At 40.6% G+C, this 288,358-nt stretch overlaps 5 protein-coding genes and 1 long non-coding RNA gene across 8 annotated transcripts; 2 read left to right on the forward strand and 4 right to left on the reverse strand.

Annotated features, from left to right (window-relative positions):
* Window positions 1-10,326: 10,326 nt before the first annotated feature.
* LOC134349630 (transcription factor IIIA-like) lies at window positions 10,327-33,726 on the forward strand. The gene is made up of 9 exons (XM_063054237.1): window positions 10,327-10,822; window positions 18,683-18,783; window positions 22,150-22,246; window positions 22,955-23,043; window positions 23,120-23,193; window positions 28,137-28,220; window positions 31,085-31,314; window positions 32,603-32,656; window positions 33,490-33,726. Exons 1-9 carry the CDS (start codon window positions 10,457-10,459, stop codon window positions 33,709-33,711), a joined length of 1,317 nt encoding a protein of 438 aa, XP_062910307.1. The 5' UTR covers window positions 10,327-10,456; the 3' UTR covers window positions 33,712-33,726.
* On the reverse strand, window positions 24,707-28,034 carry LOC134349633 (uncharacterized). The gene is made up of 2 exons (XM_063054240.1): window positions 25,776-28,034; window positions 24,707-25,425 (listed from the first exon to the last, which is right to left on the reverse strand). Exons 1-2 carry the CDS (start codon window positions 25,861-25,863, stop codon window positions 24,776-24,778), a joined length of 738 nt encoding a protein of 245 aa, XP_062910310.1. The 5' UTR covers window positions 25,864-28,034; the 3' UTR covers window positions 24,707-24,775.
* Window positions 33,727-34,272: 546 nt separating the features above from the next.
* mtif3 (mitochondrial translational initiation factor 3) lies at window positions 34,273-41,988 on the reverse strand. 2 transcript variants are annotated; one of them, XM_063054238.1, is made up of 4 exons: window positions 41,811-41,988; window positions 36,640-37,139; window positions 35,815-35,969; window positions 34,273-34,426 (listed from the first exon to the last, which is right to left on the reverse strand). In XM_063054238.1, the coding sequence occupies exons 1-4, from the start codon at window positions 41,864-41,866 to the stop codon at window positions 34,277-34,279; spliced, it is 861 nt and encodes a 286-aa protein (XP_062910308.1). In that variant the 5' UTR covers window positions 41,867-41,988; the 3' UTR covers window positions 34,273-34,276. The 2 variants fall into 2 exon arrangements, with proteins under 2 accessions (XP_062910308.1, XP_062910309.1); XM_063054239.1 differs by lacking the exon at window positions 41,811-41,988 and adding an exon at window positions 41,656-41,804.
* A 34,903-nt stretch (window positions 41,989-76,891) lies between these two features.
* On the reverse strand, window positions 76,892-190,156 carry lnx2a (ligand of numb-protein X 2a). 2 transcript variants are annotated; one of them, XM_063054241.1, is made up of 10 exons: window positions 190,018-190,156; window positions 166,970-167,483; window positions 128,636-128,886; window positions 105,437-105,636; window positions 100,317-100,685; window positions 100,074-100,226; window positions 98,501-98,678; window positions 95,900-96,131; window positions 91,107-91,265; window positions 76,892-81,977 (listed from the first exon to the last, which is right to left on the reverse strand). In XM_063054241.1, exons 2-10 carry the CDS (start codon window positions 167,368-167,370, stop codon window positions 81,842-81,844), a joined length of 2,079 nt encoding a protein of 692 aa, XP_062910311.1. In that variant the 5' UTR covers window positions 167,371-167,483; window positions 190,018-190,156; the 3' UTR covers window positions 76,892-81,841. The 2 variants fall into 2 exon arrangements, with proteins under 2 accessions (XP_062910311.1, XP_062910313.1); XM_063054243.1 differs by lacking the exon at window positions 95,900-96,131 and having other exon boundaries at window positions 81,839-81,977.
* LOC134349635 (uncharacterized) lies at window positions 105,699-123,224 on the reverse strand. The gene is made up of 3 exons (XR_010018730.1): window positions 122,437-123,224; window positions 105,930-105,969; window positions 105,699-105,845 (listed from the first exon to the last, which is right to left on the reverse strand). It is a non-coding gene; the product is annotated as an uncharacterized LOC134349635 (long non-coding RNA).
* Window positions 190,157-190,449: 293 nt separating the features above from the next.
* si:ch211-140b10.6 (protein POLR1D-like) lies at window positions 190,450-208,087 on the forward strand. The gene is made up of 3 exons (XM_063054244.1): window positions 190,450-190,704; window positions 193,757-193,831; window positions 206,812-208,087. The coding sequence occupies exons 1-3, from the start codon at window positions 190,679-190,681 to the stop codon at window positions 207,095-207,097; spliced, it is 387 nt and encodes a 128-aa protein (XP_062910314.1). The 5' UTR covers window positions 190,450-190,678; the 3' UTR covers window positions 207,098-208,087.
* Window positions 208,088-288,358: the final 80,271 nt, after the last annotated feature.

Genomic DNA, 288,358 nt, shown 5'->3' on the forward strand with positions numbered 1-288,358 from the left:
ATAGGAGAAGACAGGAGCGGGAGGGATAGAGCCAAGAGCTGGACAGGTGATAGGCAAAAGGGGATACGAGAGGATCATGGGACAGGAGGTCCGGGAAGAAAGATGGTGGGGGGGGGGAACCCAGAGGATGGGCAAGAGGTATATTCAGATGGACACGTTGATGGCATGTACATTGACTTCTCTAACTTCCGCTAAGGCCCCACCTCCCCCTCGTACCCCATCTGTTACTTATTTTTATGCACACATTCTTTCTCTCACTCTCCTTTTTCTCCCTCTGTCCCTCTGAATATACCTCTTGCCCATCCTCTGGGTCCCCCCCCCCGCTTATCTTTCTTCCCGGACCTCCTGTCCCATGATCCTCTCGTATCCCCTTTTGCCTATCACCTGTCCAGCTCTTGGCTCTATCGTTCCCCCTCCTGTCTTCTCCTATCATTTTGTATCTCCCCCTCCCCCTCCAACTTTCAAATCCCTTACTCACTCTTCCTTCAGTTAGTCCTAACGAAGGGTCTCGGCCTGAAACGTCAACTGCACCTCTTCCTACAGATGCTGCCTGGCCTGCTGTGTTCACCAGCAACTTTGAGGAATGTCACCGAGTTTGGGGTGCAGGTTGAGATAGTTCCGAGGTGTGAAACAAAATCTTGCTTTTATATTGATGGATTCAAGCAATTTGCTGACAACTGATGACAATTCAAATAATTTATTGATCCTTATTTTTTTCACCTTTCACAGCAATTATATTTTCTGCCTTCCAAATTGCTGGTGCTTCTGTATAATGTCAGGAATCCTGAATAATCAACAGTAGTGCACTCACAATCTCTGTAGCCTTCTACAACACAGAGATACCCTGAATTTCTCTGGTATATTCTTGCTTGTGTTATTATTTACTTATTTTGAGATACTGCGTGGAACAGGCCCTTCCGGCCCAATGAGCCACATCACCCAGTCACCCCTCCTATTTAACACTAGCCTAATCACAGAATAATTTATAATGGCCAATTCGCCAACTGATCCGTAGGAGGAAACTGGAATACCCGGAGGAAACCCATGCAGTTCATAGGGAGATCATACAAACTCCTTACAGACTGTGCCAGAATTGAACTCTGAACCCTGGAACACTTCTAACAAGTACTAGAATTGATAAATGGAAAACTGCATTCAGTCACAATGTAAATTCTAAATGATGAGGAATTAAACCTTAAATTGTGTATTCTTTCTCATTATTTAACTCATGGAATATAGATATCTTTCTAGTATACCACGTGAGCATTTCTTTCTGACAAATTGGTTTGCACTGATCCCTGCACTTGCTGCCCTTGATAGTCCCATACCCACGCTAATATGTGCAGCAATGTGCCTCGCAAGGTCTTGCAAAAACAACGGGGTTGTTTCCCCAATATAGAGTGGGAACTCCTTAGTGCAAGAGGTTTAGATGGGGCAGATTTTGTTAGGTACATCCAAGCTGGTTCTTTAAATCATTACATACAGTAGATAGATTCTGTAGAAGGGCCATACTGGAGCTCATATTGGGAAATGAACCACTTCAGGTGACTGACACTTCAATGGGAGAACATCGAAGAAGTAGTAATCAAACTCTTTCAGCTTTAAGTGTGACCTTGAAAGAGAGTTTTAAATTGCTTTAAGACAAATTACGAGACTATTAGGCAGGAACCAGGGAGAGTTAATTGGAAACAGCTGTTTTTGGGCAAGACCACATCTGACATTTTGAGGGTGTTTAAAGACCAACTGCACAGAGTATAGGACAGGTATGTTTCGATAAGAAAGAAGGACAGGGAATGAAAAGGAGGGGAACATTAGGTGACAAGAGAGACGGCAAATTTAGTTAGGAAGAGAAATGTAGTGTATGTAAAACTTGAGCCCTTGAGGTTTATAATGTTGCAAGAAAATGATTCAAGAAGAAAGATCCCGAAAGGGCCATGAAAAGATCTTGGCAAGTATGTTTAGGTAGCCATTCTACACATACATCAAGAACAATAGAATAACTTGGTATAAGGTAGAAACACTCAAGGAGAAAAGAGGGAGCATATGCTTGGAGGCAGAGGATGTGGGTGAGGTCCTAATGAGTATTTTGCAATGGTACTTAGCAAGGAGAAGGACGTGGAGGATAGTGAAATCACTGTGGAGTACGCAAATGTACTGGGGCATTTTGAGAAAAAGAAAATGGTCATGTTGCATCTCTTGGAAAAAGTGAAGGTGGATAAGTACCCAAGGCCTAATGTTTATTGGGAGACAAGAAGTGAGATTGCTGGGTCCTCCCTATCCGCAGGCATAAGTACTGGCAAGTAGCTAATGTTGTTCCATTATTCGAAAGGGAAATAGGGATAATCCAGAAATCTATTGTCTGGTAAGTCGAGTGTCAGTGGTAGAGAAGCTGTTGGAGAGGATTCTTAGGGATATGAGCATTTGGGACAGCCAGCATGGAATTTTGTGGGGGAAGGCATGCCTTATTAATGGTTCAAAGTTCAAAGTAAAATTTATTATCAGAGTGCATATATGTCACCACACACAATCCCGAGATTCTTTTGCTGTGGGCATACTTAGCAAATCTATAGAACGGTAACTGTAAACAGGATTAATGAACAACAAACTGTGCAATGCAAATATAAATAAATAGCAATAAAGAATGAGCATGAAATAACAAAATAAAGAGTCCTACATGTGAGACCATTGGTTGTGGGAACACCAGAAATAGAATGAGTGTAGTTAACATGAGGAATTCTGCAGATGCTGGAAATACAAGCAACACACATCAAAGTTGCTGGTGAACACAGCAGGCCAGGCAGCATGTCTAGGACGAGTGGCCACACATTTTAATTCCACATCCCATTCCCATTCTGATATGTCTATACATGGCCTCCTCTACTGTAAAGATGAAGCCACACTCAGGTTGGAGGAACAACACCTTATATTCCGTCTGGGTAGCCTCCAACCTGATGGCATGAACACTGACTTCTCTAACTTCCGCTAATGCCCCACCTCCCCCTCGTACCCCATCCGTTATTTATTTATATACACACATTCTTTCCCTCTCTCTCCTTTTTCTCCCTTTGTCCCTCTGACTATACGCCTTGTCCATCCTCTGGGTTCCCCCCCTCCCCCTTTTCCTTCTCTCTGTCCCATGATCCTCTCATATCCCTTTTGCCAATCAACTGTCCAGCTCTTGGATCTCCCTCTCCCCCTCCCACTTTTAAATCTCTTACTAGCTTTTCCTTCAGTTAGTCCTGACGATGAGTGTAGTTATCCTCTTTTGTTCAATAGCTTAATGGTTGAGGAGTAGTAACTGTTCTCGAACCTGGTGATGCGAGTCCTGAGATGCCTACACCTTCTACTTGATGGCAGCAGTGAGAAAAGAGCCTGGCCTGGCTGGTGAGAATCTTTGATGATGGATGCTGCCATCATCCAACATTTCATGTAGATGTGTTCAATGGTTGAGAGGGTTTTACCCGTGATGTACTGGGTCGAATCTACTCCATTTAGTAGGGTTTATCACTCAAAGTCATTGGTGTTCCCATACCAGATGGTAATGCAGCAAGTCAGTACACTTTCCACCACACGTCTAGAGAAGTTTGCTAAGGTTTTTAATGACATGCTGAATCTCCGTAGACTCCTGAGGAAATAGAGGTGCTGTTGTGCTTTCTTTGCAATTTTATTTATGTGATGGTAAAGCAATAGATGTTGTCTACATGGATTTTAGCAAGGCATTTGGCAAGGTTTCTCACTGTAAGCTCGTCCTGAAGAATAAGATGCAAGATCCACAGTGACTTGACTGGATTCAAAATTGTCTTGCCCGTAGAAAACAGAGGATATTGGTTAATGTGATTTACTCAGGGTGGAAGTCTGTGACTAGTGGTGTTCCAATGTAATCCAAACTGGGACCACTGCTGTTTGAGATATATTCAAATAATTTGGATAAAAATGTGAATGGTTAGGTTTGGAAGTTCTTGGATGACAGATCGTCTTTCAAGAGGGTGGACCCTTGCAAGACGACAAACCCTGATGGGGTACCTGATAGGGCTCTGAAAACCCGTGCCAACCAACTGGTGGGTGTATTCAAAAACATTTTCAATTTTTCATTATTACAGTCAGAAGTTCCGACCTACTTCAAAAGGGCAACAATTATACCAGTGTCCAAGAAGAGCGGGGTGAGCTGCCGTAATGACTATCACCCAGTAGCATTCACATCTATGGTGATTAAGTGCTTCAAAGGTTGGTTATGGCTAGAATTAACTCCAGTCTCAGCAAGGACCTGGACCCACTGCAATTTGCCTTTCACCACAATAGGGCTACAGCAGATCTGATCTCATTGGCTCTTCATACAGCCTTGGATCACTTGGATAATACTAATACTCATGTCAGGCTGCTGTTTGCTGACTACAGTCCAGTGTTTAACACAATCATTCCTACAGATCTCCAAAACCTGTGGTTCTGTACCTCTCTCCGCAACTGGATCCTTGACGTCCTCATTGGAGGACTGTGCCGTGTGGATCAGAAATATCATCTCCACTTTCATCTTCAGAAACAGTAAGACGAGGGAACACACACCAGTCCACCAGGGATCAGAAGTGGAAAGAGTGAGCAATTTTAAATTTCTGAGGATCTATCTAGGGCCTAACATATCGATGCAGTTACAGAGAAGGCATGACCGCGGCTATATTTCATTAGGAGTTTGAGGAGATTTGGTTGTCACCAAAGACACTTGCAAATTTCTACAGATTTACTGTAGAGAGCATTCTAACTGGCTGCATAACCATCTGGTATGGGGGGGGGGGTGGTCACTGCACAGGATCGAAATAAACTGCAGAAAGTTGTGAACTCAGTCAACTCCATCATGGGCACGAGCCTCACCATCATCCAGGAAACCTTCAAGGAGCAACGACTCTAAAAGCTGGTATCCATCATTAATGAGCACCATCACCCAGAACATGCCCTCTTCTCATTGCTACCATCAAGAAGGAGGTACAATTCAGGAACAGCTTTTGCCTCTCTACCATCAGATTTCTGAATGGATATTGAACCCATGAACACTACCTCACTACTTTTTTTAAAACTGCTGCCACATAACAACAAATTTCACGACATATGCCGGTGATATTAAACCTGATTCCGATTCAGAAGATTGATGGTGTTGTGGATGGTGTAGAAGATTGCAAAAGGATACAGCATGATATTAGATCTGTTATAGATATTAGTGGAGAAATTGCAGATGGAGTTTAATCTGGGTAAGAGTGTGTCATTGCACTTTGTAACAATATTTACTTACTGAGAGGTCTTGGGGTCAAAGTCTATCTCTCACTGAAAGTCACTATATACATTGATAGTGTGGTAAAGAAGGCATATGTGACATTTGCTTTTTTTAGTCATGGCACTGAGGTCAAGAGTCAAGAAGTTATATTGTAGCTTTATACAACTCTGGTTAGATACACCTGGAGTATTGTATTCAGTTCTGGTCACCCCACTGTAGCAAGAGAGGGCGCAGAAGTGACTTAAATATGCTGACTGAATTAGATGCTAGATGCTGTAGGAGAGGTTGGACAAATTAGGGTTGTTTTCTGTTAAATAGCAGAGACTGAGGAGAAACCTAACAGACGTTTACAAAATTGTGAGATGCATAGATAGCAGATATCTTGTTCTCAGGGTCAAACTATCTAACTCAAGAGGGCATTTAAGTTGAGAGGTGGAAAGTTCACAGAATTTTTTTTACGCAGAGTGTATTGGGTATCTGGAATGCACAACCAGGGTGGTGGAAGCAGATACAACATATAAACAGTTGTAGATGATTGTGTCCCCACAAAATCATTCAGTTTTCCCCAGTAAGGAGTCCTGGATGAACCATGAGATATGCAATATGCTAAGGGCCAGATCAGTGGCATTCAGGTCTGGTGACAAAGGAAAATACAAAAGGTCTAGTTACAATCTGCAGAAAACTATCTCAAATATGAAGTGGCAATTCCAGACCAAAACTGAATCACTGAAGGATGTTTAACAGCAGTGGCAGGGCTAGAATGCTCTTAGCTCCTACAAAGTGAATTGAATTGACTTTATTACTTAGATCCTTCATATACATGATGAGTAAAAATCTTTTACATTACATTTCCATCTAAATGTGCATTAAGCAAACTATAGTAATTTATAATAAATAGAATGTACAACAGGACAATCAATATAACATTGAAATACAATTGTATCAGCATGAATTAATCAGTCTGATGGCCTGGTGGAAGAAGCTGTCCCGGAGCCTTTTGGTCCCGGCTTTTATGCTGCGGTACTGTTTCCCGGATGGTAGCAGCTGGAACAGTTTGTGGTTGGGGTGACTCAGGTCCCCAATGATCCTTCGGGCCCTTTTTACATACCTGTCTTTGTAAATGTCCTGAATAGAGGGAAGTTCACATCTACAAATGCGCTGGGCTGTCCACACCACTCTCTGCAGAGTCCTGCGATTGAGGGAAGTACAGTTCCCATACCAGGCAGTGATGCAGCCAGTCAGGATGCTCTCAATTTTGCCCCTGTAGAAAGTTCTTAGGATTTGGGGGCCCATACCAAACTTCTTCAGTCATCTGAGGTGAAAGAGGCACTGTCATGTCTTTTTCACCACACAGCCGGTATGTACAGACCACGTGAAATCCTCGATGATGTTTATGCCGAGGAACTTAAAGCTGCTCACCCACTCAACCCCAGATCCATTGATGCCAATAGGCTCTCCATTCCTCCTGTAGTTCACAACCAGCTCCTTTGTTTTGTAAACCAAGGGACATGGGTGACATCCAGGCTTCGCCAAAAAAAGAGCTCAATGCCTTTTATGCTTGCTTTGACCGTCAAAACATGGAACCTTCACAAACTTCCACTGCCCCCAGTGACCCTGTGATTTCAGTCTCTGAGGTGGATGTGCGAGCATCCTTCAGGAGGGTGAACACAAGAAAACATCTGGCCCAGACAGGGGACCTGGCAGAGTACTAAAGACTTGTGCTGATCAACTGGCTGGAGTGTTCACCAATATCTTTAAACTTTTGCTTTGGCAATGTAAGGTACCTACCTGCTTCACGCAGGCTTTAATTATACCAGTGCCAAAGAAAACTGTGGTAACTTGCCTCAATGACTATCGTCCAGTAGCACGTACATCTACTTTTGAGAGTCTGGTGATGAAATATATCCACTCCTACCACTTCGATTTGCCTACCGTCGCAACAGGTCCACAGCAGATGCCATTTCATTGGCTCTTCACTTAACCTTGGAACATCTGGACAGCAAAAATACATACATCAGGATGCTCTTCATTGACTACAGCTCGGCATTTAATACTATCACCCCTGCAAAACTAATCAATAAGTTCCACGACTTTGGCCTCAACACCTCCTTGAGCAACTGGATCCTTGATTTCCTCACTTGCCGTCCCCAATCAGTTCGGATTGGCAAAAACATCTCCTCTACAATCTCCATCAGCACAGGTGCATCACGAGGCTGTGTGCTTAGCCCTTGCTCTACTCACTTTATACTTAAGACAGTGAGGCTAAGAACAGCTCCAGTGCCATATTTAAGTTGCTGAGACACCACTGCCATTGGACGAATCAAGGCTGGTGACAAATCAGCATATTGAAAGAGGAGGAAACTGAAAGTCCATGAGCCAGAACCCATCAGGGGATCAGACATGGAGAGGGTCAGCAACTTTAAATGCTTCAGTGTTATTACTTCAGAGGATCTGCCTTCCGTTCAGCATGTACGTGCCATTACGAAGAAAGCAATTCTTAGAAGGTTGCCAAGATTCGCCACGTCATTTAAAACTTTAACAAACTTCTATAGATGTGTGGTGCAGAGTACTGGTTACACCATGGCCTGGTATGGAAAAGCTTACAAAAAGTAGTGGATATCACCCAGTTCGCCATGGGTAAAGCCCTTCCCAGCACTGTGCTAATCTACAAGGAGTGTTGTCGCTTGAAAGCAGCATCCACCATGCAGGCCATGCTCTTTTCTCACTGCTGCCATCAGGAGCCACACCACCAGGTTCAGGAACAGTTATTACCCCTCAACCATCAGGCTCTTGAACCAGAGGGAATAACTTCACTCACCCCATCATTGACTGATTCCCATAACCTATAGACGCACTTTTAGGAACTCTTCATCTCAGGTTCTTGATACTAATTGCTTATTTATTTATTATTATTGTTTCTCCTTTTCTTTTTGTATTTACAGGTTGGTATCTTTTGCACATCAGTTGTTTGTCTGGACTATTGGGCGTGGTCTTTCATTGATTCTGTTGTGTTTCTTGCGTTTGCTGTGAATGCCCACAAGAAAATGAATCTCACGGTTGTACATGGCAACATATGTGTATTTTGAGAATAAATTTACTTTGATCTTCAACCTTCAATTTTGATAGAGACGTTTAAGACCCTCTTAGATATGCACATAAAGATGCAGAGAATAGAGGGACATACCATGTGTGTGCATAAGAGATTAATTTAATTAGCATCTTAATTAGTTTGGGCTGAAAGGCCTCTCCCTGTGCTGCTCTGTGCAATATTCTACACTGCTACTGTGGCCATTCTGCAAAGGCCAATAGAACTAGATAAGAAGAAAGTTATAAATTTGTTTAAAAGCACCTGAACCTAAAAGTCATTGACTAAAAACATAAATATTTATTGAAATAAAGAAAATGAATACTGGTGGCCCTGCTCAAATGAATGTAACTGCACTAGATGTGCTAGCTATGATTCCTATAGAACTGAGGTGCCATTTATGAACTGCATCCAACCCTACTGGTTCAGCCACTTACAGAATGTCATGGACTTATGGTGCAGTTTTTTAAGTTAATTATTCAAATGAATTCAATGCTTTAATTGTTATTAAATGAATTAGTTTTCCAATTAAATGTAGAAATGTTAAAACATATATCTTTTAAAAGATTCTAGATGCTACAGAATGTTTGACAGCTCGTTAACCTGGGGAGGGGCCTTACTGGTTAGAAACATAGAAAACCTACAGCACAATACAGGCCCTTTGGGCCCATAATGCTGTGCCAAGCATGTACTTACTTTAGAAATTACCTAGGGTTATCAATAGCCCTCCATTTTTCTAAGCTCCATGTACCTACCCAGGAGTCTCTTAAAAGACCCTATCGCATCCGCCTCCACCACCGTCTGCGGCAACCCATTCCACGCACTCACCACTCTGCATAAAAAACTTAACCCTAACATCTGCTCTGTACCTCTTTCCAAGCACCTGAAAACTGTGCCCTCTTGTGTTAGCCATTTCAGCCCTGGGAAAATGCCTCTGACTATCCACATAATCAATGCCTCTCATCATCTTATACACCTCTATCAGGTCACCTCTCATCCTCCATTGCTCCAAGGAGAAAAGGCCGAGTTCACTCAACCTATTCCAATAAGGCATGCTCCCCAATCCTGGCAACATCTTTGTAAATCTCCTCTGCACCCTTTCTATGGTTTCTACGTCCTTCTTATAGTGAGGCGACCAGAACTGAGCACAATACTCCAAGTGGGATCTGACTAGGGTCCTACATAGCTGCGACATTACCTCTCAGTTCCTAAACTCAATCCCACAGTTGATGAAGGTCAATACACCATATGCTTTCTTAACCACAGAGTCAATCTGCATAACAGCTTTGAGTGTCCTATGGACTCGGACCCCAAGATCCCTCTGAATCTCCATACTGCCAAGAGCCTTACCAATAATGCTATATTCTGCCATCATATTTGACCTACCAAAATGAACCACCTCACACTTATATGGGTTGAACTCCATCTGCCACTTCTCAGCCCAGTTTTGCATCCTATCGATGTCCCGTCGTAACCTCTGACAGCCCTTCACATTATCCACAACACCCCCAGCCTATGTGTCATCAGCAGATTTACTAACCCATCCCTCCACTTCCTTATCCAGGTCATTTATAAAAATCACGAAGATTTTTTAAATTAACTTGCTTGCACATAGATGACCACTAAGTGCTGGGTGACAGGTAAATCCCATGGACAGTAATTAAATGGGAATTGACTTCCACTGATTAACATACACAGAAGGGAGAACAGACCGCGAGGATTGTAAGGAGATGGCTGTTAGCCCACGGCGATGGGGTGTTGAGAGAAGGGTGAGGATTTTAAAGCTGAACCTTAGAGTAGGAGCCAATGTTTAGTGAGAAGAACTCTTCTCAGTAGAAAGAAGTCATCCACCTGGAACTCTGTACGGTCTCCACAGATGGTGCCTGATCCACTGAGTATTTCCAGCAATTTTGATTGCTGTTAGAGGACAAACGTGTTCTTAGACATTGAAACAAGTGAAAGCCACGAATGTCCAACCGCTCATAACGATAAACACGGAACGTATGACTGAGCGCTCACCGACCGCGCATGCGCGCAGACCCGTCCGGGCCGTTCCAACCCACGTGACGGTTCGGTGCACGCAAAGCCGCGGCGTGTGACGTCATGGGGTCATGTCCGTTGGTAACCATGCTGTGAAGCTGGCAGCGGGAAGTTTGCGGAGTCTGGATAGAAGAGGCGTACGCATGGAGTACGGAGCTGGCGAGGAGAGTCGAGCAGCGGCCATGGAGGAGAAGGCAACAATAGCAGCGGCGGCGACGAACGCCGGTGTCAGTGAGGATGATGATGACAAGGAGGAGGCCGCCTCAGAACCGGGGTCAACTGTGGCTTGTGCTGACGGAGCGGCGAAGTTGACGGAAGGACCTGGACAGACACGGCGTAAATTCTCGGGGAGCCTCTTCATTTGCTCTTTTGGCTGCGGAGCCACGTTTTCCAAGAACTGGCGGCTAGAAGCTCATCTATGCAGGCACACGGGGGAGGTAGGAGCGGCGTTTGCTCGGTCTGGTTTGGATGTCTGCAGGGCAGTAGCAAGTCATTTGGAAAGAGTAGAAAAGCATGCAGAACATTACTCAGCGGGCTTCCTGTCATCGGCAGCACGGGAAGGGAAGAGAAGTCATGAATTGAGCCAGCGATTGGGCAGTAAACCTCTGGGGAGGTACTTTTTTTTGTACAATGGAAATAAACAAAAAGTAGCAGGTAGGTGAAGCAAATAGTTAAGAGAAATGACATTGATCTTTATAGAAAAGGGGTTGTTGTTTGGAAATAAGGAAGCATTGTTATATTTGTAGTGGATGTTCGTGAGGTTACACCTGAACAACTACTTGCCGTCCCCTTATATAAGAAGGCATAAAGTAGGACTGGAAGAAGTAACCTGATGAATTCCTGGCAAAAGTGGCATATTCTACCGAGAAAGACTAAAGACGTTGGCTGTGCATTCTTTGGCGCTCAGTAGAATGAGACTGATCTAATTAAAACCTGCAGAATTCCAAGGGGTTACAGTAGCATTGACATAAATTCTGGCACAGGAGAAGTTGAGGTCTGGAGTAGATCAGTCATTATATGGAAAGCTTGAGTTAGCTTGAGGGCCTGGTGGAAGATAGAATAGAAGTTACTAAACAGACAAATGAATGGAGAACAAAAGAATGACCTCATAAGCTTTGACTATTACAGAGTGGAACTGGGAATTGCCTTGATGGAGAGTTGTGCTTAGGGGATTTGAGGCTCTGAAGCCTGAGCCTGGGGTGGTCCAGGGTAGAATAAATGGGTAAGAAATGTCTGCTGGAAAAATTGTGCCCCTCTGGTATAGTGGTGAGACTGTGCAAAAGCTAGTCAGGGGATAAAGTGGTAGACAGCGAGAACAAGTTCAATAAATCAGGATAGCCAAGGGTGCAATAAAGGCAAAGGAAGGAATACTCATTAAACTGAACTAATCTTAATGCACAAGGAATAACAGTTAAGGCGGGCAAATTCAGAGCATGGATTGGCCCTAAGGACTAGGATGTTATCGCCATCGACAAAAACATGCTTGAGAAACGAGCAGGACTGGCAGCTCACTGTTCCAGGATCCACATGATGTGCATGTGACAAAATGAACTTAATCTTTAATGGATGCCACAGGCATGACAGAGGTACAAGAAAGGGGAAGCTGTTACATTCTCCCGTTTTCCATAAGAGAGAATGTAACAGCACTGTTTAGAGACGACATTCTTGGGGGATCGTCCAGTGAGTTCATATGGTTAGAACTTGGTATAAGGGGTCACGCTATTGGGTAATTGAATCCCCTTTCCATCCCTCCCAAAAAAAGTCAGTAGGGATTTGAGTGAGTGTTTTTAGAATAATATGGCTATATTTGTGGGAGATTTTATTTTCCCCAATATTAACTGTACTACTTAGACGAGTATTAAGATTCTGGACAGGCTGGAATTTGTGAAATATGTCTAACAAAGTTTCCTGAGTCAATACACAGGGGTCCTATTTGGAAGGGTGCAATTCTAGACCTTGGGGAATGAGGCAGGGCAAGAATCTGAAGTGGCAAGCAAAGCCGAGGTTATTGTTACTGAAATGTGTTGTGGCGGCAGTACAGGCATAACAAATTACTCTCAAGTTAGAATGAAAATAATGAATAGGGCAAAAGAGGAATAGTGAGGCAGTGTTCATGGGTTCGTTCATGGCCCGTCAGAGTTCTGCCAGAGGATAAGAAGCTATTCCTAAAATGTTGAATATGGGTCTTCAGGCTCTAGTACCCACCCCCTGTTAGTGGTAATGAGAAGAGGGCATGACCCTGATAGTGAGTGCCATTAATGATGGATGCTGCCTCCTTGGGGCACCCCTTAATGTGCTCGACGTCGGAGAGGCTTGCGTCTGTGATGGAAATGGCTGAGTCTGCATGGCTCTGAGATCCTGGCACCTCTGTACGAGATGGTGATGCAACCGGTCAGAATGCTCTCCGTTGTACATCTATAGAAATTTGCTTAATTTGGTGATGCGCCAAATCTCCTTAAGCTCCGAGTGAAGTATAGACACTGGCTGCTTTTGTCATGATTGCATCAATATGTTGGGCCAAGGATAGATCCTCTGAGGTTGACACCTAGGAACTTGAAACTGCTCACCCTTTCAGTCACTGTCTCCTCAACGAGGATTGGTGTTTGTTCTCCCAAATTCCCCTCCCTGAAGTTCAGGACTGATTGTGGACTTCAGGAACTGGAAATTGGGTGAGCCTGTTTGAAAGGAAAAGAAATACAAGCAGGATTCTTTCAAGTGTAATATCAAGAGTCCACAAGTAGCATGCTTCCGTTAAGGTGAAGGCTAAATCTGGCAAGTTTACAGAACTTTCGTTCGTGAGGAAAGATGTGGTTAAGTTGGTAAGTTCAGAAAAAGATTGAGGATGATGTCAGGCCTAGAGGGCTTGAGTTATAGGGAGAGGTTGGCCAGGTTAGGTCTTTATTCCTTGGAACGTAGATTGAAGGCTGATCTTGTAGAAATGTTTAAACTATGAACTGTGTAGATAAGGTGGATGGTTAAGTATTTTCCCTGTGGTAGGGGAGTCCAACACTTGGGGCCAGGTTTTATGTTGAGGGGGTAAATATTTAAAATACCTGAGGGGCAACTTTTTCATGTGGGGAGTGATCTGCATATAGAATAATCTGCAAGAGGAAGTGGTCAAGGCAAATGCAACAGTAGCATTAAAGGATAGGTACATACAGGGATGGTGCTTAGAGGGATATGGGCCAACTCCAGGAAATTGGATCCAGCTGGGTGGGCCCAGTGGTTAGCATATATTGGTAGGGTTGAGGAGCCTGTATCCGTACTATATTGCTCTATAGCTCTAAAATACAAACTTCGATCTTGGTTTTTTCCAGTCCTGATGAAGGGTTTTGGCCCAAAACGTCGACTGTACTTTTTTCCATAGATGCTGCCTGGCCTGCTGAGTTCTTCCAGCATTTTCTGTACGTTGCTTGAATCTTCAGCATCTGCGGATTTTCTCTTGTTTTTGATCTTGGTTTAACTGGGGGCATTTCTAGCTCAATCATAACAAAAGATAAGAGTGACAAGACAGGCTTAGAAATGGCCATGAGGAATGATGGTAAAATAGTGGTAGGTTGGTTTGGTGAACCTGTTGCAATTTTAGTTCTGCTGTGTAGCATACAATTACAAAGTACATAACTCTTAGGAGAAAGAGTTGGCCATTTGACCCTTTGAATTTGCTCCAGCATTGAGCAAATTCATGGCTGATCCTCTACCTCAATTTCTTTCTCTTATATTAACTTTACCATTCCCGTTTGAAAGAAGTCGGTGACTAGGTATTCATATCTCCCTCAGTAAAGAATGGGTCATTGAATGAAGAAATATCTCACTTCATCCTGGATGCCATCTGACACACTGCCTTTAGGATTTAGATATCTCAGCTGGAACAAGCCTCCTTGCATTGGCCCTTTTGAAATTTATAAGTTTCAGTGATGTTGCTCCTGTTCTCGAGAGAAGAGGCTAGCCTGCGCAGTCTTGCCTCAAACAGAAAAATCTGCCATCATAGGAAACAGTCCAAATCTTTCTTATACTCTTGATGGTAAATATATTGTTTTGAACTTAAGAAGTCCAATCAGTATTCTAAGTGTGATCTTGTCAAGGCCCAATATAATTGCTGCAACATCTTTGTTCTTGTACTCAAATCTAGCAGTAAAGGCCATGACACCGTCTATGTTCAGAATCAGGTTTATTATCACCAGCATGTGACATGAAATTTGTTAACTTAGCAGCAGCAGTTCAATGCAATGCATAATACAGTCGGCCCTCCTTATCTGCGGGGGATTGGTTCCGGGACCCCCCGCAGACAGCAAAAAATGAGGATGCTCAATTCCCTTATTTAACCTGTCTCATTGCGGGTGGACTTTCCGTGGTGTTTCTGTTCCGTTGACGGAAAACGATCACGATTGAAAATAAAGTGGAAATAATAAAGCGATCGGAAAGAGGTGAAATGCCATCGGTCATTGGAAAAGCGTTAGGCTACTGTCGGTCAACGATCGGAACAATTTTAAAGAATAATGGAGCATGTGAAAGGCCCTACCCTGATGAAAGTTACAATTATTACTAAGCAACACAGTGGTTTAATTATTGAAATACATGCGTTTCTTAAGCGTTTTGTATGAATAGAAAGGTAAAATATATATTATATATTAAGACAAATGTTTGACTAACTGACGCTAAATAATACCGGATGTACCTGTTCCGACTTGTGTACAAATCCGACTTGAAGACTGCCTGTACTTTAAATCATCTCTAGATTACTGACAGTACTCAATACAATGTAAATGCTACGTAAATAGTTGTTATACTGTGTTATTTAGGGAATAATGACAAGAAAAAGAAGTCTGTACATGCTCAAATAATGAGTGCTAGAGAGAGAACTTCCGGTTTTCCCGGTCCGCGGTTGGTTGAATCTGCGCATGTAGAACCCGCGGATAAGGAGGGCCGACTGTAGAAAAAAATAAATGAAATAAAATAATAATTAAGTAAATCATTTACAGTATATGTATATTGAATAGATTAAAAACATGCAAAAACAAATACTGTATATTTTTAAAAAGTGAGGTAGTGTCCAAGGGTTCAATGTCCATTTAGGAATCGGATGGCAGAGGGGAAGAAGCTGTTGCGCTGAGTGAGTGCGCCTTCAGGCTTCTGTACCTACTACCTGATGGTAACAGTGAGACAAGGGCATGCCCTGGATGCTGGGGTCCTTAATAATGGACGCTGCCTTTCTGAGACACTGCTCCCTGAAGATGTCCTGGATACTTTGTAGGCTTGTACCCAAGATGGAGCTGACTAGATTTACAACCCTCTGCAGCTGCTTTTGGTCCTCAATAGCTCCCTCATTCAGAGAGTGATGCAGCCTGTCAGAATGCTCTCCACGGTACATCTATAGAAGTTTTTGAGTGTATTTGTTGACATGTCAAATCTCTTCAAACTCCTAATGAAGTATAGCCACTGACTTGCCTTCTTTATAACCACGTCAATATGTTGGAACCTGGTTAGATCCTCAGAGAGATCTTAACACCCAGGAACTTGAAACTACTCACTCACTCCACTTCTGATCCCTCTATAAGGATTGGTATGTGTTCCTTCGTCTTACCCTTTCTGAAGTCCACAATCAGCTCTTTCATCTTACTGACGTTGAGTGCCAGGTTGTTGCTGCGACACCACACCACTAGTTGGCATATTTCACTCCTGTACGGCCTCTCATCACCACCTGAGATTCTACCAACAACGGATGTATCGTCAGCAAATTTATAGATGGTATTTGAGTTATGCCTAGCCACACAGTCATGTGTATAGAGAGAGTAGAGCAGTGGGCTAAGCACACACCCCTGAGGTGCACCTGCGTTGACGAGGAGGATATGTTATCACCAATCTGCACAGATTGTGGTCTTCTGGTTAGGAAGTCGAGGATCCAATTGCAGAGGAAGGTACAGAGGCCCAGGTTCTGCAACTCCTAATTCCTTTCTGCACGTACACATTAACTTTCAGTGTGTACAAAGGCATTTAATTCCCTTCTAAAGTAATTTTCCAACCTGTCACTAATATATGGTTTACTTTTCTATTGTGCATTGAAGTGCACACTCGCATCATACTTCCTCTGTCATACTTTTGTTTGCTCAATTAGCTTTTCTATATCTCCATGAAGCCTCTCTATAGCCTCATTACTTGAGATCTACCTAGTATGTACAATCAGAAAAATTGAAAATATGACACTTGGTCTCTGTAAAATTGTGATGAGCTGGACTGAGGAACTGTCGCCCCACTGGTCACAGCTTTCCAACATGGGAAGGATGAATTTGTTCTCATTCAAGAGAAAATCTGCAGGTGCTGGAAAACCAGGCAATGCACGCAAAATGCTGGAGGAACTCATCGGGCCAGGCAGGATCTATGGAGTGTAAACAGTTGATGTTTTGGGCTGAGAACCTTCATCAGAACTGGGGAAAAGACAAGAAGTCAGAGTAAGATGGTGGTTGAGGGGGGAGGGGAGGACGATATACAAGGAAGTAGGTGATGGGTGATGTGTGGGGGGGGTGAAGTAAAGAGCTGGGAAGTCGATTGGTGAGAGATACAGGGCTGGAGAACGGGAATCTGGTAGGAAAGGATAGAAAACCATGGAGGAAAGGGAAAGGGGAGGAGCAACAGAGGGACGTGATGGGCAGGTAAGGAGTTAAAGTGAGAGAGGGAAATGGGAATGGTGAGTGTTGTGGGGATTACCAAAAATTTGAGAAATCGATGTTCATGCCATCAGATTGGAGGTCACCCAGATGGAATACAAGGTGTTGCTCCTCCAACCTGAGTGTGTCCTCATCGTGGCAGTAGAGGAGGCTGTGGACTTGCATATGGGAAGTGGAATTAAAACAGTGGCCACTGGGAGATCCTGCTTTTTCTGGCAGACGAAGCGTCGGTGCTTGGCGAAGTGGTCTCCCAATTTACGCCGGGTCCCACTGATATACAAGAAGCCGCACCGGGAGCACTGGATACAGTAGACGACCCCCCAACAGACTTGCAGGTGAAGTGTCGCCTCTCCTGGAAAGAGTGCTTGGGGCTCTGAATGGTAGTGAGGGAGGAGGTGTCAGAGGAGTTCCAGCACTTGTTCCGCTTGCAAGGATAAGTGCCAGGAGGGGAGATCAGTGGGAGGGACAAATGGACAAGGGAGTCGTGTAGGGAGCGATCCTGCTGGAAAGTGGAGGAGAGGGAAAGATGTGCTTGGTGTGGGATCCAATTGGAGATGGCGGAAGTTACAAAGGACTATGTGCCGGACATGGAGGCTGATGGGGTGGTAAGTGAAGACAAGATTTTTCTTTTAAGTCTTTTGACTTGACTTTTTCCTTTCGTAATCTTATTCTGACTCAATCCTGTTATTCATTTTTTTGTTGGTATACAATTAATAAATTCCTTGGATTACAACATATCCCTTCTTCCTAATGTTAGAATAACATGTTAGTTCTTTCTTAAATCGCAAGTCACATTTTCTATCCTCAGATCTTCAGAAACCATTATAGAATTGATAAAATTTTCTGAGTTCTTTCAAAATTCTGTAATATAGATAACATGTCCTTGGACTTAATTAGGTTCCATTCTCACTAATGACTCTAATAAACATTTTAATTCTAATTTTCTTCAGTCCCTTAAATTCTTCAACACTGCATCTCTTTGTAGAGAAGTTGCATTAGATTAAACATTCAATTACTCTAGGACTAGAAAATTGCATTTTTTTTTGGTCAATCGTGGAGTAAACGTTAGGAAAATGTGTAGGAACATGTAATGGGGATTAAGATATGACCAACTGCATTAAATAGTAAAGCAGGCTCAAAAAACCATGGCATTTCCCTGCTATTTCTTATGTCAGTACTTCTGAATAGCAGGTGAAAATTGTTAAAATATAGTGACTTAGAAGTCACTAATAATCCTCTTTGAGATGATCCTTAGATGAAAGAGTGATGAACTGTTTTGGCAGGAGACACCAAGCCTTGAGCAGGATTGGGTAAAGAATGATTAGACCAATTGAATGTCATTATCTTCAAATATAAACTTGAGGGATCTTTGGCAGTTATATAATTGAGGGCTGCAGAAACAACAAGAATGGAAGAATAGGTGTTTTGCTGAAGATGAAGTTAGGGGGTGAAAGTAACTGAACAAAAAAAAGTCAGATTAAACAATTGAGAATTTGAAAGAGGGCTGTTGTATGTGAAGAATTCTCCAGGTAAAGCTTTTTTGACTTTATTGCCTGGGGATTGAAAACGGAGCTGGTAATGTCATAAAACAATGATCCTGATGCTTTTTTTTTCTCTCTCCTCCCCCCCCCAAAGAAACCATTTGCTTGTGAATATGAAGGTTGTAATAAAAGCTATTCTAGAAAAGGTCATCTTGCAAGGCACATTCTGATTCATAAAGGAGAAAAACCATTCAGGTCAGTGTATGTGTTAAGGTAATTTCTATTGTGGTATTCTTTAAAGTTGTAAAAGAAAAGTATTAAAGATTTGATATTATAACTTCTGTTAAATGTATACAAACCCTTGCCCAGAAGTTTGTTACAGGACTTGGAGTAGAAGATGTTCTCTGTGTTCTTGACTGTGTCTTGTTGGTTTCCTGCACTATTGCCCTAAGCTTGTCAAAATGCATAGTTTTGTAGCATCTTGATATTGCAAACACCACTACAACTTTAAAAAAAGGACAACAGATATTTTTCAATAAATGTTAAATTCTTAGTCTGAATATGGGCAAGTTATCAAGTCTGATTTGAGCAATCAATACAGATCTGACCGATTCAGGTTTCCTAAAACTTCTGCTTTATTTCTACATACAATGGATTCCAGTTAATTGGGCCACTTTGGGTCCAGTACATTTTGGCCCAATTAATTAGCCAAAATTTCATGGAAATGGGTAAAAGGTTAAAAAAGGACTACTGTTACTGTTTAACTGAGTAACAGTTTGTGTATTTAAATGAAATACAGAACAAAATAGAACACTACCAATACTTCTACAGTGCTTTCAAACTGGCCATTGGTTCCTAATAGTTATTGATGGAGGTATTCATCAGCTGTGTTCTTTTAATTGAGTGCAAATGAGTAAAATCAGCAGAGACACCTAGTGCAGATAATGGACTGCCTTCATACAATATTTTAGACAATTGCATCTTCTAAACCTTCATTTTCATTGTAACAGCCAAGATGATTGTCTATACTTTCATAATTCGTAACGTTGAAGTAATGAAATCATTTCATTTTCACTCCTGTCCGTTTCTGGTATCTACAAGGCTGAATCCTTGAAACTGTGGTCAGTGAAACAGATCTGAATTGTCTTGCTGCTTATTTCTAGCCAATGATTAATACAAACAAATGCAACTGACACTATTTTAAAAACTCTTCACTCTAAGCATGCAGTGTTACCCAACAGCCACACAAGTGCATGAGACTGACGCTGGCTAGAACCTGTTTGGCAACAGTCCTCTGCCCCAATTAAGTGCCATAGTGTCCCAAATAAAAGGCTTGCCCCAATTAAGTGATGACCCAATTAATTGGAATTCACTGTAGTCCAAAATCCATTTTTAATCATTTGAATACAATTTTGGGTTGATTTTTTGGGATATTTCAAGGAACAGTATTGTGAACCTGCAATTGGGCCAACATAAACTGTCTCAAATGCGTTAAAGTATTTTTTTAAAAATCAGTTTTAGAATAATAAACACTTGCACATGCTTGTAAACAATTAAAACACACCACCAAACTAAATTCAAATTAAAAAGTTTACAAGCCATTATTCCAGCAACTATTTCTTCCCATAATCTCAAAGGACTGCTGCACTTTCATGAAGTACAGTCGGCCCTCCTTATCCGCGAGGGATTGGTTCCGGGACCCCTCAGGGATACCAAAAAACGCGGATGCTCAAGTTCCTTATTAAACCTGTCTAAATACGTTGGACCTTAGGACCCAGCGGAACCCCGGACTTTATTTAACCTGTTTCAGTGCGGTGGACATTAGGACCCAGTGGCGGTGCTCTGAATCCGCAGTGTTTCTGTTCATGAAAGTAAACACGATCGCGATTTAAAATAAAGTGGAAATAATAAAGCGATCAGAAAGAGGTGAAACGCCATCGGTCATTGGAAAAGCATTAGACTACAGTCGGTCAACAAAAAGTGAGAAAGGCCCTGCCTGACTAAAGCTACAATTATTACTAAGCAACGCCGTGGTTTAATTATTGGGTTTTGGGTTTTTGTTCCTCCACATCAACCCGGCATGGATGGAGAGTGCGCTCAGGAGCGAGCTGTCACTGGATCGAGCTCAGGAATTTCCGTTCCGGAGCCCGGCACTGAAACATACATTTCTTAAGTGTTTTATATGCATAGAAAGGTAAAACATATACTATATACTAAGACAAACGTTTGACTAACTGACGCTAAATAATACCGGATGTACCTGTTCTGACTTAAGAGAACTTCCGGTTTTTTTTCCGATCCTGATTCACAATAACCTACACACATCCTCCTGTATACTTTAAATCATCTCCAGATTATCTATAATACCTAATACAATGTAAATACTATGTAAAAGAGTTATTATACTGCATTGTTTAGGGAATAACAACAAGGAAAAAAAAGTCTGTACATGTTCAAACAACAAATGCTGGAAGAGCACTTCCGGGTTTTCTCGATTCGTGGTTGGTTGAATTCGCACATGCGGAACTCGTAGATAACAAGGGCTGACTGTAAACTTGTCCTGTCCCTGGACAGTAGGAGGAAGGAAAAGACTATTTTTCACAGGTGTCTCGGGGTAGATCCTTAGACCCTTATCTGCTTTTGCTCGGGAATGTAATTTTTCCTGATGATATTTTTAAAAGCAGGCACAATGGACAGGGATAGAGAAATGTAAATGTTTAAGACTTCTACCATGGGTAATTATGCCCAACAATGCTGATCTAGATGCACTAGATTCTGTTATATCACAATCATACGATGTCCCTGAGTGATTAGTTTTGATTTAAGCATAATACCAGGGGAGTGCAGAAGTTTTACAACTGAAAATCAACATTAATCTTGGATATAGAATGGTGCAGGATCAAACAGTTGCCAAACTAAACTAATCCCTTCTCCCTGTACGTGATCCATATTCTGCTTGTTGGCTGCCACTGTCTTGTGCTTTTACTACTACCCCTAGCAGCATTTGCCCTGTTCATCCCTTAAAATTTCCTGCTCTTGCATTAAAGTTATGCCCTCTTGTATTCAATGTTTCTACTCGGGGCAGGGTGGGAGAGGAAAGGATTCTGGCAGTCTATCCTAGCTATGCCCCTCATAGTTTTACAAACTTCCATCAAGTATGGGAGATGATAAATTTTTCAAGAGCGAGTGAGTATTGCGTAGTGATCAAAAATGGAGCAAGAGTGTAAAATGATGGCTTTAGGAAGAGAACCAGAGACCTCAGGACCACAACAGCTGAAGATTTTTCCACCATGTGGAGTATGGAGAGATCATACAAACACTGGGTTGGTGTCAAAGTATGTGTGAATAAGCCAAAACACAAGGCTGCTGCCACTTCTACAAAGTAAGATAACAAAATTGATGGATTTTTGACACTGAAACGACCAATGTAGTAAGAATGAAATTGTTGGGAGGTTGGGAAACAGTTTAGAGTTTCCAGGCCAGAGGACTCAATTGGGCAGTTCTGGCAAAATTCATTCTCAAGTGAAGGATCATTGTATGACATGTTAAGATTATTTTTAGCTTTGAACTTTGCAGAATCTTTTAACAATCCTTCATCCTTTAACAATTAATGCCTTTCAGATGTACAGATGAAAGATGTAATCAAACATTCACAACAAAAGATAACTTAAAGAAGCATCTGTCAAGAAAGCATGACAACAAAGAGAAGCTTTATTTGGTAATTAATCCTCTATCCTTGACTGTTTCTTAAACTTTAAAATTACCAGTGTGTATTTAAATAGAAATCCTGAATAGAACATTCCAAACTGACAACAAATACTAGTTGTGTCTGTGTTGTTTGTTCTGAATGAGTTTGTTGAGCCACTTTTCCCCAAAGTAAAAGCAGGCAGAAAATTGAAGTGTTTTTGACAGTTATCCCCATCTTTTTCTGAAACTAAGTAAGTACACTTCTATGGGTGTTAGGCTGCTTTTATGTAGTAGTTCTATTTAGTTGATGCATGGATGAAAGAATGGAAAAATTAATAGCTGTTCTGGTGCGTCACTATTAAAGGCTATTGCATAGTGATCAAGAATGAATATCCTGGAAAATAGTTTTCTGGTCCATGGAGTTAATCTCTTGATCAGGCAAAAGGCCATTATTGGTTTATATCAACTTAAGAGGGCATTTTAAAAAGAGAACCTTGGGGAATATAGTATCTGAATGCCAAGGAGCTGAAAACTTGGCACAAATTTTCCAATAACTGCTGGAGTAGAGCTTGAACCCTCATGTATTAAATCATAAACTGTTGGAGTTGAGCTGACTAAATTTCCTGAAATATTGATTATATACAGTAAAAGATAACTTGTGTTTGCATACTGGTTGGTGGTATTTGAGCTGTTGCACTTCTACAAGAACAAATGTATAAGTCTGTCTTTCACCATGCAGTGTGACTTTGAAAGATGTGGTAGATCGTTCAAGAAGCATCAGCATCTCAAAGTTCATCAATATGAGCACACGCGTGTACCATCATTCAAGTGGGTATTAAGCTATGGTTAAATTTCACTTTTATTAAATACTGAAGAAATACTAATCATTATTTTCTTTTGCTAGGTGCAATTATGAAGGATGTGACAAACGGTTTTGCCTTCCAAGCAAGTTGAAGCGTCATGAGAAGGTACATGCAGGTGTGTCCTATATTCGAATATTTCTTCTCGTATCTAATTTAAGGAAAAGGGAATTTCTTCAACTAATTGTAATGTTTAGTGACATAACACTTCAGAAATAGGTTTATTATCACTGACATGTCAGGAGATTTGGTGTCCTGCAGCATTACAGTGCAGTACAGAAAAAATATTAGAAGTTAATATAAGAAACATTTAAAAAAAAAGGTAGAGCAGAGTGTAGTGTTCATGGTCTGTTCAGAAATCTGAGTGGTAGAGACTGTTGAGTGTGTGTTTGTTACATTGGTACTTCCATACTAGAAGGTGATGTAACCAGTCAGAGTGCTGTCCTTGGTCTGTCTGTAGGAATTTACTTGAGTATTTGGTGACATAAATCTCAAACACGTAATCAAATAGAGCCACACACATCAAAGTTCCTGGTGAACACAGCAGGCCAGGCAGCATCTCTAGGAAGAGGTACAGTCGGCGTTTCTGGCCGAGACCCTTCGTCAGGACTAACTGAAGGAAGAGCTAGTAAGAGATTTGAAAGTGGGAGGGGGAGGGGGAGATCCAAAATGATAGGAGAAGACAGAAGGGGGAGGGATGGAGCCAAGAGCTGGACAGGTGATTGGCAAAGGTATATGAGAGGTTCATGGGACAGGAGGCCCAGATAGAGCCCCTGGCATGCCTTCATGAATGCATTAATGTTGTGCCCAGGATAGCTCTTCAGCAATGTTAATACTTAGAACGTGAAGCTGCTCCCCCTTTGCACTGTTGACCCCTTGATGTGGACAGGTATAAATTCTCTTGACTTCCCCTTTCTGAAGTCTACAATCAGTTCTTTGGTCTTACTGATGTTGAGTGCAAAGTTGTTAACATACAAGGTGGCTTACTTCATAGACATAATTTTTTTTTAACCTAACTGTGTAGGATTATTTTGCTAGTTATAATTAGAATTATTCATTGTAGCTGTGGTACAATTGTACAAAGGACTAAAAGATTTCTACACCATCATGCTGTTTGACCAAACTCTCAAAATATTCGTAAGATTATTGCTCTTTAAAATACAAGATGATCAACAGCAGGTGGAAATGCAGATAGATGCGAGGGAGATACTTAATAGTTTACAGTCCATAAGTTAGAATACATATGTAAACGTATCCATCACCATCATCATGTTGCAATTATAATTCAAAGGCTGGAGGAATTGTGTTCACTTTGTAGTGATTTATTGTTCAAAATTCAGAATATATCAGAAATAACATGGTCTGTTCAATAAGAGTCTGTGAGTCTACAAGAGACATAGTTTTCAACATAATAAGGAATTGTTAAATATTGCTGCATTAATTGATTCTTTGATTTTTGTTGCTTCCAATTGATTCTAAATTTATGTACAAGGAAATAGAAATTTCAGTTATTAACAATAGATAGACATACTTTATTGATCCTGAGGGAAATTGGGTTTCGTTACAGCTGCACCAACCAAGAATAGAGCATAAATATAGCAATACAAAAACCACAAACAATCAAACAACAATATGCAAACTATGCCAGATGTAAATAAGTCCAGGACCAGCTTATTGGCTCAGGGTGTCTGACCCTCCACTCAAGGACCTGCAAAGTTTGATGTCCACAGGCAGGAATGCCCAGTGTTGTATTTCGGTGGAATATGGCTGGAGTCCAACAGCAAAAAGTTCAATATCCGGGCTACAAACACGTTCCTCGATCGTAATATGACCAGGATTGCATCATCCGTTGTTAACCAGAACAGCAAGCCCCCAACTCCTTTACGCTTACTGCTGTCAGTGCACTTCCGGTCAGCCCGAACTGTCTGGAAGCCCTCCATGTAAAAGTTTTGGTCGGGTATGTCCTCGTGCAGCCACGTTTCAGTAAAACACATAACACTTCTCTCCCGAAATGTTCTCTGACTCACGGCTAGTGCCGTCAACTCGTCCATTTTATTACCCACCAAACTCCTCTTCTCCATAAGTCTCTGTTGTCTCGACCCGGTCCTCCTCCCTTGCCTTTGTGAACCCCCTCTGCATCCTCTGTGTGTTTTCCTCCAGATTTCAGCAGGGGTGTCTGCCGCTCTGTTCGCTAAACCGGCCGGCATAAGCGCAATCAGCTGGTTCCTGGAATAAACAATGTGACCATACTGCTGCCCCGCTAATGAGACGTGTCCGAATGTAACTATTTCCAGCGCTAAAAACCCAAATAAAACTCTCCACCAGCACGTTAGAGAGGGTGCAGCTTCGACTTGTTTCCGTGGAAAAAAAAAACAAATAACGTAAGTTATAACAAAGTGTAAAGTAATTGCTTTAGTGTAGGTATTTGTAGGGAAATTAAAGGTATCTACATAATTTGAGATGAGAATTTTATTTTCATAGTAAAATAAAGTGTACTGTGAACTTTAAAGTAAATTTCGGTTGATAATTTTGGGTCTTTTGAAATATTTTCAGGGACTAGATTGAAACGGCATGTAAACAGAAAGTGTTGGCTACAAACACCAAGTCAGGCAATAGTTTGTGGAATATCTGACCCAGGTGTTTCTAGCACTCAGATCTTTTCTTTACTGCTGGAAGTTTAAAATCTTCAATTTTATTTACCTGAGACTGTACGTTTGCCAGCAAGATGGTCAGTATTGATAGCCAAAAGCCACGCTTCCTTAGATGAACTCTTAAAACAGAGTGGCATCCTCTCTTTTGCTGTCTTAAAGGGGAACTGTGCCAGTGACAAAAGTCCATTTGAGTTCTGTGTACTTTAAGTTGCAATAGATTATTTAATCGCCTTAAAACGATGTTACTAACTGTACAGACATTAGATGTAGTTGTGGTTCTAAGCTGTAGCAGATTAAAATGGGAATATTTAATGGTTTCTGTCAGAGCTGCTTGCACGAGTAGCCTTCTTGATGGTACCCCTGAAGTGGAAAAAGTTGAGCAGAAATTTAAATAGATTGTAATACAGCGATAAGTATATAGTTCTAAGTAAAATTTATTATCAGAGTACATACATGTCACCACATACAACCCTGAGATATGTTCTTTGCGGGCATACTTGGCACACCTATAGAACAGTAAAATTGTAAACATCAGGAACTCTAAACTGTAAACAATCTGTGCAAATGCAGCTATAAATAAATAGCAATAAATAATGAATATGAAATAACAATATGACATCCATCAATATAACAATACAACAGGGTCCTTAAGTGAGTGTAGTTATCCCCTTTTGTACAAGAGCCTGATGATTGAGGATAATAACTTCTTGAACCTGGTGGTGTGAGTCCTCAGGCAATTGTACTTTCTACCCGATGGCAGCAGTGAGAAAAGAGCATGGCCTGGTAGGGGGGGGAGGGGACGAGGATCTTTGATGGATGCTGCTCTTCTAAGGCAATATTTCATGTAGATGTGCTCAGTGGTGGGAGGGTTTTACCCAGGAGGTACTGGGTGGAATCCACTATCTTTTGTAGGATTTTCTGCTCAAAGGCATTGGTGTACCCGTACCAGGCCATAATGTAGCCAGTCAGCACACTTTCCACCACACATCTATATAAGTTTGCCAAGGTTTTCAATGACATGCTGAACCTCTGCAGACTCCTGAGGAAGTAGAGGTGCTATCATGCTTTCTTTGCAATAATATTACTCAGAGAGTGGTTGGTGCGTGGAATGCACTGCCTGAGTCAGTGGTGGAGACAGATACACTAGCGAAATTTAAGAGACTACTAGACAAGTATATGGAGGAATTTAAGGTGGGAGGGTTATATGGGAGGCAGGGTTTAAGGGTCGGCACAATATTGTGGGCCGACAGGCCTGTACTGTGCTATACTGTTCTATGTTATATATTTATATGATGTGTCCAGGACAGTTCCTGTGTGATATTGACACCCAGGAACTTGAAGTTGCTGACCCTCTCCACCTCTGATCTCTGATAATTACTGGCCCATGGACCTCGTTTCCCTCTCCTGAAGTCAACAATCATTTCCTAGATCTTACTGATATTGAGTCAGAGGTTGTTGTTATTACACCACTCAGCCTAGGTTTCAATCTCCCTCCTGTATGCTGATTCATCAAGCTTAGTAGGAGTAGTATAATCTCGCCATGTAGAGTATAAGCAGCTTTTATATTCCTAAATTCTACAAATATGTCCTTGCCAATAAGTCAGCTCCATCTTTGGTACTAGCCTACAAAGTACCCGGGACATCTTTAGGGAGTGATGTCTCAGAAAGGCAGCGTCCATTATTAAGGACCTCCAGCTCCCAGGGCATGCCCTTTTCTCACTGTTACCAACTGGTAGGAGGTACAGAAGCCTGAAGGCACACACTCAGCGATTCAAGAACAGCTTCTTTTCCTCTGCCATCTGATTCCTAAATGGACATTGAATCTTTGGACACTACCCCACTTTTTGTAAATATACAGTTTTTGCGTGTTTTAATCTATTCAATACATGTAATTGATTTACTTGTTTATTATTATTATTTTTCTCTGGTAGATTGTGTATTGCATTGAACTGCTGCTGCTAAGTTAACAAATTTCACGTCACATACTGGTGATAATGAACCTGATTTTGATAAGCTGTCTAAGATGCCTTCTCCATTAAATCCAATACTCTTGCAAGGAGATTTACTGGTTTTATTAAAATATCATCAGCAACTAAGTTTGAATAAAATTAGATAATCTTTAAATGGGACCAGGTCATTTTGCTACACAAGATTTGTGTTAGACCAGCATTGTCAAAAGAATGATTTTAAAATAGAAAATTACAATTATTTTAATGAAGAAATATTTCATTGTATAGAATAAAGTTTTACCTTGTCTGTAGGCACACTTTTCATTCGGATTTTTTTTCTCTAAGTCAGTGATGGTTAAACTGAAATCTTTTATCACACTGGCAGCAGCAATGAAAAATATTAATCTTTGTAATTATTTGTAGTTGCAAGTTTTATCAGTTGAGATTAATTTCATCTTCAGGTTATGCATGCAAAGTGGAAAGTTGTTCATTTATTGGAAAAACGTGGACAGAGTTACTTAGCCACAAGCAGAAGCAACACAAAGGTAATCATATGAGTATCAACTAATTAGCTTTCATTTTATAGACATGTATATATTATTTGTATTGTATAATCTGCATTGCCTTCTATTTAATACAAGTAGGGTATGAAGTTGATTCTCTGCTGAGTGTTGCAATAGTCTGATTTTTTCCTCGACTCTGGCCATGTGGAATAATTAACTGAAATAAGTAAGAAATAATTGAAGTCTGCAGTAGAGATGTTGGAAGTACTATTGGTTAACGTGTAATAACATGGCAGAGTGTGTTCCTCAAACATGCTATGAGCCTCTATAACAATGCTGTCGGCCATTAACAGATGTGATGAATTATTAGTGTCTGGTAACTGAAAGCTTGGGGTCATCCTTTAGACTCAACATGGGAGTTATGCAAAGAAGTCACCCAATCCGTGTTTAGTTTGTTTAGTTTCTCCAATGTAGAGGTGACTACATTGTCAATATCAAATGTAATATCTTTCTGGTCTAAGTGTTACTGTCCTATTATTTGCCTGATCAAGAAACATTGTACAGTGGATTCCGGTTAATTGTGACACATCGGGACCAGTATGTTTTGGCCCAATTAAGCAGCTGCCAAATTAGCTGAAGTTTTATGGGAATGGCTAAAAAGGAATAAAAAAGACAAACTGAATAGCATTTTATATATTTAAATACAGTACAAATTAAAATACTAATAAAGCTGTATTAGTTCCTAATGAATATTGACAGAGAAATTGATCCAGTGTATGCTGTAGTATTTTGACTAAATGAACAAAATCAGCGCAGGCACCTAGTGCAGGTAATAGACTTCCTTTATACACTGCTTTTGACAATTGCATTGTAACATTCAAGATGATTGTCAATATCTTCAAATACTTTGTAGTTTCTAACTTGTTGAAGTAGTGAAATTGTTTCATCTTCACTTCTAGCTGTTTCTGGCATCTTCAAGCCTGAATGCTTGAAACTGCAGCAAGCAAGACAGTTTGAATTGTATTACTGCTTATTTCTCACCAGCACTCAGCGACAAGAGTCCCCACATTTTGAACCCACGCAACTGACGCTATTGGAAAAACTATTTGCTTTAAGCATAGTGTAGTGCCTAATGGCCGCACAAGTGCACATGACTAACGCTAGTTAGAAACTGTTCAACAGCAGTCTCCCGTCCCAATTAAGTGGCATAGTGTCCCAAATAAATGAAGGGAACCTGGCAATTTTCTGGATTAGCTTTTGCTCTTTGAGAGCTGTCACAAGGAAGCCGCTGTCCTGATTAACTGGAATCCACCACTGTATTTCAATTTATTAACTATGAAGCTAAAGCTTAGACAACTTAAGATCATAGGATATCACAAATTAGGTGAGTTAAATAAACTAATTTTGTTTATCCAGTTTCTAATTTCAGCCTTTAAACCATACTCTCACCATGATGCATTTGGAAAGAACATTGCAAGGTGAGAACATGGTATAAAGGACTGTATTTATAAATCATCACTTTAAAATGTCTTCGGAAAGGATCATGGAAAACTATGTGCAGCATGCTTCTTCAGATAATATGAAATAACAATACAACTAATGTCTCGAACAGATAAAAGGCCATTATTGGTTTGTTTAAAAGGGCATTTTAAAAAGAGAACCTTGGGTGAGAGGCAGGAGCATATTCATTCAAGGGCTTTGTCTGCTGTGGTAGGGCGAAAGCCACCTTTTCAGGAAGGAAACTATTTCAGAGGAATTTGTATTGGAATAAATATAGATGTGAGAAACTGGTAAAATGAATAAACGGCTTAAAGGAGTCTGGTTGGGAATGTGTATAGTTGAGATAATTGTGGGCTTGTAATGGATTTTTGTCACAATTCTGTTGCTGCTTGATCAACGCACAGAGCTCCATAGGAAAAGTAATGAATTTTCCATTTGCTAATAAATAGTAACGGAAGCATCAATGTACTAGAGCAGGGGTTCCCAACATGAAGTCCTTGGACCCCTTGGTTAATGATAGGGTTCCATGGCATAAAAAAGGTTGGGCAAACCCTGTACTAGAGAGTTGAGGGAGGAAGCCTGAGTAAGAATTGAAACTAGACAGCTGTGTTCACTCTCATGTTCCTGAGCTACAATTTATCACAACAGCCTGGCCTCACTGTATTAGATCCCTTCCTCCCATACATCCCTCCTGCAAACTCTGCAACTTAAAACTACAGGCTGCCTTTGGATAATGGATGTGTTCTGTTTCTAGAGACCTCGATAAGTCAAATTTTATCCACCGCAGGAAAGTGCATAAAAATCACTTTAAATAGAAATCATACCTCCATGGTATTGTAATGAATGCCATCAAAAGCACCTAAGACTGATAAAGAACAATTACAAAATTGTTGGATGAAATTCGTTCTTCCAATTGTAGAAGTGAATATATGGTATGTTGGGAGTTTTCTTTCTAATATTGTGGAGCTTGTTTGTATGTAGGACCATTCATGGGTCCAGCATTCTTAACCTGAGGACAGCTTGTAACTTGTCCTTTTCCCAGTTTTGATGAAGGACTCGACCTGAAATCTTTCACGTCCGCGGATTCAGCCTTACCTGTTGAAAGCTCCAGCATTATCTATTTTTATTTCAGATTTCCAGCATTTTTTGTTTTGAATTTCAGTTATTACAAAATCTTAATGGTTTTATTGGAAAGGTATTCTTTAAAATATTTTGAAGGGAAACAATACATAGTTTCAGAATTTGTTGATTATAGACCACTTTCATTAAGATAAAGCATTATGCCGCTACTTTATGTACGTTTGCATATCAATTAGCTCGCTAGAATAACTCATCCACGTGAAATGTAGAACAGTAAGTGCTCAATTAAATGCAAGAATGACAATTTTGTATGTATTTATTTTTAGAACCCTTTATTTGTAGTGAGTGCGGTAAGAAATTTAAACGGAAAGACACTCTTCAAGCACACCTTAAAATTCATGCTGAAGAAAGGGAAGTCTTTCGATGTCCCAGAGAGGGTTGTGAGAGAACTTATACCACATCATTCAACCTGCAAAGCCATATTCTCTCATTTCATGAGCAACAGCGGAATTTTGTTTGTGAACATTCTGACTGTAAGAAAGCTTTTTCCATGAAAGTAAGTTTTTTTACATTAATTTAAAAATATATCCATTCATACTGTCCTTTTTGCTTGTCTACACTCTAATTTGCTTGCATTATGTCTTTATACTAATATGCCTTGCCTTGGTCACATTGCCTGTCTAACTATCTCTTAAATGTAGAGATTGTATCTGAGTCCACCAGGGACTGAATGATTCTGATTGCCTGTGTCTCTTGCATTCCTCTATCAGATCATCCCTGGGTCTTTCACACCAGGTGAAATCAGCCTGTCTGATTTCTCTCCATACTAAAGTGCTCCTGTCCAGGCTGCATCCTAGTGAATGTCCTCTGCACTCTCCAGTGCAATCTCATTTTTGTAGTGTGGTAATCAGTCATGCAATGTGTATGATATTCCCTCTGGTTTGGAATGTAATACTGTATCCATATTTTATACTGTACAGTGGCCCAACCTAATAATGAAGGCAAGCATGCCACATGCCACCATCATTCGATCTGTCTGTATTGCCACTTGAGAACTGGGTTTCTCTATTCATCAACATTACTAGCCATTTAATGTATGTGATACCCCCATTTGACTTGTCAAAATGCATGATCTTGCACTTGTCTGGACTGAATACCATCTGCCAGTAATCTGCAAAACTTTGCACCTTCCCATATCCTATTATGGGATTGGAAAACTTTCGTCATACCTACAGCACCACCACATTTGTTTCCCTAATCATACCATGTTTGCCTTTCATTCTTATTGGAACGTGCTGGCGTTGAACCCTTGCCATCTTTTATACTACTTGCAATTGGCAAGGTTCTACCTTCAAAATATCGGTATCCAGTTTACTTCTGCCAGATCCCCTCTTGTGCTATCAAAATTGGCTTTGCCCCAAATTAGGACTTTTAACTCAACGCTAGCCTTATCCCTTTCAGTGCATCCCTTGTAAGTTAATTATATTACCGTACCCAAAGTGTTTCTTCACTGCCACTTTCAGCAACTGACCCATTGCATTTTTTAAGATGTCACTAGTTGGACAATCTATATTTGTATGTAGTAGAAACCTTTAATTGTTAATGCTGAAAATGATTCTATATAGCAGCTTAACTCTTGATGTGAACATTAGTATTGCTTAATGTTAGTTCTGCTTTAAAAGTAGTTGTAGGCTTTAGAGTCTCAGTGCAGAGTCTGCAAAATGTATAAAATGTTGATGTTTGGCTATTTTATAAATGTGGCAAATCCCCTTTAATTTCCATACATGCTTTGAATAGATCAATGGTGTAAGATACTTAAAATAATACCACTTTTTCTCTTGCAGCAAAGTTTGGACCGCCATTCTGTTGTCCATGATCCTAAAAAACAGAAATTAAAGGTACACATTGCAGTTTACATTTTTATTCAGTAGTGTGTTTTGTAAATATATTGGGAACTAAGAAGTAACTGCATGCAGGTAATTTTGTGTTTAATTGAAATTTTGTACAAATGGTGATTCATTCATCCTTAGAGCTTGTGAACACCAATTTTCACCACTGTAGTTGAGTAAAGGAAGAGAGATCTAATGCCTCATTGTATTTGTGAAAGAGCCATCAATGAGATGTGTATGTCCTGAGCAAGTAACACTTGAATTTTCAGTGTTTTAGTTAACATAGAAAAACCTACAGCATAATACAGGCCCTTCAGCCCACAATGCTGTGCTGAACATGCACTTACTTTAGAAATTACCTAGGGTGACCCATATCCCTCTATTTCTCTAAGTTCTTGCAGAACACTCAATTTTTGTCTCACGACAACTGAAATTTCAACATAGTTGGTCACTGGCTTTATGTAAAATGACTTCAAAATTTTCAGCCTAATCAAATTGCAGTTTCCTTCACCAGAATTGCAATTGTATTTATGCATTTTCACTGAGGACCTAAAACTTCATTATCTAATTGACAGACCCTTGGTCTCTGCTATTTCTATTTACACTAACATTAAATTTACTGATAATAACTTGGTGTGGCAGAGTTGTAAAAAATCTTCATCTGGTAAAGCTTAGGGCAAAATGACCTTTCACTCCTCATTTTGGGATACTAGAGGTCTTTTTTTTTCAAAATAAGAATGTTTTAAGCATCCATTTGCATTTGATGCATGCAGCACAATGGCTAGAACAATCTCTGAGAAGAAAACTGTTTAATAGAATGAAGTTTGCATCGTCTCCCACAGGCAAAACAGCGACGTCCTAAGCGTAGTCTTGCATCTCGTCTTACTGGATATATTCCTCCCAGGAACCAGCCTGCTGTGGCCATGATGACTTTATCTGAAATGCTTGAAAAGGCCAAGATGTCAGAAATAAAGAACAAAACTGAGCTGATGGAGCCTTTGGTAGCTAATGTTCACAATATTACAATGAAAGAAACATTAGACTTTAAATGTATGTCACATTGATATGTGTACTATATCGTATTTCAAAGTGTTTTAACTTCTGCAACGGGGTGTTGAGATTGTGAAGACTAAAGATCGGCTTCGAGGCACTCTATCCATGGAAGAACCTTGAACATTTTCAATGTAATGCTGGTGATATTTGGATTTACTTTTAAAATAATGTGAATTTTGATTCATTATTTTTCCTCCCTCTCATGCATGTGCTGCCTAGCATCATCTATTTCCTTCAGTTGGCTATTTTGGAAAATCTGGTTTTGCCATAATACCTCTTTCTATTCCAACAAACAGTAAATTTTACTTTAATTTTGACTGTTTTCTTTCAGTTGCATTGCTGCTATTTAATTGTAGCACTTGACCCAAATGACCTTAATTCATGTTTGAACCAGTCTGATCCATTTTCTATCAACATGCAAATATCTGAAGGAATGTGTTCTTGTGTATTTTTATTAATCTAATGTTAAGTATTTGCAGAGCTTTGAACCAAAGCATAATAAATGCAGTGAACAAGCTATTCAATTGGAATAATTTCTTTCAAAGTTTCAAAGCATACACATTTTAAATAGTCAATTCAGCTTTCCGTTTGTTTCAATTTCATTTCTTTTTCAGATAGATGCCGTAGAACACACACAACAGCTCTCCCTTCTTTAATGATCTTTGGTCTGGACACGTAGGTAGCCTTGTCTGGCATGGATTGAACAATCTGATCCAGCAGCGATTCCTTTTGAGATTAATGTATAGAGTTAGGAAAAACTGCAGTACATACTATTCAAATAAGATTAATTACAACTTAATAAAAAACCTCTAGACTTAATTAAAGTTCTTGAACTGTAATGGAGTTTTTAAACTTTGCATTGCATTCAATTCCCCCTGGGTAGCTAAGAGGTTATGCATGTACTGAAAATTGTTTTTCAGAATTAGTACAGTGAATCTCTTATAGCAACCTTATGAAAACTCAAAAGGCTGAGCAGAACAGCACAGCCTCAGGTGGAGGTGGGAGGGGGTACCATTGAACAAGTTGGGATGTTATGTTGAATTTGTATAAGATGATTGAGGCCAAATTTAGATTATCATTTGCAGTTCTGGTCATCTGCTTACACAAAAAAGAGCTTGAAAGGATGCAGACAAAACTTACAGATGTCAGGATTGGAGGAACTGAGTTATACGAAAAGGTTAAATAAATTAGGACTTTATTCCATGGAGCACAGGAGAATGAGGAAGGATCTTGAGGTATAAATAATTGAGGGATATAGATGGGTAAATGCATGCAGGTTTTTTCCCCCTCAGGTTGGTGAGACTAGAACTAGGGGTCATAAGTTTAGGTGAAAAGTGAAATAATCAAGGGGAATCTCAGGGCAACCTCACTCAGGGTGGTCTGGTTATGGAATGAGCTGCCAGTTGAAGTGGTAGATGTGAGTTCAATTGTAAGATTTAAGAAATTTGGATATGTCCATGGATGAGAGAAGGAAACCAAGATGGTACAGACTTGATGGGCTAGAGGGCCTGTTTCTACTGTAGTGCTCTATGACTGAGCAAATTCTATGCAGTTTGTTGTATCATTGTGCTTATAGCCTTAAAGACCCTTGCAAATCCTATTCAACATATTATACAGGATATAATTTGTTTTCATGACTTGACATTCAGCAATGTGCACTTGTTAACATAAGTATTGTAATTAATAGTTGGTGGTTATTCATCTTTGGCTCTGACCATCCTCTGAAAGCAAGCACGTTCAAGTCTCTCAAACAGAAAACGGTCTTGAGACTAGTATGTATTGTTCACCTGAATCTAGTAATGCCTAGCTTTGTATCTGAATATATATCAAACAAGTTTACATGCTCTTTCCATTAATGATTGCATCACATTTGCCATCTTAATTCTATGCAGCTTTGTAGATTGTCAATTAAGGTCTATTGCATTTAATACCCATTCTCTGCATTCCATGCAAAATAGTGGATTGCAACTGATTCTAAAATTTTTACAAAATTAATTGAAACCTTAACAGCAATACAAAGGAGTCAATACTTCGATCTTAGGCCATCTTTGGTCTGTGGTCGATGGAGGCTTAACAGAGTTAATTAGTTTTGTTACTCAGGTGCATAGTCTTACCATTTCATCTGGTTTATCTGTAGCAGCTCCTTTTCGAACAGTAATTCGAACATGGTGGTGCTTCTCAAGCCATTGCTGAATATGTTTAATTTTTGTTTGAAGGTCATGCTTTGCAATATCAGCTGAGAAATTTTGTTCCTTGATTTGGCAAACTACTACATTAAGAAGAAAATAGAAAATGAAGTTAACTATTTCCTGCTTAATGTGCTTTTCCCACCAAGACAACATGTTCAGAACCCAAATTCTTCCTACATTTGTTTAGTGGGTGGATGTCTATGACATTTCTTTTGACAAATCTGCATAACCTCAATTATTTCCAGTTTTTCATTTGATTCCCAACAGCTGCAGTATTTTGCTTTTCATGTTTTTGTTCAGAAGATCAATGCCACGTGTTTTTCCCTAATCATATTGAGTCTACAATCAATAGCTTAAAGAATTTTCCCCAGTAATGTGACACTTCTGCGTTCTGCCCACTGGATGGCAATACAGATTCTGGGCACTAATTTATCAACAAGGCAAATTGCTTGGCATTTGTTTTCCTTTAGAACCTGGTTACCTGAGCTGATAGAAACACATTTTGTACTGCAAGGGAACTCTCCACATGTTTGAACAATACCAATTAAATTTCCCAGTGATTCCAATGGACAGCAAGTCCAATGACTGAATCACTCTGTCTGAATGACTGAATCAATCAACTGATGTTCTCAGTTCTAAACCATTTTTATACCATGGAGCCTTACCATTAACCAATGGGTCCATGGACCCCAAACGTACTCTAAGGCTTTGAAAGAAGTCTCATGAGAAACAGGATGACCTCTTACATACCAGTTCTGTGTTTGTCCTTTTGTTTGTCTCTGAGTTTTAGTTGTTCCTCATGGATCTGTTTTCCTGTCATTAGTTTATACACTGGAGGATCTGCATTTTCATTGAGAGGCACAATCTTAATATCACGCTCATCCATCATACGAATAACGTTAGCTCTGTGCAGATGTCCTAGATTTTCTCCATTTTCATCTATTACATGGATGATGCGGTGACTAATTTTTCTACCAACGCTTCCTATTGTTGTTCTGGCTCTTGGATCCTTTTTTGTCTTGTGTTGCACTGCCTCTGGTTTGTCTTCTCCAGCTGCTGTGAAGGTTCTGAGAGGTGGTATCCACCAAGCTTTTTTCCACTTGGGTATGATACAGCTGAATGGGGGAATCATTGTTGCTGTTTGTACAGATAAACTATGAAAATGTCTTGCATTTTCTTTACAAATATACTGACCAGTTTTATTTGGTAGAATTTGGAAAGCAAATTTCCTTATGTAACTTGCAGCCATTCTGAAAGACAATGCAGAGAAACTAAATGAGTAGTTATAATGCCAATATATTAGTGCAGTGATTTTTAAATTGTTATATTTGGGTTTGATAGGAAACTGCACTCTGGTTTGTGGTTGATCTTGGGGCATTTTGGGGGTTAGCATGTAGCAAAGAACTTCAGCCACTAATTTTCAAATCTGACTATAGACTGTAGATTAAATTTAAAATGCAGCTCTGAACAACGGGTTCCTAAAAGCTGTAAATCACAGTTAATGGGAAGACCAGACAATGCTGATTAAAATGAAGTTGGGTGACTATGGTATGAGTGTGAAGCAGGAACCATGACGTTTGTGTGTAGTTCAAAGGAAGCATTATGGATGCATTGTCAATATGGCATTGTCCTTCGATCTTTAGCACAAACAATGTTGTGTAGCATTGGGTTGAGCAGACCTCCTCCTCCGAAAAGGTCTCCATATGATGCCTGCTGTATCTCATTTTGTCAAATAAAACGCTACTTCATGTACACCAGCAAAGTCTCTCCAGTGGCTTTGTTTCAACGACAGCAGATGAGACACTGCAGTCTGAATAAGGAACTCGAGCACTAGCTTATGGAGTTGTATTATGTGAAATCAATCTGTTAAGCTCTTGGCTCTGTCAGATTCTTTGCTAAAATAATTCAGAATTAACACTTTCTGAAAGAATAAACATGAGATTCTGCACATGCTGGAAATCCAAAGCAACAGTCAAGATGCTGAAGGAACTCAACTCAGGCAATTTCTATGGAGGGGAATAAGCAGTAAACATTTTGGGCAGAGACCCTTCATCAGGACTAGAAAGGAAGATGGAAGAAGGCAGCATCAGTTGGGAGTGGGGCATCAGTACAAGCTAGCAGGGGATAGGTGAAACCAGGTGAGGGGGAATGTGATAGGTGAAAGGTAAGGAGCCGAAGAAGGAACCTGATAGTGTGGACCATGGGACAAAGGGTGGGGGGGGGGGAGAAGGGGGAGATCACCACAGGAAAGTGATGGGCAGGTGAGAATAGGGAAGCCAGAAATTGGAACGGAAAAGGGGCTTCTTTGAGCATCTTAACCTTCTGGCACAAAAGGCAGAATTTCCTGGTGGCCACCCGTTTTATTTATTCTTTGTTTCTGACATGTTGGTCCATGGCTGTATCAAACTGCCATAATGAGGCAACTCAGACTGGGGGAGTAACACCTCATATTCTGTCTGGGTAGCCTCCAAACTGATGGCATGAACACTGATTTCTCCAACTTCTGGTAACTTCTCGCCCCTCACCCTTCTCTTCACCTAACACTTCCCAGCTTCTCTGTTCATCCATCCACTGTCCCTCTTGCCTAGTTTTACTTTCACCTGCCAGCTTTTCCTCCTCACTCCCCTCACCACCTTATTCTAGCTTCTTCCCTTTTCCTGCCCTGTCGTAATGAAGGGTCTCGGCTCAAAACTGCTTATTCCCCTTCATAGACGCTGCCATATCTTCTGAGTTCCTCCAGTACTTTGTGTGTTGAATCTTTCTGGAAGTACTGTGTTTACATCAGTTTTGTTTTTCTCCACTTGTTCCTCACAGGTGGCTCAATTCCCAAATTTTGTGCTCCATCAACACAATGCAAGATGACAATTCTCCCCACTGTCTAATTTCACTAATTACAATATTAAAATTTGTTTTCCCCAGAAAGCATTATTTGCAAAATTAAAATTCTTTAACACCATTCAACATCCAGATATATTGTTGAGGCACAAATCTCAAAATCATTACCTTCATTAGAGGCTCATTGCAGTTTGCCATCTACAAGCACTGGTTGAACCCAAAGATCTGTAGTTCACATGATACAGCCAAAGGCAATAATTAGAGTTCATAACTAATTTACCTATTCTGTTTACCTTTTTGGAAGAAAGCATTTAGAATCAGAGTTACACTTAAGCTGATTCTCTTATTTTCTGTAATCCGCACAATGTTTCTGACCTTCCCTGCCCTTGTAGATTCATTGCATTTTGGAGTATACCCAATTCAGGGTTCATTGAAGTTGGGTTGATGCTTCTCACCAGCACTATTAAAAGATGATTCTTCAAGCAATTCACAGGATTTTAGTTATATCTTCTCTTTAATAGTTGAAGCATGTGCTTTATGGCAAAATGAAGTATAATTCTGGCATTGTACTACACTATAACCAAACTGAGCTTAGCTTATTCAACACTTTGGATTTCCCGATTTTGATCATGGCCTCAATTTTTCTTCTAGTTTTTGATTTGTTCAATCCTGAATAGATTGCTGTATCCTAAAAGAAGTCAAAGTAGCTTTACACTTGATGGTAATATTCTTCTGAGCACTGAGTATCTAGAGATTCTCAGCAGTGGGTATTACAGTTAGAAGATCGGATCTTCTAACTAGGCGCACACTGGATCTCATTTAGCACCTTATTTAGTTATTGAGAATACTTTTGCTGCTGGTTTTACCCATCTCATATCTTGGTATTCAATCAAAACCCCTTGTATTTTAATTTTCCCAGAGTTCAGCTTTTTGTTGAGAGTTAGCACATCAAAAGATACATTTGTCGACCTTTCGGGCCGGAACCCTTCGTCAGTCCTGACGAAGAGTTCCAGCCTGAAACGTCGACAGATCTTTTCCACGGATGCTGCCCGACTTGCTGAGCTCCTCCAGCATGTTGTGAGTATTGCTTTGACCCCAGCATCTGCAGATTATTTTGAGTCAAAAGATACATTTTTAAGGAGAGAAACAACTTATGCCACTACTTTCAAAACTTTTGATATAAGGGGGATTACTTGCTACCTGCTTTCAATGTTCACTTTGATGTAATGGACATTAAAAAGGCTGATAGCAGTAGCCAAATTTGCCTGCTTCTACTTGTACCATTCCCTCAGTAAATGGCTGGGTATGCACCAGTGTGTGATAGAGTCAAAACACCTTAAGTTTGTATCTAGCCCCAATCTACACTAATCTGGTTTTAGTTTTCCCAGAACTCTGGCTTGGACCACTCACCAACCCATCAGAGGACACTTAAAGTAGCCAATTAATATACTAGTCTGTATGTTAAATCCATCCAATCACAAGGAGAACATAAACTCTACACAGTAGCAGAGGTGAGGATTGAAACTACGTTGCTGTAGTTGGGAGACACCAACTACTAGCGAGCTACTGTGCTGGCATTAGTCTGGGGAGCACAAAAGGCCTTTTTCCATGTCACTAAAGCCTATGACACAGAAAGCACTGTAACACTTCTCACATTTGCTTGCCTGCAAAAGTTTATCACCATAATGTTTGCTACACGGTGGCATGCAAGCAATGACAAACCACAATTGATCCAATCTCATTGCAGATACCCGCAGTTTTACAATTTGTTTCCAACAAGTTTCCCAAACAGCTCAAGTTCAATTCCTGTAGCTGCCTGTAAGGAGTTTGTATGTTCTCCCTGTGACTGTGTGGGGTTCTCTGGGTGTTCCGGTTTCTTCCCACAGTCCAAAGATGTACTGGCTGGTAGGTTAATTGGTCATTGTAAACGTCCTGTGATTAGGCTAGAGTTAAGTTGGGGTTGCTCGAAGGGCCTATTCCATGATGTATGTCAATAATCACAATAAAATAATTACTGTTCAACCAAGGTCACCCCAATAACAGTAAACAGTGTAAGGAAGACACTTGTATTTATAGACCAAGCTCCAAATTAACATCAATTACTTCACTGAATCACAGATCTTTCTTGTAATGTCCTCAAAACAAGGTCTTCTATCAACCTTTCTGCTATATATTGTTACCCTCTGACAAAATATTAATGCAAAAGGTGGAATGACAGTGATCACCTCACTGAATCGCAATGCCACCTTCATTCCTATTTCATGCTACTCCAGTTTGCTTAAGATTACACCTCCCCCCCCCCTTACAATAGAGAGTTTATTTCCTACGGTTTGCTGCAAAATAAAAGGGCAAACTCCAACTCGTGAATAAAATCAGTGAGTCGAGTAGTGTCTATGGGGGCAAGGAATTGTCTCGTACCTGGTTTTATAACAATTTGAACTTTACGCCCTCCCGCTTCCCCTTCCTGAAAATATGCACATGAATTCTTAAACACTATTCGGATTTGGTACAGAAGCGTGCTTAAATGTGCTTGCTAAAAAATCATATCGCCAATTCCTTCAGTCTGTCTAGCGGGACCAGTCTGTTGACATATCAACCTCGACAATCAGTAACCATTGTGCACACGTTCCAACTTCCATTAAACAAATGCATAATTAATCATCGACAAAATAGCAACAAATTCTTGTTAATAAGCTCTAAGGGACGCGTCAGGTAATGATTTTAAACGAGAAACATTTAAAAAGTGAGGAGAGAAGCCGTTCGCATTTTAGAGCTTTAAAATGTTGAATGAAGTAGATTCGAGTCCGTATGCAGGCGAATGCCTCTTGGTTCGGCTCCATATTGAGTTAGCGTGGGCCGGTCTCAACTCTGCGCCCGAGGCTCGATCCCCCGTTCTAGGCCCAGGTCTCAGCCCCCGCTGATTATATTCACCTCCTGGCGTCTTAGGCTGAGTCCTCCTCACGGCTCCAGGTCACTGAGATGGTGTCCGCTAAGAAGCACCGAGCATTTAAACCGAATCGCCCTGAGTCAGTGAGAGACGAACCGAGCAGAGGACGTGCAGAGCAAAATAAAAGACTGGTAATTACCCAATAGCTGCGAAAGGCGGAAAGGAGAGCCCGAGAGTATTGAGAAAACCAATCATTGCCCGATGACGGCACACAGAACAGGAACGACCTCAAGCTCGAGAGTCACTGACTGAGTAAGATGTACAGTATTGGAAGATTCTGATAATTATTCATTTGCCCTAAGAAGATACGGTAACTACTTGGAACTAGGGCACTGTAAGTAAAGGTATTCCGGACGCTACCCTCGTACACGTGAACAGAGAGTCCAACATTTTGCGAGAGAAAATCTGCAGATGCTGTAAATCCAAGCAACACACACAATATGCTGGAGACCAGTCTTGCCCGAAACGTCGACTGCACTTTTTTCCACAGATGCTGCCTGGCCTGCTGAGTTACTCCGGTATTTTGTGTGTTTTGCAGGGAGTCCAACATTAGTGGGTTACTCAACTACATTGCAAATTACTGACACAAACCACAGCTCCAGTGGTGGAAGAAGTGTATTTGTGGTAGTAGATCTGGAACATAGGATAGTACAGCACAGTACAGGCCCTTTGGCCCACAATGTTGTGCTGACCCTCAAACCCTGCATCCCATATAAGCCCCCACCTTAAATTCCTCCACATTCTTATCTAGTAGTCTCTTAAACTTCACTAGTGTATCTGCCTCCACCAGTGACTCAGGCAGTGCATTCCATGCACCAACCACTCTCTGAGTAAAAAACCTTCCTCTAATATCCCCCTTGAACTTCCCATCCCTTACCTTAAAGCCACGTCCTCTTGTATTGAGCAGTGGTGCCCTGGGGAAGAGGCGCTGGCTGTCCACTCTATCTATTCCTCTTATTATCTTGTACACCTCTATCATGTCTCCTCTCATCCTCCTTCTCTCCTTTCAGATTTTCCCCCGAAAGTCAATGACCAACAGTCAGGGGATGTGCTGGGGGCAGCCCACAAATGTCACCATGCTTTTGGCACCAACATAACCCTACCTGCAACTTGCTAATCCTAACCATAGGCCTTTGGAATGTGGGAAGAAACTGGAGAAAATCATGTGGTCATGGGGAGACGATACAGACAGCAGTGGGAATTGAATGGGGGTTGCTGGTGCTGTAATAGCATTACATTACATACATAGACGATGTAATCATTTGTAAGATTAAATCCTGCAACCATTAAAACTTTGTTTTTAATATAACAATTTCAAGATGTACTTTTAATGACTGGTAAAAAATTATTAACATCTTGATAGCTAAGAACTTTATCCCTGATAGGTTTTTTGGAGCTGCATACATTCAGACAGGTAGAAAGTATTATATCACTTTCTTGATTCATGCTTTGATGATCTTGATTGAGCTTTGGATAGGAGTCATTGTAATATTGATGTGACTCGGACACTGTTGTAGATTGAACAACCACGTTTATTCACCAGACTTCCATTTTTTACTTCTCTATGTCCTGACGTCATACGCACTCTGACACTACGAATACTCACACAATACATTACATCCCCCTTCTCAAGTTTTTTTTACAACTCTGTGAATTACCAAAACAATGTCTCTAGGTATGCCCTTCTTACAGTGCAACAACCACGACATAAACTAAAAAAAATCTTACCTTCTTGTACTGTATTCTGCATTGTATCTTACAATATTAACAGCAGTATATTTTCTTTTACTAACATAGACTAATAAACTGTTTATTTCACACCTGGAACTTATAATGTGTGAGTTTGCCACCAACTGTGTGAGACTGTATGTATGTCTGGTCTCTGTATCTAGCTGGAAGTTTGACTTGTCTCCCAGACCGTGTGTGACACAACTGTGACTGTGCTTGTCCTTCATCCCTGTCAGTCTCTCGAGTGACCTCTGTGTCTTTGCGGTCTGCATCACTCTTGGTGTCATTTGTTTCCATATCTGTATATGTGGACATGTCCTGTGCATCTGTACCTGGAAACTCACTCTTGCCTGTCTTCAGCAGATGCTTCCTGTTCCTCCTGTAGACTCTTCCATCCGGCGTGCGAACTATGAAGGATCTTGGTTGCTGATGTCTGTTCACAACCACAGCTGGTTGCCAAGTGTCCCCTCTCTGTATTCTGACATTTTCAACTGTATGCAGATCTGGCAACTACTGTATGTCTGTCATAGTGGCTGTTTTGCTATATTTGCTTGTACTTTTGCTTGTCATGTACTTGAGCATTACCTCCAGGAATCAGTAGAGTTGTGGATGTTGGCAGTTTGGACCTCAGACGACGTCCCATCAACAGCTGCGCAGGAGAGAACCCCACACCCTCAATCGGTGCGTTGCGGTATTCGAGCAGAGCAATGTAAGGGTCACCGTTGCTGCTTTGTGCCTTCTTGAGCATGTTCTTGACAGTTTGTACAGTTCTCTCTGCTTGTCCATTAGACTGAGCGTGTCCTGGACTGGAAGTAACATGTTGAAATTCCCAGCTTTCTGAGAATCCTCTGAACTCACCACTGGCATATTGTGGACCATTGTCACTAATGACAATATCTGGAATACTATGTCTTACGAATGTTGACTTCATTGCGGTAATGACACTACGACTGGATGTGTCACTTAACTTGGTGATCTCCGGATATTGATATCCCACTTCTGACACCATGTAATATTGATGTGACTTGGACACCGATGTAGATTGAACAACCATGTTTATTCAACAGACTTACATTTTTTATTTCTCTATGTCCTGACGTCATACGCACTCTGACGCTACGAATACTCACACAATACTGTACATTACAATTATAAAGAAGTACAGCACAGAAACAGGCCCATCGGCCCATCTAGTCCACGGCATAACCATTCAAACTGCCTACTCCCATCAACCTGCACTGGGACCAGAGCCCTTTATATCCCTACCATCCAAGTACCTATCCAAACTTCTCTTAAACATTGAACTCAAGCTCACATGGACCTCTTGTGCTGGCAGCTCATTCCACACTCTCATGATCCTCTGAATGAAGAAGTTTCCCCTCATGTTCCCCTTAAACTTCTCACCTTTCACCCTCAAGCCATGACTTTGTGTTGTAGTCCCACCCAAACTCAATGGAAAAAGCCTGCTTGCATTTACGCTATCTGTATCTCTCATAATTTTGTATACCTCTATCAAATCTGTCATTCTTCTATGTTCTAAATAATACAGTCCTAACCTATTCAATCTTTCCTTATAATTCAGCTCCTCCAGACCCGGGAATATCCTTGTAAATTTTCTCTGCTCTCAACCTTGTTTATATCTTTTCTGTAGGTAGGTGACCAAAACTGCACACAATACTGCAAATTAGGCCTCACCAATGTCTTATACATGATGATGGTGACGTTGACTTAGGCCTGAGAGGCCAGCGTTGGGCATTTTCAAGCCTTACAAGGCACGGAACGAGAGACTGTGTGGTGCGCTACTCCTCACACAGACATTTCGCAATACAGTATTTTTCTTTTATTTTATGAGGTTGAGTTGCGAGGTCAACACTCAAGCTGGCACAGAAGGAAAGCATACTCGGGAACGGCCCGACTCAATTCAAACCCAGGAAGCTCCGTTCCGGAGTCTGGCTCTGATGTCACTGCGCCACCAGCTGACCTAAACTTATACAACTTCAACATAACGTCCCATCCTCGGTACTCAATATACTGATATATGAAGGCCAAGGTGCCAAAAACTTTCTTTAAAATCCTATCTAGCTGTGATGCCACTTTCAACAAATTAGGGACCTATATTCCCAGGATTGCTATGTTCTACCACACTCCTCAGTGCCCTACCGTTCACTGTGTAAGTCCTACCCTGGTTGGTCCTACCGAAGTGCAAAGCCTCGCACTTGTCTGCATTAAATTCCATCTGCCATTTTTTAGCCCATATTTCCAACTGATGTAGATCTCTTTGCAAGCCATGATAGCCTTCCTCTCTGTTCACTACACCCCTAATCTTGTTGTCATCTGCAAATTTGCTGATCCAGTTGACATCATTAAGGAGGTGAATCACTTTGCAGAATACAGAATTCTCAGTGCTAGCCAGAGTGATATGGCTTCTCCATTTAAATTTCAGGTCAGTGGTTGCCAGCCCCATGAGATCTTGATCTTGGCTTTGCTGATGTTAATGCCATTGAGTTTTGAGGGAACGCAAACACGAGGAAATCTGCAGATGCTTAAATTTCAAGCAACACACATAAAAGTTGCTGGTGAACGCAGCACGCTAGGCAGCATCTATAGCAAGAGGTACAGTTGACGTTTTGGGCCGAGACCCTTCGTCAGTCCTGGGGAAGACTAGTCTAAGGACTAGGGAAGTCTAGGGAAGACAACCTCTGACCCCGCCAAACTTTAGAGACTGAGGGGCACTGGACCCCACCCCAAACCTCGGTTTGTGTGGATGCTGTATCATTTGCTACCCCGTTACAAATTAATGCCACGGAATAACAGACAGTACACTGCATACGATTAAAGGAATTATATTTATGAATCTTAACTAAAGGGTTCGTAAAGAATAACAAAAAGAAAAGGGCCTATTCTAATTAAATAGTCAAATGTGCACAAATTGGAGTTCATCTTGAACTTCTCTGTCATTCACACGCTGGGCCCTCGATCGGCGTAAAACCACACATCACCTTCCGAACATGGCTCACAATCCAACTCAAACTAACGGGTTTCCCACCGGATTGTATGCTACCACCGGTTCTCCCCAGCATCAGCTCTCTTCATCTCCTCTCAAAAGAAAGCCCAAAACCAACCTTATTGTCCCTCACCAAGAAAAACCTCCCGCTAATTGGATGGCACACATTCCATATCATCCCTTACCTTCAAAAGTAACCCAAACAGGCTGAAAGCAGAACAAACAGCTCTTACAGAGCTGCACAAAATGAAATACGTACAGCATAACAGTAAAAAAAAATATGAAGCAGGGCATTACACAGGGTACCTGTGTGTCACAAATATTAAGTCACTCTTACTTCCTAGGTCTGACTTTTGTTCAGATCTTATTGCAAGCAGATATAAACTACTTCAAGTATCTGAACAGTCAGAAATGGAAATGAGCTCTTTGTTGTCATTAGTAGAACTCTATACCTCGAGCCTTGAGATGATGCCACAGCTTGTACCAGTCTGCCCTCCTTATTCTAATTGTATGTTGAAATAAAGATACCACGTATATTACCTTATTTGGTCATGGGATGTGAATATTTTTTGGCAATGATGACATTTATTGTTCATTCTTAAAAGCCTTCCAACTGATAAGAGCAAATGGTACTGGAGTTACATATAGATCAGACTGGATGAGGGTGGCAGATATTAGTGAATCAGTTGAACTTTAGTAAAAATTCAATAGAAGCCATGCCAGATAATGAATAGGTTATGATTTTACACATGTCTTTAAGGCAATTTTGTCCGCAAGTCCAAAAAATACACAAAAACACTCAGTGTGGAATCATATCTCCACAGTATTGTAATTCAGGGGTCCCCAATCTTTTTTGCACCGTGGACCGGTTTAATATTGACAATATTCTTGCGGACCGGCTGACCGGTGGACGGGGTGGGTGTTCAAGTAGGGTTAAACTCACCTCAACATGTCTTTTACAATTAGGGTTGCCAGCTTTCTCACTCCCAAATAAGGGACCAAAGTAGCAGTCAAATACGGGACAGTGTTTACCGCAAGAAAGACTACCATGACCATGAAGCCTTGCGCGGGCACCTGTGTGCGCATGCGTGACATGTGTATATATGACGTGCGCCTATGCGTACGTGCGGATTTTTTTCCCCACAAATCGGTTTTGGCTTAATCTTCCCGACTGTACTGTACATATATTATTTCTACTTTATATAGGCTGTGTATTTATCATATCAATCCTGCTTTTACTATATGTTAGTGTTATTTTCGGTTTTATGTGTTATTTGGTATGATTTGGTAGGTTATTTTTTGGGTCTGGGAACGCTCAAAAATTTTTCCCATATAAATTAATGGTAATTGCTTCTTCGCTTTGCGCCATTTTGGCACGAAAGGTTTAATAGGAATGCTCTATCTTAGCGAGGGAAATATGGGACAAACCAATTTAGCCCAATATGTGGGATGTCCCGGCTAATACGGGACAGTTGGCAACCCCATGTTCAAGTTCAACAGTGTGTGACAGGGAATGAGGAAAGGTGTAGCTGACTCATATCGTTTCCTCACGGCCCGGTAGCACATGCTTTGCAGCCCGGTACCGGTCTGCGGCCCGGTGGTTGGGGACCGCTGTTATAATTAATGAATAAAAAGCATACAAGACTGATTAGGCAAGAATAATTACTGAAAGTGGAGAGAAAGGAAACTAGTTTGTGCACTCATAGAAATAAGCATATTTATTGTGTTGGACATACTCGTCTCAGCAGCCAGTGTAGATGTACTATTGTGGATTTATCAGCAAATGTGTGGATTATTGTCTACCAAGAGGACTGTATGGCTGTTCCCAGACTGATCCAGGAGATCTACTCCCTTCTGAGCTCTAGGATTGCAATGTTCAAATCAAGTGATACTGACTTTGTAAAAGAAATTGAGATACAACCTCTAAAACTATCGGAGATGACAAGAAACAATCAACTCCCAGACCAGCCATCAGTTGTGACAGAGCTTACATATGAAAATGTCGGACAGCATTGCTGACAACAGCGCATCCCTTTCCAATGACCTTGATGCATTTTAAGCATGTTTGAAACAGAAGGGGATTGGTATGTCATCCTGCCATCTTCCAATGGAACTGAACCCGCAGTCACCATTGCAGATGTAAGATCAGTCTTCCAGAGGGTGTACCCATGGAAGCAAGTGGCATGGATGGCACCATTGGCCATGTCCTCAGAACCTATGCAGGTCAATTGGCAGGTGTATTTGTAGACATTTATAACCTCTCCTTGCTTCACTCTGACACTCCTACCGGTTTTAAGGAGACCACTATCATCCTGGTAGCTAAGAAAAACAAGAAAACATGCCTTGATGACTACTGCCCAGTGGTTCTGACATCTACCAGCATAAAATGCTTTGAGAGGTTGAGCATGGCACGCATTAACTCCAGCCTCCCAGACAACCTTGACCCACTGCAATTTGCTTTCTGCTGAAATAGGTCCACAGTAGATGCCACCCCCCAGCCATACACTCATTTTTGGAGAGTCTGGACAGTAAAGACACCTATGTTAAACTATTGTTTATTAACTACAGCTCAGCCTTCAGTAATATAATTCCAAGCAAACTCATCACCAAACTCCAACACCTTCCTCTGCAACCTGGATCTTGATTTCCTGACCAACAGACCACAATCAGTAAGAATAGACAGCATACCTCCACCTCAATTATTTTCAACATTAGTGCTCTACGGGGTTGTGTCCTCAGCTGCCACACTACTCACTACCTGTACTCTCATGACTATGTGGTCAGAGACTGCTCTAACTCCATCTACAAGTTAGATGATACCACTCTAGTGGGCTGTATCACAAATACAGTGAAATGGAGCACAGGAAGGAAATAGAGAGCTTAGTGACATGGTGTCATGACAACAACCTTTTTCTCGGTATCAGCAAACTAAAAGAGATGCTCGCTGACTTCAGGAAGAATGCTAGTGTACAGTACCTGCTGAGGTTGAGAGAGTTAAAAGTTTCAAGTGGCTAGGAGTGAACATTACTAATCGTCTGTCTTGGTCCAGCCAAGAGATGCTTTAGCTAAGAAAGCTCACCAAAGCCTCTTTCCTCAGAAGACTAAAGAAATTTAGCATGCTCCCATCGACCCATACCAATATATATTGATGCACCTTAGAAAGCCTCCTATTTGGATGTATACCTGCTTAATATGACAACCGTTGTGCCTGTGACCAGAAGAAACTGCAGAGAAATGTGGACATAGCTCAACACATCACTGAAACCCACCTCCACTCTGTGGACTCTGCTTATACGTCCTGGTTCCTTCGTGAAGCAGCCAGCATAATCCTGGACCACACCAACCATGGACATTCTCTCCTCCCCCACGAGTCAGAAGATACAAGATCCTGAAAACATGTACCATCAGGCACAAGGAAAGCTTCTATCCTGCTATTTAAGCCTATTGAATAGTTCCCTAGTATGATAAGGTGGACTCCAAACCTTGCAGTTTTCCTTATTATGATCTTACACTTGACTCTCTACCTGCACTGCACTTTTTCAGTAGCTGTTGCATGATATTTTGCATTATTTTATTTTATTGTTTTACCTCGTACTACCTCAAGGCACTATGTAGTGATTGGATCTGTAAGAATAGTATGCAAGACAAGCTGTGTACCTCAGTACATGTGACATTAATAAACCAATTCTAATTCGAATTTTTGAATTTAATATGGGAGCTTGCTTCTATGTATGAGTGTCCATAACTGAGTGTCTGTAACCCAGGGATGGCCTGTAATTTCAAGGCATATACTACTGTTTTTTTTAAATTCCAGTTTTTCTTTTAATTACTTGAATTTAAATTCTCCAGCAGCCAACATGAGATTCCAAATTGTATCTGTGAATTAGCAGCCCAGGACTCTGGCTGTTAGTCCTGTAACTTAAGAGCTACTGTATTTTATTGTACTTCATAAATCATTTGAAAATGGATTGATGACAGCTCTCGGAAACCTGCAGAAATAGACCCAAATGCATTGTCAATCTGTAATGTGTTACCGGACAAGACATTGGCGTATTTGAAGGTTGTAGAAGTGGTCAGATCCAGAGATAATTTTCAGTGAAGTCCCGGAGTTGACAATGTGCATTGTTCCTCTGGATAACATTATGTAATTGCACAGCTGGATGCACAGGAGGATCATAACTTTTGGGGCAACTCACAGAAGGAGAAGAATGAGGAGGATACTGAATGTTGGAAGGGTGAAATTTAGAAAGCTTAAGGTTGAAATTTAGAAAGATTAAGGATGATCCAAATGTAAACTTTCAGGATATTTTGAGGAATGGAGAGCAGATATACAGAAGTCCTTATATTGGATTAAGCCTTGCAGTCCTTCCAGGAATGAAGTTCGGCAATAGTTCTTCATGAAGAAGATGCTAAGAATTTGGAAATCTCTAAATCAAACAACAGTTAGTGCTGGGTCAATAGTTAATTTATAAATTGATGTTGATAAACTTTTGACAATGAAAGATATTATGACTTGTGCAGCTACATCTACTCTGGTCAGCTACATCCACATTGTCATTGAAGTCATGATATGAGTTCTAATATCTAATCAGATTTATTCTAATGTGACTAAATATAACAAAATTACATTAAGAAATTTTATGGTCCAACTTGTTTGGCCGATTTGTTTATTGTTCTCAAGAGATTATCTGTTGCAATTTTTCCTTTTTATCTTCAAAAGTGTTTATTACTTTCCTGAAGTACTTGACAGTAATGGTAACTTAATTATTACAACAGCCCTAAAATGACATCTGTTTTCCTTTCCTAATAGTATATTAAAGGAGTGTATGCAAATCCTTTTCCAATATTTCAATTAGTTTTCAGAGCACATTCTTCAAGAGAGCCATAAAGATTATAATATCATTCCCTTTTCCCCTATCATTACCACCATAGCTTCAAAACCTTCATACATTATGATTAAAAATGCTTTGCACTGTGGAAAACACTTTATGATTAGTATATTGTGGCTGTTCTTAGAAGCTACAGATAATATGACATGTTGGCCTTCATCTCACAGGAAGCACCATTTAGGCCATGTTTTCATGCTGATTGAGAATTATTATACACACAGTGATATCTTTGAACAAGTAATTTTCCTATTACCAGAGTACAGCTGTAGCCCTTCCTGGCATAATGCCATGGTTGATTTTGATTGCTACTAAAATTCTGATATGTCTGGCCACCAGATTAGTTTGCAAGTGCATTAATGTTAACGCTGACAATAAAATCATTTTGTCTCTCTGTATATTCACAACAGTCATTTATACAATGGGCATGCAATATGAGGAAATTGTTAACAGGACACATTATTATTCAACAATTTGTGAAGGTATACTGAATATAAAAGAAAAGTGAAGTCATCTGTTACTTGGCAATCTTGCTCGCTCTTTGGCAGTTGCTGTACTATAAATAGATTAGTCCTAAAATGTCCCTTTGTCCCTTGCATATGAACAGAGACGTTTTTAATGTCCCCCTTATGTTGGGTAGCAAGCCTCTCAGTGGGAGAACAGTTAGGGCCACATCTCCTTAAGTTTAAAGATAGCTATAGTTAAGGATAAATATGAAGCTTGCAAGAGAGTATTAAATTGGAGCAGGACAAATTACAAGAGTCACAAACAAGAGAAAGTCTGCAGATGCTGGAAATCTAAGCAACACATGCAAAATGCTGGAGGAACTCAGCAAGCCAGGCAGCAGCTATGGAAAAAAGTACAGTCAACATTTGGGCCAAAACCTTTCGGCAGGACTGCACTGGTGAGTTAACGGGAAATAAGTGTTTTTGGGTAATTCCCCACCTGACGTGGAGGGTGTTTAAAGAGCAGCTGCACTGAGTACAGGACATATACATATACATTCCTGTAAGAAGGAAGGACAAGGATGGCAAGGTAAGGAGCCCTTGGATGTTGAGAGAGGTGATGGATTTAGTCAGTGAGAAAAAGGAAACACAAATAAGGTTTAGGAAGCTAAAATCAAGCAGAGCCCTTGGAGGATATCAATAAGAAAATAAATCAAATTGGGAATTAGAACCAGGAGGAGCCATGAAATGTTCATGGCAAATAAGATTAAAGGTTATCCTCAGGCATTCTATACATACATCAAGAGCAAGGATATTGATCAAGAAGAAGGACAAAGAAAATAGTGAGATTAGTGTGGAATATGCTAGTATGTTAGCATATTCTGAGATAAAGAAAGTGGTCATGCTGGATCTTTTGAAGAATATTAAGGCTGATAAAACCCCAGGGCCTGGTGGAACATACCCGCGGTTATTGAAAGAGGCAAGATAAGAGATTGCTGGGTCCTTGACCAAGATCTTTGTCTTCTCTCTAGCCACAGGTGAGATCCCAGAGAAATGGTGTGGAGTGAATGTTGTTTCTTTGCTTAAGAAGGGAAATAGGGATGATCCTGGAAATTCTGGAGGAATGAGTGTCACATGAGTGATAGGGAACAAATTAGAGATGATTCCTATGGGTAGGATTTATGAACATTTGGAAAACCATGTTTTAATTAGGGACAATCAGCATGGCAGGTCATGTCTTACTAACTTGATTGAGCTTTTCAAGGAGGTTATCAAGGTGGTCAACTAAGTTAGAGTACTGGGTACTGTGTATGTGGGTTTAGAAAGGTATTCCATGAGGTCCCTCATGATAGGTTCAACCAGAAGATAAAGATGTACGAGATTCACGGCGACATGGCCACTTGGATACAGAATTGGCTTGCCAATAGAAGAGGGAGGTGGTCAAAGGGGCCTGTTCTAGCTGTGACTAGTGGTGTTCCACAGGGGACCTTATAGAGATCTCTTTTTTTTTGTGATTATATATAAATCACCTGAATGAAAACATAGAAGAGTGGGATAGTAAGTCTGCTGATGACATAAAAGTTTGGTGGCCTTGTGGATAATGCAGAAGGTTGCCAAAAGATTCAGCTGTGTAATCAGCAGATCAGGTAGAGAAGTAAAGTTTAATTCAGAAAAGTGTGAGGTGTTACACTTTGAGAGATCATATATAAAAGGAAAGTATCCTGTTAATGGCAAGACCCTTAAGTAACAGGGTTGATGTACAGAGGAATATTGGGGTTGAAGAGGAGGTCTTTAAGAGGTTATTAGGCATATGAATGTGCATAGAGAATGGAGGAATATAGACCATAGGTAGATGGAAGTGATGAGGTGTTATTAGTTTAGTTAGTTTGGTACAACGTTATGGGCTTGTGCTGCAGGGTTCTAATATCTATGCGATTTTCCAAGTTTAGAGGATAAGTGGGAGATTGGTGGGTGGAAGTTGGTGTGAGGTTCAGCACAATACGGGTTCTTCAGTCCACAGTATTATGCTGACCTATATAAATCAAATTCCATAAGACCATATGACATAGGAGCAGAATTAGGCCATCTGGCCCATCAAGTCTGCTCTGCCATTCAGTCATGGCTGATCCACTTTTTCTATCTCCTCCTCAACCTCAGTTCCCGACCTTCTCCCCATAACCCTTGATGCCATGTCCAATCAAGAACGTATCTATCTCTGCCTTACATACACCCAATGACCTGCCCTCCACAGCTGCATGTGGCAACAAAGTTCACAAATTCACCATCCTTTGGCTAAAGAAATTTCTCCACATCTCTGTTTTGAAAGGGCGCCCCTCTATCCTGAGGCTGTGCCCTCTTGTTCTGGACTCTCCCATCATGGGAAACATCCTTTCCATATCTACTCTGTCTAGGCCTTTCAACATTCGAAAGGTTTCAATGAGATCCCCCCTCATCCTTCTGAATTCTAGTGAGTACAGACCCAGAGCCATCAAACATTCCTTGTATGATAACCCTTTCATTCCTGGAATCATCCTTGTGAAACTCCTCTGGACCCTCTCCAATGCCAGCATATCTTTTCTAAGATGAGGGGCGCAAAACTGTTCACAATATTCAAGGTGAGGCCTCACCAGTGCCTTATAAAGTAGGCATCCCACCTCTCCCAGAACTTCCGGGAGTCTCCCGCATATTAATAGTGGCTCCCTAATGCCCGCAAATCATATACAATATCACGGAAATCAATTTTTTTGAGAGCGAGTGAGAGAAAAGCAAGAGAGAGCGCGCGCGTGCGTGAGCGAGCAACGACGAGAGAGAGGGGGAGAGAGAGAGAGAGAGAGGGAGCACGAGTGAGAGCGCGCCATGGCAGAGTGTTCCAAAAAAAATAAAACGTACGTCACCCCAGACTACACTAAAGTGTACCCCTACCTAATAGGGGTCAAAATAATGCCAATGTTGCTCGCTGCACTGTTTGCAACAGTGACTTTTCTATTGCCTATGGTGGGTTACAACTGTAAAAGACATGTTGAGGTGAGTTTAATAGGTGTCATTCAGGTGTCGTTCATTAGCATAGCTAACATTATTTAAACTAGCTGGCCAGCTGCTAAGGAGCTACTCTATTGCAGACATCCCACCTCTCCCGGAAGTCTTCCGCAAATTGATGGTGCTACCTCCCTGAAATGAGTTTTTGCAGGGTGGGATGTCTGTATGAAGCCTCAGTATCACATCCCCACTATTGTATTCTAGACCTCTTGAAATGAATGCTAACATGGCATTTGCCTTCCTCACCACCGACTCAACCTGCAAGTTAACCTTCAGGGTGTTCTACACAAGGACTCCCAAGCCCTTCTGCATCTCAGATTTCTGGATTTTCTCCCCATTTGAAAGATAGTCCACACATTTATTTCTACTATCAAAGTGCATGACTATGCATTTTCCACATTGTATTTCATTTGCCATTTTCTTGCCCATTCTCCTAATCTGTCCAAGTTCTTCTGTATCCTACCTGTTTCCTCAACACTACCTGCCCCTCCTCCAATCTTTGTATCATCTGGAAATTTGGCAACAAAGCCACTTATTCCATCATCTAAATCAGGGGTCCCCAACCTTTTTTGCACTGCGGACCGGTTTCATATTGACAATATTCTTGCGGACCGGCTGACCCGGGGAGGGGGTGGGGGTAGGGTCGCCAACGGCCAAGAGTAACGGTCAAATACGTTGTTTACCCCGAGAGACTACAATGACCATGAAGCCTTGCGCAGGCACCAGTGCGCATACGTGTACGTGCCGATTTTTTTCTACAAGTCATTTTTGGCGACTCTGTTGGGGGGTGGGGGGTTGTTAATCATGAATAGAATATAGGTGATAAGTGGCTAATACACTCAATTTCATTTCTAAAAGGGTTTATCTAACGAATTTAATATTAAACACACAGCGCATATTTTCCTCGCATGAGTATAGCGATAAGTCAATTATCAGGGGAGGACAGGGGAGCTTGAAGTAAGTGTTGAACGAACTTCCAGTAGAAGTGGTAGAGGCAGGTACGATATTATCATTTAAAGAAAAATTGGATAGGTATATGGACAGGAAAGGAATGGAGGGTTATGGGCTGAGTGCAGGTCGGTGGGACTAGGTGAGAATAGCGTTTGGCACGGACTAGAAGGGCCGAGATGGCCTGTTTCTGTGCTGTAATTGTCATGTGATTATATAAATAAGTCAATAGCATCATAACATTTTAAGTAACGTTTGGATATTAAACACACAGCACATATTTTCCCCGTATGAACATATAAAATCATTGCAACACACCAATATCACTGAATCAGTGGGAGCCCTCAGCTTGTTTCCCTGCAACAACATGGTCCTATCAAGGGGTGATGGAAGACAGCGATACTCGAAGGGGGTTCTTTATGTCCAGTCTATTACACAATTTGGTTTTCGTTGCATTCATTGCAGAGGTATGTTGGAAATGGAAGCAACGTTTTCAGTGCTTTGGTGGCTATCTCAGGATATTTAGCCTTGACTTTGATCCAGAATGCCGGCAGAGATGTTATGTCAAACATACTTTTCAGCCCGCCGTCATTTGCAAGCTCGAGGGGTTGATCTCCTTCCTGCGCTGACAGGGATGACGTGCGGGTAATGACCTCACGTCTGTTCAAGCTCAACAGTGGCCGTGACAGGGAATGAGGAATGGTGCAGCTGACTCCTATCGTCAAATCATATCATTTCCTCGCGGCATGCTTTGCGGCCCGGTACCAGTCCGTGGCCCGGTGGTTGGGGACCGCTGATCTAAATCATCTATATACAATATAAAAAGAAGTGACCCCAACACTGACCACTGCAGAACACCACTAGTCACTGGCAGCCAACCAGAAAAGGATCCTTTTATTCCCATTCGCTGTCTCCTACCAATCAGCCGATGTTCTTACCATGTTAGTAACTTTCCTGTAATACCATGGGCTCTTAACTTGGTAAGCAGCCTCATGTGTGGCACCTTGCCAAAGGCCTTCTGAAAGTCCAAATATACACCATCCACTGCATCCCCTTTATCTATCCTACTTGTAATCTCCTCAAAGAATTCCAACAGGTTCATCAGGCAGGATCTTCCCTGAAGGAAACCATGCTGACTTTGTACTATCTTGTCCTGTGTCACCAAGTACTCCATCACCTCGTCCTTAACAATTGACTCTAACATCTTCCCAACCACTGAGGTCAGGCTAACTGGTCTATAATTTCCATTCTGCTGCCTTCCTCCTTAAAGAGTGGAGTAACGTTTGCAATTTTCCAGTCCTCTGGCACCATACCAGAGTCCAGTGATTTTTGAAAGATCATTTCTAATGCCACCACAATCTCTAATGCTACCTTGTTCAGATCCCTAGGGTGCAGTTCATCTGGTCCAGGTGACTTATGTACCTTTAGGTCTTTCAATGCTGATCAATCTAACCCTACCCTCCTATATAGCCCATAACCATCCTTTATTCTTACGTCCATGTATCTACCCAGGAGTGCTTTTAAAATGTCGCTATTGTATCATTGTCTACCACTACCCCAGTCAGTGTGTTCCAGGCATCCACCACTCTATCAAGTTGTCTTTCATCCTCCATCTCACTCCAAATAGAGATATCCTCGCTCACTTGGCCTTTCCTCACACAGCATGTTCTCAAATTCAGGCAGCATTCTGCTAAATCTCCTCTGTACCCTCTCTAAAGCTTCCACACTCCACACCCTATTATGGTGCAACCAGACGTGAACACAATACTCTGTGTGGTTTAACCAGAGTCTTATAGAGCTGCAACATTACCTTGGGGCTCTTGAACTCAGTCCCCAACTAATGAAGGCCAGCACACTATACGCCTTCATAACCACCCTATCAAATTGTGTGACCATTTTGAGGAATCTATATACTTGATCTTGGTACACTTTAGAAGATTGAACTTGAAGGCAGAGTACAGGTTAATGGCTGGATTCTTAGCATTTTGGAGGAACAGAGGGACCTTGATGTTAAGAATCCAGCCATTAACCCTGTACTCTGCCTTTAAGTTCAACCTTCCAAAGTGTATCATTTCATACTTTTCAGATTGAATTCCATCTATCACTTCAGCGCCCAATACTGCATCTTGTCTATATTCTGCTGTAACCTATGACAATTTCTATACTATCCACAACACCTCCAGTCTTTTTGCCATCTGCAGACTTACAAACCCACCGCACTACGTCCTCATCAAAATCATTTATAAAGATCACAAAGAGCAAGGATCCGTCTAGAACACCACCAGTCACCCACCTCCAGGGAGGATACGTTCCATCTTCTATCACCCTTTGTCTTCTGAGGATGTGTTGGTGACAGTATCGCAAAGGATCCAAGTTAAATCTGGTAAATACCTTTGTTGGCTCCAAGCTAATTGCACCGCAGAAAGATCTAGTTGTCCCAGCAGTAACTCTGGGTCTAATTTCTGTCCAGGGAGCGACATCATCCCATGTGTAACAGGAATTGCATTAGGGATGCAGAGGTGAATCTTGACTGGATATGAGTGTTTGAGTTTTCAATTGATACTATTTAATCTCCTTTTCTCTTCAAAATAAATTAATTTTCTATTGTGAAGCGGGGAAAAGCAGACGGCACTCTGACTTGAATTCTTAGGGTATTCTTCCTTAGTAAACCCTCTGCCCGTTACATAAAAGGTCAACTTCCTTTAACAATTCTATTGATCACTTTCTCAGCCTGTATATGACATTTTAATCAACATAGGCACATAACTGGTTCTTGCACCCCATAATCTGCTTCACATTTCATAATAAATGCCCTCCAATTTGCTTGTTCTATTAATCCAGAAAATTTATCTTTTTAATTTATTGCTTCTTTCTCCTTTGCTCACTCTTTTGATAAAGTTCGACATGTTGCACATGAAAATTGTTCACACATAATCTAAATTATGCTATTTGGTGAAGTGAAAACGATTATTTAAAGGTGGAATAATTCAAACAGCCAAAGAAAACTTTTCAGTTTATTATCCTGAGCACGTTAAAGCCATAAACCTGGATATATTGAGCATGTGAAGAAATGTGAACATGAGGGAAATGAATGGAGGGATTTATTAACAAATTGCATTGTTAAACCATTCTTTAGTATCATGAAGTGACTGAATGGCAATAGCACAGAAGGAACTATTCAGCCCTTCAAGTAAATTCTGAGTCTCTGTAGGGCAATCCAAACATTTCTTACCCAATCATTCTCCTTAGTCCTACAAATTATAGGGAAATCTACCCACCCTGTTGTGTATTTACATTTCAGAAATACCTGAATAATATTGTAAATATATTGTCTAATTAAGCATTCTTTGTTGCTTGCATAATCCATTATGCGTTAGATGTAAAAGTACGTGAATGCCATACATCATTATGCCACCATGTCATAATTGTGCACCTTCTAAAAGTAAAAACCAAAGTAGAGTACACATGTTTGTCCCTGATTCTCCCGTGTTTTCTTTTGATTAATTTATGAAGTTACAAAACATGACAGTGGTGACGAGGAAGTTTTAAATGAACCCGAGATGACTACCTTCCTGTTGAAGCGCAGCAAGACATTTGAGTTTAAACAAAAACACAGCGTGTGCTTCTTTGGGAAGGGACAGAAACAATTGAGTTAAGAAAAATAAAGCAGAAAAAAGACAAAATTCATGGGTTCATAAACAGTGAGTACTAGATGATGGTAATCTTAAAAAATACATTAAAAATGCAGAATGGCTGGCTACATTGGAAGTATAGATGTGTTTGATTGCACAAAAGATAACTGGCTGTTTTATACTGAGTGAATTGAGCAGTACTTAGAGGCAAATGAAATAGCCAATGTGAAATGAGTGCCAGTTTTCCCAGTTATCTTTTGAGTGCATTGGGTGGAAGAGCATATAGTTTGCTTAGAAGTTGACTCCTCCACCAAACCAGCTGAAATGGGCTTGGCTGATATTGTGATATTAAATAAAAATGCCACACCCAAAGCCCATCTGGTTCCTTATACCACCCGTGATAAAGTAGCCAGTGAGCTACTTCGCATGTAGTTCCTTCCCTACATAGCATGGAAGCTGAAGGAGTTCTTTCTGAGGTTGAGAGAAGTTTATAGGCAACACCAGTGGTCCCAATAGCCAAGAAAATTGAGTCTGTCAGGATTTGTGGTGATTTTAAGGTCACCATCAACCCAGTGCTGAAAGTAGATCAATGCCCTCTGCCCAGGATAGAGGATATCTTTGCAAACCTTTCTGGAAGGAAACACTTCAGCAAAGTGGACTTAGTTGAGGCCAACCTACAGATGGAGATGGAAGAAGAGTCCAATGTGTTTTTCACCATAAACACTCACAGTTTTTATTGCCAAAGGACATGTCACTGTTGCGACCCTTTTTAGGATTTTTCAATGACTATAACAGGTTCCTGGCAAAGTTAGCCACTGTGCTCTACCTCTTGAACTCATTACTACAGATTGAGAAGAAGTGATAATGGATGAAACAGTGTGAGGCGGCTTTCAAAAAAAGCAAAGGAAATGGTGATGATAGACACTGTGCTCACACATTATAATCCACATTGTCTGGTGAAGCTTGCCTGCGATGCCTCACCATATGGTGTAGGTGCAGTCATGTCACATGTTATGAGTGATAGTAGTGAACACCCCATAGTCTTTGCATCATGTTCCCTGGCCGCTGAAAATAAAAATTACACACAAATTGCCTGGGATGCCTTGGTTCTGGTTTGGGGTGTAAAATGTTTTAACTAGTATGGGAGAGGGTTTACTGATCATCAACCACTAGTGTTCATTTTCAATCCCTAGAATGGTGTTCCACCAACTGCAGCAGCACAAGTGCAGAGATGGACTCAGTTTCTGGCAAGACACAATTACAAGATCGAATTAAAGAAGACAACTAATCATGGAAATGGTGATGGGTTATCCCATTTAACATTGGAAAAGGAAATACCTGAGAAATTTACAGCTGAGGACACTCCTCTTGACATACTCTCCCTAATGCAAATTGAAAGTTTCCCTAATACAGCAGAGATGATCCAAAAGGAAACCAGAAAAGATCTCACAGTGTCTCAGGTCTATATGGCAATCCAAAATGGCTGGAGTGTGCAGCAGAAATTCCAATTTCCTCCATTTTTACATGCACTGGGATGAACTTGCCTCCTGTGGGGATTGAGAGTTGTTGTACCATCCAAGCTGAGAGCTGACGTGTTGGAGGAGGTACATGCCGATCATCTAAGCATGGTCAAAATGAAAGTGTTGGCTCAAAGCTTTGTATCAGCAGACCAAGCAGCATGCGAGGCACTGTTTGAGATGCTAATAAATCCAGAAGATGCCAAGAGCAGCGCCTCTCCATCCCTGGGAATGGCCTGCACTGTCCTGGCAGTGGATTCGTGTGGATTTTGCCTGACCATTCATGGGCAAAATTTCTTGGTAGTAATGGATGCAGCTACAAAGTTCCCAATAGCCTCTACTACAGCCTCACACATTATTGATGTGTTGAGATGCCTCTTCTCAAGGACTGCTGTTCCAGAACACTTAGTCAATGACAATGGGCCACGGTTTGTGTTGGAACAGTTTCAGTTATTCCTGAAAATGAATGGAATAAGACATATTACATCTGTACTGTACCCCACAGCTACAAATGGCTTGGTAAGTAGGTTTGTCCAGGGTTTAAAGAGTGCACTGCAAGCAATATTGGTAGAGCACACTACACTGACAATGAATCAGAAGCTCACCAATTTCCTCCTTGCATATTGCGATGCAGCACACTCCACAACCAACCACTCACCAGCTATGCTGTTCCCTGGAGGTCCCTTGTGCTCACACTTGCATGTCAAACCCTACCTCTGGAGGAGTATGCAGGCCAAAAAGTGGAAACAAGTTCAGGTCTCCTCAAACAAGAGGATCTGATGTTTCACTTCTGGACAAGCAGCCCTGGTGAGGGACTACTGAGATGATCAAAAGAGGGTACTTGGAAAGGTTAAGGACAGAACTGGACCACTCTCCTACACAGTGGAGATTGCACCTGATATCATCTGGAGATGACACATCGATCTGTTGAGGAGAGCAGGGTCAATTGTTAGAGAAGAAAGGTGTCCAGAGCTGTCGGAACCACTTCCTGCAGTTCCAGAGTCAACTCCTACAACCTCAATGCAGGAGGACCCAGAACCTGAGATTGTTTCACAGCCACAAGTCTCACCTGCCTCTTGACTTTATACATCTATATATAAAGTTGTGGTGCATTGTATATTGAGTTGGAGTTTATACTTAAAGGGAGTATTGTTGTGTATTTAATATTTCAGTAATATTTGAGTAATATTGTAAATATATTGTTTGATCAAGCATTCTTTGTTGTATACATAATTCATTACAGGTTATACGTAATCATTATGCCACCACACTATAAGTGCACAGCTACTAAAAGTAAAAATGAAACTAGAGTACACACATTATTCCCAGCTCCGTGTTTTTCTTTCAGTTAGTTGTATGTACTAAAGTTACAAAACATAAACCCAATTTCCTGTTAAAAGCCTGTTCGATGCTGTTGACAACACCCCAGCAGATGGTGTTGCAGATCTTATTTGAGGACTGCATGAAATTGTTTTCCAGCTCACCCCTCCTTTTTACTTATCATTTTGAGTCTGTGTTGCCAGTCGTTGAGCATCTGCTAATGAAATCAATTTTCCCTACTTGCCTGATCTTTACCTGTCATGGTTTTGTACAGTTCTATTAAATCTTCATTCAATTTTTGATCCAAACTCTACCTACTCCAGTCTAAATTTGTAGATGCAATCTTAGAGCAAGACACACAGAATGCCGGAAGAACTCATCAGGCTAGGCAGCATCTAAGGAAAAGAATAAGCAGTTGATGTTCCAGGCCGAGATGGAAAGGAAGGGGAGAAATCAGAGTAAGGTGATGAGGGAAGGAGAGAAAGAAATACAAGGTACTTCTCGTGTTCGTGATACAATCTTTGAGGTGTTTATCCTTGTAACCATTCTAGTAAATTATTCTGGGACCCTTAACATTCTTGTGTTCTTAATGAGGGTTTACACAAGATGTTGTTTTCACAAAAAAAGGAACTAGTGATTTGTGATCAAATCAAAAGGCTAAGTAGATCCTTAAAAAGAGTTGGAATTAAAACTGAGGAACTTACTAATTTAAAAGATTTTGCTAGGCTAAACCACATGTAATATTCTGCTTCATATTTTAACTGTTAAGCTGTATGTATTTCATTCTGGCAGCTCTGTAAGAGCAGTCTGTCCTGTTTTCATGCTTGTTTGGGTTATCGTTGAAGATATGAGAGAGGAGAAATGTGTGCCATCCAATTAGGATGGTTAGATTAAAGGGAGGTTTCTCTGGTGAGGGATACTAAGGTTGGGTTTGGGGCTTTTGTTCAAGAGGAGGTGAAAAGAGAAGACGCTGGGGAGAACTGGTCGTAGGATACGATCCGATAGGAGACCCATTTGTTCGAGATGGATTGCGAGCGACATTCGGAAGGTGGTGTATGCTCTCAAGTTGACCGAGGGCCCAGCGCATGAGTAACAGAGAAGTTCAAGATGAGCTCAAACTTGTGCACATTTGACTGTTTAATTAGAATGGGCCCTTTTCCTTTTGTTATTCTTTACTAACCCTTCAGTTAAGGTTCAGAGATATAATTCCTTTAATCGTATGCAGTGCACTGTCTGTTATTCCATGGCATTAATTTGTAACAGGGTAGCAAATGACACAGCATCCACACAAACCGGGGTTGGGGTGGGATCGAGCGTGCCTGAATCTCACGAGTTTGGCGGGCCGGGAGGTTGTCTTCCTTAGACTTACGCAGCAAAGGAAACTAGGGTGTCTCACACAGATGGCAACTAGGTGAGTCATATAAAAAGCTAATAGTTAAAACAGAAAAAAATCCAACATAACACCATTAGGTATAGGGGCAGAATTAGGCCATTTGGCTCATTGAGTATGCTCCACCACTTTATGACTGATCCAATTTTCTTCTCAGCCCCAATCTCCTGCCTTCTCCCTGTATCCCTTCATGCTCTAACCAATCAAGAATCTATCAACCTCTGTCTTCAATATACTTAAAGACTTGATCTCCAAAGCTGCCTGTGGCAAAGAATTCCACAGATTCACCATCTCTGGCTAAATAAATTCCTCCTCATCTCTGTTCTAAAAGGGCGTCCCTCTATTCTGAGGCTGTGTTCTCTGGTCTTAGACTCTCTCACCACAGGAAACATCCTCTCCACATCTATTCTATCAAGGCCTTTCACCATTTGAATGGTTTTAATGAGGTCACCCCTCATTCTTCTGAATTCCAGTGAATACAGGCCCAGAGCCATCAAACACTCTTCATATGACAAGCCATTCAATCCTGGAATCATTTTCATGAACCTCCTTTGAACCCTCCCCAGTTTCAGCACATCCTTTCTAAGATTATACTGCTCACAATACTCCAAGTACTCCATGAGGAAAATAAGTATGTGATGGTAGTAGTGTCAAGGCAATTAGTGGCTGGTAAGGCCAAGGGGATATGAATATGATGTACTGCAGGTTTTACAGCTGAGACGTTGGTGTTAAATGCTAATTTAGCAAAGAGTAGATCATGTGAACACGATAATAATGGAAACAACAGGAATTCTGCAGATGCTGGAAATTCAAGCAACACACATCAAAGTTGCTGGTGAACGCAGCAGGCCAAGCAGCATCTATAGGAAGAGGCCAGTTAGTCCTGACGAAGGGTCTCGGCCTGAAACGTCGACTGCGCCTCTTCCTATAGATGCTGCTTGGTCTGCTGCGTTCACCAGCAACTTTGATGTGTGTTACGATAATAATGGGATAGAATATAGGGAAAATTTTGAATAAACTGAAATTCAAGCAACACACACAAAATGCTGGAGGGATTCAGCAGGTCAGGCAGCATCTATAGAAAAACAGTCCAGTCAATGTTTCGGGCCGAGATCCTTCAGCAGGACAAGTCGGATGGAAAATAGGATGCCAACTTGGTGAGATTTAATAATAATCAAACCCGGAACTAAAAATGGGTATGAATATAGGTTTTGGTGACAAATTATTTGAGAAAGCATTGGAATCAAGCAATATTAAGAAGGGTGAGAAAGCAGTGGCCCTTGCCCTGGGGAACTCCAGCAATTGTGATTCATAGCTAGAAGGAGAAGTCATAGCTCCAGGTCATCATAACCTAGTGAGAGCAAAGGCCTGAAAGAGGTCTGAAATCATAGTTGGGGGGGAAAAAACCAAGGAAAGGTAATAATTCCTGGTCACTAGTCACACTGTGGTAGATATTTGATTGAAGACATTCAGAATGGATAATATTGGTTCATAATTGACTGGAGAGAGGTAGGTGAATATATACAACAGAATATCAATCTCAAACATTGTGAAAAGAATAAAGGCAAATTGTCATAACACCATTTGCAAATGTGGTGATATCGGTACACTGTTCCGTCTAACATGTGTGGGTGTGAGGTTGCACAGTAACTGATTATTTTCCTGCGCACATAGCCTTTGATGCCACGCAGCTGGAGTTTTCTTTTATATAATGTTAATATAATTTTTAAATTATGATAATATAATATTGAAAGCTGTGTTAATATAGTTGTGAAATATCCTGTAGTTGTTAAAAATATAATCCATAATTTTTCTAAATAATAAATATACTGCAATCTTTACTTTAAATCCTTTTAGAGCTTCTATGCATTTACATTGTCAGTGTTTAGGCCATGTAAATATTTCCTGCTCAGGGCAATGGTTTCCATGCAGCTAGAAAATGAATCAGAGGAAATGTTGTATCTTTAACTCTTCTCCTTGGCATACTTCACTTGCGTATCTGCAACATGCATTGGTAAGGGCTATGGCATGTGATACGTTGAAAAAGTTTTCACATAAGGAATATTTATACAGTTAAAACTTTCTCAGAATGTACAGGATGAAGCAGAGAATGGGTTTCAACAGTCACACGGACTTAATACTTTGGCACAATAACTTATTTATGTTACACATAAAAAGATAAAATGATTTTGTTTCACTGCTTATTAACCATCTTTCAAAAGTAATAAAATGCAAACATTATGTTTGAATGAATTGTATTTACCCATTCTCATTACTTCTAATAGAATTTTTTAATTTCAGATTTTAAAATGTCCTTAAATATGTACTGAAAACATTTGATATTTCACTCTCTGGTTCCGTTTGAAGTTACACAGAACTATTCAATATTCTTCGTTCGGCTACAATTTGTGGGTGTTAAATTTATAAAAAGAGAGCTGTGATAAGTTACTGAATGCAGAGAGAATCCATTAAAATAAATTAGAACAAAATTCCTCAGTAAAAATGTTCTCGCCATTTGTCGCCTGTTTGTGAAAATCTAAACTCAGAAATGTTAAATGGAAGAGGACAAATATACGGTGAAAATTCTTCCAATATAAGACCCAAATGACCTTTGTGAACCTAGGCTCGAATTGTTGGGATACTATTTGATTAATTGTGTCTTTAGCCAAAGTATTGACATCCAGATAAGTTCACTTGGCAGCAGTGAGGGCCAGGAATTCATGCTAATTTTTGTCATTTTAACTGAGGGATGCTTTATTCAATTGTTACTGTGCTGCATTACCAGATTCCTAGATTGCCTTGAAAACTGGGTTGGCCACTCTGGCAGTGCCCTTAATTGATTTTTCTCATATATCTTAGAATTTTTTTGTCTGTTTTGGAGACCAATTTTCGAAGAGATATGGTGTCGCTTAGTGAAGCTGTCTTGGTCCCCTACTCCTCTCTGTTTACGTGCTCCCTTTAAGGCACTTTATTAAAGAGCTTAAACTTGAACACATCAACCTTTCACTCAATGTCAGCAAGACCAAGGAGGTGATTATTGACTTCAGGAGGAGGAAACTGTAGGTGGACGAGCCAGTCCTCATGGGGGGGACCTGAGGTGGAGAGGGTCAGCAACTTTAAATTCCTTGGTGTTATTATTTCAGAGCAATTATAAGAAAGCATGCTGCTCCTCTTCTTTCTTAGAAGTTTGCAAAGATTTGGCATGTCAGCTAAAACTTTGACAGATGTTTACAGGTGTGTGGTGGAGAGTATATTAACTGGTTGCATCACAGCGTGGTATGGAATCTGCAATGCCCTTAAGTGGATAATCCTATAAAAAGTAGTGGATACAGCTTAGTTCATCATGAGTAAAGCCCTTCCCACCATTGAGCACATCTACACGGAACACTCTTGCAGGAAAGTAGCATCCCTCATCAAGGACCTCCACCAACCTGGCCATGCTTTCTTCGTGCTGCTGTCTTTAGGAAGAAGTACAGGAGTCTCAGGATGCACACCACCTGGTTCAGGGCAGTCATTACCCCTCAAACATCAGCCTCTTGAATCAGTGGAGATAGCATCACTCAACTTCACTTGCCCCATCACTGAACTGATCCCACAGCCTATCAACTCGATTTCAAGGACTCTCCATCTCACATTCTTGATATTTATTGCTTGCTTGCTTGCATATTTATTTATTCTTTTTTAAATTTGTTGTCTTTTGTACATTTTATTTTCCATGCTTTCATTGATTCTATTATGCTTCTTGGATTTTGTGTGTTTGTCAGCAAGAAAAATAATCTCTGGGTTGTGTATGGTGACATATATGAACTTTGATAATAAATTTACTTTGAAGTTTGATTTCCACATTTATGCAGAAGGAACACAATTGTATATCTGGGTTGAGCCTGATGATGATCTTTTCTGACTTCCTGTATGGCTGCAGTAAATAAATGGATGAGCAATAATTTCCTAAAACTAAATGAAGATAAAACTAAAATACTTCTGGTTGGTCCCAAAGCCGAAAGAGATAACTTATTGATAAACTTGAGAACTTGGCTCTTCTTGTAAAATCAGAAGCAATAAGCCTTGTTTCTGTCTTGTAATGATGCAGAAAAATTAATTCATACCTTTATATCAAACAGATTGGATTACTGCAATGCACTTTTTACTTGACTTCCAAAACAATCTATTGACAAAATTCACTTCATTCAGAACACCATTGCTAGATTTTTAAGTAGAACCAGGATGAGGGAGCATATTAACCCCATCCTAGCTACTCTGCATTGGCTTCCTATATCTTTTAGAACTGATTTTAAGGTTTCCTTACTTGTATTTAAAGCTCTCAATGGTCTAGGATCGGAGTACATCACAGAATCACTTTCATTTTGTAATCCTGCTCGAGCTGTCTGGTCTTTTTCCGCCAGTCTCTTAAATATAAATGATCTCCTCAAAAGAAAATTGGAAGGTCAGCTTTTTTTTAAACTATGCTCCTAAACTGTGGACTTCAATACTTAGAAGTATAAGGGATGCAGACACAGTTGACACTTTTAAACACCGGCTCTAAACCTATTTATTTAATCTTGCTTTTAACTAACATCTTTTTGTCTTTTATTTTTATGTTTGCACTTTATCCTATTGTAAAGCACTTTGAACTACATCGTTCGTATGAAAAGTGCTCTATAACTAAGTTGTTGTTATTATTGCTGGACCGAACTAACTAGCACAAATCAGGAATCAAGACTGAGGCTTATCAATATGGTTTAGTTACTCACTGAGTAGACTTCTTGTGCATTGGGTGGAACTATGAAGTTAATATTAATTTTTAAAAATTGCATAATTATGTTATACTTGAACTGAAATCAAAGACTAATAAGCTGTGGGTTTCAATGCAGCTGTTCCATAAAACAGGCCATAGCAAGTAGTTCATACGACTGAAAGACACACTGGTGCCTTCAAAGAAGCTGTGCAATAGCTGAACTTGCGGTGATGGGGAATGTTGGAAAGAGAGCAAGAAAGCTGACAAAAGATGGAAGTTGCAGTTAACACACTGAATGTTTATACAACCAATTAGAAAAGACAGCTTTCATTAAATCTGTGGGTTTCTTTCAAATAGGTGGAGCTGCAAGCATGGTTCAGTGGATTTTAAAAGTTTGGCTACAGGACAGAAAGAAAGCCTGTCATTTTAAAAAGGAGGCTTCCTGATGCTTAGCAAGTTGCTTTATAATTATGCATTTAATGCACTGGTTTGTTATGAGATTTGCATTAAACAGTGATACAACAGTAATGGATGAATATATTAAAGAAAAAAAAATTCTTTACAACTTTAATTTACTTTTAAACAAAATGCTAATTTGATAGGAGATTTTTCTATATTTTAAAACTATACTTTTGAAGTTTTCATCCGTTTGCCTAAATATTTTTATTAGCTTCTTTACAATTTTGAGAATTGTATTATGAAAACAGGTTGTTTTTACTTCTTTGTCTTTTTGTTTCAATGATACATAATGATACATAATTACTTAATAGAATATGTTTACATTATCTTCTACAACATTCATATTCATTTTAAAATGTCATTTTGAATATAATTTTGTGCCATGAGATAATTATTATAATATGCAGAAACATATTGGTGAGACAATAAAGCTTCCATTCAACTAAAACATTATATGGAGAATATTGGCACTGAGTGCTGCTTGCAGACTGTTCTGTGTGCTAATAAGGCTGCTCAACAACAATATTGATAGCAGTGATTAATAGCCTGTATTTTACTTCAATAAAAATATATCCATTATCTTAAATGCAGATACCATGGTTTACACTAATGCGTGATACACTCAGAAGCACTTAATAGAGTAAATGCTGTGAAAGAGAGTTTAATTAGTTGATGCACAATGATGCTGATCATGAGAGATGAGCTGATGCTGATGTTTACTTGCAAATAAATGAAGCTGTCAGTGATGCAAACGCTACATCTCCGGCTCGATTCCACTCAGAATTTCAATGTATCACTCTTTTATATAACACTTGCACTGCATTGACTCGGGGGGGGGGGGGAAGAAGTAATGCTAAATAGCTGTAAAGGCAAGAAAAGATATCAGCTTCTGAACATGAGGCACATACTGGTGTTAACAATGTGTTTCCTGTCCATTAATTAAGTAAAAGAAACTGGCGACAGCTCTGCCGAAGCCTTAGAGCTTGTCTTCATTAACAGACTGGATGGAATGACAGTAATTGTGGTAATACTATTTTGGATGACAGCTGACAAGTTTACCCAGTAAGATTTTAACTCTATATAAAAACTATTTTATAAATCCTGCTGACTGGTTTCTGGTGAAATAAAGCATGTATCTTTTGATACAAAGCAAATTAATTATTTAGTAATCTTCAGCTGCAGTTAAGCAACAAAGTAATTTTAATTATTATCACAATCCCTTCTGTCCTTTGTGATGTATCAGTCGAGGACTGTACAGTAATCAAAATAGATGGTCTGGATGGGTAAAGTCAATTGTTTCATCCAAAATTGATCAATTTTATGCATTCTGTCTGTTAGGCAGATTCATATAAATCTTGTCAGTGTAGTTGAGAACTGTGTATTTATTAGGACTGGGTGTAATAATCACCATGACACGTTTTTTTTTGTTTTTGTCTAGTTTAACTAAAGGTCTATTGATGGGCCCTATAAACTGAAGCTGACAGATCTGTATCAGAATGAATCACAGAGGTGATAATAAGTTATTCAAGCGCATTACAGATATATTTTGTCTTGTGTGAAAATCAGATGATATATTCCATATTCCTAACTACATCAGTAGAATATGAATTCAAGAGGTTGTCTTAAAAAAGACTTTTGTGCAGGGTTTTAATATCAAGTAGTCACTTCAAATGTGACATCTCTTCATTTTAGCCCATTAAATGCACAAAGTTTCACATCATATCCCACTGTTGTTATTAGTTGAATACTTACATAAAAACTATACCTTTAATATTATGACAAGCATGAGAAAAATAGACTGAATATTAATAATCATGAATGAATTGGTACATATGGACTCATAATAAGAGCTTTGTTACAGGGCTGGGGAGCACAGATAAAATAGCAGAACAGAAATTGATCATTTTCAAGTTAACGCAGCTAGCCTGTTCATGCCCTTCAGAATGTGTATATGGATCTCTCTTCAGTGGCTATAAAGGAGGAAAACTGCACTGTAATTGCCCAATTAGGACTAATGCTGCATAATGTTGACTGTTAGTGTCCACATATTGTGTGTAGAACTAATTGTAGTGTAGGCAAATGAATGGACAGGAGACAAACAAGCTACTAGAAAATAATTATTTGGAGTGTTTCTTTTCAGTACCTGTACAGGCAATTTCATTATAGTCAACAGCCTCTAAAGCTGCTTGAAATGGTGGTATTTGTCATTTTCATAGAAACTTGATAATGACATTAATTTGTCTTAATGGTCTACTCTATTGTTATAAATAGTAAAATTAGCTTAAATTGTCTTGCTTCGGCTGGCTTTGGATGGCTCCAAAGGGCTTACAGCAGTAGATGAGTAGATAATTTGGTGTGCTTGTCAAATTTCCAATAATTTGTTATATGGAACATGAGTAATGCTAGTACCATTAATGTTCATTTTCCACAAAATTCATTACTGCCCTTTTCCCTTTTATCTTTTTTAATGCTTAGGCCATTTTTATATGTTTCAAGTAGACCACAAAGCCTATTCATCCACTGCTAGTTATTAACATTCTGTACATAGTGAGTAGGCAGTGGGAGGACTGGCCACGGTGTTTCAATGAGGACTGCTGGTGCCTTTTGTGTTAGGAGACAGTACAGTAGCTGCGAAATGCTTCCAGCTTATTATTTAGAATGTAACTTAACTTTTCTATGCCTTTCTTTTTAAAAGGTAACTATCACAGCAGAATAAAAAGCCATCATAGATGAGAGATTTATGAAGAAGATTTTAAAAAAATTGAACTGTTTACTTAGCAATTGGCAGAGAAAGTTAGCATTACTCTTCACAAAATTAAAATAAATTTTGATTGACCAACTTAAGGAAATACTTAAAATGATGGTTAGATTAGAATATTTTTAATTTTTTTCCTGAGGGTGGCTAAAATTTCATTTTACATGTTAAATGGAGTAAGAGGTTGCAAAGGCAATTGGTTCATACTGATAGCAGAACTGTAATCATACCATACATCTGTATACATGTAAAATGTTTCAGTATTATTAGTTTTAGACAAGCTACATTTCAATTAATGCTCTTTGGAATCATAGCACAGTAGCGTACTTCTTGCATTTTATTCATGATTTATTCATGGTTGATGTCATTATAATATACACAGAAGAGTTGTACTCTAGTCATCAGCATTTGATTACTACTGCATTTGGCGGCTTAACATTCAATGTGTGTCTGCTCTTGCTCCAGGGATCCCTCACCTTATTTGCAATTTCAACCGCGGAAGGCGGCGGGGGGGGGGGTCGCAAAGCACTCTAATTAGAATTCGACTAGAACAATGAACTATTAGTTGTTGGCCTACCACTGGAAAGAGGCTGGGGAATGGGAATTAAGTAATGTTGCTGTGCTTGAAATGCAACAGTATATTTTATAAATACTCAGCAGGTCAGGCAGCATCTTTAGGAGAGAGGTTTTATGATGACGACATGAAAAATTAACTCTGTTTTTCTCGCTGCTGATGTTATCTGACCCTCTGAATATTTGCTCAATTTTCAGCTTTATTTCCTACTTCCAGCAAGTATAAGTTTGGATCATTGCGTTGTTCACAAATGGAAGGTTGGGAGAAGGGAAACTTCAATGAGACAGAATTAGGGATGTGTGGTCTGAAGGGCCACCTTTGGCTTACTGGGGGATGTATGGCTGTTCATCACACTGCAGTGAGAATTTCAAATGTGATGCTGTAAGCATCAGTGAAGGCAGTATGCTTTAAGGTTTAGAGACATCCCTTCATACCTTTCTCAGTTTTTTGTTAACTGGGTGAAAATAAATCTCCCCCATTCACAAGGAATTTTTCAAACCATTGTTTTATTGTGAAACAATCCAGTCATTGATACGAACAGTACTTGTCAAACAAAAGGTGTGCAGGTCATAGAGGGGCAGTGCTAGGTGTGCACCTATAATGCAAAGTCCATCGAGGTTAATGGAAATGTAAGCATTTAAGAAACAGAAGAAAGATTAAGCCATTGGGTCCTTTGATTCTGTTCTGCTGTTCAATTTTTAACCTCAGTATTTTACCATATTATATTCAATGTGTCATATTCTTGACCATTCACATAATCTGTATTCATTCATTCATTCCCTGTATTCATTCCTAAGAGCTCATACTACCACCTAGATTAATATCACAGGAAACACTTGGTTCCTGTATTCAAATAGTTGATATAGAATATGGAGCACTGGAGATCCATGATTCCTGCAGCATCCCACAAGAAACTGTACTATTCTAGAAAAGGAACATATTGGTAATGCCCAGTAATAAGGAATAGAAATAGAATTGTACTGCCTAAATTCTGAAGCTGGAGTGCATCTAATGCCATGTACATCTGTAGTATTCACGAAAAATAACTGTGGTTTATGGTAAAGGGAAAATACTAGGTGAAAGAGAAATTTGGGATAGTTAAATTCATATTTCGCTCCACTATACTGATAGGGACTAGTCTGACCTAGTTTTAACTATAAGCTCAAAGCTTGACAAGATTCAAATAGTCTTGAAAGGTATTTCCTCTTTACTAGGGCAGTTATTGAAAGAATTCTTTTCAAATATTTTTATTTCAACTTTTACCTAGCTTTATTGCATACTGTAGAACTGAATTTTGAAGTGTTAATGTTCTACTGCATTATTTTAGGGAATCATTTGCAACATATCTATAATAACAAATGTATTTCAAGTGCTATACATATTCCAGTGCTATATTAAGATTTCTACAAACTACAGTTTGAACTATTACTAATACATAAAATTAGAACTCTTTACATAGTTTATAAATGTTTTATTGGCACACAAACATGTAGCTGCAAGTTGAGTGGCTTAGCACCGCATTAGAACACAATAATTCCAATTAAATATATTGGGCATTTTAAATTGAATTGGACTGTTCTATAGCATAGTATTTGTGTACGTAATTGATACATATTGATGTTTTCAAAATGTATTTTTAAAGTCCAGCTTAAAATGTACACCACCAGCTCATTATATAACAGCCAGCTGAATTTCACAAATTCTGTGTGTCCATTAATCAAACTCTGTAAAAAAATTATGATGTAAAAACAACAGATGCATTCCGAGATAAATCAAGTATGCTGTAAAATGTAATTATATATTATTCAACTAGTTGTACAAGATACAATGATTTTCAAATCAAATCACACATTAATCTGTACAACATTGAATATATCTGTCAGTAATGTAATTGTAGTTAGCTTCGTGGTTATGTTGATGCGAAGTATATTTATTAGGTATTTCCCCAGATCTACTGATCAATGTGTCACTGTACATGATTGAAAGTTTTCAATAAGCAATTAAGATTTTTATCAATATAGATCAATGCTATTCTGTAAATCAGCACTGTCTACTCATAGCTATTTGGGAACTGTTAACACTAAATAAGAATAAGTAACAGACACACATCGGCAATGAGCCTGGGATATCAATGATCATTTCTGTCAAACAATATCTGTATCAGTTGATCGAATAATATGACAGAGCTTGAAATGGTGTTTTAATTGTATGAGCCACATTTCCTTGGTTACTGCTTATCGGTACCTACTAAAGTGGTATGTAGTATAAGTGATACAATGAGAAAGTATTGCAAAAATACTATCAGAAATAGGCTATTCAGCCGAATGTGTCTGGACTGGCCACAGAGTGCTCAGCTATAGTAATCTGGTTTTCTCCTGCTTAGCCCTTAGTGTCTTGGTGATTCGAGTGCTTGTCTACATACTTAAATGTTGTGAGAGTGTCTGGCTCAGGCGGCATAATCCAGATTCCAATCACTTAGGGGAGAAAATCTCTTGCTTAGATCTTCTGTGATCCTGCTAAAAGCTATGTGCTCTAGTTTTAGACACCTTCACTATAGGGAAAGGTTTCTTCGCAATTAACTTACCTATACCCGCATAATTTTATAAGCCTCAATCAGAGCTCCCCCCCAGCCTCCTCTGCTCCAAGGAAAACAAATCCAGCCTAACTAGTCTCTCTCATAACTGCTCTCTCTATCCCAGACAACATCCTGGTGTATTTCCACTGCATCCTCTCCAGTGCAATCGTGTCCTTCCAGCTGTGACCCGACCAATACTTAAAAATGTTGATTCATAACCTCCCTATGATATTCCGTGGCCTGCCTGATGAAGGCTAGTATCCCATATGCCTCTTAACCACTATGTACTCTGCAACCTTCAAGGAATCTTAGACTTGTACCCACAGTCCTTCCAATCCTCCGTGGTGATGAGGCTTTGTCACTTGCTGTTTTTCCTAGTCCTCACAAAGTGCATCACCTCTGATTGATCAGAATTTATTCCATTTGCCATTGTTCAGGCCATTTCTCTGATTTCTCCAACTGCAATGAACTTGGTGAATATACATGAGAAATACCAATTTACCTACATTTCCTTCCAATCCAGGACATTAATTTCTGGTCCTTTCTTATTCTTTTTCATAACTACCATGACACTTAGGATATGCTCACAATCTCCAAAATGATATCCAAACATTTTCCCAGTTACATTTCCTAAGATTAGGTCCAGTTTTACCTCTTCTCTAGCTGGACTATCTACGTACCCGACTCAAACAGGTCTCCCGGATGCATTGTAAAAACTCCACCCCTCTAAGTCTTTTACACTGAGGCAACCCTAGTTAACATTGAGGAAGTTGAAATTTCTTACTACTATAACCCTATTATTATATATCTGTTCCTTTAACCCTGCCCCTGTGCCTCCCCCCCCCAAAAAAATTTGGGAGGCTAGTAGCATGTTGTAGAGTGATCACCCCCTTTTTGTTTCTAAGCTCTATTTGTACGGCCTTGTTTGAGGGACTTCAAAGGTATCTTCCCTCATTACTTCAGTAATGAGACACTGATTAATAATGCAATCAACAGGAATTCTGCAGATGCTGGAAATTCAAGCAACATACATCAAAGTTGCTGGTGAACGCAGCAGGCCAAGCAGCATCTATAGGAAGAGGTGCAGTCGACGTTTCAGGCCGAGACCCTTCGTCAGGACTAACTGAAGGAAGAGTGAGTAAGGGATTTGAAAGCTGGAGGGGGAGGGGAAGATGCAAAATGATAGGAGAAGACAGGAGGGGGAGGGATAGAGCCGAGAGCTGGACAGGTGATAGGCAAAAGGGGATACGAGAGGATCATGGGACAGGAGGTCCGGTCACCCTGGGTCACCCCCCCCCCGCCGTCTTTCTTCCCGGACCTCCTGTCCCATGATCCTCTCGTATCCCCTTTTGCCTATCACCTGTCCAGCTCTCGGCTCTATCCCTCCCCCTCCTGTCTTCTCCTATCATTTTGCATCTCCCCCTCCCCCTCCAGCTTTCAAATCCCTTACTCACTCTTCCTTCAGTTAGTCCTGACGAAGGGTCTCGGCCTGAAACGTCGACTGCACCTCTTCCTATAGATGCTGCTTGGCCTGCTGCGTTCACCAGCAACTTTGATGTATGTTGCTTAATAATGCAATGTTACCTTTTTGTACATACTCTCAGTCCAACCTCAAGATCCTATGCCTCAGCAATGTTGAGTCGCTAGCCATTGCCTTTCTTGTAAACATGCTTCTGTGAAAGCAACAATGCCATATTCCCACATGCTGATCAACTTCAGTTCATTCTCTATAGATGGAATTTAAACTTGCTCTCCTCCATTCTGCTTCATCATGCCTTACTACAACCAGCCTAATGTGGTGACATAATTTTCCTTCTATATTTGACTGCATCTTTCCATGCCCCAGCCACCCCCCACCCCCAAATTGGTTTAAATCCTCTCTAATATAAGGCTTTTGATAAAGTAAGACACGAGAAAGTAATAGAGGTGCTGAAAAAGTATGATCTGGGATGGGAGAATGTGTAAATAATAAGGAATTTGCATTGGAAACAGAAAGCAGTGGTCAGGGTAGAAAATGAGCTATCACCATGGGCATGAATTAAATGAGGCGTAAGGCAAGGCTGTGCTGGCTCGCCAGATTTGTTCAACCTCTACGGAGAATGGATTTTTTGGGAATGCGACCATCAGGAGACAGGTATTCCAATCGGAGACCGGAAGGTGGATAACATCAGGTATGCAGACGGCACCGGGTTGTTAGCTGACAGCGAATGCGAACTGCAAACTATGCTGAATAAAGTGAATGAGAAAAGCCTTGAATACGGACTAAAAGTCAACCCTAAGAAAACAAAATTGATGGTGGTAAGCAAAACAAACACTAAAGACTCATTCATGATGGTATCGTTACAAGTGAATGGACAAAACATTGAACAGGTGCGAAAGTTTGATTATCTTGGCAGTTGTCTGACAGATGACGGGAGATGTGAAGCTAAGATCACAAGGAGAATAGGTATGGCTAAGATCCAGTTCATGAAGCTAAAAGATCTAATATGCAATCGGAAGGTAGACATCCAAAGTAGAATCCTCTTCCTCGAGTGTTATGTATGGTCAGTGCTGATGTATGGATCAGAAACATGGACCCTGAAGAAGGATGACATGAAACAAATTAATGCTTTTGAAATATGGTGCTGTCCACAAATGTTGAAGGTCAGCTGTGTAGAGAAAGTTTCAAATGAGAGGGTTTTGTCCGAAGTCGATAGACCACGGATATTGCTGGAGAAGATTATGAAGTTAAAAGTTGCTTATTGTGGACACGTTACGCGGAGAGATAACATCTTGTCGGACTTGCTATATGGAAAAGTGGAGGGAAAGAAAGGAACAGGAAGGCAAAGAACAACGTGGCTGGATAGCATCAAGGATTGGACCAAGCTGGACAAGACTAGGGATGTTGTGGACAAGTGTCGGGACAGAGCGGCATGGAGGGAATTCGTCTGCTAACTCGAAATTCCAGGTGCGACCTAACGACGGCGAATATACCAGAAAACCTCCCTAAAAGGTTGCGACTCACTATGGTTCCAATGCAGTCTACTGGTCCTTTACAGGCCTCACCTTCTCCAGAAATGGTTCTAATAATCCAGAAATCTAAAGCTTTCCCACTTGCACTGTCCCTTCTGCCAGGGGTTCATCTTATTCCAATGCTCCCTAGCATGTGACACCGGAAATAACCCAGATATTATGACCTTGAATATCTTGTTGTTCTTTAAACTGCTACCCAGCTCCCTAAATTCATATAGCAGGACTTCTCCCATTTTATCTATATAGATTCAAACCTAGAGCTCTTGCTATTTGAGTCTTCCTTTAGAAAACTCTATTGTTTTGTGACATCCTTGACTCTGGCACCATTCTGGATTTAGGGCTGCAGGAACATATGCCTATACTTCTCACTTTAGTCCTTGCACTCTGCACCTCGCTCCGTGCACAGCCCAGTTACCCACAATACCACAATTAAAAATGTTGGACTTTATGAACCAACTACTGCTCTCGGTAGCAAATACTGAATCAATTAAGGTTGAGCCCACCCTCCCAATGTGGCACGTCAGGAAAAAAAATGTTAAAAGCTTCTATTCTAGATGGAGGTTTATTGTGTGAGTTAAAATTCTTAGAATTCATTAAAATTTCATCAGATACCAACTTATACCTACAACATCACATTTGGAAGCTGTATAAAGAGATTCATACATTTAAATTTCAAAATTTTGAGAAAGACCAAGTCATCTAGGTTTCCATTACATAAAAGAAATTTTTGCTAATCAAATATGACAATGAAGTACATTTGTAATGTTATTTGTAGGTTTTCTATGAGAATTTTCAACTAGAATTAGTCATAGCTGCAAACCAATGTTACCATAAACGTGGTGCGTTTGTTTGAGATCTCAATTAGAAAATCCTTCTTTAGGTTCTTTCAGATCACTTGTCTATTTGGCAGGTCTAGGTTATACTGTTATCTGTACTTTTTAAATAATCCCAGCACCACCGTGTATATTTGTAAGCATGCATTGCCATCTCTTCTGGCTCCTCTGCATGTCGGGAGTAGATAGGCACCTCCATTTCCTGTTGCATTGAATTAATTCAAACATAAGCTTACAAAACATTTAGGTGGTGTACAATATCACACCATCACTGCTTAAGCACTTAGGTTCTTGGAAAAATTCAAATTCAAAATTCTGACAGCCTGCTCTTGCCATAGAACTAATGAATTAGGCTGAGATATGTTCTTGGGCTATTAAATAATCTTCAATTGTTTTGGATTAATTAGAAGATAGAATGCTTTTTGTTTTCGCACTCACTAACCACTCCCATTTCACAGTTTTTGTTAATTTTTTCTCTCTTTACCCTGCCCCATGGTAGCATAGTGGTTACTAGGATGCTATTACAGTTTGGGGCATTGGAGCTCATTCAATTCCAAAGCTGTATGTAAGGAGTCCTTGTGTGTCCTTCCCATGGAATGCGTGTGTTTTCCCTCCATACTCCAGTCCCTCCCAAAGTCTAAAGACATAGAGGGCATAGAGACCTATCCTAATTGCAGGACTATCAACATATAATTGATCATATGTTGATAGTCCTGTGATTAGGATAGGTTTGATTGGGATTGTCCGGGGGGCGGGGGGTGTTACTGGGGCAGTGTGGCTCAAAGGGTTGGAAGGGCCTACTCTGTGCTATAGCATTAAAAAATAAATAAATAAATACACAAAGTATTAACTTATCTGTTTGAGGTCTTCACAAAATACCTAGCCTCAACCACTTAAAGATATTTCCTTTTGACTATCCATTTCTTCTCGCATTATCTGCAATTGAAAACCAACTTGTAAATTTAGCTAGCAATTTAAATCCTCTTTCCTGGTTCATTTTTTCCCCCAAAGTGTAGTCGCAGCTGTGTCTGACAGTTATTTTATTTTTCAAAAAGCTTATTATAGCACTTAATCCAAGCACTAATGATAGGAATTGGTTTTCCTAACACCCAATGTGTATCAATAACTCTTAAGATTCCTTCAGTACTATTAAAGGGCTCTCCTGTCTTGCAACTTACTGCTTAAATGATGAACTCGGTAAAAAGTGCGAATTAGAGGTGACAAATCTTGTTTGTACCAGCATTACATCAGTGAATATTTGAAGTATACTAAAATCTTAACATATCCAGAGGTATTGTTTATGTGGCTCTCAATTAACTTTATGCCCTGAATATGAGAAATAGTGAGAGACTGTACTGCTTTCAATCATTAACTTCACTTGAGCTACAGAAAGAAATACAATGACCGTCTTATCTTAGATATGAAGGATATAAAAACATGAATGAAGGAAATTGAAAATAAAAATGAAGCTCTGTAATTAGTCAAACAAATCTTCATTATGGAAATAAAGGACAGGAGTGGGTGACTAATTTAGGGTGTAATTTTTTTTAAAGACTTCAGTAAAAGGTGAGAAACATCAGTTTTTTTTTAAAATGCTGACTGCCCACATGCATTTCCAAAATTTTACTGTTTCATTTTGCAAAGGACAGGATGCTTTTAAAATGTTTTTATATACAAAGTTCATGTAATCATATGAAAGTGCATATATTACTGATAGTCTCAGAAATTTTTATTTGATTGTAATTTTTGTAAAATCTTTCATTAAATCAGTAAATCATTAATGCAACTGCTATAAGGAGATTAAAAAAAAAATCAGGAAACACTTAAAAACTCAGTTAAAATAGAAAACATTAACTCTTAAATAAAGGTTAAAACAGGCAGTCTTAATTTGACAGAAAATTCATGGCTTGAACCTCAAAAATGATTATGTTAACTGTTAAATTGGACCATTGTATACATATATATTTGAATATTTTAATTTATTATGTTTTACTCCTATCTAATATTACAAAGTTTTGGAAGTTAATATTCCCCTGTGATGCAAGTATTACTAACTACTACCCTTCAACAAAATACATCAAAGTAAAAATTAAGTATACCCATATTATGAGCTTGTGCAATGATTCAGCAAAATGGATCAAAACACTAGCTATATTCTGTTTCTAGTATTTATTTCACATTGAAGCTACATTCATGGTAGCATGAGGTTCAAAAGTCACTAAGGCTTGCACTACTGTAACTGTCAGAAATTTATCTGACTGTTAAGGCTCTTAAGATATGTTACATATGATATCTAATTATGTAATTTTTGATCATCTTGAACTGGTGTACTTTTAAATTCCATGAAATAAGAATACTGATTTAAAATCACAATGAGATATTCTGATATAGTTGAATTTATAATGTTAGTACAATTGATTCTGGCCAGTTGGGCCATCGGATAATTGGAGCAGCTGCTTATTTTGAGACAAGTTTTAAAGGACAAATATTAATCCAGAAAATAGGGAGGATTCCCTTCATTTATTTGGGACACTCTGCCATTTATTAGGGCAAGAGACTGTTGCTGAACAGTTTCCAACCAGCGTCAGATGTGTGCACTTGTGTGGCTGTTCGACACAATGCCATGCTTAGAACAAAGTTTTTAAATAGCATCAGTTGTGTGCACATGTTCAAAAAGCAGTGACCTTCAACACTGATAGTTGGTGAGAAATAACAGCAAGATAATTCAGAACTGTGTTGCTCACTGTGATTTCAAACATTTAGGCTTGGAGATGCCAGAAGCGACTGGGAGTGAAAATGAAATGCTTTCGCTACTTCAACAATTTAGTAACTATGAAGAATTTGAAGGTATCGACAATCATCTTGAATGTTCCAATGAAAATGAAGATTCGGAGGATGCAACTGGCGATCACATTGTCCATTATCTACAGATACAATGGATGAATTCCTCCATTGATAACAATTAGGAACGAATGTACAGTTTTATAGTCCTGTAGTAGTATTGGTAGTATTCTAATTTGTTCTGTTATTTTATTTAAATACATTATTTGTTACTCAGTTAAAGGATAGTTTATCTTTTTCTACCTTTTTAATCCATGAAACTTTGGCTAATTGGGGCAGCTGCTTAATTAGGCCAAAATGTACCGGTCCTGACGTGTTGCAATTAACCGGAATCCACTGTATTCAAAACATTTACAGAACAGAACATTTGAGATTTATATCTTTCTGGTTGCTGATTGATTAAAATACTCAGTGAATTTCTTTAGTAGTTCAATCTAAAGGTCTGGTAGAAGGCATGATTTGCAATTGCTTGGTTTGATTTAAATAAGGCTTCCAGGCCATGATATGACTGTTAACGTTACTTTGTTTCGTTGTTCTTTCAACATTGGGACAAGTGCAGAATGGCTCATGCCTGCTGTTGAGAGTCCATTCACTGCGACAATCATATCACCACACCTGTGAAGAGAAGACACATTCTGCCCTTTAGTGTTCACAGGTTTTACTTTTTCTCTCTTAAATCATTTACCAAGAATGACAGTTCACAATATCGTTCAAATATAATCAGAAGCATTCAACTGCAGGAAAATCAGAAAGTATAATTTGACAATCATATGACTAAAGTGGAATGAAGTTTGATTTACTGACTCACTATTTACGATTATTACTTTTCAGAGCAAAATCCTGTCAAACTTTCAGTTATTAAGTATTATATTCAACTACCAGACAGGACAGCAAATGAAGACTGACTGAGACACTGTACAATGAGAAAAAATTACTGAGTTCCTGGCAGTACCTAACACTAACGTAGCTAGCTTTTCCACCTCCCTCAGCAATAATAATTTGTATAGCACCATGAATCATAGTAAAACATCCCAAGGTGCTGCAACAGCTGTGCTTGCAAGCAATATTTGACATTCTAAGGGGTATGTTAAGGTCCATGGCCAAAAGGGAATGGAAATATATTGGGGGGGGGAGGGGGGGATTGGCACCAGAACTGGCGACGTGATGGTAGACGATAGAGTGATTACAATTAGAATTATTTGAGAGGCCAGAAATGGACTAATACAGAGATACTAGAAAGTTGGGTGGCTGGAGGAGATTACAGAATTAGAAAGGGGAGTAATACCATGGATGGATTTGAGATGAAAATAATCTTATAATTAAGATTGTTTTTTAAAAACAGGGAGCTTAAGGGAAAGAAGAACAGTGCTGGTTTAAGGTGTGGACAGCAGAGTTTCAGATGACCAAATGATGGATTTTACAACCATCATTTTCTGGTTAGGAGAGCACTAATTATTCAATTATCAATTATCCAGAGACAACGGGTAAGGTTTTCAGTGCCAGATGGGCAGGGCGAGGGTGATAAACATTATTAGTGGTGGTGCAATTAGTTTGTCTGATTCAATTTTAGACAGTTATTGAGAACAATAGAACTGGCAGTTAGTGAACACTGTTGTGTTACAGTAATTAAATCGTCTTTGGATTACTTAATTAAACTCAGAGTTACATGAAATTTCACAGACATTCTGGATTTATGCTCTTGCTAGCTTCTTCCTGTCCTTCTTCTTCACCTAATGCTAATCCCTATGCTCTTCCCTGTTTATCCTCAAACACATCCATGCTATTTGTCTCAGCTACTCCATGTGAGAATTTGTTCCAAATTCTAGCTAATCTGTGAAAAGTTTGTCCTGAATTTTCCCAATGAACTTATCGGTTTCCCTTTCATAGTCACCTCTTGCTCTTCCTGGAGTAAGGAGCCCAGACACTGCAATGTAAACGTACAAATTAGGAGCTCCACTATTGAATATGATGTGTCTGCTGATAGAAAACGGACTTTTCTTCTTTGTCAGAAGCTTGGGGTCAGGAATAGCTTTTCTATTCATTAAAAAGCAACCAGTGATGGCCCAGTAGCGTAGAGTTTAGCGCATTGCTTTACAGTGCCAATGATCATCAGTGAGGTTCAATTCCTGACGCAGTCTAGAAGGAGCGAGTACACTCTCCCTGTTACCCAAGGGCTTCCTCCCACACTCCAAAGGCACATGGTTAGGGTTAGTGAGTTTAGGCATCCTGCATCGGTGGAAGAAGCATGGTGACAATTGCAGGCTGCCCAGCATAATCCTCAGTCATAGAAAAGTACAGCAGACAGGCCCTTCAGCCCATCTATTCCATGCCAAACCATTTAAAGTGTCTAATCCCATCGACCGAGGACCGAGATTAGGAAAAACTTCTTCACACAGAGAGTGGTGAATCTGCAGAATTCTCTGCCACAGGAAACAGTTGAGGCCAGTTCATTGGCTATATTTAAGAGGGAGTTAGATATGGCCCTGGTGGCTAAAGGGATCAGGGGGTATGGAGGGAAGGCTGGTACAGGGTTCTGAGTTGGATGATTAGCCATGATCATACTGAATGGCGGTGCAGGCTCGAAGGGCCGAATGGCCTTCTCCTGCACCTATTTTCTATGTTTCTATGACCAGCACTGGGACCATAGACCTCCATACCCTTATCATCCATGTAATGTACCTATCCAAACTTCTCTTAAACATTGAAATTGAGCTTGCATGCACAACTTATGCTGGCAGCTCATTCCACACTCTCACAACCCTCTGAGTGAATAAGTTTTCCCTCATGTTCCCCTCAAACTTTTCATCTTTCACCCTTAACGTATGACCTCTAGTTGTAGTCCCACCCAACCTTGGTGGAAAAAGCCAGCTTACATTTACCCTATCTATAGCCCTCAATTTTGTATACCTCTGTCAAATCTCCTCTCAATCTTCTACATTCCAAGGAATAAAGTCCTAACTTATTCAATCTTCCTTTAGAGTTCAGTCCTCCAGTCCCAGCAACATCCTTGTAAATTTTCTCTGTACTCTTTCAACTTTATTTATATCTTTTCTGTAGATAGGTGAGCAAAACAGCACACAATACTCCAGATTAGGTCTCAATGTCATTTACAACTTCAACATAACGTTCCAACTCCTGTACTCAATACTTTGCTATATGAAGGCCAATGTGCCAAAAGCTTTCTTTATGGCCCTATCTATCTGTGCCACCACTTTCAATGAATTATCGACCTGTATTCCCAGATTCATTTGTTCTACCACAGTCCTCAGTGCCCTCCTGTTCACTATGTAAAACCTACTCTGACTGGTCCTCCCAAAGTGCAATACCTCACACTTGTCTGCATTAAATTCCATTTGCCATTTTTCAGCCCATTTTTCCAGCTGGTCCAGATCCCACTGCAAGCTCTGATAGTCTTCCTCCCTGTTCCCCTAGATCAAATTTACTGATCCTATTAACCACATTACCATCCAGATCATTGATATAGGTGACAAACAACAATGGACCCAGCACTGATCCCTGACGCACTCCATTAGTCACAGGCTTCCATTCAGAGAGGCAACCATCTACTACCACTCTGGCTTTTCCCACAAAGCCAATGTGTAATCCAATTTAACCAAGAGAAAATCTGCAGATACTGGAAATCCAAGCAACACAAAGTGCTGGAGGAACTCAGCAGGACAGGCAGCATCTATGGAAAAGGGTATAGTTGATGTTTCGGGCCAAGACCCTTCTTTTAGCCCTCCTGATTTCTCAAGTGTTCTCTTTCATTTCTTATACCCATAAGCAACTCATCTATTGTTACCCTGCCTATACCTACTATGCACCTCTTTTTCCTTACCCAAGGCATCAATATCAAGAGCATTCTGACAGGCTGCATCAGTGTCTGGTATGGAGTGGCTACTGCACAGGACCAAAAGAAGCTGCAGAAGGTTGTAAATCTAGTCAGCTCCATCTTGGGCACTAGCCTACAAAGTACTCAAGACATCTTTAGGGAGCGGTGTCTCAGAAAGGCAGCGTCTATTATTAAGGACCTCCAGCACTCAGAGCATGCCCTTTTCTCACTGTTACCATCAGGTAGGAGATACAGAAGCCTAAAGGCACACACTCAGTGATTCAGGAACAGCTTCTTCCCCTCTGCCATCCAATTCCTGAATGGACATTGAAGCTTTGGACACTACCTTGCTTTTTTAAAAATATACAATATTTCTGTTTTTGCACACTTTTAAAAATCTATTCAATACACGTAATTGATTTACTTGTTTTTATTATGTTTTGTTTTATTTATTACAATTATTATTTTTCACTCTCTGCTAGATTATGTATTGCATTGAACTGCTGCTGCTGTTAATAGATTTCACGCCACATGCTGGTGATAGTAAACCTGATTCTGAATATCTCTTGAAAACCAAGTTTCCCTAAACCTGTTATCTTGACCTTTTATTATGACAGGCACATACAAGCTTTAAACTCTCAAAATTTCGCTTTTGCAGATCTTCCACTTACTAAGTACATCTTTGTCAGAAAACAGCCTGTCCCAATCCAAACTTGCCAGATCCCTTCTGATACCATCAAAATTGTCCTTTCACCAATTTAGAATTTCAACCTGTGAATGAGACCTAACTTTTTCCAAACCTAATTTGAAACTAAGGGCATTATGATCACTAGATGCAAAGTGATCCCCTACACAAACTTCTGTCACCTGCCTTGTCTCATTCCCTAATAGCAGATCAAGTATTGCACACTCTCTCATTGGGACTTCCCCGTACTGATTAAGGAAATTTTCCTGAATACATCTGACAAACCGTTATCCCACCTAGCCCTTTTACAGTATGGGAGTACCAGTCAATATGTGGAAAGTGAAAGTCCCTACTATAACAAGAACCTTATGTTTCTTGCAACAGTGTGCAAACTCTCTACAAATTTGTTCCTCTAAATCCCATGGACTGGTCTGTAATATAGCTCCATTAACCTGGTCATACCTTTCTTATTCCTCAGTTCCATAATGCCTCACCAGACGAGTTCTCTAGTCTGTCCTGACTGAGCACTGTCATGTCATTTTCCCTAACTAGTAACACCATCCCTCCTCCTTTAATCCCTCCCGCTCTGTCACATCTAAAATAATGGAACCCCGGAATACTGAGCTGCCAGTCCTGCCCCTCCTGCAGCTAAGTCTCACTAATGGCTATAATATCATAATTCCATGTGTTGATCCATGCCGAGCTCATCTGCCTTTCCTATGATACTTCTTGCATTGAAATATACGCAGCTCAGGACATTAGTTGCACCATGCTATTTGAATCATCATTATAATTTCAGGCTGAGTCCGGTCCTGATGAGGGGTCTCAGCCCAAAACATTGACGGTTTGCTCTTTTCCATAGATGCGGCCTGGCCTGCTGAGTTCCTCCAGCATTTTGTGTGTATTACTTTGATTTTCAACACCTGCAGATTTTTCTTATTTGAATCATCAATTTGATTTGTTGCAAATGATGCATTTCACTGTATGTTTTGGTGGACATGTGACAAATAAACCTGATCTTTTTCTTTCTTTCTTTCCATGTCGCATTTGCAAACCCTACCACAGAAGGGATAATTGAAGCTTTACAGGGCAAGTGCATCTTGTTCGCGTTCTATCATGCTCCTTCCGTGGTAGTGCTTGGCCTCCATGTGCTCCTGGAAAAGTCCTAAACATTAGATGGCTTATTCAGTGCTTCCAACAAGGGAGGGAAAGATTAGCCCTCATCTTTATTAGGGCTTCCTGGGGCAAGATCTTAATGGTTCACCACTCAAGGCCTACATGTTGCTGAAGCCTCACTGTATTGCATAGCTTTAGAGGGAAAAAACCCAAGAGAAGGAAAAGATTTAATGGGGACCTGACGGGCAGATTTTTCCACACAGAAGGTGCTGGGTATGTGGAACAAGCCACCAGAGGAAGTAGTACAGGCAGGTACAATTACAACGTATAGAAGACAACTCGATAAGTATGTGCATAGGAAAGGTGTAAAGGGATATGGACCAAAGGCAGGCAAATGGGACTAGGTCAGGAAGACACCTTGGTTGGAATGGATAGTTTGGGCTGCAGGACCCATTTCTGTGCTGTATAACCACAATAACTTGCTTTACAAGTGGTGTTTATTCAGCAAAATCCAATAGTTGTACAGAGCGATATCATGGATCTGATCTCAAAGTCTGACTTGAAGAATTTAATTGCTTTTGGAAATATTAAAACGATCTTGATTTTGCAATCACACTGCGAGACTCTAAACCTTGGAAGGGAAAGAGAAATGTCTGTCATACAAAATTTGTTGGAAAAATATTTACAGAAGAGTAGAGATGGATACATCTGCTTGAAGTCTATCTTCGCACAGTTCCAATGCCTTTATGAAAGGCTTTGTGGGGCATTAGCAGCCTGTCTGTTGTCTGTAGTTATATCGATGGGAATAACAAAATGGGCTGCAGTGTTAAAAATTTGGCTGTAGTTTTGAGAGATCTGTATGAGACTACTGTATATATTCCAAGTGAACAATGGCCATTTGTTGCTGATGCCTAAATAGTCCATTGAATCAAGAGGATATTCATAAGCGCACTTCTGACCTCATTGAGAAACTCAGCTGCTTCTTAATTGTTCTGTTCCTAACTATCAATTGAATGCAAGAGCTCTTAAGGCTGCCATTTGGTGAGTAACTTTAAGGTTTGCAAAAGAGATGAGCATGCCTTGAAGGTATTCAACCTCAGATTAATTGAGAATGGAGCAGGTGTAACAAAGGAAAGATGAATGCAGTTATGGGTAATAAAGAATAATACTAAAATTTGTACACAGCTTTACTGTGATACTACTTTATTATAAAGCATGTCTTTTGGTCTGAGTTACCCCTATGAAACCAAGAACTGAAACTGGAGCCTATGGCAGTAACAGTCTATATCAAGCTTCAGTAAAATCATTAGTAATAATAGTTCAAGTAAGGCTATAGTATAAAGGTATTAGTTATTGAATCATAGACTTAGTACTTTATGATCCTATATTGACTTAAAACATCGTAAGGATGTGTGAATAATTGGAAGAGAGGAAAATGTGAAAAGTGCGCTGGTCGATGGGGCAAGCCAGTTTAATAATTAGGAATGGATTAGTTGGGCCAAAAGCCCTGTTTCTGTGCTGTAGTGCTCTATGATTCTCTGACTCTAAAATGGGATTCTCATGGAGCCAAATGCTCACTTTTACACCCAGAAAGCTGCTCTCTTTGACACGAGGCTCCTGCTGATGGGGGCCGGACTGAGTCTCTTCATGTGGCCTTTGTATAGGTCCTCACCCCTCTCCAGTTGTTCAGCCCATTGGTTATCAACAGTAAGTCAATGACTATGAGGAGGTCTGGCTCTGAAAACTGTGGAGTGTTGCACACTGCAAAATCTCATCTTCAGCAGCACCAGTGTGATCTTCACTAAACTTCAGGCTGTAGCATCGCTGTTTTTGTAACACTTCTCTACTGGTATGCTTACAGTGAAGTAAACTGCAGTTTGAGCAGGAAATAACCATTTACTGGTCAGTGGGGCAGCTCCCCCAGTTTAGACTCCAGCACCTAAATGTTTATGAACTGAACTTTTCAATGAAGACTGGATTGGGAGTGACTTTACTCCGTCTGATTTTCATGGTGGCAGTTCTACTGTCATTCTACATTAATGTAACTGTTTCCATACAAATGAGTGGCTTCTGAAGGTACAACCATATTGCTGTGGGTCTGGAGTCACACTTAGGTGAACTTGTGTTAGGGCATCAGATTTCCTTCTCCTAAAGGTCCTAAATTCCTGAACTACATTTATTATAGAATTGGCTAATGTAAAGTACAATAGTGTAATTATATTCTCCTACCACTGTAATTATAACCATTGTGATGAGAGCAAAAACTTCTACAGATGTGTGGTGGAGAGTAGATTGATTGGTTGCATTACAACCTGGTATGGAAGCACCAATGCCTTTGAAAATCCTGCGTGGATATGGCTTAGTCTATCATGGGTAAAGCTCTTCCTACCATTGAGCACATCTACATGGAGCACTGTCACAGGAAAGCTGCATCAGGGACCCCATCACCCACGCCATTTTCTCTTCTCATTGTTGCCATCAGGAAGAAGGTACAGGAGCCTCTGCACTCACACCACCAGGTTCAGGATCAGTTACTACCTCTGAACCATCAGGCACTTGAACCAAAAGGGATAACTTTACTTGTCCCCTCACTAAACTGTTCCCACAATCTATGGACTCACTTCCAATGACTCTTCATCTCACGTTCTCGATATTTATTGGTTATGTATTTATTACTTACTTTTTAATTATCTTAAAATGGTGAACCATTTTCTAAATCTAATGCATCCTGCTTTACCTTGTCTCCACTTAACATCATGAAAAAATCTGCATTTGCAGACTTGTACTCTGAAAACTCAATTACATTACATTAGCTGCTTACAGTATTGTAGAATCAACTCTAAATAAAGACTGACACAAATACAATGCTCACATTCACTTATTTTGAAGTAACTGTTACATGTCAGTTGAATATGTAGGTGAATGGTGTCAAATTCTAAAACATATAAATGATTTACAGTCATCCTCATTCACTGGATTCTCAACACTTCAGCATTTACATCCATGTTGGTACCTAACTATGTCTATACACAATATTACTCAATTATTACAACAGTTGTAAGGTTTTCTAAGCATCTATTTGTGATTAAATTCTCCCTGAGCAACAAAGGAATGGATAATTTCATGCACATCTGCTCTCACTCCATCCTCCCGCCACCTCACTAGGAATAGGGTTCCCCTGGTCCTCACCTACCACCCCACCAGCCTCCGGGTCCAACATATAATTCTCCGTAACTTCCGCCACCTCCAACGGGATCCCACCACTAAGCACATCTTTCGCTCCCCCTCTCTCTCTGCTTTCCGCAGGGATCGCTCCCTACACAACTCCCTTGTCCATTCGTTACCCCCCCCCCATCCCTCCCCACTGATCTCCCTCCTGGCACTTATCCTTGTAAGCGGAACAAGTGCTACACATGCCCTTACACTTCCTCCCTCACCACCATTCAGGGCCCCAGACAGTCCTTCCAGGTGAGGCGACACTTCATACACATATTTCTTTTTTCTTTTTCTCCCTCTGTCCCTCTCACTATACTCCTTGCCCATCCTCTGGGCTTCCCCCTCCCCCTTTCTTTCTCCCTGGGCCTCCTGTCCCATGATCCTCTCGTATCCCTTTTGCCAATCAACTGTCCAGCTCTTGGCTTCATCCCTCCCCCTCCTGTCTTCTCCTATCATTGCAGATCTCCCCCTCCCACTTTCAAATCTCTTACTAACTCTTCCTTCAGTTAGTCCTGACAAAGGGTCTCGGCCCGAAACGTCGACTGTACCTCTTCCTAGAGATTCTGCCTGGCCTGCTGTGTTCACCAGCAACTTTTGTGTGTGTTGCTGGATAATTTATAAGTAGTTTCCTTTCAAAAAGCCATCCTCTCCAAGAGTTTCTGTCTGAGTAGCTTCCAATCTGAAGGCATAAATGTCAATTTCTCTAACTTCTGGTAATATCTCCCCCCCCCCAAAAAAAAATCCTTATTTCTGCTTCTGCCCCTTCCTTCCCAGTTCTGATGAAAGGTCTTGGCACAACATTTTAAATGTTTATTTCCCTAACTTGCTGAGTTCCCTCCAGCATTTTGTGTGCATTTCTCCAAGAGAGGTTATTTTTAAAAAAATGATTACTTACTTCAGTCTTCCATCATAATAAGCTGGTGTACCAAACACAATTGTTTTGATAAAAAAGGGCTGATTACAGTGATTTTCTTCATAACCTCCAACAATACTAAAGCCCCAGTTTCCTGAATTACTCCTCTGTAGAACAATATCATGGCTGATATGAAGGGAGCTGAGAAGAAATGAAACATTGCGGTAAGTGGTTACTAAACCTCTGCATTGACACTTGCCTATTACATAGAAAATAAAATAGTGCAGCACAGTACAAGTCCTTTGGTCCATAATATTGTACCAACATTTTATCTACTTCAAGATCTGTCTAACCCTTTCTTCCCACATAGTCCTCCATTTTTCTTTCATCTATGTGCCTATCTAAGATTCTCTTGATATCTCTCATATATCTACCGTTACCACCAACCCTGTAGGGCATTTCATGTATTAACTATTCTGTATAAAAAAAAAAGAACCTTCTGTATCTATGACATCCCTCCTATATTTTTCTCCAATCACCTTAAAATGATGCCCTTTTGTTAAGTCACTGCTGCCCTGGGAAAAAAGATGCTGGTAAGCCACTCTATCAATGCCTCTTATCTTGTACACCTCTAATCTTCCTTCACTACAAAGAGAAAAAGCCAATCTCACTCAACCTTTCCTCACAAGACACATTCTCTAAACCAGGGGTCCTCAACCTTTTTTGCACCACGGACCGGTTTATTATTGACAATATTCTTGCAGATCAGCCGACCCTGTGAGGGAGGTTGGGAGGTTGGGTTGCCAACGGACAGAGTAACAGTCGAATACGTTGTGTTTACCTCGAGAAAGACTACCATGACCATGAAGCCTTTTGGCGATTCTGTTCAGGGCGGGGGGGGGGTGTTAATCACGACCGGAATATAAGTGATAAGTCAACTATGTCACTTATAAGTGGCTAATACACTCAATTTCGTTTCTAAAAGGGTTTATCTAACAAATTTAATATTAAACACACAGCGCATATTTTCCTCACATGAATATAGTGATAAGTCAATTATAAGTCACTTATAAGTCAATAGCATCATTACATTTTAAGTAATGTTCGGATATTAAACACACAGCACATATTTTCCCCGTATGAATATATAAAATCATTGCAACACACCAATATCGCTGAATCAGTGGGAGCCCTGGGCTTGCTTCCCTGCAACAAGACAGTGCCATCGAGGGGCGATGGGAGACAGCGATTCTCGAAGGGGGTTCCTTATGTCCAGTCTATTCCGGAACTTAGTTTGCGTTGCATTCATTGCCGAGATACGTTGGAAGTGGAAGCAATGTTTTCAGTGCTTTTGTGGCTATCTCAGGATATTTAGCCTTGATTTTGATCCAGAATGCCAGCAGAGATGTTATGTCAAACATACCTTTCAGCCCGCCGTCATTTGCAAGCTCGAGGAGTTGATCTTCCTCCCGCGCTGACATGGATGACGCGTGCGTAATGACCTCGCATGTGCTCAAGCTCAACAGTGGGCGTGACGGGAATGAGGAAAGGTGCAGCTGACTCATATCGTCAAATCATATCGTTTCCTCGTGGCCCGGTAGCGCATGCTTTGCAGCCCAGTGGTTGGGGACTGCTGCTCAAAACCAGGCAGCATCTCAGTAAATCTCCTCTGCACCCTCTCTAAAGCTTCCACATCCTTCCAATAATGAGGCAACCAGAACTGAACACAATGCTCCAAGTGTGGTCAAACAAGAACTTTATAGAACTGCAACATTACCTTGTGGCTCTTGAACTGAATTGCTTTAGGTCAGCACATAATTAAGCTTCTTGACCACACTATCAACCTACGCAACAACTTTGAGGGATTGATAGACATGGATCCCAAGATCTTGTTGTTTCTCCACATTGCAAAGAATCTTAACCTTGTACTCTTGCCTTCAAGTTTGACCTTCCAAAGTGTAACACTTCACACTTTTCTGGATTGAACACTATGTGCCACTTCTCAGCCCAGCTCTGCATCCTATCAACATCCTGTTGGAACCTATGACACCTTTCTGCACTATCAACACCACCACCAACATTTATTCGTGTCATATGCAAACTTACCCTTCCACTTCCTTATCCAAGTCATTTATAAAAATCACAATAAGCAGGGGTCCAAGAACAGATCCCTGCAGAACACCACTGGTCACTGATACCCAGGCAGAGTACGCTCCATCTACTGCCACCCTCTGCCTTCTGTGGGTAAGCCAATTCTGTATCCATGCAGACATGTCTCCTGGAGCCTCCTGACTTTCTGAAAGTCTACCATGGAGAACCTTCTTGAACACCTTATTAAAATCCATATACGCCACATCCACCACTTTACCTTCATCAGTTCCTCAAAAAAGTCCAGTGAGGATTCGAAGATCATTGCAAACAGTGCAGCAATCTCTTGTCTCATCTCATCTAGTATCCAGTCCAGTTATTGTGACTTACATATCTTAATATTTTTCAGAAGCTCCAACACATCCTCGTTCTTAACTTCGACACATTTAGCACAGTAGCCTGTTCTATGCTGACTTCACATTCAACAAGGTCCCTCTCACTGGTAAATACTGAAGCAAAGTATACATTAACAACCTCCCCTACCTTCTTTGACTCCAGGCACGTATTTCCTCCTTTATCGCTGGTCGATTCTACCTTCACTCTAGTCATCTGCCTGTTCTTACTTATGTGTAGAAACACCTTGGGCTTTCATTAATCTTACTCACCAAGGCCTTCTCATGTAAGACCCTTCTTAAGCTCTTTCCAAAGATTCAAAAAACTTTGTCATTCTAACCATACATCAGCTCTGCAGGGCAGAATGAGACTGTGTTTCCCAGGAGCAGTGCAATCATAACATAACAAACGCAACACTAAATAATAAACATAACAATAAATAGTAAAACACAACAGCTACATGTCAGTTAAAATCAAGTTATAAGTGTCCAGTGCAAGTTAAAAGTGTCCAAAGCAGAGTCAGGTAGAGCAGCTATTTAGCAGTCTGACTGCCTGTGGGAGGAAGCTGTTTAGTAGCCTTGTGGTTTTAGTTTTGATGCTCCTATAATGTTTGCCTGATGGCAAGAAGAACAAACAGTTCATGGAGAGGGTGTGAGGGGTCTTTAATGATGTACCGTGTCTTCTGGAGGCATCGACTCTGAAAGAGGTCTTGGACAGAAGGTAGGGAGACTCCGATAACCTTCTCTGCTCCCCTAACCACCCTCTGCAAGGCTTTTTTGTCGACAGCACTGCAGCTGGAGTACCAGGTTGTGATGCAAAAGGTCAGCACACTCTCAACCATGCCTCTGTAGAATGTAGTTAAGATGTTAGTGGGGAGTGACGCTTGATTAAGCTTCCTCAGAAAGTGCAATCTCTGCTGGGCCCGTTTCACAATCCCAGTGGTGTTCCTGGACCAGGTGAGATTGTCCGAGATCTGCACCCCAAGGAACTTGATGTTTTCCACTCTCTCCACTGTGGAGCCACTGATGCTGAGGGGTGTGTGCTCAGGCTGAGACTGTCTGAAATCAACGATCATCTCCTTGGTTCTGGTGACATTAAGCATCAAGTTGTTATCACTGCACCAGCTCTCTGGGTGTTTGACCTCTTCCCTGTACATTGTTTCATCATTTTTGCTGATGAGCCCCACCACTGTGGTATCATCAGCAAATTTAATCCTGGTAGTAATCCTGAGATTACTACCCTTGAGGTACTGCTTTTTAGCTTTCTTCCTAGCTCCCTATATTTACTCTTTGGGACCTCAATCTTTTTCCTAGCTATGTCATTGGTACCAATCAGTGTTACAACTTCTGGTTGTTCACCCTCCCCCTTGCTGTGGACTCAGAGTTATCCCTGACCCTGGCATCAAGGATGACTCAGATCAGTTCCACAGCAACATGCCATCTGGGAGTCTCCTGATTTTTTTCCCCTAACTATTAAAACCACCATCACCACTGCTCTCCTCTTCACCCCTCTTCCCTTCTGAACCACAGAGTCAGACTCAGTGCCAGAGATCTGGTCACTGCAGCTTTCCCTTGGAAGGTTGTTTCTTCCCACCCCAAATATTATCCAAAGCACTATTCTTGTTATTGAGGGGAATAGCCACAGGGGTACTCTGTATTGTCTGCCCCTATTCCTTTTCCATCTCCTGACAGTCACCTAGCTACCTACTTCCTGCAATCCAAGTGTGACTACCTCCCTGTAGCTCCTACCTATCAAGTCCTCAGCCTCCTGAAGGATCGGGAGTCCATCACCTCCCTAATGCAGTCTGTAAGAAGTTGCAGCCAGATGCACTTCTTGCAGGTGTAGTCATCAGGGACACAGTAAGCCTTCTTGACTTCCCACATCATGCAGAGGAACACAGTACTGCCCTGTGCTCCATTCTCACTGGACTACTTGTGCAATAATAAATAAAGAAAGAGAAACCTGACAGAAATCTCACCCTAGTTTCTGCCACTTGCCAGAGTTTCCCACTCTGATCCTGGCCACTCACACTGTGGCTTCTCGGCTTAAACCTAGTTTCCTTTAATTGACCCTTGACAATCACCTGATTACCCAATCAATTTAAAACAGAACAGAAAGCCTCAAAAGCTATTGCTTTTTAAATCTGCTTCTCGCAACAAGTAACAGCTCCTGCTACTTGAAACTGAGCAGAAAATCTACTATGTAGTCTTTATTTTCACATTTGCTTCACTTTAGGAGGGATTAGGTTGATTAATAGCCATTGATTTATTAACCTAATATGGTTACTATTTGTTTAATGCTCAAAGATGTTTTTGTTTCACCTATTTATAAAATGAAGTGCTGAAGATACACACCTTGGCAATCCTAGCCACATGACCCATGATGGTGACCAGCTGGCATCCAAATCATTCTCGTTGTTTGAGATCTGATGCTCTTCTGCAGCTTGACTCTGCTCGTCTGTTGTCTGTACTTCCAGTGCCTTCAGTACTACAACTGGGGAGTTAGCACTAGCTTTCAATGTGGCCACTGCTTCACTGTGACTTAGGCAGGTCAGATCTGAACCATTGATACTCAGTAGTACATCCCCTGTTTAAATAATCATACTTATATTCAACTTCCTGTAATTCAATGTATGTTACTCTTCAGGGACTTGCATTCCCTAAACAAACTGAAAAACAGATATCCTCTCCAGATCACAGATTAACATGGAACTTGAGCATGCATTTTGAAACTCCCAAATAATTTTCTTTTTTGATGAAGAAAAATGTAATATACAGTTCTTATTTTTAATTTTTAGATTTGCTGTAGGAGTCTCTTAGAAGAAATAATGGGCTTATTTATTGATTAAAATGCCAACATTAAAAATTTTTGAAACAGGAAGTTTGATTTCATTCTCTCAGCCCTCAGTCCCTAAGTAAAGCAATTCAGAAAAGCTTGCATAAATTAATTGAATAAGAATACCACAGACATTCAGAACGCTGATAAAGGGAATAATAAAGAATAATGTTATTAAAATGCTCTAACTTTTCAATTCTCAAGTCCATATTCAGGCAATCTGTTACAAAATATAAATATACGAAATAGCTTTAATTTATCTACCTACCATCAAATACCTTTAGTTGCATTACAATAATCAAAAATAAAACTTATGTGAGTGCATAACTTTATTACATTCTCACAGTTGACTCATAAGGTTATGTCCTGTATTTGAAAAATCCTAATTTTGAAACTTTCTACACAAATTTATTACAACTTGGTTGAACAGAACTTGAGACAGAATGATAATAGCAACAATTAAGTTTAAAACAAAAATGCTGGAAGTACTCAGCAGGTCAGGCAGCATCTGTGAGAAGAGAAATGGAGTCGATGTTTCATGTCAGAGACCCTTAGTCAAAAGTGAAAAGGAGATCAGCGAAACTTGTAAAGCTCAGGGAGGGTGAGGGATGGCTCTGATAAGGTAAAACTGTGGAGACCATGTGCATAAGCTGTAAACAAGGCGACTTGGTCCATAGGTGAATGGGAGCACTTAAAGAGTGAGAAAATAAACGAAGGAATGAGGAGTTGTGAAATGTAGAGTAAGAAGTCAGCTCCAGCAGAATAGGCTGGGTATGTTCTCCACCTTCAGAGAGAGAGAGAGAAAAACAAGCTGAGCAAATATTACAGGCAGATGATTAATAGAGACTGAGAAATCAAATTGCATGCTGTTGTAGAGAAATCAAGTTACCTGCTGTTATCCAGAAGTCTACTTTGTGCCTGGTCAGAAAATGAGGTGTTGTTCCTTAAGCTTACAGTAGGCCTGTCACTGATAGGTTGGTGTGGGAGTGGGATGGCAACTAAAGTAGCAAGCAGCTGGAAGATAAGCGTCACCTCTGTGGACTGAGTGGAGTGCAGTTGGTCATTCAATCTATGTTTGGTTTTCACTGGTATGGAGGAGGGTGCGCTATACTGTAAATATAGAATGCAGTACACTCGACTGGAAGGAGTGCAAGTGAAAGGCCGGAAAGACTTTCTGTTCCGGGATGGTGAAAAGGAAAGGTGAAGGACAGGCGTTGCATCTCCCACAGTTGAATGGGAAGATGTTGAAAGAAAGGGGGAGGGGTTTGTGAAGGTGGGAAAGGGGCATTGGTGGGAACGAAAGAGTAGACTAGAGAGTCAAGAAGGGAACAGTCCCTGCAAAATGCTGAAAGGGAAGGAGAGGGAAAAACCTGTCTGGTGGTGGGAGTCTCTTGGGAAAATAATCTGTTGAATGTGGAGACTGGTGAAGGTGAAGGCCTGGAATTTTGTCCTGCAGGAGATCAGAGGTAGAGGAAATGGATGAGATGCAGTCATGGGCTTTGTTAACAATAGTAGAGGAGCAGTCATCGTTCAAAAAGAGACATTTCAGAGAGATACATATGGTAAGTATCATTTAAAGTAAGGGTATAGCATTCTTTTAAAGATTCTAATATTTTCCCTTCACTGACATTATGGTAAGTTCAGTAGTTCTATATTCATTCTTTCCCTCCAACCCACTATGATCAATAAAACACTCAAAGATGGCAGCACAAGCATCAACTGACTGTAAGTAACATCCTTCAAAACTCTGGGACGTAGATCATCCTTGTTTTTAAAGCGGTCATTAGGTGAGTTGAGTGACCCATGGGTCAGCTCTCCTAATTTAAACACAAGTTTCCATATGTTTGTTGGAGAGATTTTGCAGTTTTCTGACTTGGATATGTCTCTGAATTTGCTGCCTTGTGGTCCGTCTAATTTTATTCCTTCTCTGTTTGAAAGTAACAATAACAGTATAATTGAGTGAATTTCTAGCATTCAAGAAACAACTATATCAGGTGGGTCTCAAGTCAAAGGTGAACCAGAGCTAACCCTGCATGGTGAATGCAAAATGTGTTTTAACATTTAGACACAAATGAAAAGCAAAGAATCTATAAGAGGCTCTGGTCATTATGTAGTCTTACCACGTTTGATCCGACCTTCTCGGCAGAGGCAGCCATGTGGCTGGACACTGGTGACAAAGATTGGCAGTTCACCATTTTTGCTGCCCCGTCCACCAGCTACGGTCATTCCTAAAGATTCATGAGAATCTTTCTTTATAGTGATTTCTTTTTCTTGACAAGTAACACATTGTGACAGGACCTGAGGAAAGAGAGCAAAAAAAAACATTCAAGATATTAAATTGTGAATTTTGTGAAATGATGCTGCCATTTATAGGGACTGGAAAGTATTTTTACTACAGTTAATTTCTTTTTTTTATTCATTTAACTTCAAACCTGATCACTCAAAGGTAATTAGCAATGTGGTGGTGACTGTGGCATATTAGCCCTCCTTGTCATTTTTAAACTCCACAGCCTTTGACACATTAACCACACATCATACTTCTCCAGTAACTAACCTCTGTAGCTCAGAGTGTCCTTCCTAGTTCCATTCCTGTCTGGTTCTAGTTGTGGCTGGATCTGGAATGTCTTCTCTTCCCTAATGTCTACCCCTAACTCTGGAAACCTCAAAAGGCTTATCCTTGCAATCCCCAGACATTGATTTCATCCTGTGTTGTGACTGCTAAAATTTAACTAAGTCATTCACAACCTCAGCATTTAATTTAACTCTGCAGTTAACCAGGTATCTTTCTCTGATCCAAAAATACATGACATTAAAATTCTTTGCTTCTTTAGAGAACTTAATCTTGGCCTGACCTAATATTCTCACTCCAGCCATATTGTTGCCTGAGATGTCTGTTCTTTGAAATTATTGGATTTAATTGCAGTGCCATGGGAAGGTATTCTTCTGCTGCTTAGGCCTAGAGTTTAGTAATCCCCTCATCTCTATCGACCTTTCTGGTCCTTTAAGAAAAGGATGCATTTTGTAACTTTATCCCCGATTTTCCTCGTTTTCCCTCATATTTATTTCAGTAGTTCAGCATCAAATTTTGCTTGGAAGTGTTTTCATAATTTTGAAAGGAAACCTGTTGTTACTCATCATCCTTTCCACTGGGAGGATGGGGGAAGTGAAATATCTGGTTCGTTTGTTCCTTTACCTGGAAAGTGTGGGCGCACTGCTGCAGAATCACAGATACACATCAATTCCTTATAAATCCTAGTGAGATTAAGACACATACATTGTATCCAAGGATAATATTCAAGGATGAAATAATATTTTGCAGTTTCTCAAACATCCACGTATCACCTTCTCTTGATTGTTCAGCAGCACTTCCCCCAGACCAAACCCTCTGATCATCCCAGAAAACCACTAATCTGGCCCTAAGAATGGGCTGCCACTCTCCAGGCTCAGGATCAATACTCTCCAGACCCATTTCACAGTATTTTCATGAAGATGCCAATAATGAAAAATATCACACAAAATGATTACAGGTGTAAAAAAAACCAGCAATATAGTTATAACTGAACTTTGAATATCACTTGCTCGTCAACTGAGAACTTTACTGATTCAGAACTAATGAATAGATTCCGACTGGGCTCAATCAATGTAAACCATGTACTTCAACGAAATACGTGCTCATTTATTGTCACCACTTACCTTGTGCAGATTAGATTTGTTATGGGGCATGAGCTGTGTTAACTGGGTAGAATGTTGATGACCACTTGTATGTGATCCCTTTTCTCGAATAACATTTGAGAACTGCTGTTTTGTTGTTCTAGAGATTATGAAATGAACTCTCTCACCACTGTTCTGAAAAGTATAAACATAAAATGTTTAATTATTGATAGCAATTAAAATTGAAAATCTAGCAATGTATTGAATGCACTGAAATAACTTTACTTGGATAATTTGAGCAGCAAGTTCAGGTGTTCCATGCTTCAGATCATGGCCATTTATTGCAAGCACCCGATCATTGCTGCACAATCTCCCATCCTGAGCAGCCAATCCACCTTCCAGAAGGTCTAGGATGAAGATGCCTGTCTCATCCAGTCTACGAACCAACTTAATACCAAGTTGCTCACTAGATTCTCTTTTAAGCAGAGTCACATGAAAGCCATCTTCTCGAATAGAGCTGCCATCAGGGTTAAAGTGTTTTAATCCACTAAATCGTCTTTCCCGGAGAACTATGAGATGTAGAGTGGAGCAGGGTTGTGTAAATACAGCCCTGGCATAGTTGTGAGGTACATTGCTGATATCGACACCATTAACCTGGAACGAAACAGGCAGCAGTACAGCATTGAGTTCAGGGCATATAACATATACAGACATCTCAAACGACACAGAGACAGTTGGCTAGATATTCTAACTGACATTGATTAGCACAATAGGTAGGCACAGCAGCGGGACTCCAACAACTGCTTAGACTTGTCTTCTGGAAACTTCCCCTCTTGTACCTCAGATCTTCCAAGTGACTCAGTGTCACACATTTTCGGATCTATGCCATAAACAATCAATCCACTGCAGCACAACACCTAAAAATCTAATCAATATTGATGGAGGATCAGGGTCACAATCAAGTGGCTAGAGGTCAGATGGTTTTGGTTTAGTTTTACTCAGGAGCAGTGAAAACTATGTCCAGAACTTAAAGAAGGCCGCATGTGTAGAGGTTTCCAAGTCCCAAGCTCATACAGTCATGGTCAGAAAGGATTCCTTTGTCTTTCTGAGGCAAGCTGAACACTTGTTGTGAGGCCTGTTTCTGCATGAGTACCCTTGCAAATGCAACTGAGCTTTCTACAAAAGGTAGAAAATCACAAGCAAGAGAAACAACCTAGGTTGGAAGAACAACACCTTATATTCTGTTTGGGTAGCGTCCAACCTGATGGCATGAACATAGATTTCTCAAACTTCCAGTAACCTCCACCTCCCACCTTCACCATTTCCCATCCCCTTTTCCCTTTCTCATGTCATCTCCTTGCCCGTCCATTGCCTCCCTCTGGTGCTCCTCTCTCCACCCCTTTCTTCTTTCTTCCATGGCCTTCTGTCTCTTTCACTAATCAACTTCCTAGCTCTTTGCTTCACCCGACCCATCCAAGTTTCACCTATTGTTGGGTGTTTCTCTCTCCCCTCCCCCACCTTTCAAATCTACTCCTCAGCTTTTCTTTCTTAAGTCCTGCCGAAGGGTTTCGGCCCAAAACATTGACTGGACTGTTTTTCCATAGATGCTGCCTGGCCTGCTGGGTTCCTCCAGCTTTTTGTGTGTGTTTCTGGAAAAGGTGCTTAGTCAAGCAATTATGCAGACCCAATTACCATGTGTAAGAAGGAGACAGAAGCAATTTGATCAGGAACTGCACTTTAAGTAATTGCTTCTACAATAAATATTGCACTACGTGAAATGATTTCTAAAGAGATATTTTCTGAAAAGTTAATTATGATGTTGATTTAAATGGTGATTTAAAATTGATTTAAGTGTAGATAACACATTGTATCAAAAGGACAGGCAGGGTGGGGCAAATGATAATAAAAAAGACATCAAATCCTTAGAATGAGGTGACATAGGATCAGAAGAGGTAGAGTTAAAAAGCTGCAAGGCTAAAAAGATCCTGACAGGAGTTAGATACAGGCCTCCAAACAGTAGCCAGGATGTGAGGTAGAAATTACGATGGGAGATAGAAAAGGCATGTAAGAAGGGCAATGCTACAATAGTAATGGGAGATTTCAATGTGCAGGTGCATTAGGAAAACCCATCTGCATATTGGGTGACTAGTGGTGTTCCACAAGAGTCAGTATTAGGACTGCTTCTCTTCATGTTATATGTCAATGATTTGGATGACAGAATCGATGACTTTGTACCAAGTTTGCAGATGATACGAAGATAGGTGGAGGGGCAGGTACAGTACCTATAAAAAGTATTCACTCCCCCCTTGGAAGTTTTCATGTGTTGTTTTACAGTGGTCCCCAACTATTGGGCTGCAAAGCATGTGTTACCCGGCCGCGAGGAAACAATATGATTTGGCGATATGAAACAACATGAGTCAGCTGCACCTTTCCTCATTCTTTGTCACGCACTGTTGAACTTGAACACCCCCCACCCCACCCCCTGTCGGCCGGTCCGCAAGAATATTGTCAATATTAAACCGGTCCGAGGTGCAAAAAAGGTTGGGGACCCCTGTTTTACAACACTGAATCACAGTGGATTTAACCTGGCTTTTTTGACACTGATCAACAGAAAAAGACTCTTTTGTGTTAAAATGAAAACAGATCTCTAAGGTAATCTTAATTAATTACAAATATAAAACACAAAATAATTGATTGCATAAGTATTCACCCCCTTTAATATGACACACCAAATTGATACTGGTGCAGCCAATTGGCTTTGGAAGTCACATAATTAGTTAAATGGAGATCATCTGTGTGCAGTGAAGGTGTTTCAATTGATTGTAGTAAAAATACACAGGTATCTGGAAGGTCCAATTGCTGGTGAGTCAGTATCCTGGCAAAAACTACACCATGAAGACTATAGAACACTCCAAGCAACTCTGGAAAAAGGTTATTGAAAAACACAAGGCAGGAGATGGATACAAGAAAACGTCCAAGTCACTGAATATCCCTTGGAGTACAGTTAGGGAGGCCACCAAGAGACCTATGACAACTCTGGAGGAGTTACAAGCTACATTGGTTGAGAAGGGAGAGACTGCACATATAACAACTGTTGCCCGGGTGCTTCACCAGTCACAGCTTCATGGGAGAGTAGCAAAGAGAAAGCCACTGTTGGGGGAAAAAAAACTACATGAAATCCTGGCTAGAGTTTGCCAGAAGGCATGTGGGAGACTAAAGTCAGGTGGAAGAAGGTTCTATGATCTGATGAAACCAAAATTGAGATTTTTGGCCATCAGACTAAATGCTATGTTTGGCATAAGACAAATACACACATCATCAAAAACATACCAACCTTAGCATGAAGCATGATGGTGGCTGCATCATGCTGTGGGGATGTTTCACTGCAGCAGGTGCTAGAAGGCTTTGAAGGAAGAGGGTAAAATGAATGCAGCGAAGTACAGGGAACTCCTGATGCAGTCTGCAAGAGAACTGCGGCTTGGGAGAAGATTTCTTTCCCAGTAAGACAATGACCCCAAGCATAAAGCTAAAGCTACACAGGAATGGCTTAAAAACAACAAAGTTAATGTCCTGGAGTGGCCAAGTCAGAGTCCAGACCTCAATTCAATGGAGAATTTGTGGCTGAAATTGTAAAGGACTGTTCACTCCGGATCTCCAAGCAATCTGACAGAGCTTAAGCAGTTTTGAAAAGAAGAATGGGGGAAAATTGTAGTGTCTAGATGTGCAAAGCTGATACAGCCCTATCCAAAACACAAAATAATCTGCAGATGCTGGGGTCAAAGCAACACTCACAACACGCTGGAGGAACTCAGCAGGTCAGGCAGCATCCGTGGAAACGTCGACCAATCTTTTCCACGGATGCTGCCCGACCTGCTGAGTTCCTCCAGCGTGTTGTGAGTGTTGCTTAGAGCTCTATCCACACAGGCTCAAGACTGTAATTGCTGCCAAAGGTGCATCTTCTAAATATTGACTTGAAGGGGTGAATACTTATGCAATCAATCATTTTCTGTTTTATGTGTGTAATTAATTTGGATCACTTTGTGGAAATCTGTTTTCACTTTCACATGAAAGAGTCTTTTTCTGTTGATCAGTGTCAAAAAAAGCCAAATTAAATCCACTGTGATTCATTGTTGTGAAACAATAAATATGAAAACTTCCAAGGTGGGTGAATACTTTTTATAGGCACTGTAGTATTGAGAAAGCAGGAGTCTGCAGAAGGCCTTAGACAGATTAGGAGAATGGGCAAAGAAGTGGCATGTGGAATATAGTGTACAGAATTGTATGGCCATGCCCTTTGGTGGAAGGAATAAAGGCACAGACTACTTTCTAAAAGGGGAGAAAATTCAAAAATCAGAAGTGCAAAGGGTTCACATGTAGGATTCCCTAAAAGTTAACTTGATGGTGGAGTCAGTGCTAAGGAAGGTACATGAAATGTTAGTATTTATTTCATGATTAGTAGAATATAAAAGCAAATGTGTTATTCTGAAGCCTTGTACTTCAGTCTGCACTTGGAGTATTATGAGCAGTTTTGGCCCCTACCTAAGAAAAGATTCACTGGCATTGAAGAGGGTACAGCAAAGGTTCACGAGAATGATACCAGGAATGAAAGGATTAATGTATGAGGAGCTCTGGGCCTGTACTTACTGGAGGTTAGAAGAATGAGGGGAAATTTCATTGAAGCCTATTGCATATTGAAAGGCCTAGATGGATTGGATGTGGAGAGGACGTTTCCTATAGTTGGGGACTCCAGGTCCAGAAGCCACAGCCTCAGATTAGAGAAACATCCATTTTGTAGAGAGATGAAGAGGAATTTCTTTACCTAGAGGGTAGTGAATTTGTGGAATTCATTGCCACAGATGGCTGTTGTAGCCAAGTCATTGGGCATATTTAAGGTGGAGGTTGATGGTTTCTTGATTAGTCAGAGTGTCAAAGGTTATGGGGAGAAAGCAGGGAAATGGGGCTGAGAAAGGTAATAAATCAGCCATGATGGTATGACTTAATTTTGTTTCTGTGTCTATGTCTATGGTTGTGGGCGCAAGGGAGAGGCTTATCTCATGTTTGTCTGGTGTAATAATTGAGAGGTTTCTCAGCACCAATTATCATAAGGTACTGTATATAATCTGAATTATTTCTTCAAATACTAGTTTCTCATAAGGTGTCCATGGCATGCCAGGAGTTCAAAGAGGCAGCTTAACAATCACAGAATGATAAATACATTATAAGAATTTCACAGCAGTGTTTAGGAAATAACAATGTTTTCCACTGGGACAGGAAAGGGTGAGAACAATGTGGACAGGATAAGTATAGCTTACACAAAAAGAATGCGTGTACAGCCTGCTTTATGCTGACTACAGATTTATCTTAAATAATCTTAAATAGGCATAAGAAAATGCTTTCGTTATTACCTGTAATATTTGGTCACCAGAAAGAAGCCTTCCATCTTTTGCAACAATGCCATCTCGATAAACTTCCTGAATTACAATATTAATCAATGGAGTTTCATTCCCACCTACGATGCTCAGGCCTAGTTCCATATTGGGATCAGCCCTGTGAAGTTCAATACCAGTAATCTCTCCTTCAGCCAAACCAGGTTGCTTTGATAGAGCTGCATTTAAAATACAAAAACAATTGTATTTAATAATACATTGAGAAAATTTCTTAGCAATTTAAGTATTTTAAAAGTTAGGTTGCAATATTTGTTTGTTTTACAGTTCAGTTGCATGTGAAAGGTTGAGGATTGCAGGTTGTGATTTTTCACACTTTGCCTCTTTTGTATTGGATATCCAGGAGATGTATCAACTGTAAGTATGGTACCTGTCCAAGGGGAGGGAAGGAAGATTAGAATGTAAATGATCAAAGGATGTATTAACCAAATCCTAGGAAGAGGTCATGTCTTACCTTTGATCAGTCAGTGAAGCAGTCAAGTAAATAGAAAAACCTTTGGGAAGAGAGGGAAAGCAGAAAAAAAAATGTCATGATTCATAAGACAGTCATGATGTGGATGGAGTACATTTGAAACATTGGTGAAAGTGTTTAAGAGAGTAAGCAATAGATTAACAAAGAAAGCCTTAAGCATGGTAATCTCTAAATTGCATAGTATTCCATGCATTGTACAGTTAGGAATTAAATGATTGATATGAGAGATACTAATTGACACACTTGGGCACAGGAGTGATGGCTGAAAGAAGAAAGCATATTGAAAGCAAAGCATTTATCTTGGATCAAATGGCATTACAGCACTTACAGAGCAAGAACACAGAGTAGTGATACTCAATCTAGTTAATATAGATGAGAGAATGGCAAAATGTGTTGATTGATCCCAGAAAGGAAGAGCATTGAAACTACTGGAATAGAAAGTTACACTGAAATATACATTGCAAAAACATAAGAGGAGCCAGGAAGCAAAGCGAGGATATGGTGGGAGATGTAAACACTGTTTTAAATGGGCATGGAGATCAAAAATACTAAAAATTCTATCTATATTCAGTTGTACATAATACAAGTGCACAAATATATGAATAAAAATGGAAATGATCAATATTGGTAATCAAGAAGCATTATGACTGTGGAGATATGGCTTAAATTTGGACTGGTTTCATAACCTAACATTTCTGGAAGAAGAAGGCATCCCTTGCTCCTGCAATCCTGTTGCTTATTTTGCCAGGAGTTCCGAACTGTTACTAAAATGCTGTCTTAAAAATTGATGGTTATGCAATGAGAGGCTCAATGTTTCTGCCATTTCTGTCCGTCCCAAATTTTAGGCAAGAAATATACAGAAGATACTTAAAATAGCTCTGGTTTAAATACAAGAAGAAAAGGAGCATTGTTTGATTTAATCCTGGGGAAAATGTAGAACACATAGCTATTGGGACTGCTGCCTCACAGTTCAGGTAATCTGGTGGTGAACTTTGTCACTTTGCACCTTTTCCTTACGAGCGCATGTGTTTCTCATTGAGTTCTGTTTTTTTTCACACCACACTTTGGTTAAATGCCACTCTGTAAAGTGTCCCTAGTGCGCAAGTAAACCTTGTGGGTTGAAAAAATGCAATCAGTGTACATGGCTGCATGATGATTAGCATGGGCATTGTGAGCCAAAGGGCTTACTTCCATGACGCATAATTCTATGGCTTGAATAACTAATGAGATAAACTCTTGGCAACAATTGAAATGAAATTAGAGAAAATAAGAAATATTTACAAGACCACAGACCAATGTGAGGACCAAAAATGACAAGAATATATAAATGCCACTGCAAAAGAAAGGTGTTGGGCAATGTCAATTGTTTAATTTGATTTTAATTAATTGGATTGAATAATGCAACAAACAATATGGCCATTAAACTAATATTAAATAATATTTAGGTAAATGTATTGATTTTATATTGTGATTGAGGACAATTTACAGAAGAAAATGGTGATTTCATTCATTGCTTTATGCCAAAGAAAACGCAACTTGGCTCCCTCCGACTGCTGTTTTATAGTTTTTTATGTTCTTCTATAATTAGTGGGAATCTATGCTATACTCCATGAGGAGCCATGACAGTTTCTGAAATAAAGAAAGACCATAAACTGCAGTCAGCATGCTGGAAATCCATGCATACGTGTGAGCATTCTAAATTTGCTGGCTTTTGCACAGTGAAATGCCAGCAGGTACTGCAAAATTCACGCTATTGCTCGAACAGGCTTCTTGGAAATTTGCCAGTGGTGCTGTAAGAGCCTCTGGACTATATCCAGCTGGATACTTTAAATACTAAGGAAGCATTCAGCAAAATGTTTTATTAAAAATGTTATATATCTAATGTAGATTTCAAGTAATGACCTGAAAGACATCAGTGACTCAGTAGACTAATGTGACATACTCAGAGAGCAATTTAATTTACTTCATGGCAGCACTGAATGACAAATATAACAATATAAACTGAAGGCTGATTTTAGTCAAAAATAAAATGCAAAGACATTCAGCAGTAAATGCAGGCTAAATATAATCTATATTCAGAAATCTTCAATGTAGGTCAATATTTAAATTAAAAGCAAAATTTAGAAGCAAATATATATAAATATTAAGTGAGCTCGGTTAACATTTTAAATTCATAATTGCACAGAAATATCCAAAGAAAAGCAGGGATGTAAGAACAAAATGTGCAAAGGACACAGGCAGATTCAAAATAAAAGCCTATTTTATCTGTAAAAGAATATTGAATAAGAAAGATAATGAGGATGTAACTAAGACAATTTATGCACTTTCTGGAGGTGTCCTGGTCTTTTGTTTTCCCAGATTCAAGACTGTTTAATATAATTTCCAGTACACGAGAGTAAAGGAGAAGTATTTGTTACTCCAGGTCCAATGCAGTGAAAAAAAACATTTAAGATATAGAAAACAATAATAATTTTAAAACACAACAAACTCTTGTAAATACATAACTTAATACATAGATTGACTGCATGTCCATAAAGTGATGCTAGACACAGGAGTGAATGACAGGAAATGATAAAGCAGTGGCGGTTGAGTTAGTGTGTGGAGGTGTCGATCAGCCTTACTGCTTAGGGAAGTAACTGTTTTTGAGTCTGGTGGTCCTAGCTTGGATGCTGCGTAGCCTCCTCCCTGATGGGATTGGGCCAAACAGTCCATGAGTAGGGTGGGTGGGATCCATCCTGATGTTACTGGTCCTTTTCCACACCTTTCTGTATGTATGTCTTGATGCCAGTAGGCTGGTGCCAGTGATGCATTGGGCATTTCTAGCTACCTATTTTAGAGCTTTCCTGTCCACTCAGCACAGTTTCCATCCCTATTTGCCTTGTTAGGCAATTTGAAAAAGTAACAACAAGTAAGAAATAACCAGCAACACACATCAAAGTTGCTGGTGAACGCAGCAGGCCAGGCAGCATCTCTAAGAAGAGGTACAGTCGACGTTTCAGGCCGAGACCCTTCGTCAGGACTAACTGAAGAAAGAGCTAGTAAGAGATTTAAAAGTGGGAGGGGGAGGGGGAGATCCAAAATGATAGGAGAAGACAGGAGGGGGAGGGAATGGAGCCAAGAGCCGGACAGGTGATTGGCAAAAGGGATGCCAAGAGCTGGACAGGTGATTGGCAAAAGGGATTGGCAACTAGCTCTTTCTTCAGTTAGTCCTGACAAAGGGTCTCGGCCTGAAACGTCGTCTGTACCTCTTCCTAGAGATGCTGCCTGGCCTGCTGCATTCACCAGTAACTTTGGTGTGTGTTGCTTGAATTTCCAGCATCTGCAGAATTCCTCGTGTTTGCAGAAATAACCAGCAACCAGGAAGCAAACAAAAAAAAATACAGGTGCGGGAAATACTGAGCAGGTAAGGCAGCACTTGTGGAGAGAGAACCTAAAAGGTAAATCACATTGCTATGTATTTATTTAGTGATACAGTGTGGAGTAAATCCTTCTGGCCCTTTGAGCCACGCCATTCCAGTAAGCCCACAATTCTGATTAACACTAACCTAATCATGGGACAATTTACAATGACCAATTAACCTACCAGGTGTGTCTTTGAATTGAGGAAGGAAACTGGAGCACCCTGGGAAAACCCCACGCATTCCTGGGGGAGGATGTACTAAGACTCCTTACAGAATTATTTGGAATTACGTAAATTGCAACCTGGGTAAGGATAACAAATTTCCTTCCTAAAGGACAGTAACTCAGCTAGTGAAGCTGGTACTTTACAGCTCCAGTGACCCAAGTTTAATCATGACTTCTGGTGTGTCTGTGGAGTTTGCATATACGCCCTGTGGCTGTGTGGGTTTCCTAGGGGAGAATAACATGAGTGCTTGGCAGTCACCAAAATTTGGCTGGCAGAAGAGTCTGTTTCTGTGTTGTAGCTGTCAAAGACTATAACATTTGTAAGCCAGCAGGGTTTTACCACTCTCTGGCAACCTCAAGGTGAGCAAAATTTTTTATTCCAGAATTGACTTAACTAATTGAATTTAAATTCCTTAGCTGTCATAGGTGGGGTTTGAATTCATTTCTCCGGACTGGATTAGTAATTTACCTGTGCTACCATACCCCAAATGCTAATGGTAACACCTCTTTTATAATTTCCTAATCTTACTCCCTACACCCTTTCAAAAAGCTGCTTGTAGAATGATAAACTTCTGGCATTTTAGATAAATGGCCACTCTGTATAAACAAGTACTAAATAGTTTTACAAGTGTTTGTGAGAGCATGGAAGAAAAAAATCAAGACCACCCTTTGACTTATCCTTGATATCCAGAAAAGTAGAATCAGCAAGTAAAGTTTCCTCTTTTCCTAATCGAAGAATATAAAGGCCAATTCTGATGGCCGCCATTGTTTTGGTTGAGATTTACTAACTCGACAAAATCCAAAAGGGAGCTGAAATGGAAGCTTAAACGCAAACAACAGGAATTCTGCAGATGCTGGAAATTCAAGCAACACACGTCAAAGTTGCTGGTGAACGCAGCAGGCCAAGCAGCATCTATAGGAAGAGGCGCAGTCGACGTTTCAGGCTGAGACCCTTCGTCAGGACTAACTGAAGGAAGAGTGAGTAAGGGATTTGAAAGCTGGAGGGGGAGGGGGAGGGGGAGATGCAAAATGATAGGAGAAGACAGGAGGGGGAGGGATAGAGCCGAGAGCTGGATAGGTGATAGGCAAAAGGGGATACGAGAGGATCATGGGACAGGAGGTCCGGGAAGAAAGACGGGGGGGGGGTGACCCAGAGGATGGGCAAGAGGTATATTCAGAGGGACAGAGGGAGAAAAAGGAGAGTGAGAGAAAGAATGTGTGCATAAAAATGAGTAACAGCTGGGGTACGAGGGGGAGGTGGGGCCTAGCGGAAGTTAGAGAAGTCAATGTTCATGCCATCAGGTTGGAGGCTACCCAGACGGAATATAAGGTGTTGTTCCTCCAACCTGAGTGTGGCTTCATCTTTACAGTAGAGGAGGCCGTGGATAGACATGTCAGAATGGGAATGGGATGTGGAATTAAAATGTGTGGCCACTGGGAGATCCTGCTTTCTCTGGCGGACAGAGCGTAGATGTTCAGCAAAGCGGTCTCCCAGTCTGCGTCGGGTCTCACCAATATATAAAAGGCCACATCGGGAGCACCGGACGCAGTATATCACCCCAGTCGACTCACAGGTGAAGTGATGCCTCACCTGGAAGGACTGTTTGGGGCCCTGAATGGTGGTAAGGGAGGAAGTGTAAGGGCATGTGTAGCACTTGTTCCGCTTACACGGATAAGTGCCAGGAGGGAGATCAGTGGGGAGGGATGGGGGGGACGAATGGACAAGGGAGTTGTGTAGGGAGCGATCCCTGCGGAATGCAGAGAGAGGGGGGGAGGGAAAGATGTGCTTAGTGGTGGGATCCCGTTGGAGGTGGCGGAAGTTATGGAGAATAATATGTTGGACCCGGAGGCTGGTGGGGTGGTAGGTGAGGACCAGGGGAACCCTATTCCTAGTGGGGTGGTGGGAGGATGGAGTGAGAGCAGATGTACGTGAAATGGGGGAGATGCGTTTAAGAGCAGAGTTGATAGTGGAGGAAGGGAAGCCCCTTTCTTTAAAAAATGAAGACATCTCCCTCGTCCTAGAATGAAAAGCCTCATCCTGAGAGCAGATGCGGCGGAGACGGAGGAATTGCGAGAAGGCCCCACCTCCCCCTCGTACCCCAGCTGTTACTCATTTTTATGCACACATTCTTTCTCTCACTCTCCTTTTTCTCCCTCTGTCCCTCTGAATATACCTCTTGCCCATCCTCTGGGTCACCCCCCCCGTCTTTCTTCCCGGACCTCCTGTCCCATGATCCTCTCGTATCCCCTTTTGCCTATCACCTGTCCAGCTCTCGGCTCTATCCCTCCCCCTCCTGTCTTCTCCTATCATTTTGCATCTCCCCCTCCAGCTTTCAAATCCCTTACTCACTCTTCCTTCAGTTAGTCCTGACGAAGGGTCTCGGCCTGAAACGTCGACTGCGCCTCTTCCTATAGATGCTGCTTGGCCTGCTGCGTTCACCAGCAACTTTGATGTGTGTTGCTTGAAATGGAAGCTTGCTGATTTTTATGTATTGCACCATCATGTAAAATCTTGTTTACTCAGGGCATGCTAAAAGGCTTATAAAGCTGGTCAAAATATGTAACCCAATATTTAAAAGGATAATTGTTACCCAAATTATATTTGAATGAAATGTGCACTCCACATTTTTCATAAAGCTGAATAAACCCAAAACACCTTTTCAAATTACCAAATAAACTTTAGAATAAATTTAATATCATGTGGAATGAATTATTAGAAAGTCAATGGGATTTCTTGTGGTAAGTATTTATAATTCCCATTGTTACAATGTCATAGATACAGTGTTAGAAATGTCACATTTTGTGACTCATATTAACTGTCAATAAGTTTTCCACAAATTCTTCCAATCGCAATTTTCTTTGCCATTTTCCTCAATAGCTGACATTTCTGATATCTACTATATGCTTAAACGCCCGCTTCTCTGCCGCTGCTACTGTGTGGTAACCGGAATCTCCGGAGCAGAAGGCCCCGAAATCCTCGGCTTTGCGTGTTTCAGCGGCCAGGGTGAGGTTGAAGGCACTCGGCAGAGGATGGCGCTCGGGAGGCTGTATCGGAGAGGCTGGTCAGAAGCTGAAAGTTTTCAGACAGATGGACTCAGGGTCGGCTGTGGTCAGCTGCTTCCAAGGCATCAGCAAGTTGACGGTGCCTGGAGGTTTATGGCAGGGAGTTTCTCCCTTTTGCCGCCTGCTATCGGGGATTCGACTCGGGACTTTGAGACTTTTTTTTACTGTGCCCATGGTCTGTTCTTCATCAAATTATCGTATTGCTTTGCACTGCTGTAACTATATGTTATACTTATGTGGTTCTGTCAGTGTTAGTCTTTGGTTTGTCCTGTTTTCTGTGATATCACTCCGGAGAAACATTGTATCATTTCTTAATGCATGCATGCATTTCTAAGTGACAATAAAAAGAGGACTGAGTATTCTCATAATCTAGTCTAATATACCCAAATATATATCCAAAATATATATTTTACAGATCAAATTTATCTAATGAAGTGTCGCTTGTATCCTTTAATTGTTTAACTCAAATTTTTAGATGAAAACATCTGTAATCTCCCATACTCCCGGGATTGAGCTTGTTCCCCTCTGCCATCAGACATCTGAATGGTCCACGAACAGATAAACATTACCTAACTATTTGTTCTCTTGCATTATTTATTTTTATACATTCTTATTATCATTGATAGTCATTTTTATTTATCACTATACTGTTGCTGCAAAACAAATTTCACAGCATACGTCAATGATAATATACCTGATTCTGATATAATTGACAAAAACTGCTTCAGTGAATGCAGTTTACATACTGTAATTCCCTAGAAAGGATTCATGTTGTTCAGTCAAGATACAATTGTGAGATTTTTCATTTTCCCTAGAGCACTTTCTGGCAGTGACACTTGGAGTCATAGTCATAAAACACTACAGCTCAAAAAACAGGCTCTTTGGCCCATCTAGGCCATGCCAAACCATTGACTGGCCCTCGTAACACAGCACTCCATACACTGCATCCATGTACCTATCCAAATTTCAGTTCAAGGTTGAAACCAAACCCACATTCAGAAATTGCACAGGCAGTTCGTTTCATACTCTCACCACATTGAGTGAAGTTCCCCCTAAACATTCCACTTTTCACCCTTAACCCATGATCTTTAGTTGAAGTCTTGCCCAACCTCAGTGGAAAAAGCATGCTTGTATTTACCCAATCTATACCCCTCATAGTTTTGTATACCTCTTTTAAATCTACCCTTAATCTTCTAAATCCCATTCAATCTTGCCCGATAATTCATGTCCTCAGGTCCCAGCAACATCCTTGTAAATTTTCTCTGTGTCCTTTCAATCTTGCATCTTCCTGTAGGTAGGTGACCAAATCTTGACACAATACTCCATTTTAAGCCTCACCATGTCTTGTACAATTTCAACATAACATCCCAACTCCAGTGCTCAATACATTTATTTATGAAGGCCAATGTGCCAAAATATTTCTTTATGATCTTATCGACCTGTGATGCCACTTTGAAGGAATTCTGGATCTGTATTTACAGATCCCTCTGTTCTAGCACACTCCATATTTGACACTTTCCCTTTTACAGTATGGGAGTCCCAGTCAATATGGGGCAAGTTAAAATCAGCTACTACCACCAACTGTATATTCCTTGCAACTGTGATGTCATCCAGGTAACACTAAGTGTCTGGGCAGCCTTGCAGTAAACACCTGGTCCACAGCTTTCTACCAGAGTGTAGGTGCTACTCCAAAAATAAACCTATTACAGCAATATAGCCCTTTGAGTGTTTATGATGAGAAACACTTTGAACTCTTCTTCCATCACCATCTGTAGGTAGGCCTCACAAAGTCCACTTTGCTGAAATGTTTTCCTTCAGAAAGATTTGCAAAGATGGAGCCGGTGCTGAAGCCCGAGCCTCCTGTCCCGCCATGGACCAGCCCGTGTTACTGAGCGCACCCGGGCGTCCCCGACAGATTCGAGCATCCGGACTGCTTCCAGGGTTACAGGTACTGGGAGGCATTTCATTCCAGGAAATCCCAGGATTGGAATTCTGGTGGAAAGGACCGGAAATGGGATCCCCATGGAAGGGGTCTGGAATTGGATCCACCTAATGGAGGATGATCTTTGTAATGATGTCCAAGAGGTTCATCCATGGAATCTGGGAGCATGATCCCAGCAAAGAGATGCAGTCAGATCCCGAGTTGGGGTTGCAATGGGAATGAATCTAGTCAAGAAGAACATGTGGCCAAGTGATTAAGGCATTCGTCTAGTGATCTGACGGTCACTAGTTCGAGCCTCAGCTGTGGCAGTATGTTTGTGTCCTTGAGCAAGGCACTTAACCTCACATTGCTCTAGTGTCTGTGTGAGAAGTGGCGCCCCAGACTTCCAATCTGCGCCTTGTAAGGCATGAAAATGCCCAGCGCAGGCCTCTCATGGTCTGAGTCGACGTTCCCTCCCTCCCAAGAAGAAAAGAAGAGCTTACGAAAGATTCAAAAAACTAAGTAATGATAGAGATCTAGAAGATTATAAGGCAAGCAGGAAGGAGCTTAAGAAAGAAATTAGGAGAGCCAGAAGGGGCCATGAGAAGGCCTTGGCAAGCAGGATTAAAGAAAACCCCAAGGCATGCTACAAGTATGTGAAGGGCAAGAGGATAAGACGTAAGAGAATAGGACCAATCAAGTGAGACAGTGGAAAAGTGTGTATGGAACTGGAGGAGATAGCAGAGGTACTTAATGAATACTTTGCTTCAATATTCACTACGGAAAAGGATCTTGGCGATTGTAGGGATGACTTACAGCATACTGAAAAGCTTGAGCATGTAGATATTAAGAAAAAGATGTGCTGGAGCTTTTGGAAAGCATCAAGTTGGATAAGTCACCAGGACCAGACGACATGTACCCCAGGCTACTGTGGGAGGCGAGGGAGGAGATTGCTGAGCCTCTGGCGATGATCTTTGCAGCATCAATGGGGATGGGAGAGGTTCCAGAGGATTGGAGGGTTGCAGATGTTGTTCCATTATTCAAGAAAGGGAGTAGAGATAGCCCAGGAAATTATAGACCAGTGAGTCTTACTTCAGTGGGTAGTAAGTTGATGGAGGAGATCCTGAGAGGCAGGATTTATGAACATTTGGAGAGGCATTTGATTAGGAATAGTCAGCATAGCTTTGTCAAAGGCAGATCCTGCCTTACAAGCTTGATTGAATTTTTTGAGGACGTGACTAAACACTTTGAAGGTTGAGCAGTAGATAGTGTATATGGATTTCAGCAAGGCATTTAACAAGGTACCCCATGCAAGGCTTATTGAGAAAGTAAGGAGACATAGGATCCAAGGGGATATTGCTTTGTGGATCCAGAACTGGCTTGCCCACAGAAGACAAAGAGTGGTTGTAGACGGGTCATATTCTGCATGGAGGTCGGTCACCAGTGGTGTCCCTCAAGGATCTGTTCTGGGACCCCTACTCTTCGTGAAAACCCTAGGTAATTTCTAAGGTAACGACATGTTCCACACAGCTTTGTGGGCCAAAGGGCCTATATTGTGCTGTAGGTTTTCTATGTTTCTATATCGTCTATCCTGGGCAGACAGTATTGATCTACTTTCAGAACTGGGTTAATGGTGAGCTTAAGATAACCACAGGTGCTGACAGACCCAGTCTTCTTGGCACCCATGGGCTCCACTCAACCTACGAAGGAATTCCTTCAGCCTCCATGCAATCTAGCTCACCGGCTGCTTCATCACAGATGGTATAAGGAACCAGACGCGTTTTGTAGAACTTGGGTGTGGCATTTTCATTTAACACAATTTTATATCAACACAACCTTGATATGTTTGAGTTTTCTAATGCCCTTCTTGAACACTGCTGTGGTATTATTCGCTTTCAATTGACTCTTTTGCAAGGGGTGGAACATGCAAATTGTGGATAGTTCTCCAATCAAGTTGTAGTTGTCGAAGCCACTCATGTCTCCACAACACTGGCTCTCTTGTATTTACCACATAGAAGCCTAATGTGGTTGGTTGGTTGTTGTATTTCGCTGTTTTGAATATCATTCCCTCAGGAGTTACTTTTTTATCAACACAATTTGTTCAGCCGGGTCGGTTTCTGTTTAGATGTTGCTATCTTGCTCACGTTCACTTTCAATCCTGACTGCAACTCAGTTCAGTCTGTGTTTGCTGTTTTCATTGATACAACTATTTCAACTGTTCTTTTAAGTGTAAGTTGTGCTTTGGTTAGGACCGTTTTTGAATGCTTTCTTGTAAGATTCTGCAAACTAAATGATCTGTCAGTGCATCACTAAGCCCATCATTGAACTGACAATGCTCAGACAACTTCTTTAGTTCAGCCATGTATGCTGAAATGGACTCACCTTTCTTTTAATTTCGCTAATGAAACCTAAAGCATTCTGCAGTCAACAATGGTTTTTGGTTCTGAATGTCCCTGCATTACTTCCATGATATCAGCAAAGCCCATTTTAGCTGATTTGGTTGGAGCAGTCAAACTTCTAAGCAAACTAAGCTTTTCAAGCCAATACACTCAGCAAAACTGTTACTTGCTTCTCATTGGCTAATTCATTTGCTTCAAAATACTGCTCAATTCACTCAGTATACAATATCCAATTATCTGTTGTGCAATTGAATGTGTCTATCTTTCCAATGTAGCCAGCCATTTCTGCTTTATTTTTATTTATGCTTATCATCACCTGGTACTCACTGCACATGAACCTGTGAATTTGTCCCTTTCCTGCCTTTTTTAAAAACTCGACCGTGTCCTCTCTCTCCCTGCTGAAGAGATATGTGCTACGCTGTTTTTTTAAAAAAAAACTCAAATGTCCTGCTGCGTTTCAACAGGTAGGAAGCAGTCTTGGGTTTGTCCCATAACTTACTTGTCACCTCTTTTATGTTTTGTAACTTCAACACATTAAACTAATGGAAAGAAAAATGCGGAGAGTCCAGAATGCATGTCTTAGTTTTGTTTTTACTTTAGGCAAGGTGTGCAGATATGATGTGGTGCGTCACGATGTATACTATTCACTTACTTTTGCATATAACCTGCAATGCATTATATAATGACAACAAATGCTTAATCAAACAACATCGTTCAAATATTACTGAAATATTAATTACACAGCAATATCTTTCGTTCCTCAGTCCTGCCCATATGCCTCACTAGACGAACTCTCCAGTATTTCCTGTCTGAGCACTGCTGCATATTTTTCCTGACTACTAATGCTATCCCGCCCCCTTCAATCCCTCCCGCTCTATTACGTCTAAAACAATGGAACCCCAGAACAATGGACTGCCCCTCCTGCAACAAAATCTCACTCATGGCTACAATGTCAAAATTCCATGTGCTGATCCATGCCCTTTCCTACAATACTCCTTGTAGTGAAATACAGTGGCAGGCAAAAGTTTGGGCACCCCTGCTCAAAATGTCTGTTACTGTGAATAGCTAAGCGAGTAAAACGTGAACTGATTTCCAAAAGGCATAAAGTTAAAGATGACACATTTCTTTAATATTTTAAGCAAAATTACTTTTTTATTTCCATCTTTTATAGTTTCAAAATAACAAAAAGAGGAAAAGGGCTCGAAGCAAAAGTTTGGGCACCCTGCATGGCAGTACTTAGTAACACCCCCTTTGGCAAGTATCACAGCTTGTAAACGCTTTCTGTAGCCAGCTAAGAGTCCTTCAATTCTTGTTTGGGGGATTTTCGCCCATTCTTCCTTGCAAAAGGCTTCTAGTTCTGTGAGATCCTTGGGCCGTCTTGCATGCACTGATCTTTTGAGGTCTATCCACAGATTTTGGATGATGTTTAGGTCAGGGGACTGTGAGGGCCATGGCAAACCCTTCAGCTTGTGCCTCTTGAGGTAGTCCATTGTGGATTTTGAGGTGTGTTTAGGTTCATTATCCTATTGTAGAATCTATCCTCTTTTCAACTTCGGTTTTTTTTACAGACGGTGTGATGTTTGCTTCCAGAATTTGCTGGTATCTAGTTGAATTCATTCTTCCCTCTACCAGTGAAATGTTCCCCGTGCCACTGGCTGCAACACAAGCCCAAAGCATGATCAATCCACCCCTGTGCTTAACAGTTGGAGAGGTGTTCTTTTCATGAAATTCTGCACCCTTTTTTCTCCAAACATACCTTAGCTCATTGTGGCCAAAAAGTTCTATTTTAACTTTATCAGTCCACAGGACTTGTTTCCAAAATGCATCAGGCTTGTTTAGATGTTCCTTGGAACCTTTTGAATAGAACTTTTTGAAAAATTTGTTTAAAAGCTCCACAAGAAAAAGCATACAATGTTGATACCACTGAAACCATTCCTTCAACAGATCAGATCAAATACTTCCTAACAAAAGATTACTGTTGCATGCATGTCACCTGTGTTGGTTTTTAAGGCAGTCAAGTTAAATTCTCCAATATGAACACAAGTCACTAATTAAGTCCCTCTATTTGTTTTCCCATTTAATTTTATTAATTACTTTTAGTATGTATTTTGTCTAATTTCCTGCTCCCTTTTGTAATGTACCTTCTCACTCTTGAATTATTTATGGTATGTCAATTTCACTGACATTTAAATCCTATCTCTAATTGTCCTTGAATGAGTGGTATTCAGCCCCATTTTTGAAATTTATCTGGTGTATGTACCTTCATTGTGCCATTGAGCATGGAGTTCGTGTATTCAGACCCAGTTACTACATAGCATGGAACTCAAGTTCCAGTATGACATGCAGGTGCTAGTATTCCAAATTGCCTGCAGACTTTATCTGTCATAGATGCATTAGTGTGCAGGCTTGGGAGATGATGTTGTAGAAAATTTGGTGAGTTGCTGCAGTTCATTTTGTAGATTACAGCCAAGGTACACCGCTGGAAGCAGTGAGTGCAAAGAATAGAGAAATGAGTGCCACTCTTGAAGGAAGCATTCATTGTCCTCCAGTGCTGTGGGAGCTGCCCATGCCCAGCCAAGTGGGAAATATTCCCTTACAATATTTTATACTTTGGTATTGATTAAAAGGCTTTTGATGGCAAGTCACTCATCAAGGGGTATCCAGTCTCTAACCTGCACTCTGATCAATCGCAGTATTTGTATGGCTGGTTCACCTGGTCTACAGTTACACCTGGTTTATTGATAGATGGGCAATGCCATGGAATGCCAAGGACAGTTAATAGAAATAGTGCTGCTGAAGGGTCTCAGCCCAAAACGTCGACTGTACTCTTTTCCATAGATGGTGGCTGGCCTGCTGAGTTCCTCCAGCATTTTGTGTGTGTTGCTTGGATTTCTAGCATCTGCAGATCTTCTCTTATTTGCAGTTAATAGAAATATCTCTTGTTGGGGATGGACACCGGCAATTCAATGCGAGAATACGCTGAAGGTGTTGGTGGATGCAAAGAACAGGAGCTGAGAATGCAAATTGGAAATGTGCAATCATCGGTAACCACTGTACTGTTGAACCTCACTCAGAGGGAAAAGGTTATAATGAAGGAGTTGTATATATTTACTCTTGACATATTATGAGGAATCCCCAAGAAAAATATCTTGGTATCTTGGGCTTGACTCGACTGACTTCCAACAGCCACAATTTTCTTTCATGCTACAATGCCATTCACTGGAGAGCAAACTCTTGGATCTCAAGAGTGTGTTCAGTTTTAAAGCTGTCCTTGCCACTTTAGTTAAAAACCACCTTGAGTTCAAGGGGAGCCATGTTCACCTAAGCTGTGAAGTTCCACGTTTGGACTAATGAAGTCTGATCACTGTGTGAACTGGAGCATGGAACAGTACTGAGTAGGTTGTTGGTAAGCAAGTCTTGCAAATAATGCAGTCCATCACTTTGTGGATGACAAATAAGTCATCGAGTTATAAATCCGCTGAATTCATTTTTTGTGGAAAGAACATACCTAGGCAATTATCTACATTATTAAGTAGATAATTCTAAAGATGCAGAGTAAAGAGCATCCTGACAAGCTGCATCACTGCTTGGTATGGAAACTATGCTGTGGCAGACAGGAAGGCTCTACAATGGGTAGTCAAAACTGCCCATGCAGAACCAGCTGACCCGCCATCAAGGGAATATGTACAAAAAGGTGCCAGAAAAGGGCCAGTAACTTCATGAAGGATCCCACCTGCCGTGCTCATAGATCCTGTCTGTCCCACTTCAGAATCAGAATCAGGTTTAATATCGTGAGCAAACGTTGTGAAATTTGTTAACTTAACAGCAGCATTACAATGAAATACATCACAAAGAAAAAGAGCAAAAATGAATTTCTTTAAGTTTATACGTTTGTCTATTAAATAGTTAAGTTAAAATAAGTTGTGCAGGAAACAAATAAAAAAGTAGTAAGGTAGTGTTCATGGGTTCAATGTCCATTTAGAAACTGGATGGCAGAGGGGAAGAAGCTGTTCATGAATTGCTGAGTGTGTGTCTTCAGGTATCTGTATCTCCTTCCCAACGGTAACAGTGTGGGTCATGGGGATCCTTAATGATGGATGCTGCCTTCCTGGGGCACCGCTCCTTGAAGATGTCTTGGATTCTACGGAGGCTAGCACCCATGATGGAGATAACTAATTTTACAACTCTCTGCAACTTGCTTCAATCCTGTGCAGTAGCTCCCCCATACCAGACAGTGATGCAGCCAGTCAAAATGTTCTACACCGTACATTTGTAGAAGTTTTTGAGTGTTTTAGTTGACAAACCAAATCTCCTCAAACTCCTAATGAAGTATAGCCACTGTCCGTCAGGAAGAAGGCAACATAGCATCCATGCCACAAAAACAATTACTTACCCCAAGCTGCAAGGCTGATCAACACCTCCACCCACTAACAGCCAGGCATTACTTTATGGACATACAATTAATCTAAGTAAATAGGCTATCTCATGTATTTATATTTATTCTTTTTTATTATGATTGTATTCTTTATCTTTTGTTGTTCTTGTGCTGCATTGGATCTGGAATAGCAATTATTCCCTTCTCCTTTATACAGGAAATGACATTAAACAATCTTGAATCTTGAGATCTCAGTGTTATACCTCCACTTGACCAACTTCGTTGAAAACAGAGTGATTCAAGTGTAGAAATGTTCTGCACTATCTATTGTCTGGTTACATGATCAGCATTTAGCCGAGATCACATCTACATCAGTCTAGATAAAAGTTAGTTTTGACACTAGGACCACAAGTGGATGTCAAAAGGGAGCAACCATTCTGTGCTACTGGCTACACTCACATACTGCTCGCTGCTTTCAGTGAGGATGGCAATGTTCTAGGAGGCTCCTCAGGTTCACCGTCATTCATGACAGGATATAACAGGGCTGCAGTGTTTTCACTACTGGAAGCATCATTTATTACAATCTTATTCTAATGTTTAGCGAACATGCCGTCTAATGTTTAGCTTCATCGGATTGCTATTTCAGATTAGGTGTACCTGGATAGCATTACATGTTTGTACATGAGTAAATGTTGGTACACTTGCTTGACAGCTTTGTTTGAGTGTGAGAAATGCAAAATGTTCTATTAGAATACAATTCTACTGCAGCACAATCACAATGTATCAGGACACAATGGAAAGTGTATGAAGATAGAACCCTGTGCCCGAAAGAGCTATGGTCCAGTCACTTCTACCAATACTGTAAAGGAGAGATCCATATACAATAGGCACATTGTTGAGAACGAGATAAAATAGGTTTACTTTTTATCATCTGCTACATATATGTAAAATCTCCATTCCATCATCCAAGTCAATGCATAAAATAAAATTCTGAAGCCCCAGTTTAGATCCTACAGGAACCATCACTTATATTTCATCAATCAGAAAATGGCCTTCACTCTTAATTATAATCTTCCAACCAATTACCAATCCATGTCCAATAGTTACCTCAAACTGACGCACGTTCATGTTGTACTGTTGTGGACTTTCTCCCTCCCTCCATCGGATACTGTGAGAACATTTTCAGTTTCCAAGCTAAAGACACTATTCATGAATCTAGATACTTAAAATTGCTTATTGCTTACAGATGCTTTATCTACCCTGGGATGAAAGGTGTCAGATTCTGAAACTTTATACTGTCTCACTGTTTTATCCGCCATCATTACTTTACATATTAAATCCACTAGTTCTTCTCCTTGTATTGTAACTGAGATTTTCTCCCATTCTTCCTCTGTGAAAATGGATACAGAGTACTTATTTTAGAACTTCAACATTTCCTTTCTTTGCACCCCACCTCATCTGCTTATAATGAGCAGTCATTTCCCTTTACCCCTCTGCTCCTAATATATTACTCAAGAGTGTTTGCTGTTAGCTGGTTTATGCAAGGTTCTGTTTATATTCCCTTTTGCATCTATTATTAATTTCTTGCTTCCTTAGGTATTATAACTCTGGTACTCAGCTGCACTGACATTGAAGCAGATGCTGCTGACATTAATTCCTTGGTCAAGCAGACAGAAGGAACACTGCAAGTCTTTGACCACATCACCCAACTAACTCAAATGATCAGTGTAAATTGGCTGACAAAAGCTCTCCTCCTTCTCAAGAGCTGAGTATGAATGTCCAATCAGGCAGAATGCAACAGGGATGAAAATAAGCAATAAATGCAGATGGTGGAAATCTGAAATAAAAACGGAAAATGCTATAAACAATCAGCGGGTCAAACAACATCTATAGAAAGAAAAAAAAAATTAACATTTCAAGTCAGAGGCCCTTGGTTAGAACTTTCTGATGAAGGGTCTTGGAACTGAAACATGCTGCCTGACTTGCTGAATGCTTCAAGCACTTCCTGTTTTAACTTCGGAACCTACTGAGGGCTTATTTGACAGCACACAACATTTAAGCTAGGTAGAGCTCCAATTCTAAAAAAATCTATCATTTATTTTTAAACTAGGTGTCCTTCTAAATCAATTTACCTAACCAACAATGACCAGCTTTTCAAGCAGTCAGTTACAGACCAATATTACACATTGTATGAACCATTTCTCCTTAACTATTCACTTGCCTTTCCATTTTAATTAAAAAAAACTAGAATGCAGGAAGGACCAGTGGATCATGATGCATCTGTAGAAACAAAAGATGTTTCCCTTCAACCTTCAAATTTCCCTTCAACCTCCTTGAGGAAACAATAACAGCTGAGCCAATCTTCTCGAGGCCTGACAAAATCCTTGTAAATCTCCTCTACCCCATCTCATATTCTTCCAGTGTTGCCATCAGGTCTAAATGCTGGAACTCCCTACTAGATCTGCACACATCTGTGGACCAAACTAGTGTTTTATGCAGTTTGAGCTGAAGATTAGTGTATGGTACATTTTGGCAATACATGTAAGCATACCATATTATGTACATGGCTCTGTCCCCACCAAAGATCTGTGGACTCTCTAAATTTCTCAGTGTATTATATATACGTATTCGCTAATCCTGCTGATCATTTCCAAATTTAATATTTCAAATAACTTCAATTTTTTTCTCCATTCTATGAAAATATAAAAGCAAGGATGTACTGATGTGGCTTTATAAGCTGCATTTGGAATTCTGTGAGCAATTTTAGGTCCTGAATCTAAGGAAATATGTGATGGAGCTGGAGAGGGTCCAGAGGAGATACACAAGAATGATCCCAGGAATGAGGGGCTTAAACTATAAGACAGGGATTCCCAACCCTTTTTACACCAAGGATCAATACCATTAAGCAAGGTATCTATGGACTCTAGTTTAAGAACCATTGTTATAAGGAGTGTTTGATGTCACTGAGTTTGTGCTTGATGGAGTTCAGATGAGGGAAGATGCCTTTGAAACTTATGGATGCTGGAAAGCCTGGACAGAGTAGACCTGGAGAGGATCTTTCTATTAGTAGGAGAGTCAAGAACTGAGGTACAGCCTTGGAATGAAGGGATGTCCCTTTAGAACTGAGATGAAGAGGAATTTCTTCGGCCAGAGGGTAGTGAATTTGTTGCTGCAGAGGGCCATGGAGGCCGAGCCATTGGGCATATTTAAGGGAGAGATTGATAGGTCCTTGATAAATAAGGGATTAAGGATTGTGGGAAGAAAGTAGGAAAATGGAGTTGAAAAAAAATCAGTCATGATTGAATGGATTATTAGATGGGCCGAATTGCCTAATTCTGTTCCTACACTGACATTTTAGGGAATGCGTTGTCACTAGTAAGACTAGCCTGAAATGCCTTTCTGAAGCTGGTGATGTGGAGATGAGATGCTCATTTGTAATATGGAATAGAGTGTTTCAGGATTTAAACCCAGAAACAATTATATTTCCAACTCAGGATGGTGTGCTCTCAGGAGGGCACCTGCAGACACTGGCATCTGACACCATTCCTGGTATCAATGGTTCATTTTGCAGGCAGTAAGTATAGAAGATTTGTGCTAGTGGTGCAGGGAATTAACCCTCAAGATGATGGATGAAGAAATGATCATACTGACTTCATCATCCTGAATGGTATTCAACTTTATTGTTGCTGGAGCTACAGTCATCTACGCAAATGCAGAGCGTTCCATCACATTCCTGCCTTTTGCCTTGAAAACGCTTGAAATGCTTTGGAGCGTTAGGAAATGCATCCCTCATGAGGGATACCCAGTCACTGATAAGCTCTTGTCTTGTAGCTTATTCAGTTCAGCTTCCTGTCAATTGTCACTCCCTGGAAGCTGACGGAGGAGGGCTTTGAATGCCCAGGGTCCCATTTGAGATAGTCATTGCTTGGCACTTAAGTGACACAAGTTTACCTGTTCATCAAAATGCCCAAGTGTTGGCAACATTATGCTGGCACAAGCAGTTTCATTTTCTTGGGATTTGCAAGCTTAATAGAGCCCTATGCATTCATAAGCTTCACTTGTCATTGGAAGGAAGGTCATTGATGAAGTAACTGAAGAATGCTATGAGAAAGTACATCAATGATGTTCTTGGACTGAGGTAATGTACTTCCAAACAACAGCAGCTGCCTTCCCTTTTATGAGGTAATACTTCTGTTGGTGGGGCGTTTTCTCAGCTGTTTCCTTTGCCTTCAGTTTTACCAGGCCTCCTTCATGCAAATGGTGCTCTGATACATACTCCCTAGATTTAAGTCTAACTCTCTGACACGAATGCAGAAAAACAAAATTTCTAGCACCCATTCCAATCTCGTAAGAGTGAATGACTGTTACCTTTGTGCCCTGCCACTGAGCTAACTTTGGATTGAACTTCCAGAGGACATTCTGGACTTTCAATCTTCTACCTTAATGTATGCTAGCCTGCTGTTTTTGGATTTGTTTGTGCCTTGTCTCTGATGCCTCTTGTAATTTTTTTCAATAATTTACCAATGTTAGACTGGATATTCCAAAGTTACTTAATGATGTCACATCAGCAGTTTCTGGTCATCAGACGGGATTGGAAAAAGATAGTCAAAGCCTCCACGTTATGATATTCAATACATCACACTTTGGAAAAAGATAGTCAGAGCCTCTGCGTTATACTCTCATGTTACTTTCAGTAATCTGGGATACATATTATCCAGTTTTAAAGATGTAAACCTCAAAATATTTCCCCTCTCTCACCACTTTTATGATATTCACAGTTCAATGAAAAGCAATGTTGTAATCATTTTGTGGTTCTGTGAAAGTAAATATAATGTATTCATTTACAATCTTCCCATGTCTTCCACCTACACACACACACACACACACACACACACAAGCAAACATTACCTTTTTCTTCTGTAATTATCCTTAATCTTTTCCTTTCTCCTTGGCTATTCTTTGATTTATCCACTCTCTTCTTTTTCTTTATAGTTGCATCCCTACATTTTCTGTACTAGTTCAGGATATATGCAGTACTGTTAGCTATCTGATTTTAAAAAATATCCTTTGTTTGCTGTATTCTTTATATTTAATGGCCTAGAGTTCCCACACCTGTTCTAACTAGAAACCCATTTGCTCTGAACCCTTATCTCCTCGAATAGACTTTTGCTAAATAATAATAGAGTTGAGTAATCCTGGTACTTCTCACTCAATTCTCACTGAAAACTACATTTACCTAATGCTACATACTAAATCTGCCTGCATTATTAGTATGACGATAGCACAATAGTTAATTTACTAGACTGGTTATACAGAGGCCTGAACTAACAATCCAGAGACCTGTGCTCAAAATCCACCATGACAGCTGCCGAATTTAAATTCAAATTAATAATCTGGAATTTGGAAAATAATCATTTATGATCACCATGAAAATTACTAGATTATTGTAAAAAGCCACCTACCTTTCATGGAAAATATGCTATTCTTACCTGGTCTAGTCTGTAAGTGACTCTAGACTACCCCATAATGGTTGACCCTTAATATGCCCTCTGAAATGGTGTAGCAAGCCACTTTAGCTGTAGGTGGCTCCTCACCAGCCTTTAGAGATGGGCAATAATCAGCTATATCCACATCGTGAAACATAATTTTAAAAATATAATTGGTTCTATAAAAACGCTCTTCATCCTGACAATAATTCCACAACTGGTCCATTTTTTTATTTGGCCTGCTTCATCAAAATAAAAGAATGAAAATTCTGTACTCAAATGTTTGTTGATTTGGTCACAATTAACACTGAGGTTATTGATATTTTCTTCTATTTCTGTACTATCATTTCTGTGGTTCCAGAAATGTGTCTACTATTTGCCAATAGTCTCTAATTTCAAGATTACCACATCTAAATTCGGTTTCTTTCTTTCTTTCTTAAATAACTTCCCATTGTCTGGCCTTTAGCTTGTATTGGTGTAAACTGATCTAGAACCAGACCCAATGACCCAAGAATCTAAAGCCTACGCCTCTACCAAATCTTTTCTGCCACATACTTTCATATACCATCTTGCTACTTTTGTCTTCACTATCCACGGGAATGGTGATAACTGTGAAGTGGTAATCTAGAGGTTACAACCTTTGAGGTACCGTTTAATATCTTTCCTAATACTATATTCCCTTCCCTTGGACAACATTAGTGTCGTGGAGAGGGGAGACTTGCAGCATGGGCAACTGCTGGTCTTCCATACAACCTTGCCCAGGCCTGTGCCCTGGAGAGTGAAGAGTTTCCAGATGCGGATCCATGGTCTCACAAGACTAACGGATGCCTTTACTAATACTATATAAGCTGGCTGTAAGGCCTCATTCCCTTTTCTGCCAATATCACCATATCACTTTCATATTGTGCATCGGAAGGTAACCACCGATAATTTTTTCATGACCTCAGATTAGTACAACCCTCATGAATAACAGTTCAAGCACGAAAACATGTTATTTGTATAAACACAAATTATACAGCTCTACACATGAAGAACCATCAATATTTAATTATACAACAGAAACTCACTGTGAGGCTGTTTTCTCTTTGAAACCCATGATTTCAAATGTTAGTTTTTCTGCACCTCCTGATATCCAATATCATATTAGTTTTCCTTAAACATAACAATAATGGAGGTCTTTATTACTAGTATTGCAGTAACTTTGAAATATATTTTTTATTTAAAAATTACAGCTGTTAGTAAACATCTGTGCCGGGAATTTCTTTGGGAATTCTCCAGATTGACGCCAGAATTCTTTATACTTAATCAAGTTACACTGTAGACAATTGGGGAATTCCTTAAGAAATTCCTTCCTATGGAATAAAATATATTTTACATTGCATATATAAATTCTAAAAAAAAGTGTTCTCATTTGCACCAATAGAATTTTGAAGAGCTGCCTAACTCAGAAACAATATTTGGAAGTTGATACAATTAGAAGAAGTATCTCCTTTCACTAAGCTACAACTCACAATATCTACTTCCTTATTATTAAAACTGTAAGAAAAACTGGCCTCCATATTTTCAGAAGTATAGTGAAAGGAACTAGAAAGTAGTCAAAACTTCCTCGAGATATATTTACTTTATTGTTTTCTGTTTAAGTATTAGAAAGTGGTTCCTGATAATGAAATATGAAAAGAATTTCTCAATTCCTCCTTGCAAGAAGCTTTGATTTTACTAAGTAGTTATAACATTTCCAAAAGGAGTGGTAAACTATGTCTGCAGATCTACCGGCATTTCCAGGATTACTATGCATTTAATTGTCAACCTCAACTACTCACTGTTTTCCTCAGTGCTCTCTTCAGAAGCAAGGTTATCTTGGTCAGATGCATCTGGACAAGTTGATGCTGGTGAAGCAAAGCTGCTGCAACCCAGAGTTGCCACTTGAACCTGTAATTGGTCTGTATCTGAAGGGGGATGATCCTCTTGGCCTCCCACTGAGGATTTGCTGCCACTTTCACTCTCTGTTCCACTTGGCTTGCAAGACTTGCGAATCTCTACAGCAGCCCTATGGTTGGAAGCTCCCGAACACCTAAAAGAAAAGCAGAGATACAAATATTTTAGCCAATTTTGAAAGATGGATATGATAGGAAATGCCGACATGCTGTAGAATTCTTGAAGTTTCAGTGATTTAGGAAACATAAGCAATAATTCTCATAACAATCAGTAGATAATTTATTTGCAGTTTTTAAAAATTAAGATGTACAGTACTTGTGCCAAGGTGAGGCCTTTGGGTGGAGGAGCAACACCTTACATTCCATCTGGGTAGCCTCCAACCTAATGGCATGAATATTGATTTCTTCTTCTGGCAAAAAAAAATCCCTCCCCTCTTCCTCTATTCCGACCTCTTCTCACCTGCCTATCACTTCACCTGGATCCCCCCTCCCTCAACTTCCCTTTCCCCTATGGTCCACTCTCCTCTCTTATCAGATTCCTTCTCCAGCCCTTGACCTTTCCCACCCATCTGACTTCAACTATCACCTTCCAGCTAGCCTCCTTCCTCCCCCCCCCCACCTTTTTAATCTTGTGTTCTCACCTTTCATTCTCAGTCCTGAAGAAGGGTCTTGGTCCAAAACATCGACTGTTTATTCATTTCCATAAATACTGCCTGACCTGCTTAATTCCTCCAGCATTTTGTGTGTTTTGCTTTGGATTTCCAGCAACTGCAGACTTTATTGTGTTCTGTATTTACATTGTTTTTTTATGAAACTATGCTATGTAATATACTGTATTTAAATAACTAAAGTTCATCAGATTTAATACCATTTCATCCATTTTAAATCCCTGTCAGCAGGAAACATTAATCCCTCTATTATAATATCAACTGTCTGTTGAATAACTTCAGAACTTTTAACTACTGCCAACTTATTTATAAATCCACTCCAACTTTTCAGCAAGCAAAATGAAAGACATTTTCTTAGATTTCACTATTTAGCAAATTTCTGATCCTGTGTGTCGCAGCTAGAAGTGCAGAATCCCGCGCATTGACAGCATGCATTTCTTAGTTCAGTACTATTTAGAATCCATAAGTTGGCCTGCATCAAATAATATGCTGGATTTTAAGGCAGATAATATCATCTGAATGAAGCCTCAAGCATGCAGCTACTTTAAATCTGTAATTTTAAATATTAAGAAAATACATAGTTCCCCTTTGCTACTTGACTTGTGTCGTTTGCTGCTTTTCTGTCTTCTGCTTCCTGCTTTGTTTGTCTCCTCTCTGAAGCTACCACTTTGACCAAATCTCTGTTCCACTGCCCTAACATCTCCTTATGTGGCTTGAAGGTGATTTACTCTTCATTAAAAGTACAGCATAAAAGTACATTTAGATTCCTGCGTGTCTGTAATTACAAAAAGGAAAATAAGAACACACTATAGTTGATCATTAGGGAGAGATCATTATATCAATTAAGATTAGTCAACAAGAATGACAGAAGAAATTAAATGGAATGATAAATTAAATGATAAATCTCCTTGTCAGAAAGGCCTGCATCTAAAAGATTCAAAAATAGATGGTTGTAATAGCAGGAAATATTATGGTAGTAATCTTCGACAAGATTGCAAAAGATGACAAATATAATACCACCCTTCATGAAGAGAGAAGGAAAAACGAGGAACTACAGACCAGCTTGCACAAATCAATTAACAAGAAAATGGTTACAGAACGTTAAAAAAAATCATAACATAACTTGTTAGAATCATGAAAGAGAAATCACACAACAAACCTGAGAGTTTTTTTTTGAGAAAATGAACAGGGTGGATAAGGGAAACCAATGGTTATAGAACAGATTGAAATGTTGTAATCTAGCAGTTTGTGACCCAGCAACAACCATGGTTCAAAACGTTTTATCATTATATGATAGAATTCACCTTGTAGTTTGAAAGGGAGAAGCTAATGGAGTAAAGTGAATTTCAGAGGCACAAGAGAGGAGCTGGCCAGAGTTGGTGGGAAGGGGACACTAACAGGGATGATGACTGAAGAGCAATGACTGGAGCTTCCGGAAGCAATTTGGAAGGTGTAGGACAGATACATCCAAAAGAAGCAGTAGTATTCCAACTGGAAAATGAGATAACCATGGCTGACAAGGTAAGTCAAAGACAGCATAACAAAAACTAGTGGGAGGTTAGAGGATTGGGAAGCTTTTAAAAAGCAACAGAAGGTAACTAAAAAAAACAATAAGGAGAGAAAAGATGACATATGAAGGTAAGTGGCTGAATATATTTTCAGATCTATAAAGAGTAAAACAGAGGTGAGAATGGACATTGGACAGCTGGAAAATGAAACTGGAGAGGTAGTAATGGCAGACAAAGAAATGGCAGATGAATGTAATAAGAATTTTTTTGTCTCTCTTCAATGAGGAAGATGCCAGCAGTATATCAGAAATTCGAGCGAGTCGGGGACAGAATTGAGTGCAGTAGCTATTTCTAAGGAGAAAGTGCTTGGGTAGCTGAAATGTCTGAAAGTGGATAAGTCACCTGGACCAGATGGACTACACTCCAGGGTTCTGAAAAAGGTAGCTGAAGAGATTATAGAGGCATTAGTAATGATATTTCAAGAATCACTAGATTCTGGGCCTCAAGATGGCTGTGGTTCAAAAGAGGGGAGCCATGGAGTCATAAGTAGCTAGCCATCTGGACACAAGCTGGGGTCTGATCAGCCTCGGCTGGGTCACCTGGAGGAGGTTGTATGATGTTGAAAGACCCGAAACACCCGATGATTCCAGGAATATCACTGAAGATGTGTCCAGAAGCATCAATAGATGTATGTACACAGCTGGAATGGTTCCTGAGGACTGGAAAATTGCAAAAGTCATTCCTCCCTTGTTTGTTTGTTTATTTATTGAGATACAGCATGGACCAGGCCCTTCTGGCCCTTTGAGCCATGCCGTCCAGCAACCTTTGATTTAATCCTAACCTAATCGTGGAACAAATAGTGTATTGGTCTTTGTAGCAGGAGAAGGGAGCGCAAGGTACATGCTGTGATTGTAAAAGGTATATTAGCCAAAGTGCAATGTACCATGAGTACAAATTGTTTAGGATGGGGTGTACATTTCCTGTAAGGAGGGTTTGAGAAAGTGGATGTTGAGAAGGTAGTTATTGAGAAACTGCATTTTCTGGCAAGAGAGTCAAGAACTTGAAAGAAAGGGCTCAGGAATTGAGGTAAGACATTTTGGCTAAGATAAAAGAGAATTACTCCCCCCACTCAGAAGATGTTCAATTGGCTCTCATAAGCAAACATGAGACTGATAGTTTCTGGAATTTATAAACACAGGAAAATTGATTTTGAGAAAATTGCACAAAATGCTGGAGGAACTCAGCAAGTCAGGCAACATCTATGGAGGGGAATAAACTTCTGATGATTCAGGACAAAATCCACTTAAATAATAATTTGCTTTTTACTCTTTCTTCCAAAGAGTAACTGCTGTCTGATGCAAAAGGTAGGATATCCCAGTGGCTGCCCATTTGAATTCGAATGCCCATTCATATTATGACATATCTGTCCATGGTCTCTACCGCCATGATGAGGTCAAACTCAGAGAGGAGGAGCAACACCTCATATTCTGTCAGAGTAGCCTCCAACCCGATGACATGATTATCGATTTCTCTAACTTTTGGTAATCACTCCCCCTTTCCCCTTCTCTCTTTTCCCAGTCCTCATTCTGGTTACCCTCCTCTTCCCTTCTCTTCTCCTCATCTGCCCTTTCTTCCCTTTCTTCCATGGTCCACTGTCCTCTTCTATTAGTTTCCTTCTTCTTTAGCCTTATACCTTTTCCACCTATCCCCTCCCAGCTTCTTACTCTTGTACTCCTTCCCTTCACTCCACCTTCATATTCTGACCTCTGTCCCCTTCCTTTCTGGTCATGGTGAAAGGTCTCAGCCCAAAATATCGACTGTTTTTTCCCCTGCAAAGATGCTACCTGACTTGCTGGGTTTGTCCAGTACTTTTTGCATGTTGCTCAAGAAGTCCAACATCTGTAAAATCTCTGGTTTTTATGGTTCTAAGAAAAAAACTGACACATATCATAATGGACAACAAGGGCTTTATAGATTTATTAAAAAAGAGTATTAAGGGTAAACACGAGCCCCGTATAGAGTGAGAATGGGAACTTAATAATGGAAGCAAGGAAAAAGGCATACAAGTTAAATCTATACTTTGCAAATACCCTATAGAATTTCTGACAGACTAGTCTCAAATAATGGAGTATCTTGTAGGAATCACCATCATGAAGGACAAAGAATTAGAAAAACTGGTAGACCAAAAATCAGACAAATTGCCAGGTCCTAGCATTGCATTTTGAGGGCAGTAATATGTCCAGTAAAGAGACGAAGTGTCATTTCTTGAGCTTGTATTGGGTCTCGATACAACAGCACAGAAGACTACAGACAGAAAAGTTCAAGCGGGAGTGGGTTGGGCAATTAAAGTGACAACACATTCTGACCCTGACCTCTGTATGTAGTCTGTTCACTGGTGCAAAGAAGTTCAACGTAAGCTTAAGAAACAATGCCTCATTTTTTTTGTCTGGGCATGTTAGGTAATTCAGTCTTCCTGTTTGCTTCAGGACAGACGTCTATCGCTTGTCTTCCCTCTCCTGCACTTGTTTACTCTGTTCTGTTGGATGTGTCCGCCCTCCCCAAGGATCATTCAGTTGCTGTTTCATACATTTGTGAAGAGCAGAATATGTTGAAGTCATTCTCACGAACATGTTCCACTCTTTTGAATGGAGAGAAACCATTTGACCAAACAGCATATCATATAACCATGCATTCAATGAAATGAGAAACAGAATGGAAATATTTGCTACTACAGTCATTTTTTTTTAAGGCCAGCAAGATCATAATTTACATCTGCTATCAACAATGAGAAGGAAGTGTCTGCGGAAGCAACCCTAACTGAATAAAGCTGCATGAAGATGACTTTACATGAGTCTTGTAGGAAGAAATGGAAAGCCCAAGGGCCTTAACGCTCCCCATGAGGCTGAGAGGAGCACTCCAAAATTTTAACAGCACAATATTGCAGATAAAAATAAATTAATAAGAGTATATCAAAACACCACAGAGCATTGTAAATGCCACAGCACATGAAACAATTTGAATTTCACATAATTACCATATGTCCTAAGTATCATGCAATTTGTGAAGCATAAAATATAGCCATTTTGTAAAATACTCTGTGACTGCCACTTGCCCCCAGCTAACTACACATTTGTACACAAACTGTCAATTCTATTTAATGCAGGATTAAAAAAAAAGTTTTATCAGGATATCTGACTTAGTTGACACCCACACAATTTGACACCCTAATATTACACCATTTCATATGTTTGTTGGATCCATTTACTACCAGCTTCCTTTTACTGTGCGATGTTAACAATCTCCATGCAAGTCAGCAATCTAGAATCCTGGATATCTTTACCAACCCTGACAATGAATTCAAACCTTTCTTGGTAATTGAAATAGAGGACTTATTTATCAAAAGAAGTTTGCAATAGTCATTGGTACTTTTCAGGGATCCTCAATTACGCTGGATGCAAGTGATTCTCTGTTGCAGAGATGGATTTACAGTGACGGAGTAAGGTGCTTTTAAATGCAAGCACTTCAGGTAAGTCTGATGCTCATCAATTATCAAGGCAACTTTGTTGTGTTGTAATGCCAGGCCTCATCAATCATCATGCACACATTTTATTGTTCCTTTTTATTAAGAAAGAATAATACCAAGGAAAACAAATAGATTCTTAAGGAGGTCATAATCATCTGCAGATTTATTTTTCTTATCAATTAAGGCAACAAGATAAAATTCAAAGTAAAATTTATTATCAGAGTACATACGTGTCACCACCTACGGCCCTGAGATTCTTTATCTGCGGACATACTTAGCAAATCTACAGAATAGTAATGGTAAACATCAGGAGCTATAAACTGTAAACGAACTGTTTGGGAAATAATACAGAAATGAAGCAGCTGTGAAGCAAGCAGCAAAATAGACCGCACAATTTAATCAGCACTGACCATATCATCAGGACTATCCTGATGAGGGGTCTTAGTCCGAAACATACTTTCCCTCTATAGGTGCTGCCTGATTCAGAGTTCCTTCAGCATCTTGTGTGTGCTGATACTATTTTTGTTACACTTTTTTTGAATAATGCATATTTAATCAACAAATGTTTACCATATTCAGTGGCCAAGGAAGTGTAATACACTCAAAACAATCAAATGTAATCAAATGTTACTTTTACTATAACTATTTATCAACTAACATACAAGGACATGAAGTATGTTTGTGTATACAGGTGTCCCCCATTTTTCGAACGTTTGCTTTACGAAACCTCACTGTTACGAAAGACCTACACAAGTACCTTGTTTTCGCTAACAGAAGGTGTTTTCACTGTTACGAGAAAAGCAGCGCACGCCCCGAGTAGCCGCTCTCCCCCGGATTCGGAACGGCATTCTCGCCGGCATTGCTCAAACACGTGCCTGTGAGCAGCCATTTGCAAGATGAGTTCTAAGGTACTGGAAAAGCCTAAAAGAGCTCGTAAGGGTGTTATACTTAGCATGAAACTAGACATAATTAAGCATTTTGATTGTGGTGAACGAAGTAAGGACAAAGTGAGTTTGGCTTGTGGAAGCTGACGAAGATGACGTTGAAGAGGTTTTGGCATCCCATGACCAAGAACTGATAGATGAAGAGCTGATGCAATTGGAAGAGGAAAAGATAACAATCGAAACCAAATGAGTAATGATAAAGTACGACTTTAATTTTGAAAGGGTACGTAGGTTTAGGGGATATTTGCAGGATGGTTTGAGTGCTTACAAAGAACTGTATGATAGAAAAATGCACGAGGCTCAGCAGTCAAGCAAGCCTTCCACATTAGCCACAGCAGACAACGAACCTCGACCTTCGACATCGAGGCGGGCAGTCATAGGAGAAGATGAGCTGCCTGCTCTAATGGAAACAGATGACACCCCAGTGTCCCACCACCCCAAAACCCAGGCCGCAGACAGATACTGATTCGCGGAGAATCCAGCGGTAGCTGGGAGACACACAGCACATCTTTAAGAAAAAAGCCAAAATATACATGCTAATTAATTAGGTGCCGCCCCACACGTAATCGTCGGCCCAGATCAGTCGAACACACCACCATGAGTGTGCTCCATGCTTTCCCAATTCTGGTAAGTGATACTACACTGTACAAACATTATTTCTACTTTATATCGGCTGTGTATTTTTACGTGTTATTTGGTATGATTTGGCAGCTTCATAGCTTAAAGGCTACTGGAGAGCGCTTGCGCGTGTTTTTGCCAACGGCACTTGCATGAGATTTTCACTACGGAGAACAGTTCAGGCAATGATTGTGGAAAAGTATTTCTACTTTATATAGGCTGTATATTTATCATATCATTCCTGCTTTTACTATATGTTACTGTTATTTTAGGTTTTATGTGTTATTTGGCATGATTTGGTAGGTTATTTTTGGGTCTGCGAACGCTCACAAAATTTTCCCATATAAATAAATGGTAATCGCTTCTTCACTTTATGACATTCCGGCTCACGAACCGTTTCATAGGAACGCTCTACCTTCGGATGGCAGGGGAAACCTGTACACGTTGAGTACCCCTAATCCGAAATGCTTGGGGCCCGAAGTGTTTTGGATTTCAGATTCTGGAATATATAATGAGATAGCATGGGATCATCATAATATCTGACTCAGAATTTATGAGGTACTGGTAAGCTGTATTTGTCTTACACTTGTTCATCACACATACGATCTGATGCAGTCTCTCAGCGTGTTAGATTTTCATCAGTGACAATCTTGGCAAACTCATTGTCACAACCTGGGTCCTGTTGAGGGTTGCATGCCCTTATGAAGGTGTGGGCTTTAAAGATCAGATGGCAGGCTGCAATAGCACATTCAGCACAAATGTGTTTATTGTATGCCAGAGGACATTGTATGGAATTCACATTGTACTTCATAATCATAAATGTCCACAAACACCATTTTCCAGGAGCCAGCACTCTCCTCATTCCCCAAAAATGAACTCTTTTACTGAGCCAGCCTGCTGAATATTCACAATTACTTCAATTTTCAGTTCGTCATGATAGATATTTGCTTGTTTCATGATCAGCATTCTGTTAGGCAGCATATGTTCACTCTGACGCTGACAAATCCACTCTTACAATACGCAATTGAGATTTTTTGTTTTATGCAGTGTTTTTCTGTTTTTCATTAACTGTTGTTCATTATACATTGGAAGTCACTTCTCAGAACTCTCTGTGATGCACAGAGATCTGCACATCGCCTGGGAACATTCCCAGCGCCTTGTGGAATTTTCCATTTGTGACATAATAGCAGCGCTAAAAAAATATGGATTTTTGAGGTTTACAGATTTTGGTGTTTTAGAGAAGCACTCAGCCTATCCTATGAAAATTTAAACTCAGTTTCCACATATCACATGATTCAAATACAATCTATTCTGGATTAAATCAATTTTTTTGTGCACTTAGTACACAGAAAATGGGAAGTAATCAATCCATTTTCTCAGCTTGAATGTACAATCAACCACCAAGGTGTTGAATGGCACAAAACAGAGAAAGCACCAGAAAATTCACAAAGCAATATAGGCAAACAGAAACAATGAAAGAAATAAAATTATATTTATGAAACAAATTTTACATCCGCAGAATATCCCAAAGCATTTCACTGCTCTAAAGCACTTAAATAGCATCATTACTTAATGTAGAGATTAAAAACAAAATCATTATTACTATGTTATGGGGTCGGTGGTCTTGATGGAAAAAAAACGGATGAGCTCTGCAGAAGGGAAGCATTAGATTGATCTTGATGTAGGTTAAAAGGTTGGTACATCATGGGCTAAAGGGCTTGTACTTTGCTGTACTGTTCTACGTACAAATTACTAACTAGTATTATAATCCAATCTTACAAATATTTCCATGATCAAAATCCTTAATGTGGATTTAAAATACCAGTTTACTAAAGCATGGCTACTTGAAACAGAAGAATACAGTGACACCGTGCCGCTTAATTGTGGCAGGGGACTGTTCTAACATCAATCATGTGTGCTAACATCAGTTGTCTGTTAGATGCTACACCATGTTTACAGTGCACAGTTTTTAAATAGTGTCAGTTGAGTGTGTTTGTGTTCCAAAAGCAGTGATTTTTGTCACTGACAGTTTGCTAGAAATAAGCAGTAAGAACAATTCCGAACAGTTTTGCTCACTGTGGTTTCAAGCCTTCAGGCTTGGAGATGCTAGAAACAACCAGCAGTGAAAATGAAATGATTTCATCACTTCAAGAAGTTAAGGACTACAAAGAATTTGAAGGTATCAACAATCATCTTGAATGTTGCACTGAAAATGAAGATTTGGAAGATGCAATTGTTGATAGAATTGTATGAATTGTAGAATTATTTATTTTCGAGATTAGGCTCTTCCAGCACCTTTGAGCCAAGCCACCAACAATCCGTCAACTTAATGCTAGCCTAATCACAGCACAATCTACAATGACCGATTAACTGATCAACTAATACTTATTTGGACTGTGGGAGGAAACCGGAGCACCGGGAGGAAACCCATGTGGTCACGGGTAGAATGTATAAACTCCTCACAAACAGCAGTGGGAATTGAACCCTATACTGTAAAGCACTGTGCTACCATGCCAGCCCTGCACTAGGTGCCTGCGCTGATTTTGTTCATTGCATACACTGGATGAATTCCTCTGTCGATAACTATTAGGAACCAATAGGGAGTTTTATAGTACTGCAGTAGTATTGGTAGTGTTCTAATTTGTTCAGTATTTTACTTAAATAAATAATTTATTACTCAATTTGTCTCTTTTTATTCCTTTTAACTATTTCCATGAAACTTCAGCTATTTGGGGAAGCTATATAATTGGGCCAAAATATACTGGTCTCGATGTTAATTGTGTTCCAATTAATTGGAATCCATTGTATTCAAGTCCAAGATCAAAGTTATACAGAGCACTGCTGAGAAGCCACTGTTTGTAACAGCATTGCTGCAAAGAGTCAACCCCCATAAGGTGGCCTGGCCAAAAAAACATCCCAGGTTGACTACTCAGGGAGTGTGCACATCAGCTCACTGCACCACTGCTTTATTGTTTCCTGTCAGTCATGTTATGTCCAACCTATGTCACTTTATGGACATACAATCAACGTATACATGCGATCTTATATATTTATATTTATTGTGTTTTTTTTATTATTATTATGTTCTTCATCTGTTGTGTTTTTTGTGCTGCATCAGATCTGGAGTAAGAATGACTTCATTCTCCTTGACACACGTGTACTGGAAATGAAACTAAACAGCCTTGAATCTTTGGAAAGTGTGAGGTTTTCAAAGTTAATTTATAATTCAGAATCAGAATCAGGTTTATTATCACTGGCACGTGACGTGAAATTTGTTAATTTAGCAGCAGCAGTTCAATGCAATACAGGTGTCCCCCGCTTTTCGAATGTTCACTTTACGAAACCTCACTGTTACGAAAGACCTACATTAGCACCCTGTTTTCGCTTTCAGAAGGTGTTTTCACTGTTATGAAAAAATTTCAGCGCGCGATAAAAAGCAGCGTGCGCCCCGAGCAGCCGCTCTCCCCGGTTTCAGAATGGCATTCTCACCAGCATTGCTTTAACACGAGCCTGTGAGCAGTCATTTGCAAGATGAGTTCTATGGTGTCGGAAAAGCCTGAAAGAACTCGTAAGGGTTTTACGCTTAGCGTAAAACTAGACATAATTAAGCGTTTCGATCATGGTGAACGAAGCAAGGTCAAAGTGAGTTTGGCTTGTGGAAGCTGACGAAGATGATGTTGAAGAGGTTTTGGCATCCCATGACCAAGAACTGATAGATGAAGAGCTGATGCAATTGGAAGGGGAAAGGATAACAATCGAAACCGAATGAGTAATGATAAAGTACGACTTTAATTTTGAAAGGGTACATAGGTTTAGGGGATATTTGCAAGATTCTTTGAGTCCTTACAAAGAACTGTATGATAGAAAAATGCACGAGGCTCAGCAGTCAAGCAATCCTTCCACATCAGCCACAGCAGACGACGAACCTCGACCTTTGACATCGAGGCAGGCAGTCATAGGAGAAGATGAGCTGCCTGCTCTAATGGAAATAGACAAGATGACACCCCAGTGTCCCACCACCCAGGCCGCGGACAAATACTGTACCGATTCGTGGAGAATGCAGCAGTAGCCGGGAGGCACACAGCACATCTTTAAGAAAAAAGCCGAAATAAACATGCTAATTAATTAGGTGCCGCCCCACACGTAATTGTCGGCCCAGATCAGAGGTGATGCAATCGGCAATCAGCACTGATCCGGGCCGAAAATTACGTGTCGGGCAGCACGTAATTAATTAGCTTGTTTATTTCGGCTTTTTGCTTAAAGATGTCCTGGGTGCGTCCCGGCTACTGCTGGACCCCTGTGTGCTTCACGGCAATGTATCGGTTGGTGGCCCAGAGGGTGGGGGCCACTGCACCACCCAACCTCCGATGACTCAGTCTAATACACCATCATCAGTGTGCTTGGCGCTGTTTTTCTATTTCCGGTAAGTGATACTACACTGTACATACATTATTTCTACATTATATCAGCTGTGTATTTTTACGTGTTATTTGGTATGATTTGGCAGCTTCATAGTTTAAAGATTACTGGAGAGCCCTTGCTCCGTGTTTTTGCCAACAGCGCTTGTGTGAGATTTTCTGCTGACGGCGCTTGCGTGAGATTTTCGCTACGGAGATCTGTGCCGGCAATGATTGTGGAAAAGCGTTTCTACTCTATATAGGCTGTGTATTTATCATATCATTCCTGCTTTTACTATATGTTACTGTTATTTTTGGTTTTATATGTCATTTGGCATGATTTGGTAGGTTATTTTTGGGTCTGCGAATGCTCACAAAATTTTCCCATATAAATAAATGGTAATTGCTTCTTCACTTTACGACATTTCGGCTTACTAACCGTTTCATAGGAACGCTCTACCTTCGGATGGCGGGGGAAACCTGTACATAATCTAGCAGAGACAAAAAATAAAATAAAGATAATAATAATAATAATAATAGGTAAATCAATTACAGTATATGTATATCAAATAGATTAAAAACATGCTAAAAACAGAAATACTGTATATTAAAAAAAGTGAGGTACTGTCTAAGTGTTCAATGTCCATTTAGGAATCGTATGGCAGAGGGGAAGAGTCTGTTCCTGAATCTCTGAGTGTGTGCCTTCAGGCTTCTGTACCTCCTACCTGATGGTAACAGTGAGAAAAGGGCATACCCTGGGTGCTGGAGGTCCTTAATAATGGACGCTGCCTTTCTGAGGCACCGCTCCCTGTTGATGTCTTGGGTACTTTGTAGGCTAGTACCTAAGATGGAGCTGACTAGATTTACAACCCTCTGCAGCTTCTTTCGGTCCTATGCTCTAGCAACCCGACCCCCATACCAGACAGTGGGAAGTTGTTGGAGTCGATTGTTAAGGATGAGGTTACAGAGTACCTGGAGGCATATGACAAGATAGGCAGAACTCAGCATGGATTCCTTAAAGAAAAATCCTGCCTGACAAACCTATTACAATTTTTTGAGGAAATTACCAGTAGGCTTGACAAGGGAGATGCAGTGGATGTTGTATATTTGGATTTTCAGAAGGCCTTTGACAAGGTGCCACACATGAGGCTACTTAACAAGATAAGAGCCCATGGAATTACAGGAAAGTTACATACGTGGATAGAGCATTGGCTGATTGGCAGGACACAGAGAGAGGGAATAAAGGGATCCTATTCTGGTTGGCTGCCGGTTACCAGTGGTGTTCCACAGGGATCAGTGTTGAGACCGCTTCTTTTTACATTGTACATCAACGGTTTGGATTATGGAATAGATGGCTTTGTGGCTAAGTTTGCTGACAATACAAAGATAGGTGGAGGGGCCGGTAGTGCTAAGGAAACGGAGAGTCTGCAGAGAGACTTGGATAGATTGGAAGAATGGGCAGAGAAGTGGCAAATGAAGTACAATGTTGGAAAGTGTATGGTTATGCACTTTGGCAGAAAAAATAAATGGGCAGACTATTATTTAAATGGGGAAAGAATTCAAAGTTCTGAGATGCAACGGGACTTGGGAGTCCTTGTACAGGATTCCCTTAAAGTTAACCTCCAGGTTGAGTCGTTAGTGAAGAAGGCGAATGCAATGTTGGCATTCATTTCTAGAGGAATAGAGTATAGGAGCAGGGATGTGATGTTGAGGCTTTATAAGGCGCTGGTGAGACCTCACTTGGAGTACTGTGGGCAGTTTTGGTCTCCTTATTTAAGAAAGGATGTGCTGACGTTGGAGAGGGTATAGAGAAGATTCACTAGAATGATTCCAGGAATGAGAGGGTTAACATATGAGGAACGTTTGTCCGCTCTTGGACTGTATTCCTTGGAGTTTAGAAGAATGAGGGGAGATCTCATAGAAACATTTCGAATGTTAAAAGGCATGGACAGAGTGGATGTGGCAAAATTGTTTCCCATGATGGGGGAGTCTAGTACGAGAGGGCATGACTTCAGGATTGAAGGGCGCCCTTTCAGAACAGAAATGCGAAGAAATTTTTTTAGTCAGAGGGTGGTGAATCTATGTAATTTGTTGCCACGGGCAGCAGTGGAGGCCAAGTCATTGGGTGTACTTAAGGCAGAGATTGATAGGTATCTGAGTAGCCAGGGCATCAAAGGTTATGGTGAGAAGGCGGGGCAGTGGGACTAAATAGGATAAAATGGATCAGCTCATGATAAAATGGCGGAGCAGACTCGATGGGCCGAATGGCCTACTTCTGCTCCTTTGTCTTATGGTCTTATGGTCATAATGCTCTCCATGGTACATCTATAGAATTTTTTGAGTATATTTGTTGACATGCCAAATCTCTTCAAACTCTAGTAAAGTACAGTCGCTGTCTTGCCTTCTTTATAAATACATCCATATGTTGGGACCAGGTTAGATCCTCAGAGATCTTGACACCCAGGAACTTGAAGCTGCTCACTCTCTCCACTTCTGATCCCTCTATGAGGAATGGTATGTGTTCCTTCGTCTTACCCTTCCTGAAGTCCACAATCAGCTCTTTCGTCTTAATGACATTGAGTGCCAGGTTGTTGCTGCGACACCATTCCACTAGTTGGCATAACTCACTCCTGTACGCCCTCTCATAACCACCTGAGATTCTACCAACAATGGTTACATCATCAGCAAATTTATAGATGGTATTTGAGCTATGCCTAGCCACATAGTCATGTGTATATAGAGAGTAGAGCAGTGGGCTAAACACACACACCTGAGGTGCGCCAGTGTTAATCATCAGCGAGGAGGATATGTTATCAGCAATCCACACAGATTGTGATCTTCCGGTTAGGAAGTCGAGGATCCAATTGCAGAGGGAGGTACAGAGGTCCAGGTTCTGCAACTTCTCAATCAGGATTGTGGGAATGATGGTATTAAATGCTGAGCTATAGTCGATGAGCAGCATCCTAACATACAGTGGCATGCAAAAGTTTGGGCACTCCGGTCAAAATTTCTGTTACTGTGAATAGCTAAGCGAGTAAAAGATGACCCGATTTCCAAAAGGCATAAAGTTAAAGATGACACATTTCTTTAATATTTTAAGCAAGATTACTTTTTTATTTCCATCTTTTACAGTTTCAAAATAACAAAAATGGAAAAAGGCCCAAAGTAAATTTTGGGCACCCTGCATGGTCAGTACTTAGTAACACCCCCTGTGGCAAGTATCACAGCTTGTAAACGCTTTCTGTAGCCAGCAAAGAGTCTTTCAATTCTTGTTTGGGAGATGTTTGCCCATTCTTCCTTGAAAAAGGCTTCTAGTTCTGTGAGATTCTTGGGCCGTCTTGCATGCACTGCTCTTTTGAGGTCTATCCACAGATTTTCGATGATGTTTAGGTTGGGGGACTGTGAGGGCCATGGCAAAACCTTCAGCTTGCGCTTCTTGAGATAGTCCATTGTGGATTTTGAGGTGTGTTTAGGATCATTATCCTGTTGTAGAACCCATCCTCTTTTCATCTTCAGCTTTTCTACAGACGGTGTGATGTTTCCTTCCAGAATTTGCTGGTATTTAATTGAATTTATTCTTCCCTCTACCATTGAAATGTTCCCCGTGCCACTGGCTGCAACACAAGCCCAAAGCATGATCAATCCACCCTCGTGCTTAACAGTTGGAGAGGGGTTCTTTTCATGAAATTCTGCACCCTTTTTTCTCCAAACATACCTTTGCTCATTGCGGCCAAAAAGTTCTATTTTAACTTCATTAGTCCACAAGACTTATTTCCAAAATGCATCAGGCTTGTTTCGATGTTCCTTTGCAAACTTCTGACACTGAACTTTGAGGTGAGGATGCAGGAAAGGTTTTCTTCTGATGACTCTTCCATGAAGGACGTATTTATGCAGGTGTCGCTGCACAGTAGAACAGTGCACCACCACTCCAGAGTCCGCTAAATCTTCCTGAAGGTCTTTTGCAGTCAAACGGGGGTTTTGATTTGCCTTTCTAGCAATCCTACGAGCAGTTCTCTCGGAAAGTTGTATTCTCCCTTTCAAAGCGTGTACAGAAGGCGTTGAGTTCATCTGGTAGTGAAGCGTCGCTGCCATTCATGCTATTGGGTTTCACTTTGTAGGAAGTAATGTCTTGTAAACTCTGGCAGAGTTGCCATGCATCTGATGTCAGCTCCAACCTCGTTTAAAATTGTCTCTTTGCCTTTGAAATAGCTCTCTGCAAATCATACCTGGTTTTCTGGTACAGGCCTGGGTCACCTGACTTGAATGCCACAGATCTAGCCTTCAGCAGATGATGTACCTCCTGGTTCATCCATGGCTTTTGATTTGGGAATGTACAGTAAGTCTTTGTAGGCACACACTCATCCGGATTTATGAAGGCCTATGAGCCAAAAGCTTTCTTTATACCCAATCTATCTGTGAACACATCATCCAGGTTCGAAGATGAATCCCTGAATCCAGTCCAGTCCACCAATTCAAAGCAGTCCTGTAGGCGCTCCTGTGCTTCCCTTGTCCATACCTTCTTGGTCCTCACTACCAGTGCTGCGGTCGTCAGTCTCTGCCTATATTCAGGGAGTAGAAGTACAGCCAGGTGATCAGACTTCCTGAAGTGAGGACATGGAAGAGCATGGTAGACACTCTTGATGGTGGCGTAACAATGGTCCAGTGTGTTGTTTCCTCTGGTATGGCAAGTGATCTGTTGATGGTAATTGCTTAGTGAATTTTTTCAGACTGGCCTGGTTAAAATCTCCCAAAATGATGGTGAAGGCGTTAGGGTGCGCTCTTTCGTGCATGTTGATCCCATTGCTCAGATCCTCTAAAGCCTGTTTGACATTGGCCTGAGGTGGAATGTGTACTGCTACCAAAATGACCCCAGAGAACTCCCGTGGTAGGTAAAAAGGACAGCACTTAACTGCGAGATATTCCAGGTCTGGTGAGCATAATTGGGGCAGCACTGATTTCTTGGTGCACCAAGAAGAGTTGATCATGAAGAATACTCCTCCACCTCTGCTTTTGAGAGAATCTGTAGATTTATCCTGACAATGTATAGTAAACCTGTCGATCTGAATCGCTGCATCCGGTACGGAAGGGGTTAACCAGGATTCTGTGAAACAAAGGACACATATGGTCCTAATTTATATAACAGCAATTCACACACAACTTCTCATGGTCCCAGAACACATCCTACACAGTCAACAAAGCTCACCAGCACCTCTACTTTATATTATAGCAATTCAGGTTCTCTCAAGATGTCATAGCTAGGGGAAAAAGTGGGGTTAAGCTCACACTACACAGAATATGCTCCCAAATTATCAAATAGATTTTGACAACCAAGTCCAGCTCCTGGCTTTCACGTGTGGCTTAGCTATGAAGCCCAGCGGAACTGTTTCTACTGACAGGAGAAGGGGCAAAGGCGGGTTACTGGCGCAATAAAGCCAGTTGCTTTGTGCAGATGGGGCTCCTCAGCCGTGGTTGGCAGCTCATTTGGGAAAAAGAAAACTCCGAACTCAAACCTCCATTGTCTTGTGGTTATACCCACTCATGGGGAAGGCTTTGGGAGTAAATCCCGAAGCTGGAATTGCTAAGAGAGTTCTACGTTGAATTCACTGCTGACTGGTAACCTCCTATGACACCACTCGTGCCAAACCGTATCGGTCTCAGCCATTCTTTTGGATTCATCAGCTGCATGGAGATGGGGAGCCCGCTGTGGGAACAGATTGTTCTCCGTATCGTACTACCCTGGCTTGCGTATCATAGACAGCTACACCAAAATTTTCATGGTAGACCCCGACCAGTGGGAGGCCTTGCAATTCATAAAATGATCTTGGTATCCTTGTGACAGACTTCTGGTTCCATAGCAACATTTACTGGACATAACCAAAAACAAGCATTACTCTAATTAGCTTTATATTGCTTTCATTGGAAATGATCTTACTTGGAATAATATCCAGTTCTGGACTTAGCTTAAGGCATCATGGTGTTATGATATTAACAAATCTAATCCTTCTTATAATCTGCTATCACATCATGTTAAATTGAAAGCAGCCTTACCAGAACAAAAACTCTACAGAAAGCAAAGGCATTTACTCCCTCGAAAAACTGAGCATTACTCTATGATACAGTAGATGAACTATCGGCCAGGCTGACCTCTCCAGAGTCGGCATGTGACACTGATCCAAATCAATGACCAGTTTACAGTGAATGTTTCATGGATATCTGTTAACATTTTATTGTATTATTCTGCAGCAGAAACCAATAGATATCAACAAGAACAAAAACAACAGGAATTCTGCAGATGCTGGAAATTCAAGCAACACACATCAAAGTTGCTGGTGAACGCAGCAGGCCAGGCAGCATCTATAGGAAGAGGCGCAGTCGACGTTTCAGGCCGAGACCCTTCGTCAGGACTAACTGAAGGAAGAGTGAGTAAGGGATTTGAAAGCTGGAGGGGGAGGAGGAGATGCAAAATGATAGGAGAAGACAGGAGGGGGAGGGATAGAGCCGAGAGCTGGACAGGTGATAGGCAAAAGGGGATACGAGAGGATCATGGGACAGGAGGTCAGGGAAGAAAGACAAGGGGGGGGGTGACCCAGAGGATGGGCAAGAGGTATATTCAGAGGGACAGAGGGAGAAAAAGGAGAGTGAGAGAAAGAATGTGTGCATAAAAATGAGTAACAGCTGGGGTACGAGGGGGAGGTGGGGCCTTAGCGGAAGTTAGAGAAGTCGATGTTCATGCCATCAGGTTGGAGGCTACCCAGACGGAATATAAGGTGTTGTTCCTCCAACCTGAGTGTGGCTTCATCTTTACAGTAGAGGAGGCCGTGGATAGACATGTCAGAATGGGAATGGGATGTGGAATTAAAATGTGTGGCCACTGGGAGATCCTGCTTTCTCTGGCGGACAGAGCGTAGATGTTCAGCAAAGCGGTCTCCCAGTCTGCGTCGGGTCTCACCAATATATAAAAGGCCACATCGGGAGCACCGGACGCAGTATATCACCCCAGTCGACTCACAGGTGAAGTGATGCCTCACCTGGAAGGACTGTTTGGGGCCCTGAATGGTGGTAAGGGAGGAAGTGTAAGGGCATGTGTAGCACTTGTTCTGTTTACACAGATAAGTGCCAGGAGGGAGATCAGTGGGGAGGGATGGGGGGGACGAATGGACAAGGGAGTTGTGTAGGGAGCGATCCCTGCGGAATGCAGAGAGAGGGGGGGAGGGAAAGATGTGCTTAGTGGTGGGATCCCGTTGGAGGTGGCGGAAGTTACGGAGAATAATATGTTGGACCCGGAGGCTGGTGGGGTGGTAGGTGAGGACCAGGGGAACCCTATTCCTAGTGGGGTGGTGGGAGGATGGAGTGAGAGCAGATGTACGTGAAATGGGGGAGATGCGTTTAAGAGCAGAGTTGATAGTGGAGGAAGGGAAGCCCCTTTCTTTAAAAAATGAAGACATCTCCCTCGTCCTAGAATGAAAAGCCTCATCCTGAGAGCAGATGCGGCGGAGACGGAGGAATTGCGAGAAGGGGATGGCGTTTTTGCAAGAGACAGGGTGAGAAGAGGAATAGTCCAGATAGCTGTGAGAGTCAGTAGGCTTATAGTAGACATCAGTGGATAAGCTGTCTCCAGAGACAGAGACAGAAAGATCTAGAAAGGGGAGGAAGGTGTCAGAAATGGACCAGGTAAACTTGAGGGCAGGGTGAAAGTTGGAGGCAAAGTTAATAAAGTCAACGAGTTCTGCATGCGTGCAGATGCAGTTGTCGATGTAGCGAAGGAAAAGTGGGGGACAGATAACAGAATAGGCACGGAACATAGATTGTTCCACAAACCCAACAAAAAGGCAGGCATAGCTAGGACCCATACGGGTGCCCATAGCTACACCTTTAGTTTGGAGGAAATGGGAGGAGCAAAAGGAGAAATTATTAAGAGTAAGGACTAATTCCGCTAGACGGAGCAGAGTGGTGGTAGAGGGGAACTGATTAGGTCTGGAATCCAAAAAGAAGCGTAGAGCTTTGAGACCTTCCTGATGGGGGATGGAAGTATATAAGGACTGGACATCCATGGTGAAAATAAAGCGGTGGGAGCCAGGGAACTTAAAATCATCGAAAAGTTTAAGAGCGTGAGAAGTGTCACGAACATAGGTCGGAAGGGATTGAACAAGGGGTGATAAAACAGTGTCGAGGTATGCAGAAACGAGTTCGGTGGGGCAGGAGCAAGCTGAGACAATAGGTCGGCCAGGACAGGCAGGTTTGTGGATCTTGGGTAGGAGGTAGAAACAGGAAGTGCGGGGTGTGGGAACTATAAGGTTGGTAGCAGTGGATGGGAGATCCCCTGAGCGGATAAAGTCGGTGATGGTGTGGGAGACAATGGCCTGGTGCTCCTTAGTGGGGTCACGATCGAGGGGTAAATAAGAGGAGGTATCCGCGAGTTGTCGCTGCGCCTCGGCAAGGTAGAGGTCAGTACACCAGACTACAACAGCACACCCCTTATCGGCGGGTTTAATAATAAGGTTAGGATTAGTGCGGAGGGAGTGGAGAGCAGAGCGTTCCGAAGGAGTGAGGTTGGAATGGGGACAAGGTGCGGTGAAGTCGAGACGGTTGATGTCCCGTCGGCAGTTAGCAATAAAGAGATCCAGAGCAGGCAGAAGACCAGAGCAGGGTGTCCATGAAGAAGAGGAGGGTTGAAGACGGGAGAAGGGGTCATCGGTGGGGGTGGAAGAGTCCTTGCCGAAGAAGTAGGCTCGGAGACGGAGACGGCGGAAGAAAAGTTCCGCATCGTGGCGAACACGGAACTCGCTGAGGTGTGGGCGAAGGGGGACAAACGTGAGGCCCTTACTGAGAACAGAGCGTTCTGCCTCCGACAGTTGAAGGTCGGAGGGGATGGTAAAGACCCGGCACGGATGAGAGCTGGGATCAGAGGGGGGGAGCGGGGAGGCTGGTGGTGTCAGTGGAGAGGGGAGGGTTGGGGTGAGAGGAAGATGGAGCCTCTGAGGGCCCAGGAGTTATCAACAAGTCTATATTAGCACTATATTCAGATATCTTTTGTTGAAAAGACTAGATAAGGTGCATGTGGAGAGGATGTTTCCGGTGGTGGGGGGGGGGTATCCAGAACTAGAAGGCACAGCCTCAAAACTGAAGGGTGAACTTTTAGAACAGAGGTGAGTTGGATATTATTTTTAGCCAGAGAGTAGCAAAGCTGTGGAATGCTCTGTCACAGACTGTGGTGGAGGCCAAGTCCGTGTGTATACTTAAAGCAGAAGTTGATAGTTTCCTGATTGGTCAGGGCATCAAAGACAGATGTATGGAGCTGAGTGGGATCCGGGATCAGCCATGATGAAACGGTAGAGCAGACTCGATAGGCTGAATGGCCTAATTCTGCTCCTATGTCTTATGGTTTAACATCAATGATGTAAAAGTTAGTTCTCAAACCAAATATCAAAAAGTACACAAGGTGCATTTTTTAAAATTACTCATTCAAGTGTTGGTGACATTACCAGCAAGATTAGCATGCACCTAATTTTACATGATTTTAACATGATTACCACATCTTTAAGAACATAATGGAGCTGTAGTCCATCAAAATCAGGATCAGGTTCATTATTACTGACATATGTAGTATAATTTGATGCTTTGTAGCAGAGATAGACAGACAGATAGAGTTGGTTCATTGTCCATTCAGAAATCTGATGGTGGAGGGGAAGACCGGTTCATGTATCTCCTCCCAGTTGGTAGCACTGAGAAGAGAGCATGTCCCAGATGGTCAAGGCTCCTAATGATGGATGCCAACTTCTTGAGGCACTGCCTTTTGAAGATGTCCTTGACAGTGGGAAAACTTGTGGCCCTGATGGAGCTGGCTGAGTCTACAACACTCTTCAGCTTCTTGCAGCCCTGAGTGTCACAGTCTAAATACCAGGCTGTAATGCAACCAATATGAATGCTCTCCACCATAAATCAGTAGAAATTTGATCGGGTCTTTGGTGACGCATTAAATCTCCTCAAACCCCTAATGAGGTTAGCTGTTGCATGCCTTCTTTATAACTGCATCAATAAGTTGGGCAAAAGATACATCTTTGTGATGTTGATGCCCAGGAATTTGAAGCTGTTTACCTTTACACCGCTGAACTCTACCCACCCTCCCACCCCACAAGGACTGGTGTGTATTCTCTCAATTTTCCATGCCTAAAGTCCACAATCAATTTTTTCATCTTGCTTATAGAGTGCAAGATTGCTGTTGCGACACCCTATCTATCTTAGACCTGCACGACTCCTCATCACCATTTGAGATTCTGCCAACGATAGTGGTGTCATCAGCAAATTTACAGATGTTGTTGCTCTGTTTCATCACACACTCATGAGTGTGGAGAAGGTACAGTAGTAGGCTAAGCATGCTTTCTTCAGGTGTGTCTGAGTTGATTGTCAGTGAGATGTTATTACCGATCTGAACTGACTGTGGTCTCCCAATGAAGAAGTCAAGGATCCATCTGTAGAATGAGGTACGGAGACCCAGGTTTAGAAGCTTGATAAGTCATACTGAGGGGATGATGGTTTTGCATGATGAGCTGTAATCGATAAACAATAGCCTGTCGTATGTATTGCTATTATCTGGGGTTCTCCAAAGCTAATTGAACAGCCAGTAAGATTGTATTGGCTACAGAACTGTTGTGTAATAAATTGCAAAGGCCCAGGTCCTTGCTCAGACAGGAGCTGATTCTAGCCATGACCAACCTCTCAAGCAATTCACCACAGTAGATGTGACTGCAACTGGGTGCTAGTCATTGAGGCAGCTCACCTTGTTCTTCTTGGGCATAGGTATGATTAATTCCCTTTTGAAGCAGGCAGAAACTCCAACTGATTTAGTGACAGTTTGATCACTCCATCCAGTTCATCAGCACTACCTTTAGTACACTGCCAGGTACAGCATTAGGGATTGGCGCCTTGCAAGGGTTCACCCTCTTCAGGGATGTTTTAACACTGGCCTCCAAAATAGAAATGACAGGATCACCTCATGATGTGGGGATTTGCACAGATGTAGTTTTAGTCTGTCTGTCCAAGCATGCAGAAAAGGTATTGTGTTCTGCTGGGAATGAAGCATCATTGCCATTTATGATTTTTGGTTTTGCATAGTAGGAAGTAATGGCAGGCAAACCCTGCCACAACTGCCGTGCATGCGACCGCATCTCCAATATCACATGGAATTGCCTCTTAGTTCTCACAGGTTGTACCTGGTCTTTGAGTAGGATTCTGGATTGCCAGTCTTGCTCACCCCCACCCCACCCCCCATCTAATCATTCTCCTTATATTTCAGCAGCTTTTGAATGAATATTCTTTTGGACTAATGAAGCAATCTCTCATTTGATTTTATTTTCAAAACTGTAAAACAATGCTGTTTTTTCAATTTCTGGAATTTTGTTTCATTACTTAAACATTGTAGAGCTTCTATACATTTACAAGTAGAACCAAAGACCTAAATCAAGTTGACTGATAGCTGGCAGTTCTAAAGGAAGATGAGCATAATCCATCAAGCAGAAGATACAAAAGCTTGAAAAAAATGAACCACCAAGTTCAAGGACAGCTTCTATCCTACAATTATAAGATTCTTGAATGGATTTCTTGTATACTAATGAACTCTTGACCTCACAATCTACCTCATTCTTGCACCTTATTGTCTACCTGCACTGCACTTTCTCTGTAAATGTAACACTAAATTCTGCATTCTGTTATTGCCTTTCCTTTGTACTACCTCAGTGTACTTATGTTTTGAAATAATCTATATGGATGGTTTTCAGTGCAGTTGATAAAATAAACCAGTCCCAGCTCTCAGCTCAGTAAATCTCAGACATACAATCATAATCAAGTTTATCATCACTGACACAATCCTCAGCTTCACACCTGAGAAAGCTGATGTGAACAGTGATCCCAAACTTTTGACTGTGGCCACCATCTCTGTGGTCAAAAATAAAGCAGTGAAACACTTTTTATACTTTTAGTTAGTTATTGGTGTTTTAGTGTCTTTTTATAATTTTTAAAAGTTTATTTTTCCCTAAATCACTTTACTATTTCAATAGGTTTTATACGATTGTCAGAAAAATGTGCATCTAGAGAAAGTATAATCAGCTGGGGACCTTGATCAAAAGTACTATCCAGAAAGATCTGGACGATATTTTCATTGCCAGACACTGAAGTACATCTGAACCCATTCTCCTACAACGGCAAGTAAGCTGAATCAGTCTAACCACTCTTTATTGTCGATAGCATAGAATATATCCACAAGAGTCTCAATTATTCATGACAAGTTTGTGTTTCAGAAGCACAATAATGTCTTGGGTATCCAGTCTCAAGAAAATTGCTATACTAATCACTCTTCCCTCTGTCTAAACTCACACCATCCTCAGTAGGTTCCCCTCCACATAATACTGCACACTGATTTGAAAATACACCATTAACCCATCATTTCAAGAGCATGGCCACCCCCACCTCAAAAAGAACTTGCAATTTCTAGGAATATAACACCCTGTAACACAGGGATCACCTGCGTAAGGAGATGTCATTTTAGTAGAATCTTTATAATGGATTTAATTTCTTTCCCCATTGAAAAAGTGGAAGAAATACTGATATTGTCCCAAATAAAACTGGAATTGCTTTTTCATAATATTTCAAACAAAAGTAGCTTATTAGAATCTTTTATTTAATTTATTATTTATTTATAGGGATACAGCCCGGAACAGGGCTTTCTGGCCCAATGAGTTGTACCACCCAGCATACCACCTATTTAACCCTAGCCTAATCACAGGACAATTTACAATGATCAATTAACCTACTATCTGCTACATCTTTGCAAACTGGGAGGAAACCAGAGCACCTAGAAGATGCCACGCACTCACAGGGAGAATGTACAAACTCCTTACAGACGGTGTCTGAATTGAACTCCGAGCTCTGACGCCCCAAGCTGTAATCGTGTCGCACTAACCGTTACGCTACAGTGGCTCCCCTAATTTTCTCAATGAACTGATGATATTTTGAGCCATTGTTCACTTAAAAGCTGCTGTTACTAATTTTTAACAGCCTAAAATCAAAGATATTTATGCACACATTTATTTACCCACTCAACCCAAGCAAACATTTAGAATTCTTTCAACTGAGTAAAACAAGACTGTTTTATGCCATGGTGATTTATTCAAATAGAAAAATAAGATGAGTTAATCATAACGGCCTGTAAATGAAAAGTGGGTTAACAGATGGTGCATGGGTTAGAAATCCTTAGAAATATGTGAATAGTAAGTAATTTGGCATATTTGAATTCCGTATTTGAAGTGGGTATGAATTTAGAAGGCCAATGATTTTGAATACAAAAGTGTAAAATGGTCATTTTAAATTAACTTTCAAGGGCAATGCATTCATTTTATGCCTTGCATGTTCTTAAATAACTGGCTATGTGAGTTACTTTCACCAAGCACCATAATTGTAAATTTCAAACTTATAGATGTCAATGTGTCTTGTTCATGGAAGCTCTTCATACTGAGGAAATAAATACATTTTGTTGTCTTTCACAACCTGTTTCCAGCAGGCATATCTGAGATACTATCTTAGGGCTAATAAAAGGTAATAAATACCATTGTTTCTAGGATAAGGAATGTATTTATGACTCGGGCTTGCTTGTTCTGCTTTTATTAAGTATTAGCACATTGCGTATAAATAGTGAACATGCTTTCATTCACCAGCGTTTCATTAAGAATTGCTAGTAATCCTCAAAAGTTATTTTTGCTTGAATTTCAAAAATAGACAAAATATAACTTTTAAGATTTTACCATCTATAACCCTACAATTAAAATATCTTGACCATTTTAAATACCTTGGTATTATATTATTAATTTTGTAAGGGGACCGCAGTTAAAAGGGAAATTAAACATTCTTGAAGGGATTCCATTGATGTGTCTGTTTAAACTGCATGCTTAGAATTTGGAGAGTCGACTGTGCACTCCAGTAACACTACTCAGCTTTCCTCCAATATAATTTAAATTCAGATAGGCAAAGTTCTGCTGGTGTTCCAGTGAACATTTATTCCTCAAACAACAATAATAGAAATAGATTATCTAATCATTTCTGCATTGCTGCTTGTAGGAAATCGCTGTGTGGAAATTGACTGTGCAATTACCTAATTACACAAAGTTGCCATTATAGGTGACCCCAGCATTAGTGGTTTGGGTATCGGAAATTTGCCTTCAGGGAATTCACAAATCACTGCCCAAAAGTTTGAGATGCAGAATAAAATTTATTAACATGGAATGCATGTAAGAAAAAAAAGCAACTACATAAAATGTCTTTTTCATACAACTTGCACACTCGACACATGCACAGATGATAGGGCTTCACATTATAGAAAATCACAATACAAGCAACAGGTAACCATAACCTGATTGTACTTAAGAGGTATAGGGATATAGAGAACCCCAGTGTACCCCAGTCTGATCCCAACACCACCTCTAGATGTGCACCCAACCCACATTCCTGAACACCTCATTGTTCAAGACCCAGATCCTGGCTCTTGCCTCATGGTTGGCATCCGTCTGTCTCAAAGGACAATGGGCGATGACCATCATCGTCACAAGCCTGGGTGGACGATATGGAGATCCTGAGATGCCCAGTTGTCAAGATCCCCTTTCAGTCTTATCAGTGTAGTCCAAAGGAAAGCTTATGAAGCAATACGTTCGGCACCAGCTTGGCTGCAGGAGCTGCCGAAAGGATGTTCAATAACGTCCAGCCGCCTTAGGGGCTTCACTATGGATCTGCTGTCTGGGTTTACTCCCACAGCTGCCCACAAGGCAGTGGGGCTATTTACCCACAGCTGGGGATCTGGTTCACAAGCACCAGGGCACGTCCACACACCGGTGGATCTGTGTGCTAAATGTGCAGGGGCAGACCTCCTCCCTGACCTCTGTAGTTCAGCCCAAGTACCCACGTGTTACAATGTCCAAGTGGTTTCTGTTTTTTGTGAGTATGTGCTTAACTGCACTGAAGCCTCTTTCAACAAGGTAGGAGGATGGAAATGCAATGAAGGGCATTTGCAAAGACCAGGAATCTTCATATGACAGTGTAGCCACATACCACAAAAGCCGACATTTTTGAAAAGCATTTTTGTTTCTTCATCATTCTGAATTTCGATAATTTCTTCTCGCAAGCTCTCTTCCTGTTCTTCCACCTTGCAAAGAAATGGGTTAATTACCCAGTCTGGAATTTCTAGATCGTTCAAATCCTTGATTCAATTCAGAAAATCCTTCTTCAGTAACTGCAGGTGTAAGCAATACTCTTGCAAATCACCATCTGTGCAAGGGAGTGCCATACTTTCCAAGGAGGGAAACTGTTCTTCTCCCAATGTTTTCCTTATACATTTCCAATTTTCCAATAAAAGTGGACACCGCACTTTTTGCCTGGATTAAACTGAAATTCTTATCCTGCAGTTTCATATTTACAATGTTCATTTTGTCATTCAGGTCAGCTGGAAATGCCATATCTCCACATAGAAGTTCAATCTTGTTTCCCAAGCAAAATATTCTGCTACTTAATGGATGAGCTTTAATTTTGGTGATAGCAAATATTACAAGAGTCATACCTGAAAAAGTCACTGGCTGAGGTTTTTGGCTGCAAGATGTTGATGATGAATGTAAACAGACTTGGAATTTCTTTTTTCATAAATGTCACTAAACCAGCATGGCAACTTGTCATATATGGTGCTCCAATCTGTTGCACAAGAAATTATGTTCCTAATCGGAATACTTTTATACTCAATATATATTTTGAGCTCATTGTAGATTGATTCTCCATTGATATTTGTTGTAAAACTTTTTACATGAAACACTCTGGTTTCCTTGGCTGCTCAAGTCTAGGGAAGACCATCTCTGGCCCCACCAAACGTGTGATAATGAAGCGCAAGCTCCCCCCCAACCCTGTTTGTGTGGATGCTGTGGATCTCTATTACAAATTAATGCCACAAGATAACACCCAGTACACTGCATACGATTACATGAATTATATTTATGTATCTTAACTAAAGGTTTAGTAAAGAATAACAAAAAGAAAAGGTCCATTCTAATTAAACAGTCAAATGTGTTCAAGTTGGAGTTCATCTTGAACTTTTCTGTTACTCACTCGCTGAGCCCTCCGTCAATGTGGAAGCCCACACCACCTTCCGAACGTCGCTCACAATCCATCTCGAACAAACGAGTCTCCCACCGGATCGTACGCTACAACTGGTTCTCCCCAGCATCTTCTCTCTTCATCCGCTCTCGAACACAAGCCCAAGACCAACCCTATTGTCACTCACCAAGAAAACCTCCCGCTAATTGGATGGCACACCTTTCACATCATCCCTTATCTTCAACAATAACTCAAACAGGCTGAAAGCAGAATAAACAGCTCTTACAGAGCTGCTAAATGAAATACCTACAGCTTAACAGTAAAGATGTGAACCAGGGCACTACATAAAGAAGAGAATCTCTTCATAAATGTTTCTATTTTTGATAAATCATACATATGCCACTAGCAATGCCTCATTGTCTTGCACAGTAAACTCATCCAGTTGTATCCCAAATTCTGTTTTTTGTAGCTCTCTGCATAGTTGATACTCAATGTCTTCACTCATTTCATCAATACGACGAGTTATAGATTTATTTCTCAGAGGAATTGATTTTAAAATAGTGGTATCCATTTTGAGAACACTGGTGAGCACTTCTGGTACAGCAGCTATTATTAATCTTTCACCAATTTTCTACACTTTGCTATCATCTTGAAAATATCAGAAGCAATGAGACCACTATCAAGATCATTTTTAGTTTCCTGGCAAATGATTCAAGTGTGTAATGTTTTTCAAATGCTTCTTTCATCTTCTAGAACTGAGTAATACCTTAAGTAGCCTTTTCAGGGTGTCTTTTACGGAAGTGTTCCCGCAATTTTGATGGTTTCGTGACTTCATTAGACGGTACAGTATTACAAATAAGATACATGGGTCATCGCTGATCTGATGGGAACAGAATAAAACCGTACTCCGGGTATGTAACGTTGTATTGAAGCACTTTCTGTAGTTTGTTTTTTTGCAAGATTAGAATTCAAGACTTCACCTTCAGACTCAGAGATCGTGCCGTATGTATTTATCCATCATTAATGGGGCAAACTGGGAATGCCTATCAGATGTTGACAACAGTGAGTTGAAATGTATGGAATGATGGCAGCAGCGTGCAAAGGAATGGCAAGGTGAAAATGAAGACCACAACAGTGAAAGTTATGTTGACAAGGATTCAGATTGGAATCTGAATGTTAGTTGGATAGAGCTGGTGTTCTGCAAGCTACCTTTATACAATTCCAGTTAGCACGATTGACCAATCACATAAAGTCTCATAATCCCCAAAGATGGTTCTTGACCACACAACACTTTGAGCACCTCAAGAGGAATCCTTGGGGTGGGTGGGCAGGTTCACTGATTGGCTCTATTTCGCTTTTTGCTTCCGGCCAGTGCTGTATCATTGCACGACCTGTTTTCCGTAGATCTGTAGAGAAAGTTGCGCGGGTATACTTGACTTACCAACTTTTAAATTGCATGAGCTCGTTCCAAGCCATGAGTCAAGGGGAACTGTTGGGCATCCTGGTTAATTCATGCATCACCAATAATGTCTATTTGGTTGGTAAGGTTGGATGAGATTACCCAGTTTCAGATGCATTGTGACGAATGAGTGCTCACCAGTTGCAGAGTTATGGTTGGTCCTGTATTCCAATACCTCATCCTTTTTCTTTTGCAAATACCCGCTCTACTAAGTCAGTCAGGTCACACGCCACAAGTTAGGACCAACCCCCAAGAATCCTGAACTCACCCCCAATGACTTCTATTTCCCTAACGCCCCCTCAGGACACGTAACTGGCCCTTTGGGGTGGGCAGAACCACCCCCATTGGGAATCACTGATCTAAAAGAAATAGGGGTTAAGTAACTTATGCAAGGATTGGAATTTCCATTTAAGCAACTTAGAATTTCAGGGATCTGATTGGTCTTTGGGCTTGGGGCATCAGGGCAACTTCTCAAAGAACCTTTACTATATTTTGCTATTAGTGAACTCTGTTACAAAGATCGTTTCGTTCTTAATCTTAGGAAAGGGACTACTGCAAATGCTCTCTCCATTTACACCAGCTTCTCTGGTTCTCCTGGCAAAGCTACAATGGACAGACTGAGCAATCCTTATGGAAATTTAACTACTCAGAAAAAGCTGAATCTCCTTTGATTCAGTGATGAAACTATTGGCATAATCCCAAAAGTCATACACATGAAGCTGCTGAAACAGCTGACGGTGCATAAGTATCGCTGAATGCAGAAGAGCGAAGACTCCAGGAATGGCAAGAAAATATTCTAGCTTCCCCCCGCCCCCCCCCAGAATATTACTGGAAGCTTGTGTGTATGTGTTCCCATCAGATTCAGAAGAAAATGAGTGGAAAACAGGAATCCAATGTTTTTGTACATACATTCATAACTGGGATAATTATCTTGCAAATAGGTATTTGGTCAAGACCTTATGCTGGAAGGTCAAGAACTAGCAATGCCACGTTTGAAAAGGGCATGCAATTGTAAAACACGGCATACACTTGATCCTTCTCTTGGTTACCCACTCTTCAGAATACCAGTCAGCTCCCTTCAATTTCAGTGGAAATCTCTGGCAGGGGTACTAAGTAATCGTTCCAATGCCAACAGCACCCTTATTCACACATGCTAATTGGATCTCAACAATAAAATATATCTTCAGACTGAGTGCTGTAGTTACAGGAATCCTCTTCACCGTAATTATTCAAGGCTAGCAGCCAAGCAGCCAACTGGCACTTAAAGTTAGTTCTCTTCCTTGAAATCAGGCAGCTAAAAAAGTGACAGGAAACGGAGGTACAATAGCAAGAGGCTTATCTAAGGTTTCAGTTGGCTGCTAAACAAATGATACTTGTGATTTGATAAAAGAATAAGAATCCTTGGTAAAATAACAAATTAAGAGCTTCCATTTGGACAGCCTGTAGAAGAACAATAACCCATAATGACTATTTTCCATGACCAAAAGACATATGGCCTAATTCTGCTCCTTCGGCCTATTGAGTCCATGATCAGCCATGAACTCATCCAGTCTTAATTAATCATTCTGACTACCTATTTGAACTCTGGCCTGTTGTTACAACTTTACTTTTCAGTTATTAAAGAGACTGATCGCTGCTCACCACAAATTCACATGATAATCAAAGTGCCAAGAACATCAAAGACATGTACTGTTGCAATGAATTGATTTGCAGACAATATGCAAGGCAAGTTTTTCCACTGTACCTTGGCACATGTGACAATAATAAACTAACTTAATTTACACTGCTTGCATTTTTACAAGAGAGCATGAAAATGCAAGTATCTTCAGAGTATCTTGTGTACGTAACAGCAGTGCTTTTAAATTGACCAGTGCACTGGGTTCAACCTCTCAGGTCTTTCTAAATGTGAAAACCATCATGCACAAAAATATCTTTTACAAGAGCATGCCCATTGGATTACCTTCAAGCACAGTACGATGCAGATGTTCCCTTTTGCTCTACCATACTCTTCCAGCTGCCACCATCGCTTTTATCATTGAATTTCTCCTGTCTTTCTCCTCATCAGAACACCTCAGTGTTCACTGCAGTAGAGACAGAGGTGATAATGACTCTCACTCATATTGAGTCCTGTTCATTTGGGCTATGTAAGTATTTAATAAGCATGCACACTATTTCTGTTATGTGTATGCACGCCAAAGGACCCGGGCGGCGGGGGGGGGGGTGGGATTGTGGGGATAAAAGGTGGTGGCCCTCATGTATTTAGTGGAGATGTTGAAAGTAAAGGTTGTTTGAATTAAAGCAAAACTTGCCTTTATTGTTTGAGCGTGAACAGCGGTAGCAGAGGACCAATTATGGGACCCTGCTAGCATTTGGTGACAGCAAGCTTTATGAAAGCTGGAAGAATAAAATTGGAATATGGACTCGTGTTATGAAGTTTGAGAAGAAGCTGGCCCTTGCTAATAAATAAGATTGTTTTTTTGGAGGAAGAAAAGGATTGGATTTATGAGGCATATTCAGACTTGGACAAAATTTACAAAACCAATTCTAAAAATATGGCTTGTATTCCGTCTGGGTAGCCTCCAACCTGATGGCATGAACATTGACTTCTCTAACTTCCGCTAGGCCCCACCTCCCCCTCGTACTCCATCTGTTACTCATTTTTATGCACACATTCTTTCTCTCACTCTCCTTTTTCTCCCTCTGTCCCTCTGAATATACCTCTTGCCCATCCTCTGGGTCACCCCACCCCCCCGTCTTTCTTCCCGGACCTCCTGTCCCATGATCCTCTCGTATCCCCTTTTGCCTATCACCTGTCCAGCTCTCGGCTCTATCCCTCCCCCTCCTGTCTTCTCCTATCATTTTGCATCTCCCCCTCCCCCTCCAGCTTTCAAATCCCTTACTCACTCTTCCTTCAGTTAGTCCTGACGAAGGGTCTCGGCCTGAAACGTCGACTGCGCCTCTTCCTATAGATGCTGCTTGGCCTGCTGCGTTCACCAGCAACTTTGATGTGTGTTGCTAAAAATATGGCTGATTATATTACTGATTTTGAACAAAAGTACAGTTGCATGTGAAACACCCTGGATTCCTTGGCTGCATAAGTCTAGGGAAGACAACCTCCAGACTCACCAAACTCGTGAGATTCAGGCGCGTTCGATCCCACCCCAAACCCCAGTTTGTGTGGATGCTGAGTCATTTGCTACCCTGTTACAAATTAATGCCACGGAATAACAGACAGTACACTGCATACGATTAAAGGAATTATATTTATGAATCTTAACTGAAGGGTTAGTAAAGAATAACAAAAGGAAAAGGGCCCATTCTAATTAAACAGTCAAATATGCACAAGTTGGAGCTCATCTTGAACTTCTCTGTTACTCACGCGCTGGGTCCTTGGTCAACGTGAAAGCATACACCACCTTTCGAATGTCGCTCGCAATCCATCTTAAACAAACAGGTCTCCCACCGGATCGTATGCTACGACTGGTTCTCCCCAGCATCTTCGTTTTTCATCTCCTCTCGAACAAAAGCTCCAAGCCCAGCCTTAATGTCCCTCACCAAAGAAACCTCCTCTTAATCCAACCATCCTAATTGGATAGCACATTCCTCCTCTCTCTTATCTTCAACAGTAATCCAAATAAGCATGAAAACAGAACAGACTGCTCTTACAGAGCTGCCAAAATGAAATACATACAGCTTAACAGTAAAAAAATATGAACCAGGGTATTACACATGTGTAAATACAAAATGGCACTTCCTGACGCAGTATTAGCTTTCCAATAGTTGGATACTGCGTGTCTAGCCATAGAGGACAGACAGCTAGCGTTAACTGCATGTACAGAACTTACATTTGCATCTACGAAATCGACACTGAAGAGGATTTTTGGAGAAAAGGCCACCATGACAACAATCCTGTACAAGGACACCCAAGTCCCTTCACGCCTCAGTTTTTTTGTATATTCTCTCCACTTAGAAAACAGTCAACTCTTTCACTTTTGCTACCAAAGTGAATGACCATACACTTCCTGGCTTTGTATTCCACCTGCTATTTCTTTGCCCTTTCTACTGATCTGTTTAAGTCCTTCTGTAACCTCTCTACTTCCTCAAAACTACCTGCCCCTCCACTTATCTTCGTACTGTCTGCAAACTTTGCAAAAAAGCCATCAATTCCATCATGAAAATCATTGGCATATAACGTAAAAAGAATTGGTCCCAACACAGATCCATGTGGAACACCACTAGTTACTGGCAGCCAGTCAGAAAAAGCTCCCTTTATTACCATCTTTGCCTTCAGCCATTGCTTTATCCATGCAAAAACCTTTCCTGTAATACCATGGACTCATAGCTTGTTAAGCAGCCATGTGTAGCATCTTGCCAAAGGCCTTCCAAAAATCCAAGTACCACAACATCAACCGATGCTCCTTTATCTATCTTGGTTGTTATTACTTCAAAGGTTTCCAACAGATCTGTCAGGCAAGATTTTTCCTTGAGGAAACCATGCTGACTATGGCCTCTTTTATCATGTGCCTCCATCCTTAATAATTGACTCCAACATCTTCCCAAACACTAAGGTCAGACTAACTGGCCTATAGTTTCCTTTCTTCTGCCTCTCTCCCTTCTTGAAGAGTGGAGTGACATCTGCAATTTGCAATTTTTTCACTCTTCCGGAACCATTCCATAATCTAATGATTCTTGAAAGGTCATTATTAATGCCTTTGCAATCTCTTTAACCACCTCTTTCAGAACCCTGGGGTGCAGTCCATCAGATCCAGGTGACTTATCTACTTCACACCTATAACTTCCCAAGAAGCTTCTCTCTAGTTATGGTAACTTCACACACATCATGACCCCTGACACCTGGAACTTCCACCATTCTGTTAGTGGCTTTCACAGTGAAGACTGATGCAAAATACTTATTTAGCTTGTCCACCATTTCTTTCTCTCCCATTACTAGAGGGAAGATTTTCATCTCAGCAATCAAAAAGGATCCAAAGAGTTGCACGGAGTACAGCGGCAGGAGAAACTTTGCAATGTCTGAAGGTATTGATAATGCTGTTTTCCTGGCTACCCTCTATTCTGAGCTTTTCCATGGTGATCCAAAGAAGAACAGTCCACGAATAAATTGTGTCACAGACAACTACTCTCTGGTTGATGCCATCAAATCCACCAAGTCAGTTACAGAGAAGAGGTGTTGTCAAGAGATAAGCAGTATCAATATCGATACAAGAGCCACCAACTTAACAGAATGTAGTGAAAAGTGCAAATGTTCTCCCAAATATGAGATCCTGGTGCTCCAGGAATGCCCTGAAATATAATCCAATCATATAGACCACTGATTGGAATATATTTCAGGGCAGAGCAGGTTGAAAAGGGAGAGAAACATGGAGACCATGACCTGTGGGTCTTGAAGGAGAGTGTGAACACGTTCAGGAGCAAGACAGGAGGAAATAAAGTTTCATTTCACAGATATGTAGAGGAGAAATGCAAAATGCGCTAGGTTTATATTCATATCTTTAAGAAAATACAGCGACTCTCTGTACAAGAGTGTAGCAGGCATGTCCTCTTGTGAATGTAATTTCTCACACGATCTCCTCCCTTCTGATATTAAGATACGTCATCAGTAGCCACATGCAAGTACAGAGGGATCTCAGGGGCCCATATGATCCCAAAAACACATGAAATACTGAGAGAGCAGTTAGCAAAACATATTGTATCACAAGACGATAAGGCACAGGAGCAGAATTAGTCCATTCAACACCACTTCCACCATTTCATCGTGGTTGATTTATTATCTTTCCCAACGCCATTCGCCTGTGTTCTTCCTGTAACCTGACACCTTGGCTAATTAAGACACCCTGACTAATTTTATGTGTAATAATGTGACACGATGAACATTACTAACCTGAAAAATACTGAGTATAAATAACATGGTAGCAAAACATTCTTAAACATAATGAATGATACCAATCCAATTTCTCAGCAACTAATAATCTTATTGATTAGACCATAAGATATAGGAGTAGAATGGGGCCATTTGGTCCATCGAGTCTGCTCCATCATTTCATCATGGCTGATTCAACCTTCCTTTCAGACCCAATCTCCTGCCTTCTCCCCGTATCCCTTCATGCCCTGACCAATCAATTAATTAACTAACTCAAATGTATAACTGATCAAAGCATGCTTTAAATATTGGTTTATTATATACAATGTATTCTGGTTAATCGGGCCATCCGTTAATTGGGGCAGCTGTTTATTTAGGACAACTCTTGAAGTACGCAATCTAAATTGTGTAAATAGCCTGGACTCCCTTTGTTTATTTGGGACACTGTGCTGTTTAATTGGACAGGAGACTGTTGCTCAACAGTTTCTAACTAGCGTAAGTCACGTGTATTTACATTGCCATTAAACGCTACTCGATATTTAGAGCAATCAGTTTGTAAATAATGGCAATTGTGTGTATTTGCATTCAAAAAGCAGTGATTTTTGTCACTGATAGATCGCGTGAAATAAGCAGTAAGAGAATTCTGAACTGTTTCGCTCACCACTGTTTCAAGCATTCAGACACTGAGATGCCAGAAATGGCCAGGAGAGGAAATCAAATGATTTCATTACTTCAAAAAGTTAGGAATTAGGAAATTATTGACAATCATCTTGAATGTTACAACGAAAATGAAGATTTTGAGGATGCAACCATCTAAAACATCGTATGAAGGCAGTTCATTATTTGTACTAGGAATCTGGGCTGATTTTGTTCATTTACTGTCAATCAAAAGAACACGGCAGATGAATATCTCCATCAATAACTATTCAGAACCAATACACAGTTTTATAGTTTATTTTTCCTTTTATCCATTTTCATGAAACTTCATTTACTTGGATATGCCACTTAATTAGGCCAAAATGTACTGGTCCCAATGTGTCGCAATAACTAGAATCCACTGTACATAGCTTAAGATCTGCAATGTAAAACATTTTCCACTTAATAACCTTTTGAATTCTTACCAGTTAGCCAGCTGAAATTTTCTCACGAAGGAAGAACATGTTTGTTGGTGTTATCAGAAATATGATACACAAAACTGATCAGTATTTCCCATCCCGTATTATTAATATTTCCAGATAGATTTTCTAAATTGTGGATTGCTTGAATTAATGCCGAAATTATTTCTAATAGATTGTTTGTTCTGCAAAAGTAGCAAAGCATGGAAATTCCATTACTAAGTGTAATGTTTTTGTGCACCACTCAATAGGATTTGATCAGAAAAGTCACTGCTTACAACAATTGAGTTCTTACTGCATATTCCTGAAGGATTAACAATTTGTTTCCAGGGTCTCCACACACATGGAGCATTTATACACAAAAGCACTTGGAACTGCACAGGGCCATTCAATGCTTGTGTCACCACAGCAGTATCGCCAACCATGCAGAAACAAGTCTTCATAGCAAGTTTGTGACCTGCTTCACTAAGACTTAAAGGGATCCGACTGACTAGGGTCAGAACCATACTTCAGACCTTCAACGACTTATATCCATGGCCCTCATTTCAACTCCCCTCCACTGTATTCCTGGGCCACTGCAACTATGGCCCTCCATCCACCAGTCAACTGTGATTTCAATCTTTAAGTATTACGGAACTGTTATCCTGATCCCACCTTGCCCAGCAACCAATTCCCATTACACAATTCCCCCGCCCTATGATCAGAATCAGAATTCATATCACTAGCATATGTTGTGAAATTTGTTAACTTTGCATGCAATACATGATAATATAGGAAAAAACTGTGAAATACAGTAAGTACAAGTATATCAAATAGTTAAATTAAGTAAGTTGTGCGAAAACAGAAATTAAAAATAGTAGTGAGGTGGTATTCATAGTTTCAATGTCTATTCAGAAATCAGAAGGCAGAGGGAAAGAAGCTATTCCTGAGTTGCTGAATGTGTGTCTTCAGGTTTTTTTGCCCTCTTCCTGATGGCAACAATGAGAAGAAGGTATGTCCTGGGTGGTGGGGGTCCTTAATGATGGACGTTGCTTTTTTGAGGCACCACTCCTTGAAGCCATTTTGGATACTACAGAGGCTAGTACCCATGATGGAGATAAATAATTTTACAACTCTCCGCAACTTACTTTGATCCTCTGCAGAAGCCACCCCTACGCCAGATGGTGTTGCAGCTAGTCAGGATGCTCTCCACGCTATATCCATAGAAATTTTCAAGTGTTTTAGGTGACAAGCTAAATCTCCTCAAACTCCCGATGAAATATAGCCACTGTCTTGCCTTCTTTATAGTTGCATTGATATGTTGGGAGCAGGTTAGACCCTTAGAGATATTGACATTCAGGAACTTGAAATTGTTCACTCTCTCCACTTCTGATTCCTCTAAGGATTGGTGTGTGTTCCCTTGTCTTACCCTTTCTGAAGTCCGCAATCAGATCTTTCATCTTTCTGACATTGAGTGCAAGGTTGTTGCTGCGACACCACTCAACTAGCTGGTATATCTCGCTCCTGTACGTGCTCTTGCCACCATCTAAGGTTTTGCCAACAATGGTTGCATCATCAGCAAATTTATGGATGTTATTTGAGCTGTGCCTAGCCACACAGTCATGGTATAGAGTGAGCAGAGCAGCGGGCTAAGCACACATCCCTGAGGTGCGCCAGTGTCGACTGTCAGCGAGGTGGAGCCCTTCTCCATCACCATCCAAACATGGTGGAAAGGCCATTGCAGAAGTTTTCTGCACAAAACTTGTGGTAGAATTTGCAAGATCTTTAACATTAATTGGTGCATAATTCAGAAAACCTGAACTTGTTGAAGTTCAGCTTGTTGAAGTTCATCGTGTGCAACTGAATTGTGTGGACGTACATATAAAACATACTGTACATTAGCCACTGCATGTATCACTGACTGTTTTGCTGCCACAGAAAAAAATTGCAGGCTCAACTAATATGGGAAATATGAAATTAATTTGTTTTCTAGTTTTCAGATATTATCTTACCTGTATTTAAGATGTGCTTCCAAGTCACCGCGCTGCATTACTTCTTGACAATCACTTTCAAAGGGACAGGATACCAGCTGTTTATCTAGAAGTTTGTGAACAAGAATGCTGGATTTTTTGCACAATTTGAAGTGAAGTCGTTTGCGATCTAATGGGCAAAAGTCCTTCTGTCTCAAAAAGTCTTGGAGGCACTTGTAGCAAAATGTATGTCCACAGGGTGTATCCATTGGCTGCAGTAATGGCTGGAGACAAATATGGCAGACAAGGTCATCATCCATTTCATGTTGGTAATTGTACAGATGGTTCTCTCGTGTCCAATGCTGCTGACCACATACAAAGCATAGTGGGTTCATAGGGAACTCCTGTTCCTCTCCATCAATATCAGCATTGGTAGTACTCATGGTAACTCAATTTGGCACAGCTGTTATAGATCAGCTATTCATTCAGTCATCAGTTCATGGTCAGATATTCAATAAAGCTACCCTGGTCACAGCAATCCCAGAGCTTCATCGTTCTGTGGAGAAAAGAATCATAAAGTTAAATGTCCATCAATATATAGCTGCCTTATGTCAATATTCATTTACTGGGAAGACATAACTTCAGGGACATGAATGCTTTCAATGGAAGCATTTAAGAGTGATCTCTCAATCGATGCACAGTATTCCCTTTACTGACATCCAGGTATCTTACAATTCTCTACAAAGGTAATAATGATAGAATTGTATTTAGACAAAAGCAAAATCCATTTTGCTTCATGGAAGTTATTACCACTGTCTAGCTGTCAGCGAGTGTGACGAAGTGAGAACTGGTGTCAAATACTCATAGAATCATATCATAAGTATGCATGAAAAAGATGCCACCACATATATGATGAAATCATGATATTTTACCCGTATGCTGCAGATTTCTTCAGATGTTACTCTAGGAGGTCATTTACACAACATCCTGCCATAAGTGCCTGCCTGGCTATTGTCCAAGATTAACACCTGGACCTCTATGGCACAAAGTGACACAAAATACTTCCTTTCTGTTGATCACTTCAACAAGCATTTTGAAACCTTTCAGTAATGCAACTATTTTCTTGTAGAATATAGCACTTTACAAATAAGGAAGCATGTTAAAACATAGTGCCTCCATTGTTCCACACAGATTGTAAGTAAAAAACATGTCTCCTCATTTTCAAAACTGGTACTAGGACACAACACTCCGAAGCTGTAACCCAGATTTGGAGAAAATAAATTTCTAGCACACAGATTTCTCCATTACAGTACATTGGTCTCATGTACTGCTGCTGAACATATTCCAATATTTACCAGTCTCAATCAACTACTACAGATGATCCATTTTCAATGCTAAGGCTGAGAAATGCCTTTAAATTCTCATCTCCATCTGAGCATTTTAAATCTTACTGTAGGTGTAATTCACTTGATTTTTTTCTATTAGAGAAGAAATGTTAATAGCTGTAATATTGATAAAGGATGGAGTGATGACCTAGAAGCTTTACTTGAACCAAGGATATTTGTTACTCTTAATCATCTACTCTCTTGATTTACAATTCCTTCAGCTGTAACTGCTATTTAAGTATTATCAAGAGTGCAATATCTATCTTGAAATTACATTGTTGTTTGATATACATCAAAATTATGTACTACCCACAGTAATGCATTAGTCTTCAAATAACAAATCATGACTTATGCCTCCCACACTGAGTGAGTCATACTGTTGTTCTGCGTCAATATATCATAGAAGTGATTTGTGTACAAGCTAGTCTAAAACCAGAAGAAGATAATTGCACATTAATTTTTAAGCTCAATTTTCAGCACTAGCAGTGTCTGGCTATCTTTGTAGGAGCTAATACTGTATAATCTGACACACTGAAATCTTTACCAATTCTAAATATTCCTTTTATTGCCATTATTTTAATACAGCAAAATCAGCTTTAAGGATAGAAAAACGTTACTGTAATTGGGCTTGATTGTGTAGAGTAGGGATCCACTTGGTGCATTGTTGTTCTCTGCTGGATTTCAACAAAATTATCACTAATTAAATTGCCCCTTCTTCTTAGATACTTTCTTTCATCCAAAATGATTTTCATAGCTGTACAATGGAAGACCTTGTTTACCGACCTATTTTTATTTATCCAGGTGGGTTATATTTTTAATATCATAAGCACTGGATTTTCAGTCAAGAACTTCATCACTGGTTTAATTCTTTGGTTGCATGTATAATTACATTATGTTTCCCAGTTTTGGATGTTATGTTCCCCTATTTTCATTACCCACTTGTAATTCCATTCCTGTAGCAAATATTACAGTTCAGAGCACTAATTTATAACGTAAACCCCATTTAACTTCCTGGTTTCATATTTTTACTCCCTCTTAACATTGCAATGAATAGAATTACATTTCAGCATAAAATTAAATATTTATAAACATTAGAATGTCACGCTTAATGATGGATAATGCGATATTTTAATGTACTGTAGAGTTAAAGGATATAGGTTCTCTCCAATAATTGTCAAATGCTAAGCTTCCAGTATCTGTTATTGCTCTACTGGGAGGTACCTAACAATGGGGAGAAAAATAAAATGGTGCGACACTTTTGCCTTAATTGCTTTAAAACAACTGCAAAGGACAGGCTATAATGTGCTATTGGCAGACACGGTTCTGTCGTATAATAAAATCACACCAAGAAGGTAGAAGAGGAAAATGGGCTGAACATTAACTTTAGTAGGGGTGATGGGGGGGGAGGAGGGGTACCAATAGAGGACAGATTCAGAATTCTCTGTACCCACTTTATTGGAGCTATTTTAAAGCAGCAATTTTTTGAATGCATTTGGGCAAATATTCTACCAAGATATGGAACAAATAAGACAGCAGATTTGTCCACAATTGGACAATGCACGAGTGAAACTCCAAATCTGCTACATAGCGGAGTGCTGGGCCTGAAGTTCTGTGCTATACAGGTGAATTCCTCATGGAATTCAATAAAGGCAGAGTTTAATTCCAACAATTTTTAGAAAATCCAGTTAGTGAATCCATACCAGTTTAACCTGCCACAAGTACAGTGTATAGTGAGTCCAATTAATGTCAGAAGAGGCTGTCAGTGACAAGTAAATAAAGGATTTTATTTAACTTTAATTTGGCTAACTGTTTTCCAACCACAAACAAGAGAAAATCCGCAGATGCAATCTGTGTGTGTTGCATACTGTTTTAAGCAAATGTGTGGGTTTATTCATATTTTTAAATCAATTTAAAGTTTAATTTTGTTAACTTTAGGGATTAAAAATGTTTGTAAATGCCCTAGGTATTTAGGTTTGGTTTGAATACAGGGTTTGATAGTTGGCCTTCTGGGAAAGAATTGGGGTGTGGTGGAATTTGCTGTCATTAATACGGTTCTTGACTATAAATACCGATCTTGAGTCAGGAAGAACACTGTATTGCCCTTTTTTTTTACAGAACTGTAAAAATTTATTTACACAACAAATACACAAAGTACAAACATTCAATATTTACAGGACAGTGAGTACATTCAGGTTAAAATATGAACACTAGTGTCTAAGAAACAGTCAACTTCATATTGCAGTGTGCTAGATGGAAAAAAACTGAGCTCTGGAACAGGAGGATGGCCTAGGAACCAGATGACTAGGCATCTCTATGTCAAAGATCTGCCCCATTTTCCTGCATTTTCTGAGCAACAAAAGTGATTGGCTGTACTGAAGAAGTGAAGATCATACGATTTAACTTGAGCTCCATTAGGTAAAAACATATTGCAGGCATGAACTTTCATGGATTCTGGAAATGATTGCAATAAATGCAAGAAGGGAAGAAATTGAGAGTTGAGAGTGCCAAAAAGAAATCAAACTTATCATTTGCACTGTCACCCTCTCCATATTTTTCAGCAATAATAAAAGTTTTCAGAAGTTTTCAACTGAACAGCATATGCTATTTCTCTCACTCATTAGCTCTCTTATTTCCTTCCCTGCAGGGAGAAGGTAGCACAACATACCAGGAAGAGATGGAGAACTACACAAACACGAACATGAGAGATAGGAAGAATATATTGTAGGAAAGTATGAAATTATATATTGATGGAAAGCACACAAAGAGACAAAAGCCTGAGAATTTGTTGGTACAATTCAAAAGATATAAATTACTATTGGTTTAAACTAGAGTGCATCAATTTTGTGCAAATTTCTTGGAGTAGTATTCACTGATAAATTCAACTCTTAAACTTTCAACAAGATGTTATTTGCCACACACCTTATTTCAAGTGTAAATCTCCTCCACATTTTGGCAATAATGGTACGTCTTGCTTTGGGCATGTAGTTTGGATGACCTTCCTAATGCAGCTGTCAGCAGCAAACTGCGGCATGGCAAAGATTAAATTAGGATGTAATTAGGTTTGCAGCATTAGAACACTGAAAGATGATCATTCTTATTTCCCCATAAAAGAGATAGCTTTTTAAAAAACTAATCCTGCTCTCCCTCAAACTATCCTACTAAAGGGCCTACACTCAATTGTACTTGTACTCTTTGAAATCGATTACCAACCACCTCAAAAATAACCTCACATATGTACTCAGACAGCTTTACCTATGGAGGACAAAGCCATAGTTTCTCTTGGCTTTCTTGCCTCAAGATCATCACAGGAAGTTGCTGGCAATCTTTGCTATACAGTTGCATTTGGAAGGTCATCCAAACAACATGCACAAAACAAGACCACTTGCCTACTTTTCAGTCAGTCCACAAGAATCGGTAGAGTGGGAACGGGTGAAGTGAGAACTATAGATAGGGTAAAAACGAGAAGCTGTTTTAATATCAGGTCACTATCTCAAATTGATCACCAAAATACATTGATGTGGCTGTAGAACAAAACTTTATCCATGTAGGGAATGTTTTTACTTTGGAACACTGCAATCTGGTTATCAAATCAAAAGAACTGGATAGACACAAGAATTTACAGAGCTAAGAGAGGGGAGAAATGGAGTTGCTACACAAAGAGTTATCATGAACTTCATGAAGTGAATGGCTTCCCGCGTCTGAATGATTCAATTTCTATAAATGCTGTAGTGTTAAACCTAATATGCAACTCACTTCTGCCAAGGAAACAAGCACAGAGACAACTTCCACAATCAAATACATGCCTATCGGAAGCAAAGACTCTGGGAAAATCACAGTTACATAGTGAATTTTACATAATTCACTTGCATATGCTTTGAATTTAGTAGTGGGTGAAAAATTACGTACAAATGATCATCTTAAAACACTCTTGCCTTGATACTTCTGACTCAAGCCTTCCCCATCCTATGGAAGATCTAATAGAATGATAACCCATTGGTGCAGAAGGTGGCCATGCATTCAGTGATTCAGGTTACTGAAGTTCAGCAAGACATGATTAGAAAAGAAATTTCTCCCAGTGACGCATACATCATAACTGAGCAATTGCTACTGGAAATAAGACAGCAGAAGAAAATCCACAACAAAAGGCTCAGGTCTGTCCTATCTCCTGCTCAGCTGGACACAGATGTGGCATTTTAAGAACACTTCTATCTCATAGCAATCCCAACAATACATGAAGACTCTAAGCAAATGCTATATAGAATAGGGTACATGATCTCGTATATACAAGTGTTCAGTGACTCACTGACTTCCAGCTCAGTAGCTCCTTGCTTGTAGAAAATTGAACAGGGTCTATGAGGAAATAGATGAAGACAAGGAAAATGCAAATAGGTTAAAAATTCCCGAATAAAAAAATCTATTTGTTTTCTGGAGATACAGTTCTTCGTCATCAGTTATGAGGAGAGAATAGATAGGCGAGGTTTTCTTTCTGCAGTTCGGATAAGGCTGATGAGGGACCTGATTAAAGTATAGAAAATTATGAGAAGTAGGATAGATGGTGGGAAATATTTCTCCATAGCAGAAGTGTTTAAAGCTATAGGGCATAGGTCAAGAGTAAAACGGCAACAGATTTAGAGGGAATCTGAGGAAGAACCTTTCCACCCAGAGGGTGGTTAGAATCTGGAAATAACTGACAGAGAGAACAGCGAAGTTATATATGCTCAAAATATTTGAGTAACATAACAAAAGGACTTGAATTACCAACACATAAAAGACTACAAACTAAGTCCTGATAAATGGGATTTGTATAGATATATAGTCACCGGATGATTGGCATGGACACGGTGAGCCAAAGGATCTGTTTCTTCCCCGAAGGACTTTATGAATCTATGATTTTAGATGGAGCAGTCTATGGTTGAACCCTTACATGCTCCACACCCAGCATAGATGCAATACAGAGTCATATAACCTACAGTACTGATGCTGGCCCTTTGGCCCAATGAGTACCTGCCAACCACAGTGCCCATACTTCTAGAGATCCTGCAGTTACTGGAAATCCAGAGTAACACACACAAAATGCTGGAGGAACTCAGCAGGTCAGGCAGCATCAATGGAAATGAAGAACCTGATGAAGGGTTACAGTCCAAAACATTGACTGTTTATTCATTTCCATAGATGCTGCCTGACCTGTTGAGTTGCTCCAGCATTTTGTATATGCTGGTCCCAGATCCCTCTAAGCCATAATCCACCATGTACTTATTCTTCAGAGTGGAAATCTACATAGCTTGCCTCTACATTATTTGAAATCACACAAGTTATACTACACAGTACTTCCAAGAAAGAGTTAATTTGCTACTGTATAGGAGTATGCATGTGATGTTTTATTCACTGTCAGAATGCAACTATATTGCTGCTGCAGAAGAACAAATTTCATGTTATTTAAATTAGTGATAATAAATCTGATACTGAATTCTAAACTTTCAGTTCCTTGAACTCAAATAAAATTTATTTATTGCTGCCTCTTTCTGGTCGAAATCATTTTTTTTGGGGTTTATTAGCTGCCAGGATTCCTCATCATGTGTAGAATAATGAGACATGGATTGGCACTGAGAGAAGGGTTTAAAGAAGGGATGCATTGCTGCCTTAATGGATTCCACTGTGGGAGCGGTGGTAGGGTGTCATCAGCCATGATTTAAGGAGGTATCCCTTGTCCAAGCAACCAGCAAGTTTGTATGAAGAAATCAGGAAGGGGAGACTGACGCAGCATAAAGGCGTCAAGACAATTGACTGGAAATTTCTTGCAAGCATACAAAGATTTTTTTTTCTGCTTTGGTTACAGAACAGCTGCTTGTTGGCAAACACAAGCTTTTCAGTAAAGTGCATTCCGGGGTAATATGAACATGCCTCGAGAACCAAGTTCACTCAGATGATAATACCCTGACCCAATGTAAAGCCAACAAGAGATGGAAATCTGGGACACCTGAAGATTTACCAAATATTGCAGGGGACTTCAACTAGGCTAGCTTGAAAAAGTCTTTGTCAAATTACCACATGCCAACTGTGGAACCAGAGGAGCCAACACATTCGATCATTTTAACACCACTATCAAGAACACTTACCATGCCATTCCACACTGTCACGAATTTCACAGATTCACCACCTTCTGGCAAAAGAAATTCCTTTCATCTCTATTCCAAATGGACATCCCTCTATTTTGAGCACACCTGGCTGTACTTCTACTCCCGGCATCTAGGCAGCACCAGTTTATAAGACTGCATTGTCGTGGTAGACTGGACCACATACTGGTATTCAAATTTGGATCTGAATGAATATGCCACAGCCATCACCAATTTCATCTACAGTTGCGTGAATGAGTGTGTGCCTTTCAGAACATAAAGGCCACAAGATATAGGAACAGAATCAGGCCCTGTGGTCCATCGAGTCTGCTCCACCATTTCATCATGGCCGATCCAATTTTCCTCTCAGCTCCAGTCTCCTGCGTTCTCTCCATATCCCTTCATGCCCTGGCCAATCAAGAATCTGTCAACCTCTGCCTTAAATATACATACAGACTTGGCCTGCACAGCTTCCACCAATTTGCCACTCTCTGGCTAAAAGAAATTCTTCCTCATCTCCATTCTAAAAGGACAACAGTCTATTCTGAGCCTGTGTTCTCTCCCACCATAAGAAATATCCTCTCCACATTCACTCTATCAAGGCCTTTCACCATTCGATAGGTTTCAATGAGGTCAACCTTCATTCTTCTGAGTTCCAATGAAAACGCAACAAATACCAGATTGTCGCAAACCTAAAGCCCTGGAAGAACCAGAAGATTCGCTGTCTGCTGAGTGCTTAATCTGTGGTGTTCAAGACCTGTGATCCAGAATCTTACAATAACTTCAACACTCCAGACAATTAGTTGTACACTGTCCCTGGAGTGGTTAAAGAGAGTGCAACGAACAAGGTCCGGGGGTGTAAAAGGAAGCATAGGAACGTGATCCTAATGTGTTAAAGGAAGCATCATATCTGAGCCTGGTGTGCAAAATGACAGTTGAACAATCTGATGATGGATAATCAGAGATTTACCGCAATTAGCAAAGCTAACAGAACAGTATTGCTTATTACCAGGGGGCTTGTACAAATTTGAATATAATGATAGGGAGATTATATTAATAATACTGGAGGGGCCAGATCTATTATACTTCATACAGTATTGAAGGATGTACGACCACAAGACGTAGGAGCAGAATTAGGCCATTTGGCCCATCGAGTCTGTTCCACCATTTCATCGTGGCTGATCTATTCCCCCTCTCAGCACCATTCTCCTCCCTTCTCCCCATAACCTTTCACATCCTGACTAATCAAGAACCTATCAACCTCCCCCTTACATGCACACAGTGACCTGGTCTCCACAGCCAACTGTCACAATGAATTCCACAGACTCACTACCGTCTGGCTAAAGAAAACCTTTAAGCGCTGCTCGTATGATAACCCTTTCATTCCCGCAATCATTCTCGTGAATCTCCTCTGAACCCTCTCCAACGTCAGCAAATAAGGGGCCTAAAACTGCTCATGATACTCAAACTAAGGCTTCGTCAGTACCTTATACAACCTCAGAATTACATCCTTGTTTTTATATTCTGGTCCTGTTGAAAAGAGTGCTAACATTGCATTCGTCTTCCTCATTACCGATTCAACCTGGAAATAAACTTTTCAGGAATCCTGCATGAGAACTCCCAAATCTCTTTGAACTCAGATTTTTGAATTTTCTCCGTTTAAAAAGATAGTCTATGCTTTTATTCCTTCTGCCACAATGCATGACCATACAATTCCCAACACTGTATTCTATCTGCCATCTCTTTGGCCATTCTCCTAATCTAAGTCCTTCTGCAGCCCCTCTGCTTCCTCAACACTACCTGCCCCCCCCCACCTATCTTCATATCATCTGCAAACTTGGCCACAAAGCCAACAACTTCATCATCAGATTGACAAAATGTAAAAAGAAATGATTCCATAGCCACTGGACACTGGCATCTAATCCGAAAAGGATCCCTTTATTCCCACTCTTTGCCTCCTACCAATCAGCCAACATTTATCTATGTAACATCTTTCCTGTAATACACTGGGCTCATATCTTGTTCGGCTGCCTCATGTGCTGCACCTTATCAAACACCTTCTGAAAATCCAAGAACACATCATCCACTGATTTTTCTTTGTTTATCCTGCTTGTTATTTCTTCAAAGAATTCTAACAAATTTGTCAGGCAAGATTTTCCCTTAAGCAAACCATGCTCACATTGGCCTATTTTGTCATGTGCCTCCAAATACCCCAAAACCGCAGCCTTAACAATAAATTCCAACATCTTCCCAACCACTGAGGTCATGCTAATTTCCTTTCTTCTGCCTCCCTCCCTTCTTGAAGAGTGGAATGAAATATGTAACTTTCTAGTCCTCCAGAACCATGCTACAATCTAGTGATTCTTGAAAGATCTTTACTAATGCCTCCACAGTCTCTTCAGCTGCCTCTTTCAGAACCTTGGGGTGTAGTCTATCAAGTCAGGTGACTTATCTACTTCATACCTTTCAGTTTCCCAAGCACCATCTCCCTAGTAACAGCAACTGCACTCACTTCTGCCCCTTGAGATTCTTGAACTTCCAGCATACCACTGGTACCTTCTACAGTAAAGACTGGTGCACAGTACTTACTCAGTTCACCCACCATTGCCTTGTTCCCATTATTATCTCTCCAACAGTCCAATATCTACTCTCACTTCTCTTTTATCTTTATATATCTGAAAAAACTTTCTGTATCATTTTTGATGTTATTGGCTAGCTTACCTTCATATTTCATCTTCTTCCACACCCCCATGGTTTTTTTTTAGTTGCCTTCTGTTGGCATTGAAAAGTTTCCCAATCGTTAACCTTCCCACTAATTTGTGCTCTATTATATGCCCTCTCTTTTGCTTTTATGTTGGCTTTGACTTCCCTTATCAGACATGGTCGTGTCATCCTGCCTTTAGAATACTTTCTCTACTTTGGGGTCTATCTATCCTGCACACTTCTGAACTGCTCCCAGAAAAATCCAGCCATTGCTGCTCTGCCAGCATCCCTGCTAGTGTTCCCTTCCAATCAACTTTGGCCAACTCCTCTCCCAGGCCTCTGCAATTCCTTTTACTCCACCATAATACTGATACATCTGACTTTTGCTTCTCCATCTCAAATTGCAGGGCTAATTCTCTCACATCATGATCACTGTTTCCTAAGGGTTCCTTTACCTTAAGCTCCCTAATTATATCTGGTTCATTACACAACACTCAGTTCAGAGCTGTTGATTCCCTAGTGGACTCAACCACAAGCTGCTCCAAAAAGCCAACCTGGAGGCTTTTCACAAACTTTCTCTCTTGGGATCCAACATCAACTTGATTTTCCCAATCTATCTGCATATTGAAATGATCATGAGGAACATAATATTGCCTTTTGGACATGTTTTTTCTATCTGTAGACTACATCTTGGCTACTGTTTAGAGGCGTATAAATAACTCCCATCAGCACCTTACTCTTGCAATTTCTTAACTCTACCCACGAGGATTCTACATCTTCCAATTCCATGTCAGCTCTTTCTAAAGATTTGATTTCATTTTTCACTAGCAGAGCTACCTTGCTGACTGTTCTTTCAATAGATTGTATACCTTTGGATATTAAATCCCAACTACAATAGTCTTCTAGCCATGACTCCGTTATACCCACAATGGCATACATGCCATTCTCTAACTGCGCTAGGAAATTATCTGCCTTATTTCATATACTGCGTGCATTCAAATATAACACCTTCAGTACTGTCACAAACAAGAGAAAATCTGCAGATGCTGGAAATCCAAGCAATGCACACAAAATGCTGGAGGAACTCAGCAGCCCAGGTCGCAAAACCTTCAGTCCTGTATTTGTCACCCATTTCAATTTTGCCCCCTTTTATACTAGAAACCATCTCACTAACTGCAATTTTGCCTTAATATCTGCCCTTCTTTCCTGACAATCTCACCATACACTACCTCTGCTTTAAACCAACATTCTTATCCTCAGCCCTATCACTCCAGTTCCCACTCCCCCTGCCAAATTGATTTAATCTTTCCTAGCACCTCTAGCAAACCTACCCGCAAGGATATTGGTCCCCCTTGGGTTCAAGTGTGGCCTGTCCCTGTTTTACAGGCCATATCTTTTCCAGAAGAGATCCCAATGATCCATAAATCTGAAATCCTGCTCCCTGCACCAGTTTCTCAGAACTAGTAGTGCAAACAAAAAGTAAGGTTGTGTTCATAGGTTCAATGTCCATTCAGAAACCTGATGGCAGAGGGGAAGCTGATGTTCCTGTATGTGTGTACGAGTGTGTGCTTTCATGCTTTTGCACCTCCTCCCTGATGGTATCAATGATTAGAGGGCATATCCAGGGTGATGGGGGTCCTCAATGATGGATGCCGCCTTTTTGAGGCATCGCTCCTTGGAGATGTCATGAATGCTGGGGAGGCTAGTGCCCATGATGGAGCCGATTGAGTTTAGAACTTTCTGCAGCTTATTTTGATACTGTGCAGTTCCCCCTCACCCCACCACCCACCCCCACACCAGGCGGTGATGCAGCCAGTTAGAAGCTCTCTACGGTACATCTACAGAAATTTGTGAGTGTCTTTGGTCACATACCAAATCTCCTCAAACTCCTAATGAAATATAGCTGACGTTGTGCCTTCTTTGTAACTGCATTGGTATGTTGGGCCTAGGATAGATCCTCTGAGAAGTTGTCATGCAGGAACTTGAAATTGTTCTTCTGATCCCTGTATGAGGACTACTGTGTGTTCCCTCATAATTACCCTCTCTGAAGTCCACAATCAATTCTTTGGTCTTACTGATCTCGAACGCAAGGTTATTGATGTGACACCACTCAACTAGCTGATAAATCTCGCTCCTGTACGCCTTCTTGTCACCATCTAAAATTCTGCCAATAATAGTTGTGTCATCAGCAAATTTACAGATGGCAGTTGAGCTGTACCTAGTCATGCAGTCATGAGTGTAGAAAAAGTAGAGCAGTGTGCTAAGCACACATCCTTGAGGTGCTGAGGTGTGCCAGTGTTAAATATCTGTGAGATGGATACATTATTTTTGATCCACACAGCCTGCGGTCTTCCAGTGAGGAAGTCGAGGATCCAGTTACAGAGGACCAGGTTTTGATCAGACCTGTAGCAATGATTGTATTAAACACTGAGCTGTAGTCAATAAACAGCAGCCTGACATACAGCAAGTATTAGTATTGTCCAGGTGATCCAAGGCTGACTGAAGAGCCAATGAGATTGCATGCACTGTAGTCCTATTGTGGTGATAGGCAAACTGCAGTCGGTCCAGGTCCTTACTAAGACAGAAGTTGATTCTAGCCATAACCACCTTCTCAAAACACTTAATCACCATAGATGTGAGTAGTACTGGAAAATGGTCAGCTCACCCTTCTCTTCTTGGGCACAGCTATGAGTGTTACCCTTTTAAAGAAGGTGGGATGCATTCATCTGCCAAATTATCCTTCACCAGCACATGGCACAGGCAGCAATCGAGATTTTTACCCTGGAGGTTCTGTTTTTTAGCTTTCTACCTAGCTCTCTAAATTGGTGCCAATATGCACCAAGACATCTGGCTGCACACCCTCCCCCTTTAAAGTGGCACTGGTACGGACTCAGACATCCCTGACCCTGGGAGGCAACATACCACCTGGATCACTCTATCGTGTCCAAAGGCTCTCCTCCTCTAAGAATGTTAACTCCTATCACCACTGCATTCCTCCTCTGCCCCCTTCCCTTCTGAGCGACACTGCTAGACTCAGTGCCAGAGACCTGGTCACTGCGGCTCCCCATTGGTATGTCATCCCTTCCAACAGTCTCCAAAATGGTATACTTGTTATTGTGGGGAATGGCCACAGGGGTACCCTGTACCGGCTGCCTATTTCCCTTCCCTCTCCTGACAGCCACCTATTCACCTGCCTCCTGCAACCTAGGGGCAACTACCTCCCTATAGCTCCTATCTATCACCTCCCCAGTTTCTCGTATGAACCAAAGGTCATCGAGTTGCAGCTCCAGTTCCTTAGCATGTTCTCTGAGGAGCTGCAGCTTGGTGCATCTGGTGGAGATGTGGTCATCTGGGAGGAGTTGTGCTGTTTTTCATGGGATGAGCATTGCCATCAAACATCTCACGAACTTCAACCAGCATATCAGTGTTTAATGAGGGAGGCAACGGATAACGTTAAATTGAAGAGTAGGGATTGGAGTGCAAAGTGGCTGGAGGAACTCAGCAGATCAGTCACCAGCTATACAGAGGAATGAACAGTCAACAGTTTGGGCCAAGACCCTTTATCATAGACCAGCACACCCAGCAGCACTAAAAAAGCTTACAATAACAGTGAAAACTGTTTTTGAGGGATATTTTGCATGTAATAACAAAATATTTGAATTTATCACTAAGAGGAAGGTGGCCAAAAGTGAGACCTCCAGAGATTGAGACTAATGAATTAATGGGAGGAAACAAAGAAATGTCACATAAATTAAATCTATTTTTTCATCACTGTGGAGGACACTGCAAATACATCCAAGATAATATATGAACTACTTTTAAATAACAGGGAAGAACTTGTAAAACATTTCAATCACATTGGAGGACGTCACAGAAAGCAAGGTTTACAAATTGCTGGAACCTGATGGTCTATATCTAAGGTTTTATCAAAAGGCTGTAAGAGATACTTGACCCATTGGTTGAAAAATTGCAAACCTCACTGAATTCCAGGAGGTTGACAACTGATTAGAAAACATCCAAAGTGATTTCCTGTTCAAAAAAGCAGACAGGGAATTATAGGCTAGTTAGTTTAACATCTATTGTTAACAAAATGACATCTATAGAGTCAGCAATCAAAGAGGAAATCAATTAATCATTTAGGAAAGCTAAATATAATCAAACCAGGTCAACACAGTTTTAGGAAAGGTAAATCGTGTTTGAAAAATTTTCTCAAATTGTTTGAGGCTGTGAAAGGCAGAAGTGATAGAGGGGAACCTACAGATAAAGTGTATTTACATTTTCAAAAGACGTTTGACAAGGTGCCACATAAAAAAACTGATGCATAAATTAACAGCCTAATATATTGAAAGGAGTGTTTTAGCATAGATTTTAAACTAGCTGTCATACAGATAAAAAAAAAGGATTGGAATAAATGGGTCCCCTATATGTTGGAGGATCTATACGGTGAAATATTTTGGGGATTGGCTTTAGACCAGTGGTTCCCAAAGTGAGTGATATCGTGCACCCCCACCCCTGGGGGCAGAGGAGGTTTCAAAGGGGGGCAAGGGGGGAAGCTGAGGGATTACAAGCTTAATTTAAGAAATTAATTACTTATTATAAGCATTTGATCCTCAATGCCTCATAATTGATTACAACGATCACATAATCATCGCTTCTCTTGCTAACCCACTGTTTGCTTAGACTTTGCTCGAAGCATACTACAGTTGTTGAAAAGATATGTGACACTTCTATATTTGGTATATCATGAGAAATCTGGACTGAAGAAATTGTGTTATTTCCAGGCCTGATTCACATATTATTCCCTTTCATTACTGTGGTAATGTTAGTTAGTATGATTCCCGTACTCTAATCACGCAATGACGCAATTCCTGTGAATTAGGGTATATCACTCAATGGAGTAAAGTTCAGAACCTGCCTATTATATTGGTCCTGACTGCATTTCTCTAGCCCATGGTCCAACTGAGATATCACTGCACCATTTTATGTACTTTCAGGCAGAGAGTCAAGTTTTGCCTGAGCTATGATGAAGTCATAAATTTCCCCTTTATTGAGGCTGAACTTAAACAATAGGTGATTGACCATGGTCATAAATCCCTAATGAAAATGGCAGAAGCAGACCAAACGAAAAAGTACAGACAGTATAATCGTGGAGTATCTGAATATGGATTTATTCAGGCACCAAGCAACCAGCCAATGTGTCTGTTGTGTGAAAAGGTTTTTTTTCAAATAAGCAATGAACCAATCCAGGCTCCTTGAACACTTGAAGAGAATTCAATCTTGTAAAACAAGCAAGAACTTGACTTGATTTCAGTCACTTCGTGAAAACTTTCAGAAACAGAAATCACTTGAAAACATGTTTGCCAGCACATCACAACAAAACACTGTCAGTTTGAGTGCTTCATACAAAATTTCATTGCTAAATCTGGAAAGCCCCGTATAATTGGAGAAGAACGAACTCTACAAGCAGCAAGGGAGATTCTGAATATGGTTTTGCATGTCACTAGACCCAATAATTAAAGTGATTCTACTCAGTGACAACTCTGTTCAAAGGTGGATAGATGAAATGTCCGAGGATGTGGATGACATGTTGTGCAATGTACTCAGGACAACAGAATTTGCTCTGCAATTGGATAAGTCAACTTTGCCGGGCAACAAATCTTTGCTTCTTGGTTGTGTTTGCTTCATAAAATTTGAAGGCATGGTTTAAGAGCTGTTATCTGCAAGGGGACTAGAAACAAATAGAAAGGGGAAGTCAATACTTCAGGTTATTTTTCAAGAAGGACATTCCACTCATCAACATCCTTGCTTGTGTAACAAATGGGGTACCATCAATGACAGTGCACCACCATGGGTTTTTAATTATTTGAAAAAAGCTGTACCTAACATATTTGTCATTCACTGTGTACTTCACAGGCAGCATCTTGTCACAAAAAAACTTGTGATTAGCTGCACAAACCATTAAATATTGTTATTACAGCAGTAAATAAAATCAAGTCCCATGCTCTTAGTTCTCAGCTATTTCAAGAGCTTTGTATTGAGAACAATGGACAGCTTGAATACTTCCTATTACACACAGAAAGCAGATGGTTCTCAAAACAAAACTGCCTGAGATACTTTTATGTGCTTTTAGAAACTGATATGCTTCTTTGAAGACTTGAATGTTTCATTCAGTCATTCGGCATAGCATTGGTTATTTGTCAGAATTATTCACAGTTTAATGAAATTGATCTTCAATTGAAAGGAGGTAATATAAATCTTATTAAGGTCAAATTAGTCATTACCACATTTCTGTCCAAGTTAACCCTATTAGGTGCAACACTGGGTGTCACGACCTTTTCGAATTTCTGAACCTTTCTGAGTAGGAAGAGAAAGAAAGAAAGAATACCAGATGTTGATTTTCAAGTATACTTTGCCTACCTGGGTGAGCTGCATAAAGACAAGTCATAGAGATTTCAGGATCTTCTCTGGATCCAAATTCCAGATTGGGTAATAAATCCATTTCTGAACACTTGTAATGAGGAATTAACAGTAAGGATGGAGGAAGATCTGATCTCGCTACAAAATGACTAAACTGAAGCCAAGGTTCTAAAAACTCATATCAAGACTTTTGGTTGTAGAAATAAATCTCGAACTTTCTACAGGGGCACAATTGAGAGCATGCTGACTGGCTGCATCATTGGCTGGTATGGGAACTGTAGCTCCCTTATTCGCAGGACTCTGCAGAAGGTGGTGCAGACAGCCCAGCGCATCTGTAGTTGTGAACTTCCCATGATTCAGGACATTTACAAGGGCCCGTAGGATCACTGGGGACCCAAGCCATCCCAACCATGATCTATTTCAGCTGCTACCATCTGGGAAGTGGTACTGCAGCATAAAAGCCAGGACCAACAGGCTCTGGGACGGCTTCTTCCACCAGGCCAGACTGATGAACTCTCTGACTTGAGTGTACTCTATATTACATTGACTGTTCTATTTATTATAAATTACTATGGATGCACATTGCACATTTAGATGGAGACATAATGTAAATGTTTTTACTCCTCATGAATGTGAAGGATGTAAGAAATAAAGTCAATTCAATTCAATGCTCTGTGGAAAAAGGTCAACATGTACTTTATTCCTTTCCAACATCATATGTCGTGGAGCGTGGTTTCAGTGCAGTTGCCCAACTTCATTAAAATCAATGAAACAGACTGTAAATTACTAAACGTGGGTAACTGAGTCTCCTGAGTTACATTCAGCCTGATGTTGAGAAGCTGATATCACTGCACAAAGCCCATCCATCTCATTGAAAGGGGAAAAAGCAATGAGGTAGTGAATAGTTGGACTACTAATGTATGCTCTAAAATTGTTGGTGGAAATTGTTTTTACTGTAATTAAAGTAATAATTTTATTTATAGCTTTAAATAGATAGAATATTTTTTGCAATTATTTGTCATTACTTTGAATTAGCTGTTTCCATTTTCTTTCACTGTACATCACAAATTAAAATTCTTTATAACACTCACAACACACTGGAGGAACTCAGCAGGTCGGGCAGCATCCGTGGAAAAGATCGGTCGACGTTTCGAACCGGAACCCTTCGTCAGGACTGGCTCGAAACGTCGACCGATCTTTTCCATGGATGCTGCCCGACCTGCTGAGTTCCTCCAGCGTGTTGTGAGTGTTGCTTTGACCGCAGCATCTGCAGATTATTTTGTGTTTAAAATTCTTTATAGTTTTTTATGCAATGGCCAGAAGGGAGAGAGGGGTGCTAGGGATGTAGACAAAGAACCAAGGGGCTAGTACCTAAAAAGGACTGAGAAGCATTGCTTTAGACCCTCAACTGCCTACTATTTACATTAATAACCTGTGGGAATGAAATGTAAGGTTTTTAAGTTTGTCAATAAGATAAAAATAGATGGAAGAGCAGGTTGTGATTATGACATTGTGATTCTGCTATAGAATTATAGATAGATTGACTGGTTGGACAAAGCTCAAGGACCCTATGAAAGTAACTATCTTCAAACAGCTCCTCATAGACAACCTAATTACCCCAAAACAAGCTACATAGTGCCCATTGGTTCAGCCTGGCCCAAAGTCTACATAACTAACATCTGTAAAGAGACTCGTGCATTCAGCATCAAAAGTACTACGAATGGTTTGATGAAAATGACCTAGAGATTCAGGAGCCAGTTGATCACCCATGCAAGGCATTTTTGGATTGGATACGCTATCCCATCTTAAAAGAGAAAAAAAAAACATTTCTACTGGCACCTGAAGACTGAAGTTCCTATCTAGGAAAGGGTGTTGCTTCCTTTGGCTTGGTTGTCTAGTTTCAGAAAAAAAGGTTGACCTAATTCAGGACAGTTACACTCTATACAACAAATATAATTAATTATTACCTAAATGACTAAAAGAGAACTCATATCTTGAGTACCTTCTTCATGTCCCGAGGAAGGGTCTCGGCCCGAAACATCGACTGTCTATTCATTTCCACAGATTGTGCCAGTCCTGCTGAGTTCTTCCAACATTTTATGTGTGCTGCTTTGGATTTCTAGCATCTGCAGAATTTCTCCTGCTCATACTCATACCTTGCTATTCAGAACAGCACATGATGGTTGCTTCCATAACTTATGGGCCTTGGAACTGCTTAGCGCCAGCTAAATTGGGAATGGATGGTCAAGCAATGTAAGTGTTGCGTGTGTGGCTCTCCACTGTAGTTTTCTATTGCACATCACCTGATGCAACAGCGTCTACCATGGATAGCTATACGAACAGAAAGGCCTTCTCTCTGCTGTTTCTGAAAATGTAGACCTAGTGGGTGAACTGAAGAAGAGATCCTAAATAACAGGCACTTTAGAAAGAAATGAGAGAAGTGCTGGCAAAGAAAGGTGAGCATAGGTCAAGGTAAAAACAAACAGGTGCTTGAAACAATCAGTAAGTCTGGCAGCATCCGTGGCAAAAGAAAAAGAATTAATGTTTCAGGTCAAGGAACCTTTGCCAGAATGGGTACAGAGACTTGAAAATGGTTTCATTTGCAGAGAAGGTGGCAGGTAGGGATTGATAGGCTGAAGGGAATATCTATGTTAGAGGTGAGACCAGGACAGAAGATTAGCTGTTTAGGTGGCAAGGTGAACTTGCTGAGGTCTGCTAGTGGAATTCCTGATGGAGACTTTTTGTGAAGGGAGGATGAGATGGCTTTTTCTACTGATAAACAACTAACTTAAAATCTGACTGATGTTACATGCAACAAAATTCAGATATTGACAGATCATATATTATAGATATATAGATTTTGCCGCAACAGCTGCCTGTCGCAATGAATTCCACAGATTCACCACCCGCGAGCTGAAGAAATTCCCTTCTCATCTCTGTTCTAGATGTAAATTCGACATTCAGTCCTGGTTAATCACAAAAGAAGAGATTTCAGTTACTCCTGACGAAGGGTCTCGGCCTGAAACGTCGACTGTACCCTCTTCCTATAGATACTGCCTGGCCTGCTGTGCTCACCAGCATTTTTTGTGTGTGTTGTTTGAATTTCCAGCATCTGCAGATTTCCTCGTGTTTGGGTCCCTATGGAGTGCTGTTTGAACACATTTGTTCTCTTTTTCATGTTTGCCTGAGGGAAGATGAATCTCAGGGTTGTATACTGCAAACACACTGTGATAATAAGTGTGCTTTAACTTTAAGCTCGACCTATGGATATATTTAAAGCAGAGGTTGATAGGTTCTTGATTAGTATGGGTGTCAAGGGTTACAGGGAGAAATCAGGAAAATGGAGAGAAAAAGTAAATCTGCCATAATGGAATGGTGGAGCAGACTCGATGGGGCAAATGGAATTCTATTCCTATGTCTTATGTATGGAATTTGGTACAGGACATAATTTGGACAGTAGTATTTTGAATGTAAAATAGAAATCAGGTTGTCAATTGTACATAATGTCATATCCAGTGAGGCAGATTACAAGCAGAAATGGATAAAACCTTGATCACTATTAGGTCTGACATCTTAGGCCAAACTTTTCTATAAAAATAGCAAAAATAACACTGAATCACTGAATGTGATTGATAACGCACAGACAGGACAACTTGTGCAAAATAACAGATGCCTTATAAATATTGAATCAACATAAATCACTAACAGAAGCAGAAGGTGCTGGAAGCGCTCAGTACATCGAGCAGCGTCCGCGGGGAGAAAACCCGAGTTGATATGACAAGGTCCCTTCATCAGACCTAGCAAAGTGAGAAAATAAATGTTTTAAGTTCAGGTGGGTGGTGAGGGCGAAGAGAACAGAAGCAATATAATAAAATAAAGGACAACATTGTCTGGTAACAATACTCAAAAAATGATTACTTAAATATAGCTGTGAGAGAGAAAAAACTTAATGATCTGATTCCTATCACAGACATTCACTGTTTTCTACACCCTTCCTCCTCACCAAAATAAAGTGCTTTCTCGCTTTAAATTAAATTTACCAGAAAATCCTGAATGCTTTCCACTACTTTGTGATAACATCATCACATGCTTAACCTTCACACGATTCCCAGAAAGCCCTTGTATTTACAAAATAATTTCATTAAATTTGCCTTAGGAAGTCAACTCTAGTTATTTATAAAATGGTGACCCTTTTAACATAATAACTTCTCATGATGTAAAATGGTTACCCTTTTAACATTGTAATAACTTTTCACGATTGGCAATCAACCTTCCTCACTAAAAACAATCAGTTTTATTATCCACAAAGGTAGAAATATTTTTGTCAGGTCATCTAATAATTGAAGGACATCCTGATGAAGGGTCTCGGCCCGAAACGTCGACTGTACCTCTTCCTAAAGATGCTGCCTGGCCTGCTGCGTTCACCAGCAACTTTTATATATCCTTCTCTGAATTGCCCTTTAAACATCCGTCGAAATTCCTCTTAAACGTGGTAATTGTATCTGATTTCACCACCTCCTCTGGCAGTACACTCCACTCTGTAAAACGAAACTAGCCCCCCCCATTTCCATTTAAACTCCTCTTGCTCTCACCTTAAACCTACCAAAGGAAAGAAAGTTTAATTCTCTGCTATTTATATGACTTCAATAATATGTACTTTCTATCAGGTCACCTCTCACCATCCTTCGCCGAGAGAAAACAAGTCCAGCTTTATCCAGTTTCTTCCCCTAACTGCACTCTCTCCAGCACAATCATATCCTTCCTATATATTATACTGCCCGACCTGTGAAGGCAAGCATGCCTTCTTCACTATTTTATTAACCACGCTGCCACATAAACTTAAAACAAAATAAATAAATGGTTGAACCATGGAATAAAATAGATATTACATTTGTTCAAAAATCCAAAATAATTCCCACTGTATTTAAAATTTAAAACATTATTCCTTCAATTTGGGAGAAGACAAACTAACAAAATACAAACGCATTTCAAATATGTCTGCGTGCTTACATAATTTATTATGGCTCCTAATCACAGAATAAGATATTTTTATATCAATGTGAGCCAGCCCAGTAATTTACTTCAAAACTTACTTCCCAATGTCAAACAGATGTCCACTGCTAGAAGGTGTGCAAGTCATAAAAATAGAAAGTCAAAGTCCAAAAAAGTTGAGTCTAAGCTCATCATACAGAAAATCAAAATACCAAGAGCAAATGGGCAAATTAACAGTTCTGGGAAAAATATACAAATTTACATTAATTATATTAAAATAGTATTAATAAAAATGGGGACATACTCAAAGGCAAAATGTTACATATTTTTTATTGTTCCAGGTATAAATTAATTGTTAATAATGCACAGAAAATATATTTGATCTGTGTGTTCAGTATACAAAGCAATATGGTGATCGGCAGAAATAATTGCGTGGAAATTAGATTTCATTCTTTTTTTGTTGCGCTCATAATCAATTATATCCTCAGCAAAAAGTCAAACCTGCCTCATCCTTGCTGCAAAGCGGATGAATTCTCCCCGTGGCTGTTACATAAAAGGTGAGGGGAAAGATGCAGAGGTGATCACAGTGATCTCCCATGTGTCTAAGCATTCGTGTGCGGATCTTGATCAAATCTCACACTAAAACTGACCTCACGCAACCACGAAGGCAAGATGACTGAGGGCCCGGAAATCACAGCTTGCAGCTAGCCTTGTTGTTGAATAGAAAAACTGTAAATAGTGATACTGAACTCTGAAATCGGAGGCTAACAAAACTGCACGACATTAATGTCAGTTTAATAGACATTTCGTTACTAATCTCAGAATGGTACTTTCCTACTTTTTTTTTGTTTGGGCTCAGCTAAGGTTGGAAGTTGCACCCCCGCAGGAAACAAGGTACTACTCATTCTGTCCTAAGATACGCGACTGGCAGTAGGAAAATGTCAACCATGCTAACGTGAAGTACACATCATAAGACCCTGGCCAATGTCATGATGGGAGTGATTTCATCCAAAAAGGATTGCTTGCACAGTCTACGTTTTATGCTTGGTTTGAGAGTGAGAACGGGGCTAACGGGTTTTCTAGACTAATAAGATGCTTCCGAATCCACACCGATATATGCAGACGTAATAAAGGCTAACATTAAAACAGTTGCTACACCCATTCCAGAAGATTGGAGCCAAGGGGCTTTCTTCACATGCCATTAAATCAACCCTGACTAGGAAGCATACATTGCGTGGTACTTTAAATCTGTACTCGCTTCTTAGTCAAATCCACTGTCTGCGGAAAAGAAACATTTCACCCACCGGAATACATCCACAATAAAACAACAAAAAAGTGTGCTAGGAGGAGGGGGTGCGCATGAAATACAGGACTCTTCGCTTCCCCTCTCGCACCGATCCCCTCTCCCGGGTTCTGCTGTCAAGAGCCAAACAACTGCAAAATAAACATCAGGGAACCTTTTTAAAAATAAACGATTTACCTTCTGTTAATGTAAATTGCGTCAGCGGACGATATACTTCAAATTATTGCACAAAATCATGCAAGGAGCTAAATATTTCAATAAGATTGAACAGTTACAGTCGAGAACTTCGATTCGACCCTTAAGATTTGCACAAAATTACCAGTCAGGCTAACTTGCTTGGCTGAGGCGCCCCCCGCTGTAAATTGACAGGAGAGCTGTCCAATTGCAGCCCGGGGAATCTCGTCGTCCTGCCCACTGGCTGGGGATGAATACATTAAATCATAGAGTGGGCGGGTACAGGGCCTGCCCGCCTCCTCCAGCAAGTTAGGGTGAACTTGGCCCGCGGAATATTTCCGTCTTCCCACGTCGCCTGAATGAATGGGAGAGGGCGATTGAGGGCCGGGGATGGGAGGGAGGGGGGCTATTTCCTGAATAAACCGTAGTTCACTTCAGAACATTCCCACTGAAAATGTACTTCAGAACGAGCAGCATTTGAATGTCGGCGCGAGCGGAGCGCTTCATTTGAGGTCAGGCAAGCGAGGCGTGCCGCCCTGGTGTATTGTGGAGAGAGGCGGGGAAACGCCGGGCTTCAGCGGTCCTTGCGCTCGCCCGGTGCCGAAAGTGTCGGGCGCCCTGGGCCCGAATCAGTCAAGGGGGTTAGACCTGACGCGGGTTTGTCATGGAGAAAGATGGCGAGCTGGAGAGGTAAACATGAGTAACTACGAAGCGCCTTCAGCCCTTCCTTCCATTGGGAACCATGTTAGTGCGGGCAGCGGCGTCCCCGTTGGCGCAAGGCCCGTTCCTCCCCTGTTTACTTTGTCAACCATTATTTTCCAAAGTGATTAAAAGATTACATGCTTTGTATTTCCCCTGGTTACAGGCCGCCTCACGCTCGGCTTGTTCCGATTTGTGTCTGCTTGTATGTATGCCTCAATACCAGTCCAGGGTGGTGTGAAGTGTTCCCTTTTATGGCGATTTTCCCACTCACAAAGAGATCATAGCCTCAGCGATGAACTGTCCACTGCCCTTAACCTTAAGGCTAGAAATATCCGGCAGACCCGCAGCATCTGTGGGGAGAGGAGGAGTTAATGATTCAATCGATGATCTTTCAGTAGAGTGATCTACCTAGCATTTGCGATCATTTGTTTTTGTTCAAATTAAATGCCAGTTGAATTAAGGAAAATTAAATACTTCAGAAACTTATGCTATGATGACATGTATGTATCATACCAGATCCAGATCCACGATGTATCATCACAGAATATGCCATGTGTACATGATGTTTTAATTGCAACCCATGCTGTTTGATAATAATGCCATTATTTGTAGCCTAAATACGTGAAAGTTTGTGCCCATTTCATCCAATATACTTTGAAAACCTTCAATGTAGTAGTATCTATCAATATTGCAATAGCTCTGGCCAAAGTATCTTTTCTGTCTCTTTTTCTCCCCTCCCCCACTCTTATATCAATGTGTTTGCGATAAATGTATTTGCTCTGTCTACTTTTTAAATTTTGGATCAATCATTCTTCTTCAGTGTTAATCTTTTTGGGTCTTATGCTGATATGGGTGCTGTTCAGTCAAAGCTGGAAAAAGCATCGGTGATTTCAAGTGTCGTCTCATTGTCCCTAAACTGTCAACATATTTGTCTAACATCGGGTTCATTTGTAGAAGATTCCTCCAACTAACTGTCATATTTTATTTTTCCATAATTACAATACCCTTGAGTTTGGTTTCGTTTTCAAATTATGATATTGCTCGCTCAATTCCTTTGCTGGTGTTCAGAAAGTTATGGGGTTGAAGTATACCGATTCTGATCTCCATACCCTTGGCATTTCTGAATACAAGGAGCCAAATATGCCTGACCCACTGAACCTGAGAAGTTTCTCATGAGGTAGAGCTGGTTCCAGGCAGAGAGCAGACAAAGTGGAGAAAGGTGAAGCTCAAAAGTCAGATCAAAAATGAAATCAAATTGGCTATAATATTATTGAATGACAGAGCAGACCCTAAGAACCAGATGCCTCATCCTACTTCCATTCCTTATGTTTTAATTTATCTGGCACTGAAAAAAGTCAATGGATCCATACAACGTAAGCATTAATGTCCCACAAGTTTTCAATTACAGCCTGTGAGAAATCTTTTGGTGCAGGTTCCAGGGATACTTTCTGCTTGATAGCTGTTAGTCCTAGTAGTTACTCGAAGGCAACCGAATGCTTCATTAAATAAAGTTTTGTTTTATTTTGGCAAAATATCTGCTTACAGTAACAGTTGCCTTAGGTACTTACGTAGAGCAAACACATTGCAAGGTTGGTGATGATAGCTAAAGCAAATGAATCACTTCAGATCTCAAATTTGATCTACAAATGTTCTCTTCAATTGGTACTGCAAGTTTTCAAATCCTGTCTTATCTGTGAGAAAGACAGCATGTTATGGTGGTTCTGAAAATAATTTTCTCTCATGCAAGATCTGTGTAGGTGGAATTACCAGCATCTGCAGACTTTCTCTTGTCAATGTAGATGGAATTCAATTTTGTCTAAGGTGATTTCTGTATGTTTGATTCTTTGATAATTTTTTTTACCATAATTAATAGCTATCCTAATTATTGTTGCATAAATTAGGGATATTATTATAGACAAAGTTCCAAATAAGCTAAGGTAATCTTCAGAGGAGTTAAATTTTCATAAACCCTAATGTTCCACTGTTGGACTTTTTAAACATCTAAAGCAACATCCACTATAATTCATATTTCCCTTGTACCCTACTCCCACAAAAAGTGCCCCATTTTACAAGGCCCTGACATAGAGCAAATCTGCGTAAGGTATTTTAATTTTAACCAGTTCTTGGAAATTAATCACATATAAAATATGTTTTATCTCCCCCCAATGCTGCAAAGGATGAGTTTGGTCTTCGAACATTCTTTTTAGTTAGACCATTCTGCAGCACGTCTCTTGTAGAATACATTATCAAAAATATTCTTGACCACAATCAATTAGTCTGAGGTCTGTTTAAAATGTCATCAGTGTCTTTCAGGGAATTAAGGCTGTAGGGTCTGGTGGATGTCTGTCCTGAATGCTTCAAAATTCAGAACTCTGAGCTGTGTGGATAATTCCTAGAGATGAAGACAGATATCAGCTGCTGTTGGGAAATGGTTAATATAGTGAAAGCTGTTCTCTGGTATGTCCAAAACTCATTGGCATTCCAGAGTAGGTTGTTCACAAGCAAGTGTTGCAAACTGTCATGCTCAAAAGTGCAGGTCTGTGCGAGGGAATTACTCAAGTTGAAGTTGCATGTAGTTGCTGCAAGGACTGTATGAAGAAAGGCTAATGCACATCATTTAGCTAACATATATATAGTAAAACTCTATGATCTATTTCATTTGAGATTGGAAGAGTATGATGTTAATGTTGCCAATGTTAAGAAACAGGAATGACATGATGTGTTCTGAAAATGTTGACTTGGCTGTTATCTATTAGCTATTTTAATGAAAAAGCACCCTTGAAATATTCAAAAAAATTAAATATGATAACCACCTTTATTATCTGTTGCCCAGCCATACTTGATAATGGAGACTATTAATTTTCAAATTGATAGCTAAAGAGTTCCATGTTCAGATTATAGCATTGCATTTGCAAAGTAATAAAGGTACCGTGAAAATTCTGCATTCAGCTGCATTGGCTTGCTGGATGGAGTTATAATTAACAAATTGTATGCCGAACTTCCATCTTCTATCAGTAAAACAATTTTTGGTTTAAAATAGGAAAGCTGTGGAAGAACTTCTTACAGAAGCAAAACGTGGAAAAGCCAGGGCTGAAACAATGGGACCCATGGGCTGGTAAGGATATATTTAAAATTAAGCATTAACATTATTCAAATGTTATTGTACAATACTTTCAGAATGAACTATGCCAGTGAAATATGCAAAAGACATTAATACTAATTTGACGTGTTGGCATGTGCCAATTCTAATATCATTGATATAACTTTTAAGATTTGCATAGACTCTAAATTATAATATTACTTGATTTTATAGTGAAAAATCAGTTGCATCATTATTCCCATTTCTAGGTGCAAGATGTTCCAATGATGACACCGTTGGTAAAGGATGATAAATGTGTTTGTTACACTAATAATGGGTATGTCACAAAAGGTAGGGCAAGCAATCAACATTTCTGGAGAGTCTCATATGGTCACCGTAAACTCATCAGTGATCTGTGACATTGAAGGACCTTGATTAAGCCCAAGATGAAAGAAAAGGAATGCTGGAAGCAAAAACAAATTTGCAGGAGGGCTAGTGCAGTATTGTATGGAGACCTTTACTAGACTGTGGTAAAGTCAAGGTGGTGAAAGAGGTATAAAGCACGACACACAAATAACTATTCAACACTTTGATCAAGAATTTACATCTCCTATTAGTGCCACTGCTACTGAAGCGACCCTGCTATTAAAACATCTGCTGAAGTAAAGTCTTTTGCCTTCTCTGCAAATTTGAAGTGTTTCTTTGCCTACCATGCTGTCATGCTGATATTCATTCCATTGCTTTTATTCACATGTTGTTATATTTTGGGAACTCCATAAATTAATCAAAAGGAAAACACAGGGAGACATGGATAAATGCTTACTTTGTTTTTACTTTTTAGCAGGACGTGCGCAAGTGACGTGGTGATATGATGACATGTACCACTCATGTACTGTCACATATAACCCATAATGAATTATTTCAGCAAGTAAAGAGTGCTTAATCAAACAATATATTTACAATATTGCTGAAATATTACTGAAATAGTAAATACACAACACACCTCCTTGCTTAGCTATAAATTCCAACTCAATATTGAATGTATCCAGATATATATGGATACATACATATAATACTTTGTAATACAAATGCTATATAGATATCTAGAGTCAATTTTAGTCCCAGTCAGGACTAAAGATTTAATTGCTGTGGAGGATTTCTTACTCTTGTGTGTTAACACCTTTCCTGATAAGAGGGGTCAATCTAGCAGTATGGTGGGTTCCAGGTGTCTTGGGCGTGAAGTGTGTGAAGTTATGATAACTAGAGAGACGGTTCTTGAGAAACTGAAAGGTCTGAAGGTAGATGTCACCCTCACTAGGTGGTGTACACCCCAGAGTTCTGAACGAGGTGGCTGAAGAGATTGTGGTGGCATTAGTAATGATCTTTCAAGAATCAGTAGATTCTGGAATAGTTCCAGACACTAGAAAATTGCAAATTGCAAATGTCACTCCAGTCTTAAAGAAAGTACAGAGGCAGAAGAAAGGAAATTATAGGCCAGTTAGTCTAACCTCAGTGGTTGGGAAGATGTTGGAGTCGATTGTTAAGGATGAGGTCTCAGGGTACTTGGAGATACATGATAAAATAGGCCATAGTCAACATGGTTTCCTCAAGGGAAAATCTTGCCTGTCAAATCTGTTGGAATTCTTTGAAGAAGTAACAAGCAGGATAGACAAAGGGGAATCGGTTGATGTTGTGGTTCTTGGATTTTCAGAAGGCCTTTGATAAGGTGCCACACATGAGGCTGCTTAACAAGCTACAAGCCCATGGTATTACAGGAAAAATTCTAGCATGGATAAAGCAGTGGTGGATTGGCAGGAGGCAAAGGGTGGGAATAAAGGCAACCTTTTCTGACTGGCTGCCAGTGACTAGTGGTGTTGTTTCATGGGGGTCTATTTTAGGACTGATTCTTTGTAAGTTATATGTCAATGATTTTATGGCTTTATTGCAAAGTTTGCAGACGATACGAAGATAGGTGGAGGTGCAGATAGTTTTGAGGAATTAGAGAGGCTACAGAAGGACTTCAATGGATTAGGAGCGTGGACAAAGAAATAGTAGATGGAATACAGTGTTGGGAAGTGTATGGTCATGCACTTTGGTAGAGGAAATGAAAGGCTTGACTAATTTTTAAATGGAGAGAAAATACAAAATACTGAGACACAAAAGGACTTTGGAGACCTTGTGCAGGATTCCCTAAAGGTTAATTTGCAGGTTGAGTTGTGGTGAGGAAGGCAAGTGCGATATTAGCATTCAGTTCAAGAGGACTAGAATACAAAAGCAAGGATGTAATGTTGAAACTTTACAAAGCACTGGTGAGGCCTCACTTGGAGTATTATGAGCAGGTTTGGGCCCCTTATCTTAGAAAGGATCTGCTGAAACTGGAGACGGTTCATGAAAATGATTCCAGGATTGAGTGGCTTGTCATATGAAGAGCCTTTAGCCTGTATTCACTAGAATTCAGAAGAATGAGGGGTGACCTAATTGAAACCTATCGAATGGTGAAAGGCCTTGATAGAGTGGATGTGAAAAGGATGTTTCCTATGTTGGGAGAGTCTAATACCAGAGGGCACAGCCTCAGAATAGAGGGGCGTTCTTTTAGAACAGAGATGAGGAGGAATTTCTTTAGCCAGAGTGGTGAATCTGTGGAATTCTTTGCCACAGGCAGCTGTGGAGGTCAAGTCTTTATGAATATTTAAGGCATAGGTTGATAGATTGTTGATTGATCAGGAGATAAAGGGATATGGGGGGAAGGCAGGAGATTGGGGCTGAGAGGAAAATTGGATTAGGCATGGTGAAATGGCAGAGCAGACTCGATGGGCCAAATGGCCTAATTCTGCTCTTTTCACATTCAAGCGCAATGCAGTTTGTTGTTTGTTGTATTTCACTGTTAAGGATGTCATTCCCATTGGAATTATCTTTTCTACAGTATAAGTTTTCAAGAATCTTTCAAGAATCAAAAGATTCTGCCATGGAAAATTGCAAATGTCACTCTACTCTTCAAGAAGCGAGGAGGCAGAAGAAAGGAAATTATAGGACATTTAACCTGACTACAGTGGTTGTGAAGATATTGGAGTCGATTGTTAAGGATGTGGTTTTGGGGTACTTGGAGGCACATGATAAAACAGGCCAAAGTCAGCATGGTTTCCATAGCGGGAAATCTTGTCAGACAAATCTGTTGGAATTCTTTGAAGAAATAAAAAGTAGGATAGATAAAAGAGAAAAGAGGGATATCGTGTACTTGGATTTTTATAAGGCCTTTGACAAGGTGTTGAACATGAGGCTGCTAAACAAGATAAGAGCCCAAGGTATTAAAGGAAAGATAGAACATTGGACTATTGGCAGGAGGCAAAGAGTGGGAATAAAGGGATCCTTTTCGGATTGGCTGCTGGTATTTCACACAGGTCTGTATTGGGACCACTTCTTTATACGTTGTATGTCAATGATTTAGATGATGAAATTGATGGCTTTGTGGCCAACTTTTGGGATGATACAAAGATATGTGGAGGGCAGGTAGTGTTGAGGAAGCAGAGAGGCTGCAGAAGAACTTAGACAGGTTAGGAGAATGGGCAAAAAGCAGGCAGATGAAATAGAGTGTCAACAAGTGTATGGTCACGCTCCTTAGTGGAATGAATGAAGGCGTAGACTTATTTTCTAAATAAGGAGAAAATTCAATAAGCCGAGATGCAAAGGGATTTGGGAGTCCTTGTCCAGGATTTCTTAAAGGTTAATTTGGAGGTAGAATCAGTGGTGAGGAAGGTGAATGCAATCTTGCCGTTCATTTCAAGAGGACTAAAATATGAAAGCAAAGATGTATTGTTGAGGCTGTATTCGGCACTGCTGAGACCTCACTTGGAGTACTGTGAGCAGTTTTGGGCCCCTTACTTAAGAAAGGATGTGCTGTCATTGGAGAGGGTTCAGAGGAGGTTCACAAGAATGATTCTTGGGAATGAACGAGTTACCATATGAACAGCGATTGAACACTCTGGGCCTGTAATTGCTAGAATTTAGAGGAATGAATGGTTCTCATTGAAACCTATCAAATGTTGAAAGCCTTAGATAGTGTGGATGTGAAGAGGTCCACACTAAAGGATTCCTTTGGTTTTGAAGTCTAGGACCAGAGGGCACGGCCTCAAAATAGAGGGACGTCTATTTAGAGCAGGGATAAGGAGGAATTTCTTTAGCCAGGAGGTGATGAATCTGTGGAATTCATTGCCACGGGTAGCTGTGTTGGCCTGGTCACTGGGTGCATTTAAGGCAGAGGTTGATAGTTTCTTGATAAGTCGGGCATGAATGGTTATGGGGAGAAGGCAGAAGAGTGGGTTTGGGATGGAAATGGATCAGCCATGTTGAAATGGTGCAGCAGAATCTGTGGGGCAAATAGCCTAATTCGGCGCCTATATCTTATGGTCTTATGAGTTCTTAATTATGAGGCTTCAATTTGAATGGATATCTGCCATTCAAACTCATTTTCTGGAATCACTGAAACAGCCAAGCCAATGTCCAATACCATTTTAATTAATTTGCCGTTTATTTCTGGTGTAAGTCATTATGCTTGTTTCTGCAACACACACAAAATGCTGGTGGAACGCAGCAGGTCAGGCAGCATCTTTTGGAAGAAGTACAGTCGACGTTTTGGGCCGAGACCCTTCGTCAGGACTAACTGAAAGAAGAGATAGCAGACTGGGAGACCGTTTCGCTGAACACCTACGCTCTGTCTGCCAGAGGAAGCAGGATCTCCCAGTGGCCACACATTTTAATTCCACGTCTCATTCCCATTCTGATATGTCTATCCATGGCTTCCTCTACTGTCAAGATGAAGCCACACTCAGGTTGGAGGAACAACACCTTATATTCCGTCTGGGTAGCTTCCAACCTGATGGCCTGAACATTGATTTCTCTAACTTCCGTTAATGCCCCTCCTCCCCTTCTTACCCCATCCTTTCTTTATTTATTTATTCATTCATTCATTATTTTTTCCCTTTTTTTCTCTCTTAATCCCTCTCACAATAACTCCTTGCCTGCTCTCCATCTTCCTCTGGTGCTCCCTTCCTCCTTTCTTTCTCCCTAGGCCTCCCATCCCATGATCCTCTCCCTTCTCCAGCCTTGTATCCCTTTTGCCAATCTACTTTCCAGCTCTTAGCTCCATCCCTCCCCCTCCTGTCTTCTCCTATCATTTCGGATCTCTCCCTCCCTCTCCCACTTTCAAATCTCTTACTATCTCTTCCTTCAGTTAGTCCTGATGAAGGGTCTTGGCCCGAAATGTCGACTGTACATCTTCCTATAGATGCTGCCTGGCCTGCTGTGTTCCACCAGCGTTTTGTGTGTGTTGCTTGAATTTCCAGCATCTGCAGATTTCGTCATGTTTATGCTTGTTTCTGGTTAATTTCCATATTGTGAATCTCAAGGCTACTCAGTTCGGTGTCATTTTCATTATTATCATATACTTCATCAACAGCATACAGACTAGTGCTCTTTTTGAAACTGCAATTTGACTTTTTATCGTTACTTCTTCCCTGTGCAGTCCATTTATTTTTGTCTGCCTGACGTGCTCTTTGTATGTATCCTACTTTGTTGCATTTTCTGTACGTTTCACCTTTAGATTTGCATTGGTCCAGTGTATGTGAGCCCCTGCCACAATAGTAACACAGTTTTTGAGCCAAGTAGGTTTCTGTTTAGATATTGCAATTTTGTTCATGCTCACTTTCATTCCTGACTGCAACTCAATCGCATCTCTGTCTCCTGTTTCTATTAATACAGCGTTTTTAACTGCTCTTTTATCTGTCAGTTGTGCTTCAGTTAGGAGCCATTTTCAAATGCTTTCTTGTAAGATTTCACAAATTAAGCAATCTCAGTGCATTATTAAGCCCATTACCAAACTGCAATGCTCAGTCAGACAACTTCTTTAATTCAGCCATGTGCTGAATCACCTTCCCATTAATTCCGCCTATGAAACCTAAAATGTTCTGCAATCAACAATGGTTTTGGTTCTAAATGCTCCTGTGTTACTTTCACAAGATTTGCAAAGCTCATTTTAGTTGGTTTGGTTGGAGATTCTAAGCAAACTGTGTGTTCTTCCACCAAATGCATTCAGCAAAACCGGCATTTGTTTCACCAGGAAGCTCTCCGCTTCTTTTTGGATTCTAGACCTAACCAGTTCCCCTCTACCACCACTCTGCTCCATCTAGCGGAATTAATCCTTACTCTTAATAATTTCTCCTTTGGCTTCTCCCACTTCCTCCATACTAAAGATGTAGCCATGGGCACCCGTATGGGTCCCAGCTATGCCTGCCGTTTTGTTGGCTTTGTGGAACAATCCATGTTCCAAACCTATACTGGTATCTATCCCCCACTTTTCCTTCGCTACATCGACGACTGCATTGGTGCTGCTTCCTGCACGCATGCTGAGGTCGTTGACTTAATTAACTTTGCCTCCAACTTTCACCCTGCCCTCAAGTTTACCTGGTCCATTTCCGACACCTCCCTCCCCTTTCTAGATCTTTCTGTCTCTATCTCTGGAGACAGCTTATCTACTGAGTCAACTATAAGCCTACAGACTCTCACACTATCTGGACTATTCCTCTTCTCACTCTGTCTCTTGCAAAAATGCCATCCCCTTCTCGCAAGTCCTCTGTCTCGGCCGCATCTGCTCTCAGGATGAGGCTTTTCATTCCAGGACAAAGGAGATGTCCTTTTTTAAAGAAAGGGGCTTTCCTTTCTCCACCATCAACTCTCCTCTCAAACGCATCTCTCCCATTTCACACACATCTGCTCTCACCCCATCCTCCTGCCACCCCACGAGGAATAGGGTTCCCCTTGTCCTCACCTACCACCCCACCAGCCTCCGGGTCCAACATATAATTCTCCGTAACTTCCGCCACCTCCAACGGGATCCCACCACTAAGCACATCTTTCCCTCCTGCCCCTCCCCCGCTTTCTGCAGGGATCGCTCCCTATGCAGCTCCCTTCTCCATTCGTCCCCCCCCCCCCCCCATCCCTCCCGGCACTTATCCTTGTAAGCGGAACAAGTGCTACACATGCCCTTACATTTCCTGCTTCACTACCATTCAGGGCCCCAGACAGCCCTTCCAGGTGAGGTGACACTTCACCTGTGAGTCAGCTGGGGTGATATACTGCGTCCGGTGCTCCCAATGCGGCCTTCTATATATTAGCGAGACCCGATGCAGACTGGGAGACCGTTTCACTGAACACCTACGCTCTGTCCGCCAGAGAAAGCAGGATCTCCCAGTGGCCACACATTTTAATTCCACGTACCATTCCCATTCTGATATGTCTATCCACGGCCTCCTCTACTGTAAAGATGAAGCCACATTCAGGTTGGAGGAACAACACCTTATATTCCGTCTGGGTAGCCTCCAAACTGATGGCATGAACATTGACTTATCTAACTTCTGTTAATGCCCCACCTCCCTCTCGTACCCCATCTGTTATTTATTTATTCATTATTATATTATATATAATACATATGTATATTCTTTTTCTCTCTTTCCTTTTTCACTATACTCCTTGCCCATCCTCTGGGCTTCCCCCCCTTTCCCTTTCTTTCTCCCTAGGCCTCCTGTCCCATGATCCTCTCATTACCCTTTTGCCAATCAACTGTCCAGCTCTTGGCTTCATCCCTCCCTCTCCTGTCTTCTCCTATCATTTCGGATCTCCCCCTCCCCCTCCCACTTTCAAATCTCTTACTAGCTCTTCTTTCATTTAGCCCTAACAAAGGGTTTCGGCCCGAAACGTCGACTGTACCTCTTCCTAGAGATGCTGCCTGGCCTGCTGCATTCACCAGCAACTTTTATGTGTGTTGCTTGAAATTCCAGCATCTGCAGATTTTCTTGTATTTGTTTCACATTGGCTATTTTATTTCCTTCAAAATACAGCTCAATTCACTCAGTATACATATTACTGTTGTGCCTTGTGCAGTCAAACACATCTATCCTTCTGTAGCCAGCCGTTTTTTTAAATTTATGATTATTATCACTCAGGACTCACTGTTTATGAACCCATGAGTTCATCCATTTTTTTGTCCTTGTTTTAAACTCAACTGTTGTTGTCCCTTTCTGAAGAAACACGTACTGCACTGCTTTTTTTTAACTGGAACGCCTTGCTGTGCTACAACAGGTAGGTAGTCGTCTTGGGTTCGTTTAAAACCTCCTCGTCGCTACTGTTAGGTTTTGTAACGCCAAATCATAAAATTCATTGAAAGCAAAGAGACAGGAACCCAGGAGAATGTGTCTTAGTTTCATTTTTACTTTAGTGAAACACACACATATGACGTGACGGTGTGATAACGTATGCTGTTCACCAACTATTACAGTGCCTTGAAAAAGTATTCAGCCCCCACATCTTTTTTCACATTTTACTGTTTCATTTTCCAAATTTAAAACGTATTGAAGTAGGATTTCTGAGCTAATCTACAAAATATTGTCCATCATGTCAAATCAAAAGAAAAACTTCAAAACCTGTAGAAACCTAAATTGTGAGGCTGAAAAAGTATTCATCATTTTGTAATTACTCTGCTGACTTTCCTCAGGTGCAATATACTGTATTACCTTACTCAATTTGTTGATGTAGAAAATTGGAGGATCATCTGTTTTCATTGAATTCTTCAGAACAAATACTCCTTGACTCTGTAAGATGCAACAGTATGGTAGATTTTCAACAGAGCAAACCAAAATGAGGACAAAAGGGCATTCAAGACAAGACGGGGAAATGACAATAGAGAAGCACTTACCTGGGGAAGGGTACAAGACCATCTCTAAGTCACTGAATATACCTCAGAGCTCAGTACAGTCCATTGTGAAACCATAGCCACACCGCCTAGGTTAAGCCGCCTCTCTAAACTTAGTAGGAGCCGAATGGCACTTAGTAGGAGCCGAGAGTCTACTGAGATGCCAACAGTCACTGAATGAGCTGCAGAAGTCAGCGACTGCAACTGGAGAAGAAGCTTGTGGCTCCACAATCTCGTAAGGCCTTGCACAAAACGGGTATTTATGGAAGAGTGGCAAGAAAGAAGCCATGGCTAAAAAAAAACATATCCTTGCCTGTGAAGACTTTGCAAAGCGTCTCTTAGAAGATACTGTAAAGATGTGGAAGAAGGTCTTGTGCTCAGATGAGACTAAAATGGAACATTTTGGCCTCACCACTGATGCCCGACTTAAATTTAATACCGTGCCTTAGCCAGGTAACACCATCCCTTTTGTAAAGTATGGAGGAGATACCTTCATTCTATGAGGATGCTTTTCAGCAGCAGGGACTGGAAATCTGGTCTGGATTGATGAAAAGATGAATGCTGCTAAATACAGAGAGATCCTGGATAAAAACCTGCTAGCCTCTGCCAAAAAGTTTAAACTGGTGAGGAAGTTCATCTTTCAGCAGGACAATGAGCCAAAGCACACTGCCTGAGCAACCATGGAGTAGCTACAAATGAAGAAAATTGATGTCCTTGAGTGATCCAGTCAGAGTTCTGACCTTAACATGATCAAACGTCTCTGGCAAGTCCTAAAGATTGCTGTCCACTGCTGCTCCCAACTAACCTGACACAGCTTGAGCAATTTTGCAAGGAGGAAAGGGCACATCTTGCTCCACCACATTGTGCAAAGCTTGTAGAGACTGTGAGAGGTGGTTCAACTAGGTACTGAGCAAAGGGAGTGAATATTTTTGAACAACTGACATTTTTCAATTTTTATATTTTTAGCTTTTCATACTTTACAATTTTCTGTTTTTTTGGGCTCTGCTATGAAACAAGGAATACAAATAAAAGTTCTCAGTTAAATTGATCAATATCCCTGGTTGTAGTACTAATTTATGTGAACAAATGGTTGGAGGCAGAATACTTTTAATATAACATGTAATGAATTATTTAAACAAACAAAGAATGCTTAATCAAGCAATGTATGTACAATATTACTGAAATATTAAATACACAACAGATCATCTGCAGATTTCTAAAATATTAATTTAGTAAATTTATCCACAATTGAGCACCTTGGATATATTTGGATCCATTTCCATGTTCCCGTGAAGGCACATTCAATGTACAATAGTTTCCAAACTTACTTAATTCATCCTTATTTATTCTCTTGAAGTGGAGATAAGTTGATATCCTACAATTTATCTGATTGCATAATTCATTTTTATTTGAGAAGGTCCAGTCTTAAATATGCTAATTTAAAAGACTACATCAAGAATCTTCCTGTGTACTGTTTTAGACTGGAGGGTATTTTTGTATTTGACAAATAGTTAATTAGTTTATTGAACAACAAATTATTTGAAAACTATTAAGATATATGAAAAACATATCACACAAAATTTAACTGACCAAATAAAAGGATATAAATCTTTAATGTGATTAGATGGGAAAAAATATCAACATGATCCTCTAGATTGTTTCTCATTCTACTTTTGGGAAAGGTGCAATTACAAGTCCATTATTACAATTAAATTGTAAGTTCTTAAATTAAAGAATTATTGTCGGCATAATAATATTAAAAATTCAATCAAATCTCTCAAAAGTCCTCATGTCTTTTCCTTGCACAAATCAATTGTTAATAATGTCTCACTTTAATGTGGAGAGCTATTCTGTCTGGGGTTCAGAAATGTAATTAATTAATACTTTGTAACTTCTTTACTTGGCATGTTAATATTTGGATTGTAACCTCACCGCTAAATATTCAAGCTTACTAATTTCCAAATGCCAAAATTTACATTTCAGAAGGATTATACTTGATTAGTTTTACTTTGTTTCATATTGAAGCGCTGGTCTTCAAATGGTTGCTGTATTAATAACCATAGATAGACCACTACAAGAACCAAATGATTAAAATATTTTGACAGTTTAAAAGGATTGTGCATCTTTTCCCATTCTATTGAATAGAAGGAAGCATAGGTATTTAAATATTTAATATGGATTTAGAAATCAAAAGCCTTTATAACCAAACTGAAATATTTATAAAAATACAGTAAATAAGGATGTATTGCCTTTTCATTTTGGTTCTTACAAATTCTCCTAGAAATGACTGTCTTGAAATAGAAAAGATTTTGAGCATACCTTCCATGAGCTACCCTTTACAGTTTTTACTTCACCATCTATGTCATACATTGCGCAAAATGATGGTCATAATGCCACCATTCCTGGCCTTTCTGGTGTTCACATGGCTACCTAATGTCTCGAACACTGAATTCAGAAATCTTCGACACATGCATATCCCTTCACTTTAGTTTAGTAAGTTCTTTCAGTTCCATGGCCTATATTCAAAAAATCTGGAAATATCTGTTTCTCATTTCCCTCTGTTTTAAAATCTATTACTTTCTTAAACCATTATTCTTTTTGAAACTTGCATCTAACAAGCAGTTTTCCAACTTATTTTTCTCACTTCCTGCTTGCTGGGCTGGAAAGTTGGGCCACTTACCAGCCAATATAATGTGGCATTTAGACATGCACATAAACATGGCTCTGACAGTATTTATTCCACTGAAGTTATAATTTTTCAGATGGAAATTTGGTCCAACATTCAGCAGGACATTAAGTTGTAATGATAGCATACAAAAACTACAAAGGATGCAAGTACCTTAAGGAATACTAAATGGAGTGCAATGTGAGAAAATGTGAAAATACCTATTTTGACAGGAAAAGTAAACGTTGACGATTTGCAGAGTTTTGAAATGCAGAGGGTATCCTTGGGCATGATTCATAAAAATTCAGTATGTGGGCGCAGCGAGTAGTTAAGAGGGCTAACAAATAGTGTTTATTGCTTGGTGGTTTGAATACTAAAGAATGCTGTTATCTGGGGCAAGGACACATCTGTCATACTGCTTACAATATTGATATTATTTATGAAAGATTGGTAAATCTATTAGAAGCAATTTAGAGAAAATTTATTTGACTGATACTTGGAATGAGACAGATACCTTATGGAAGAAGATTGGATAAACTTGTCTTGTTACTCCCTGCTGTTGAGTACCTGAGGGGCACTGGGGGAGGTGATGGGCTGGCAGGGAGATAAGGTGAGAGAGGAAAACAGGAATGGGGAATGATGAGGGGGTTGGCTGCTCTCCTTCACCATTCCACATTCCTGTTTCCCCTCTCTCATCTTATCTTCCTTCGCTCATCTGTCATCACCTCCCTCTGGTGCTCCTCCCCCTTTTCTTTTTCCCATGGTCTTCTGTCCTCCCCTATCAGATTCCCCCTTCTCCAGCCCTTTATCTCTGTCACCAATCTACTTCCCATCTCTTTATTTCACCCCTTCCCCTTTCCCGGTTTCACCTATCACCTGCCTCCTTGTACTACTTCCTCTCCTCACTCCACATCCACCCCCCCCCCCCCACTTTCTTACTGTGACTTCTTCCATTCCTCTCCAGTCCTAATAAGACCGTAAAACCATAAGACACAGGAGCAGGAATAGACCATTTGGTCCATTGAGTCTGCTCCACCATTCAATCATAGCTGATCATTTTTTCTCCTCCTGAAGGGACTCGGCCTGAGATGTTGACTGTTGATTCCTTTCTGTAGATGCTGCCTGACCTGAGGAGTTCCTCCAGCATTTTATGTGTGTTGCTTATAAAAAAAGGCTTTGTGATTATTTGTATATTTAAAGCTGACATCATCAGTATTGGCAAACTCCATACAGTTCAAAGAGATCAGCACAGCATTGGTTTAGCTAGAAAGAAATTGTGAAGCTCCGTGAGAGTTCAGTAGAACCACCAAAGCAACTTTCAACCAATGCCTTTTGTTTATGTCTATGAATCTGTTTAAAATCTTTGATGATATAAAAGGTGGTATACAAGTGTAAACTGGTATATGGATTGTAACCTCCTGCTCACAGATAATTATTTGTAAGAATTGAAACCCTCCAACTAAATTTATGCAATACTTTACTTTAAATTTTCTGAAGTAGAAACCCAAATGGGCCACCATTAAATTGCTTGTTTAATTCTAAAGGGATTTTATTATTTCTTTTATTATAACTAGTGAAATATAGAGCATACATTATATTTTGTTTTAACAGGATGAAGTGTCCTCTTCCGGGAGCTAACAAACGTTTTCTGATCAACACTCTTAAGAATACCATGCCATCTCGAAAGTCAACATATGATCCCAGACAGAGAGAGGAGGTTAAAGATCCCAATCTAAATGAGAATGCAGGAAGAAGAAAAGATAAGCCTCATAAAAACAGTTTCCAGCCCTATAAACATGGATCAAAAACAAGAATGAAATCCAACAGGACTCCATCTCCAAGGGAAAATGACTCAAAAAGAAATGCCAAGAAATACAAGAGTACAAAGGATTATTGAAAATTGTGTACATCAGATGAGTGACAAAAACATTAGAACAGAAAAGTGCACTCAAATTATTAGAAGCACTTGCTTAAAAATAATTGGACTTTATCCTAGAACAAGAACAACTGGAATTGTCTTTATGGGGAGCTTTTAGCATACACACTGTAACATCCATATAATACCATGTGACTATTCCATGTTCTACATAATTGTGTCAATGGTAAACAATGTCACTCAAAGTGCTGGTAGTATAGTAATTGACAAATACCAGAGTGCTCAATTGCTCTTTCATAAGTAATAGTTGAATATAGAAGATGATGCAATAAAATACAGAAACATAAAGAACTCATTGCCATCCAGAAATATGGTGCAGTGCTTACTGAATATAAAGATAACTAGTTATTTTTTTGACAATTGTGGATATGTTTTGGCTTTTGTGTTCTCTATTAAATGACTTAACTTGGAGAAAATCATTCTTTCAATCCACACCAGATAGTTTCAGAAATTATATGCAATTTTCTTACTACTTATTTTCAAAGAAAGGAACATGGTGTGACCTGATTAGTGTTGAAGTAAAACATTGAAGTCATTGAATGGCTTTTGATGGTTTGTTATGGTTTATATTTTGTTGCAAAAATGGATAAGCATAACCTTTGTTAGATTGGTTTGTTTAATGTATAGATCCTGATTATACTAAAACTTAATTAAATATTTACAAAAATCAATATTTATTCATGTGGACAAGCTATTTTTTCAAACTGAAAATCTGTTCTTAGAGATGTGATGTCTCAAATATATTTTCTATATTAAGTGTCAGCAGTTAGGGTATACAGAACTTCAGAAAAAAAATGTCCTCTATTTCTTCCCCACTCCAAATTAACCATTAGCAGTATGCATTGTGGAAACATTTAACAGCATAAATTTTTATCAGAATGTTAATGAATGGTTACACCAGAACTTCCTGCTGAGTGGTAATATTACCCAAAGTAATGTTGTGAAGCATATGTGCAACTTTAATAAAGCAGACTTTTTATTACTCTGTTGTATGAAAAACCTTACAGACATAATAGCCAAAGGGTATGCAGACTTTTCACAATTCAGCATATTATAGAGGGAGTATAAGATCTGCACTATAAGTTGCACAAAAAATAGTAGGCCACCCATTTTAATTCCACTTCCCATTCCCATTCCCATTCGGACCTGTCAGTCCATGGCCTCCTCTACTGTCGTGATGAGGAGCAACACGTATTCTATCTGGGTAGCCTCCAACCTGATGGCATGAACATCGATTTCTTGAACTTCTGGTAACGCCATCCCCTCCTCTTCTCCATTCCTCATTTCAATTTCCCTCTCTCACCTTACTTGCCCTTCACCTCCTTCTGGTGCTCCTCCCTCTTCTTTCTTCCATGGTCTTCTGTCCTCACCTATCAGATTTCCCCTTCCCTAGCCTTGTATCTCTTTCACCAATCAACTTCCAAGCTCTTTACTCTCTCCAGCACCCCACCCCCCAGCTTCAACTATTCTCTTTTCCATAGATGCTGCCTGGCATGCTGAGTTCTTCCAGCATGCTTGGATTTCCAGCATCTGCAGATTTTGCTGGTGAACACAGCAGGCCAGGCAGCATCTATAGTAAGAGGTACAGTTGACGTCTCGGACCGAAATGTCAACTGTACTTCTTCCTGGAGATGCTGCCTGGCCTGCTGCATTCACCAGCAGTTTTTGTGTGTGTTGCTTGAATTTCTAGCATCTGCAGACTTCCTCGTATCTGCAGATTTTCTCTTGTTTAGGAAATATAGGATGGATTTTTTAGCTACATGTTGATAGAGTCTATTTCATCTTGTTGCCAAAAGAGTTGAGATGTTTTGAGCCTCAATCTCATTAACTTGCTTTAGGCAACGATGCAATTAGAGGTGAATGGGAAATAATAACATAAAAAATAGGAGCAGGAGTAGGCCATATGGCTGTGAACTCAGCTCCACCAACCTGCCTTTTCCACCAAAACCCTTTATTCTCCTGTAATACAAAAACCTATTTAAGTCTTTCTTAAATATATTTACATAGAAAACCTACAGCACAATACAGTCCTTCGGCCCACAATGCTGTGCTGAACATGTACTTATTTTAGAAAGTACTTAGGTAAGCTCCATGTACCTATCCAGGAGTCTCTTAAAGACACTACCATATCTGCCTCCACCACCGTTGTCAGCAGCCCATTCCACGTCCTCACCACGCTCAGTGTAAAAAAAACTTGCCCCTGACATTTCCACCTTAGTGCCTCTAAGCTTCCGTGGGCAGAGAATTCCACAGGTTCACTAATTCCTAGGAAAGAGAAAACTTGATGGGCCAAATGGTCTAATTCTGCGCCTATTCTTAAGGGAAAAGCTGTTGATCCTTATCTTTGTATTAAATCTATTTCCTGAATCTTGCGGTCATGTCTCCTAGTTGTAGTCTCACTCAGCAGCAGAAACAATTTTCCAGCCTTTATCTTATCTATCTCTCTCAGAATTTTATATGTTTCGAAAAGATCCCCTCTTATTCTTCTAAATTCCAGTGATTCTAGTCCCAGGCGACTGAAGGATATCTTTACTAGGGAGCCCAGAACTGCACACAGTACACCAGGTGCTTACTCGCCAGTACTTTGTACATTTGCAGCAGAACCTCCCTGCTCTTAAATTCGATCATGTTAGCAATGAAGGCCAACATTCTATTTGCCTTCTTGATAACCTGTTGCACCTACAAATCAATCATGTACAAGCACTTCCAATTTGCTCTGCACAACAACATGCTGCAATCTTTCACTATTTAAATAATAATCTGATCTATTTTCATTCCAAAGTGGATGACCTCACAATAACCAATGTTGCACTCCATCTGCTAGACCCTTGTCCTATCTATTAACTTAACCTATCTCTATCTCTCCGCAGACTCTCTGCATCCTCAGCACAATTTGCTTTTCCACTCAATTTGGTGTCATCAGCAAATTTAGGTTTGCTACACTTGGTCCTCTCTTCCAAATTGTTAATGTATATAATGAACAGTTGTGAGGCCAGCACTGACCCCTGTAGTACTCCACTTACCACTGTCAGATTTCTGAACTGTCTATGAACACTACCACATTATTTGTCATGGAAAACTACAACACAGAAACAGGCCCTTTGGCCTATCAAGTCTGTGCCAAACCAATTATTTGTCTAGTCCTATTCATCAGCACCTGCATCGTAACCCTCTATACCCCTCCCATCAATATACCTATCCAAATTTCTTTTAAATATTGAAATTGACTTTTCATCCACCACTTGCACTGGCAACTCATTCCACACTCTTACCCACCGAGTGAAGAAGTTCCCTTTAAACTTTTCACTTTTCACCCTTAACCCATGACCTCTGGCTCTAGTCTCACCCAACCTCAATGAAAAAAGCCTCCTTGCATTAGCTCAATCTATACTTTGTACATCTCTATCGTCTTCCCTCAGTCTTCTACGTTCTATGAAATAAAGTCTTAGCCAATTTAACGTTTCCTTATAACTCAGGTCTTCAAGACCTGCCTACATCCTTGTAAATTTTCTCTGCATTCTTCAATCTTATTTACATCTTTCCTGCAGGTAGGTGACCAGAACTGCACAGAATACTCCAAATTAGGCTTCACCAACACCTTATACAATTTCAACATAACATCCCAACTCTAACGTTAATTTATGAAGCCCAGTGTGCCAAAAGCTTGTATTACGACCCTATCTACCTGTGGTGCAACTTGGAAGAAATTGTAGATCTGTATTCCCCCACTCCCCTGTTCTACTGCTCACCAGAGTTCAACACCTCACACTTGACTGCATTAAATTCCACCTGCCATTTTTCAGCGAATTTTCCATTTATCATTTAAGCGTGTTGTCAACTCGATCCGAGATGTCCCTGACTCTGGCATCCAGGAGGCAACAAACCTTGTCCATAGCACCTCCTTTCCATTCTCCTAACCAACAAATCCTCTATCAATATACACATAATGCTGGAGAAACTCAGCAGGTCAGGCAGCATCCATGGAAATAAGCAAACAGTCAATGATTTGGGCTGAGACCCTTCTTCAGGAATGCAAAGAAAGGAGAAAGATGCCAAAATAAAGAAAGTGAGAGGAGTGGAAGAAGGATAGCTAAAAGGTGATAGGTGAAACTAAATGGTAATGGGATGGAGATGAAGGAATCTGATAGGAGAGGAGAGTTTGGATATCATGTCCTGCAATTGATGCAAATGATTAATTCTTTGTCACTTTCTTAGCACTTTCCATGATCTGGTATTTACATCTACATATTTGACAGGTATGTATATTTGTGTTAAAGAAACACACGGCCTAATTTCTGTTTCTTGAAAAACACTGTGAATTATTTTTTTACACATAAGCTTGATATGTTTTCAATTTGGTCTTACAACTTGGAATATTTCACAACTGAAAATACATTTCATTCTTTAAAATTATTTTCAGAATCTGTCCTTCATTGGCAAAGCCAGCATTTGTTGCACATTCCTAATTATTTATGAAAATATGATGCTGAACTGTTGCTTTTCTTCTGGAAAAGGCCCTCCCACAGTGCTGTTAGTTCATGTATTTAGACTCGACAACAATGTACAACTGGTAGGATATTTTTAAAATTTAAAGTTATTATTTTGTACAAATTATGGTGGGAATGGGGGTGATTCAAAGTAGCTGAATCCTTTGTTTTTCTTGGTGATAAAGATTTCAAGTAACCAGGACAAGTAACTGCATTGTATTTTGCTTTAGTTCACACTGAAACCAGAATCAGAATCAGAATCAGGTTTATTATCTGGGCCTTTGTTGTGAAATTTGTTAACTTAGCAGCAGCAGTTCAATACAATACATGATAATATAGGAATAAATAAGTAAGTCATATATACTGTATAGATCTAGTTTCGAAAGACTTCCGCCTAATCAGAAATCTGTACTGGGAACAAACTGCCGCTGTAAGAATAGATGGAGAAGTGAGTCAGTTTACGAAAATCAAGAGAGGCGTGAGACAAGGGTGTGTTTTCTCCTCTGATTTATTTAATGTGTACAGTGAAACAATATTACAAAAAAAAAGAGACATCTTGGGAATCAAAGTTGGCGGTGAAAACATCAATAATTTCAGATATGCAGGTGACACTGTGTTAATTGCAAGTACGGAGGAAGAACTACAAAACTTAATTGATATAATTGTTGAAGAAAGTGCAAAAATGGGTCTATTTATCAATTGTGAAAAGACAGAATGTATGGTGATATCCAAAAGAAGGAGAATCCTATCTGCACGCTGAGAATAAACGGGGAAGACATAAAACAAGTACAGAATTTTTGCTACTTAGGAAGCTGGGTGACATCAGATGGCAGGTGTGACATGGACATCAAAAGAAGAATAGGGATGGCAAAAGACACCTTTACGAGAATGAAGAGTATACTGACCAATACTAAACTAGGCATGACAACCCGGCCTCAGAGTACCGAAATGTTACGTTTATCCAGTTATGTTATATGGCTCAGAATGTTGGACAATATCTAGTAACATGAGGAAACGAATTGTAGCAGCAGTGATGTGGTTTTTGAGGAGGATGCAAAGAATATCATGGATGAAACAAATATCTAACAAGGATGTCATGAACAAAGCAAGCACAAAAAGAGAAATAATGTATGAGATCATGAAAAGGCTATGTAACTTCATTGGACATGTGCTTAGGAAAGAGGAGTTAGAATGCACAGTAATTATGGGAAAGATTGAAGGGAAGAAAGCAAGAGGAAGAAAAAGACATGATGATGGAGACAGCAGCCAGAGAACTGAAAATGAGTATCAATGAATTGATCCACTTGACGCGAAACAGGAGTATGTGGGCCATGGCAGTCAAAGCAAAAACTGGGCACGGCACCTGATGATGATGATATAGATTTTTAAAAATGCAAAAACAAATAATATATATCAAAAATGAAAAAAAAATGTGAGGTAGTGTTTATGGGTTCAATGTCCATTTAGGAATCATATGTCAGAAGGGAAAAAGCTGTTCCTGAATTGCTGAGTGTGTGCCTTCAGGTTTCTGTACTTCCTTCCTGGCGGTAACAATGAGAAGAGGGCATGCTCTAAGTGATGGGGGTCCTTAATGATGGACCTCGCCTTTCTGAGGCACCGTTTTAACAAGATGTCTTGGATACTATGGAGGCTAGTATCCAAGATGGAGCTGACTAATTTTACAACTTTCTGTAGCTTCTTTCAGTCCTGTGCAAAAGCCTCCCCCCACCCCCAATAACAGACAGTGATACAGCCTGTCAGAATATTCTCTATGGTACATCTATAGAAGTTTTCATGTGTTTTAGTTGACAAACCAAATTTCTTCAAACTCCTAATGAAATATAACCAATGTCTTGTGTTCTTTATAGATGCATCAATATGTTGGGAACAGGTTAGATCCTCAGAGATTTTGACCTCCAGAAACTTGAAATTGCTAACTCTCTCCACTTCTGATCCCTCTATGAGGTTGAGTCTGTGTTCCTTTGTCTTACCCTTCCTGAAGTCCACAATCAGCTCTTTGGTCTTACTGACACTGAGTGCGAGGTTGTTGCTGTGGCACCACTCAACTAGCTGGTATATCTCGCTCTTGTACGCCCTCTCATCTCTGTCTAGGCTTCTACCAACAATGGTTGTATCATCAGCAAATTTATAGATGGTATTTGAGCTGTACCTAAACACAAAGTCATGGGCAGTGCTGGAGAAATGGATGTTCAGGGGGGTCAATGGGATGCCAGTCAAGCAGGTTGCTTTGTCCTGGATGGTGTTGAGAGCTGTTGGCATGGTACTCATCCAGGCAAATGGTGACCCTGCCTCTGGCCTGCTCTTTTAGTCACAGAATTTATATGGCTGGTCCAGCTGAGTTTATAGTCAATGGTGATTCAGGATATAGATGGTGGAGATCTCAGTGATGGTAGTGCCATTGCATTTAAGTGGTTAGAAATTTTCTTGCTGGAGTTGCTCAGTACCTAGCACTTGTGGTTCAAGCTTTGCTTGCCACTTGTCAGCGTATACTTAAATGTCTTCTAGTTCTTGCAGCATGCAGGCATGGAAAAAGGAGATGTTTGTTGATAAGTGCACGGTGTTCAGTTCCATGCAAGGCTCCTCAGCAAAGGAAGACACCCAAGCCCACAAGCAGTGAGACCTAGATATGTGTGAGTTATGACAGCAACCACTGGACTGTATTCGCTTTGATGTTCATTGGCCAATTTTACTAGGCACCTTGATAGTACATTCTGTCAAGTGCTGCCTTAATGTCAGAAGCAATACATCTCACCTTACCTCTGGAATTCAGCTCTTTCATCAATATTGTTGAAATCTTCTATAACTTTGCTGATGAGAGAAAGCACTTTATGTATTATTATAATTTAAAGTTCTTCAGGAGTAAATGACTGCACTGTGGATTCAAGACGGGGTGAAAACAAATTGAATCAGTAATTATATCGGTCTTTAAATTCTCTTTAAGAATCAGTTACAGTGGGAAATATCACTTTATTTATGTGAATACATTTCCACTTTAATCTTTTCATTAAACATTTACAGGTTACATTTACATATTTGACTAGAAAATCCACTAACAAACCATGTTCTAAATAATAGAAAATTTCCTTCAATCCTATAAATATGCCATTTAAATGGTTGGAATTAAAGTAACATTTTAGGAAATTAGTCTCTGCTTTAATACTTGCCACAGGGGTTGTGAATTGTTGGTTTGTTTATTTCTGAAGTATGTGCAACATTTTATTCCAAATTAAAACTCTGAAAGTTTACATACATAACTTCAAGAATAATAATTGATTAAAAAGTGGATAGAAAATAATAAACATTTTTATACTTGAGATTTTCAGGATAAAAAATGAAGTGTGAAAAGAATGTGCAAAATTACATGTTGGAATGGTTCTTAACTTCCATCATATTTTGGTTGTAGATAAATGAACCCCACTTTAGCAGATGTCTAATAAATTATAATTATGCGGTTTAATAAGAAATAACCATCACTGAACTATTTTACAACAGCAAAAATAAAAATTGAAGTCTGCAGATAGAAGAGCTAGTCATCTGAACGTAGGATTGAAATGTGCAGCTGTCAAAGCAATAAGTAAAAGGGTATTAGACAGCATTGGTTTTGCTGCAGAACTCCATACTCTTTTTTTAAAAAAAGAGACAGTGAACTATAGCACCATCCCACTATTGCTTGGTAAAACACCATTTTGGCTGACTGGGTGGTCTTAAGTCTCTTGCCATAGTGGTTTCGTAGTTGATACCAATCAAGGCCCAGCAGCTGAGACCCTCTGTGACCTGTTCCGACAGCTTTTCAAACCCCAATTCACGTTCATTTGTGTAGGGGTGCTTTTTTCTGGTGTTTTATTTATGGGATTACATAAATGAGCCATTAAAAATGTAAATCTTCAAAACACTGGGTGAATACAACTTTAAACAATAAGCTCAGTCCAGTACAGTATATAAATGATTTAAATCAAGAGTTCCACAACCTTGTATCTATGGCAACAATACAGAATTAGAAACAAACTAAACAGCTCAGTGTTACATGAGAAATTTATAGCAGAGAAAGATATGTTTCTAGTACATATAAATTAAAAATAACTAGATAATATAAGAGAATACAAAATCAACCTGAACTGGTGCAAGTGACAATGTGATTAATAGTACATAGGGATACCATATGTTTAAAATAATCACTTGAAACCAAAAGGCTTTGGTCTGCTGAATCTATCTCATTATGGTGAAGGGCAAGCAATCTCCAGAATTAATATTTGATTTGTTAAAATAAACCATACTTTTACAAAGTTCCAAAGAACTGATTTTGTAGTATAAAACTAGCACTTTTTCCCATGATTTTTAGTTTCTATAATAAAGTCATTGCATTCCGTTCTAAAACTTCTCTTTATCCTACCTTTACATTTGCTGTTCATTTTGAGTTCAGAGCTTGCACAAAGATTGTTTATAGACAGATTGTTTTGAGCAGGCACATTTTTAAAATAACATTATCATCTGTATAATTTGGGACAACAAACTTGAGAACTGAACTAATAACATTTCTGCTTTAGTCCTTTAGTTTTTATATGCAAGTGAGTTCTTTGTTAAAACAGAATGTAATTACTTCTATAAGATACTGAAAATGTAAAACTTAAAAACTTGACATAACTTACAATAAATTTTGTTTTTCCACTATCAACTTTTTAATATAGTTTGGTTATGGCATAAAATGATGCAGATAAAATGATAATTTTATGGATCTGGGATCCAGGACAAATGAAATAAATGGAATAAAATGCTCAAGTTCTAATAAATGAAAGTCTTATCTTTCTAGTAAATATTATAGAGGGCTCATAGTCAAAGTAAATAGCAACTACATTGTTATGTCATAATATCTGAGTTCAAATACTTCATAAAAATGGGAAAAGACATATAAAATAATCATTATTTTCCTTCAATTTCAGGTTTTCAAGATAATGGAATTCTAACATTCCATTTTTGATATCCTTTGATCTACTCACTACTTATACTCAAACTTTTCATTCTTTAAAATGCAATTTTTCCCTTCTTGTTTTAGTTATTTTTAAACCTTTATTTTTAACCTGCAACAAAATGCTTTTTCTGCTAATGTACAGTATTCCCATGATGGCTTTATGTGCATTAAAAAAAATCAACATTGGCAAGGCGGGAGGCGGCACATGAGCTGTTTATTATATGAGACACCCAATTATCCTTTCAATTAAATTCAATGGAAAACAATAGGTACTGTGGTAGCCGACCCATGTTCTGTACTAGCTACAGTTGCATTCTATCCACTTCAAACTGTACAGCAATGAATAGGCCATTCAGCCCATTACACTAGTGCTGGCTCTCTGAAGAAATTCCACGTAAAGGCGACCTTCATTTATAATTCTTGTTCTATTTAACTTTTCACACAGCTAAGCTTTAATAACATAACTTAAAAAATAAACTTACTGCAAGCATACAAAATGTTGTTGTAGCCTAGCACTTGTAATGGTGGAGTATAGAAATACAGGTTGAACCTCTCTAGTCAGGCACACTTGGGAATTGACTGGAACTACAGGAAAAGTCAGACCACAAAAAATGCACCCTGATCATTTTCCTGGGGAGAATTGTTATTGTTAAGTACTGTGGGACAGTTGCGGGAAATGGACACTGGAGGGTTCAAAGAACTCTCTTATACTTAAAGTGATGCTAGGTACAGGAGTGTCTGTAAACCAAAGATTCCTTAAGTTGAAAATGTTATTGGCTAAGATCACCGTTGGTTGAGGTTGCGAAAGTTGTGCTGGTAGGTAGCAATTTTACTTAATTTTATTTGGATCTTAATTGTAATTAATTAATCAGTCAGATCTGCACCACCAATTCAAAGCATGCTGACCCACAGGACATAGTGAACTAGAGAGATTCAACCAGTATGAAATAAGGACCCACAGCCTTGTACTTACTTCCAACCAATTTTGTAAACCTAACTCCTAATTAAAGTCATTGCTTGAAACACTGGAATCTGACCAAGTTGTTCAGCAGAATTTTGCGGAATTCTTAGTTTTCAAGGAAACCTATTATAATTATGTTAAATTGTATTCTGTTTTCCTCTTAATGACGGTCATGCCACTATTTGCTCTGTTCTATCCATCCTAGTTCACTGCTTTGCGGCATGCAGCGTGGTATCTCCAACAGATAGGAAGCTCTGTTTATAAGGACAAAGTCAGGATATGGAAGTCAGCATGAAATTTTATATTGTAGGCCTTGAAATTATGAACAGTTCTGCCATAGAACATAGAATAGTATTATGATGTTGTGCCGATCTTGATTCCAAATTTATAATAAATATCCTCCTCCTGTGTGTCATCTGTATTCCTCCATTATTTTCATATTTATGTGCCTATCTAGGCACCTCTTAAATTCCACTAAACTGCCCGCTTCCATTGCTATCCCTGATAACCTGTTCGAAGCACGTTACGTAAAACAAACGTTTCTCTTACAGGTATATCACCTTTAAAGTTCCCCCCTTAAATCTTAAAAACAAGTCCTCAGGTGACATTTCTACCCTGGATTCTGACCATCCACCCTATCTAAGCCCCTGATAATTTAAAAAACCTCAATCAGGTATCCCCTCGGCCTCCAATGGTCTAGAGATACTTGAAGATGAGTTTTATTTGTCACACATCCAGTTACATGGACATGTAACTGTGCCTAGTTGCTGGACACAACCCACAAGTGTTGCCGCTCTTCTCATGGCAATGTAGCATATCCACAACTTACATATCCAGAAAACACATGATTTACCTTATAAAGTATGATGAATTAACTAATCAAAATCTGGTTGCCAATCCAGCTTCAGTAATTAGTCTCAGTGTCTCTCGGTGAGGACAAAGAGATTCCGCTGTGGTTACTGTTCACTGGACAAAAAGGTAAAAACAAGCGTCTGGTTTGGTGTATCCTCACCCAAAATGCTGAGGAGGAATAGCTTGGTCATATTCACCAAATTAAAATTTCCATTTGGGCAAGAATAGTGGTTCAGCAAGGAAGTAACTATTTCAACATTGGAGAGGAAGAGTGAAAATGGGAATGGAAGGAATAAACAAAAAGGCTTGTACTGCATATCTATAAGAAAAAAAAATCAATTCCTTTTACATTTTAAAATGCCATATAATTAATTCAGTGGGATAATTTAATTATATTTAAGACAGAAAACATCCTAAGTCTAGTGTGCTTTATGGTTGAGGTAAGTTACTGCATAAATACACTCAAGAGCTAAAGGGACTTTTCAATTATATGGAAATAGTGATGTGCGATTGAATTTCAAAGTGAAATCACTGAGTGATAGTATTGGAAGGCACAAGGTGTTCAATCCTTCTCACTACTGGCAGGCAATTATTTGAAATTAAATTAGAATTTCTGTTTCCGGGTCAATAGTACAGGCCTCTGGCTGCTAATCTGGTAAATTAACTTCTTAACTACATACCCAATATAATGAACGCAAACTTATTTCAACCATAAAAACTTAAAGGTTTTTAGTTGAAAGTATTTGATATGACAAAATTAAATCAATGTTAAAACTGCATCACTATTTTCAGTATAATTTTATGAGCTTTGTATAATCAGAGGATAAACCAGATGTGGAATTTTAATAAGATTTCAACAATAATTTTGAGATAATCCCATTAATATGGCAAAACATGTCAAAAGTTCAAAGTAAATTTATTATCAAAGTACATAAATGTCACCATATATTATCTTGAGATTCATTTTTTTGTGGGCATACACAGTAAATACAAAGAAACACTTATTTGAAAAAGTGTTGTTTTCTGTTAAAATTTTTTCACAGGAGTATTATCAAACCAGAAGTGGTGTTAAGCGACAGAAGGATATTTTACAACAGTTGTTTCATTAAAGAGAAGCAAAGGGGGATAGAGAGAAGTTTAGGAGATAGTTCCATTGATCAGGGCCTTGGCAGCTAGAGGTCTGACCACCATTGCTTGAATGATTAGATTCAGGTATGGTCAAGACACTAAAATTAGTTGAGCTTTGGGTAGGCAAGGACGAGGGTAATAATGGGGTAAGGAGGTGGAGAAAGATGATAGGGGAGTAAAAGTGTATAGAAAAATTTGAGAAGCTTTGAAATTGAATCATATATGACCAGAACCCAGTGACGGTCAATAGGAATGGTAGGTGAATGTGAATTGGTAAACTTTAGAACATGGCAAGAGAGCCGGAGATGATCACACATGAGCAGCAATATCGAATCAGGGAGAATGTCAGGATAAAGACAAATCTGACCATTCTAATAACTAATCAACCTGTAATATGTATGCTGTTCTTCCCTGCACAGATGCTGACAATTTCTGGAATTTTCCATTTTTATTTCAGGTATTCTGCATCTGTAGTGTTTGTGCCATTTGAACAGTAGAATAATCAAGACCATATATAACAAAGGTATAAGTGAGGGTTTCAATAACTGGTGACTGAGACAGAAGTTGAGTCTGTATGGAGATGGAAATTAGCATTTACTGATATGTTGCCTGCAAACATATTTCCACCTTTTCAAATAATGAAGTGAAGTTGGGAATGGGGACCAAAGATGCTGGTTTCAATACTTCCTGTGTCTACATGGAAAATATTGAGTGTCAGAGAGCATAGGGGCCTTCAGCCTACAAATTGTGTGGCCTCTAGCTCCAGCTCAAACATGGGCCAATGTCACCAGCACCTCTAGGCCGATACCTTCCTCACTGCTACTGGGCCCCTGGGCTCCTCTTCACCCATTACAACCCTCCAATGCAGATCTCTCAGGTTCTATCGTCACCTGTTTGTTCTTGGAGCCTCCATCTTCTGTGCATCCTACCTCCCCCGAGCACCCTGACCTCCCCCCTGCCTCTTGACTCCTCCAAATCTCTTCCACTCTTCAATCCGAGGTCTAATCCCTGCCGTGTCTTCACCATTCCTACTGACCTGCCCCTCTCTGAGGTGAAACATTCTCTTCCTAGCAAGGGCCTTACTTTTGTCCCCCTTCACCCGCACCTCAGTGAGTTACACACCCACCACAATGCTGAGCTCTTCTTCCGTCACCTCCGTCTATGAGCCCAGTTCTTTGGCAAGGATTCCCCACCCTGCGCCAATAATCTGTTTTACCATCTCCAACTCCTTCCCTCTTCTTGGACAGCCAGTGCTGGTTCTGTGCCTGCCCTGTATCTCTTCATCTCTAATTGCCGACAAGACATCAACCAGCTCAACTTCAGCACTCCTCTCTCCTCCTTGAACCTTAACCCTTCTAAATTCACTGCCATCCACACCAATACCAACCTCACCATCAAACCCACAGACTAAGGGGGTGCTGTTGTAGTGTGGCAGACTGACCTCTACTTTGCTGAGGGCAGGCAGCAACCCTCAGACACCCACTCTTACCTTCCCCTTGAAGTGGACCCCACTCTTGAGCATCAGAAAACTGTCTTTGATTCTATTACTGACCTCATCAATACTGGAGAACTCTTATCCACTACCACCAATCTCATGGTTCCCTTACCCCACATGGCTCGCTTCAACCTCCTACCCAAGATTCACAAACCTGACTGTCCAGGTAGGCCCATTGTCTCTGCCTGTTCCTGCCCCACTAAACTTGTGTCCTCATACCTTGATTCCATTCTATCCCCATTGGTTCAGTCCCTTCCCACCTAGATCCATGACACTTCTCATGCTCTCGATCTTCTCACTATCTTACAATTCCCTGGCCCTGACGGCCTCATTTTCACCATGGATGTCCAGTACCTGTACACTTCTATCACCCATCATGAAGGCCTTAAAGCTCTCTGCTTCCTTCTCAACAAAAGACCCAACCAGTTCCCCTCCATCCCCACCCTCCTCCTGGTGCACAGCCTCAACAATTTCTCCTTCGGCTCCTCCTACTTTCTCGAGACTCGAGGGGTAGCCATGGGCAACTGCATAGGTCCCAGATATGCCTGCCCTTTCGCTTGCTGTGCAGGACAGTCCATGTTCTAGGTCTTCTCTGGTAATGCTCGCCAATGCTTTCTCCGCTACACTGACTGCTGCATTGGTGCTGCTTCATGCACCCATGCTGAGCTCGTCAATTTCATGAACTTTGCCTCCAACTTCCACCCTTAAATTCATTCGTTCTGTTTCTGACAACTCCCTCCCTTTCTTGATCTTTTTGTCTACATCTCTAGAGACAAACTATGGACTGACTCGTTTAATAATCCTACCAATTCCCAATGGCCGTCTTGACTATAGCTCTTCCCACCCTGTCTCCTGTCAGAATGCTATTCGCTTTGCTCAGTTTCTTTATTGCTGTCCCTTCTGTTCCCAGGATGAGGCTTTCCTTTCTAGGACATCAGTGATGCCCTCCTTCTTCAAAGAATGGGGTTTCCCTTCCTCCACCATTGATGCTGCCCTCACCAGCATTCCTCCATATCCTAGACATCCGTGCTCTCCCCATCTTCCTGCCACATTAACAGTGATAGAGTTCCTCTTGTCCTTACCTACCACTCCAGGAGCCTCCATGTTCAACGCACATTATTCTCTGCTGCTTGGACCATCTCCAAAAGGCTCCTACCACAAAACATGTCTTTACCTCCCCCCCCCCCACTCTCAGCTTTCCGCAGGGATTGCTCCCTCCGTGATTCCCTTGTCCATTCATCCTTCCCCACGAATCTCACTCCCAGCCAAAGTGCAACACCTCCCTGTTCACTTCCTCTCTCACCTCCATTCAGGGCCCCAAACAGTCACTCTAGGTGAGTCAACACTTCCCCTGCAAATCTGCTGGGGCTGTCTATCATATCCTATGCTCCCGATGCAGCCTCGTCTACACTGGTGAGACCTGTCGTAAATCTGGAGACTGCTTTCTTGAGCACCTCCGCTCCTTCTGCCAAAAAGCGGAACTTCCCAGTGCCCTATTTGAATTCCCATTCCCATTCCCGTTCCGACATTTTGGTCCAGGGTCCCCTCGTGTGCCACGAAGAGACCACCCTCAGGGTGGAGGAGCAACACCTTATATTCTATCTGGGAAGACTCCAGCATGATGGCATGAATATCGATTTCTCTTTCCGGTAAAAAAATTCCCTCCCCCTCCCCTCTTCTTCTATTCTCCACTGTGGTCTCTCACCTCCCCCTGGTGCCCTTCCTCTCTCCCTTTCTCCTGTGGTCCACTCTCCTCTCCTAACAGATTCCTTCATATCCAGCCCTTTACTTTTCCCAGACACCTGGCTTCACCTCTCACCTTCCATCATTGTTCCCCTCCCCCCACCCCCACCTTCTGATGCTGCCTGACCTACAGGGTTCCTCCAGCATTTTGTGTGTGTTGCATAGGGGATGAAGGCGCAGAGAGAGGAGGTAAAGTTGATTGTTATGTAGATAGATGAGAAGCTGGAAGGGGCTAAGGAGAGCTATAGAAATAAATATATAGTTATGGACAGAGAAGACAATACTGGTGATTTTCTTTCTATGACTGTTAGAGGAAATGGAACCAGCTGACTATGATCCCACTGAGCTGGTCAACAGTTGGGAGTCATGGGAAGAAAATTGTACCTCAAAGGCTTCAGGCAGTTTGAGAGCAATGCAATGGGGTAGATCATCTTATCACAATAATAAAGATATTATTGTTTTCCGTAAGAACTGTTGTGGTACTCTTGCAAGGCAGAGACCGTACCAGAGAGAGTCAATCAAAAAAGTTCTAGGTAATAGCTAAGCACTGAAATAGATTGATGAACTATTGTTTTATTTTAATGCAGATGGAGAATACTGGATACATAAAAGTGTATTTATATGTTTTTCATAAATAACTATTTAATCCTGATATGCGGCAGATTACTGATCTCAAATAAACTATTTCAATAATAAGGGCAAATGGTTTCAAACCTGACTCCCCTCTTAGTGGATGAATGGATTGTGATATTTGAACAAAGGAGCTGAGCCTGCAACTTCTGTTCCATGCATTATTATCTGGGTTTACTGGCTTCTTTAAAATATTCATAAAATATTAATAGCAAATGCTTTTATTTATTATGCCACTACAAGCAGAAGTACAGTGGATTGCGATTAATTGGGACACATCAAGACCAATACATTTTGGCTCAATTAAGCGACTGCTCCAATTAGCTGAAGTTTCATGGAAATAGTTAAAAACGTATATAAAAGGAAAATTACCATTTAACTGAGTAACAAATCATATATGTACTTCAATGAAAGACAGAACAAATTAGAGTACTAACAATACTACTACAGTGCTATAAATCTATAGCTCCTGATAGTCATCGACAGCGGAGTTCCTCCTTTTTGTATGCTGCCATGTTCTTTTCATTGACTGTAAATGAACAAAGTCAGTGCAGACACCTAGTGCAGATGATGGACTGCCTTCAAATCTTCCAAATTCTCATTTTCATTGTAACATTCAAAACAATACCTTCAAATTCTCCATAGTTCCTAACTTGCAGAAGTAATGGAATCGTTTCATTTTCACTCCCAGCCATTTCTGGCATCTCCAAGCCTGAAAGCTTGAAACCGCAGTGTGAAAAACAGTTCTGAATTGTCTCACTGCTTATTTCTCACTAATAATCAGTGACAAATATCGTTGCTTTTTGAACACAAACACACACAACTGGTGCTATTTTAAAACTGTTCGTTTTAAGCACAGTGTACTATTTAACAGAACACACACACGTGCATGTGACTGATGCTAGTAAGAAACTGTCTCCTGTCCCAATTAAGTGGCGTAGTGTCCCAAATAAACGAAGGGAATCCCAACTATTTTCTGGATTCATTTTTGTTCTTTTAACAGTTGCCTCAAATAAGTGACTGTCTCAATTAAACAATGGCCCAATTAACCAGAATCCACTGTCTAATGTTATTATTCTAGAATGGCAAGATGGAGATGTAAAGTAATCTGGCATAAGTATTTTATACCAGTTGGATGAGAAGTACTTAATTGTTCAGTATTTGAAATAAAACCTCTATTTCACATCATATTCAGTTGTAAATGTTGTGCATGATATTCATATGAATATCAAACACTTGTGGATTTGCATGCTTGCACTTGTGTGTTTAGATGCGAATGTGTATGTGAATAATATTGTTTAAGGATTTCCTAATCTAAATTTAGATTGTTAGAGAAAACATTCTTTAATTCATTTTCAATCTATCACATGATACACTGGTTAAACAAGTATGCTGTCATCTTGAATACAGCAGCTGTTTTATAGTGAACAAAATGGATACAAATGGGTATTATTTTAAGCAAAATGCTTGATTTTAATTGAAACAACCATATTGGCCTTTCAGTAACCCTGTGTCACACAAGCCACAATCTCCAGTAGAGGGCTTGATTGCACAGGAAACTATATTAACTTGCTATTGCCCATTTAAGTGACAAGCGGTGGGCAATGTTCTAGTTACTATGGTAATCAGAAAAAGGAAAGGTCTTTTCTTCTTTCCACATCTCTGCATGTAGCCACAGACTGCTCCTGAATAGTATGCATCTGCAGAAAAAGTTTTAGCACGGTACTCAATAAAGAAAGGAACCAAAAATGGGCACTGACCCGTTTCAAAAAAATGTTGCAAATTTTACATATAAGAACTGGGAAGCTGTGCCACTTTGCACAGATTACATCATAACGTGAAGAAAAAAGATAAAAGCTAATGAAAGCTAGTGCTGTCAAATATAGAGGGAAATAAGCAGCAGTAAATGACAGCTTTAAGGCAGATATAAGCAGAACGTCAAAGATGTTTGACAAAAAGTAACCGATCGATGAATGTAGCAAATCCAAAGACAAAAGATCAAAATGCAATAAAATCTAGATAGACGTCTGATGCAACAGTAAAATACGCTTTCTAGAGAAAAGCTGTAAAATCAAAATATAAATGTGAATTCTGCATTATATCAAACATTATGAATTATCTTCTGTTATACATATATAGATTCTTCCTAAAATGGAAGGCCTTTTGTAACAAAACTAAGCTCATCTAACCTGTTCTCTTTTCTGATTAGAAAGGCACCAAATGATGTCAATTCACTATGATTTGGTAATGATTTTCAGAATATTTTATTTTGATATAACTGCAGGAATATGCTGGGGGGAAGATTTCCAGCTATCATTTAATGCAATAGTCATACTTCACCATTTTGCCAAAAGGTTAAGTGATTTAATGTGATTTTTAATATCATGAAAAGAAATATTTCGAACACACAAGCTCCCAAGTATGATTAGACTTCATCTCAGTTACCTTTGAAACCTTTGAATTTATAATTCAAATGTAACAATTTAACACATAGTGAAGTCTAAAGTGGATAGTGGCAGAAAAGTGTTCCAGTAATTACGATTAATGCAGCCAGTTTGACCAAGTGTATACTGAACACAAAATATGCGTTGTGCTTTTATTAACACGACTTCAGCATCTACTCAGCACCAACTGTGCTATTACTGTTGTTGGTGTATGACAATAGTTCTTAATGTCAGGCTAACACCTGCTCAAGCCAGCTCAGGCTAATTGAAGCCAGCCTATAGCCTGAAAGTGGAGATGAATTTTGGCTTCAACTAGTGGCGGGAGCTTTTCCAGAGGTGCTAGATGCCAAAGGGCATGACTAAACATGAGTGAAAATGACCACCTATGTTTTCTGGAGACCTTGATAGACAAATGGAGGGGAGAGGGCCTTCACTCACTGAGAAATTGGAAGGTTTTGAGGCACAGGGTAAGGTTGCAAAGGGAGAAAGCAACAAGTGAGGTGAAGGACAGGAAACAAGCCTTATGGACTTGGATGCAGTGATGCAGGAGGTTAAAATCTGTAGTCTGATCCCCAAGGCACAAGGCTTTATTAGTTAGGACAGGGAGCTTACCATTAAATATTCTATGAGGACTGTATACATTTAGCAGTGCACTAAGCTTCACACCCACATCTCCTGGTGTGCACCACCACTGGCAGCTGTTCCTGTGTCACTTAGAGCAAACCACATGACAGGTTCATGGCATAAAGCCCAGCTTATGGATCTTCCAACAGGCAGCTGCCCTTCTGACCCTCTACTTCCATCTCCTTGGACCTCTTCTATTGGACCAGGGCAGCATCTCCACCATCCTGGGGTTAATGGAGTCCTTGCTTCCTGATATCCTGGCCCAAACTCTCAAGTTGCACTTTTAATTGGGTATTAAGCACAAAACAATATTGCTGCAGGACCAAGGCATAACATGGGATGTGGAAGCTTGTGCCTTATTGGTTAGAGTGGTATCTATTAGCATACTTGTTGCACATGTGACATCAGGAGCACCAAGCACACAGGGATGAACGGAGCTTCAGTTCCTTTGTAGAGTAGACTATTGTCCACAAAGTCCATGGTAAGCAGTAGCACAGTGAACCTGACAGTAAGTTCGTAGCAATTCCTGCTTCCTCCATTCCCCTAAATCCACAATCTCTTCTGATTAACAAACTTCAATCATGTAAACGCAAGGGTTCCACTGTAAATGAGTCCTTTCTGACAAGCTAATAATGTGCACACACCATGAAGTGCCTGGTGATTGATGGGCCTCCTGAATCCAGGTGTGAAAAGTAAAGGAGAACGGGGGAGTCCAATGCAGCATGATTCTGGTGTCCGTTCTTCCTCTCAATCTGCCACTCGGCTGCCACTTACTGTTGCTGGCAGCCAAGACTGCAACCACATACAGTCCGAAGACAGGTATTTGGGGCTCAAAGTTGTTTTGGATCATCTTACAGCTTACCTGCAGTCCACCACACTGAAGGTCATCACCTTTCTGTTGCTGTGTAACAGGCACTGAAGGAGCAAGCACTGGAACAGATGTACAGAAGCAGGACCAGAGAGAATGCTCAGGGGATTCATTCGCAGTTATAGTGGTATGGTTTATGTCATGGCTGGATTTACAAATACGGTTTGGAGTGATGATTGAATGTAATCTTTTATTCTGTTATTATTACAGTGGAATGATTGGAAACAGAGAGAAAGTAGGATGCGAACTGTAGTGAAATGTGAAGTGACTCCATGGACAATGACTCTTTATATTTATTCAATACACAATGGTCTTTCACATATAAAATATAATTGTAGTTTTGTAAAAAAGTCAGTAATTGTACATTCTTTTTACTGAAGCTATATTCTGATACTTATTCTTGGACTGCATGGTTAGAAAGAGAGTCTATTATTACTTTCCAAAGTGAGAATGGCAGATTTCTCCACAGATTGTGAGCCGGTGTGCTCTTTCCACTGTTTATGTAGGGCTTCCCTGTACTCTTGTCACATGGTCTTGAGGTTTTCAATATCATTTCAAATACTCCTTCTCTTCTTTGAGCAGTCAAGGGCCAGAGATTCCTAGGAGTCAATGGGGATGTTGCATTTTTCAAGGAAACTTTGAGCACGTTTATGAACCTTTTCCTTCATTCACTTCCCATACAGAGTTTGCAATGGACTGCCTGTTTCAGGGGTTTGGTACGAAGCATCTAGACAGTACAGCCCACCCATTGTGGCCATCCACACTCGCCGGGTTTAACCGCTTAACACAGTGACTTCATGGACAACTTCTCTTTATCTAATGCACAATGGTTTTTCACGTACAATTGAAAATACAAATGTAATTCTGAAATAAAGTCAGTAATTGTAGAAAAACTTGGAAAGTTTGTCAGTGTTCACAGTAAAAATAATGGAATGATATTTCAGGTATATCTTTAGCAATTGTGTTAAATTCCACTACATAAGAGCTACTTCATTCGCTACAAAGCTCAGTGTGGAAGGAAAGGAAGAAACGACAAGAATCTTTTAAGAAATAGGCAACAATTTCAGGACACATATTTCACATCAGCATTTATTGTTTAAATTTCAAACTTGTTCTACTGGAAGACACCAAGCTGGCATTAAAACAGGGATGTAAAATCTTAACATATTAGCAATCAATCTACAGCCATATAAAAAACAGGAAAATTTGAATGAACTGTTCCAAAACAGTTCTTGTGGTCACTCTCATTTACCTGTGGTTTTAGGAGTTGTAGGGGTTGGGGATGATTTTCCTGCATTAGAACTGATTGCCCTCAATGTTCTGAGCTTGGGATGTAGCCCTTAAAGACAAAAGCTTCACTCTTTCAGCAACTGAGGCATGTTGTAGGCAAGGAGTAAGTGCATACTGCATTAATAGAAAGGATGTGGAGAAAGGGGGATTGTCAGAATTTACCCATGGGTGCAGAGAGATTGGCACAGGCTTCAGAAGCACAGATCATGCAGGAGGCAGCTTCCATGTTTACAGGAAACCTGACAGGATGTTCCCAGGGAATTAGATCATAAGACCATAAAATACAACAGGAGCAGGATTAGGTCATTTGGCCCATCAAGTCCGTTCCTCCATTTCATCATGGTTGATCCATTTTCCCCCTCAACCCATTCTCCTGCGTTCTCCCCATAACCTTTCACGCCCTGACTAATCAACAACCTGTCAACCTCTGCCTTAAGTACACCCAGTGACCAGGCCTTCACAGCATGTGGCAATGAATTCCACAGATTCACCACTCTCTGGCTAAAGATATTCCACCACCTCTGTTCTAAATGGAATTCCCTCTATTCACCCTCTGGTCCTAGACTCCCCACTATAGGAAACATCCATATCCATTCTTTCTAGGCCTTTCAACATTCGATAGGATTAATAAGATCCCAACCACCTAAGTATCTGAAAGGGCATGGATAACCTCTGAAACCTTGTACTTCTGGGAACCCTCCAATGAAGCTACACGTGCCAAATGGCTGTAAATGCACAAGTTTTGTTGAACAAGAATTAAAAGTTCCTTACTTTGTTAGTGGAACTTCATTTGACCTACAAAGCAGCAGTGGGCAGCAAATGTGACATCTATCAGCAGTCAGAATCCTGAGGCAAGGTCTCTGAGAGTGAGGGTGACCTGACTTGGAAAGCAATTATGAGTCACTGAGTGGCCATTGTAAATAAGATTTTCAGAGTTCCTCTTTGCCTGAGATGACATTGCTTAGAATAAGCCTCCAAGGTAGAAGAATGGATGGAGAAGATTTTTGGTCTCACCTCTTTTGGCAGATATTTACCTCCGATGTTTTACTTATTTCTCCTGTGGTGCATGTGGAACCATTTGTTTTTGCAGCATCTCCTCTGACTTTTCTGGCCCTTTAGTTCTGAGGGAGAGCTTGCTGAAAGCCAATGTGGATATGTTAACTGGCATCCCATTTTGTGTCAAACTACTGCGGCATGTTTCATAGAGTGGTGTGCAACATTCCACTTACTTCTGCAGGAGAAACATGTCTGATGTTTAAATAATATTCAATGTGACCCAGAATTTTAATATTTGTTTTCTTTTCCGCGAGTGAACAAAGTGGGCTGTTATTATTTCTAAAATGGTTCAAGATCTTGTCAAAATCCAAATCAGAATAAGGTTTGTTATCACTGTTATGAAATTTGTTGTTTTGTGGCAGCAGTACAGTGCAATGCATAAAAAATTACTATAGGTTACAATAGTGCAAAAAGAAAGCAAAATAGCGAGGGGGTGATCATGGCTCCATGTACCATTCAGAAATCTGATAGCGGAGGAGAATATGCTGTTCCTAAAATGTTGTGTGTGTGTACTTGGATGATAGTAATGAGAAGAGGGCATGTTTTGGATGTTGAGGGTCTTTAATGAGGCTAGTTTCCATGATGGGGTTTCTTGAGGCACCGCCTTTGGAAGATCTCCTTCATGATGAGGAAGCTAGTTCCCATGATGGAGCTAGCCCTCTGTGGCTTTTTACAATCCTGTGCATTGGAGCTTCCAGACCAGGCACTGATGCAACCAGTCAGAATGCTCTCCATGGTACATCTGTAGAAATTTGCAAAAGTGTTTGGTGACATATAAAATCTCCTCAAACTCCTGATGCCATGCACATGCCTTCTTCATGATTGCACCAATGTGTTGAGCCCAAGACAGATCCTCTGAGATATTGCTCTCTAGGAACTTGAAGCAGCTGTCCCTTTCCACCACTGACTGTTCAATAAGAAATGGACTGTGTTTTCCTGACTTCCCCTTCCTGAATGTCAAATAAATATTTGACATTGTACTAACAAGACATCTTTTAGGCAACCTGGATACCTATAAATTAGTGTTAGAATACATAAAAATCCAGCACAAAAACTCTAGTCTATTAATTGCAGGGTGAACTCTCAACAAATCATACCAAAATTATTTAATGCAGTTGTCATTATGCAATGATGATTTTCATTATCTTGCAGACAGATTTGCAGGCCTGAATCTCTGCATAAATATTTATCTGATGTTAAATATTATGTATAAGGTATAGTATGAAAATATTTTGAAAAAATCATAGCATTAAAGATCAACACAAAATTCATTTATCTGGGGATTGTTTGAATAATTCTGATATAGGATTCTATTGTCAATTAAGAAAGTCAATGTTTCTGGAGAAGTACTTTCTATTATGATTAGTAATATTTCATATAAAATGAAGGAGTATCACTGAAACATTAAGAAGGAAAATTATATTTGGCTGGTGACACAGATAAAATGAAGCTTAATGATTGCCAGGAAAAGGGAATTAATGTCAAAGGGAAATGTTGAACTATTGGAAAAAATATACTTTAAGCATAAAAACAATAGCATATTTTTTGCAAGCTAAGAAGACTGATGAATACAATCCTGGTTATATACAATTTGAATGGATTCCCATGGCATCTTGCCCAACAGTTTTTTTTCTTCTGATTGGTTATTGTTTTTCGGAGCCACAGGAAGTCTGAAATTACTTACAGCCAAGTACAGTAAATATTTTTGAAGTGCAGTTATTCTTATAATGTAAGGAATTGAGTATAAGAGTTGGAATGTTATGATGAGGTTGTATAAGACATTGGTGGGGCCGAATTTGGAGTATTGTGTGCAGTTTTGGTCACCAAATTACAGGAAGGATATTAATAAGGTTGAAAGAGTGCAGAGAAGGTTTACAAGGATGTTGCTGGGACTTGAGAAAGTGAGTTACAGAGAAAGGTTGAATAGGTTAGGACTTTATTCCCTGGAGCGAAGAAGAATGAGGGGAGATTTGATAGAAGTATATAAAATTATGATGGGTATAGATAGGGTGAATGCAAGCAGGCTTTTTCCACTGGGGCTAGGGGAGAAAAAAACTAGAGGCCGTGGGTTAAGGGTGAAGGGGGAAAATTTTAAAGGGAACATTGGGAGGGGGCTTCTTCACAGAGAGAGTGGTGGGAGTGTGGAATAAACTGCCAGATGAAGTGGTAAATGCGGGCTCACTTTTAACATTTAAGAAAAACTTGGACAGGTACATGGATGGGAGGTGAATGGAGGGATATGGTCCAGGTGCAGGTCAGAGGGACTAGGCAGAAAAATGGTTCAGCGCAGCCAAGAAGGGACAAAAGGCATGTTTCTGTGCTGTAATGTTCCGTGGTTCTATGGTTCTAAAAGCCCCTATCTTTTACAAACATCAAAGCCCTAAGAGTAACAATGAAATATATGTCACATAATGCAAATGGTGCTCAAGAAATAGGTGATGCTGAGACACTGGGAAAATAAGCCTGTATTTTCTGAATAGCTCTGTCCTTTAGACAAGATGACCATAAACATGGATTAGCATCTCATATCTAGCACCATATCTTTAAAAGTGCAGAAGTTTCACTGCTGCACTAAATTGTCAGAGAAGGTAAGATTCCAAGAAGTGGTCATTTTTTGAAGTACATTGCTTGATTTAATAATGATTCCAACCTGGCAGCCTGAAAGTGTTAAAAAGAAGAAAATCCTGGTAAAACTAAAACATATTCCTTTACACTAAGTTATGTTGTGATTGCTATTTGTAACGCAAATTTGGATGGTGTTATAAAAACAGATATAAAACCCTGAGATTTATTTCCTGGAGAATTTTAATTCCTTTCTAGTATTTACTAACAGCCTGAAAAAGGAAACAAAAAATGTTGATTGTTTCCCAAACGTTGGATCCCCCTGTAACATTTCTACTGAAGCAGTTTCTATAAATTATCTGTAAAATTGATTTAACTATTTCAGAAGTAGGAAAAGAAAATTTGACAATGCATGACTAAATAATTGTGACTTTGTGCAATCTGGTGTAGAAGGGCTTAATTTTGCCTATTATGTTAAAAATAATTTGACTTACTGTATATTCTTGACTTGGGTGATAAAAATGACAGCAGTAAACAATGGATGTAGTTTCCTGAATATCTTTGGCAGACCTGAGGCTTGGCTTTATACTTCTAAACAGAACATTATGTAATCAGTTTTTAAAGATTTTGAATAATGCATCTCCAGTTCATGCTGTAACTGTGGAAACTACCATGTCAGAGAAAGTGATTTTTAAGTTTAATTTCTTTTCAGTTTACCATCATTAAAATAGTCTTGGATGGTGGAAACGACAGCATGAACATTGTCATTAACATAACTTCATATTTTAAAAATAAGATTAACCTATAGTACAAACTTCTCTTAAATGGTATGTGTTGTTTTCTAATGAAAATAATCCCATTTGCAGATGCTCTCCCAATGTTCATTGTAGCATAAACACAAGAGATTTTGGATGCTGGAAATCCAGAGCAACATGCACAAAACGCTGGAAGAACTCAGCAGGTCAGGCAGCATCTATGGAGGGGAACAGTCAATGTTTCGGGCCGAGACCCTTCATACCGTGTCAGTGCTTAGCATATGAAATATGAACAACAGAATATTCTACATAATAGGAACTGAGGGAAGGGTGAATGAAAATCTGAAAATATTTTCTATTGCTCATTTACACATTTAGGCATTCAAAAACTGTCTTTACAGAACTGTACATAAATTGCGGTTTAATTTTTAACTAAATATATCTGTACAAGAGGACAATATAGTTAAGTTATTAATTTCACTTATATTCAGTACTACTATTATTTGTACTAATCCAATCACTAATAGTAAATGTAAAAGGAGAGACTGAAACTATAATAAAGAAGAATTAATGCTGTTCGAAATTAGAACACAAATACCAATTAAATTCAGAAATGTCATTGATCTTTTACTAATGTTAGGAGTGTGGAAAAGGCTAGGGGAAGAGTCTGGCCAAGATCAAAGCATTCAGGAAGCTAATAGGGATTTTCTTAAAAGATCTTTGAAAACTTTCAAGAGCTTTTGGATGAGTGCAGGCAAACAAAAAGAAATGCGAAAGTTATACTTCATCCAAGTTTAGCAGTGCAGTTGCTAAATATACCTTTAACAGCGTGTAAATGGGCATGACAAGACTGAGAGATTCCAAACATTTTGTCTCATTTGTGTACTAACCACTTATGCTTCAGTTAAAGCCTTGTGACCTGCACTGACACATTTAGTTATCGAGGTCAGAATGCTCGCCACATTCTTTGTGTTAATCTAGCTTCATTAAATTCATTGATTTGACCTGTATTTTGAGGACTAGAAGTCAATTCATTTAAGTGTATTGGTTCCCATGCAAGAAACCTTCTCGGAACAAAGTGCTTTACACCTTATTAAACTATGTAACATGTGAAGAAAGGGCATTATGAAGCTACTGTGAGCTAATATGTTGGTCACACAGTAGTCCAGAAACTGAGGTTTCAACACGCAGAAAACTTGTTTGTTTCTTTTATCTTGTTTGAAGCTTATTGAAGAAAATCTTTGATTGTGAACTTTGAATTGGAACCTTGTTTTGGTTAAAATTAATTTATTATCTGAATGTAATGTACAATTTAAATTTCTCTGTAGAATACTCAAGTGAGACACTATAAATTGGCTATCAAGAAATGGTTTCTTTGAAGCTATGTCTTATTTATCTCATAAATTGTACGCACATAACAACTTACTTACAGGCTTTAAAAGAATCATTTTAGAAAATGATATTGAACAGTTTTGTTGTATGTTAGGCCCAATATTCAGTCTACAGAGCTAAATGAAACCAAAGACATTGGGTGGTCTTTCTCTTTGGCCTAATCCTCCTTAGATCAAGGAAATCAATGTTCTATAGATAAATCTGCTGTCGGGGGTACATTGGCTGAGAAAGCAACTGATCTTTAGAGAATGAAGCTTGGTTGTTTGAAAATCTGAGACAATATTTGGATTAGTTAAATGAATACAAGGTCATTCTATTCATTTCAAAAAATGACACAGGAGTGTGGTGAACCTACCCGAAGACATATAATACTTTTGAAATTAGTTCATGCAGCTTTAGTTTTAGTTGTCTGATCCCTTAAATTCTCCTTTGTTCTGGGCAGGATAAGGTATTTTACATCACAATTTAGCTTTGAAATGATAACCACAAATATCCAGAAGAGCAAGTCTGTATTAAGTGCAAATGTGTAGCTTAATATTTTCATTAGCACAGCCTTATATTGATTTGAATATCATTGCAGGCATCTCATAGTTGGTCAATCAAAGTCTGAACTGGTATGTTATGTATAGATATTATTTCTGGAACAAAATAATCTTTTCTAGCTATGATCCTCTCAATATATCAAAACATAGAGTTACACAGCACAGAGAGTACTTTGGTTCTCCAAGTTCGTACCAACCATCAAACACCCGTTTTTACGTTAATTCTACTCAAGCCCATTTTTATTCCTCTGACATTCCCAGCATCTCTCCCCAAGATCTAACACACAGCCACACAGTCGTGGCAACTTATAGTGGTCAATTAGACTACCAAACATGTACTTTTGACATGTGGGAGGAAAATGAAGCATCCCAGAGAAAACCCATGTGGTCAGAGGAAAGTGTGCAGACTCCACAATGAAAGCATTGGAGGTTAAGCTCGGTTTTCTGAGCTGTGGAGCAGTAGCTGCTCCAGTTGCCCGACCGTGCAGCCATACTGTGTACCATATCTTCAAGTATGATTTCTTTGTGAGTTAAGTATGCCCAGCAGCAACCTCTCTATGATAATTACTTTCATTGTAAAATCATCAAGTGAGTATCTAGTAAAAGAGTAGCTAGCAGAGGTTATATCTAGTAACTCCATAACCAGAATTCAATCATGACCTCAGCTGCTTTACGCATGCTACCCAGAGAATTGAAGAATTTCCAGAGTTCTATACTTTGATAATAAATAAATGAACTTTAGGAGTTTGCATATTTTCCTTGTGACTGTGCAAGTTTCTTCCAGATGTTCCCGTTTCCTCCCACATCCCAAAGATATGAGGGTTGGTAGGGTGATTGGTTCACTGTGAATTGTACCTAGGCCACTGGCTAGGGATAAAATCTTGGGGAGCTGGTGAGGATAAGAATAAATGGGATTAATGCAGGTAGAAGATTGTACTTGGTGGCTGTAGGGCTTATTTCAATACTTCTTCTCTCAACGACCATAGAAGTGATGTGAGAAATATACTTTGTAAAGTATACCCATGAATGAGAAGATTTAAATTTTCATTTTGAATATGCATCTTTGAATGAATGTTGTTTTCAGAATGAAGGAGCAGAACTGAACTCCAGCTAATTCAAACGCATCTCCCAGGACTGGTAAAACGTAATAAGCAGGGACTTGGCATGGACTTTTTCTGTGTACCCATTCCTCATTGCAGATTATTACTTGTTTTGGGAAAATGCTTGAAGAAAATAACAATACATTTTAGAAAGTGCTCTTGTAAGCATGGCCAAAAACATTTGGGAAAAATGTTCTGGAAAAGGTGGCTAGGAGGTGAACTAAATTAATTGGTGATAGTTATAATAATAAAAATTGAAATAAGGTTAGTAGAGAAGTATGATCTTAACCTGGGAAAGAAGAAATTACAACCAGAATGGTTGGAGATAAGAAAGGACAAGGGACAAAACACACTCGGGGGAAGAGTTTACAGGTCCTCTGAGAGCAATAACACAGGAAGAAAACGTACTAATCAAGAAATAAGAACTGGTTGTACAATCATTGTCATCTTTATAAAGCTTCTGTAAGGAAAAATGATTACAGTATTATTCAACTTTACACCAATTCAGAAGGATCATCAATTCATTCCGAGATAGAATTCAGATTAAACCAATCGCAAAGATTTTGAGGAAGAAATTGGCTTTTAGATTGAGAAGAAGCATTGGCAAACATTTTAAGAAATAAAACACTACAGTAAAATTGGTCAATGTATGGCTAACTAAAAGTTGGTAGTTTTAAACTAAAAAATGAGATAAATAAATCTGATATGAGCTGGAAACTGTGAATGGAACTATTTTGGAAACTAGCATCAAATGACCGAACAAGGATACAGACTGAAAGGAGAGAATACCAGGGCAGATGAATCATAACTATAAAGTAAAAAGAATTTCTATGAACCTGTTTAGGAAGAGAATAGCGGAAATAAATGTGGGCCCCTTAGAGGCAGAAATTAAAATCGACCATAAAGAAGTGGCTGAGAAATTATGAAAATAATTTGTATCTTTCTTAATTAAAATGATTCAATAAACATACCATAAGAAATAGATAATAATGTGCTTAATAACAGTGATAAATTTAATAACTATTAATTTAAAAATAGTAATGGAGAAATTAAGAGAACGAAAGGCTAAACTGGAGCTGATAGCCTGTCGAAGAACTTCCAAAATTTTCCTAGGTTCCTCCTCAGATACCTCTTGGAAAGAAATGCCTTACCCCTCCTTCTCCTTTCTTTAACATTTTGATGGTTGTCCATTGTATCCGACGATGACAGGAGACCTGTGCAGGAGAGTTTTTAAAGTGGAGAAGCCCTTGCACCACACTCTCGACCTTGGAAGTCCAGGTTCAGAGGTACGAACAAGCCTCACAACTGGGGTCCTCCTTGGTTGCAGTGGATGACCACAACTTCTTTTGTGCCTCGTCATGCCCTTACTCTCTCCACAGAGCGTTGCAGAACTGCCTTCCTGATCATTGAATCTCACTGTAGATCTCACCTGGAGCTGGCTTCACATGCTAGGACAAGCATATTCCTATCTCACAGAGTATAAAGACCACTAGCTACCCTCACCTAATCTAGTCCCTGTTGAAGCAGTGTACCGGGGTGTGGCTACTGTTGCATGCAAACAGCTACTGTTTGGGTGTCCAGGGATGGGTAGCACCTCTGGTGAGGGGGCTTGTCATGTTCAGTCTGGGACAGCTCACTCACCTCTGGTCCCCACTGGACACTCAGTTCTCTTTAACATGTCATATCCTTATGGACCGACACAGAAGGCAGGTTAAAGTGGAAAGAGTGATGGAATGAGTATCTTCTTCCCTTTCATCCAAATCGCAACACTTTCAGTCAACTCATCACTACTTTCTGGGATTACCACCTGAAATTTTGCTCTTACTTCCTACCTTAGAGCTGAGAGCGCTAACTACATCAGTGCTGATGCTGGCTTATGGTATTAGCAAATCCTAGTATTTTATTGGGAAATATAATTGCTTTATGTGTAGTTAGGCAGTAATTTATATCTCTTTCTACAAGAAATTTCTGAAAAGTGATACATCTGGTAGTAGTGCAATTGGTTGTTGTGGAGTTTATCATTTCAAGTTGTTAAACCTGAAACACATCTCCATCCTTCAGCCATCTTTCACTAAAATATTTTCTTTTCTTTTACTTATTTATTGAGATACAGCATGGAATGGGCCCTTCCAGCCATCCGAGTCCTGCTACCCAGTAAACCCCTGAGTCAAATCACCAAACATGTTTACCTTTCAGCTAAGAAGAAAAAATATTCTTAATATTTATGCTTTTTAAATGTAAAGATATTGGTGCTTGAAAAATCAATAAGTGGACAACAGGGAATTAGCAACTGGTTCACATCTTGCTGATGTTCTTTTCCATTTGAAATGGAAACTAGGGGAGGAGTTAAAATAAATGATTCCTTCCGGTGTACCCAAAACTAATTGAGTAGATACAATGGTAAAATTTACAATGGTTAGTTATACCCTTCAGGGCTGAGAATGTATTTTCCATTTCCTTCACTGACATTTCCTGAATCAAAATGGCAGTTCTGCTAAACCTTGAGTGAGCTCAGAACTTCTGCTAGACTTTGAGTAAGTTCAGAAATGTGCCAGAATGAAGCTTTTTCCTTCATTTCCATATGAACAGTGTTGAAACTGTTGAAATAATTTTACCTACCGGATTTCCAAAGGGAAATAACTATGTATTTCCACAAAGAGCATGTTAATGGGAGAACGTGTGTAATCCCAGTACTGAGGAAAACAGTCTGGGTCAATATGAATCCTATATATTTACTTCACAATTGTATAAAATGCATAATTTTTCTCTGTTTCGATTAATTATTCGGCAAATATTTAAAGAAACTTTGAATTTTGAGCTAAACACTTTAAAATTCAGAGATTTCGTAGATTTAAAAATAATACAAATTACGTATAAAGTAAAAAATGGACAGCTACCACAAAGCATCCAAAGGTTGTTTAAAATAAGAGAAAGTCAACATGATTTGAGAGGAACAAGTATATTTCAAAAATGAAGGATAAGAACAAATGTAAAAAATCATTGTATTTCAGTCAGGGGGTGAATCTATGGAACAGTTGTAGTGAGAATTTAAAAACATGCACCACACTTAACAAGTTTAAAAAATTATTTAAAAATAATTTAATGAACAAATATAAAATACATGATTTAAAATGAATGGGAGTAATGTAAATAAATGATACTTGGAATTGGATTTTGTGTTAAAAGATAATGAAATTTTTTGTTTTAATGTGATGATTGACGATAAATATGTTGTTGTATAAATAAGAGGGGTAGGCGTAATAAGCTGTAGCTTCAGCCTACACCCTTTCGGTCTGATTTAAAGAATATCTATGTTTTTTGTTGTAATTTTGTCCAATGAAATTATCGTTGAAAGTGATGCTTTTTGTTATGTTTGTACTGACCGAAATAAATTTCATTCATTCATTCATTCATTCAAATCATTTCCACTGCTCGATGTAGTCATTCAAAGTTATAGCAGGTGTTCCTTAATTTTCTACTCAGAACTGAGATTTGTGTGTGGATATGTGGTTGGTATAAATAACTGTAGGCTTATTACAATTGATTTTTTTTTGCCCTAGGCTCACATCTTAAATAAAGAACAGCTGAATTTCATTTATAACAAGCACCTTATAACAAGCAATCAGAATAATCATTAAAAGATACTGGGAATTACAACTTGTTGGAAATTGGTATATGCATATCCAAAATCAATGGCAATTACCTTAACTTTTACGGCTTGGTGAAGAGTAGGTGGCACCGGATCAACAGCTGTTTTTTTTCACCCTCTCTTGATTTCCTTTTCTAATGAAGTGAATGGAGAAGAACATTAGGCAAGAATTAAAATGGCTCTCTAATTCCCTATTGTCCACTTATCTATTACTGGTAAAGAGTATGTCCAGCATACTTGTAGAGGTTCAATTTACTTCATTACATTAAAATCTTTCAGAGTAAAACATAGATTAAGTTCTAAAATACTATAAATTTAAATACTATATCTATACAGTTAGTTTCAAATTGTTTTAACGTGGATTTTTCAGAAACCTGCATTTTGTTAGAATGTTATTCGGTTACTCACAATGCTTAAAGGAACTGTAGAGCAAGACAGACGCACAAAGACAGATAATAGCATATGTAATCCTTCTTCTGACCAAAAGGAGCTTAAGAAGATCAAGGGGTGAACATTCTGTTTAATAGAGATGAAGGATATATTTCTTTTTCTTTCTTGTTTATAGCAGCAGGCTCAACAATACCAATTCACATCAATTTAATTTCGATCAGTTCAGTTTAAACCTGATTCACTCAGAACATTGTCCTTTCACCTCTGGGACCTGAGTTTGAACCCATCCTGGATAGGCAGACTGAAGAATTCCTCTCTTTGATGGCTGTTCAGGATTGCAGTGTTTAGGGTTGTCTCTTTGGACACGGGTCCACAGCTTGAAACTTCCTTTAGATTCAACAATATTAGTGTCTATTTCAGAATCTCACTCAGAGGGGGCCATAAAAATCATTTTGGAACATGGAAAATCTTGCTCGTGCAGTAGGGGATGCTCTTCTGAGGTTAAAGGTTAGGTACTTATCAGGGTAAATCTTTGTATAAATATATTCTGTGTTTCATTTGATACAGGAAATACTTCAGAGAAAACTTCAAGTTCCACAACGCCTTGAGAGAGCAGCAGTAAACACCGTATGTAAATACTTATTAATTTGTAAGTTTGCCAGTATTTACGTGCACAGAAACAGGCTGTGGCTTTTTTCCTTTCACTGAGATACTGAAAACTTCACAATTAATTTTGTTAAGGTCACTATAATTAAGAAAGCATTTTATTATGTACACTCTGTTGCCAAGTTAAGCATACCTATTAAATGCTTTGTAATTAAAACTGTATTTTGTCATCATCCCACTCAGAAAGGTCACATGAAGACCAAAAATATTAAATGTGTTATTTTTTAACGAAAACAAGTTGTTTTAATTGCCTGATGTATAATGCAACTATTAATGCATTACAAATAGCATGAAAATTCAGTATGACTACTTAATTCACAAATCATATGTAATATCACAAACCCTAAAATAAATTATTATTTTTGGCAGAGGTACATATGCTAGTGAGTACTATTGATTTTAACAACGGCTATGAGACTACACAACACTGTTTATTTATCTAAGTAGCACACAGATTAAACAATATAACCTTAATAATATGGGGCAAAGCTCAACAATATTATGTAACTCATATTGTAAAATTGTAAAGATGCAAAGTGTATCATTTGGCAAATGAGAAATATAAATACACCAAAATATATTGATTAATAAAAATGACAGAATGTTGCTATCGGGTAGCAGTTCAATGCCTTTCAACCTGGTTCAGTTCTACCGTTGGCTGTAAGGGTTTGCACCTACTCCCCATGACCATGTGGGTTTCTTCCCCATGGTCCTGTTTCCTCCCACATTCCAAAGATGTATGGGCCAGTAGTTTGTTGGTCACATTGCTGTCAGTAGGTGGTGCGGGCCCGTTGGACTGGAAAGGCCAGTGACTGTGCTTTATCTTTACTGTGCGTTCATTCAAGAATAGAATAAATAAACAAAGTGCAAAGGAATTGCTGATGCAGTGAGAGACATTTCACTAAGTTGAGTGTTTAATACTTTTTGGGAACACAGTTGCCAATAAAATCATTGTATATACTATTATATATATCCATTTTGTATAGTATGTTATAGAAACAGATCTTAGATACTTTATTATATTCTATTAAATCTTTGAATTACTTACTGCTGTGGAGAATTTGAATGCCAAATACCACTTACACCTCCTGTACCTGATAAAGTGGTCACTGAGTGTATGTTCATGGTCTTTTAACCTCTGTAGCCCATCCAATTCAAAGTTTGACATGTTGTGCATTCAGAGATGCTGATCTGCACACCACTGTTGTAATGCATGGTTATTTGAGTTACTGTCGCCTTCCTGTCAGCTTGAACCACTCTGGCCATTTTCCTTTGACCTCTCCCATTAATAAGCCGTTTTTGCCCACAGAACTGCCACTCACTGGATGCTTTTTATTGTTTTGTGTTTTTTTTTGCACCATTCTCTGTAAGCTCCTCTAGAAGGACAACAGCCTTGTCATGGTTGGAGGCTTCCATGCCTCAGTGACCCAGAGAACTATGCTGGCTGGAGTTAGGGCTTTATGCTTTGACTCCTGGTAAGGTCACCCATGCCAAATAGGTCAAAGGGTAGAGGACAGACCAAGAGTGGTTCAGTAGTCCTCCATGTTCAGGGATTCAGCTCAGGGCGAACAACCCTGACTGGTTAAAAAAAATTGTTACGGAAACAGCAATGAAGAATCCTTCAACATGTGAGTGGCCAAGGACAGGCAGACATAGAGGAGTTTCATTGCTGCTCTAAGCATCAGAAAGGTAATGGGCAACAAGTAAATAAGCAACACACATCAAAGTTGCTGGTGAACGCAGCAGGCCAGGCAGCATCTGTAGGAAGAGGTGCAGTCGACGTTTCAGGCCGAGACCCTTCGTCAGGACTAACTGAAGGAAGAGTGAGTAGTCCAGATAGCTGTGAGAGTCAGTAGGCTTATAGTAGACATCAGTGGATAAGCTGTCTCCAGAGACAGAGACAGAAAGATCTAGAAAGGGGAGGGAGGTGTCGGAAATGGACCAGGTAAACTTGAGGGCAGGGTGAAAGTTGGAGGCAAAGTTAATAAAGTCAACGAGTTCCTCCCACTTCCTCCAAACTAAAGGTGTAGCTATGGGCACCCGTATGGGTCCGAGCTATGCCTGCCTTTTTGTTGGGTTTGTGGAACAATCTATGTTCCATGCCTATTCTGGTATCTGTCCCCCACTTTTCCTTCACTACATCGACGACTGCATTGGCGCTGCTTCCTGCACGCATGCAGAACTCGTTGACTTTATTAACTTTGCCTCCAACTTTCACCCTGCCCTCAAGTTTACCTGGTCCATTTCCGACACCTCCCTCCCCTTTCTAGATCTTTCTGTCTCTGTCTCTGGAGACAGCTTATCCACTGATGTCTACTATAAGCCTACTGACTCTCACAGCTATCTGGACTATTCCTCTTCTCACCCTGTCTTTTGCAAAAACGCCATCCCCTTCTTGCAATTCCTCCGTCTCCGCCGCATTTGCTCTCAGGATGAGGCTTTTCATTCTAGGACGAGGGAGATGTCTTCCTTTTTTAAAGAAAGGGGCTTCCCTTCCTCCACTATCAACTCTGCTCTTAAACGCATCTCCCCCATTTCACGTACATCTGCTCTCACTCCATCCTCCCGCCACCCACTAGGAATAGGGTTCCCCTGGTCCTCACCTACCACCCCACCAGCCTCCGGGTCCAACATATTATTCTCCGTAATTTCCGCCACCTCCAACGGGATCCCACCACTAAGCACATCTTTCCCTCCCCCCCTCTCTCTGCATTCCGCAGGGATCGCTCCCTACGCAACTCCCTTGTCCATTTGTCCCCCCCATCCCTCCCCACTGATCTCCCTCCTGGCACTTATCCGTGTAAGCGGAACAAGTGCTACACATGCCCTTACACTTCCTCCCTTACCACCATTCAGGGCCCCAAACAGTCCTTCCAGGTGAGGCAACACTTCACCTGTGAGTCGACTGGGGTGATATACTGCGTCCGGTGCTCCCGATGTGACCTTTTATATATTGGTGAGACCCGACGCAGACTGGGAGACCGCTTTGCTGAACATCTACGCTCTGTCCGCCAGAGAAAGCAGGATCTCCCAGTGGCCACACATTTTAATTCCACATCCCATTTCCATTCTGACATGTCTATCCACGGCCTCCTCTACTGTAAAGATGAAGCCACACTCAGGTTGGAGGAACAACACCTTATATTCCGTCTGGGTAGCCTCCAACCTGATGGCATGAACATCGACTTCTCTAACTTCCGCTATGGCCCCACCTCCCCTCGTACCCCATCTGTTACTTATTTTTATGCACACATTCTTTCTCTCACTCTCCTTTTTCTCCCTCTGTCCCTCTGAATATACCCCTTGCCCATCCTCTGGGTCCCCCCCCCTTGTCTTTCTTCCCGGACCTCCTGTCCCATGATCCTCTCGTATCCCTTTTGCCTATCACCTGTCCAGCTCTTGGCTCTATCCCTCCCCCTCCTGTCTTCTCCTATCATTTTGCATCTCCCCCTCCCCCTCCAACTTTCAAATCCCTTACTCACTCTTCCTTCAGTTAGTCCTGACGAAGGGTCTCGGCCTGAAACGTCGACTGCACCTCTTCCTACAGATGCTGCCTGGCCTGCTGCGTTCACCAGCAACTTTGATGTGTGTTGCTTGAATTTCCAGCTTCTGCAGAATTCCTGTTGTTAGCAAGTAAATAAGTCTCTGTAAACTCTAGGGACTGTTGTGCCTGAAAATCCCAGGAGATTGGCAGCTTCCGTCATACTCAAACCACCCTGTCTGGCACCAACAATCATTCCATGGTCAAAGTCACATTTCTTCCCCATTCTGATGTTTGGTCTGAACAACAACTGAACACATCGGCATGCTTTTATGCAATGAGTTGCAGCCACATGATTGAGTGATTAGAATCTTGCATTAGTGAGCAGGTTTACAGTTGTTGCTAATAAAGTGGTCACTGTGTATTACTTAAAATACTGAATTGAGATCGGATGATGCTAATGAGAGAGATAAGAAAGACAATGGAGAAACATTCAAAATGCTAATAAGAGAGAAGAGAGGGATTAACGGGAAAGAAGCACAATTCAGATATTGACAGACCGGTTGCTTTGAACCTGACTGTTTGAAGGTTGATGGACAGGTGATACCCCTGCAGGGGGATAAAAGGAGCAGGTTTGCTAAGGCACGAGACGCAACAAGAGACCCTGGAAAGAGCAGTGTGCCCCCACAAGTTGGTGCGGGGTTGGAGGACTGATTCACGGGAACCGACCAGAGGCTCACAGGGTGAAAAGGTACGATCGGTGGGAACTTGGTGTGTGTGTCTGCCCTTGCCTGGGTGCCGGGTTCACCGCGGAAGAACGATCGTATCTGGAACGGAGGGGTCATAGTCGGTGACCACAGCGGGATTAGAAGGCATCAAAAGGTTTGCCCGAAACCAACTGTGAAGACATCAAAAGGTCTGCCTGAAACCAAATTGCATCTCTCTCTCCTACGGTACAACAGCGATTACTGCGAACTGCACTAAACTGAACTGAACTCTGCTTCACTTAAGACTGATCATTTTACCCCTAGACTGCGATAGAGCTTGGTTGATTCCTATTACCTTAGGTCTGTGTGTATGTGTGTATTATCATTGCTAACCTGTTACATCTACATCCTTACGATTAGTGTACTGTATTACTTATTTCTTTAATAAAACTTCATTAATTCCTAGTAATCCAGACTCCAACGAGCGTTCCATTTCTGCTGGTTTGGCAACCCAGTTACGGGGTACGTAACATAGAAAAATTCCAACGTGTGCAGTATAAAATAATAAAATCGTACAGCACAGAAACAAGTCATTTTTGCCCACCTTATCCTGTCCAATTGTGATGCCTTTCTATACTGATCCTGTTTGCCTCCATTAGTCATCTCGCCCCTCTACCTCTCCTATTGAATTTAGCTGTCTTTTAATCACTGCAATCATATCTACCTCCACCACCTTCTCTGACAACTTCTTTAACATCCTCTGTGAAAAATCTACCCCTTGCCCCGATCACCATTAAATTCTCACCTCTCACTTAAACCTGTGCCCTCTACTTCTATGGAGATACAGCAGGGCTAAAGACACTGGCCTCTGGAGAAGCCCAGCAGCGTCTGTGGGATGAAAGGAATTGCCGATGTTTCCAGTAAAATCCCTGCATCGGGACTCAACAATTACTTTCCTCCCACAGATGCTGCTCAGCCTGCTGAGTTCTTCCAGCAAACTGTTGGCCCTCTGGCCCTGGACTGCCCTGGGTTGGAACAAAATGTCTGACTATCTGTCCTATCTCTGCCCCCATAATTTTATATACCTCTAAAAGAGTACACTTCAGCCTCTTACACTGCAGTGAATATAAACCCAGCCTCCCCAATTCCTCTTTCTGTTTGCAGCCCTCGTATCGCGACACAACAGCAATGCAACAGAACACTTGAGAAAAAATCGGGAAGGCTAAAAGAAGGCATGAAGTTGCTCTAGCAAACAAGGTAAAGGAGAATCCTAAAGGCCTCTACAGGTACGCTAAGAGCAAAAGGATTGCAAGGGACAAACTTAGACCTCCGGAAGACCAGAATGGTAATCCATGTGAGGAGCCAAAGCAGAAGGGGGAGATCTTAAATGCATTCTTTGCATCTGTATTTACTTGGGAGATAGATGCAGAGTCTATAGAAGTGAGGCAAAGCAGCATCAACTTCATGGACCCCTGTACAGATTACAGAGGACGAGGTGTTTGCTGACTTGGGGCAAATCAGGATGGATAAATCCCCAAGGCCTGACAAAATGTTTCCTTGGACCGTATGGGAAGCAAGTGCAGAAATTGCTGGAGCCCTAGCAGAGAAATATAAATCGTCCTTAGCAACGGGAAAGGTACCAGAGGATTGGAGGATTGGAGGATAGCCAATGTTGTGCAGCTGTTTAAAAAAGGCTTTAAACATAAATCAGGAAATTATAAGCCAGTGAGTCTGACATCAGCTGTGGGAAAGTTATTGGAAGGTATTTTAAGGGATTGGATCTATAAGTATTTGGATAGACATGGACTGATTAAGGATAATCAATATGGTTTCATGTGAGGTAGGTCAAATCTAACCAACCTTACAGAGTTTTTTGAGGAAATTAGCAGGAAAGTGGATGAAGGCAAGGCAGTGGATGTTGTCTACATGGTCTTTAGTAAGGCATTTGACAAGGTCCTGCGTGGAAGGCTTGTCAACAAGGTTCAGTAACTCGGCTCTCAGGAGGAGGTAGTAAATTGGATTAGACATTAACTTTGTGGGAGAAGCCAGAGAGTGGTAGTAGAGGGTTGACTCTCTGACTGGAGGCCTGTGACTAGTGGTGTTCCACAGGGATCGGTGTTGGGTCCTTTGTTGTTTGTCATCTGTATCAATGATCTGGATGATAATATGGTCAACTGGATCAGCAAATTTGCAGATGACATCAAGATTAGGGATGTAATGGACAGTGAGGAGGGCTATCATGGCTTGCAGAGGGATCTGTACCAGCTGGCTAAATAGGTTGAAAAATGGCAGATGGAACTTGATGCAGACAAATGCAGGATTTGCACTTTGGTAGGAGTAACCAGGGTAGGTCTTACACAGTGAATGGCAGAGATCAGAGGAGTGTGGTAGAAGGGATCTGGGAATACAGGTTCATAATTCATTGAAAGTGACGTCACAGGTAGATAGGGATGTAAAAAAAGTTTTTGGCTCATTGGCCTTCATAATTCAAAGTACTGAGTACAGGAGATGAGATGTTATGTTGAAGTTGTACAAGATATTGGTGAGGCCTAATTTGGAGTACTGTGTACCTGAAGAAAAGATGTAAACAAGGTTGAAAGAGTGCAGACAAAATTTACAGGGATATTGCCGGGTCTGGAGGACCTGAGTTATAAGGAAAGATTGAATAGGTTAGGTCTGTATTCTTTAGAATGTAGAAGATTGATCAGAGGTTTGATAGAGGTATACAAAATTATGAGGAGTATAGATAAGGTAAATGCAAGCAGGCTTTTTCCACTGAGGTTGGGTGGGACTACAACCAGAAGTCCTGGCTTAAGGGTGAAAGGTGAGAAGCTTAAGGGGAACATGAGGGGAAACTTCTTCACTCAGAGAATCATGGGAGTGTGGTATGAACTGTCAGCACAAGTGGTCCGTGCGAGATTGATTTCAATATTTAAGAGAATTTTGAATAGGTTCGTGGATAGTAGGGATATGGTGGGTTCTGGTCCTGGTGCAGGTCAATGGCAGTAGGCAGCTTAAATGGTTTTGGTATGGACTAGACGGGCCAAAGGGCCTGTTTTGGTGCTGTATATCTCTATGACTCTAATATCCAGGTGAATATCTCAGCACTCCCTCTCTATTGTTATCACATCCTCTCCGTAGTGCAGTAACCAGAATGAACTCAATACTTCAATGTCTGACCAATGTTTTGTACAACTGTAACCTGAGCATTTAACTTCTGTACATTGTACATGAATCTTCCTCCCATTTTAACTAACATGCTGTTAAGTAAAAGAGGATATTTACTATTCATCTCCACATTTTTCTTTATACTTTTGAAATTATTCAACTCCCAACTAGGGACAATCTCCTTGGGACCACTTGTCCAGGAACAGAACAGATGTGCTTAGTCAAAAGTTACATTGCTATACTTGTGGATCAAGTCACATCTCATCAGATAATTCCTCCCTAACAAATCTTTGCTCCAAGACATGTGAGCAGATACAAATGATATTGGATGCTATCTTCAGCCACTAGTTGGCACATGGTACATGCTCAGGGAAACGCTCAGGATTCCAGAATAGAATCAAAGTGAATTCAATTCATTCCAAGGATGTTTAATGTCATTTCCAGTACACAAGCGTAAAGGAGAACAAAATAATTGTTACTCCAGATCTGATGCAGCACAAAAAAGAATCACAATAAGATAAAGTAAAATAATAATTGTAAAAACACAATAAATATGAATACGTAAGATAGTTTATATACATGCATTGATTGTATATCCACAAAGTGACTCTAGGCAGATGAGTGTCTGAACATAAGTTGACTTACAGAAAATGATAGGAAGTAGTGGTGTTTGGGGGTGTGGAGGGGTAGGTTAGTACGTGGAGGCATTGATTAGACTTGCTGCTTGGGGGAAGTAACTGTTTTTGAGTCTGGTGATCCTGGCCTGGTGCAGATGCTCCATAGCCCCCTCCCTGAAGGGAGTGGGACAAACAATCCTTCAAGGCTCCCACCCACCCTGCTCAGGTTACTGGCCCTTTTCCAGCACCTTTCCATATCGTATATATGTCCTTGATGGTGGATAGGCAGGTGCCAGAGATGTGTTGGGCAGTTTTGACTACCCATTGTAGAGCATTCCTGTCTGCCTCAGTGCAGGTCCGTGCCATACAGTAATGCAGCTTGTTAGATGTTCCCTACTGTGCATTTGTAGAATGATGTGAGTATAGAGGGGACAAAAATCATATGTACCTTTTCTTATAATCTCGGCAGGGAAGCAAGCTTGTTGACCAAATCAGGGTCTCAGTAATAACACTGAGTGATGTGGAATTCATCTTTTATTTTCTGGGAACTTCAAACATTGAATTGCCACTATTGCTTATTTTAAAAACTATACTTCAACAGAATTACAAACATCTGTGGTCAGTAAAAACTGAGATAATAATTTAATGACAGCATCTAACTCACTGTCAGAATTCAGAATTAATTTAGTTTTGTTGAATACATTTTTCAATCAAGGTGTGAGCAGAGAACACATTTGTTGTGCGCATGGTAAATTTTTCTTCCTTTTTATTAGGCTTTGGATACACCATTGCTACAAGCCAGATTCCTAGATTGCTGTCTTCTTTTCTCTCCTATCTTTTTTCTTAAAATTGGTTTTGTTTTTATTCATTAAGCCTCAGGAACGTGAAGGCACACACTCAGCGACTCAGGAACAGCTTCTTCCCCTCTGCCATCCGATTTCTAAATGGATATTGAACCCATGTACACCACCTCACTTTTTAAAATATATATATATGTATAATTTCAGTTTTGCACTATTTTAAATCTAACTATTTAATATACGTATATACTTACAGTAATTGATTTATTTATTTTTTATCTTTGTGTATTATCATGTATTTCATTGTACTGCTGCTGCTAAGTTAATAAATTTTACAACACATGCAAGTGATAATAAACTTGATTCTGATTCTGATCCTGGTGGCTGCGCTTTTTCAACAACTAAAAATGAAATTATTTAACTATTTGAATACATATATTTTACGTTCACTTGGAAATTTCAAAGACATTGTTAAGGCTTCTAACATCCTCCAAGTGTCCCAAATCTTCTGATCTCTCCTAATTTAGATGAAAGATAACATAAAACAAGTCTGAATCATGTTGACCAATCAAAACACTCAATGTGAATCCATGAATCATTCATAAAAGGTGTCAGTCAACTAGGCAGATGCGGTTTAGAAACTATAATTACCACAATTCAATTAGTTTTACAGAAGCTATTCTTTCACTTATTTCATTTGTTCCCTTTACTCCTACCATTTAAAGCGCCAAGCGGGAGGTATCATAGTGATAATGGTCTTCAAGTCTTGTTATTGTGCTTCATATCCAAGGACCTTGATACATCAGTGTACATGGGGCCCAGGTTTGAGGTAGTACAGAATTATACCAGGAGATTATTTTCAACAAAATAACTACATAATTTAAACATTCCGTGCATTAAACTACTCTTGTTTATGGGGAATTACTCTGATCATTTCATTAGATAACAAAATTTACATTCCACTGACATAGTTCCAATTTAATGATGAGTTAAATTGTGAGAATGAGTTAACCAAAGGAAGTATACATTTTAATGAACTGAAGTCAATCATTATCCTCTGCTGTTTTGATTACAGCAGAGTCCTTTCCAACTTACTTAATATTAAAGCTAAAATCAGAACAATTTGAAAGATACAAAATTTCAGGCCTCAAAGTACGTCATTTTGCCCTGAGAAACAGTTTTGGTTTTGGAAACTAAAGTACAAACTGATGTATTAATGATAAGAGGGATATACAAGTTCATGATACTTTGCTCTTTAATAGCCAGTCAAATTCTTTTGCATAGAATAATTTGTTTTATCTATCCAGAGGATTGATTGAATGAAAAACAAAATCATTGCAGAGGACTTCAGTCAGGCTTGCTTGAAGAAATCTCTGCCCAATTATTAACATATCATCTGCAGCACCAGGGGTCACAACATGGTTGACCTCTGCTACACTACCATAAGAAACACCTACCATTCCATCCCTATACCACACTTTGGAAAATCTGATCATTGGGCTGTCCTTTTCCAGGCAGAGGCTAAAGGGCATGGCACCAGAGGTAAGGGTTTCAAAGAGCTGGTCGCAGGAGGCAGGGGAGCAGCTGCAGGATTGCTTCCAGTCGGTGGACAGAACCATGTTCAAGGACTCATCAAAGTATCAGAATTAATACGCCACAGTTGTCAGGGACTTCATAAAGTCAGTCATGGATGAGTATGTCCCCACAAAATCACTCAACGTCTTCCCCAACTAGAAGCTCTGAATGAATCAAGAAATCCCAAATTGGCCGAGGACCAGATCAGTGGTGTTCAGGTTAGGTGACCAAGTAAAACACAAGGTGTCCAGATACAACATTCAGGAAGCCATCTCACATGCAAAATGGTAAATCTGGACCAAATTTGAATCACTAAAGGATGTTCAACATCTGTAGCAGGCTTGAATGCTATCACCTCCTATAAAGTAACACCAAGCGATATAAGTGACAAGGTCTCACTCCCGGATCAGCTCAATGTCCTTTATGCTCACTTTGACTGACAGAACATGGAGGCATGTTTACTAACTGCTACAGCACCTGGATGACCCTGTGATTTCAATCTCTGAGGCCGATGTGAGAGCATCCTTCAGGAGGGTGAACCCATGGAAATCACCTGACCCAGAAGGGGTACCTGACTAAGTACAAAGACCTGTGTTGGTCAACTAGCTGGAGTTTTCATTGTTAACCTCTTACTTTGGCAGTTTGCGGTACCCACCTGCTTCAAGCAGGCTTCAACTATACCTGTGTCCCAACCTGCCTCAATGACTCTCGTTCAATAGCATTTACATCCACTGTGACGAAGTGCTTTGAGAGGCTGGTGATGAAATGGATCAACTCCTCCCTGAGGAGTGACTTGAATCCACTTCAATTTGCCTCCTGTCACAACAAGTCAACAGCAGAAGCCATTTCATTGACTCTTCACTCAACCCTGGAACATCTGGACAGTGAAGATGCACACATCAGGATGCTCTACATTGACTATAACTCTGCATACAACACTACCATCCCCTCAAAACTAATTAATAAGCTCCAAGATCTAGGCCTCAATACTTCCTTGTGCAACTGGATCCTCGATTTCCTCTCTTGCAGACCCCAGTTAGTTTGGATTGGCAGCAACATCTCCACAATCGCCATCAGCACAGGTGCACCACAAGGCTGTGTGCTTAGCCCTTGCTCTTCTCATTCTATATTCTCATTCTCTAGGCTAAGCACAGCTTCAAAGCCATATTTTAAGTTTGCTGACGACACCACTGTTGTTGGCTGAAACAAAGGTTTCAGCATATAGGAGGGAAATTAAAAATCTGGCTGAGTGATACCACAAGAACAATCCCTTACTCATTGTCAGCAAGACCAAAAAGCTGATTATTGACAACAGGAGGAGGAAACCAGAGGTCTATGAGCCAGTCCTCATCAGGGGATCATAGGTGGAGAAGGTCAACAACTTTAAATTCCTCAGTGTTATCATTTCAGAGGACTTGTCCTTAGCCCAGCATGCAAGTGCAATTTTGAAGAAAGCACAGCTCCACTTCTACTAACTTAGGAGTTTGTGAGGATTCAGTATGTCACCTAAAACTTTGACAAACTTCTATAGATGTGCAGTGGAGAGTATACTGATTGGTTGCATCATGGCCTGGTACGGAAACATCAATGCCTTTGAACAAAAGAGCCCTCAAAAAGTAATGGATATGGCCCAGTCCATGACAAGTAAGGTCTTCTGCAACATTAAGTACATCTACATGAAACACTGTCGCAGGAAAGCGGCATCCATCATCAAGGACCCCCCATCACCCAGAATATGCTCTCTTCTTGCCGCTGCCATCAGGAAGAAAGTCCTGTAGCCTCAGATCCCACACCATCAGGTTCAGGAACAGATATTTCCCCCCAGCCATCAGGTTCTTGAACCAGAGGGGATCATTTCAATCACCCCAACACTGAACTGATTCCACAACTTATGGACTCACTTTCAAGGACTCTACAACTCATGTTCTCAATACCTATCGTTTATTTATCTATTTATCTATCTATCTATCTATTTACTTATTTAGAAAACATAGAAACATAGAAAATCTACAGCGCAACTCAGGCCCTTCGGCCCACAATGCTGTGCCGAACATGTCCTTACCTTAGAAATTACCTCAGGTTACCCATAGCCCTCTATTTTTCCGAGCTCCATGTACCTGTCCAGGAGTCTCTTAAAAGACCCTATCATATCCTCCTCCACCACCGTCGCTGGCTGCCAGTTCCACGCACTATTTATTTATTTATTGTATTTGCACAGTTTATTGTATTTTGCACATTGGTTGTTTGTCCATCTTTGTTGTGTGTGGATTTTCATTGACTCTACTGTGTTTCTTTAAATTTACAGTGAATGCCCACAAGAAAATGAATGTTAGAGTGGTGTACAGTGACACACACAGAATGTACTTTGATAATAAATTTACTTTGAACTTCCATTTACCATTCACATCACTGGTAAGCTGCAAAGATGTCAGCAAGGTTCCTGGTTTCCTTTATGCAATGTTTCATGTTTCTATTGCTCCACAGCCCTTTGATTTTCTCTGCCTGTACTGTTCACCTTTGATTTGCTCTGCCTGTACTGTTTACCTTTGCTTTGCTCTGCCTGTACCATTCACCTTTTCTCTGAAGTAGGACAGAAGGATTCTCAATCTCTGTTTTTGCCGATCATCAGCAGAAAGTGGATGTTTCCAGCAAGGGTCAGCATTTAACAGCAAGCATCAGAATTTAAGTTCAAAGTTTAAAATAAATTTAATGTCAAGGTACATGTGTATCACCATATACAATCCTGAGATTCATCAAGATACGAAGAAACACAATAGAATCAATGAACAATTACACACAAATAAGGACGGACACACAACCAATATGCAATAGAAGACAAACAGAGTAAATGTTATAAACAAATAAATAGATAGATAGATAGATAAATAAACAACCAAACAAACAAATAAATAAATGGATGGATGAATGGATAGATAGATAGATAATATCGAGAACATGATTCGTAGGTCCTTGAAAGTGAGAGTACAGGTTGTGGAAGCAGTTCAGTGTTAAGGTGAGTGAAGTTATCCCTTTGATTCTGGAGCCTGATGGCTGAAGGGTAATAAATGTTCCTGAAGTTGATGCTGTGGGATCTAAGGCTCCTCTGCCTCCTTCATGATGGCAGCAGTGTGGACAGTGTGTGGCCTGGAAGGTGGGGTAGTTGGTGATGATAACACACTTTGTAGATGTACTCACTGGTGGGGACGGCTTTTCCTGTGGTGGATAGGGTTGTAATGTCCAACCCTAATTGTCCACCTCTCACCCCAAAAGGAGTGGCTTGAAATCCTAAGGGCTAATAAAATCAAATACATCACTGGTGTCTGGAGTCACAAACCAAATGGAGATAGCAAATTTCCTTCCCAAAATGACATTAGTGAATCAGAGACTTTTATGACAATTCAGTAGTTTATTGACAACTGAGCATCTAAATTCCAAATTTGTTTAATTATTTGAATTGAAATACAAAATTTACTAAGGTGAGATTTGAACCCAGTTCTCCAGATCAACAGCCCAGGCCTCTGGATATTAGTCCAGTAATTTAACTACTAGGCTACTGTAGCATATGAACATTTGAGCCAGAACTGAGGGCTCCCTTCCTTGTGCTGTTCCAACATGGCCACAATTTGTTGTGGCTTCCACATGAAACCTGGTTCTCAGTACTGCAGCATGGCCAATGTGGCAAACTGTCTCCAATTGGGCTCATCAATTCAACTTTTACAGGTAATGAGTCTTGCCTCATCCAGCTCCCAACATCATACAGATCTCACCATCACCCAGCTCCCACCATCACCCATTTCTCACCATCACCCATTCTCCATCACAACCCATTTCCTACCATATCCCAGCTCCCACCATCACCCATTCCCACTATCGCTCAACTCCCATAACCACCCAGCTCCCACCACCACCAATTGGGCTCATCAATCAACTTTTACAGGTAATGAGTCTTGCCTCATCCAGCTCCCAACATCATACAGATCTCACCATCACCCAGCTCCCACCATCACCCATTCCTCACCATCATCCTTTTCCCACCACCATTCATTTCCCACCACCACCCATTTCCCACCATTATCCATTTCCCACCATCACCCATTTCCCACCATTACTCATTTCCCACCATCATCCATTTCCCACCATCAGCCATTTCCCACTATCGCCCAACTCCCACCACCACCCAGCTCCCACCACCACCCATTTTCCACCACAACCCATTTCCCACCTTCATCCAGCTCCCACCACCACCCATCTCCCATCAGCACCCATTCCCCACCACCACCCATCTCCCACCATCACTCAGCTCCCACCATCACCCATTCCTCACCACCACCCATTTCCCACCATCACCTATTTCTCACCATCACCCATTTCCCACCAGCACCCATCTCCCACCATCACCCAGCTCCCACCATCACCCATTCCCCACCATCATCCTTTTCCCACCACCATCCATTTCCCACCACCACCCATTTCCCACCATCATCCATTTCCCACCATCACCCATTTCCCACCACCACTCATTTCCCACCATCATCCATTTCCCACCATCAGCCATTTCCCACTATCGCTCAACTCCCATAACCACCCAGCTCCCACCACCACCCATTTCCCACCACAACCCATTTCCCACCTTCATCCAGCTCCCACCACCACCCATTTTCCACCATCACCCATTTCCCACCACCACCCATTTCCAACCATCACCCATTTCCCACAATCACCCAGTTCCCACCATCGCCCTTTTCCCACCACCACCCATTTCCACCACCACCCATCTCCCACCATCACCCATTCCCCACCACCACCCATCTCCCACCATCACCCAGCTCCCACCATCACCCATTCCTCACCACCACCCTTTTCCCACCATCATCCATTTCCCACCATCACCCATCTCCCACCATCACCCAGCTCCTACCACCATCCATTTCCCACCACCACCCATTTTCCACCATGACCCATTTCCCACCATCACCCATTTCCCACCACCACCCATTTCCCACCACCACCCATTTCCCACCATCACCCAACTCCCACCATCACCCCATCATCACCCATTCCCACCACCACCCATTTCCCACCATCACCCATTTCTCACCATCACCCATCTCCCACCAGCACCCATCTCCCACCATCACCCAGCTGCCACCATCACCCATTCCCCACCATCACCCATTTCCCACCACCACCCATTTCCCACCATCACCCATTTCCCACCATCACCCAACTCCCACCATCACCCAGTTGCCATCATCACCCATTTCCCACCATTATCCATTTCCCACCACCACCCATTTCCCATCATCACCCATTCCTCATCACCACCCATTTCCCACCATCATCCATTTCCCACCATCACCCATTTCCCACCATCACCCAACTCCCAGCATCACCCATTTCCCACCATCACCCATTTCCCACCACCACTCATTTCCCATCACCACCCATTTCCCACCATCATCCATTTCCCACCATCATCCATTTCCCATCATCACCCATTTCCCATCATCACCCATTTCCCACAATCACCCATTTCTCACCATCACCCATTTCCCACCAGCACCCATCTCCCACCATCACCCAGCTCCCAGCATCACCCATTCCCCACCATCATCCTTTTCCCGCCACCATCCATTTCCCACCACCACCCATTTCCCACCATCATCCATTTCCCACCATCACCCATTTCCCACCACCACTCATTTCCCACCATCATCCATTTCCCACCGTCACCCATTTCCCACTATCGCCCAACTCCCACCACCACCCATTTCCCACCTTCATCCAGCTCCCACCACCACCCATTTCCCACCACCACCCATTTCCCACCATCACCCGTTTCCCACGATCACCCAGTTCCCACCATCGCCCATTTCCCACCACCACCCATTTCCCACCACCACCCATTTCCCACCATCACCCATTTCCCACTATCACCTGTTTCCCACCATCACCCAATTTCCACCATCACCCAGCTCCCACCATCGTCCCCAAAGAGGTCCTGATCTTTATCCATCCCCACATCAATCTCATGGGTTGTAAAAATTGTTTGCGGTCAATGGATGTTTGTGAACCACTTTGGCTTCCAAAAGCACTCATAGATACTTGAGACATGAACAAAAATAAAAATATGTGTAAGAAATTGTAAAAACCTCTTAATTCATTTAGAAAAAAGATGTGCATTTAACACAATAAAAAAAATTACTGTTACTTAAATAATTAATAAAAACATAATTAGCATTGTTCTACAAACAAGAGAAAATCTACAGATGGTGGAAATCTGGGGTTTTGGCCCAAAACATTGGCTGTACTTTTTCCATAGATGCTGTCTGGCCTGCGGAATTCCTCCAGCATTTTGTATGTTTGGTTAGCATTATTCTGGGAGCTGACATTTTCCACTGTGCTTAAATTGCTGTGGCTCAACAGAGAGATTTCATAGACTAAGAACTCGGAGACCTTCAGAAGATTGCACTAGTGTGTCAGATTCTATGAACTGATGCATTGAAGTTCAGTGCAGCTACTGTAAAGGCTTGTAGAAGATAGAACATACATTGGTATAGGACAGTACAGGCCCTTCGGCCCATGATGTTGTGCTGACCCTTTAAACTACTCCAAGATTAATCAAAGCCTTCCCTCCCTCATAGCCTCCATTTTTTCATTCATCCTTGAGTCTCTTAAACACCACTCCTGGCTGCCTGTTCCATGCACCTGCCCCTCTCTGTGTAAAAAACTACTTTTGAGATCTCCTCTAATCTCCTTAAAGTTATACCCCCTTGCATTAACTAGGAGGAGAAGGAACATTTTGTTACCACTGATAACAGGAGAGCTGGGACCTATTATCAGCCTCTCAATTGTTTTAAGGCTGCAATATTTAAGTGGGAAACATGACGTTTATGCATTGTAAGGGAATAGATTAATTGATTGTACAATGTATATAGGGACTATGTGTACTAATTGTATTTACTGTATATATTATGAGTGAAGGCTATTTTTGAAAACAGAAATATCCTGTAAAAAAGAACCCATGACGCAGGGGAAACCACATCTAGCAGAGGTTGTCCTGAAGATACTACTACTGTATTGGATTAATCATAGTTAGATTTGGAGAGTTAGACCATTTAGCTCACAATATCCATGCTATCTACACTAATTAGAGACTGGTTATTGATTTATTATTGTCACAAATGAAAAACTTTGTGTGACATTCAGACAGATCATTCCATATAGAGTTACACTGAGGCAGTACAAAAGGAAAAAAAAATAACAAAATGCAGAACAGTGTTACAGAAACGAGAAAAGCGCCATGCAGGTAGACAACAAGGTGCTAGGACCATGTCGAGGAGACTAAAAGTTCAAGAGCACATCCTTATTACACAAGAGGTCTGTTCCAGAGTTTTATAGAAGCTGATAGAACTTTGTGGCACAAAGTTTGTCCTCAAGCCTTTGTATCTTCTGCCTAATGGGAAGGGGGCAATAAGAGAATGACTGGAGTGTGAGTAATCTTGATTACACTGACTGCCTTCCTGAGACAGCAGGAAGAGTAAATCATGTCAAGGGGTGGGAGACTCGTTATTGTGATAGACTGAGCTGCTTTCACAAATCTTTGCAATTTCTTGTGGCGTTGGGCAAAGCAGTTGCCTACCAAGTTGTGGTGCATCTAGATAGGATGCTTCCTATGATACATCTGTAAAATTTGGTGAGGGCCACTGCTGACATGCCAACATGTAAACCCATAGTTTCTCTGCTTGCCCATTTAAGTGTTTATCTAAATACTAGTGCTAGGAACTAAGGATTCTTGTTGGAATTTCTGGTTAGCTTTCAGCATTGACATTTGCATCAGGGCAAAGATGCGCCTCATAAAAAATAGGTCTCGTCTCTGTACCCTGATTTCACTAAATCTTTGCTATAAATATCTGGACTATTTTTTAAATTTAATTATTTTGTTAAAAACATCTACAATTATTTTAAGCCGCTCAGCATGATTACTATTCTGCAATCAATCACTCAGTTGCACTGCAGCTCTCTCTGAAACCATTAACATCCTAAGTGAACAATAATTTAAAAATTTCATAAAAGCCTTTAAAATCCAACTTAAACATACAAAATATGTGAGATACCAATTAATTATGCAAAATAGTATCTTTTGTTAGTGGACATAATGTTTTAGTGTCAGCTATTTATGCAGTCAGCTCCATTTTGTGATTAATTAGCAGAGGCTCAAGTGTTGAATGAATACAAATGTGCCAGGCTGTAGTTCTTATTCGCTGTAGGAGCATATCCAAATAGAAAACAATCTCTTGAACTCAAAGAATACCACAATTCATAACAATGTTTAAATATTGACAAAATTCAGAAAATATTTCTCTTGCTATACCTTTAGGGACTACTGCACTATTATTTATTGCTACAGAGAAGCTGATAGATCTTTGTGGTACAGGACCTCAGGCTTTTGTGCTGCTACATGGAATAAAATGTGATCTGTTTATTCAATAATGATGGTGGCTGATATCCTCTGCAACATTCAATCACTTGTATAGAGCAAATTTATTTCCATTTTAGTAAAGCTGAGTTTGAATTTGAATTTGAATTTTGAATTGACTTTATTTCTTACATCCTTCACATATGTTTGTACATGAGGAGTAAAAATCGTTACATTATGTCTCCATCTAAATGTGCAATGTACAATCGTAGTAATTTATAATAATTTATAATAAATAGAACAGTCAATGTAATATAGAGTACACTCAAGTTAGCGTGAGTTAATCAGTCTGACGGCCTGGTGGAAGAACCTGTCCTGAAGCCTGTTGGTCCTGGCTTTTATGCTGTGGTACCGCTTCCCGGATGGTAGCAGCTGGAATAGATTGTGGCTGGGATGGCGTGGGTCCCCAATGATCCTACGGGCCCTTTTGATTGTTTCAGGAATGATTGGATCATGCTGTAGGCCACCAAGGTCAGCATGAGATAGAGGAAGAGACATGATCAGGAGCTGATGTAAAAACAATGGGATTATTGTAGTAAGCAATTTCAACTGATGACCAGGCTGAAGAACAGCTCCTTTAAGGCTCTCGAACCTCTTGTAAGATAAAGATGAACTCTTGATCTGTCAGTCCATCCTTTCATGGTCCTTGTGACAATTACCAATTACTGATTCCCAATTAGATGGTTCAGAATTTGTGCAACCACAAAGGTTCTCTGAAACAATATGTGTGATAGTCCAGTTAGGGAATGGTCAGAATAGTCTGCCTTGGGGAATAAGCCTGGCCAGCAAGAGCATTTTAAGGACATTGATCAGAATTCCATGCATTTTACAGTGGACTGATCCTCAGTTGAAAGTTCTAAATTTGAGGAAAGCTGATGACAGTAATAGGCAAGAACTGAGGAGAGCTGATTATGAGCAATGCACATGGGATAAAAACACATCTGCCATATTTTACAGACCAGCTGGTGGGAGTTTAGGTCCAGCATGTTACTGTGAGGTTGAAGATATGGATGGCAAGTCTCAGAAACCATTGGTTCATCCTTCAAGTCTTTATTTTCATTGTAACATTTAAGATGATTGTTGAAACCTTCAAACTCTTCATCGTTCCCAACTTGCTGAAGTAGTGAAATTGTTTCATTTTCACTGTTGGCCATTACTGGCATCCCCAAACCTGAATTCTTGAAACCACAGTGAGCAAAACAGTTCTGAATTCTCTTACTGCTTATTTTTCGCAAACTATCAGTGGCAAAACTTGCTGCTCTTTGAACACAGACACACGCTATTGACATGATTTAAAATCTGTTCACTTAAAGCCCAGTGTCATGCCTAATGGCCACACAAGCACATGCGATCGACGCTAGGTAAAAACTGTTTGGCAACAGTCTCTTGCCCCAGTTAATTGGCCTGGTGTCCCAAATAAGCAAAGGGAATCCAGGCATTTTCTCAATGTTTCTGTTCTTCAAGAGTTGTCCCAAATAAGTGGCTGCCCTCATTAACCGATAGCCCAATTAAACAAAATCTACTGTATAATGAGCAAGAGGATGGCTTGGAAAAGGCTATCAACACAGATCAAAGTTGCTGGTGAACGCAGCAGGCCAGGCAGCATCTCTAGGAAGAGGTACAATCGACGTTTTGGGCCAAGACCCTTCGTCAGGACTAACTCAAGGAAGAGCTAGTAAGAGATTTGGAAGTGGGACGGGGAGGGGGAGATCTGAAATGATAGGAGAAGACAGGAGGGGGAGGGATGGACCCAAGAGCTGGACAGGTGATTGGCAAAAGGGATATGAGAGGTGTTTGGAAAAGGCTAAGTCAGTTCAAGGACAGAGGAAGGAATTCATGCTTAAAGCAGAGGAAGTGGACAAGGTCTTTAATGAGACTTTTCCTTGGTATTCACCAAAAAAAAGGACAAGGATGATCAATGAGATCAGAAAGACATTTATTGGTTTTCTAGGGCATGTTGATATTAAGGATGGGGTGGGTTTTCAGTGTCTTGAAAAATATTAAGATGGATAAGTACCCAGGGCTTGACGGAATCTGTCCTTGAATTCTGAGAGAGGCGAGGGAGGCTATTGCCGGACTTGACAGAGATATTTACATTCTCTTTAGCCACAGAAAGGTTCCACAAGACCTCAAACTAGCCAATTTTGTTCCTTTGTTTCAGAAGGGCAATAGGGATAACCAAGAAAATTATAGGTCAGTGAGCCTTACAGCAGTGGAAGAGAAATTATTGGAGAAGATTCTTAGGGACAGTATACATTTGCATTTGGAAAAGCGTGGACTCATTAGAGACAGTCAATATGCTCTGTGCCAAGGAGGGCCTGTCTCTCAAATTTGATTGAGTTGAGGTGATGAAGATTACTGATGATAAAGGGAGGGCAGACAATGCTGTGTATATAAACTTGATGACAAAGTTCTTTCTGTCTGGCTGTCCAGAAGATTAAGGCACACAGGATCTATGGTGAGATGATGTTGGATACAAAGCTGGCTTGGTTATAAAAGTCGTAAGGTAATGCAGGTGGTGTGTTTTTCTGGTATGAAGTCTGTGATCTGTGATGTTCCACAAAGATCAGTGCTGGGACCGCTGCTGTTTGTAATATATATAAATGATATGGAAGAAAATGTAGATAAATAAGATAAATGTCTGATTAGTAAGTTTGCATTGAAAATTGGTGGAGTTGTGGACAGTGAGGAAATTGTCAAATGATACAGCAGCATAGAGATCAATTGGAAATTTAAGTGAAAAATTGGCAGATGGAGTTTAATTGGGACAAGTGTGAGGTGATGTATTTTGGGAGTCAAATGCAACAGGTAACAACATAGTAAATGGCAGAATCCTTCGGAACATTGATGTGCAGAGGGATCTTGGACTACATGTCTATAGCTCACTGAGTGCCTTTAAAGGTTGGCCCATTGATTATAAAAGTTGCTTAGTCATGTTGCAACTGTATAAAGCTTTGGTTTGGCCACATTTGGAGTGTTGTATTCAGTTCTGGTCACCGCACTAAGGAGAGGATGTGGAGGCTTTGGAAAAGGTGCAGAAGAGGTGTATTGGCTTTAAGGAGGGGCTGGACAAACTTAGATTGTTTTCTCTGGAACACAGGAAGCTGATGGTGATGATAGATGTATATAGAATTATGAGAGGAAAAGACAGGGTAGATGGTTGGAGCCTTTTTTTCTTCATGGTGGATATGTCAAATGCTAGAGGGCACGGAATTCACGTGAGAGTGGAAAAGTTCAAAGAAGATAAGGGGGAAGATTTTTTTACAGAGAGAGGCTCCTGGAACACATTGCTGTTGTATATTTAATATTTCAGTAATATTTGAGTAATCTTGTAAATATGTTGTTGATTAAGTATTTTCTATTTACATAGAATAGTACAGCACAGTACAGGCCCTTCGGCCCACAATGTTGTGCTGACCCTCAAACCCTGCCTCCCATAATTCGTTATGGGTTATGTGTAAAAATAAGTGAATTGCATACGTCATGGCACTACCATGTGATATGTGCATGCCTCGCTTAGAGTAAACACAAAGTTAGACTCACATTTCTTGGATCCTTGCTTTTCTTCCAATTAGTTTAATGTTTTGAAGTTACAAGACTGCCAGAGGAGGTCGAAGAAGCAGATGCAGTGGTAATGTTTAGAGCAACAAATGTAAAATGCTGGAGAAACTCAGCAGGTCACGCAGCATCTGTGGAGAGGAATAAACAGTTGACATTTTGGGCTGTGACCCTTCGTCAGTTTCATTTACAGCATCTGCAGAATCTCTTGATTTTATTGTAATGTTTAGGAGGCTATTAGACAGGCATGAAAACAGGCTCAGATTAGAGGGATATGGAACATATGCAGGCAAGTGGGATTATTCAGACTGGCCTCATCATCAGAGTAGATAGCATGGGCTGAAAGAATTGTTCCTGAACTGTACTGTTCTATATTCAATGCAGTGATGTAATTCAGTTCTGGCACCGATTCAGTTATAAAACCTATGACTCACACACAAGTTTTACAGTTTGTTTTTCAAAACTATACTTTGTGCATAAAATATACAATTATTGAATACAAGATATTGATGTTGCTCACTATTCCAAGTATAACATTTGCAACACTTACATAATTGCCATGTTACGTTAGCTTTTCCTTCCTAAACATTCCATCAGCAATAAGCTTGACAAGTTGTCACACAGGACTCAACCCCTGAGTGCCCAATGGCAGGAGGACCCTAAACTGTGGCATTTGCCCTGGAGCATTTCTGCACTGATCTTCAATGTGTCCCTGCAGTTCTGTCCTTTGCAGTGTGCTAACTGGCGACATTCAGTTGTGGACACCTCTTACACTGGAAGGGCTGCTAGTTTCGAGCTGACTAAGCTGTATCTTTCACCAGACTGATGATCTTTGAGCAGCAGTTATTTTTCTCTGGAAACAGAGTCCTGTTTTACTGTGTTCAGCTTGAAATCTTGACAAAAAAGGCATCCTTTTCCGAACCTCATTTGTAAAAGCACAGAAGGAAATGCAAGATGATACTATCTGCATAGCGGCTGTCGCGGGGATAGCATCTGGGAGATTGTGACTGGCTGTACATATAGGAGTCTACAGGGAGGACCGTTCCTGGCACTAGCCAAGCAAGGTGCAAAATATGCAGACAATAGCACCCTGCACTATGGAGAAACATGCAATCTTAGACCTGCAGTCTTAGAAATGAACTGTTGTTGCAGGCAAAATTCATTGTTATTGGTTTCCTAAAGGAATTAAGTGGGCACTCTTGCATGAAGTGGACAAGAAGGTATTAGATATTGGAGATGAAATTGGTTTATTGTTGTCACATGTACTGGCATACAGTGAAAATGTTATCTTGCATACTGTTCATGAAGGTGGAAACACAAGAGATCCTGCAAATGCTGGGAATCCAGACCAATATTCATAAAATACTAGAGGAACTTAGCAGGTCAGATAACATCTACAGAGATGAATAAAGAGCTGACAGGTTCTGATGAAGAGTCTTGGTCCAAAATGAAGTTAGATACTTGAATGTTCATAGAACTTCATTAGCAATGCAATCCTCATCCTGTATTGTGCTTGTCCACATGCCTGGGGTCCTTCGGTGAACTGTAGGTAGCTCCCACATTGTTCTTCACCTTAGTTCTGGAAAGGAAATTAATCCCTGAACACCATGAATGGAGATGGATTTCTGTAAAGAGAATTAGTTCCTTTCTTTTTCCCTTTTTAGAACATAGAACATAGAAACTTAGAAAATCTACAGCACATTATAGGCTCTTCCACCCACAATGTTGTGTCAACCATGTAAACTACTCTAGAAGCTGACTAGAATTTCCCTACCACATGGCACTCTATTTTTCTAAGCTCCACGTACCTATCCAAGAGGCTCTTAAAAGACCCTATTGTATCAGCTTCCACCACCGCCACCGGCAGTGCATTCCATGCACCCACCACTCTCTGTGTGAAAAACTTACCCCTGACATCCCCTCGGTACCTATTTCCAAGCACTTTAAAAATATGTCCCCCTCGTGTTAGCCATTTCAGCCTGGGAAAAATCCTCTGGCTATCCACACGATCATCTTATGCCCCTCATTATCTTATACACCTTTTTCTTACTCCTTGCAAGGTTTTAACCCATAATGGCAACAATTCTTTTGCTCTCTCAGATGCTTCTCAACCCATGAATTCATCCAGAAGACTATTTGCTGTTCTTGATTCTAGCATCTGAAATCTCTTGTTTGTTCCTATTCCTTGTTCCCTAAGCTCATTCTGCAAGTCATGCTCCACCACAAGAGGAATCCCTGCCAATGAAACATTATCTTTCCTGAAGTCCTCAGCATCTGTCACAACACCTATTGTAGACTTGGCCATTCAAGTCAGCCAAGGGCGTTTGCATCTTGTGATTGTTTTCCTGTGGCACAACAAACAATCTGCTGGATGAATTCAGCAGGCTGAGTAGCATTCGTGGGAGGAAATAAGTTCGAAGTTCAAAGTAAATTTATTATCAAAGTATGCATATGTTACCATATGCTAGCTTGAGGTCCATTTTCTTGCAGACATTTACAAGGAAAATACAAATGCAACAGACTTTCACAAAAATTATAGATAAATGAAAACGGGAAAACAACCCAATATCCAAAAGAAGACATAAAAAAAATGCTGAGAACAGGAGTGGAAAAGAATCTTTGAAAGTGAGTGTATAGGTCATAGTGGTGAATGAAGTTATGCACACTAGTTCAGGAGCCTGATTTTTTTGTAGGGTAAGAACTGTTTCTAAAACTGGTGGTGTGCAACATGAGGTTTCAATACCTTTTGCCCCAACTGTAGTAGCGAGATGAGGGCATTGCTTGGATGGTTGGGTTGTACGCTGTTTTCAACCCGAGTGGCATGAATATTGAGTTTTCCAATCTTAGAAATCATGTGGCAGCGCTCCACACAAATGTACCCAATAGTGAGGAGGCCTTGTCTGTGACGGACAGAGCTGTACCATCACTTTTTGTTGGCTTTTCTAAAATTGGAAAACGAATATTCATGCCATTTGGCAGAACATAAGGTGTTGTCCCTTTAGTTTGTGTTGGGCTTCACCCTGGTAGTACAGAAGGCCAAGGAGCAACGGGACAGTGTGGGAACGGGAAGGAGAATTGAAATGGCTTTCATCTGGAAGCTTGGGATGGACATTGTGGGCTGAGTGTAGGTGTTCTGCAAAATGATCGCTGAGTCTTTGCTTGGTATTGCTAATGTAGAGGAGGCCACATCAGGAGAACCAAATGAAGTGGACAGGTTGGAGGAGATGCATATGCATCTTTGCTTTCACCTGGAAGAGCTGTTTAGGTCCCTGGAACACTGTGGGGGAGGAGGTGTAAGAGCAAGTGTTATATGTACTTTGAGGGCGGGGAAAGGGCTAAGGGTAAGGGAAGGATAGATGTGGAGGGATGAGTGGATTAGGGAATTACAGACACATTGGTCACCACAGAAGGCAGAAAGTGTGGGGTGGGTAAGATGTGGTTGGTGGTGGGATCTCTTTGTAGCTGGTGGAAATGATGAAGGATGGTGTGCTTGATGTGGAGGACTTTACCATTCCGCTTCTCCTCTCTATGCTGGTCATCTCACCTCCCCACTCTCAGTTCAGATGCTGGATTTCAACCCAAATCACTGACAATTTTTATTTCCTCCCGCTAATGCTGCTCGACCCTCTAAGTTCCTCCAGAAGATAGTTTGTTGCTCCAGACTCCTGTATCTGCAGTTTTCTGTGTCCCTACTGTCTCATGTGGGACATCGTGGACACTTGTAGTGACTTAGACTCTGGAGAATCAGGGTCGGTGGAGTGTGGGGTCATGGAGATGGGCTGGAGGTACAACTTAAAGGTGGAGAAATCATAATAAATAGGCAGAAGCAAATGGAGCCAGAGAGTTGAAAATGTTATAAAGGCCACATTTACAGGCAGTGCATGATCCTCCACATCAAGCACACCATCCTTCATCATTTCCACCAGCTGCAAAGAGATCCCACCACCAACCACATCTTACCCACCCCACCCTTTCTGCCTTCTGTGGTGACCAATGCGTCTGTGATTCCCTAATCCACTCATCCCTCCACATCTATCCTTCCCTTACCCTTAGCCCTTTCCCTGCCCTCAAGATGGATAAATTAATGACAAAAATAATCATGATCTAATTGCCATTCCTGAGACATGGCTGCACAGTGACGAAAGCAGGAAACTAATATGCCAGAGTATTCAATCTTTAGGATGGACATGCAAAAAAGAAAAGAAAGAAGTAGGGTACAACGTTAATAAGGGAAGGCACAAGTGCAGCCATTAGGAAAGGCACTGTGGAATAAAAGCAGAAACTGGTTAGGTGAAGCTAAGAAGCAGCTGGGAGAAGGAGTACATTCGAAGTACATTTGTTATCAAAGCATGTATATAGTATATAACTCTGAGATTTGTCTCCCCCACAGACAGCCATGAAACAAAGAAAACCATGGAACCTGTTCAAAGAAAATGATCAAAACCCTTCCACATACAAAAAAAACCTCACAAATGGTAACAAAAACATGAGTGAAAAACACAGGATAAAAAGACAAAATCGGAAGAGTCCATACTCAGTTTCACCTCAGTTCGTTATCTGCAGGCCACCCTGATCAAAATCGCCCAAAATAGCAACAAAATAAAAAGTAGAGACCTGGAACCAGAAACACGTCATAACACGAACTACAGAGTCCAAACCACAAACAGTGTCAATTAAACCTTGCCCAAGACCCACAACTCCGGCACGATCCTCCGACCCAACAGCACTGAGGGAGAAAGAGATCATTCAGACACGGGGACCTTCCTTTGGGAGCAACAAGAGAGAGACTGTCACACACACAGACACCTTCCACAGGCAGCAGTGTGTGAGAGGCTGTTAGATGGCGTTGAACACCTGATTGCCTTCTGCGCTCGTGATGATTTCACTCTTTCTCGGTACTGTAATTGGTGAGATCAGTGAGAAACGGAGTCAATTATCATGGACTTGCGCCCCATCTCCAGGCTTCTTGGCCTCGAGGCTGCTCGAAGCCTGATGGGACTGTCTTGGAGACAACAAATCGCCAGATCGCTCGATCGGCCCAAAAACACAAAACCAAAATGTAGATCACAGGCTCCAACAGTAGCAAAACCACATTTGAAAGAAAAAGAAGAGACAAAAGAAATGAAAGAAGTAGTTTCATGAACCAACTGGAGGATGTTGTCCTTGGTCGCGTTGTTTGTTGTTGGGGTAAACTGGGGGCTTTAACCCTCATATCTATGTAGACTAACAACATAGATGATGAATTTAAACATGCCTGGAACTTAAACATGAGGGATTTCCAAAACAGTATTTTGAGGAATTAACCGCAGAAATTACTGTTTTATATATTGTACTGTCTAATGAGAAAGAATTAACTAATAATCTTGTAAAGGAGCCATTAAGAAACAGCAATCTTAATGCATTAAAGTCTATATTAAGTTCAAGAATTTTAATTTAAACAAACTATGAAGGTCTAATGAGCTGGTTTGCTGTTGTGAATTGGGAAATTATATTCTAAAATTTGATAGTGTACAGGCAATCTCTAGAATATTTTAAAAAATATATTGCTTTAAGGCACATGAGCACTAAAAGAGAAAAAGAAGGAGGTAAAAGAAATTGAATAACAAAATAAATACTTGGGGCTCTATGAGTAGGAGGATGTGAATGAAACCTGAATGTACTAGAATAAGATAAAAAAACTGAATGCTGGAAATGAGGTACAAGGGGTGATTGATAAGTTCGTGGCCTAAGGTAGAAGGAGTCAATTTTAGGAAACCTGGCACATTTATTTTTCCTAAATTTACACACAGTCCAGCGGTCATGGAGCGTACGGATCCCTTCTTTGTAGAAGTCAGCGTCTTGGACCTCCAGAAAGTGGTCCACAGCAGGGGTGATTGATAAGTTCATGGCCTAAGGTAGAAGGAGATGAGGAGAAACTTCAAACTTTCTGCATTTTCACTCAAAGAATTGAACTGCACATGCATGTAACGAGAGCTATTTAACACATCGCCTTCTCCCTTAGGCCACAAACTTATCAATCACCCCTGCTGTGGACCACCTGGAGGTCCAAGATGCTCTCATTACAAGTACATGCAGTTCAACTCTTTGAGTGTTAATGCAGAAAGTTTGAAGTTAATAACTCATCTCCTTCTACCTTAGGCCACAAATTTATCAATCACCCCTGCTGTGGACCACTTCTACAAAGAAGGGATCTGTATGCTCCACGACCACTGGACTAAGTGTGTAAATGTAGGAGGGGAATACATTGAAAAATAAATGTGCTAGGTTTTCTAAAATTGACTCCTTCTACCTTAGGCCACGAACTTATCAATCACCACTCGTATGACAGGCTGGAATGTTTGGTTATTTGAAAAGTTTGAATTCGATATTGAGTCTGGATGACTATAGTGTGCTTGGCTGGGGATGAGGTGCTTTTTATTAACTCTACTTTATGCTTTGGTGAAAAGGTCCATGTAGCTGAGATAAAGAGGCCTGGAGGGGAGTGGGATGGAAAATAAAACAGGAAACTGAAAACTCAAGGTCACCATTATGGACTGAAAAGAACATTCTGTAAAGCATTTAGAATATGATGTGGGAAAATATTTGGTCAAAGTACTGCAGTTTTAAATGATGGAAAGTTGAAGAATGTTGGAGTTTGATGGGACCTCAGTGTCCTTACACATCAACTGCTGAAAATTAGTGGGCAGGTACTGCAAGCAATTATTAAGGCAGGTGGCATGTTGTCTTTCGTTGGAAAACAATTTGAGTACAAAATGCTGCAAAGTGGCGGTCAAGTAAAAAAAGGTCTAGAAGTTTCCATTGAATGATGGAGTGGGCACTATATCTCATATACTTATGCATTTGACTCCTGTAGCTGACAAGAGGAGATCAGAGACTAAGCACCCAATGGCGAATGACTCACCACATGTCATTGCTAAATCTCTTCATCATCTACAAGGCAAGAGTCAGTGGTGCAATGGAATACTCTGCAGTTGTCTGAATGAACACAACCCCAACAACCCCAACAATACTCATCCAGAACAAATAAAGTTCATATTTTTTATCACACATTTATCAAAGCATAGAGTGAAAGCATCCGTGAAACAAACTCCAGACTCGCCAAAGATGGGACTACAATCTCAGAACTCATTGTCAACTTGCTAACCGAAGGGGTGAGAGAGGGCCATTAGCCCTCATCCTCACTGATCTGTCGACCTTCATCACACATCTGCATCATTGGATGTCCTTCATCACACATCCGCATCGTTGGCCTACGAATGTGGAACGTGGAGCCGAGGCCTAGACTTCGGCCTAGCCACTAACACTACCACATACCTATCTCTCCTCTCTGCCCCCAAAACTATCCCTATGGACCTAAAAAACAATTAAGTCTGAGTTATGACCTTGAAGGAGACTGCAGTTTGATGTCTTCTTGTTCTCTTTGCTGAACCAGCCTAAATATTCTACTCACATACACTGCACAGTGGCTGTGTGGCTGTAGTGGGAGCCATCTACAAAATGCACTGCAATTACTCAACTAGGCTACCTTAACAGAACTCAAGATTCAAGATTCAAGTTCCAAGTTTATTTATCATGTGTACATTGACACACGCAGTGAACTGTGTCATTTGCATTAATCATCAACACATCTGAGGATGTGCTGGGGGTGACTCGCAAGTATCTCCACACATTCTGGCACTAACATAGCACGCCTACGATGCTCGGCAGAACAAAACAAACACAAAAAACAGAACACAACAAGTAACAAAGGCAAACCCTGTTTCTCCCACCCACCCATGCACACACACAATCCTCTAACCCCAGGAGAAGGTGACTTCTTCAGCCTCCAGCCTCCAGCCTCCAGTGCAGATATTGCGCCTCGACTTCCCCAGCAGACTCACAGAGATTCAAAGCCCCTGGGCTTCAGCATTGGGGCTTGACTTCCAGGCTTCCAATTTGACCCTGGGACCTTGATCTTTGGCATCAACATCAGGACATGCCAATCACCGAAGACTAGGCCGTGAACACCAGATTCAATGATTACGGGACCTCAAACTCCAGTCTCACTGATTTGCGAACCCATGCGGTCATCAGACTTTGTTCCTCTTGCCTGTATGGAACCCACTGACAAATTGCGGACTCTGGGAAGGGGTAACCAGCCCTTGTCCACACAACTCTGTCTGCCAACATTTTGCAACGGCCCACGGATGCCCCATCTCCGCATTGCTGGTCTTAAACCACGGAGCGGAGACTTAAGCTCTGGCCTGACCTCTAATTCCTCCACATCCATGCCCCTGACTCACCTCCATGAAACCAAGAGCCATCCCTCTGAACCTAAAAAGAACAACTTGAAAACAACTATATTTTTGCCGTGACATCAACTCACTAATCTATGATCGTTACCACCAAGACGAGGGAACCAGGTGTTAGGACGTGACCACCTGCATGTCTCTCAGCAAGTCACGGATCCTTTCTTCATCATCACTGAGTCTAAATCCTGGATCCCCTCCCAACAGTTCTGTGGGAAAGGATTTCTTAAGAAACTCACAGTAATTCACTACCACCTTCTCAAGTGTAATTAGGGATGGGCATTCATGCTGGCCTTGCCAGTGGTGCAAAGGACAATATTGTGCAAAATGAATTGAGCTCTAAAGCATCAGTGTGACAAATGGCATCTTGATTGAATGATCTGACACGCTTCCAACAGGTCCTCTCCTGTATGTGAGCAGAATGGTACAGGCTCAGTTTTTGACTTTTTGGATTGCATGTAGTCGTCAAAATGTAGTTATCAGTGGGCAGATAAATAAAAATCTCGGATTTGGAAAGAAAGGAAAGGAATGTTCATTGTACTACACACGTGTTTGAAATATAACACCACCAGCGGATTCTCAGAATAAATGATAAGTGCCAACCAGCAAGGTGTATGGAGCATCTCAGAATTGTCAATCACTCAAGTTCAATTGCCTTGGCTTTAAGGAATTCTATCAGCTTCCATCTGAATTGCTAGTAGGCATCTTTCAGAATGGTATTTTGGTTCTGTGTAACCTCTCCCGTTTACCAACAGCCACAACGCTTAGGTAATGGTAATACAAAGTGTGGTTATCTGAATCACTGACTAGAACTGTAGTGTAGTGGTCAGCACAACACTTTACAGTACAGGCGACCTGGGTTCAACTCCTGCTGGTGCCTGTAAGGTGGTTGTACATTTTCCGTGCGACCACGTGGGTTTCCTCCGGGTGCTCCGGTTTCCTCCCAGAGTCCAAAGACATACCGGTTGGCCGGTTAATTGGTTGTTGTAACTTGTCCCGTCATTAGGCTCAGATTGCTGGGCAGTACAGCTCAAAGGCTGGAAAGGTCTACTCTGTGCTGTATCTCAATAAATAAATAAAAGTAAAAAGAACAAAAACTGATGTTCTAAGCTAATGGTGAAAAAACACAAATGATATTCTTACTGATTTTCTGTAGCTGTAAAATATTAAATGTTTGATTTATGAAAATTACCTTTCTTAGAATATTCTATGTTAAATCAAATACATAAAGCAGTAATAATGCAGTTTTATGGCATTTCAAACACACCTCTGTACTGAGTGTGCAGGATTCCCAAGCCCTGTGAATAACTGTTGAGCCTTCTGCCTGATGGAAGGAATAATATCATTAATATGTTATGAAATGTGTGCTTCTGCAATCAATCATTTTAGAACAACTGAGAAGCCGTTCCATACCTAATATATTTTCATGCCTGTCTCCATTTACATCATTTAGTTCTTACACTTGTTTCCAATTAAGGCAGGTTCCCACCAGCGATAGCTCAACAAGCAAAAAAAACCCGCCACTTCTTACCTTATATCAGCCTTTCTTTATCATAATTACTATTGAAGTCTTGGATTATTAAATTAGTTTTTTTAGCTCATTCTGAAATCTTGAGGAAATTATCTAAAAATCATGAAATCAATTCCCTTACGCTCTTTTAATCCTTTATTTTTTTTGTTTCAGAGAGGGATGGGCGAACAAGGCCAGGCCATTCCAACGTGTGTGCCACTAGACTGCTCGACAGCCTTCTATTGCCTTTGTCGACCATCTGGGTCAATTTCCTTCCAAGTAAATCAAATGGAAATAAAAATTCCAGCAGTTTTTCAGCTGCAGGGTGTCGAGCTGATTACCATAACAGAAGCTCAGAGCGAAGGCCTGACCCTGTGCACTTCCCCTCAATCTCATTAAGTTGTAACTCCACCGTGGCCACATTCATGATGTTTATTGACGTTGAATGGCGTCTTTATCCAAAACTAGCTAAATTCACAATCAGATTTTACTTGGATACCTTGCTTGCTGTAAGTCTACGTGAAAGTAAAGCTTTTGTCACTGTTAGTGTGTCCTGCTGCTTCTTATAAACACTGTGTTTCAGGATCCTTTGCACACACAGTATGCCCTAAAATTATATAGCAGAAATGTCTACCGCTCATTATTTCCAACAATTTTTTGCAGTTTGTCTTTGAATACTAGACACCAGGAAATAAAGTGGCTCAATAAACGCAGAGCAAAGATGAATTCAGATGACATCATAAAGCATGAAACCATTTTATAAATAGCTTGGAAAGCTGCTACTCAGTTACAGCCTATGTCACAGAACATAGAAACACTGAGGCTACCTTTGCTCTTTCCTCCTTGCTGGTTAAGCACAGTGTTACTATTCCATCCTAATTTCGTGATCATTTTTCCACTTCTGCTTGAAGGTATTAGAATGCAGAATTTTTTGATTACAAATTAATACAGCACCAATGCCAAATTAGTGTTTGCTGATCACACCACTATTTAAAGGTGGTGATGAGCTGGCACACGCAGAGACACTGAAAAGCTGGTTTAGTGGTGCCACAACGACAACATCTCATTCAACATCGTCAAAACCAAAGAGGTGATTGTCGATGACAGGAAGAAGAAGCTGGAGGCCCATGAGCCAGTCCTTATTAGGGCAACGGAGGTGGAGAGGGTCAGTTCCTTGGTGTCAACATATCAAAGGATCGTTCCTGGGACAAGCATGCGAGTGTCATCACAAAGAAGACATGACAGTGCCTCTAATTTCTTAGAAGCTTAAGTAGATTCTGCATGTCACCAAAAACTATGACAAAATTCTATAGATGCACAGTGGAGAGTATTCTAAGTGGTTGCATCACGTTCTTGTATGGAAACACCAATGCCCAGGAATGGAAAAGTCTACAGTAACAGAGGACACTGTTGTGTCCCAGTCCATCACAGGCAAAGCCCTCCCCATCACTGAGCACATTTACATGGGGCACTGCCGCAAGGAAGGTGCATTCATCATCAAAGACCCCCACTATGCATTATACGCCTTCTTGCTACTACTGTCAGCCAGAAGCCTCAAGTCTCACACCACCAAGTTCAGGAACAGTTATTACCCCACACCCTACGACCACCAGATTTCTGAACTGGCATGATCACCACAATCATCACTACTCTGTACTGATTTTACAACCGACAGGCTCACTTTCAAGGACTCTTTACAGCTCATACGCTCAGTATTAGTTATTTTATTTACAGAATTTGTCTTCTTTTGCACATTGGTTGTTTTTCAGACTTGTTTATGTATAGTTTTTCATAAAATTCTTTTAGATTTCTTTTACTCCCCGTAAATGCCTGCAAGAAAATGAACCTCAAGGTAGTCTGGCAGCGTATATGTACTTTGATAATAAATTCACCTTGATCTTTGAAGTTCAAGGTAACTTTATTATCAAAGTACATATATGCCACCAATATCCTACCCTGACATGCATTTTCTTGCAGGCATTCACCGTAAATGGGCAATGCAGTAGTGTAGTGGTTAGCACAATGCTTTACAGTACCATCGACCCGTGCCTACAAGGAGTTTGTACGTTCTCCACGTGACTGCATGGGTTTCCTCTGGGTGCTCTGGTTTCCTCCCACAGTTCAAAGATGTACTGGTTATAGAAAAATAGAAAACCTACAGCACAATATAGGCCCTTCGGCTCACCAAACTGTGCCGAACATGTCCTTACCTTAGAAATTACCTAGGGTTACCCATAGCCCTTCTATTTTTCTGAGCTCCAAGCACCTGTCCAGGAGTCTCTTAAAAGACCCTATGGTATCCGCCTCCACCACCGTCGCCGGCAGGCCATTCCACGCACTCACCACGCTCTGTGTAAAAAAAATTACCCCTGATATCTCCTCTGTTCCAACTTCCAAGCATCTGAAAACTGTGTCCTCTCATGCTAGCCATTTCTTTTTTATTAAGTGCAATTGTGAACAATAGCCAGATCAGAAATGCTGATCAAGTCAACTAGTTCTCAAAGAGAACTCTGATAGGCCAATCAGATGGGTCACTGCTGCTTAGTGATAGAACACAAAAAAATAACAGGCACAAGGGTCGCTAGTCCCTGTACTCTAGAAACACACCTGAGCGGTGAGGCGGAGGTATGTGCTATGCATGACCTGATATGAAAGCATCGTGTTGCCTCATAACAGATCGTGTTCACGGTGGAACAGCTTAGTCAAGGATGGGGTGATCAGCACAGATGGACAAATTATACCTCCACTACCCCAATAGCCCTGGGAAAAAGCCTCTGACTATCCACACGATCAATGCCTCTCATCATCTTATACACCCCTATCATGTTACCTCTCATACTCTGTTGCTCCAAGGAATAAAGGCCGAGTCCGCTCAATCTATTCTCATAAGGTATGCTCCCCAATCCAGGCAACACTCTTGTAAACCTTCTCCGCACCCTTTCTATGGTTTCCACATTGTTCATGTAGTGAGGTGAACAGAATTGAGCACAGTACTGCAAGTGGGGTCTGACCAGGGTCCTATATAGCTGCAACATTACCTCTCAGCTCCTAAACTCAGTCCCACGACTGATGAAGGCCAAAGCACCGTACGCTTTCTCAACCACAGAGTCAACCTGCACAGCAGCTTTGAGTGTCGTATGGACCGGGACCCCAAGATCCTCCACACTGTCAAGAGTCTTACCATTAATAAAATATTCTGCCATCATATTTGACCTACCAAAACAAACCACCTCACAATTATCTGGGTTGAACTCCATCTGCCACTTCTTCCCAATTTTGCATCCTATCAATCCTGCTGTAACCTCTGATAACCCTCCACACTATCCACAACACCCCCAACCTTTGTGTCATCAGCAAATGTACTAACCCATCCCTCCACTTCCTCATCCAGGTCATTTATAAAAACCATGAAGAGTAGGGGTCCCAGAACAGATCCCTGAGGCAAAGCACTGGTCACCGACCTACATGCACAATATGACCCATCCACAACCATTCCTTACCTTCTGTGGGCAAGCCAAGTTCTGGATCCACAAAGCAATGTCCCCTTGGATCCCATGCCTCCTTACTTTCTCAATCAGCCTTGCATGGGGTACCTTATCAAATGCCTTGCTGAAATCCATATACACTACATCTACTGCTCTACCTTCATCAATGTGTTTAGTCACATTCCCAAAAACTGCAATCAAGCTCGTAAGGTGTGACCTGCCTTTCACAAAGCCATGCTGACTATCTCATCTAGTCCCGGTGACTTATCCAACTTGATGGCTTCCAAAAGCTCCAGCACATCCTCTTTCTTAATATCTACATGCTCAAGCTTTTCAGTGCACTGTAAATCATCCCTATAATTGCCAAGTTCCTTTTCCGTAGTGAATACTGAAGCAAAGTACTCATTAGGTACCTCTGCTATCTCCTCTGGTTCCATACACACTTTTCCAGTGTCATATTTGATTGGTCCTATTCTCTCACATCTTATCCTTTTGCTCTTCACATACTTGTTGAATGCCTTGGGGTTTTCCTTAATCGTATGCACCAAGAACTTCTCATGGCTCCTTCTGGCTCTCCTAATTTCTTTCTTAAGCTCCTTCCTGCTAGCCGTATAATCTTCTAGATCTCTATCATTACCTAGCTTTTTGAACCTTTCGTAAGCTCCTGACTAGATTTACAACAGACTTTGTACACCACGGTTCCTGTACTCTACCATCCTTTCCCTGTCTCATTGGAATGTACCTATGCAGAACACCAGACAAATAGCCCCTGAACATTTGCCACATTTCTTCGATACATTTCCCTGAGAACATCTGTTCCCAATTTATGCTTCCAACTTCCTACCTGATAGCCTCATATTTTCCCTTACTCCAATTAAACCTTTCCTTACTTGTCTGTTCCTATCTCTCTCCAATGCTACGGCAAAGGAGATAGAATTGTGATCACTATCTCCAAAATGCTCTCCCACTGAGAGACCTGACACCTGACCAGGTTCATTTCCCAATACCAGATCAAGTACAGTCTCTCCTCTTGTAGGCTTATCTACATATTGTATCAGGAAACCTTCCTGAACACACCTAACAAACTTCACCCCATCTAAACCCCTCGCTCTAGGGACATGCAAATCAATATTTGGAAAATTAAAATCTCCCACCATGACAACCCTGTTATTATTACACCTTTTCAGAATCTGTCTCCCTATCTGCTCCTCGATATCACTGTTACTATTGGGTGGTCTATAAAAAACACCCAGTAGAGTTATTGACCCCTTCCTGTTTCTAACTTCCACCCACAGAGACTCAGTGGACAATCCCTTCATGTCTTCCTCCTTTTCTTCAGCCGTGACACTATCTCTGATCAGCAGTGCTACGTGCTCACCTCTTTTGCCTCCCTCCCTATTCTTTCTGAAACAACTAAAGCCTGGTACTTGCAGTAACCATTCCTGCCCCTGAGCCATCCAAGTCTCTGTAATGGCCACATCATAGCTCCAAGTACTGATCCACGCTCTCAGCTCATCCACTTTGTTCATGATACTCTTTGCATTAAAATAGACACATCTCAAACCATCAGTCTGAGCGCGGCCCTTCTCTATCACCTGTCTATCCTCCCTCACACACCGTCTCCAAGCTTTCTCTATTTGTGAACCAACCGCCTCTTCCTCCGTCTCTTCAGTTTGGTTCCTACCCCCCCGCTATCCTAGTTTAAACTCTCCCCAGTAGCCTTAGCAAACCTTTCCGCCAGGATACTGGTCCTCTTGGGATTTAAATGCAACCATCCTTTTTGTACAGGTCACTCTTGGCCCAAAAGAGGTCCCAATGATCCAGAAACCTGAATCCCTGCCCTCTGCTCCAATCCCTCAGCCACGCATTTATCCTCCATCTCACTCTATTCCTATACTCACTGTCACGTGGACACAGGCAGATTCCCAAGATTAGTAGGTTAGTAGGTTGGTAGTTTAATTGATCATTGTAAAATTGTCCTGTGATTAGGCTCAGATTAGATCAGGGGATTTCTGGGTGGCGTGGTGCGAAGGCCTGGAAGGGCCTATTCTGTGCTGTATCTCTAAATAATAAGTAATAAATTCAAAGAAATAGGATGGAATCACTGAAAACTGCACACAAGACAGACAACCAATGTGCAAAAGACAATAAAGAAAACAAAACCAAACAAATAAACAATAATTAATAAATAAGCAATAAATATTGAGAGCATGATCAGAAGAGTCCTTTAAAATGCATCCATAGGTCGTGGGAACAGTTCGGTGATGGGGTGAGTGAAGTTGAGTGAAGTTATCTCCTCTGGTTCAAGACACTGACGGTTGAGGGGTAATAACTGTTCCCGAACCTGGTGGTGCAGGATGACCCAAGGCTCCTGTAACTCCTTCCTGATAGCAGCAGTGAGAGAAGAGTATGGCATGGATGGTGGGAGTTCTTGCTGATGGATGCTACTTTCCTACGGTGGTACTCTTTCTAGGTGCGCTCCGTGGTGGGGAGGGCTTTGCACGTGATGGATTCGGCTGTATATGCACTACTTTTTAAACACAAGAAATTCCACAGATGCTAGAAATTCAGAGCAACACACACAAAATGCTGGAGAAACTCAGCAGGTTAAGCAGCATCTATGGAAATGAATAAACGGTTGACGTTTTGGGCTGACACCCTTCATCAGGAGATGCTTCCTGATCTGCTGAGTTCCTCCAGCAGTTTGTGCGATGCTTTTGTAAGCTTTTCTGTTCAAGGGAATTGGTGTTTCCATACCGGGGTGTAATGCAATCAGTCAGTATACTTTCCACTGTGCATCTATAGAACTTTGTCAAAGTTGTAGGTGACAAGATGAATATTTGCAAACTTCTAAGAAAGTAGAGGTGCTGCTGTGCCTACTTTGTAATAGCCTTTATGTGCTGGACCCAGATCAGATCCTCTGAAGTGATAACATGCAGGAATTTAAAGCTCCTGACTCTCTTCACCTCTGAACCCCTGTTGCAGACTGGCTGATGGACCTCCAGTTCCCTCCCCCTGTAGCCAGCTCCTTGGTTTTGCTGTCATTGATTAAAAATTTTTATAGTGGCACCACTCAGTGAGATTTTCAAACTCCCTCCTACATGCTGATTTGTCACCACCTTTGACTCAGCCAACAACAGTCAACTTAATTATGACATTGGAGCTGTACTTAGCCACACAGTCATAAGGGAAGAGCAAGAAGAGTGGAGGACTAAGCACACGGCCTTGAGGTGCACCTGTGCTGATGTGATTGTGGAGGAGATGGTGAAACCAAATTGACTGGGATTTGCAGGTGAGTAAATAAAGGATCCATTTGCACAAGGATGTATTGAGGCCTAGGTCTTGAAATTTATCGATTAGTTTTAAGGGGTTGATAGTATTGAATTCTGAGCTGCAGTCAATGATGTCTGAATCTTTGCTCTCCAGATGTTCCAGGGTTGATGAAGAGCCAATGAAATGGCATCTGCTGCGGGCCTGTTGTGTCGAGAGGCAATTTGGAGCAGATCCAAGTCACTCCTCAGGCAGGAGTTAATATATTTCTTTACCACCCTCTCAAAGCACTTCATCACAGTGGATGTTAGTGCTACTGGACGATATCGTTGAGGCAGCTTTTCTTGGGCACTGATGTAAATAAAGCCTGCTTGAAGCAAATGGGTAGCTCAGACTGCAGAAGCAAGAAGTTAAATATATCAGCGAACACTCCAGCCGATTCATCAGTGCAGGTCTTCAGAACTTGGCTGAGCCAGATGCTTCCCATGGGATCCCCCTCCTTGCTCTCACATTGGCCTCAGAGACTGAAGTCACAGGGTCATCGGGGACTGTAGGAGTTTGTGAAGATGCCTCCATGTATTGTCCATCAATGTGAGCATAAAAGTCATTGAGTCCATCTGAGAGAGAAACCTTATTGTCATGTATGTTGCTTGGTTTTGCTTTGTAGGTGGTGATGGAACTTTGAACTTTGAACTGGATGTACAGTTCGTTAGCCTTTCCACCCCACACCAAGCTCTACAAATGTGCCTCTCTGATCTTTCTCTTTCAGTTTGGAGTGTGCACTCATGTTTTCTGTGCTGGTAACATCCATGAGCTGAAGACTTAGTCTGAAACACAATAACTTCCAAGTTACATTTAGCCAGTATGGACTCTATATGAAGCAAGAGTGGCACCCTAATCTAAGCTGAGATTTTAAATGCTCACCTTGTATCAACTCAATGAAGTAGATTTTTTGTAGGCAGAGTGTAAATATTATATCTCAGGAGGACCCTAGGATGCTGGTGCTAATGCTGCAGCTGGTGCATGGAATGGACCCCTTTCAACTATACCCCATTATCCCATGTTTTACTTTAATTTAGAGATACAGCAGAGTAACAGGCTCTTCCAGCCCTCGTGCCATGTGACCAATTAATCTACTTACCTGTACATCTTCGGAATGTAGGAGGAAACCTGAGCACCTGGAGGAAGCCTATGTGATCACAGGGAGAACATGCAGGCTCTTTACAGGCAGAGACGGGAATTGAACCCAAGTTGCTGGTGCTGAAATAGTGTTATGCTAACCACTATGCTACACTGCTGCCCCAACTATTCCTCTTTTATCCAGTGATTTAAATTATATTCTACAATCTAATTTGTTCTATTGATGTTCAATGACTTCAGGAGGACATGGAGCGACCACTCTCTGCTGAACATTGACAACGCCTCCGTAGAAATCGTTAAGAGCACCAAATTTCTTGGTGTTCACCTGGCGGAGAATCTCACCTGGTCCCTCAACACCAGCTCCATAGCAAAGAAAGCCCAGCAGCATCTCTACTTTCTGCGAAGGCTGAGAAAAGTCCATCTCCCACCCCCTATCCTCACCACATTCTGCAGAGGTTGTATTGAGAGCATCCTGAGCAGCTGCATCACTGCCTGGTTCAGAAATTGCACCATCTTGGATCGCAAGACCCTGCAGTGGATAGTGAGGTCAGTTGAGAAGATCATCGGGGTGTCTCTTCCCGCCATTACAGACATTTACACCACACGCTGCATCCGCAAAGCAAACAGCATTACGAAGGACCCCAGGCACCCCTCGTACAAACTCCTCTCCCTCCTGCCATCTGGCAAAAGGCACCGAAGCATTCGAGCTCTCACGACCAGACTATGTAACAGTTTCTTCCCCCAAGCCATCAGACTCCTCAATACCCAGAGCCTGGACCGAAACCAACCTACTGTACCCTCTACTGTGCCTATTGTCTTGTTTATTATTTATTGTAATGCCTGCACTGTTTTGTGCACTTTATGCAGTCCTGGATAGGTTTGTACTCTAGTGTAGTTTATGTGTTTTACGTAGTTCAGTGTAGTTTTTATATTGCTTCATGTAGCACCATGGTCCTGAAAAACACTGTCTTGTTTTTACTGTGTACTGTACCAGCAGTTATTGCACTTGACTTGACTTGACTTGAAACAAGCTTTGTCTTCTTATTCCCCTCGATTATTTGAGTGAGAGATCTTGATTCTCAATTCCACCAGAAGTGACTTTCACTGTTTAAACATTGCAAGCTTCCCATCTCTCTCACTCCTCTTCAATAACTGGATCACTTAGCATGCTCAAACTCTGTGCTGTTGTCCTCAGGACTACTCAAAACACTGGTTACGTATAAAGACATGGAATTCTACAGATGCTGGAAATCTTGAGCAAAACACACAAAGTGCTGGAGGAGCGCAACAGATTAGGCAGTTTCTATGGAGGGGAATGAACAGTCAATGTTTTGGGCCGAGACCCTTCATCAGAACTGAAAAGGAAGTGGGCATAGACTTCAGAATAAGAAGTGGGGGGAGAGGAAGGTGGGTGGGTGGAGGGGGGGATGAAGCAAGAAGCTGAGAGATGGTAGGTGGTGGAGATAAACGGCTGAAAAGATGGAATTTAACAGGAGAGGGCAGTGGACCATGGAAGGAAGGGAAGGAGGAGTGGCATTAGAGGGAAGTAATGGGCAGGTGAGGAGAAGAGAAGGGGTAAGAAGAAAACCAGAACAGGGAATAGGAAAATAGGGAAGTGAAAAGGGGGAGGAATTACCAGAAGTTAGAGAAATCGATGTTCTTGTTATCAGTTTGGAGCCTGCCCGAGGGAATATGAAGTGTTGCTCTTCCACCCTGAGTGTAGCCTCATCATAGCAGTAAAGAAGATCATGGACTGACATGCCAGAATGGAAATTAGAAGTCAAGTTGAAATGGGTGATCACCAGGAAATCCCTTTTGTGGCAGACGGAGCGAAGGTGGTAAATAATTATTTCCATCTTTGCCTCAAGTTCCCAGTTTCTTCTCCCATTCTTCGTTTACCTCTCAACATAGCCCGTTCTCCTATCCACATCCTTAATCACTTACTCCACCTCTACTCATCTAGCCTGCAGCACAGAGCTCCCACCCTGGCTCTCTCCTTTTTATGATCATTTGTAAGAGACTGAAGGCTGCAGTAGTGAGTTGAAGTTCATTGCAGGGGCATAAACTTAACAACAAGCTTCTCCAAGGCTAATACTCAAGAAACTCATTCCCCACTGTGAGAGATTTCCAGAAAGTAAGGAGATTTGACAACTCTACTCCACATTCTAATATTAGCAAGCATGTTTTTAGATAAATAAAGCATGGTTATACAGCCAAGGAAATAAAATCTATGGTTAACAAGAAGGGAACTCCAGAATTTGGCATAGACATCAGTGCTAGAGAATGGGGAAAAATAATGCAGAAGACGCCAGAAGCTGAGGAGTAGATATTTCTGGTGTGTTGTATGTTCTGGAGGATGAAGAAGCTAATGGTCATGAAGGCTTTTAAGTATAAGATTCCAGATTTGAAGTTTGAAGTGTTACCTGAGATAAGTAAGAAATAACCAGGACCTCATGCAGGATATGATAGTTGCCTTGACTGAAACTAGCAGAAGTTAAGGATATAAGTGTGTAACTAGGATTGCTTTGGAACAAAATCTAGAATTACAAAAATTCATCATGACGGCAAAGATGCATACATTAGGATTTTCTTCATCAATTACAGCTTGGCATTTAACAACATCATTCCCTCAAAACTAATCAGTGAACTCCAAACTTGGGCTTCAATAGTCCTTTGTGCAATTGGATCCTGGATTTCCTCACTTGTAGACCCCAGTCAGTTCGGATTGGCAAAACCATCTCCTTCACAATCTCCATCAGCACAGGAGCACCACAGGGATGTGTGCTTAGCCCCCTGCTCTACTCACTTTACACCTGTGACTGTGTGGCTAAGTACAGCTCCAACACCATATTCAAGTTTGCTGATGACACCACTGTTGTGGGCTGTATCAAAGGGGGTGATGAATCAGCATACAGGAGAGATATTGGCTGAGTGGTGTAATAACAACAACCTTTCCCTCAGTGTCAATAAAGCCAAGGAACTGATTGTAGACATCAGGAGAGGTGAACCAGAGGTCCAAAAGCAAATCACAAACAAAAGAAAATCTGCAGATGCTGGAAATCCAAGCAACACATACAAAATGTTGGAGGAACTCAACAGGCTAGGCAGCATCTATGGAAAAGAGTACAGTTGACATTTCGGGCCGAGACCCTTCAGCGAGACTAGTCTTGGCCCAAAATGTCGACTGTACTCTTTTCCATAGATGCTGCTTGGCCTACTGCATTTTGTGTGTGTTGTCGAAAAGCCAGTTATCATCAGAGGATCAGAAGTGGAGACGGTCGGTAACTTTAAATTCCTGGGAGTCACTATCTCAGAGGGCTTGTCCTGGACCCATCATATAAATATAATAGCCAAGAAAGCCCAGCAGCATCTCTACTTTCTGCGAAGGCTGAGAAAAGTTCATCTCCCACTCCGCCCCCGCCCCCATCCTCAACACATTCTACAGAGGATGCAGCTGCCTCACTGCCTGGTTCAGGAATTGCACCGTCTCGGATCGCAAGACCCTGCAGTGGCTAGTGAAGTCAGCTGAGAAGATCATTGGGGTCTCTCTTCCCGCCACTACAGACACTTACACCACACGCTGCACCCGTAAAGCCGACAGTATTGTGAAGGACCCCACGCACCCCTCATACAACCTCTTCTCCCTCCTGCCATCTGGGAAAAGGTACCGAAACATTTGGACTCTCACGACCAGACTGTGCAACAGTTTCTTCCCCCAAGCCATCCCTTAATACCCAGAGTCTAGACTGATATCTACATCATTTATTATTATATTATAATTTGTCCTCTACTGTGCCTATTGTCTTGTTTATTAATTATTGTACTGCCCTGCACTGTTTTGTGCACTTTATGTAGTCCTGTGTAGGTCTGTAGTCTAGTGTAGTTTTGTGTTGTTTCGTGTAGCACCAAGGCCCTGGAGGAACGTTGTTTCGTTTTTACTGTGTACTGTACCAGCAGCTTATGGTCGAAATGACAATAAAAAGCAACTTGACTTGACTTGACAGCGCCTCTACTTCCTCAGGAGTCTGCAAAGGTTTGGTACCTCATCGAAAACCTTTTCAAACTTCTATTGATGTGTGATGGAAAGTGTGCTGACTGGCTGCATTATGGCCTGATATGGGAACAATGCCTTTGAATGGAAAATCCTACAAAAGGTAGTGGATTCAGCCCAGCACATCATCAGTAAAAGCCTCCCTGCCATTGAGCATATCTACATGAAACGTTGCCGTAGAAAAGCAGCATCCATTATCAAAGATCCCCACCACCCAGGCCATGCTCTTTTCTCGCTGCTGCCATCATGTAGAAGGTACAGGTGCCTCAGAACTCGCACCACCAGGTTCAAGAACAGTTGCTACCCCTCAACCATCAGGCTCTTGAACAAAAGGGGATAGCTGAACTCATTTGAGGACTCTGTTATATTATTATTTCGTGCTCATTATTTGTTGCTGTTTATTATATCTGCATTTGCACAGTTTGTTTACAGTTTATAGTTCCTGTTGTTTACAATTTACAGTCACTGTTCTTTAGATTTGATAAGTATTCCAACAGATAAATAATCTCAGGGTTGCATGTGGTGACATGTATGTACTCTGATAATAAATTTCACTTTGAACTTACAAACAGGAATGAGGAATCCCTCAGGAATGAGGGATTCAGGAACAGTTATGAGGACAAATAATGACATTAGTCATAGAAGAAGGTGCTCTCTGATGAAAGTCAACAACAGGTTTGAAATTGAATCCTACCTGGCAGTCACTTACACGTCATCAGTGACCCCGGGACCTCCACCGTTAACTTGTTTTTATCTGACTTGTTGAATATGCAATGTGTCTGTATTTTGGAGCTTAGCCAAGTGAAATAAAGCTCAAAATCCAAACAGTAAGGGAAACATTTTGGGTGCAATCATCCACCTTAGGCTTCACTTACCTAACAACATTGGAAGCACTTCTGGGATGTTGAATCAGGTGCCGTAGGTTCAGAATCAGAATCTGCTTTAATATCACCGGCAGCCTGTCAGCCAGAACAGATGCTTTTCAGTACTTCAGTAAGAGGGCAAATGTTAGCTTGACATGCCAAAAATATTTTTTTAAGTCTACAGCTGCTTTTTAAAAAATAAATTTAAAATACTTTTTTAAAAATCAGGAATATTATTTTGAAGGATAGACAGAAAATAGGAACATAAACTCTTCTTTTGCTTACATGTTAAAAATGATGAAAGCTTGTAACTTAACGCAAATTAGCAGTTAATATTGAATTTAGTGTTATAAAATGTTATTGTTCTCAACATTGGAGTAAAATCAGTCAAATTAAAGTTTGACAAAAAGTGAATATAAAACAGGAAACCTTGACATTCATTAATTGCCGGAGTCAATATTCAATCATCTTATCTATTTCGTCTCTATTTATTTTTTTCACTTTCTTAAAACAAATCAACAGATCATGTAACTCCTTCCCAGATCCTTGTTAATACAATATTCCCTGATTGTATCTTTACTAGATATCTGCATCAAGTGGATTGCTCAAGAGTTAGCATAGCTGGAAGTTTATCTGTAACTAGTTCTGAAACTCCATGTGTACAAATATCATGCTATTTAAGTAAAAGCCTTGTAAAATTAACTGCTATAACAGAGATGTGTATAACTTAACTTCCTTATTCAATCTGTTTTGTAAAAACTTTATGCAAGATTGAAGGCAGGAGTTACATTTTGTGCAACGATTTGTGAGGAATTGCTAAATCATCTAGCTAATTCAGTTGAAGTAAAATGATCATAATCTCATTTTAACAAAATGAAATAAAAACTGAATTATCGTAATAACACATGGTGCACTTGAGGATTAATAAGTGATGAAAGGCATTAGCTCATCAATACACAAGCATGACTTTCAGTTGACTGTATTTCATTCCAGATCATTTCCAACAAAGACTCAATTCTATTGTCAGTGTCTTTAGTTCCATTATATCTCTTCTGATGATAAATCTTTCTACACCAATGCTTCTTACATGTCATCATTTCCTCTTATCAATATATTCTCCTTTACCACAGCTGACAGGACTCTCGGTCATGTTAGCATAACTTCCCACAATTCCGCTCTCATTCCTCTCCACCCACCCTGAACAATGATGGAGTCACCTTTATCCTTACCTTTCATAGATTATTTAGCCATGCATTTATTGTCATTATCAACAGCATTCCACCAGTAGATGTACCTTCCCCCAGCAAAAACAGGAATACTGGAAGAACTCATCCAGTAAAGGCGCATATGCGAAAAGAGAAAAACAAAGAGTGAGGATTTTAGATCAATATCTACCCTGTCCAGCATTGCAAAGAAATCATTCTCAGTTCTGAATTGCACAGTAATTGTATTGCTTTTCTTCCCTTTCCTCAGTCTTCATTCATTTTCCTCTGAGTATATGTTCTCCTGATGGATCAACTATGATCAATAACCCTTCCCCACCCTGCCTCAGATGACACCATCAGTACTTGTGTCACCTGCTTTCTTGTAATCCCCTCCATAGATATTTCCTTGCTCTGCATACTTTTCCTTTCTCTGCAATTTTAAACAGACTTGTTTTCTAACTCTTTTAGAAAAGCCATCAACCTGAAGCCTGAAATCTGATCTCTCCCATAGATGCTGCCTGACCTGCTGAGAACCTTCAGCATTGCTGTAGTTACTTCAGATTTCCAAAACAATATAATGGGCTTTTGGATGCTGTTGAGATATTCTAAGAGAACTGTATCAGTTTTGCTGACAGGTATTTATTTATTTATTTTCAAATTATTCATTTACAGGATGTGGACATTGTCAGCTAAGCCAGCATTTACTGCCTCTCCCGTTACACTCTATATTTATTCATCAGAATCAGATTTATTATCACCTGCTTGTGACGTGAAGTTTGTCAACAGCATCAGCAGTTCAATGCAATACATAATTTAGCAGAGAAAATAATAATAATAAATAAAATTAAAATAATTAAAATAATAGTAAATAAACAAGTAAATCACTTACATATATTGAATAGATTTTTAAAAATGTTCAGAAACAGAAATAATGTATATTTAAAAAAGTGAGGTAGTGTCCAAAGTTTCAATGTCCATTTAGGAATTGGATGGCAGAGGGGAAGAAGCTGTACTTGAATCGTTGAGTGTGTGCCTTCAGGCTTCTGTACCTCCTATCTGATGATAACAGTGAGAAAAGGGCATGCCCTGGGTGCTGGAGGTCCTTAATAACGGACGCTGCCTTTCTGAGACACTGCTCGCTAAAGAAGTCCCTTGTACTTTGTAGGCTAGTACCCAAGATGGAGCTGAATAGATTTACAACCTTTTGCAGCTTCTTTCGATCCTGTGCAGTAGCCCGTCCATACCAGACAGTGATGCAGCCTGTCAGAATGCTCTCCACAGTACAACTACAGAAGTTTTTGAGTATATTTGTTGACATGCCAAATCTCTTCAGACTCCTAATAAGGTATAGCTGCTGTCTTGCCTTCTTTATAGCTACATTGATATGTTGGGACCAGGTAAGAT

This window comes from Mobula hypostoma, chromosome 7 (genome assembly GCF_963921235.1).
Source record: "Mobula hypostoma chromosome 7, sMobHyp1.1, whole genome shotgun sequence".
In the NCBI taxonomy this organism is placed as follows: domain Eukaryota; kingdom Metazoa; phylum Chordata; class Chondrichthyes; order Myliobatiformes; family Myliobatidae; genus Mobula; species Mobula hypostoma.

Bases quoted from the DNA above. Each gene is read 5' to 3' on its own strand.
- LOC134349630 (XM_063054237.1), top strand. From the start codon at position 10,457: ATGTCCGTTGGTAACCATGCTGTGAAGCTGGCAGCGGGAAGTTTGCGG. The intron at 23,194-28,136 runs GTGTGTCCTATA...TTTCATCTTCAG, and splicing joins TCATGAGAAGGTACATGCAG to GTTATGCATGCAAAGTGGAA. The intron at 28,221-31,084 runs GTAATCATATGA...ATTTATTTTTAG, and splicing joins CAAGCAGAAGCAACACAAAG to AACCCTTTATTTGTAGTGAG.
- lnx2a (XM_063054241.1), bottom strand. From the start codon at position 167,370: ATGAGTACTACCAATGCTGATATTGATGGAGAGGAACAGGAGTTCCCT. The intron at 128,887-166,969 runs GTAAGATAATAT...CTTTTCTTTTAG, and splicing joins GAAGCACATCTTAAATACAG to GTGTTCGGGAGCTTCCAACC. The intron at 81,978-91,106 runs GTAAGTAATCAT...TTCTCTTCACAG, and splicing joins TATTATGATGGAAGACTGAA to GTGTGGTGATATGATTGTCG.
- si:ch211-140b10.6 (XM_063054244.1), top strand. From the start codon at position 190,679: ATGGAGAAAGATGGCGAGCTGGAGAG. The intron at 190,705-193,756 runs GTAAACATGAGT...GGTTTAAAATAG, and splicing joins AAAGATGGCGAGCTGGAGAG to GAAAGCTGTGGAAGAACTTC. The intron at 193,832-206,811 runs GTAAGGATATAT...TTGTTTTAACAG, and splicing joins ACAATGGGACCCATGGGCTG to GATGAAGTGTCCTCTTCCGG.
- LOC134349633 (XM_063054240.1), bottom strand. From the start codon at position 25,863: ATGCCACTCTGTTTTAAGAGTTCATCTAAGGAAGCGTGGCTTTTGGCT. The intron at 25,426-25,775 runs GTAAATAAAATT...CACGGAAACAAG, and splicing joins TGGCAAACGTACAGTCTCAG to TCGAAGCTGCACCCTCTCTA.
- mtif3 (XM_063054238.1), bottom strand. From the start codon at position 41,866: ATGATTGGTTTTCTCAATACTCTCGGGCTCTCCTTTCCGCCTTTCGCA. The intron at 37,140-41,810 runs GTAATTACCAGT...ATTGTCTTTCAG, and splicing joins CCGCCTTTCGCAGCTATTGG to AATGGCTGCAAGTTACATAA. The intron at 35,970-36,639 runs GTATGTAAGAGG...TTCTTAATGTAG, and splicing joins AAAGGACAAACACAGAACTG to TAGTTTGCCAAATCAAGGAA.